The sequence below is a fragment of the Ruditapes philippinarum genome, unplaced genomic scaffold (genome assembly GCF_026571515.1).
Source record: "Ruditapes philippinarum isolate M1 unplaced genomic scaffold, ASM2657151v2 ctg4222_1_1_1_1, whole genome shotgun sequence".
Taxonomy (NCBI): domain Eukaryota; kingdom Metazoa; phylum Mollusca; class Bivalvia; order Venerida; family Veneridae; genus Ruditapes; species Ruditapes philippinarum.
In genome coordinates, this window is record NW_026866079.1 from 3,372 (window position 1) to 234,694 (window position 231,323).

At 33.8% G+C, this 231,323-nt stretch overlaps 12 protein-coding genes across 14 annotated transcripts in view; 6 read left to right on the forward strand and 6 right to left on the reverse strand.

Moving 5' to 3' along the window:
* Positions 1-3,007, reverse strand: part of LOC132731216 (sushi, von Willebrand factor type A, EGF and pentraxin domain-containing protein 1-like) — a gene marked incomplete at its 3' end in the record, with an annotated part of 6,152 nt that extends 3,145 nt beyond the window's left edge. The window contains exons 1-3 of the mRNA XM_060717351.1: positions 2,775-3,007; positions 1,993-2,160; positions 98-259 (exon numbers count right to left, since the gene is read on the reverse strand). Coding sequence (XP_060573334.1) covers positions 98-259; positions 1,993-2,160; positions 2,775-2,970 — 526 coding nt within the window. The remainder of the gene's footprint in view (positions 1-97; positions 260-1,992; positions 2,161-2,774) is intronic.
* A 1,931-nt stretch (positions 3,008-4,938) lies between these two features.
* On the forward strand, positions 4,939-15,784 carry LOC132731221 (uncharacterized). Its single transcript, XM_060717358.1, has 4 exons — positions 4,939-5,085; positions 6,322-7,201; positions 7,291-7,983; positions 13,459-15,784. Exons 2-4 carry the CDS (start codon positions 6,383-6,385, stop codon positions 15,211-15,213), a joined length of 3,267 nt encoding a protein of 1,088 aa, XP_060573341.1. The 5' UTR covers positions 4,939-5,085; positions 6,322-6,382; the 3' UTR covers positions 15,214-15,784.
* Positions 15,785-35,848: 20,064 nt separating this feature from the next.
* On the forward strand, positions 35,849-70,384 carry LOC132731217 (uncharacterized). 2 transcript variants are annotated; one of them, XM_060717352.1, is made up of 2 exons: positions 35,849-36,073; positions 67,601-70,384. In XM_060717352.1, the coding sequence occupies exon 2, from the start codon at positions 67,608-67,610 to the stop codon at positions 69,348-69,350; it is 1,743 nt and encodes a 580-aa protein (XP_060573335.1). In that variant the 5' UTR covers positions 35,849-36,073; positions 67,601-67,607; the 3' UTR covers positions 69,351-70,384. The 2 variants fall into 2 exon arrangements, with proteins under 2 accessions (XP_060573335.1, XP_060573336.1); XM_060717353.1 differs by lacking the exon at positions 35,849-36,073 and adding an exon at positions 65,256-65,352.
* LOC132731222 (E3 ubiquitin-protein ligase TRIM33-like) lies at positions 38,126-38,950 on the forward strand. The gene has a single exon (XM_060717359.1). It carries the CDS (start codon positions 38,126-38,128, stop codon positions 38,948-38,950), a length of 825 nt encoding a protein of 274 aa, XP_060573342.1.
* LOC132731223 (uncharacterized) lies at positions 39,089-39,878 on the forward strand. Its single transcript, XM_060717360.1, has 2 exons — positions 39,089-39,437; positions 39,538-39,878. The coding sequence occupies exons 1-2, from the start codon at positions 39,089-39,091 to the stop codon at positions 39,876-39,878; spliced, it is 690 nt and encodes a 229-aa protein (XP_060573343.1).
* On the reverse strand, positions 54,499-56,088 carry LOC132731219 (uncharacterized). Its single transcript, XM_060717356.1, has 2 exons — positions 55,911-56,088; positions 54,499-55,466 (listed from the first exon to the last, which is right to left on the reverse strand). Exon 2 carries the CDS (start codon positions 55,372-55,374, stop codon positions 54,697-54,699), a length of 678 nt encoding a protein of 225 aa, XP_060573339.1. The 5' UTR covers positions 55,375-55,466; positions 55,911-56,088; the 3' UTR covers positions 54,499-54,696.
* Positions 70,385-83,554: 13,170 nt separating the features above from the next.
* Positions 83,555-86,614, reverse strand: LOC132731218 (uncharacterized). Its single transcript, XM_060717354.1, has 3 exons — positions 86,452-86,614; positions 85,163-85,348; positions 83,555-84,727 (listed from the first exon to the last, which is right to left on the reverse strand). The coding sequence occupies exons 1-3, from the start codon at positions 86,516-86,518 to the stop codon at positions 83,958-83,960; spliced, it is 1,023 nt and encodes a 340-aa protein (XP_060573337.1). The 5' UTR covers positions 86,519-86,614; the 3' UTR covers positions 83,555-83,957.
* A 1,263-nt stretch (positions 86,615-87,877) lies between these two features.
* Positions 87,878-229,865, reverse strand: LOC132731224 (CUB and sushi domain-containing protein 3-like). The gene is made up of 85 exons (XM_060717361.1): positions 229,856-229,865; positions 229,421-229,588; positions 228,508-228,669; positions 228,018-228,188; positions 225,692-225,859; positions 224,684-224,845; positions 220,646-220,813; positions 204,096-204,263; positions 203,332-203,499; positions 198,856-199,017; positions 195,563-195,730; positions 193,803-193,970; positions 161,356-161,520; positions 160,573-160,728; positions 159,680-159,847; positions 159,260-159,427; positions 158,663-158,824; positions 157,470-157,637; positions 156,735-156,902; positions 156,114-156,281; positions 155,387-155,548; positions 154,853-155,020; positions 154,446-154,613; positions 153,793-153,960; positions 153,227-153,388; positions 152,703-152,870; positions 151,704-152,298; positions 150,161-151,166; positions 148,278-148,479; positions 144,117-144,272; positions 142,416-142,583; positions 141,176-141,337; positions 138,955-139,122; positions 138,421-138,588; positions 134,160-134,327; positions 132,895-133,056; positions 131,815-131,982; positions 128,366-128,533; positions 127,754-127,909; positions 126,585-126,752; positions 125,669-125,836; positions 124,952-125,119; positions 124,165-124,326; positions 121,580-121,750; positions 120,876-121,043; positions 120,020-120,190; positions 119,126-119,287; positions 116,463-116,630; positions 115,620-115,787; positions 114,974-115,135; positions 114,435-114,602; positions 112,994-113,161; positions 112,132-112,299; positions 111,600-111,761; positions 110,780-110,947; positions 110,245-110,412; positions 109,782-109,946; positions 108,798-108,962; positions 107,125-107,289; positions 106,424-106,591; positions 105,565-105,732; positions 104,548-104,709; positions 103,806-103,973; positions 102,826-102,993; positions 102,460-102,627; positions 101,985-102,149; positions 101,199-101,366; positions 100,132-100,299; positions 99,531-99,698; positions 99,190-99,351; positions 98,634-98,801; positions 97,816-97,983; positions 97,411-97,575; positions 96,777-96,944; positions 96,127-96,294; positions 95,583-95,750; positions 94,439-94,606; positions 93,995-94,156; positions 92,798-92,965; positions 92,001-92,168; positions 91,502-91,669; positions 90,990-91,154; positions 89,472-89,639; positions 88,805-88,972; positions 87,878-88,056 (listed from the first exon to the last, which is right to left on the reverse strand). Exons 1-85 carry the CDS (start codon positions 229,863-229,865, stop codon positions 87,878-87,880), a joined length of 15,294 nt encoding a protein of 5,097 aa, XP_060573344.1.
* On the reverse strand, positions 146,181-152,587 carry LOC132731220 (uncharacterized). Of its 2 annotated transcripts, none has more exons than XR_009625851.1 (2): positions 148,324-148,460; positions 146,181-146,790 (listed from the first exon to the last, which is right to left on the reverse strand). XR_009625851.1 is itself a non-coding variant. In XM_060717357.1 (2 exons), the coding sequence occupies exons 1-2, from the start codon at positions 152,294-152,296 to the stop codon at positions 146,723-146,725; spliced, it is 405 nt and encodes a 134-aa protein (XP_060573340.1). In that variant the 5' UTR covers positions 152,297-152,587; the 3' UTR covers positions 146,183-146,722. The 2 variants fall into 2 exon arrangements, 1 of the variants encoding a protein (XP_060573340.1); XM_060717357.1 differs by lacking the exon at positions 148,324-148,460 and adding an exon at positions 151,960-152,587 and having other exon boundaries at positions 146,183-146,790.
* LOC132731231 (uncharacterized) lies at positions 168,198-172,349 on the forward strand. Its single transcript, XM_060717368.1, has 2 exons — positions 168,198-168,262; positions 169,051-172,349. The coding sequence occupies exon 2, from the start codon at positions 169,052-169,054 to the stop codon at positions 171,167-171,169; it is 2,118 nt and encodes a 705-aa protein (XP_060573351.1). The 5' UTR covers positions 168,198-168,262; position 169,051; the 3' UTR covers positions 171,170-172,349.
* LOC132731228 (uncharacterized) lies at positions 179,719-190,656 on the reverse strand. The gene is given in 12 exon segments (XM_060717366.1): positions 179,719-180,189; positions 181,605-181,688; positions 181,871-181,954; positions 182,137-182,220; positions 182,405-182,488; positions 182,667-182,750; positions 182,929-183,012; positions 183,195-183,278; positions 183,461-183,544; positions 183,753-185,536; positions 185,538-187,032; positions 190,267-190,656. Coding segments are annotated over 11 exon segments (4,149 nt in total). The 5' UTR covers positions 187,014-187,032; positions 190,267-190,656; the 3' UTR covers positions 179,719-179,972.
* LOC132731230 (E3 ubiquitin-protein ligase TRIM33-like) lies at positions 209,885-216,610 on the forward strand. Its single transcript, XM_060717367.1, has 2 exons — positions 209,885-210,175; positions 215,952-216,610. The coding sequence occupies exon 2, from the start codon at positions 215,959-215,961 to the stop codon at positions 216,583-216,585; it is 627 nt and encodes a 208-aa protein (XP_060573350.1). The 5' UTR covers positions 209,885-210,175; positions 215,952-215,958; the 3' UTR covers positions 216,586-216,610.
* Positions 229,866-231,323: the final 1,458 nt, after the last annotated feature.

A 231,323-nucleotide genomic window follows, 5' to 3' on the forward strand; every position in this document is an offset into this window, starting at 1 on the left:
AGTCAATCTGCAGAAATTTATTGTCAATTCAGCTCACTTTGACAATGAAAAGATTAGCATGATTTTACTTAAAATTGTAAATATCGTAAAATGTTACCACATTGTGGAGTTGTTCCATTCCAACCAGATGCATCAGCCGCACAATATCGTTGAATATTACCATTAAGTGTATACCCGACTTCACAGCTGTATGTTGCTATGGACTGGTCAGTTGATATGGTAAATGAACCATGGGAAATTGATGATGGTGTGTCACACACTGATGATAATAAAATTTATGTTTTAACTAGAAATGTGTCCAATAGGACACAGGTGACCCCTGGCTCAGACTCAACCGATTTGTCAATCTTGTGTCTCAAGGTCAAATTTTTTTTTATGCCCAAGTTGAAAAACTAAAAATCTTTCATTAAGTAAAGGGCAAATACTACAAATACTGAATAGATCCACAAAAAAACCCCAAGGTGCATAAGTACACATGCTGACCAACATTCTTGTAAACTTTCAGGCCTACACTGGTCAAATACTTTTTGAGTTACGTGCAACACATGTTGAATATTGTAAATTTTTCTAAGTCAAGGGCAATAACTTTAAAAATACTAAAAATATCCGCACGAAAATACCCAGGTGCACAACTACACATGCTGATCAACATTCTCGTAAGGTTTCATGACTCTAGGTCAAATAGTTTTTGAGTTACATGCGACACAAGTTGAAAATTGGAAATTTTTACAAAGTCAAGAGCAATAACTCTAAAAATACTAAGTATATCCACCTGAAAATACCCAGGTGCACAACTGCACATGCTGATCAACATTCTTGCAAGGTTCCATGACTCTAGGTCAAATACTTTTTTAGTGACGTGCGACACAAGTTGAAAATTGGAAAGTTTTACTAATTCAAGGGCATTAACTCTAAAATTACTAATAATATACAAATGAAAATACCCAGGTGCACAACTACACATGTTGATCAACATTCCTGTAAGGTTTCATGACTCTAGGTCAAATATTTTTTGAGTAACTTTAGATAGAGTTATGGTTCTTGTGCACTGCACTTCCTCTTATTGTGCTTGACCATTTTATGAAGTTGTTTTGAATTCCAACCTATACTTTTCAAGTTATGCTCCGGACATGGAAAAGCAACAAAGGAAATAACTCTGTAATTACTAAAGATGGAGTTATTGTTCTTGTACACTGCACTTCCTCTCAAATGTGCTTGACCATTCTAAATATATTTTCCCTTTAAAAACAAGGAAAAACTTTTTAGGGGATTAATTAAATTAAAACAATGAAACAAAAAAATCACAAAGTATTTTTAAATTTCCCGTGTCAAAATGTTTCCCAAATATTTCTCTTTTACAGATTAACATTTAAAATTTAAAATAAAACAGAAAAAACACTTTAAAGTAAAAAGAATAAGGAAGATAACACTGAAGTGGAAAATCATTGTTTTAAAATTTTTGGGGCACTCAGAAAGTGAGTGTTAAAATAAGAGTCCCCAATTTTTATGTTTAAGTAAAATGTGTTTTGTAAGACGCCCCGAATTGTTGAAATATCATCCTGCTACATGTATATAAAACTGAGAGGAAAAAATAAACTGAAATATTTTTGTCTTGATTTTTAATTTGATGTTAAACTACTTTATTGAAAATGCCAAATTTCAAATTTTCACTGAACAAAGACATGTCTATGAAAACTGTAAAAAAAAAATCCGTGGGGAAACTTTAAAATAAAGCTTTTACGTGGGAGTGCAAACAGAAAAAAAAATTAACCAAAGAATTTTTGTACATTCGGGTAATTTTGAAGATTTTTTAAGTAAACAAAATAAATATACTTTAATGATTTACAAAAAATTTTCATTTTGAGAATCTTTAAGAAAAAAACTAAAAGTTCCCAAAAAATTTCTACTATATTTGGAAATGTTTATGCACGGCTGTCATATTCACATGTATATAAACTCTATAAGTAAGGTATTATGTTTAAGCAAACATACCGCATATTGGGGTGGTAGAGTTCCATAAACCATTATCCATGCAAGCACTTAAGGCATCTCCGACAACATGATAGCCTGTTGCACAGGTAAAAACAGCTGTACTTACAACACCATCTGTTGTGATACTGACAGAACCACTGTCTGGATCAACCACTAGCGGACATTGAACTGTGAATGATATTTATTGAACCTATAATACTTAAATATTTAATGAATACAAAGTATTGAATACAAAGATTTTTGCATTTTTTTTTTTTCAGTCAAAAAATGACTGTTTTTTCATTAGAAAATTTATATAATAATGATATTTATTGAACAGGACACTGTGTTTAAACATTTAGCATATTTAGAGATTTCATTGTTGTTTCTGACATGTCAATTTATAAAATGATATAGATCTAATTGAAAGCATATTTAGAAAACTTATATTCCTTTAGCTAAAGTTCCAGTGTTCAAAAAAACCACCCTTCATGATATACACTGCATGGGTCCTGAATTTTGCTATTGACAATTTTTTCCTCTAACCATAAGGTGTGGCCTTGACCGTTGGCCTATTTACTTATTTTATGCCTAATAATAGTAAACACTTTTTATCAAGTAATTATAAAATCGCTTTATGCACTAAGATGACATACCCCTGTCAAAATATAGACATTTTGTCATCTCTAGTGACCTTGACCTTGGCCAAAGCAACCTGCATTGTGTATGCAACTGGTTGTGTTGCTGACCAAGATCCTTCTAAAGGGTAATCATTTTAGATAAACATGTATATATTTACATACCACATTTTGGTTGTGACTTTGACCAAGATCCTAAAGAAGAGCATGTTGCACTAGATGAACCTGATAAACTGTAACCTTCATCACATTCATATGTTACTTGTGTAGTTTCTCCATCTGTACTGTAACTGTATGAGCCACCATCTATGACCAATAAATTGTCACAAAGTACTGTAATATGAAAAACAATGTTAAACATAAAATCTTTCTTCTGCAAAATTACTGTTAAAACAACATATCTTTGTAAAACATGTATGCCCCCTATCAGCAGCCAATTAGTCATGTGGCCAGTTTATTGTGAGTGTGTTTTGACCTAGTGACCAAAAAATCAACAGGGGTTAGCTACTGGTCATGACTAGTCAGAAGGTCATTGAGAACGTAAAGGTTTTGTGCAGCAATTTTATGACAAAGTTTTCATAAATCCTACCAAATAATATATGCATAAATTTAAAAAATCATGGACAGCCAATTTGTTTTATTACATTAAACCTTAAAATGTGTATATAAAATAAATCAACCAAGGCAACTTGAGTTGTTGAGTTATTGGTCAGAAACAGTTTTTTCATACAAGATTAATGTGACTTTGATCTTTGACCCTTAAATCAATAAGGGTTATATACTTGCCAAGACCTATGCACCTGTGAAGTTTGAAGATAATGGGCCCATGAGCTGTTGAGATTTTCATTAGAAACTGTTTTTACCTATGAGGTCAAAGTGAACCTCTGACCCCTTGACCCAAAAAATCCATTGAAGTCATCTTCTGACCATAAGCAATTCTTTGTGAAGTTTGATGGTCAAGGGTCCATAGGTTGTTAAGTTATTGATAGGAAACTGCTTTGACATACAATGTCAATGTGAACTCCTTAATCATTGACCCCTGACCCCAAAATCAATAAGGGTCATCTACTAGCCAAGACCAATGCACCTATGCAGTTTGCAGGAAAAGGGCCCCTGGGTTGTTAAGTTATTGATCAGAAACCGTTTTTACCTACAAGGTCAATATGACCTTGGCCTTTGACCCCAAAATTAATAGGGGTCATCTACAGGCCAAGACCAATGCAACTGTGAAGTTTGAAGGTCAAAGTCCCATGAGTTGTTATTAATTGGAAACCATTTTGACATTCAAGTCAATTTGGCCTTGACCTTTGACCTGGAGCCTGAAAACAATAGGGGTCATTTTCTGGTCATGAACAATCCCCATACCATGTTTGAAGTTCCTAGGCCTATTTAGCGTTCATTAGTTGTTGATCGGAAACCATTTGGTCTATGGACAGACAGATGCAAAGCAATATAACCCCACTTCTTTGATATAGGGGGCACAAAAATTAGATGCTGTTTATGTAACCTGCATTACCAGCCTTGGCTACTATTTTGAGTGTCATTCCCACAATATTATATACTTTAGATAAAAAATATCTCTCAATTCTATCAACTATATGACAGCTGATTTAAAGCTTCCTAATATTGATGCTATATGGCAAAGTTTTTCTTTACACCTGTAAAATAACTTCAACAACTAACCTAAATCATCTGTTTACTTTACTGGTGGACCTCAGATGCCCCACCTTGCATTATTTCAGACACAAACAAGCACCTGAATAGAACCAGACTTTCAGTAAGCTAGATGGATAGCTTCCTCACATGAAAGAATCAAATGTCCTTATCAGGCTTTGAACCCACAGAAGTGAGGGGCAAGCTGTTTGAAGTCAACGACCTTTACCACTCGACCACAGAATGTATTTCTCAGCAGAAGTTGCACTGTATTTTATCAATCTCAATCACTTTTGAGATCACACATCCACCCAGTAACGCACCTGATCTGAACCATTTGGCCATTTATGCATTTTCATCATTCTCTAGATCATATCTTAGGTTTTTACATGCTATAAGTGATGACTTTAAAGACTGACCAGTCTATTACTAATGAGCCAGCTTCCTCTGATCCCAAAAGTGATTGTAGTTGATAATTTATTAATAATATATTTATCAAGCTTCAAATTCCTAATGTCTCAGTAAGTCTTCTTATTATTCCGCCAAAAACCATAATAAAACCTTAACAATGTGAAGCTAAAAACAATGTTTTTAATACAAGTTGGATAGTCTTACTCACAACATATAAATTCAATAGTTTTTCCCACAAAAGGCACTTGTATAAACTAAATAAATAATTGACATCTTTCCGGTTTGAACATGCTACTTTACAATCATACAATGTAATCAGTGTTAACAAGGAATTAAATATCAATATCAAAGTCCACATATCCAATATCAATAGCAAAATATTAAGAGACAAGTTGAGGATTAAGATTTCAAGGTACAATATTTTTATTAAATATCTTAATGTCTACAAAAATTACTCTCTAACAAATACAACTTAGTGAGCATTATTATTTTATTATGCTTTTTTTAAAAAAAGGAAGTTAAATATATTTTGATACACAAAGTCATGGGTCCATTGGGTTGGAAACAATTTTGACAACAGGTCTACAAGGATTCAGGATAAAAAATTAGTTTTCTTTTTAATTTTGTCCTCTTTATTGATATGAAAGTAAAAAAGAAAAAAACTGATTAAGTAAAATTGGTATGGTGAAGAAACACCTAAAAGTTATCAGTGGTGGTTTAAGTAAGCATAAATTGAACAAAGAAATATAAACAAAACTATCAACATGGACAATGTTTTAAAAAAAACAAGGTCACAGTTACCTTGACCTTTGACCGCTCCACCCAAAATTCATTAAGATTCATGTGGAATTTGAGGGCCAAGAGCCAAAGGGTTGTGATGTTAGTACAGTAAACTCTGCTTATAACAAACTCATTGGGACATTCAAAATCTGTTCCTTATATCTGGAGTTCCTTGTATGCATATATAGCAAATTAGTTCCTTATATCAGGAGTTTTTATAGCAAACAGATTTACATATAACAAACTGATTGTGTATCACTGTCCTCCATTCTGAAGAGCATTTGGTTAAGAAAAATAAACTCATTTGGACTCATCATTGTTGTCTCCCTTATATTGATTAAGTAAAGAATAAAAAAGAAAAAAATGCAATGTTTTTTGGATTTTTTTAAATATATCTATCTACAGATAGTCAGTATTTTGGAGTTTCTTATAAAAGTGTAATTTCCTGTACTTTTAACTTTATAGGGACTTAATACTGAGTTCCATATAAGCACTAATTCCTTATAAGCGCGTTTACTATACAACTGTTTTTTTTTATATCAAATAAAGAATGGCAAAATTTGGGCAAAAATAATTGTTTCTTATTACCGTAAGTTCACTATAACCATATCAGCTATAAGTGAAGTTTACTGTAGTCAAAAACCAAGGGCCCATTAATTGTTGAGTTATTAGTCAAAAACTGTTTTGACAGCAGTCAATGTGATCTTAACCTTTGACACTGCAACCAGAAAATCAAAAGAGGTCACATAAGAAATTAATTACACTTTGCCATTGTTTCAAATCATCTTTGAATCTTGAGTTTTATGTATTCACTAAAGGACATTTGACAAACATGTAATACATATAAATCTATTATAATACATTTTAGGTAAAACTAGACAGTCTCAGGAAAGAAAGCATCAAAAAAGTTTTCATCATCTACAACATCCATGGCATCAGATGAAGATCTTCAAATTTACTGCCAGCCTTGTGACAAGAAAGGAACTAGACATCCTACCCATGGTTACTGTACTGACTGCAAGGAGCACCTTTGCGAGACATGCTTTCAAGCCCATAAAATAAACAAGTTTACCAAAAGGCATACATTTCTGGATGCAACAAGTATGGCTAAAGTTTTGCAGCAACTCTCAACACCCACCCACACAGGCCAGTCTGATGTCCTGACCTCACCATGCCATAAACATCCACAAGAAATGATCAAATTCTACTGCAATGATCATACAGAATTACTCTGCAGTGTTTGTGTTACCCTTGAGCATCAAGTTACATCCTGCAAAGTCAACTATATACCAGACATTTCTGGTGATATAATAGACAGCAAAGAATATCAAGTTATCTTGAATGCAGTAAATACCACTTCTGACAAATTTCAACAGATATTTAAAGATGTTAAGGACATGACACACAAATCAAACAGCTCTCTCAAAGATGCATTAATTGACATTAAAAAGTTCCGCCAAGAAATCAACCAAAGACTAGATGAACTGGAGAGACAGGTTGAAGATGCAGCTAAAGTCATAAAACAAGAAAACAAAAAACATCTAAAAGCAGCAGAAGAAATATGTGAAGATATAACCAAATCTTTGAAGAAATCATCAGACAAAATCAAACAACTTAACACAACAAAACAAGCTGAAAAACTCTTCATTGATTTAAAACTTGCAGAGAAAACAATCAAAGATATGGAGGAAAAACTACAAACCTGTCATCATTTGATATCAAAGAGCACAACTTTCAATCAAATGATGTAATATTAAATTTGCTTAAAACAAAGAAGTCACTGGGTGCATTGACACAGAAAGCTTTTAATAAAGAATGTCAATCTGTACAAATAAAGTCTAGACACTTTTCATGTCAAGGAGAAATTTGTGTGATGGCATCAAAAGATAAAATAACATGCTATATAACAGGAATGACTCTGCTGACTCCTGATCTTCTTATCATCACTGACTACTTTAACAATGCTGTAAAGATGGTGGACACCAGCAGTCAATCTGTGTCTGATCAACTACAACTAGATGCTGGACCACAGGATATCACTAGATTCACCAGTTCTGAACTTGCTGTCATACTTCCAGACATACAAACAATACAATTTATATCAATCTCATCAAACAAACTCATAAAGAAGCACACTATAAAGGTTGGTGGAGAATGTCGTAGTATAAGCTGTTACCAAGGTAAACTTGTTGTGTCATTACGATCTCCTGCAAAACTTCAGATCCTTGATATGAATGGCACTATACTGACAACAATTGATGGAAAAAATATTTTCAAAGATCCATGGTATATCACATGTAACAGAAGTTCTATCTATGTATCTGACTGTGACATGAAGACAATAACAAAATTAAACTGGCAAGGTGAAGTGATTGGTAGTTATAGTGGTATGGGTTACCCTACAGGAATGTCACTGTCAGATGATGGTACTGTCTTTGTGTGTGATAATGGAAACTGTGTTATAGAAGAGATATCAGGAAACTGTTCTACAGGAAAGGTGGTGCTGCAGGATCTGAAAAGACCATGGGCTGTATGTTGGTGTGGAAAAACAAAGAAGCTGTATTATAGCTGCTATGCTTGGGGTGAAAAATATGGCAACTACCTTCACATCTATAACCTGTCATAGAACTGAACAGAGACTTAAACAGAGTTGATCACAGTTCTTTAATGAGGGACAGTAGTGAATAACCTCCCCTGAGTACTCCCTATAAATAGATAGGTCCTAAGCTATTGGATTACTCGGACTTTATCGCCTATTTCTTTGTAGCAAACTGAATTAATTAGGGCTAATTATGATCATTTGTAATATTCAGATTAGATATTGCGATAAGATGTAGAATCTGTTGACATAAATTAATCATTTTTTCCTTAAGGTTTACATATTTGTTGATGCATGTGTAAATAATTGATTAAGACATATCAACATGTCTTAAAGTGAAAGCATGATGAAAACTTAGCAAGATACTTTTATGCTAGATATTTTTTTTAATTCTTAAATGTTTAGTAAAATCTTTGAAAACTTAGCAAGATACTTTTATGTCAGAACATATTTTCATCTTTAAATGTTTAGTATAATTTTATGTTATCAAGATGAATGATTTAATCTATTGCATTTTTATAAATGGTTCTTTTATGTCAGAACATATTTTCATCTTTAAATGTTTAGTAAACTTTTATGTTATCAAGATGAATGATTTAATCTATTGCATTTTTATAAATGGTTCTTTTATGTCAGAACATATTTTCATCTTTAAATGTTTAGTAAAATTTTATGTTATCAAGATGAATGATTTAATCTATTGCATTTTTATAAATGGTTTGATGAGAAACTAGGAAACTTCTAGGGTGATGCTGAGAATAAACTGAATAACGAAGTCTGATATGGGCAATTACTATCAATGACGATGTTTATAGATATTTAATGTTGAAAATGGTCATAACTCCTAAAAATATTTCTTTTTGGATAAGATTTATGTTGAATTTTTTATAGCCTTAAAATCATACTAACTTAATAAGCAATTTTGACAAAAGTTTAACAAAAAGGGGCATAACTACAAAATGTAGCTTTGAGTATAATGCATTTCTAATAATAACTAGTCTATTAACTGTATCTTCATAACAAGTTGACAACATTGTGCATCAAATGAAACAGTTCTTTTTTTCAAATCAGACACACTAAAAATGACAACTTTGTGTCCATTTATATGTAATAGGTTGCATCAATTATAACATTTAAAACTAAGATTTAAAAATTTCTATATTTTTATTTTACATAATAATATGATACATATGGTGTTCTTGTTTTTTCTTTTGTTATTATCAAATGCACTTAATATTTTATGTAACCTGTCCTGTTTCTATTCATATTTTGTACTATAAGCATTTTGTAACATTTTAAAATTATTCAGATTGCATCAATAAAAGTCATTTCTCTGACTACTTAGTACCAATAAATTATTGTTGTTTTGGGCATATATTTTGCATGATTATGTACTTTTCAGGGTGTAATTCATTCAGCTTTTGGATTGACAGTCTGATGCATACTTTTTTTACATCACACTAATACAGTATAGGTTATATGGTGACATTTCAGCTTTTCTGGTCAGTGGTGTAGGAAAACATCAGGTACCCTTCTATGCATTATATCTGGCACTAATAGGCACCTTAGTAAAACCACTGACATTCTGTTAAAGCAGCTTGATAACTTCCTCACACAAAATAATCCAAAGTCCCAACTGGGATTCGAACCAAAAGCCTTCAGGGGCAAGTGGTTTAAAGTTAACAACCTAAACCACTGGACCATAGAGTCGTCCCAAATGCATGATACATGTTCTCCTCATGACCAAATTGAAAGTAAAATATACACTGTATACAACATCAGATGTGTCTCAATACACAATTATTTAACAATAGATCTACCTATCTGACTTTTGTCCAACAGGTTTTATTCAGATAGCAATAACTTATTATATGTGGTTCATGAACATGTCAACCAGCCAATACAGTCAAACTTGTCAACAAAGGCCACCAAGGGGAAAGTGTAAAAATGGTCTTTGTTCACAGTGATCTCTGTTCAGCAGATAATGAATAATGATTTTTTTTTTTAAATAATGGATACCAATTTTTTCAGTTATTAGTATATAAGACAAAAAATCACTATTTCTGCCAAAGGGACCAGAGATCTAGTTCGAGAGTTTGAGTTATACCAAGGTAGAACACAACATAAATTATATAGGAATTTTGATGGTAATGGTCAGTGAGTTCGAGCAAAAGGAGGAATTCAAGCAATCCAAGTTCGAGCAATCAGAGTTTGAGTGAAAAAAGTTTAACTGTAGTTCTGAAAGACTCGGCTGGTATCTCTTGAGAAATGTACAAGTTAAGAGTATACAGTCAAACAGAAGATCACCTCTGAATGAAGACCACTTTTAGAGAACCTTTTTATAGTTTAAGCAGAACAAAGTAACCTCGAAATGAAGGCCATTTGTCTGTTAAAGCCATTTGTTTGGTCTCTCTTTAGGAGGATCTTTGCTCAAAGGTATGAATGTATCTCTATAATTATACAGTGTAACCTGTGCAAAGCTTTCCTCTTCCAAGCTAATACCATTTTACAGTATTAAAACTCTCTTAACTAAGACTGAACACTTAATGTAATCTCTCTAGGGCAGCACCTCTCAACAACAACCTAGATCTTTGTCTTTGAGAGGTCACCGTGTTGCTAGCAGAGGTTGTACTGTATTTTATATAAATCTCAATCACTTTTGAGATCACAAACTCACCCTACCTATTATGCACCATATCTGAACTATTTGATCATAAATGTGTTTTTATTACTAGATCATCTCTCAGGTTTTTACATGCTCCAGTGATGACTTTATAAAGACTGACCTGAGTATATAACTGATAAGTCAATTTCCTCCCTCTACAATTATGTGACCCTAAAATTGTAAGTCTTATTAAGTCTTCCAATTAGTCCACCAAAAAAACATCATAAAACCATTATAACAATGTGAAGCTGAAAACAATGTTTAAAATACAAGTTGGGAAGGGAAGTCTTAATCATTCTGTTTTCAATGCAGTAACTGAATAATTTAAAACCACTTATATATCATTTTCTCAATACAGTTAATAATCCTCCAACTAGGTCAACATAAAGTTTAAACATTTACACACCGATAAACTAGGGGAGATAACAATTAAAATTTTAAGCACTGTGGGATGAGAACAACTTTAAATTTCAAAAATCGGGACTTTATTTAAATTTTGAACAGTCAAAATACTGACTGACAAACACAACACTAACATGCACACTATGCACTAATTATAAGCTAAATAAACAATTGATATCTATTCAGTTTAAACTCGTAACTTTGTGTTGTAACACAAGGAAGTAAATATCAATTTCAAATTCCACGTATCCAGTGAATATCAACAGCAAAATATTTTTACCTGTGAGACAATTTGAGGATTACAATTTCAAGGTACAATATTTTTTATTAAATATCTTAATGTCTACAAAAATGACTCTCTTATAAAGGAAACAAGACTGAGAATTATTATTTCATTATGCTTTTTTTTTTTTTTTTTAAAAAGAAGTTAAAATACATAATATATTTTGATACACAAAGTCATTGTATTATGCACTAAATTAATAGTTGTACTGTTGTTGGCTTGAATCACAACACAATGTACCGTTTTATCATTTATTGTTTCTTTCTCAGTGGAATACTGCAAATAATACATTGAATTTTGCACAGGTTATCCTGACATTAACAAATATAATATTAAAAAGCAGTAACAAATATTTCTTGTGGGAGAGCCACAATGTTATCGGGATACGGACAAAGTGACAAGGTGGACAAAAGCCCCCCCCCCACCATGAACTTTACACGTAAGACAAAAGCACCCCCATCAAAAATACAGGTAGGACAAAAGCACCCCCCCCCCTCCCAGTCCATCAAACAATTGTTATTGAGAATCTTGTCAGTAGTTTAAATCCAGAAACTTGATGTATTGAGACAAGTCAAAATCGGTATGTTTAATTTAACAAATAAATGCAACTGTTTTAAAAGATAATTTACATTAAGATTTAAATTTAAAGGTACAAAAGTTCTAATTTGATTTATTGTGAAATTTGTATATATATTTCATCGATGATATGAATATTTTTATGTTTACTTTATTATATATTGTGCAGTACAAATGTAAATGAATATTTTCAGAGAATTGCTTATCAACACTTATCAAAGGAAATTAAAGTGAAAGGCGCATACTTGTTTAAATAAACCTTAGGGGGGCTTTTGTTTGATGGACTGGGAGGGGGGGGGCTTTTGTCCAACCTGTTTTTAATGGGGGGGGGGCTTTTTGTCCTATGTGTAAATTTAATGGGGGGGGGGCTTTTGTCCCACACTCAATGTTATCACTTACTAAGAACTGTGTCCCCACTGACAACATATATATGGAATATAGTGAAAAAATCAACAAAGGGCCATAATTCTGTTAAATTTGGTCGCAGCAAAAAATCCTTCCTTTACTTCCATCTACACATTAAATGGACTCCACTGAGGTTTTTTGACATGATGGGAATGAAAATATTTTTTCCAGATAAATGTACCATTTGGTGTAGGTTTAGACCACTAATCTTTGTGCAAAATTTCAAATCATTTGCGCACTTTGTTTTTCCAGAATAATTATTCAAATTGTAAAAAAAATGACCCAAAATGAAAAGCGTTTAAACACTTTTCACTCAAATCGGGCTAAGAAAAGCATAATAATACGATTTTCAGTTTATTTCAAAGTATACATTTAACTATCTTTGCATGTATTTCTATTTAAAGTGCCCAAACTCATTGATGTAAGAAATTCAAATGTTATGTTTTTAGGCTTTTAAACCTCAGTGGAGTCCCTTTAAGGGTGTGCATCCCTGGAAGTTTAAGCAAAATCTGCAATCCGGTTTAAGAGGAGTTGCATTCACAAAATTTCTATATGGTATATAGTGAAAAAATCAACAAAGGGCCATAATTCTATTAAATTTGGTCGCAGCAATAATTCCATCCTTAACTACCTGATCTACACATTATGGTTGTTCATCCCTGGAAGTTTAAGCAAAATCTGCCATCCAGTTTAAAAGGAGTTGCGTTCACAAAATTTCTACATAGTATATAGTGAAAAAATCAACAAAGGGCCATAATTCTGTTAAATTTGGTCGCATCAAAAAATCCTTCCTTTACTACCATCTACACATTAAGGTTGATCATCCCTGGAAGTTTAAGCAAAATCTGCCATCCATTTTAAGAGGGGTTGTGTTCACCAGATTTCGGGACGGACAGACATACGGACGAACTGACAAGTGCAACGCTATATGCTCCCCACTTTGTTGGGGCATAAAAAGGTCATAGAAGAAATTAGCAAGACTTTGCCATTGTTTCAATTCATATATGAATCTCAAGTTTTATGTATTTGACAAACATGCAATACATAGTAATCTATCATATTACATTATAGGTAAAACATGGCGGTCTCAGGAAAGAAAGCATCAAAACAATTCTCGTCATCAACAACATCCATGGCATCAGATGAAGATCTTCAAGTTTACTGCCAGCCTTGTGACGAGGAAGGAACTAGACTCCCTGCCCATGGTTACTGTACTGACTGCAAGGAACACCTTTGCATGACATGCTTTAAAGCACATAAGATAAACAAGTTTACCAAAAAGCACACACTTCTTGATGCAACAAGTATGCCTAAAGTTTTGCAGCAACCCTCAACATCCATTCACACAGGCCTGTCTGATGATTTGACTATGCCGTGTCCTAAACATCCAAAAGAAATGATCAAGTTTTACTGTAATGATCATACAGAATTTCTCTGTTGTGTTTGTGTTACCCTTGAACATCAAGCTACTTCCTGCAAAGTCAACTATATACCAGACATTTCTGGTGATATCATAGACAGCAAAGAATATCAAGTTATCTTGAATACATTAAATACCACTTCTGACAAATTTCAACAGATACTAAAAGATGTCAAGGACATGACACACAAATCAAACAGCTCTCTTAAAGATGCATTAGTTGACATTAAAATGTTTCGGCAAGAAATCAACCAACGACTAGATGAACTTGAGAGACAGGCTGAAGATGCAGCGAAAGTCATAGAACAAGAAAATAACAAACATCTGAAAGCAGCAGAAACAACATGTGAGGAAGTTACCAAATCTCTTAAAATATCATCAGACAAAATCAAACAACTCAACACAACAAAACAAGCTGACAAACTCTTCATTGATTTAAAACTTTCACAGGAGACAATCAAGGATATGGATGAAAAACTACTAAAACTGTCATCATTTGATATCAAAGAGCACAACTTTCAATCAAATGATGTAATATTAAATTTGATTAAAACAGAGAAGTCACTGGGTACATTGACACAGAAAACTTTAAATAAAGAATGTCAACCTGTACAAATAAAGTCTAGACAATCTTCATATGAGGGAAAAATCTGTGTGAAGACATCAAAAGATAAAAACACATGCTGGATAACAGGAATGACTCTGCTGACTCCTGATCTTCTTATCATCACTGACTGCAATAACAATGCTGTAAAGATGGTGGATACCAGCAGTCAATCTGTGTCTGATCAACTACAACTAGATGACAGATCATGGGATATCACAAGAGTAACCAGTACTGAACTTGCTGTCACACTTCCTAACAAACAAACAATACAATTTATATCAATCTCATCAAACAAACTCATAAAGAGGCACACTATAAAGGTTGGTGGAGAATGTCGTGGTATAGTCTGTTACCAAGGTAATCTTGTTGTGTCATTTTGTAACCCTACAAAACTTCAGACCCTTGATATGAATGACACTATACTAACAACAATTGATGGAAAAAATATATTCAAAGATCCATGGTATATCATATGTAACAGAAGTTCCATCTATGTATCTGACTGTAAAAAGAAGACAGTAACAAGATTAAACTGGCAGGGTGATGTGATAGGTAGTTATAGTGGTATGAGTTACCCTACAGGAATGTCACTGTCAGATGATGGTACTGTCTTTGTGTGTGACTGGGAGAGAGGTGTTATAGAAGAGATATCAGGAGATTGTTCTACAGGAAAGGTGATGCTGCAGAATCTAAAAAGACCATGGGCTGTATGTTTGTGTAGAGAAACAAAGAAGCTGTATTATAGCTGTTATACTTTGGGTGAAAAATATGGCAACTACCTTCACATCTATAACCTGGCATAGACTTGAGACTAAGTTAATTAAACAATGTCAGTAGTTCTTAAATTCATCATTCATTCTTCTAAAACTGGTCTAAATGTGAAAGCATGATGAAAACTTAGCAAGATACTTTTATGCTGGAATTTTTTTTCATCTTTAAATGTTTAGTAAAATCTTATGTTATATGGATGAATGATTTAATCTATCCATTTGTTGTATAAGTCTTATAAATGGTTTGGTGAGAAACTAGGAGACTTCAATGGTGATGCTGAGAATACACTGAATAACAAAGGAACATAATGCAGTTATAAGGCTAATGACCAATATCTGTTAAAATGGGTCATAACTCCTAAAAATATTCCTTTCTAGTTAAGGTTGATGTTGAATTTTTCATAGCCTTTAAATCATTATAAACTAAGATTAATAATTTTCTATATTTCTATTTTATATAACAATATGATTTCTGGTGAGTTTTTTTATTTATTTATTTTTTTCATTTTTTTTATTTTATGTTATCTGTCCTGTTTCTACTCATATTTTGTACTATAAGCATTTGTAACAGTTACAATTATTCAGATTACATCAATAAAAGTCAGTACATGTATCAGGTGCTTGTTGTTGTACAAAATAAGTTAAAACATAAGAATACTATATAGGTTAAAAAAAGGGACTGCATACTTATAGGAGATAAAATTGTAACGTAACTGTTTGATAAAAAATTTGTCTTTGTGTTAGACTCCATTAGGAGAGAAATTATATTATACATGTATATGGAAGAGATACCAGGAGGCTGCTCTACAAGAAAAAGGTGTTGCAAATCTGTCAAGTTTTCCCTGATCTTAATGTTTATGTGGTGAAATGAAGAAGCTGTACACTACAGTTGTTGAAGTACATGGTGAAAATTTTGCAAACTTTGTTCATGTCTATAAAATGACAAGACTTAACCCATGTTCAAACACTGTCAAAAGTTTATGATTTTTTAAATATTTAATTTGATTTAAAAACATTTAAACATTCATTATCCAGACTCTCAAACATGATTTAGTCATACTTGAACACTTTTATGGTCATATGGCCACTGCTTGACAAGTGGAGTAAAACCACAGACATTCTGTTAATTAGCTGAACAAATACCTTGCCTATAGAAATACAAAATATTTGACAATATTTGAAACCATATCATCAAAGGTCAAGTGGTTTGAAGTCTGGACAACCTTAACTGCTCAACTGTCATTAGGAGGCTTTAAACTGAATATTTAGTTATTCAAATATTAATTTAAACAATAAATGAGCCGCGTCACGACAAAACCAACATAATGGGTTTGCGACCAGCATGGATCCAGACCAGCCTGTGCATCCGCGCACTCTGATCAGGATCTATGCTGTTCGCTTACTAACCCTGTTACAAGTAGAGAAACTGATAGCGAACAGCATGGATCCTGATCAGACTGTGCGGATGCACAGGCTGATGTGGATCCATGCTGGTCGCAAACGCACTATGTTGGTTTTGACGTGACACGGCTCAAATAATGATTCTTAAACATTAATTGCATTTCTTTTCACTGTGTGAAATTTTAATCAATTCATGTAATTTTTGTTTTGTTTGTTTGTTTCATTTTACGCCTTTTTCCCAACAGTATTTCAGTCATATAGGCGGGTAGTTTCCTAACCATTGTTCCTGGAGAGTTACACCAGTACTAGACTACCTTCCTCCGCGCTAAACTACCAAAGCATCTCCTGGGGATCGAACCCACGCCAGAGAGGTAACTGGATTAGAGGTCATCGACTCTAACCCCTCGACCACGGAGGCGGTTATATGTTATTTTTGTAGTATATTAGCAAGAAGAAAATTCATTTCCCTGATTACTTAGTACCAATAATTGTTGTTTTGGGCATATATTTTGCATGATTATGTACTTTTCAGGGTGTAAGTCATCCAGCTTTTAGATTGACAGTCTGATACATACTTTTTTTACGTCACACTGATGCAGTATAGGTTATATGATGACATTTCAGCTTTACTGGTCAGTGGTGTAGGAAAACATCAGGTGCCCTTCTATGCATTATATCTTGCACCAATAGGCACCTTAGTAGAACCACTGACATTCTGCTAAAAGTAGCTGGATAACTTCCTCACACAAAATTATCCAAAGTCCCTACTGGGATTCGAACCAAAATCAGTCAGGGCCAAGTGGTTTAAAGTTAACAACCTAAACCACTAGACCATAGAGTCGCCCAAAATGCATGATACATTTTCTCCTCATGACCAAATTGAAAGTAAAATATACACTGTATACAATGTCAGACGTGTCTCCATACACAATTATTTAACAATAGATCTACCTATCTGACTTTTGTCCAACAGGTTTTATTCAGATAGCAATATGAGGTTCATGAACATGTCAACCAGCAAGTTTTACTGCCTTTTTGTGTTCGATCAAAAAAAGTATGATTTTAATATACAGTCAAACTTGTCAACAAAGGCCACCAAGGGGAAAGTGTAACTAGAAATGTGTCATCATGCCACGGATGCCCCCGCATGCAGCCAAAATTTCAGATGTTATAATATTTAGTTCCAAATTTGTTTGCACAAATTATTTTTTTCATTTTAAGTTCAAAGCCCTTAAAACTTTTCAATGTTAACACAAACCATTTTCATACAATGTTCAAGGCACTGAAATTATTCAGTCTTAACCTTTTAAAAATAGAATATTTCATATTTGTAGCCCAAAATAATGGCTTCATACATTTCCAAACTAGAAATGTGTCATCATGCCACGGATGCCCCCGCATGCAGCCAAAATTTCAGACGTTATAATATTTAGTTCCAAATTTGTTTGCACAAATTATTGTTTTCATTTTTAGTTCAAAGCCCTTAAAACTTTTCAATGTTAACACAAACCATTTTCATACAATGTTCAAGACACTGAAATTATTCAGTCTTAACCTTTTGAAAATAGCATATTTCATATTTGTAGCCAAAATAATGGCTACATACATTTCCATAAAAGTATGAGTGCTGAAACTGAAAGTTCAAAATTTGTCCAATATTCAAGAAAGATAAGTTTGTCCAAAATCATTGAACCACGACCAAATTCAAACTTAAACTGCTTATTTCTAAGATGTATCTATATTATTTTCAAAGTGAAAGGGACATAACTCTGCCAAAAAATCATCGAACCATGACCAAATTCCAACTTGACCTGCCCATTCCTTTGACATACCCATATGTCAAATTTAAGTTGAATATGTAACAATGTTGGGTAGATAATGAACAGAAACTGTAAATTTCATATTATTTTCAAAGTGAAAGTATTACTCTGCCAAATATCATTGAACCATGACCAAATTCGAACTTGGCCTGGGCATTCCAAAAACATATCCATATGTCAAATTTGAGTTGAATGTGTTGTACTGTTGGGGAGATAATAAACAGAAACTGAAAATTTCATATTATTTTCAAAGTAAAAGGAGCATAACTCTGCCAAAAATCATCGAACCATGACCAAATTCGAACTTGACCTGTATTTTCTCATGACACATCCATATGTCAAATTTGAGTTGAATGTGTTGTACCGTTGGGGAGATAATGAACGGAAACTGAAATTTTCATATTATTTTCAAAGTAAAAGGGGCATAACTCTGCCAAAAATCATCGAACCATAACCGAATTCAAACTTGACCTGTATTTTCTCATGACATATCCATATGTCAAATTTGAGTTGAATGTGTTGTACCGTTGGGGAGATAATGAACGGAAACTGAAAATTTCATATTAGTTTCAAAGTAAAAGGGCATAACTCTGCCAAAAATCATTGAACCATGACAAAATTCAAACTTGACCTGTATTTTCTCACGACATATCCATATGTCAAATTTGAGTTGAATATGTGCAACCGTTACTAAGATAATGAACGGAAACTGATGATGACGGAATGACAGAATGACGGAATGACAGAAGGACGGAAGGACGGAATGACGGAAGGACAGTACAGGGTAACACTATATGCCCCGGCCATTACATGGCGGGGGCATAAAAAGTATGAGTGCTAAAACTGAAAGTTCAAAATTTTTCCAACATTCAAGAAAGATAAGTTTGTCCAAAATCATTGAACCGCGACCAAATTCAAACATGAACTGCTTATTCCTAAGATGTATCTATATTATTTTCAAAGTGAAAGGGACATAACTCTGGCAAAAAATCATCGAACCATGACCAAATTCCAACTTGACCTGCCCATTCCTTTGACATATCCATATGTCAAATTTGAGTTGAATATGTAACACAGTTGGGTAGATAATGAACAGAAACTGTAAATTTCATATTATTTTCAAAGTGAAAGAGGCATTACTCTGCCAAAAATCATTGAACCATGACCAAATTCAAACTTGGCCTGGGCATTCCAAAAACATATCCATATGTCAAATTTGAGTTGAATGTGTTTCACCGTTGGGGAAATAATAAACAGAAACTGAAAATTTCATATTATTTTCAAATTGAAAGGGGCATTACTCTGCTAAAAATCATTGAACCATGACCAAATTTGAACTTGCGCATTCCTTTGACGTATCAATATGTCAAGTTTGAATTGAATGTGTTGTACCGTTGGGGAGATAATGAACGGAAACTAAAAATTTCATATTATTTTCAAAGTGAAAGGGGCATAACTCTGCCAAAAATCATCGAACCATGACCAAATTCGAACTTGACCTGTATTTCCCCATGACATATCTATATGTCAAGTTTGAGTTGAATGTGTTGTACCGTTGGGGAGATAATGAACGGAAACTGAAAATTTCATATTATTTTTAAGTAAAAGGGGCATAACTCTGCCAAAAATCATCGAACCATGACCAAATTCGAACTTGACCTGTATTTTCTCAAGACATATCCATATGTCGAATTTGAGTTGAATGTGTGCAACCGTTACTAAGATAATAAACGGAAAGTGATGATGACGGAATGACAGAATGACGGAAGGACGGAACAGGGTAACACTATATGCCCCGGCCATTACATGGCGGGGGCATAAAAATGGTCTTTGTTTAGAGTGATCTTTGTTCAGCGGAAAATGAATAATGATTTTTTTTCTAAATAATGGATACCAATATTTTCAATTGTTAGTATATAAGACAAAAAATCACTATTTCTGCCAATGGGACCAGAGATCTAGTTCGAGAGTTTGAGTTATACCAAGGTAGAACACAACATAAATTATATAGGAACTTTGCTGGTAATGGTCAGTGAGTTCGAGCAAAAGGAGGAATTCAAACAATCTAAGTTCGAGCAATCAGAGAAAAGTTTCACTGTAGTTCTGAGAAGACTCGGCTGGTATCTCTTGAGAAATGTACAAGTTAAGAGTATACAGTCAAACAGAACATCATCTCTGAATGAAGACCACTTTTAGACAACCTTTTTATAGTTTAAGCAGAACAAAGTTACCTCGAAAGGAAAATTCTGGAAACAAAGTGATCCCTTGGAAGCATTAATCACAACAAAATTACATAAGAATTGCAGACTTGGTTTGATTGAGTCTGTACATGAGAGATTATGAATAAGTGCAACACCCCTCACGCCCCCTAGCACTGGCTTAAGCGGTACTCAATTCTCAACACTTAATAGTGCTGGCATCAATGATCCCGAAGGACCAGAAAATATAACAACACTGAAGTGAAGTACGGGGCAACTTTTTACAGCTGCCACACGGCACTTGACACCTGCTGTTGTGAAGTACAAAATTCTGGAAACAAAGTGATCCCTCGGAAGCATTAATCACAACAAAATTACATAAAAATTGCAGACTCGGTTTGATTGAGTCTGTACATGAGGGATTATGAATAAGTGCAACATCCCTCACGCCCCTAGCACCGGCTTGAGCGGTACTCAATTCTCAACACTTAATAGTGCTGGCATCAATGATCCCGAAGGACCAGAAAAATATAACAACACTGAAGTGAAGTACGGGGCAACTTTTTACAGCTGCCACACGGCACTTGACACCTGCTGTTGTGAAGTACAAAATTCTGGAAACAAAGTGATCCCTCGGAAGCATTAATCACAACAAAATTACATAAAAATTGCAGACTCGGTTTGATTGAGTCTGTACATGAGAGATTATGAATAAGTGCAACATCCCTCACGCCCCCTAGCACCGGCTTGAGCAGTACTCAATTCTCAAAACTTAATAGTGCTGGCATCAATAATCCCGTTTGTCTGTAATGGCAGGAAGACCATTTGTCTGTAAAAGCTATTTGTTTGGTCTGTCTATAGGAGGATTGTTGCTCAAAGGTTTGAATGTATCTCTATATACAGTGAAACCTGTGCAAAGCTATCCTCTTCCAAGCAAATACCATTTTACAGTATTAAAACTCTCTTAACTAAGACTGAACACTTAATGTAATCTCTCTAGGGCAGCACCTCTCAACAACAACCTAGATCTTTGTCTCCAAGAGGGTGTTGCTCAGCAGAGGTTGTACTGTATTTTACAAATCTCAATCAATCACCCTACCTATTATGCACTATATCTGAACAATATGATCATTACTAGATCATCTCTCATGTTTTTACATGTTCTAGTGATGACTCCTGAGTGAGTGTTACTGATAAGCCAATTTGCTCCCTCTATATGTGATCCCAAAAGTGATAGTAGTTGATAAATATTGATCAAACTTCAACTTCGAACGTTATGTTAGTCTTATTAACTTTTTCAATTAGTCCACCAAAAACCATCATAAAACCATTATAACAACGTGAAGCTGAAGCAATGTTTAAAATACAAGTTGGAAAGGAAAGTCTTAATCATTCTGTTTTTAATGTTGTAACTGAATAATTTAAAACCACTTATCATTTTCTCAATACAGTTTATGATTGTCCTACTAGGTCAACATAAAGTTTAAACATTTACACACCGATAAACTAGGGGAGATAACAATTAAAATTTTAAGCACGGTGGGATAAGAACAATTTTGAATTTCAAAAATCGGGACTTTATTTAAATTCTGAACAGTTAAAATACTGATTGACAAACACAACACTAAAATGCACACTATGAACTAGTTATTAGCTAAATAAACAATTAATATCTATTCAGTTTAAACTTGTAACTTCGTGTTGTAACACAAGGAGGTAAATATCAATTTCAAATTCCACGTATCCAATATCAAAAGAAAATATTTTACATTAGAAACATGTGAGACAATTTAAGGATTACAATTTCAAGGTACAATATTTTTTTTATCAAATATCTTAATGTCTACAAAACTGACTCTCTTATAAAGGAAACAAGTGAGCATTATTATTTCATTATGATTTTTTTTTTTTCAAAAAAAAAGGAAGTAAAATATACATATATTTTGATACACAAAGTCATGGTATTGAAAAACGTCTGGACAGAGCACTCCACTTTTCTCATTGCTATATTACAAATATAACTTAGAAAAGAAATTTTTTTTTCTGCAAATGAGTTAAGCAGACATACATGTCATTGATAGTCTACAAGAATTTCAAGTTTAAAGTAAATTCATATTTAGTTATAAAATAATTTAAAGATTATCTGCCCTTTTGAAAATTAATGGTGTCCTTTCATGACAATAACAAGTACACCAAGTTTGAAGTGAATGACAAGCTATTATACTTGCTGATAAAATGGACCTTAGCAAAAATGTTAACCAATGTTTATGTCTGAATGTTAATACTGACAAAAGAGTCATGATAATAACTCCACTTTTTTCTTTGAAAAAAGAAAAAGTTTAACCTTAATAAAATACTGTTTGCACTAGATCTTTATTAGCCCATAACCTGCTGAACTTCCAGCCCACCTTCTAGAACAGTCCATGATCAATTTTGTCGATAAATACTGCATGGACATGACTAGTCACAAGTTTGAGGCCATAGAGCCACTGGGTTGTGAAGTTATTAGTCAAAAACCCATTGGACCTTGACCCTAGACCCTGCGAGAGGTCATTTTCTGTCGAAGACAAATGCTTCTACCAAGTATGGTTTTTAAGGTCTCAATGGTTGTTACTGATAAAAAATTGTTCTGATATTCAAGGTGAATGTTACCTTGAGATTTAAAACTGCAACCCTGAAAGCAATAGGGGTCATGCAGAGGCCAAAACCAATGTACCTACGGCATTTGACAGCAAAGGAAACAAAGAGCTATGCCTATTTTTCTTTTTCCATATGATCAAGAGAGAACTGATTTTATCCAGTGATTCTTTTAAGATTTCTATTCCAAATGGGAAATGTCAAAACAATTCTGGGTATGTCTGCTGTAAATATACTTGCAGACAACTTTGATCTTTGACATCATCTCATCATAGATGATATATATCAATGTATTGATATAAAATACATACATATGAGACATACTCTATAATATAGTAATAGCTAATAATCAAAAGAACATCATACATGATAGCAAAATATGTTTTTGATAACTAACATGTAATCAGATTCATTTAAACCAGTTTTTTTTAATAATCTTGAATTACTTTACAAAAAAGCAGTATTGAATGAAGATAAACGTAGGATGGTAACGCCCCCGCCCCTATCCCCCATCTACAAGTACTCACGGCATTAAAGCTTTTAATAATTACACATTATGACATCAACTTTCATCACAATTAAAACAAGTCAAAAATATGAAATGAACAATATATATATATATATATATATATATATATATATATATTATATATATATATATATATATATATATATATATATATATATATATATATATATATACTGTGTCAAGAAGGAAAACAATCAATGAACTCTCCCTACAAAACATTATCATAAGCTATAGCATTTACATTCTTTCTGCTGTATGACAAAAGGTAACAATAACATATTAAATCAAATCAGATTTAATGATCAAAACAAAGATCATAGGTCGGCAATTTTGAAAACAATATGTCATCATTTAAATCGCGACATATGGTGTTACACCTTATTTTTCATGTTTCAGTAAAAATTACAAACTGTTATATTGTTGAATTTCAAATTAAAACTAAAACTACCTTTACTTTGAAACAAAAAAAAATATTTTTTAACACACAAGAACATCATAAAATGATGAATGTTTCATATGTGTGTACACATTTTAATTGACGACTGTGGCTTTTTGCAGAAATGAGTAAGAAGTTGTTTTGTTTTATGCTAAAGACTACAGATTTAAAATATTTTGTGCAAAAACTTAGATGATGGACCATGGGATATCACTAGATTAACTATTACAGAACTTGCTGTCACTATTCCTCTCAAACAAACAATACAGTTAATATCATTTAATCAAACAAACTCATAAAGAGGCATACTATAAAGGTTGATGGAAGTGTTATGGTATAAGCTGTTATCAAGGTTAAACTTGTTGTGTTATTCCTTAATCCTACAAAACTTCAGATCCTTGATATGAATGGCACTATACTGACAAAAATTGATGGAAAAATTAATTTCAAAATCCAGAATATATCACATGTAACAGAAGTTCTATCTATGTATCTGACTGTGGCATGAAGACAGTAACAAGATTTAACTGGCAAGGTGATGTGATTGTTAGTTATAGTGGTATGGGTTACCCTACAGGAATGTCACTGTCAGATGATGGTACTGTCTTTGTGTGTGACCAGGGCAGAGATATAATAGAAGAGATATCAGGAGATTGTTCTACAGGAAAGGTGGTGATGCAGGATCTGAAGAGACCAAAGGCTGTGTGTTGGTGTGTAGAAACAAAGAAGTTATATTACAGCGGTCATGCTTCTTGGGGTGAAAAATATGGCAACTTCCTTCATATCAATAACCTGTCATAGACTTAAACAGAGACTAATTAAACAGAGTTGATTAAACAATATGTCAACAGTTCTTAAATTCATCATTCATTCTTCAAAAACTGGTCTTAAAGTAAAAGAATATTTAAAATTAAGCAAGATGGTTTTATGTTAGTTTTTTTTAAATTTTCAAATGTTTAGTAAAATCTTTGGAAGTTAGCAATATACTTTTATGTCAGAACTTTTTTTCATCTTTAAATGTTAAGTAAAATCTTATGTTATGAGGATGAATGATTTAATCTAGCCATTTGTTGCATTCTTATAAATGGTTTGGTGAGAAACTAGGAAACTTTTAGGGTGATGCTGAGAATACACTGAACAACAAAGGAACCTCATGCAGTGATAATGATTGTCTGATAAAGGCTTATGACCAATTTATTAATATTCAATGTTAAGAAGTTACATAACTCCTATTAATATTGCCTTCAGGATAATGCCCCATGTCTGATAACGGCAATGATTATCAATGACCAATGTTTATAAATATTAAATGTTAAACTAGAACTCCGAGAGTCGGATGTGTCCCCTTGTGAACAATATAGTTTAGGAGAACGGCCAGGACAAAAATAAAATATGAAAATTAACAAAGGGCAATACCTAAAAAAAATAAGAAATGCAGAGCAGCAGTTTCTGTGCACTGCACTTCTTATCAATAAGATCTTTCATCCTATGAAGTTTTAAGTATATAGCTTTTATAATTTATGAGAAATGGCCTGGGTAAAAATAAAGTATGAACATCAATAAAGGGTAATAACTGAAAAATAAGAAGTGCAGAGTACCAGTTCTTGTATACTGCACTTTTTCTTAATAAGATCCATCATCCTATGAAGTTTAAAGACCAAAGCTTTTATACTTTAGGAGAAATGGCCTGGACAAAAATAAAATATGAACATTATCAAAGGGCAATAACTCAAAAAATAAGAAAATTTATTGCAGAGTACCAGTTCTTGAGCACTGCACTTTTTCTTAACGAGATCTATCATTCTATAAAGTTTCGTGTCCATAGCTTTTATACTTTAGGAGAAATGGCCTGGACAAAAATAAAGTATGAAAATTAACAAAGGGCAATTAGAACTATCGCTGAATGCGATTCATACCCCCACCAATGTCCTTGACAGAAGACGACTTGGAAAGGTGGTTAAGGGAATAACTTTAGTAGCACAAATACATATACATAAAAGGAAATTATCTCTTGTGAAAAAAAGACTAATTGTACAGGTAAAAGTATAAATATATATTGTCAAATCATGTTCGAAACACTTAAAAATAACCTTTCATTGTCCCAATGTACTAAACATTTGAGTAAAGTTTGAAGAAAATCCTTCCATTAGTATATAATTTATAGAGCGGACACAACATATTGTCTAGTATTGATTGTATGTAAATCTAAAGACTTAAAAAGGGGCATAACTTTGCCGAAATGCAATACAGAGTTATGAAACTTGACCAGCATATCTTAATTGTGACACCTCATATATCTTTTAAGATTCAAGCAAATACCTGTGCTAGTTTCAGAAATATTCAAGTACGTGTTAAAATTTAAGAACATTTTCTAAGTAAATTTTAGACCTTCAAGTGTGACCTTGACCTTTAGCGGGCACAAAGGTAACATGAACCCAGCACATAACCTTGTTGAGATGAACATTTGAGTAAAGTTTGAAGAAAATTCTTCTATTAGTATAGGATTTATAGAACGGACACGACATATTGTCTCATATTTGATTGTATGTAAATTTGAAGACATAAAAATGGGCATAACTTTGTTAAAATGCAAGACATAGTTATGACACTTGACCAGCATATCTTAATTGTAACACTTCATATGTGTTTTAAGTTTCAAGCAAATATTTTTTCTAGTTTCAGAAATATTCAAATACATGTTTAAATTGAAGAATATTTTCTAAGTCAATTTTTTACCTTCAATTGTGACCTTGACCTTAAGCCGACAAAAAATGTGACATTGGTTCTGCACATCACCTTGTTGAGGTGAACTTTTGATCCAAGATTAAAGAAAAGCTTTCAATCAGTGTAGGACTTACAGAGCGGACACGACATACTGTCTAATATTTGATTGTTTAATATTTGACCTTCAATTATGACCTTGACCTGACACATGGGAAACATGGATTCTGCACATACCCTTGTTGAGGTGAATATTTGAGCCAAGTTTGAAGAAAATCTTTAAATAAGTGTAGGACTTAAAGAGCGGACACGACATACTGTCTTATATTTGATTGTTTGATATTTGACCTTCAATTGTGACCTTGACCTTTTGAGCTGACACATAGGCCACATGGGGTCTGCACATACCCTTGTTGAGGTGAATATTTGAGCCAAGTTTGAAGAAAATCTTTAAATTTGTGTAGGACTTACAGAGCGTACGCGACATACTGTCTAATATTTGATTGTTTGATATTTGACCTTCAATTGTGACCTTGACCTTTTGAGCTGACACATGGGAAACATAGATTCTGTACATCCTCTTATTGAGGTGAACATTTAAGCCAAGTTTGAAGAAAATCTTTCAATTAGTGTAGGACTTCAAGAGCGGACACGACATACTGTCTTATATTTGATTGTTTGATATTTGATCTTCAATTGTGACCTTGACCTTTTGAGCTGACACATAGACAACATGGGTTCTGCACATACCCTTGTTGAGGTGAATATTTGAGCAAAGTTTGAAGAAAATCTTTAAATTAGTGTAGGACTTACAAAGCGTACGCGACATAATGTCTAATATTTGACCTTCAATTGTGACCTTGGCCTTGAGCTGACACATGGGCAATATAGGTTCTGAACATCCCCTTGTTGAGGTGAACATTTGAGCAATGTTTGAAGAAAATCTTTCAATTAGTGTTGGACTTACAGAGCGGACACGACATACTATCTTATATTTCATTGTTTGATATTTGATTTTCAATTGTGACCTTGACATTGAGCTGACAAATGGTCAACATAAGTTCTGCACATCCCCTTGTTGAGGTGAACATTTGAGCCGAGTTTGAAGAAAATCATTCCATTTGTGTAGGACTTACAGAGCGGACACGACATACTCTCTAATATTTGATTGTTTGATATTTGACCTTCAATTGTGACCTTGACCTGAAACATGGGCAACATAAGTTCTGCATATCCCCTTGTTGAGGTGAACATTTGAGCCAAGTTTGAAGAAAATCCCTCATTGGTATAGGATTTTTAGAGCGGACACAAAAATGGAGACGGACGGACCGACGGACGTGACACAGCGAATCCCATATAGTCCCTACCCTAACATTTTGTGATGGGGGTATAATAACTCAAAAAATAAGAAATGCAGAGTACCGGTTCTTGTGCACTGCACCTAATCTTCATGAGATCTATCATCCTATGAAGATTCAAGACCATAGCTTTTAAACTTTATGAGAAATGGCCCAGACAAAAATAAAGTATGAAAATTAACAAAGGGCAATAACTCAAAAAATAAGAAGTGCATAGCACCGGTTCTTGTACATTGCACTTTTTCTTAATGAGATCTATCATCCTATTTAGTTTCAAGTCCATAGCTTTTATACATTAGGAGAAATGGCCAGGACAAAAATAAAGTATGAAAATTAACAAAGGGCAATAACTCAAAATTTAGGAAGTGCAGAGTACCGGTTCTTATGCACTGCATTTCGCATCATTATAAGAAGCATGCATACCAAGTTTGAATTCAATCCGACTTATAAAGACTGACTATTGCTCCGGACAAGCTAAAGGTGACTCCGACGCCGACAACGACGCCGACACCGTCGACAAAAGTAACCCCTATATGTCGCCTTTTTCAAGGCGACACAAAAAGGGTCATAAATCCTAAAATTATTCCTTTCTGGATACGATTGATGTTGAACTTTTCATAGCCTTAAAATCATTCTTACTTAATCTTTTACCCCATGAGCATATTTCTAAAAAAATGGCCGTTTTCATTGAAAAGCTTCCTGTGACAAGTTCAAACTACTATAAAACTATAAAAAAAAATGCTTCAATACTGATAAAACTTGGTGGAAATGTTGACAAGACCATACCCTATGTAACAGCATGCTCAATTGTAAATTTCCTATTACCATGGCAACAGGAGGACGTCTCAAAATTGCGAAAAAAATCACTATTTTGCATTGTTTTTTTCTATCAAAACTGATTTCAAAGTGCTGCAACTTCTCAATGAATTGAGATAGAGTAAAAGGCTTTTCAGCGTCGGTTACTAGTAACCCTATGATCGACCTGAGGCCATTGTTAGTCTGTCACATGTCCAAAATTTTCTTGGCGATCAGGGGGACTACCGCCCCCTTCAAACCCCCCAAGAAGGGGGAACATCCCCCTTCTGGCAACCCCCTGATGTAACATTTGGATGGGGGACGGCGCGGAAAAAGTGGTCACTTTTTTAACAACATTTCTCAAACGAAAAACAGTGTTTTGGGCCTAAATAGGGCATTTTTTCACTGTTTTAGGCCTCCAAAAAGGGGGGGAGCCCAAGAAACACGTCTATATGAGGGAAAAGGTTAATAAGCAATTTTGACAAAAGTTAAAAAGGGGCCCAACTGCAAAAATGTAGCTTTGAGTATAAAACCCTTCTAGTCTATCAACTTTATCTTGATGACAACATTGTGCATCAATTGTTATAATTCTTTTTTTTTTTCAAAACAGACATACTGTAAATGACAACTTTCTATTCATTTATAAACTGTCTGTAATAGGTTGCATCTATTATAACATTTAAAACTAAGATTAAAAATATCTATATTTTTTATTTTACATAACAATATGATTCACCTGGTGAGTATTTTTCTTTTGTTATTATCAAATGCAATTTATATTTTATGTAGCCTGTCCTGTTTCTACATAAGCATTTTAACATTTTAAAATTATTCAGACTGCATCAATAAAAGTCACTATAAACTACTTACTGTTGTAAAAAAATAAGGTAAAACATAAGAATACTATATCGGTTAAAAGAATTAGTGACAGCGTACTTATAAGAGAGGTGCCAAACTTATTTTGAACAAAAGAAATATCTGCATTGTAAGACACATGCACGCGATTATCATGATTGTTGTGTATAATCGGTTTTGGTTTAACCTATGTATACATTTACATGAACTTTAACTTGATTGAGGAAACGGTACATACAAAAATAAGCGACAAAGTTGAGGGTATAGTTGTAGGGTTTTTGAAGACTAACCGCAGCTACAGAAGTATTCAAAAGTAACAAGAATTTGTACCAGAGTAACCATCGCGCCCCGCCTCCGGAAGTTTTAAATGAAGCATAAAATTGAGCTTTTTCAAAAGCTCAAGACTTTCAGTCCAAAATTATGATCAATGCTAGATCAGCAAATGCAACAATAAATTTATTAAAGAAATAAAATGAAACACGGAATTTAAAAATCTATCATATTAAGCTTTGACCTCTAAGTGTGACCTTGACCTTAAAGGTAAATGTGCATGTGTTGTGCATGACATATTGTCTTATTATTGTAACTATTTGTGCTAAGTATTTTCAAAATCCCTTGAACTATGAAGAAGTTATTGATCGGACACAAAATATACCCAATAACAGACTATGTTAAATCTTTGACCTCTAAGTGTGACCTTGGAGGTAGGGACCAATGTTTTGCGCCTGACATATCGTCCTTTTATTGTGATTATTTGTGCAATGTATTTTTAAAATCCCATGGGCTATGAAAAAGATATGGACTGGACACAAAATATACCCTATAACAGACTATATAAATCTTTGATCTCTAAGTGTGAGCTTGACCTTGGAGGTAGGACAGCAAGTGTTGTACTTGACATATCATCTTATCATTTTGACTATTTGTGCCAAGTTATTTCAAAATCCTTTGAACTATGAAGAAGTTCTAGATTGGACACAAAATATACCCTATAACAGACTATGTTAATATTTTACCTCTAAGAGTGACCTTGACCTTAGAGGTAGGGATGCAGGTGTTACGCATGATACATTGTCTTATTATAATGACTATTTGTGCCAAGTATTTTCAAAATCCTTTGATCATTGAAAAAGTTATTCACCAGACACAAAATATACCCTGCAACAGACTATGTTAATCTTTGACCTCCAAGTGTGACCTTGACCTTGCAAGAAGGTGAAAGGTTGTTGCGCATGACACATCGTCTCATTATTGTAAACAATTTGTGCAAGTATTTACAAAATCTCTTGTAGGATAAGAAAGTTATGGACCAGACATGACATACACCCTCAAATATACAAAAAGGCCATGATGGCCCGAGATCTCTCACCTGACCCATCAAACTCATCCGAACAATTACCTAGACAAGCATTTTGACGAAGTTTCATGACAGGTGAATCAAAAATGTGACCACTAGAGTGTTAACAAGGATTATCCATATTTGAGCAGAGTGACCTAGTTTTTGACCCCATGTATCCCATATTAAAACTTGACATAGAAATCATCAAAACAAACTTTCAGACCAATATCAAGGATATTTGGATCAAAACAGTTGCCACTAGAGTGTTAACAAGATTTTTATATCTTTAGCTCCTGTGACCTAGTTTTTCATCCGAAATGACCCATGTTCGAATTCGTCCGAGCAATTTCCTAGACAAGCATTCTGACCAAGTTTAATGATAATTGAGTCAAAAATTTGACCAAAAGAGTGTTAACAAGCTTTTTCTTTTTTAAGCTCCTCTGACCTAGTTTTCAACCGAGATGACCAATGTTCGAACTTGACCTAGAATTCATCAAAACAAACTTTCAGACCAATTTCCAGGATATTTGGATCAAAACAGTAGCCACTAGAGTGTTAACAAGATTTTTATATCTTTAGCTCCTGTGACCTAGTTTTTCATCTGAGATTACCCATGTTCGAACTCATCTGAGCAATTACCTAGACAAGCATCCTGACCAAGTTTGATGACGATTGAGTCAAAAATGTGACCACTAGAGTGTTTACAAGGTTTTTCTATTTTTAGCTCCTGTGACCTAGTTTTTCATTCGAGATGACACATGTTCGAACTCATCCGAGCTATTACTTAGATTAGCATCCTGGCAAAGTTTGATAATGTTTGAGGAAAAAATGTGACCGCGAGAGTGTTAACGAATAACTGTCGACGGACGACGGAAGACAGACAACAGACATTCAACGATCCTAAAAGCTCACCCTGAACTAGGTCAGGTGAACTAAAAATGTTGACCTTGAATGAGCAAGTGCGACCTTGACCCTGGAGGTAGGGGTCCGGTTGTTGCGCATGACACATCGTCTTATTATAACAAATATTTGTGCCAAGTTAATTCAAATTCCTGTGATAATTGACAAAGGACAACGAAAGTGTGACGGACGGATGTATGGACGGAGCCGTTTTCAATATCCCCCTTTTTCTTCGAAAAGGCAAGGGAGAACATCAATCTATGGGTTATAGCATTTCATTGGGCTCCATTAGGAATATTAGCTACCAAATAGGGTTACAACGCAGCGTTACTTCTCTTCGAATTTTAAAGGGGGTACATTTACAAAACGACCAATGGCAGCCACACCTGACATCTTAAGGAAGGTTGGTTGTTTCATCGCCAAAGTGAACCTGCCTTCTAAAGAAGAAATGGCTTCAAGATTAGGTGTGTCAAAGGCACCTATCTATAGCATTATAAATAAAATTCTGAAAGCAAAATTACGAAAGAAATGCAAAGTTCATGAACATCGCATGGCACAAATAAAGAAGCGCAGGGCCAGATCTTGGAAGCTTTATCTGAAATTAAAATGGAACCAGTGGAAAAAACTTTGTCACTTTGGATGAGGCTATGTTTTTGGATCATCGATAAAGGTACAAAGGTGAACTCTGAGTACTATATCAACAAAGTGCTCAAGCCATTTTTGGAGAAAGATGTTCTGAGACTTTTTCCTGAGGGGCAAAAGTAACGACATTCCACCAGGAGAGTGCATCTAGCCACACATCTAAAAGAACGCTTTCATTTCAAACAGACAAATTAACTTTATTACCCCCGAGGAGTGGAGGCCAAAGTCCCCTGATGCTGCACCGATGGACTTTGGTATCTGGGTGTTCTAAAACGTCGGCTGCAGAAGCAGCAAATAAACACGATTGTCGGTCTCAAAAGGGCACTGAAGGACGAGTGTCGCAAACTTGACCAAGCAACTATAAATAAGACTTTAAAATGGTGGCCAAAGCGTCGGAGGATGATTTACAAATGTCAACCACTCATATTTACTACAATAAATTAGTGTTTCCTGAGAATTAGCTGAAATTTTCTGTTTGTTCAAAAATAAGTTAGGCACATCTCGTATTGGATACAATTGTATGATAAAACATTTGTCTTTGTGTTAGACTCCAAGGATAGAAATGATACATGGTATATGATATATGGAAAAGATAGCAGGAGGTTGCTCTACAAGAAAGTGGTGTTGCAGTATGTCAAGTTTTCCCTGATAAAATGAAGAAGCTGTAAACACTTCAGTTGTTGAAAAACAGGTGCAAACTATGTTCATATCTACAAATTGACAAGACTTAACCCATATTCAAACAATGTCAAAAATTTATGATAAATAATAAATTTAATTTGATTTGCAAACATTTAAACATTCAAGATCTTACACTATTATGGTCATATGGCCACTGATTGACAGGTGGAGCAAAACCCCTGGTACCCCTGACATGCATTATTTCAGGCAATTAAGTAGAACCACCAACATTCTGTTAATTAGCTGAACAAATTCCTTGCATGGAGGAACACAAAATATTTGGCAAAATTTGAGACCATATCATCACAGGTCAAGGGGTTTGAAATCTGAGCAACCTTAACTGCTCAATTGTTATTTAAGAAGGCTTTTAGCTGAATAAATTAGTTGTTCAAAAATTGAACGAGATATTAAAATGATTCTTAAACATGATTGTATTTCCTTTACTGTGTGAAATTTTAATCAAGTCATGTAATTTTTGTAGTATATTAGCAAATTTGTATTAGACGAAAATATATTTCCCTGATTACTTAGTACCAATAAATGTCGTTTTGCGCACATATTTTGATGACTATGTACTTTTCAGTGTGAAAGTCATTCAGCTTTTGGATTGACAGCCTGACATATACTTTTTTTACATCGCACCAATGCAGTATAGGTTACAGGGCACGATTCAGCTTTACTGGTCAGTGGTGTAGGAAGACCTTAGGCGCTCTTCTATGAATTATATCTGGCACCAATAGGCACCTTAGTAGAACCACTGACATGATGTTGGATAACTTCCTCACACAAAATCCTCACACAAAATCCCTACTGGGATTCAAACCAAATGCCATCAGGGGCAAGTGGTTTGAAGTTAACAACCTAAACCATTGGACCACAGACGCCCCCGATGCAGATTTTTATCCTGATATGAGTGAATTTTCTCCTCATGACCATGCTAAAACTGTATACATAATTAGTGTCTCCATACATAATTATTTTACAATAAATCTACTTACTTTTGTCCAACAGGTTTTATTCAGATTCTTGAGCATGTCAACCCGCAAGTTGACCAAAAAGGTGTGATTTTTAATATTCAACCAAACTTGTCAACAAAGGCCATCGAGGGGAAAGTGTTAAAGTTCCCTTTGTTTGGGGTATGATTATCATTTTGCTTGATGAGCAATTTTAAAATCGCGGGCGCACAAAACACATGTATCTTTTAAAATCATGTTAACTGATATTTTTAATTATAAGTATTAAAGCCAAAAATACAATATTTCTGCCGAACGACCAGAGATCTAGTTCAAGAGTTCGAGCAACCAGTGTTTGAGTGAAACTTAGGTAGAACAACATAGATTATATAGGAAAATTTGCTGGTACTGGTCAAGAGTTTGAGAGAAGTGGGGAATTTAAGCAATCCGAGTTTGAGCGATTAGTGTTTGAGTAATATCGTAGTTGTGAGAAGACTTGGCTGGTATCTATTGAGAAATGTAAAAGTTAACAGTACACGTATGCAGTCAAACTTGTCTTAAAGATCACCTCAGAACAAAGACCAGTTTAAGACAACCTTTTTTAGTTTAGGCAGAACAAAGTAACCTCGAAATGAAGGCCACTTGTCTGTAAAAGCCAATTGTTTGGTCTCTCTATAGGTTGCTCTTTGTTCAAAGGTTTGACTGTATCTCTATATACAGTGCCACCTGAACAAAGTTGACCTCTTCAGAGCAAATACAAGTATTAAAACTCTCTTAAATAAAACTGAACAATTAATGTAATCTCAATAGGACAGCACCTCTAAGCAACAGCCTACACCTTTTTCTTCGAGAGGGTGTTGCTTAGCAGAAGTTGTACTGTACATGTATTTCAATAATCTCAATCACTTTTGAGATCACGCACTCACCGGGTACCTATTATGCACCATATCTGAAGTATTTGATCATATATGTGTTTTTATTACTAGATCATCTCTTAGGTTTTTACATGTTCTAGTGATGACTTTAAAGACTGACCAGTATTACTCTATATGTGATCCCAAAATTAGTATTTGATAAATATTGATCAAACTTCAACTTCTTTATGTAAGTCTTATTAAATCTTCCTATTAGTACACTAAAAAACAACATAAAACCATAAAAACAACGTGAAGCTGAAAACAATGTTTAGAATGCAAGTTGGGAAGAAAGTCTTAATCATTCTGTTTTTTAATGTTGTAACTGAATGATTTAAAACCACTTATATATCATTTTGTCAATACAGTTTATGATCATTCTACTAAGTCAACATAAAGTTTAAACATTTACACACCCACAAACTAGGGGAGATAGCAATTTAAATGTTAAGAATTGTGGGATAAGAACAACTTTAAATTTCAAAAATCGGGACTTTATTTAAATTTTGAACAGTCAAAATACTGACTGACAAACACGACACTAAAATGCTCACTATGCACTAAAAACAATTGATATCTATTCAGTTTAAACTTATACATTTGTGTTGTAACACAAGGAAGTAAATATCAATTTCAAATTCCACGTATCCAGTATCAACAGCAAAATATTTACATTAGAAACCTGTGAGACAATTTGAGGATTACAATTTCAAGGTACAATATTTTTATTAAATATCTTAATGTCTACAAAAATGACTCTCTTATAAAGGAAACAAGTGAGCGTTATTATTTCATTATGCTTTTTTCAAAAAAAAGAAAGTTAAATATACATTATATTTTGATACACAAAGTCATGGTATTGAAAAACGTCTGGACAGAGCACTCCACTTTTCTCATTGCTGTTTTACAAATATAACTTAGAAAAGAAAGGATATTATCCTGCAAATGTGATTAGCAGACTAACATGTCCTTGATAGTCTACAATAATTTCAAGTTTAAAGTGAATACATTTTTTTAGTTATAAAATAATTTAAAGATTATCTGCCCTTTTGAAAATTAATGGTGTCCTTTCATGACAATAAACAAGTACACCAAGTTTGAAGTGAATGATAAGCTATTATATTTTCTGAGAAAATGGACCTAATAGCAAAATGGTTAACCAATGTCCACGTCAATGTTGATGCTGACAAGAGGGTCATGATAATAACACTAATAAAGTTTAACCAAAATAAAATATTGTTTGCACTAGATCTTTATTAGCCCCTAACCTGCTGAACTTCCGGTCCACCTTCTAGAACAATCCATTATCAATTTTGTTGATAGATACTAGACATGACTTGAAGCCATAGAGCTACTGGGTTGTGAAGATATTAGTCAAAACCCAATTGGATCTTGACCTTTGACCCTGCACACAAAAAAATCAAATGAGGTAATTTTCTGCCAGAGATAAATGCTTCTACCAAGGTCCATTCAAGGTCAGTGTTACCTTGACATTTAAAACTGCAACCCGAAAAGCAAAAGGGGTCATGCAGTGGCCAAAACCAATGTACCTACGCAATTTGACGGCAAAGGAACATAGAGCCAGGACATTTTTTTTCTTTTTCCATATGATCAAGAGAGAACTGATTTATTCTATGCAGTGATTCTTTTAAGATTTCTGATCCATTAAGTGTGAAATGTCTGCTGTAATTATACTTGCAGACAACTTTTACCTTTGGCATCATCTCACATACATGGCTGGTTAATCATATTAATATAAAATACATAAATATGAGACATACTCTATAATATAGTAATATCTGATAATCAATAGAACGTCCTACATGATAGCGAAATATGTTTTTGATAACTAACATGTCCTCAGAGTCAATTTAACCAGTTTTGTTTTGTATTTTAATTTTAAATAACCCTCGAATTATTTTTAAAAAAAGACAGTATTAAATGAAGATAAACGTAGTACGCACCTCCAACCCCTTTCCCCCATCTGCAAGTACTGGTGGCATAAAAGCTTTTAATAATTACATAGCATGACATCAACTTTCATTACAATTAAAACAAGTCATAAATATGAAATGAACAATATATATACTGTGTCTTCATAGTTCACAGAAGTTCAAGAAAGAAAACAATCAATGAACACTCCCTATAAAAAAATTGCCATAGGCTATAGCATTTACATTCTTTCTGCCTGCTGTATGACAAAAGGTAACAATAACATATTCAATCAAAATCAGATTTAATGATCAAAACAAGATCATAGGTCGGCAATTTTGAAAATAACATGTCATCATTTAAATCGCGACATATGGTATTACACCTTATTTTTTCATGTTTCAGTAAAATTACTAACTGTTATATTGTTGAAATTCAAATTAAAACTAAAACTATCTTTACTTTGAAACTAAAAATCAAGAACATATTAAATGTTTCATATGTATGCATACATTTTAATGGACTACTGTGGCTTTTTGGAGAAATGAGTAAAATGTTGTTTTGTTTTATGTTAAAGACTACAGATTTCAAATATTTTGCGCGTTTAGGAGTATGACTTAATGACGTAAAATTATTGATGTTGAGTATAATTGCTTGAATATTTTTCCAACCAAACTTTTATCCACAAAAAGGTCATACAATGTATTAGATATCAACTACACTTTGCCATTATTTCAAATGATCTATAAATGTCAAGTTTTATGTATTCACTAATGGACAACATGACAAACATGCAATACATAGTAATCTATTATAATACATTTTAGGTAAAATATGGCTGTCCCAGAAAAGAAAGCATCAAAACAATTTTCATTATCAACAACATTCATTGCATCAGATGAGGTTTCTCAAATTTATTGCCAGCCTTGTGACGAGGATGGAACTAGACTCCCTGTCCATGGTTACTGTACTGACTGCAAGGAACACCTTTGCAAGACATGCTTTAAAGCCCATAAGATAACCAAGTTTACCAAAAAGCATACACTTCTGAATGCAACAAGTATGCCTAAAGTTTTGCAGCAACCCTCAACATCCATTTACACAGGCCTGTCAGATGATTTGACCTTACCGTGTCTTAAACATCCAAAAGAAATGATCAAGTTCTACTGCAATGATCATACAGAATTTCTCTGTAGTGTTTGTGTAACCCTTGAACATCAAGCTACTTCCTGCAATGTCAACTATATACCAGACATTTCTGGTGATATAATAGACAGCAAAGAATATCAAGTTATCTTGAATGCAGTCAATACCACTTCTGACAAATTTCAACAGATATTAAAAGATGTCAAAAACATGACATTAAAGTCAAACAGCTCTCTCAAAGATGCATTAGTTGACATTAAAAAGTTCCGCCAAGAAATCAACCAAAGACTTGATGTACTTGAGAGACAGGCTGAAGATGCAGCTAAAGCCATAGAACAAGAAAACAACAAACATCTGAAAGCAGTAGAAATCACATGTGAAGAAGTTACCAAATCTCTGAAGATATCATCAGATAATATCAAACTACTCAACACAACAAAACAAGCTGACAAACTCTTCATTGATTTAAAACTTGCAGAGAAAACAAACAAAAATATCGGGAAAAATTTCTAAAACTGCCCTCATTTGAAAAAAACAGCACAACTTTTAAAACAAATTTTTTAAAAAATCAAATTTTTTTAAAAACAGAGAAAACCACTGGGGACAAATTTAACACAAAAAATTTCAAAACCGGATTTTAAAACTGTACAAATGAAGTCTAGACAATTTTCACATGAGGGAGAAATCTGTGTGAAGACATCAAAAGATAAAATATCATGCCAGATAATAGGAATGACTCTGTTGACTCCTGATCTTCTTATCATCACTGACTGTGACAATAATGCTGTAAAGATGGTGGATACCAGCAGTCAATCTGTGTCTGATCAACTACAACAAGATGATGAACCATGGGATATCACTAGATTAACAAGTACTGAACTTGCTGTCACACTTCCAGACATACAAACAATACAATTTATATCAATCTCATCAAACAAACTCATAAAGAAGCACACTATGAAGGTTGGTGGGAAGTGTCATGGTATAAGCTGTTACCAAGGTAAATTTATTGTGTCATTCTTTAACCTGGCAAAAGTTCAGATCTTTGATATGAATGGCACTATACTGACAACAATTGATGTAAAAAAAACATCTCAAAGATATATGGTCTATTACATGTAACAGAAGTTCAATCTATGTATCTGACTGGGGCATGAAGACAGTAACAAGATTAAACTGGCAAGGTGATGTGATAGGTAGTTATAGTGGTATGAGTATCCCAATGGGAATGTCACTGTCAGATGAAGGTACTGTCTTTTTGTGTGACTGGGAGAGAAATTATATAAAAGAAATATCAGGAGATTGTTCTACAGGAAAGGTGGTGATGCAGAACCTGGAAAGACCAAGGGCTGTATGTTGGTGTGGGAAAACAAAGAAACTGTACTATAGCTGTCTTGCTTTTAATGATGACAACTTCCTTCAAATCTATAAACTGTCATAGACTTAAACAGATACTTAATATTAAACAATGTGAACAGATCTTAAATTCAGCATCAATTCTTTTAAAACTGGTCTTTCAGTGAAAGCATATTGAAATACTAAGCAAGATACTTGTATCTCATTTTGGCATGAAGACAGTAACAAGATTAAATCGGCAAGGTGATGTGATAGGTAGTTATAGTGGTAAGAGTAAGCCTACGGGAATGTGACTGTCAGATGATGGTACTGTCTTTCTGTGTGACTGGGTGAGAAATGATATAGAAGAAATATAAGAAGACTGTTCTACAGGAAAGGTGATGCTGCAGGAACAAAGGCTGTATGTTGGTGTGTAAAAACAAAGAAGTTGTATTATAATTTATAGCTGTGAATTTATAGATCAAAATTTTCTTCACCTCTATGAGCTGTCATAGTCTTCAACGCAAATATTATCAAAACAATTTGAAAAGTTCTTAAGGTCAACATTTTTTTATTATGCAATCTACAATAGATAAATACAGAATCCCCAAAGAAAGCCCAACACGGCAAAATTGAAAATGTTGCAGGCTCGGTTTGATTGAGCCTGTTCATGGACAGTACTGGAAAGTGCAAGTTACCGTCCACGCCCCCTAGCACCGGCTTAAACAGAATTCAACATTTAAACATGAAAATACTGAATTTTGAATAATATAGAAATATCAGCGGATGTGTTCATACGGCGGTTATCATGGAACCTTCAATGTGACACTTCCGTGCCATTCCATGAAAAGCGGCGTAAGGGTCCAAGTAATAAAAAGCGTGTGCCCTAAACGATAAAACAATGGGCGGAACTAAATAAAATGGAATTTTGAAAGGGGATCAGAGGATATGAAGCCTGCGTATCACAGATAAGACGTCAAAAGACAAATTTAAAAAGCAGGCAACATATCCTAAGGGTGATTCAACATTATTCAAGTAGGAATATTGGAACCACCCAACTAGAAAATGCCTAACTACAAAACCTGTGCATAAAAAATTTGCAACTTGCACTCTGTCACAATTAAATCTTTCAAAATTTCAAACTATGAAGTTTAAGTTACAATTAAATAGAAAATATTCTTTTTGACCTATGGTCTGGACAAAAAAGGAGCAAGAAAAATAACAATAACAAAGGGCAATAACTCAAAAAAAGGAAAAGTGTAGAATTTATAATTCTTTAGTTTTGCATCTTTATTTATGCAATCTATCTACCGGTGAAGTTCCATGTTGAAATATCAAGTTGTTCAAGTTATGCTCCAGAAAAAAAGGGACGCACACAAGGACTTTAGCATAACAAAACTGCTGTACTCAAAGTTTTAACAAAACATATTTTGTTATAATGCACGCCTTGCATAACATAACATTTGTTACCTTATATTCAGATGATTTCAATAAAAGTGAGAAACAGCCTTTTGTTGTGGTGGTGAAAATAAATGAAAAGCTTTCTTTTAAAAGAGTGTATTATTTCAAGGTAAAACTAACCATAACTCTTTATCATCTATATATGAGAGAGACTAAAAGAGAATTGGAACGCCACACAAAATACCGAATTCCGGTAATACCGAATTAAATGCTAAAATATCGACTTTTCACCTAATGGAATGAACTTTAAAATGACTAATTCATCACTTCACACCAATTTATTTACGATAATAAATGGAAAATGTAAGAATCAGCAAAAAAGAGATTTTTGTCTATTTTGTGATCATAATTTCTTCAAACGTCTAGAGGTACTGCTCCAACCCTGTATTGAGTTCAGTAATCTATTTATACACACAGATTACTTTTATCTTTAAAGGTTATACAAAATTGTCAGACTACATGATGGTTTATTAAAATCCCATGTCCCATCACTACGGCATTGTAATGCTGACTGCCCGTCCATGCTAAACCCAGCACTGCATGTAATATTGGCGAATGTGGATTCACTATTACTCCACAGCTCCATAGAACCTCCTGTTACTGATCTTAATGTTTCACATAAGACTGAAAATATTGAATATGTAAGATTTTTGCTCCTGCTACTAAATGTAATGTTTCGCATAAAATTTGAAATAAAGAATAATTTTTGTAATCTTTTTCCTTCTGTTACTTAACTAAATATTTCACATGAGACTGAAAATATAAAAAATGTAATATTTTTGCTTCTGTTACTGAATGGTTCACACAAAATTGAAAATATAGAACATGTAATCTTTTTTCCTCTTGTTACTGATTGTAATGTTTAACATAAGACTGAAAATATAGAAAATGTAATAGTTTTGCTCCTGTTAATGAATGGAATAACTCACATAAATCAGAAAATATAGAATATGTATTTTTTTTTTTAGATTTTTTACTACACCAACATGCAGCCATTACGCGGCCTTTTAACGCCTTCCCCCCCCCCTTTTTATTGTCTCAAATGATGAAAAAATGCCTTATTTAGGCCCCCAACACTTGTTTATGTTTGAGAAATGTTGTTAAAAAAGTGACCACTTTTTCGGCGCGGCCCCCAACCAAAAGATACATCAGGGGGTTGCCAGAAGGGGGATTCACCAAGAAAATTTTGGACTTAAGAGAGGCTAAAATGGCCCAAGATTGATCATAAGGTAACGTGTAACCAAAGCTGAAAAGCATTTCACTCTATCTCAATCCATTGAGAAGTTGCAGCACTTTGAAATCAATTTTGATGAAAAAAATCAACGCAAAATAGTGATTTTTGGCAATTTTGAGATGTTCCCTCGTTGCCATGGTAACAGAAAATGTAAGCCTGAGCATGTTGTTGCAAGGGCAATGGTCCAGTCAACATTTGTGCCAAGTTTGATTAGTATATTGAATCACTTTTTATAGTATTATAGCAATTTGAACTTGAATCGGGAGACTTTTCAATGAAAACAGCCATTTTTCACAAAATGCTCATGAAGTAATGGGTTAAGAATGTTATGTTTCAAATGAGACTGAAAATACAGAAACTGTAAGATTTTTGCTCCTAGTTACCGAATGTCATGTTTCATATAAGACTGAAAATATAGAATAAGCAAAATATTTTTGCTCTTGATACTGAATGTTATGTTTCACACAAGTCTGAAAATAAAAAATATGTAAATATTTTTGCTCCTGTTATTGAATGTTATGTTTCACATAAGACTGAAAATAAAGAATATGTAATATTTTTGCTCACTGTTAATGAATGTAATGTTTCACATAAAACTGAAAATACAGAATATGTAATATTTTTGCTCCTGTTACTACACTTAATGTTTCACATAAGCCTGAAAAGATAGAAAATACAATAGTTTGCTTCTGTTACTGAATGTTATGTTTCACATTAAATTGAAATACAGAATATGTAATCTTTTTGCTCCTGTTTCACACAAGACTGGAAATATAGAATATGTAATATTTTTGCTCCTGTTACTGAATGTTATGTTTCACATAAAATAGAAAATACAAAATATGTAATTACTGAATGTAATGTTTCACATAAAATTGAAAATACAAAATATGTAATTTATTTGCTCCTAAAAACATGAAATATTTAAGCTGTTGGATATTGTTAGAGTATTATAACAATTTTCTAGGACTGACTGATAGAAGATCACTGATTCACCTACATGCAATACAAAACTGCTGGATAAAGAAATCAGAATTATTTTTGTTAAGAAATTAAGAATATTTTATGATTTTTTTTTAAACTTTGCAAATGTAAACAATTATTAAATAAATTATTTATGGTATGTAAACATGTGTCATTTTTACAAACCATACAAATTTGTTTATTTACCACTGTTCTGTAATTAGGTAATAAGATTTCCTCTCAAACTATATTGCATTATTGTCATTTTTACTTAACAACAGGTTCATACATTCTTCAGTAATTGTCAACGAAATTATTGTGTAAGAATTATAATTTATGTTATGTGTAATGTTTGCCTGAAAGCACTTTTTCTATACTTCATATATATTGTTGTAAATCAAGTTTCTTTGAAAAATATTATTTTTTACTGTTTCTTATTTATTTTCTAAGGGATCAACTTCAAATATATGTTCATTATCATTAACCACATGTTATATGACAATGTTCATAAATCTAGCACCAATATTGCAAGAATTATCTCCTCATGAACTTAGATTTTTTTTTACTTAAAAATATTATTTTTTACTATAACTTCTTTAGTTTTAAAGGTATTTACCTAAAACTTAAAATACATATTCCTTATCATCAATTACATCATATAAGACAAGGTTCATAAATCTTGAAGCAATATTTTCAGATTTATCTCCCTTTGAACTCAGGATTTTTTAAAGAAATATTATTACTTCTTTATTTTTTAAGGTATCTACTTTAAATAAATATTTATCATTATTCACATGTGTGACAAGGTTCAATGTTCTAGTGAGACTTTTTTCCAGAATTATCCCTTCTTGAACTTGGAATTTGTGTTAAGAAATGTTATTTTTTTACTGTAACTTAATACATATTTATACATAATTAATTTTTATTTCATAGTTTTGTCTTCCTTACTGCGTCCAGTATTTCATTAGTCAAGCTTTGCTGTCTCCTGTGACAGCTCTTGTTTATATCTTAGTTACAAACTTTGTAATTTTAGTTCATATTAGGTTGAAATAGTGAAATGTTACAATTTTACACATTAAGAGTTATGTTGCAAATTTAGTAATATTACAATATTTAGATTTATATTCCTTTTACAGATTAAAGATGAACATTAAAATTTACAAAAAAAAATGCTTTAAGTAGTAATTGACTTTTAATCATTCTTATGTATTTAGATATGTTTTTGTAAAAATACTTTTCAAATTTAAAAATGTCAAATAAGAGTGTTCTTTATACTCATAGGATTTTCTATTTATAATTAAATTCAATTAGTAATATTTTTGTTTAAAAAAAATGATCTCCAGTATTTTTTAAACATTTCTGTGTTTTTCATGTACCTGTTGAGTACTTTGTATGTAATTCATACCATTCCCCACTTTAAATAATTTGTAAGAATAATAATGAAATAATGAAGAGATATTACTTCATCTTGGTATCAATCTATATTGTTTTTTAGATTTAGAAATATCTGAAATAAATGAAATGTGTGAGTAAAATTATGAAATCCTTTACAATATAGATAGTTTCAGATACATATACATTACTTGTATGATTTCTTTATGAATGATGTTTTGTGTTTTGTATTGTATTTGACACACATTAAATAGACTGAAAAAGAATAAATCTACCACAGATCAAATATTGTCTACTTATTAATACAGGCACAAGTATCTCAAAATCAAATTTTACACAACTTGGATATTTTGTAAAATTATAATCTGAAATCCTTACATGTAAAAACTTCATGACTTTTCCACGACTGTTTTTTAATGTTTTGCCCTATTAGAATTAAAAATAACTAGAAATTGTCACAAGTGCCTAATACCCCCGGCACTCTCTTGTCAGAGAAAATGCATTTTAGTTAATAATTTGCACATAGGGAGAATGCAGTAGTTGATAGATTTTTTTTTCAAATGTTTTTTAATTATTTGTCCTACATCAATAAGATAAATTGAAATTTGGATTTGAAGTTTTCATGACTTTTTTTAAGGGCAATGCGTTCTTTCTCCCTGAGATTTCTGCACTTCTACTCAGTAAGATCTATCTACATACATAGTTTCATGTTGATACCTTTCATAGTTCTCAAGCTATGTCCAGGACAAAGTTGAAAGTACGAAAAAATGGACAAAGGGCAATAACTCAATAATTAGGATAGGGAGGGTTCAAATGAGATTCGCGTGTAAAAGGAGTATAATTTCTCGAAATTGAGTTACTTGAAAGTGTTAGAGCACTATTTATCTGACAAGTTGCTTGAATGATTAAAATCTCGCCTTTTCAAATGCCAAGAAGACAGCTTCATATTTATCTTCTTACATCGATTTATATACGATTATGAATGATTAAGAATGTAAGAATTGCCAAAAAAGCGATTATTTTTCTACTTGTGATCATGATTTCTGTTAAGCGTCTAGAGGTACTGCTCCAACACTGTAGTGAGTTAAATCCATCTAAATTTCATACTTTTATTCAATTAGACAATTAAATTTTATTTACAAGAAGGTTTCTGGTCACTCCATCCAGAGCCATCAATACCACAAGACCTCTGAGATACACCATTTAATGTATAACCTGTATCACAGCTATATGTTGCCATCATAAAGTCATCTGATCTAAAAAATTCACAATTTGCTGGAGCAGTTGGAATGTTGCAAACTGTGTTAATTGAAACAAGAGGGACATGATGGCCCTGATTCACTCACCAGAAACATTTTGTTTTTCAGTGTTAGAAATTATTTTTCAAATGAACTTGCCGAAATGCAAGTCCAGCTCTACTTTAACTTGCCCCTCAATTTATATACTTTCACAACACTGATTGGTTTTATTCCCTTTATAATAAACAATAGGGCCAAGATGGCCTTAGATCACTCATCAGACCCATCATTTCATTGTTCACTATATAAATTGAAATATCTTGTCCGAATATTTCGGAAAGGCTTTATTAAAAATATTTATGATGCAAGTGTGTTCCTATGATACTATAAATGCAGAATAAATGACCACTACAGCAGGGTTAGTTTTGATGGGACAATTTTATATAAGTTTTGTGAATGAATACCCAAAATGTCACATGCAAAATATGTACTGTAAGGTGTAGATAAGTATACAGTTCGGGACAACAAACTTTTCATACATTCTATATGGAAACATAACTGTACCTAAACAAGAGGGCCATGATGGCCCTGAGGTCGCTCACCTGTATATAGGCCCCCCAACCCCAACCCCCCCAACGTTGCAGGGCCAATTTAACCCAAGGGCTTTTATTTGCACAAACTCGGTAGACACCCATAAGAAGATGTTTCACGCTAAACATCTAAGCTCTAGCTCATTGGGCTTTATTGAAAGAAGATTTTTTTAAAGTTTTTACTATACACATATAGTTAAAAACAATGACACCCCTGGGGCCGGGCCAGTTTTGACCCCAGGGCTTTTATTTGAACAAACTTTGTAGACACTTACTAGAAGATGTTTCATGCTTAATATCTAAACTCTAGCTATTTGGGTTTTTTTCAAAGAAGATTTTTAAGATTTTGCTATACACATATAAAGAAAATCAATGACCCCCGGGGCAGGGCCAATTTTGACCCCATGTCTTTTATTTGAACAAACTTTGTAGACACTCACTAAAAGATGTTTCATGCTTAATATCTTAACTCTAGCTATTTGGGTTTTTTCAAAGAAGATTTTTTAAGTTTTTGCTATACACATATAAGGAAAATCAATGACCCCCGGGCGGTGCCAATTTTGACCCCAGGGCTTTTATTTGAACAAACTTGGTAGACACCTATTAGAACATGTTTGATGCTAAATATCTTAGCCATAGCTCTTTGAGTTCTTTAAAAGAAGATTTTTTAAGTTTTTACTATATGCATATAGGGAAAATCAATGATCCCCCGGGGCGGGGCCAATTTTGACCCCAGGGCTTTTATTTGAACAAACTTGGTAGACACTTATTAGAACATGTTTCATGCTAAATATCTTAGCTTTAACTCTTTTGGTTCTTTAAAAGAAGATTTTTTAAGTTTTTACTATATGCATATAGGGAAAATCAATGACCCCCTGGGGTGGGGCCAATTTTGACCCCAGGGCTTTTATTTAAACAAACTTGGTAGACACCCATTAGAACATGTTTCATGCTAAATATCTTAGCCATAGCTCTTTGAGTTCTTTAAAAGAAGATTTTTTAAGTTTTTATTATATGCATACAAGGGAAAATCAATGACCTCCGGGGCGGGGCCAATTTTGACCCCCAGGGCTTTTATTTGAACAAACTTGGTAGTCACCCATTAGAACATGTTTCATGCTAAATATCTTAGCTCTAGCTCTTTTGGTTCTTTAAAAGAAGATTTCTTACGTTTGTACTATATGCATATAGGGAAAATCAATGACCCCCCGGGGCGGGGCCAATTTTGACCCCAGGGCTTTTATTTAAACAAACTTGGTAGACACCTATTAGAACATGTTTCATGCTACAAATCTTAGCTCTAGCTCTTTTGGTTCTTTAAAAGAAGATTTTTTAAGTTTTTACTATATGCATATAGGGAAAATCAATGACCCCCCCCCCCGGCGGGGCCAATTTTGACCCCAGGGCTTTTATTTGAACAAACTTGGTAGACACTTATTAGAACATGTTTCATGCTAAATATCTTAGCTTTAACTCTTTTGGTTCTTTAAAAGAAGATTTTTTAAGTTTTTACTTTATGCATATAGGGAAAATCAATGACCCCCCTGGGGCCGGGCCAATTTTGACCCCAGGGCTTTTATTTGAACAAACTTGGTAGACACCTATTAGAACATGTTTGATGCTAAATATCTTAGCCATAGCTCTTTGAGTTCTTTAAAAGAAGATTTTTTAAGTTTTTACTATATGCATATAGGGAAAATCAATGACCCCCCGGGGCGGGGCCAATTTTGACCTAAGGGCTTTTATTTGAACAAACTTGGTAGACACCTATTAGAACATGTTTCATGCTAAATATCTAAGCTGTAGCTCTTTTGGTTCTTTAAAAGAAGATTTTTAAAGTTTTTACTATATGTATATAGGGAAAATCAATGACCCCCCGGGGCGGGGCCAATTTTGACCCCAGGGTTTTTATTTGAACAAACTTGGTAGACACTTACTAGAAGATGTTTCATGCCAAATATCTAAGCTCTAGCTCTTATGGTTTTTTAAAAGAAGATATTTAAAGTTTTTTCTTTCGGTTGCCGTGGCAACCAGAGTTCTGCATGGAATTAAATTCTTTGAACAATTTTTAAAGGTGACCACCAAAGGAACATTCCTGTGAAGTTTGGATGAAATTGGCTCAGTGGTTTATGAGGAGATGTCATTTAAAGTAAAAGTTTACGGACGGACGCCGGACGGACGGACGACGGACGGACGCCGGACGAAAAGCGATAACAAAAGCTCACCCTGTCACTTTGTGACAGGTGAGCTAAAAATAAACCTATCACTGAAAGTGATTAATACCCCCTCAAGCAACTTTGACTTTTTGAAAAATAAAACAAATTTGAGCTCAACTTATAGTATAATGAAGTATCAACTGTGTACAAAGAATTATTTCATATAATTGCAATCCCAACCAGGGTCTTCATATAAGCTATATACCAAGTTTGATTACAAAATCTCATTCCTAACTCTAGTTATTGTCCTGAAACAATTTTTCTATTTTTTGTAATGGTTACCTTGGCCTTGACCCCAGGGGATCTTAATGCAATACCAGCCGGGGTCTTCATATAAGCTTGTTATACACCAAGTTTGATTACAATATCTCATTCCAAACTCTAGTTATTGTCCTAAAACCATTTTTATATTTCAAGTTATGGTGACCTTGGCCTTGACTCCGGGGGGGGGGGTCTTAATGCAATACCAGCCTGGGTCTTCATATAAGCTTGCTATACACCAAGTTTGATTACAATATCTCAGTCCTAACTCAAGTTTTTGTCCTGAAACCATTTTTCTTTTTTAGTAACGGTGACCTTGGCCCCAAGGGTTGAAATCCAATACCAGCCGGGGCTCTTCATAGAAGTTTGCTATACTCCAAATTTGATTACAATATCTCATTCCTAACTCTAGTTATTGTCCGGAACCATTTTTTTATCATAGAAACTTTGGCCTTGACCTCGGGGGGTCCAAATGTAATACCAACTGGGCATTTCATATAAGCTTGCAATACACCAAGTTTGATTACAAAACCTCTTTCCTAACTCTAGAACTATCCAAAACTTTTTTTCTATTTTCAGTACTGGTGACCTTTACCTTGAGCCAAGGAAGTCTAAATGATATACCAGCTAAGGTCTTCATATATGTTAGGACAATAATAAGAGTTAGGAATGAGATATTGTAATCAAACTTGGTGTTTAGCAAGCACATATGAAGACCTCGTCTGGTTGTTTATATGTCTAATGTCTTTTTTTCTATTTTCAGTTCTAGAGACTCCTAAAAAGGGCCAATCAAAATAATATGAAACAAGGGTGCCATAGTCACAAAATACGCCCGTTTACGAAAGCTTTAGATGGAGATGGGGGCATTATGGATAAGTGTTATCTAGCAAGCAAGTTTTTATTCTTGGCACTGTGTTGTTAAATGAACCTTAAAACAAATCAGTAGGGAAGATATGCACAGGATGTGTGACCTTGACCTTGGTTGCAGGGACCTGAATTTTATGCACGGCACTCAGCCTCACAATGATGAACATTTGTGCCAAAATATATTGAAATCCCTCTATGCATGTAAAAGTTTTGCTCCAGACAAGCGTTTTTCTATGAGCTCTAACTGTGACCTTCACCTTTGACCTAGAGACTTGGTTTATGTGCAGGGCACTACGTCTCATGGTGGTGAACAATTCTATAAAGTAACATTAAAATTCCTCCATGCATGTAGAAATTATGCTCCGGACAACATCTGGATATTTAATCATCTCCAGTGACCTTGACCTTGCAAATATTAACCTATATTAAATGTGTCACACCTGTAGTCATGATAGTTACCATTTGTGCTACAATCCATCAATAAATGATGACTAAATGGTCCCTATACACATCTTCAAATTTTTATCTGAACTTTGACCTCTATGTGTAACATTGACTTTGGTCGCAGGGATCTGAATTTTGCGTGCGACACTCAGCCTCACAATGGTGAACATTTGTGCCAAGTTATATTGAAATCCCCCTATGAATTTAGAAGTTTTGCTCCGGACAAGCGTTTTTCAATGAGCTCTAAGCGTGACCTTGACCTTTGACCTGGAGACCTGGATCATGCATGGAGCAATACATATCATGGTGGTGAACATTTCCATAAAGTATTATAAAAATTCTTCCATACATGTAGGAGATATGCTCCAGACAAAATCTGGATATTTCACCATCTTTAGTGACATTGACCTTGCATATATTGACCTAAAGTACATGTGTCACAGCCGTAGTCATGATAATGACCATTTGTGTTACAATCCTTCAATAAATGATGATTAAATCGTCCCTATACACATCTTCATATTTTTATCTAAACTTTGACCTCTATGTGTGACCTTGACCTTGGCCGCAAGGACCTGAATCTTGCGCGCGACACTCCACCTCACAATGGTGAACATTTGTGCCAAGTAATATTGAAATCCCTCTATACATGTGGAAGTTTTGCTCCGGACAAGCATTTTTCAATGAGCTCCAAGTGTGACCTTGACCTTTGACCTAGAGACCTGGTTCATGTGCGCGACACTGCTCCTCATAGTGGTGAACATTTCTATGAAGTTTCATGAAAATCTCTCCATACATGTAGGAGAGCTGAACTGATATTTACTTGAAAATTAAAATATAATTAAATTTCTATGAGAAAGTATTTACATTTGATAAGGTAATTACTGTATGATCTTTATGAACAAATACCAAGTCTACAGAACACCATAGTTATCACAGTTAAGAATCTTGACCAATGAATGAAACATGTGTAAATAAATGTTACATTCTTTAGAACATACTCGAGTCCAAGAAAGAGGATTATTTTATGCCCTTTGATTAAATTCTATTTTTAGAATTGAAAGTGAAAGTAGATCAAGGGGAGTAATTGTGTAAGTCATTTATGAACAAAGTAATAACTTTGTTGTCGCCCTTTGATTAAATTCTATTTACAAAATCTGGATATTTCATCATCTTTAGTGACCTTGACCTTGTATATATTGACCTAAATTATATGTATCACAGCCATAGTCTTGATAATGACCATTTGTGTTACAATCCCTCAATAAATGATGACTAAATGGTCCATATACACATCTTCATATTTTTATCTGAACTTTGACCTCTATGTGTGACCTTGACCTTGGCCGCAAGGACCTGAATCTTGCGCGCGACACTCTGCCTCACAATGGTGAACATTTGTGCCAAGTAATATTGAAATCCCTCTATACATGTGGAAGTTTTGCTCCGGACAAGCATTTTTCAATGAGCTCTAAGTGTGACCTTGACCTTTGACCTAGAGACCTGATTCATGTGCGCGACACTGCTCCTCATAGTGGTGAACATTTCTATGAAGTTTCATTTAAATTCCTCCATACATGTAGGAGATATGCTCCGGACAAAATTGGACGCCGCCCGCCCGACCACCCGCCCGCCAGGGGCGTTCCCATAATACGTCCCGTTTTTCAAACGGGCGTATAAAAATTGATAAAACACTACCTAAGAATGCTACAGACAAAGCTTGGTGACCATCAATCAATTAGTTCTGTAGAAATGGATGTCTTAAGGTTTTTTTTTCTATATTTAGCTCTAGAGACCCCTAAAACGGGCCAATCAAATTATTATGAGCAAATTTGAAAAAAACACTAGATAAGAATGCTACAAAGTTTGGTGATCATCTATCATTTACTTCAGTACAAGATAATGTCTTAAGGTTTTTTTCTATTTTACCTCTGGAGGCCCCTAAAATGGATTTGCAAAATTTGTAAAAGGCTACATAAGAATGCTACAGACAAAGTTTGGTGATAATCCATTAATTAGTTCTGTAGAATAAGATATCTAAAGGTTTTTCTATTTCTAACTCTAGAGACCCTCAAATTAATGAGCAAATTTGAGAAAAGACTACCTTAATAGAATGCAACTGAAAACGTTTGAGGATCATCAATCAATTAGTTTTGTATAAATAGATGTCTAAAGGTTTTTCTCCTCTTTTAGCACTAGAGACCCCTAAAAGGGGCCAATCAAATAAATATGAGCAAATTTGATTACAGACTACATAACAATGCTACAGACAAGGTCTAGTGATCATGAATCAATTAGTTCTGTAGAAGATGTCTACAGCACTATTAAGTGTTGAGAATTGAGTTCTGCTCAAGCCGGTGCTTAGGGACGTGAGAGATGTTGCACTTATTCATTATCCCTCATGTATAGACTTAATTAAACCGAGTCTGCAATTTTCATGTAATTTTGTTGTGATTTATGCTTTCGAGGGATCACTTTGTTTCCAGATTATTTATACTTCACAACAGCAGGTGTCAAGTTCTGTGTGGCAGCTGTAAAAAGTTACCCATACTTCACTTCAGTGATGTTATATTTTTTTGGTCTTTCGGGATCATTGATGCCAGCACTATTAAGTGTTGAGAATTGAGCAGCGCTCAAGCCGGTGCTGGGGGGGGGGGTGAGGGGTGTTGCACTTATTAATTATCCCTCATGTACAGACCCAACCAAACCGATTCTGCAATTTTCATGTAATTTTGATGTGATAAATGCTTCCGAGGGATCACTTTGTTTCCAGATGTGTTTCTATTTCAGCTCTCTTGACCCCTAAAAGGGGCCAAAAAATTTTGCAATGGTAAGAGCAAATTTAGGTGTGACAGTCACAAGGATGCTACAGACCAATTTTGAAGTGAATCTGTCCAGTTGTTTCAGAGAAGAAGATGAATGCATGTTGACGAATGACAACGGACGCCTGAGCATCCCCTTTTGATACTAATAGCTCACCCTGAACCTTCGGAACTAATGAGCTAATACGGACAAAGGAAAATCAATGATCCCCCTGGGGCAGGACCAATTTTGACCCCGGGGCTTTTATTTGGGCAAACTTGGTACATTTACTAGAAGATGTTTCATGCTCTAGCTATTTGAGTTTTTTTAAAAGAGATTTTTTACGTTCTTTTTATATACATATAAGGGAAATCATTGACCCCCGGGGTAGGGCCAATTTTGACCCTAGGGCTTTTATTTGAAAAACTTGGTAGACACTCACAAGAAGATGTTTCATGCCGAATATCTAATCTCTAGCTCTTTGGATTTTTTTTTTAAAGAATTCTTTTTAAGTTTTTTTCTTTAGCCTGCCATGGCAACCAGAGTTCTGCATGGAATAAAAATCTTTGATCAATTTTAAAAGGTGACCACCAAAGGAACATTCCTGTGAAGGTTGGATGAAACTGGCTTAGTGGTTTATGAGGAAATGTCATTTAAAGTAAAAGTTTACGGCTTACCTTGTCGAAATAACCAAATCTTTCCAGTCTCATGATAAAACCAGATTAAGTCTTTTAATTGAATGGGATAAATTTTCTCTAGATTTAGCAGACAACAACCAATCCACATTAATATCTACACTTTTTCTTTAAAAAATAAAACAAACATAACAATAGAACTAATATTTCACTAAAGATGACACAGGATTGCCAAATTGATACCCCCACATGACACAGGGTATTAAGTAGTGCAATTTATCATTTCGTTTAAAAGTTAATATTTTAGGGCAGAAACAAAATGTTCAAATCATGACCTTCAAGGGTGACGTTAAGCCTGCATTATTGCAATCAGAGTGTTTGAACATTGCCTTGCTGAGTTGAACTTACACGCCAAGAGATTGAAAAATCTTTCCAGTCTTATAGGATTTATAAAGTGGACATGATGAGACGGATGGACCGAACAACTGATTGACCGACATGACATATTCATTCCAGTATCCCCTCTTCCATATCATGTTTAGGGGAAGTAATAATTAAACAAACATAACTTTGTATATATAAGACTTTAATGTTTACAAATATCAAAAAAATTAAATTAAATTACACGTACATGTAATATTAATACAAAAATAATTTATTCACTGAATGCTCTTAAAAGCTGAAAAAAAGATCAGTGAAACATTGACAATTATTTATCTTTCATCTTTTTCTGTCGCAAAGAAGTAGACATACAACTAGAAAAGTTTATCCCTTAAACACACTGATGTACACTTAAATATATGACAAGCATAATTAACCCATCAAACTTCAATGTCAGAAATTTCATTATCTTGTTCATAACCCGCTAGCTTCTGATACTGCGGGGAAGATATTCCTGGTGTCGGAGAACTTGTATCCTTCCCGCTATATATTTTCAATAAGTTTTTATCTTTATCAATGAGATCACCTTTTGGTTTCTTTTCACGCTTTCTTCTCGGTTTATCTTCTGCACTATTTTTTGCCTGTTTAAGCTCTCTGGTAATATCATCAGCATTTCTTGGTGTAAGAATCTGCTGAGGTAATGGACTACCTTCACGATATACAGGTGTCTCCTTAATTGGCATGAATGGTGACAATTTTCCGGATTTCGGTTCTGTATCCTGATTCCTTGCTTTCTTTGCTACTGTTTTTGGTTTTGAGTCTTCGATCTGGATTTTTGGTATATCTAGAACATTTGATGCTGGCGATGATGTGTCTCTTGGAGAACCAATCTGTTCTGGTAGAAATGATCCTAGACTGATTGATCGTAATGATGAAGGCGTGGCAGACATTGACGGGTACATGGTAGGAGAACGACGACCAATCATCATAGGTGGTCTTTGAAGTTCAATATTTCTGGTGGTAAGTGGGGCTGGGGAATTAGAGCTCATCTTGCCCACTGTATCAGTCACATGTTTTAGATGGGCAAGTGGTGCCAATGAGGAGTCAGCACGTCCCATATCTGTCACATGGCGCTGATGGCCTAAAGGTGCTCTTGATGGAGTAATTTTGTCTCGGTCAATCTCGTCAAATAATGAACTTGGTTTCACATCTGAATAAAAACAACAATACATGTATAATAATTGCCAGCAACATTTCTCCATCAGTTCCTATATCTGTTAAATGTATATACAAATGTACCTTAAATTAGTTCACCCTTGGTAACAGTAACTAAGTTTTTTCAAAATGACACAAAATGTACAAAAATGTATTCAATATTGCATTACATACATGATACAAATATTGAAGGCAAAACCAATTAATGGCTTTATTACTTAAACCTAATTATCCTTCTAAATCTATGAAATTGTCCCACTAGGCTTGAATGCGAAAAAAGTCAAAAAGTACATTAAAGGAGTTCTGTAACTGAGAAGCTTGCCCTAAAGATACCTTGTAGGGATGTGCAGTCTGACCTGGCTTTATACTGATGCTAAAAGATCTTTTATTATTATTTATAACAACCAGAATCCAAAGAGTTAAGAAAATTAAAAGTTACCTTGTATATAAGTGCTAGCCTTTGCTCCACCCACTGACTTGTATTTCTTCCACAATCTCCTTGCAATAACAGCAAGAATTATAGCCACTATTGTGGCAATACCAAACAAGACACCAAAGGCTATAGCAACGCCAGAGCTTGTACCATCATTGCTACCCTGCTGACCAGCTTCGACCGATGTTTTGGTTTAAACATATTTATTTAAGCTCGATTGCGAAACAAGTTCTTGCAACTTATATTAATCACTTTCGAGTCCGCTTCCTGGAACCAACCAGTACTGGTGTCATGTGGAGAAACATGGTCGTGACCCGAGTAGGGCTCGAACCCATGATCTCTGGGTTGAGAGGCAGACACCTTAACCGATGTTTTAACTGCCAATAATAAAACAAGCTAAGTAAACGGCAAACTCTCATTTAATACTGATATTTTAAAGGCCCATAATGCCTCAGAAATGCTGTTATTTTTATTTCTGGAAAGCTTTTTAATTTTGTTGTACTTTTATAAAATCCCAAAAGTTATTCACTGGAAATTTACCAGAACAATCTTTTTCATCTGTTGCTTTTTTGCAATAAGTATAGTTATAGTGAATTAGTATTTTGTATGAAAGTCAAAATACTACTCTGTTTACATTTTGTTTCTTTTATGACAAATTATTTGACATTTTTTCGCTGCTTTTTTAAAGATAACAAACATCAAACATTCTTTAAAACCATTATTAAACATTATAAAATTAATGTTTGCCCTTTCTAAAGGCGTAAAAATTTTCTAAAGGCGTAAAGATTTATTTGTTTATGTGGCCTAATGTACCTTCAATTATTCTCTTGATTCTACATATCAAGTCTTCTACTGGTACAGTTTAAATTTACAGTGTCAGTTAGGGTAATATGTATATAACAACGACTAAAGAGCCTGCTGAAACAGAACAGATCTTTACCACTTAAAATTATAGTTTTACTAATTAAAATGAAAGGTTATTTTCAATGTAAAGCAATGCACCTGTCAATTTTACAAACAATTACTAAACCTTTGGCACCAAGTGCACATGCAGATGAAACATTCCATGCTTAAACTGCTCCTACACTGCAAGTCTGAGCATACATGTATTACCTGCCATTGTGGCTTACAAAACAAAATTCAAATTACCTGACACCTGAGGGGACTAAATATTTTAAGAGCTTGGCTTATCTTATTGGAGAGGTCATCAGACCTCTCCATAGTGTTCAGACTGATTGCTGGCGGCATCCATTTTTGCGTATCTGATTGTAGTGAATGAATCTCATTTTAAGCATAAAATCATTAGGAGCAGTCTACAAAAATTGTTTTGCGCATGCCCCGTTTCAAAATACGGCTTAACTTAAACGAAAAATTAACATCGAAGTGATAGAAAAATCGGAAAATATCATTTACGTTACTTAGAACTACGTGGATGTTTCATTCCGTTTATTCTTTTAAACTGTATAAATCGATTACATTATTGTTTTCTGAATAACGTTTTACTATTTCGTGTTCCGATAAATAGTAACAGTGAACATTGTAGCTACAATATAAACCATGCATAATACGCCTTCGTGGTCAAGGGGTTAGAGTCGATGACTACTAAACCAGTCATCTCTCTGACGTGGGTTCGATCCCCGGGAGATTCCTTTTTTTTTTTTTTTTTTTTTTGATAGTTTAGCGGGAGGAAGGTTGTCTAGTACAGGTGTAACTCTCCAGGAACGATGGTTAGAAAACTACCCGCCTATATGACTGAAATACTGTTGGGAAAAGGCGTAAAATGAAACTAACAAACGAACAAACACTATTATATGACCAAGTGAACCGTGTATTGAACCCACAGTATATACACGATTTGAACCCCAACCGTATCTTGAGAAGATGTCAGTGTCAACCATTTTCTGACGCTTAACCTGTTTAATATATTGGTATTTATATTGATACTTATGGACGTTAGGTTAGTGAATCTATATTTGTATCGTAGAAGAGAAACTTTAAGCGTTTAAGTTATACAACATCTAAATGTTAATAATCGAAACTCACGAACTGATTTCAGGTGATCAACACTGAACACTAGCAAAAATCCGTCTTATTTCAAGGTTTATTTAGTTAAACATTGAATTGTGATATCGAACTACTAAAATGATCAATAACAAACGATAATTTAGTCATCTGCAAAAAATATTGCTGTATTTTGAACATTAAATTAAGAGTTTAACAAAGGAGGTCAATTCCGTAAACTGAACGTTACTTGCTGGTGATTGTGAACCCTACTTGTGAGTTTACGAATTTTATCTGTACCCTGACTTGTGAGTATTTTTAAAGATTAAATGGAGAGAACGTTAATTATTTAACGTATTTATTTGTTTATTGAAAGGCAAAATGGAATAATTTAGTTGTCTTCATTGCCCCCTTTCTCTTCAAACATAATCGGAACGCTATTGTTCATAATTTGGACATCAGAACAAAAGCTTAACATAACAATTTCTCAGCTTGACAGCAATAACAGAAACATTAAAATCATACTCAAAAGACTTTAGAATTATTCCAAAAGAACTGAAAAAAGGACTTTAAAAGCAAATGATATTACAAAAACAGTAAAAATTTCAAGACAAGAAGGAATTGAAAAATAATCTCCAATCAAGAAATGTCATAAAATTAAAACGCCTGTTAAAGATGTTCACACATCGACAAAAGATACGTTTTTTAGTACAGATGACGTAGAGATTAAGTTTAAACTTGGTGTCAACTTATTCCACAGATCCAACATTTATGTTGCGTTTTCAGGGGAGTGTTTGTTACATGAAAGCTACTGCCAAGACCCTCTACTACAAATGATTCATCCAAATCCATCTGAAATACATGTATATGGCAATTTATAGAAAGGAACTGGATTTTTATATATATCTTTTGACTTAAGATAACTTATGATAGCCAATGATAGCCAACTTTTTAAGTTGTGTGAAAAGAAAACTAACTAGTTATCTTAGACACCGACAAGACTGTAAACTATTTTTAAAAAATAAGTGGAAATAAACTTGCAAGAGTGAAAACTACCTTTTAGACATTTAACAAAAATATGCAGGAAACTCCTTAAAATGTTTTACAGTCCAACCCCGTTTATTCGAAGTGCCTGGGACTGAGTATTTACTTCGAATAATCGATGGGTTCGAATAATCGAAATCGGAATATTTTGATAGACGAAATCTACTCCACTTTGACCAATCATAGCAAAACTACCGTTTACAACACACTTACTTCCTGTAATAAATTGAGGAAAATAAATATTAAAGAAAAGATGCGTAAAAATTATTGTGTTGACATTGAAGACATAAATACTTGCATTTTATTCTACATGATTATCGTTTCGCTTCGCGTAAAGCCTTGATAATGGCCGTGTTGTCACTACGGTATTTACAGCTAAACTCTGGTATTTTCGATTAGGAAAAAGGCTCTCATGTAGCGTTACAATTAATGAAAAAAATGTGTTGGATGTTTTGACAAATTTACATATACAGTATGTATGAAAATAATTGCCGTCATCTTCAAGCAATAACAGTAACAAAATCGGACACGGTGCATTGCTTTTCATTTTCGGTAATTAAAGTTGATTGAAGAACACACAAAGAGTTATTATCATGACTGTCTAAATGCACGCATGACTGTTGATATTTTTCACATGTCGACCGGTCAGCGAGTGGATCTGCGCCAATTAGTCTGGCTTCGAATAATAATTAGACTGGCTTCGAATAATAGGTTGTGAAATTCTTCCATAATTGTATAATCGGGACCGGAATTTATCTTCGTAAACTAGGAGGTATTCGGATATGCATTTCGAATAATATGTACTTATTAATATTAACTTATATAGAGATAAAAATGTGACCACCATCTTCTTCGGATAAAAATGCCTGGTATTCCAATAAAAGGGTTGTCGAATAACCGGGTCGGACTGTATTAAGAGTGTAGTCGTGCATGTTAGAAAAAGAAAGTCAAGGCATTACTGAGAATATAAAACCGTGTTTCAAAAAGCATATTGAAATCAACGGTAGGTGTAAAGCTTTCAACATGTTGAAATACTAGTAAGTAATATGCAAAAAAAAACTGTGATGATCTGTCGAGGAGGATGGATTGATATGTGACGTTATACAACGGTCACGTCAAAACCAACAACAATGTTGTTAAACTTAATAGAAGAAACGTTTATAGTACTTCTGTTATATCTTAGCTTTATATCTTTTCAAAGAAAAATGAATGGTAAATGAAGATAAGATTTGTTGATTGATAATTCCTGTCAAGAAATATTTTTTTTCCTAATTCGTATTACCAGCTACTTCATGCTAGTACATTGTATTTCCATGTAAAGTGAAAACATGATGAAGGTGCAGTATTGGTTACTTATGTAGAACTAAAAGATGTGTCATGCTCTTGTGACACAATAACTTCATATTCTGTAAGATATAATTTGGAACATAGGACAAAAACAATAAAAATCATCAAAAGTGACTCGCAAGTTATGGTTCAGAGAAAACACAAGTAGGGTACAGATCATTAAAATTGTTTTAGCAAGACGGGTACCGTTATCAGAAAGTTCGCCTCTATTTTTACTATGTTATTATTAACGGTCACACGAGGTAAGACAATAAAGTTAAGGTTCAGAAGATTCAGATATTAGTTATAGTGAAATAAAACAATTTAAGGCATAAATATGCGTGTGTAATCGGCGTGTGTTGACATAAAACAAAACACGAAGCGAAGAGCACAGCATTTTTGCGCATAAATTTAAAGAAGCTGTATATAGATGTATCTATAAGCAAAGAAAAAAAATTTCTTAACATGATTCAAATGTTTACATAACTTCACAGATTAAATGCAAGCCGTCTTAAAAAGTTTTATGGGTCACCCCGCCTGTTTGTACGGAACTGATGTTGAGATCTTCTCACAAGATCCGGTTGGGGTTCAAATCGTTTATATATGTCTAAATATAGCAAAGGGAGATTTTTTGGCACAAATGGCACAAATTTTACCTCAAGTTTGATTTTCTTCTAATATTGTGGTTGGAGGCATGCAGCTTTATATACTGTTTATTCCAATAAAAAGTATATAACAGTATAACAGTATATAATGCCCCGGTCACATATTCACGGATAATGGCACGGAAGGGCTACGGTCTAATTGTTCACGGATTACTACGGAAATGTGAAATTCCGTAGTCGTCTACGGTTCGAGTACGGACACACAACGGTATGAGTACGGAGGCTGACAGATTTACCACTAAAAGCCCAAGGAGAGACACGGATAGTTACGGACCGACACGGTTTGATACGGAGCGACACGAATCAGGACGGACGCACTACGGATACAATACGGTCTGTTACGGTATAAGCACGGGTTAGTACGAATAAGTACGGTCTGATACGGAGAAGAACGAATTGATACGGAGAAGAACGAATTGCCACGGATCTATACGGACCTATTATATCCGTCCACAACCTCTTGTATGCTCATTTTCAAAATGCCTCCTAAAAAAGAAATTGCAGAGTCCAATGATTTTGGCGGAGAGGATTCGGCCTCATCGCGTCGGACCAACGTGATATATCAGGTCCAATGAAAGTGAATTTCTTGAAGGACGCCGGATCCCCAACAAATTTGGCCATGAGAGCCTCATACTAAACATGAAGGGGTCTTCGTAAAACCCAACTCTAGTCCACCACCTCGTATGCCTTCTCTTACCTGATTAGATATGGACTAGTAATCGTTAATGAATAATGTTGATTTATACTGCTTCTCTTTTAATTTTAAAATTTGCTGTTCATTTTACAATAATATTACATTAATTATCGTGAATGTTTATGTATTAAAAATATGTAAAAAGCTTGTAAAAAGGGCCAGCGTCCGAGGCTTATGAGACACTTCGTTTTATGTACATATTTACTTCAATTTCACGATCCAATGTTTGTAAAATATGTAACATTAAATGTTATTCTACTACTAATGAATTGCAGTACGATATTAATATATTTTCCCTCTATGCATGCCATCAAGCAGCTCGACCTCTGCCTCCGCATTCTGAGCAATTTCAATATAAAGTTGCAGCCAGTAAATGGCAATTATCATTTATTGAATGTTCTCCTAAATATATGTCTGTTTTTAACAAGAAGGTAGTATTTATACCCTTGAAAAAGTACATGATACTTAATTTATCCGTACTAAACAGTGGTGGACCGTACCATTCCGTACCGTTTCGTGTTGCACCGCAATAAACCGTATAAGACCGTGCTTATCCCTGCCTCTCCGTAGTACAACGTATTACAATCGTGGCTTTCCGTGACAATGCCGTATTAATCCGTAGCTTATACGTAGGATAACCGTACAAATACGTTGTTCTCCGTACCATTCCGTGGAAATCCTTGACAAGTTGGTGGACTACGAATCGATACGGACTAGTACGGTTTTCGTACGGACCAGTACGTATCAGTACGGTTTAATACGGACTAGCAGGGATACGCTACGTTTGTTTTTTCCGTAGCAAATTTTTGTGCATGTTCAAAAATTGTCAAGGATCGCTACGGATATACAAGGACTAATACGATTGATTACGGTTACATTACGGAGAGCTACTGACCAGTACGGGTAGCTACGGACGATGCCGGAATTAATCCGTAGCTCTTCCGTGGGCGTAATCCGTGAATATGTGACCGGGGTATAACAGTATATATACTGTTTATTCCAATCAAATGATATTAAACATTGTTTATGTAAACCCTGGACTTAAAGTTGTTTGATTAACATACTTTATACCCGTTTTGGAAAATGTAGAGAAACATTTCCTTATATTAAACAAAACTGTGACCAAAAATTTGCTTATTGAACTTTACAAGAAACTTTTATTTTGATACTACTTTTAATATATATATACTTATTCTACAAAGGGAACTTAATTTAAAATTCAAATGTAAATGATATATATCATTGAATTTACATTAAGTAATTTTACATTATTTTTTTTGTAGAAAAAATATCCCTAATGCGCCAAGAAAAAAGTCCATTTCTCCGGCATATAATCTTTTAAAACATTAAAAAAATGAAGTGTAAAACAAACTTTCATTGCAATATATATGATAAATTCTATTTTGTTTTATAATTGTAATTTATAACCATTCATTGTGTCTTTTATGCCATATAATATCCCCAAATATTTTCGAATCAAACAAATCTTCCACAGCAGCAAAATACCTCTCGCATGCTTCTTTTTAAAGAAGCAAACTTGTATTCACTTGCTAGTGTGCATAGCTGGACTGGTGCATAAACAGTACAGTCGTTAAATCATATATCAAAACATATTTGTTTTGTTTTTGGTTTGGTTTAAAGTCGCACCAATACAGTATAGGTCATATGGCTCCTTTCCAGCTTTTCTGGTGGAGGTTTTATTTCAGGCAAAAACATGCACCTGAGTAGAACCACAGACGTTCTGTAAACTAGCTGTTTAGCTTTCTCACATACTTGTAATGTTTAAAAGACAAAAATAGGTAAAGTTTAGCAAATTTCTTACAACAGGTTGGCTGTGACATGCTCCAGAATCTGTCATGAGAACATGTGATGCTTTCTGGTCCAGTCATATCATATCCAGTTGCACACACAAATGTTTCTGTGGTCTATTTACCGTTATGGCAGAGCTGTTGCAGCATTTAATTGTTCACATATAACTGACAGCAAAACATGAGTTATTGATATTAGTGTTCAATAACCTTTTAATTTTGTTTCATAGTAAATTTCTATACACCTAGTTTAAAGTAGGGAAACAATGAAAGAACGAAAATCTAGATATTCCAACTTTAATTTGATATATTCGACATTAAATTGAATTTCATACATGCATGAAAGGTTTAGTTTTGACAGTGTGTGTTGGCTGTACATGCGTTTGAATGAAGATATACATTGCCAAGCATATAAATAACCACATGTATCTCAACAAGATCAAAGTATACTTTATTCTAAAACATTTTTTATATCTTGAATTTGAATTCTGATGGTATCTTAATATAAAATTGTTTTGTTTACCACAAGATGGCACTGCTGTGTTCCAGCTGCCATTACTAAGACATGTGACATTATTCAAATGTGACAACTATATCCTGTTTCACGCATAAATGCTGCATAAGTTGTCATCCCATCGCAAAGTAATGTTATGTTTATTCCATCACCAGCATCAAGTCATGTACAACATGCCCGACTATTCTCAGATCTTAATGGTAAAAGAAGAGCCATTAACAATCAGCAAAATTCTTAGTTCAAAAAGGGCCACAATGCTGTCAAAATCCATCTCAGAGTTACGTACCTTGAACAGTGATTAGACTGAAACATACAATATTTCTGCCGAAGGGACTAGAGATCTTGTTCGAGAGTTCGAGCAATCTGTGTTTGAGTGATACTGGGGTAAACAACATCAAGTTATAAAGGAATTTTGCTGGTACTAGTCTAGAGTTCGAGAGAAGTGAGGAATTCAAGCAATAAGAGTTCGAGCAATCAGTGTTTGAATTATACAGTATTTCTGAGAAAGTGGCTGGTATCTCTTGAAAAAACTTCAAAAAAGTACAAGTTAAGAGAATACAGTCAAACTTGTCTTAAAGATAACTCTAAATGAAGGCCACCTTTAGGCAACCTTTTTTTAGTTGAATCAGAACAAAGTAACCTCGAAATGAAGACCACTTGTCTTTACAGACAAATTGTTTTGTCTCTCAATAGGATGATCTTTGTTCACAGATATGACTATATCTCTATATACAGTACAACCGGTGCAAAGTTTTCCTCTTCAGAGCAAATACCATTTTACAGCAACAGTATTAAATCTCTCTAAACTAAGACTGAACACAATATAACCTCTCTAGGACCGCATCTCATCGAAACAACCTTCTTTGAGATCACACACACACACCCAATTACGCATCCTATCTTAACTACTTGATCCTTAATGCATTTCTATCACTAGATATCATGTCTTACGGTTTTTACATGCTCTAGTGATGACTTTAAAGACTGACCAGTATAACTGATAAGCCAGCTTCCTCTCTATGTAATTGTAGTTGATAAGATATTGATCAAGCTTCAAATTATTAATGTTTAAGCACATTAATCTGCCAATTATTCCACAAAAAAACATCATAAAACCATAATAATGTGAAGCTGAAAACAATGATTTGAATATACAAGTCAGGAAATCTTTATCATTTTGTTTTCAATACTGTTTCAATGATTTTAAACACATTTTATATCTTGTTTTTTAAACAAGGAAGTAAACATCAATTTCAAATTCCACGTAGCCAATTGTATACACACCGGTCTCTTAAATATCGACAAGACCGGTGTACATATTACCACGTATTCAATATCAACAGCAAAATATTAACATCAGAAACCTGTGAGACAATTTGTGGATTACGATTTCAAGGTACAATATTTTTTATTAGATATCTTAATATCTACAAAAATGACTTTCTTATAAAGGAAACAAGTGAGCCTTATTATTTCATTATAAAGCAAGTTAAATATACACATATTTTGATGCTCAAAGTCATGGTATTGAAAAACTTCTGGACAGAGCACTCCACTTTTCTTATTGCTGTATTATAAATATGACTTAGAAAAAATGGATATTATTATGCACATGTGATTAGCAGACTTACATGTCCTTGATAGTCTACAAGAATTTCAAATTTAAATGGAAAACATTTTTTTTTTTTGTTATAAAATTATTTTAGGATTATCTGCCCTTTCGAAAATTAATGGTGTTCTTTCATGACAATAAACAAGTACACCAAGTTTGAAGTGAGTAATAAGTTATTGTATTTGCTGAGAAGATGGACCTTAACAAAAAGGTTAACCAATGTCCACCTTAATGTGCATGCTGACGAGAGGGTCATGACAATAACTCAACTTTTTTCTTTAAAAAGAGAAGCTAAAAAGTGTGCAGGCTCTAACATTGTATAATTTGTTATTCTGTACATATGTTTTGTATGAATGGATACTTTAAAATGAAATAAAGTATAGTTCAATCTTCATATTTAAAAATTAAAATTATGTATGAATTACTCTTTAAAGCTTCATATGTACAGTTATAAGTTTAACCTTAATTAAATACTGTTTGCACTAGATCTTTATTAGCCCCTAACCTGCTGAACTACCAGTCCACCTTCTAGAACAGTTCTTTATCAATTTTGTTGATAGATACTGGTCATGACTTGTTACAAGTTTGTGGGCATAGAGCCATTGGGTTGTTAAGTTATTAGTCAAAAACTAATTGGTCCTTGACCTTTGACCCTGTGAACCAAAAATCAAAAGAGGTCATTTTCTGCCTTCTACCGTACTGTATGGTCGTTAAGGTCTCATTGGTTGTTACTGATCAAAAACTGTGCTGACATTCAAGGTCAGTATTACCTTGACATTTAAAACTGCAACCCTTAAAGCAATGGGGGTCATACAGTGGCCAAAACTAATGTACCTATGACATTTGACGGTAAAGGAACCATAGAGATATGCTTTTATTTCTTTTTCCATATGATCAAGAGAGTACTGATTTTGTCCATTGATTCTTTTAAGATTTCTATTCCAAATGTGAAATGTGAAAACACTTTTGGGAATGTCTGCTGTAAATATACTTGCAGACAACTTTGACCTTTGACATCATCTCATCATATATGGCCAGTTACTAATATATTGATATAAAATACATAAATATGAGACATACTCTATAATATAGTAATAGCTAATAATGAATAGAACATCCTACATGATAGCAAAATATGTTTTTGATAAATAACATGTACTCAGAGTCAGTTAAACCAGTTTTTAAATGATCTCGAATCATTTTACACAAAAAGTATTAAATGAGGATAAATGTAGGACGCCAACAACCCCGCCCTCCATCTACAAGTACTAGTGGCATGAAAGCTTTTTATTTTTAGATGTCATTTCATCACAATAAAAACAAGTCATAAAAAATATACTGTGTCTTCATAGTTCACAGTACTTAACGCTTTGAAACAAGAAGGAAAACAATCAATGAACTCTCCCTACAAAAAATTGTCATAAGCTATAGCATTTACATTCTTCCTGCTGTATGACAAAAGGTAACAAAAACATATTCAATCAAAATCAGATTTTATTATCAAAACAAAATCATAGGTCGGCAATTTTGAAAACAATATGTCATCATTTAAATCGCGACATATGGTGTTACACCTTATTTTTCATGTTTCAGTTAAAATTACAAACTGTTTTATTGCTGAATTTAAAATTAAAATTAAAACTATCTTTACTTTGAAACTAAAAACTATTTTTAACACACATGAACATGTTGAATGTTCATATGTAAGCACAAATTTAATGGACTACTGTGGCCTTTTGCAGAAATTAGAAAAAATTGTTCTGTTTTGTTCTGCTAAACACTACAGATTTAAAATATTTTGCGCAAACACTTAGATTTTAGGTGTATGACTTGATGACGCGAAATTAGTGATGTTGAGTATAATTGCTTGAATTTGTTTCCAACATAACTTATATCCACAAAAAGGTCATAATAGAAATCAACCTTTGCCATTATTTCAAATCATCTATAAATCTGAAGTTTTCAGTATTCACTAAAGGACAATATGACAAACATGCAATACATAATAATCTATTATAACAATGCATTTTAGGTAAAAGATGGCAGTCCCAGGAAAGAAAGCATCGAAACAATTTTCATCATCAACAACATCCATGGCATCAGATGAAGATCTTCAAATTTACTGCCAGCCTTGTGACGAGGAAGGAACTAGACATCATGCCCATGGTTACTGTACTGAATGCAAGGAACACCTTTGCCAGACATGCTTTAAAGCTCATAAGATAAACAAGTTTACCAAAAAGCATACACTTCTCGATGCAACAAGTATGCCTAAAGTTTTGCAGCACCCCTCAACATCCATTGACTCAGGCCAGTCTGATGCTCTGACCACACCATGTCTTAAACATCCACAAGAAACGATCAAGTTCTACTGCAATAATCATACAGAATTTCTTTGCAGTGTTTGTGTTACCCTTGAACATCAAGCTACCCCCTGCAATGTTGATTATATACCAGACATTTCTGGTGATATAATAGACAGCAAAGAATATCAAGTTATCTTTAATGCAGTAAATACTACTTCTGCAAGATTTCAACAGATTTTAAAAGATGTCAAGGACAGTACACACAAATCAAACAGCTCTCTCAAAGATGCATTAGTTGACATTAAAAAGTTTCGGCAAGAAATCAACGAAATACTAGATAAACTTGAGAGACAGGCTGAAGATGCAGCTAAAGTCATAGAACAAGAAAATAATAAACATCTGAAAAAAGTAGAAGAAATATGTGAAGATATAACCAAATTTCTGAAGAAATCATCAGACAAAATCAAACAACTCCACACAACAAAACAAGCTGAACAACTCTTCATTGATTTAAAACTTGCAGAGAAAGCAATCAAAGATATAGAAAGAAAATTACAAACAATGTCATCAAATGATATCAAAGAGCACAACTTTCAATCAAATGATGTAATATTAAATTTGCTTAAAACAGAGAAGTCACTGGGTACATTGACACAGAAAACTTTAAATAAAGAATGTCAATCTGTACAAATAAAGTCACATGAGGGACAAATCTACGTGAATACATCAAAAGATGAAAATTCATGCAAGATAACAGGAATGACTCTGCTGACTCCTGATCTTCTTATCATCACTGACTTCAATAACAAAGCTGTAAAGATGGTGGATACCAGCAATCAATCTGTGTCTGATCAACTACAACTAGATGGTAAACCATGGGATATCACACAAGTAACCAGTACTGAAGTTGCTGTTACACTTCCTTACAAACAAGCAATGCAGTTTATATCAGTCTCATCAGACAAACTTATAAAGAAGCACATTGTAAAGGTCGATGGAGAGTGTAATGGCATAAGCTGTTTCAATAGTAATCTTCTTGTGTCATTTTGTGATCCTGCAAAACTTGCGATCCTTGATTCGAATGGCACTATACTGACAACAATTGATGGACAAAATATTTTTCAATTACCATGGTATATCACATGTAACAGTAGTTCAATCTATGTATCTGACTGGGATATGAAGACAGTAACAAGATTAAACTGGCAAGGTGATGTGATAGGTAGTGGTGGTATGAGTGCTCCTAGGGGAATGTCACTGTCAGATGATGGTACTGTTTTTGTATGTGACCATGGGAGAAATGTAATAGAAGAGAAATCAGGAGACTGCTCTGAAGGACAGGTTTTGATACACAACCTGTTTAAACCATCGGCAGTATGTTGGTGTGGGAATACAAAGAAGCTGTATACCAGTTGTGATGCTGCAAATGTAGGAAGTATTACCGGTAACTTTCTTCAGATATTTAACCTGCAATAGACTTGAACAGAGATTTAGTTAATTAAACAATGTCAGCAATTATTAAATTCATCATTCATTCTTCTTAAACTGGTCTTAAAGTGACAGTATGATGAAAAACTTAGCAAGATATTTTTATGTCAGAACTTTTGTTATGCGGATAAATTATTCAATCCATCCTTTTCTTGTATTCTTATAAATGGTTGTTTTGTGTGTAACAAGGAAACTACCAGGGTAACACTGAGAATACATGGAATAACAAAGAAACCTCATGCAGTTTAAATGCCTCACTGGTACGGACAATGATAATAAATGACCAATGTTTATAAATATTCTATTTTAAAAAGGGACATAACTCCTAAAATATTGCCTTCAGGATAATGTCCCCTCTTTAATATGGACAATGATTATCAATGACCAATGTTTATAAATATTCTATGTTAAAAAAGGACACATCCCCTAAAAATATTGCTTTCAGGATAATGCCCCATATTTGATAAGGGCAATGATTATCAACGACCATTGTTTATAAATAGTTAATGTTAAAATGAGACATAACACAAATATAAAAATATAATATTTATATAAAATATTAAATATTTTGCTTCCATGGATAATGTCCCATGCCTGATAAGGGCAATGATTATCAATGATCATTGTCTTTATAAATATTCTATGATAAAAAGGATATAACTCCTAAATATTTTGCTTAAAGACCCTGGTCATGCCATTGTGTATTGTCATGTCAATCAAGTACTGAATTTCAATGTTGATATTTTACATATTTTTAAATTAGCCATTTTGACAAAGGGCATAACTCCAAAAATGTTGTTTTTAGATTTATGCTCTTCTAATTAATGCCAAGTCTATCAACTGTACCTTGATGACAGGTTGACAACATAATGCAGCAATCGCAATAGTTCGGGTTTTAAGTCGTTTTTTTTTTTCAAAACAGACCAGCTAAAAACAACAACTTTGGTTACTTCTTTAGACTCATTGTTTACATTTTATGATATATATCTGTCCTGTTTCCTGTTTCCAAGATTTTGTACTTTTAGAATTTGTAACACTTATATTTATTCAGATTACATTAATAAAAGTCAGAAACAAATGCTTGTTGTTTTAAAAAACGAGTAGAAACATAAAAATAATGTATAGATTAAAAGTATTAGTGACTGCATAGTTATAGTTGAGACAAATATAAAATTGTATGATAAAACATCTGTCTTTGTGTGTGACTGGGAGAGAAATGTTATAACTAGTATAAAACAAATATCAGGAAGTTGGTCCGCAGGAAAGGTTGTGTTGAAGACATGTCAAGGTTTCCCTGTAATATTTGTATATAAGCTATTCTATAGTTGTTGACATACAGAAGGAAATTATGCAAACTTTGTCCATAAATATGAACTGACAAGTCTTAACCCATGTTCATATAATGTCAAAAGTTTATTTAATTTGAGTTAAAAACATGATCCAGACTACAAAACATTAGTTATACCAGCATTATTATTGTCATGTGGCGACTGCTTGACAGGCGGAGGGAAACCGAGGTGCCTCTCTATGCATTATTTCAGACACTCCAGTAAAACCACTTACATAATGTATAATATTCTGTTAATTACATGGACAACTTACTTGCTGATAGGAATACAAAATATTCAAGGGGGTCATACCATGCGCGCGCATCCTCAAACCGCGAACACCTTTTCAACCGGTATTTTTCATGTAAAGCAATCATAATAGATTTGAATTAAATTTCTTTTGCAAAGAAGTTGTTTACTACCGTGTATCAGAAAAACTTTGTTATGAAGATGGGTCTAAGAGGTCTTTTTCCTTGTTATTTTCCTTTTGTTTAACCATACCCTAACAGGAGATATAATCAAGGAAAATATTATTTTAAATGATCTGAATAACGATAATACAAACACAATAGCTTAAATATTTTAGTGCAACAATAGGTTATCGTATTCACATCTAAATTGTAGTATCGCGTGATCATTTAAGTCCTTTAAAAATATTTCCAAAATGCGCATTATGTCAATGTTAAAGAAAATATCTTTTATCTTTTACAGTGTTTTTCTAAACTCTTTTGTTTCAATTTTCATGCGAAATGTTTTAGTTAGTTCAGTACATTGTTAAATGCCTAACGCACACAAGCATGTTGGTATTTATCTGAAGTCGGTGAAATAAAAAATCTTGACATGACGTGCCTTGTTATCTCTTATATAGGTATACATTGTTCTCATTGTATATTTATCTATGTTTTATATGTTTAGATGAGAATACCTTTAATGAAGAATAAAGATCATTGTCTGCAGTAGGTTGCAATTTATTTCTATAGTCAATAAAATAAGACAGTATATATTGTTATATTTTTAGGTCAAATAAACATAAGTTGACTATGGTTTCGGACGATAGATGTGGGCAAAAGTTTTGAATGAATATAAGATATATAAGAATGTTACTAACTTAGAACCAATATACTGACTTATAACTACAAGATAAAATATAAAAAGGAATTACATATGATCAACTCCCTTCCATTGTGCTACAAATGTCAAGTTGCAGACAAGACTTAATTTTGCATATAAATGTAAAAAAAATGAAATAAATGTTCAGTTTTCTTTGATTTTGATTCTACAGGAAAGATGAGGGAAATAAATTATCATTATTTGGTTTTTGATGAGGTTAATTTGCATCATAACATTTATTATTTTATTTTAATAACTCAATCTGCAAAAAGAGAAATTTCCAAAGAAATATTCATATCATATTTTTTACATTGTGTACGTCATTCCGTGGCTCTGTAGAAAGACCGAGCATATTTGTTTTCGGAGTCCTTAACAGTAAGATGTTATAAATTAAAATCTTATATAATTTAAACAATACCTCCATAAAAACTTTGATTTACACGGATTCAAGACTGAAACAACGATATATCAATTCTCACTAAAATTGTGTAAACACATTATTAAAATAGGTAACACATATTCGAATTAGGAAACATTCTCAGCATACCTAAAGAATCAATTGGCAGCTACGAATATGTTGATCGATCTATGCCCGATTTGAAATTTTCTTCCTTTTTCTTTTCATACGCCCGAGCGTATTTGGCGTATCGGTAGGTACGCCACCGCATGTGTTTTTTTTCCTTCTCTGAGTTTATTACTTGATATATACGAATCGTTATTATTTTGAACGCAAGTTTGAATAAAATTTCTGGAAAATGAGAAAAGAAAGAGAAATATTGTCAATATATTTCGTATTCACGATATCTTAATTAGGATTTCAGTCCTTTAATATAGATATTTATTCAGGTTAAAAAACACATATACACAATACAAACACTTATGCATTTTATATAAAAGTGATAACACAATTGTAATAAAATATTTCGGAAGTTTGTCAAACATAAATATCACAGGAGGCTTATTAAATAATAAAATATAATAATGAAGAACAAAATCTAAAAAAATTCTTTTCAGACAAAATCAAATTAATCTTTCTTTCCTATGACTATAACCTTAACTACACAGATGCCATTAGGAGGCTGAGTGTGTGAGTTAAATATAAAGCTGAACATTTAGTTGTTCAAAAAATAAAATTATGATTCTTAAACATTGTATAAGTACTTATTTCTGCGGGCTTAATATTCTGCGATTTTTGTTAAAATAAGGGGTTTTAAATTTCTGCGTGTCTTATTTCTGTGGTGTCATCATTCACACATTAAAATTACAAAATTAACAATAAAACAGACGATATTTCAAGATTTGTTGATGTTACATGTACATTACTTCCAGTTAACATGGTTAATGCATACGACTGATAATGTGTTTCGTCGTAATTATCATATACTCGTATCGGTTAAAAAACAACAACAACATGCAATGACGATAATTTAAATACTTAAACACAAGCAAAGTAACATTTTTTTCTAATGTTTCATTCACGAGTTTTTATTCATTTTATAAAGAAATAATTCCATCTTTAAATAATAACGATACATGATTATGTAATTATATAATACCGGTATTTGAAATATTCCGACAAATACATAAGGAAAGGCTTAATTTTCTGTGGTTTTTAAATCTGCGGTTCCGTTATAAACCGCAGAAATAAAGTTCCCATATACGGTATTTTCTTTCACTTATATCAGTCACTATTTGAAATTTTAATCAATTCATATAATTTCCCTTGATTACTTTTTTTCAATAATTGTCGTTTTAAGCACATATTTTGCATGTTTATTTTTCACTGTGTAGGTCATTCAGCTTATGGATTGACGGTCTGAGGCATACTTGTTTGGTTCGGTTCGCATCAATGTAGTATAGGTTATATGGCGACATTCCAGCTTTATTTGTTTAGGAAAACCTAAGGTGCCTTTCTGTGCATTATTTCTGTCACGTACATGCACTTGAGAAGAACCATCGACGTTCTGTGAACTAGCTAGCTAACTTCCTCACACAAAATAATCCAAAGTCTCTATCGGAATTCGAACCCACAGCCGTGAAGGGCAAGTTGTTTGAAGTAAACAACATAAACAACTCCGCCAACGACGCCCCCGATACATGTTTTTTGACTGATATATTTGTACATTTTCTCATCAAGACCACGTCGAAAGTGAAATATACATAATCAGAAGTGTCTCCATAAAAATCATATAGACATACTTATCTGACTTTTGTCTTAGATCTGATTCCATACATTGCTATACTTTGGTACCATATATTGAAGAACTGGAATCAAATACATCTGTATTGAGAAAATCAACTTATATATTGCTACTTTGGTTCCATACATTGATTTGTTTCATAAATTGTTAAAATGAATTAATATATAGAAAATTCGTTTCATATCAGGACATCTGGTTCCATATATTGCTACTTTGGTACAATATATTGAAGAATTGGTATCAGATATTAGATAACCGACTTATATATTTCTACTTTGGTTTCATAAATTGATACATTGGTTTCATATATTGAACAATGAATTAATATATTGATAACTCGGTTTAATATCAGGACATCTGGTTCCATATATGGCTACTTTGGTACAAAATATTGAAGAACTGGAATCATATATTGACAAATGCTGCCTCGGTTTCAGACACTGACGGTATGGTTTCATGTATTGTAACTGTGGATTAATATAATGGATTCCGGTTAAATAAGGTGTTTTCAATTCATATATAGTCGAAATGAACGTATATATTATCCAAATGGTTACATAAATTGAAAAAGAACAATATTAGACAGCCACGGCTTTCCATACGGTTTCATACACTAGTTGACGGTATGGTTTCATAAATTGTAACTGTGGATAAATATAATGGTTTCCGGTTAAATAATGTGTTTTCAATTCATATACATGTATAGTCGAAGTGAACTTATATATTATCCAATGGTTAAATAAATTGAAAAAAAAAACAATATAAGACTGCCGTGGCTTTCCATAAGGAATGGTTATAACACGTCTGTGACGTTCAGTCAAAATCCCACGAGGAATATGAGCTGTGAACGCAAGACAAGATTTTTCTATTTATAGCTTTGGCGTCCATTTTGTGCAACGAAGCAGAACTTCCCGAATATTTGCACAACTAGGAATGGTACTGATCGCTCATGTGAAGTTTCATTGTTATCCTGCCAGCAGTGTTTTTGTGAAAGCCACACAAGCTTAATAATATGCGGATAGATAGACAGTCAACCAGACTGACGGACTGACAGACAGACAGAGAAGGCAAAAGCAATGTGTTTCCCAATTTTTTTTACAAAAATACGATATTTCTGCTGAAGGGACCAGAGATCTAGTTTGAAAGTTCGAGCAATCAGTATTAGAGTGATACCGAGTTAGAACAACATAAATCATATGGGTATTTTGCTTGTACTGTTCAGTGAGTTCAAGCGAACAGAATAATTCGATCCGAGTTCAAGCAATCTGAGTTTGAGCAAAAAAAGTTGAACTACTTCTGAAAAGCTCGGTTAGTATCTCTTGAGAAATGAACAAATTAAAGAGTATACAGTCAAAAGTCACCTCTGAATGAAGACCAATGTAAGACAACTTTTTCTAGTTTTAGCAGAACAAGGTAACCCTGAAATGAAGACTTCTTGTCTTGTTTCGTACTCATAGATTTGACTTTATCTTTTTTCACAAAACATTCGTGGTAAGTATACATACTGATATAAATCGTAGGTTTGTCCTCTGTACAAATGTTATTTTTTCAGCAGGATTGCCAAGTAAGTACATTTAAATTCGTAATATTAGAGGAACAATTTAAGGGGATGTTTAATATTATAGCAGTCCTAGCAGTTAGTGGAAGCGGGTTTCCAAAAAAAATCCGTTTGTAATCATGCTCTTCATGAACTAACCTGAAAGGCATAACTAAATAAGTTTTATATGATATCCGTTGTTAACGTAACCCGAATCAATATTCAAAGCACATGTGTAAACATGCCAACAAAATAAACCATCTAACATGACCAACAGACGATCACGTGATGATGTAAGCATTTTTTATTTATAAAACATGTACAGATAATAAGCGATGCATTTACAACAGTATTTAATATTAAAATGAATATTTACGTTATCTAAAGTGTAAATTGGTAAATATTTATTTGCCCCTACAACGTTAAAGCAGGTGCGTGTGTATCATCTGATTATAAAAAGGCAAGCAATGCGGCGTTTAGGATATGCTCGATATACCAATGAGTTAGGGGCTTACTAACAACGAACGGAGAATGTTTTACACCTCCGTAATCGGATAAAATTTGATTTTCGGGAAACGAAACAAAAATTCGTTTCTGTCGTTTATAGTAAAAGTATGTGACATTTAGGACGAATATATGGAGATATTTAAAACAGACAAAATATTGTCAATATCTCTTGACTTTTAACAAAACATGGAATTTGTTTTTAGGTATCATATCAATTACAAAATATGGCGTCTGTGTTAGAGTCAGAGTCCGAGGCTCCATATGGGAAAAGCTTGCAAGGGACGCTATTTTGAAAAGTTTCCAAAAACGAATGGACGGCTCTCGAATAGCAAAGTCCATCGTAGAGATGAACAAATCAATGAAATAGTTGAAAGAAGACGTGAAGACGTAAACAATTTAAAAAGAAAAACAACGACCAAATATGATGATGAGCATCGTTATTCTAGGTCAAAAGGGTATGTGAACACAGAACGGAAAACAAGTCGGAATGAGAATCGGATTCAGAAGAAGAAATGTCTGATTCACAGAGTATTGAAAGCATCGAAAAAGGGAATGAAAAAGAAAATTATTAAACTGATTTATTTCCTTCGGGGGAACAAACTCATAATGAGGAAGAGGTATCTTATTCTACAAGATCTTGAGGAATTTTATTCTGAAGATTCTGAAGTAGGTCCAGATATTGATAAACAAGAGGGCCATGATGGCCCTAGATCGCTCACCTGACCCATCAAACTCATCCAAACAATTACCTAGACAAGCATTCTGACCAAGTCTCATGACAGGTGAGTCAAAAATGTGACCACTACAGTGTTAACAAGGATTTTCCATATTTGAGCAGTGTGACATAGCTTTTTTACCCAGGTGACCCATATTCAAACTTGACCTAGAAATCATCAAAACAAACTTTCAGACCAATTTCCAGGATACTTGGATCAAAACAGTAGCAACTAGAGTGTTAACAAGATTTTTTCTATTTTTAGCTCCGGTGACCTAGTTTCATATGCGATTTCGAACTCATCCGAGCAATTACCTAGACAAGCATCCTGACCAAGTTTGATGATAATTGAGTCGAAAATGTGACCACTAGAATGTTAACAAGGCTTTTCCATATTTGGGCGGTGTGACCTAGTTTTTCATCCAAGATGATCAATGTTCGAACTTGACTTAGAAATCATCAAAACAAACTTTAAGACCAATTTACAGAATATTTGGATCACAACAGTAGCCACTAGAGTGTTAACAAGATTTTTCTATTTTTAGCTCCTGTGACCTAGTTTTTCATCAGAGATGACCCATGTTCGATTTAATCCCAGCAATGACCTAGACAAGTTTTTCTGACCAAGTTTGATGACAATTGAGTCAAAAATGTGACCGCTAGAGTGTTAACAAGGTTTTTCTATTTTTAGCTCCGGTGACCTATATTTTCATCCGAGATAACCCATGTGTGAACTCATCCGAATTATCACCTAGACAAGCAAGTTTGATGATGATTGAGACAAAAATGTGACCGCTAGAGTGTTTACATGGTTTTTCTATTTTTTAGCTCTTGTGACCTAGTTCTTCATCCGAGATGACCCATGTTCGAATTCATCTGAGCTATCACCTAGACAAGCATCTTGACCAAGTTTGATGATAATTGATGCAAAAATGTGACCGCTAGAGTGTTTACATGGTTTTTCTATTTTTAGCTCCGGTGACCTACTTTTTCATCCGAGATGAGCCATGTTCAAACTCATTCGAGCTATCACCTAGACAAACATCCTGACCAATTTCGATGATGATTGAGGCAAAATTGTGACCTCTAGAGTGTTAACAAGGTTTTTCTATTTTAGCTCTTGTGACCTAGTTTTTCATCCGAGATGACCATGTTCAAACTCATCCGTGCTATTACCTAGACAAGCATCCTGACCAAGTTTGATGATGATTGAGACAAAAATGTGACCGCAAGAGTGTTAACATGGTTTTTCTATTTTTAGCTCTTGTGACCTAGTTCTTCATCCGAGATGACCCATGTTCAATCTCATCCGAGCTATCAACTAGATAAGCATCCTGACCAAGTTTGATGATGATTGAGGCAAAAATGTGACCGCTGGAGTGTTAACAAGGTTTTTTCTATTTTTTAACTCCGGTGACCTACTTTTTCATCCGAGATGACCCATGTTCGAACTCATCTGAGCTATCACCTAGACAAGCATCTTGACCAAGTTTGATGATGATTGATGCAAAAATGTGACCGCTAGAGTGTTAACAAGGTTTTTCTATTTTTAGCTCCGGTGAGCTACTTTTTTATCCGAGATGAGCCATGTTCGAACTCATCCGAGCTATCACCTAGACAAACATCCTGACTAAGTTTGATGATGATTGATGCAAAAATGTGACCACTAGAGTGTTAACAAGGTTTTTCTATTTTTAGCTCCGGTGAGCTACTTTTTCATCCGAGATGAGCCATGTTCGAACTCTTCCGAGCTATCACCTAGACAAACATCCTGACCAAGTTTGATGATGATTGAGGCAAAAATGTGACCTCTAGAGTGTTAACAAGGTTTTTCTATTTTTAGCTCTTGTGACCTAGTTTTTCATCCGAGATGACCCATGTTCGAACTCATTCGAGCTATCAACTAGATAAGCATCCTGACCAAGTTTGATGAAGATTGAGGCAAAAATGCGACCGCTAGAGTGTTAACAACTAAATGTGAACGGACGACGGACAATCATCGATCCTAAAAGCTCACAATGAGCATGCTCAGGTGAGCTAAAAACTGGCAGGTGTGACAACAATTTAATCTAAGTGCTCTTCAAGGTAAACTAAATGAAAAAGACAATTCAAAACTCAAAGAAATAGAAGACAGACAGAAAAGGCTTAAAAACACACAATGGCTACAAGTTCCTCAAATTGACGACTGCCTTAGGCGAAGATTAAATTCAAATGTGAAGGCAGTAGATTACATACTGAAAATATGTCACGGATCAATGGCTGCCACACTTGTTCCCCTCGACAAGTTCAAAATTCAAGTAACAAAGAATTGAAACAAAAAAGATTCCACAAGACACATAAAGAGTGAGTATTGGCTCTTTGCCAGTTAACAAGAAAACACAAAATCTTTGTTGCAGGTAAAACCAAGACTTCCATTAACGTATGGGCAAATATTGTAAACGATTATTGGCTTTTAAACACTCTTAGGGTGTACAAAATTGAAATAGATGAAAACCCACACCAATATCAAAAATCCATGCAAATTTAATTAGAAAGAAGATTTTGAAAATATATATGAACAGGAACTAAATAAGTTTTGTTCGAAAAAACATAATTCAAAAAGTAAACAAGAAAACTGATGTGGGTGAATACAGTTCCAACATTTTCATCAGACCAAACATCAGGCCAAATCAAAATGGATAGATAAGATTCATACTAGATATAAAATACTTAATGACCGGTACATGTCAAAAAACGCACTTCAAAATAGAAACTTTAAACTCAGCTGTAGTTGCTATGCGAAACAATTGTTCGTTTGGTTCTTTCGATCTTACAGACGTGTTTTATTAAATACCAAAAGCAAAAAGGTCTTTACTAAGGTTCTGGTTCAAGACAATAAATATTAATTTTGTGTCCTTGTGATGGAGCTTACTAGCAGTCAAAGGGTATTTACAAAAGTGTTAAAGCCAGCATCTGCCTACTTAAGATCATTAGGTCACATTAGCACGGCCTTCACAGATGACTCCTACTTACTGGCCGCCACATATAATAAGGGTATAAAGAATATAGCTGACACAGTGACATTGTTAGATTTTTTGGACTTAACAATAAACTTAGAAAAATCGGTGTTACAACTTTGCCAAGCATTGGTATTCCTGGGATTTATACTGTGTTCAAATACTACGACAGTTCGCCTAACTGAAAAACGAAAGCTCGAAATAAAAGAGATGTGCTTTGAAATGTTAAAGAGAGACAGAGTAAAAATTCGTCAATTCGCAAAACTAATTGGAAAACTTGTAGCAGCGGAACCAGAAGTAGAATATGCCACATTATATATAAAATAGAGAAAAACAGAATCCCTAAAGAAAGTCCAACACAACAAAATTGAAAATGTTGCAGGCTCGGTTTGATTGAGATTGTTCATGGACGGTACTGGAAAGTGCAAGTTACCGTCCACGCCCCCTAGCACCGGCTTAAGCAGAATTCAACATTTAACACGAAAATAGTAAAATTTAGAGAAAGTTAAAGAAGTGACATTTAAAAACAATAATGGAAACTTTGATATTTTTTTTTGAAAATACCAGATTCAATCCCAGCCATACTGAAATAGTAGATTTCTACAATTGAAAGAAGCTTTAAGAAAATTGCAAATGGAAGTGCAGAAGAAGAACTTTATTCAGAATTGTCGTTAGTAGGTTGGGGAGGTTATGACAAACCAAATGACACTAAAACAGCAGGAGTCTGGCTTCCAGAGGACAAAACACATTTAACATTTTAGAACTTAAGGCTATCAACTATCAATAATGGCGTTATGCAAAGACCTTGAGAATTCACAAAAAGGTTAAATTGTTCATGGATAATACAGTGTGTCACACATACATTACAAAATTTGGGGGCAGGACGGAGGTTCTGGACAATATCGCTCGCGAAATTTGACTATGGTGCATGGAGCGTAATAAACACTTAAGTGCAGTTCATGTTCCGGGAAGAGAGAATGATACAGCGGATGTATTGTCTAGGAAATCGAACAATGAGTCTCTGCATGTCAGCATTTCTGGTTTATTGTTGGAAATGTATCCATTCATGAGCTTAGATTTTATTTGCATCAAGAACAAATTACAAACGTCCTTCGTATGTATCTAGGTACCCTGATCATCAAGCAATTGCAATTGATGCATTTAGCATAGTTTGGAGCAATGAATTATATTACAGAAGGTGGAGGAAAACAAGGCAAAGGCAATTCTAGTAGCACCAGTCTGGCCAACACAAAACTGGTGGCCAAATCTATTGAATCTCATATGCGGTCCTTGTCATCTTCTACCTAAACCCTTACACGATTCTGACACTTCCTCACAAACCCCATATACAACATCCTCTAAAAATATGAGACTAGGGTTTTTTGCGTATCCAGAGAGTCATGTGATCACAAGGAGTACCTAAACGGGCTCGAGCACTCATCCTTAGCTCATGCAGAAATTCCACAAAACAACAGTACGACAGACATATTGAAAATGGATACTTTTTTGTGGATCATTGTCAAATCCCTTTAAACCCAGTATCAACAAAGTATTAAGTTTTCATTCAATCTTATTTGATCAAGGACTAGGTTACAGTTAAAAACTGCTAGGTCAGCAATAAGCACTTTCTTAAAATATGATCAAATCTAGATATACACGAAAATAATCATATTATTAGATTCATGAAAGGTTGTTTCTTGGAAAGACAAACAGTACCAAAATATGCGTGTATTTGGGATGTAAATATTGTGCTGTCTTATTTAGACTCAGAGGAGACCTTACATCAAGGAAATTGTGTATGCTTTATCTTAGTGTCCGCGCAACGTTGTCAAACATTACATATGCTTAAAATCACAGACATCATATTTAGACTGAACAATGATTATGTAGTTATTAATTCAACATAAGTTCTAAAAACCAGCAAGCCAGGAAACATACTAAAACCAATGAAAATTACTGAATACCACAATTGTTTGGTTTGTTTAGTTGGAACATTCCAAGATTATTTAACCAGAACTGTTGGATTAAACAAGAGCCCAGTTTGAACCGAGTGATGCTCCCCAAATAGGGTTTTGACACAGGAAAGTACACCTCTTGTAGTTTCAGAGTTATGTCCCTGGACAAAGTTCAATAGTTCCAGAATAAAACAGAGTAATTGTTCTTTGCACTGGACTTCTAACAAATGAGATCTGTCTACCTACAAAGTTTCTTGTTGATACCTGTTATGGTTTCCAAGTTATGTCCCTGACAAAGTTTAAAATGTAAAAATGAACAAAGGGCAATAACTTTACAGTAAGGCAAGGCAGAGTTATGTTTCTTGTGCATTGCACATCTACCTATTGAGATCTATCTACCTACAAAGTTTCATGTTGAAATCTCTTATAATTATAGTCTCGGATTAGATTTTTCTAACAGGGGAGATAATTCAATTACAGGGCTACCCAGAGTTATGGTTCTTTTGAAATGCACTTCTACCAAATGAGATCTATCGACCTTCAGAGTTTCATGTTGATATCTCTCATAATTTTAGAGTAATATCTCGGACAATGTGCACAGTGTAAAAATAATTAAAGGGCAATTACTCCAAAATTTGGCAAAACAAAGTTACAGTTCTTATGCACTGTATATCCACACATTGAGATCTATCTACCTACAAAGTTTCATGTTGATATCACTTATAATTATCGAGTTATATCTCAGACAAGATATTTCTAAAAGGGGAGATAGTTCGAAAACAGGGCTGAGCAGAGTTATTATATTTTTAAAATGAGATCTATCTACCTACAATGTTTCATGTTCATATCTCTTATAATTTTAGAGGTCTGTTCTGGACAAAGTTCAAAGTGTAAAAATGAACAAAGGGCAATAACTCCAAAAAAGGCATGGCAGAGTTACAGTTCTTGTGCACTGCACAGCTACCCATTGAGATCTATCTACCTACAAAATTTCATGTTGATATCTATCTCTTATTATATAGTTTTAGAGAAATGTCCCGGACAAGATTTTTTTTCTAAAAGGGGAGATGGTTCAAAAACTGAGCATCTACCTCTAAAGCAAAGAGTTGTGGGGTAGATCTAAACACTAATATTAAAACAGCTGGCTGGACAAATGCAAAAACATTTGCGACTTTCTATGACAAGAATTTAACACCATCAAAAACTGTTCAGGAAGCGGTGATGTCAAATGTATCGTATAATTTAACAGACATTTGGAGTGATATAAGAAATTGAAAAAAAAAAACATTCGAATTACAATATAAAACATTAATTCATTATTCACTGTAAAATTGACAGATATTTTAACATTGGAATAACAGTAAATGTTAGTTAGAATTAAGCAAATTGGTTGTTGTATTTACTTTTATTGACATCAAAACTATCTCTAAAGTCTTTGTAGGGCCCATTAAAGGAGATATGCAGGAGATGAAATTGAATAATTATCTGAGACTTACGTTAGTAAGGTGAAGGTTGATTGTAATTTCATCGACTGCTATCACCTTTAAGGGCTCACACACTCTGCCCTTCCCACCCAATGGAAAATTTAAGTTCTGATATCCACATTTAAAATTTTTGTCACATTCTGTGACAATATTTTATCATTCTTTCTCTAAAGACTGAGGTAGCTGCGTCATCTCTGTGTGAGCCCTTAAGGAGATTGCAATCGATGATCACCTTACTAAAATAAGTCTTGGTTAATTATTCCATTTAACATGACAAAATAATTCCTTCTCTTTCCACATTATGTTGTGGGAGTTAAATAATTTGGAATTCATAACTTTTATAAAATACTAGAATTGAATATAATTTACATAAGACTTTAATGTAAAAAATGATTGAAAATTTTTAACACAATTACATGTACAAGCAATATTATTACAAGAATGATTCACTGACTGAATGTGTTATGTTGAACTAGAAATGTGTCGTAACACCACAAATTTCAAATGTTGTAAATATTTAGTTCCAATGAACGGAAACTAATGATAACGGAATGACGGGACAGGGTAATGCTAACCATTTTATGGCGGTTGGCATAAAAAGTAGTAAAAATTCTGTTTTAAATCATAAAAATTGAAACATACAAATTATATTATTTATCTATCTTCCTTTTCTGTCAAACCCCTGGCAAGGAGTATGAAAGACAATAAGAATAGTTTATGTTGATGTACACTTATAATATTATGGCAAAATTAGTTAACCCATCAAACTTCAATATCAGAGATTTCATTATCTTGTTCATAACCTGCTAGCTTCTGATACTGCGGGGAAGGTATTCCTGGTGTCGGAGAACTTGTATCCTTCCTGCTATATATTTTCAACAAGTTTTTATCTTTATCAATGAGGTCACCTTTTGGTTTCTTTTCACGCTTTCTTCTCGGTTTATCATCTGCACTATTTTTTGTCTGTTTAAGCTCTCTGGCAATATCATCGGCATTTCTTGGTGTAAGAATCTGCTGAGGTAATGGACTACCTTCACGATATACAGGTGTCTCCTTAATTGGCATGAATGGTGACAATTTTCCAGATTTCAGTTCTGTATCTTGATTCCGTGCTTTCTTCGCTACTCTCTTTGGTTTTGAGTCTTCAATCTGGATTTTTGGTATATCTAGAACATTTGATGCTGGCGATGATGTGTCTCTTGGAGAACCGATCTGTTCTGGTAGAAATGATCCTAGACTGATTGATCGTAATGATGAAGGAGTGGCAGACATTGCTGGGTACATGGTAGGAGACCGATGACCAATCATCATAGGTGGTTTTTGAAGTTCAATATTTCTGGTGGTAAGCGGGGCTGGGGAATTAGAGCTCATCTTACCCACTGTATCAGTCACATGTTTTAAATGGGCAAGTGGTGCCAATGAGGAGTCAGCACGTCCCATATCTGTCACATGGCGCTGATGGCCTAAAGGTGCTCTTGATGGAGTAATTTTGTCTCGGTCAATCTCGTCAAATAATGAACTTGGTTTCACATCTGAATAAAAACAACAATACATGTATAATAATTGCCAGCAACATTTCTCCATCAGTTCCTATATCTGTTAAATGTATATACAAATGTACCTTAAATTAGTTCACCCTTGGTAACAGTAACTAAGTTTTTTCAAAATGATACAAAATGTACAAAAATGTATTCAATATTGCATTACATACATGATACAAATATTGAAGGCAAAACCAATTAATGGCTTTATAACTTGAACCTAATTATCCTTCTAAATCTATGAAATTGTCCCACTAGGCTTGAATGCAAAAAAGTCCAAAAGTACATTAAAGGAGTTCTGTAACTGAGAAGCTAGCCCTAAAGATACCTTGTAGGGATGTGCAGTCCGACCTCAGGCTTTATACTGATGCTAAAAGGTTTTTATTATCACAAAGAAGCCAAAGAGTTAAGAAAATTTAAAGTTACCTTGTATATATGTGCTAGCTTTTGCTCCACCAACTGACTTGTATTTCTTCCACAATCTCCATGCAATAACAGCAAGAATTATAGCCACTATTGTGGCAATACCAAACAAGACACCAAAGGCTATAGCAACACCAGAGCTTGTACCATCATTGCTACCCTGCTGACCGGCTTCAACCGATGTTTTAACTGCAAAAAATAATACAGGCTAAGTAAACAGCAACTTCTCATCAAATACGGATATTTTAAAGGCCCATTATGCCTCAGAAATGTTGTTATTTTTATTTCTCAAAAGGTTTTTAATTTTGTTGTACTTTTATAGTATCCAATAAGTTGTTCACTGGAAATTTACCAGAACCATCTTTTTCATCTGTTGCCTTTTGGCAATAAGTACAGTTATAGTGAATTAGTACTTTGTCTGAAAGTCAAAATTAACTACTTTGTTTTCATTTTGCTACTTTAATGACAAATTATTTGACATTTTTTCGCTGCTTTTTTAAGATAACAAACATCAAACATTCTTTAAAACCATTATTAAACATTATAAAATTAATGTTTGCCCTTTCTAAAGGCGTAAAAAATTTCTAAAGGCGTATAAATATATTTGTATCTGTGGCCTTATGTGCCTTTAATTATTCACTTGATTCTACATATCAGTTCTTCTACTGGTACAGTTTAAGTTTACAGCATCAGACAGGATAGTATGTATATAACTAGAAATAAAGATCCTTGAACAGAAGAGATCTTTAGGACTTGAAATATGTAATGTTTTACTAATTAAAATATGATTAAAATGAAAGGTTATTTTCAATGTAAAACAATGCACCTGTCAATTTTACAAACAATTACTAAACCTTTGGCACCAAGTGCACATTCAGATGAAAAATTCCATGCTTAAACTGCTCCTTCACTGCAAGTCTGAGCATATTACCTGCCATTGTGGCTTACAAAACAAAATTCCAATTACCTGACACCTGAGGGGACTAAATATTTTAAGAGCTTGGCTTATTTTATTCTCACTTGCTAGTGTGCGTAGCTTGAATGGTGCATTAAGGGTACAGTCCTTAAATCCTATATCAAAACATATTTGTTTTGTTTTTGGTTTGGTTTTCTACGTCACACCAACACAGTATAGGTCATAATATGGCTACTTTCTAGCTTTATTGGTGGAGTCATTTTTTCCGGCACAAACATGCACCAGAGTAGAACCATGGACATTCTGTAACTTCTTACTCTATAGCTTTCTCACATGTTTGAAAGAAAAGACTAGGTAAATTTTAGCAATTTCTTACAACAGGTTGGCTGTGACATGCTCCAGGATCCGTCATGAGAACATGTGATGCTTTCTGCTCCAGTCATATCATATCCAGTTGCACATGCAAATGTTGCTGAGGTCAATTTTCCGTTTGAATTTAAATTATATAACAGAGCTGTTGTATCATTCAATGGTTCACATAAAACTGAAAGCAAAATCATGGTTTATTAAGATGTTATATTAATTTTTAAACTTGTTTCATTGTAACTTTATATGCACCTAGTTAATAGGTAGGGTAAAATTATGAAATAATGAAAATCTAGATGTTCCAGCTTTAATTTGATATATTTGATGTTACACTTATTTTTATGCATGCATGAAAAGTTAAGGTTTGACAGTGTATGTTGCGTGTACATGTGTTTTAATGAAAATATACATATGCCACGCATATAAATTACCACATGAATATCAATAAAATCAAAGGGACTTTTAATCTAACATATATATCAATAAAATCAAAGAAAGTTTTATTCTATAACATTTTCTATAATATCTAAAATTTTAATTCTGATGGTATCTTAATATAAAATTGTTTTGTTTACCACAAGATGGCACTGCTGTGTTTCCCGTTGCCATTACTTAGACTTTACATTTTTCATTGGGGACAAAAATATCCGTTTACACATAATATGCTGAAGTTGTCTTCCCGTCCCAATAAAGTTATATTTATTCCATCACAGGTTTAAATTTGAAATTTATCTGAATAAAGGGATACATCAAAGGAAAAAAAAAATTTAAAGTTAAACAAATATATATTAACCCTTTACAAATTTGAAAAATAAGTATAAATTTTTTTTGAAAATTTACAAAAAAAGTGTTTTGGTTTATAAACCCTTTTTTGCCCTGGGTTCAATTTTTCAATTTAACTAAAAATAGCGGTTTTATCATATCAATTTATCCAAAAGACCTTAAGGCTATGGTAGTTACCTACAGTCAAACAGTGATTTTTGCACAAATATTCACCATTTTGTAAGTAGCAGTTCAACATGAGCTGTCAAGGAAAGCATACCCGACAATTCCCAAATCTTAATGGTAAAAGAAGAGCCATTAACAAACAACAACATTTTTCTTATTTAAAAATGGGCCATTATTCTGTCAGATCCATCAAGAGTTATAGACCTTGGACAGTGATTAGACCCAAACTTCCAATTATGTTCTAAGCTAAGTGTGTGAAGTTTGAACCGATTCCTTTCTGTAGTTTTAGAGATATCAACTTGCAAGCAAAATCTTAACCAAAGTGTGACGCCTGGGTATTTTTTTAATACATGTAGATCTAGTCGAGCTAAAAAAAATGCGGGAAAATTGTTTATAAAAGTTGCCATACATTTATATATTTCAAGGCTCTATCATGCCACCTATGCTTTAATACAGAACATATTTGCTCTTTATCAAAACTTTTTACTTTACAATATATACATACTACAAACAGGGTCTGTTCCGTCCCACCATGATCCATCTGTGCTACAGTGTCTTATATCAGGACCTGATAATGAATAACCAATACCACAGCTGTAAGTAGCAGTTAGTTTGTCATTTGATATTTCAACAGCTCCATTATCCAATGATGGTGGATGGTCACATTCTGTAAAGAAAAAAGGTAATGCATTTATTTAATCATCATATATGCCTGTTTATGCCTCAGTACACTAAAATAATACCTTAAGCCACTTCAAATACAGCAACAGGTAATTTATTATCTTAGTGGTTTATAGTGTTAAGTTATTTTTGTTTCTATGTACTATATAGAACTATATTGTTTTTGACGCATTTGAATCTTTGTGTTGTGAATTAACATATTTTTTTAGAAAACACACTTTAAGTCATCATTTCCAACCTTGAACAAGGCACAGTCAGAATTTATTGACTTAAACAAATTGTTAAAAGTCTTATATTCAATTAGATTGATAATTAGCTTAAAATTGCTGCATTTATTTTATGAAAGCAATGTAGTGTTTTAAGCTTGGCACAATAACCTTATTTCCATCTCACTTTTAAGTCTGGTACGGACGGACTTTGATTCGTATTCGCATAGATACACCGGGTACAACTTATTTACCATTTTAAATAGTATGTTTCATAATGTTAAAAGGCATGTATTGTCACAATAAGGATTCAAATCTTAAACATAGAAAGGACAAAAACAGTGATAGTTTATGACATAAACTTCACAAAACTGCCCTGAGTATTATTTCACAAAAACTGTTCTCAGTTAATATGTTTCAATTATATCAAAAACTGTATCATATTGTTTCAATAATTATAACAAAAGGCAAAGTTAATCTTTGGATGTTTCAGTACACTGTAGACATTGTATTATAAACATGACATACCACATGATGGTTCAATGAAATCCCAAGATCCGTCAGACTTACAGACAAGTGCAGACTGTCCTACAAGAGTAAAGCCTGTTACACAGGAGTACACTGCAGTTGTATTTTCGCCATCAGAGGTCAATGACACAGCACCCCCTGCTGGGGAATCAAGTGGTTCACATACAGCTGGAAAATAAAGAAAAATTCAATCACTTTGAAAAAAAAAATCTTTAATTGATTACTTAATCCCCTTAATAACTTTGAAACTATAGAACTTTGCACATCTACATAATTATATAACATTATCAAGACTTGGTGGGAAAAAAAAGACAACAACTTAATACTAGCTTGTGTAATGTAACTGCTACAGAAAAAATATATAATTTATTACATGATCATGTTGTTTATAAAGGAGTGTTATTAATAAATAACTTGAAGAAAATAAGCTCTGTCCAACAGAATGTCACTTTCAAATTTGAAACAGGAGTCACATACCTTCAAATCTTTATTTATCAAGTTTGTTAGACATTCAAATGAACCCATCAAAATGATTTCACTATAAAGTCAGTGGCAGGTGCTGTGCAGAATTTTCAACTTTTTACACCTTGTATGTACAGAGGTACATCTTAAAGAGGCGGTAAAAATAAACAAAACAGATCAAAATGGCAAAAAAACATAGACATACAACATATTGGTGGCTGAATATTCCAGGTTCCATCACTACGACACGTGAGAACACTTTCACCATTCATCACATGACCTGTATCACAACTAAATGTAGCAGTTGTTGTCACACCATCTGTAGACAGTTGTACAGAAGATCCTGGTGCTGTTGATAGGGACTCACATGATACTGAAGACAGGGAGAAACATCTTAATTAGTAAAACATATTGTGACATTGGCGGGCTTCAAAAAACAATATGTCTTGACTGCACAGACTCTCTGGTATGAGACATGCCAAAGTGAACATTCACATCACAATTAAGACTGACTCTACAATTAACATCTGACCCTATCTATTCATTTACAGTTTTAAGTTAATAACTAAACTAGTCTCTGAGAAGTATCCGGATAAATGCAAGTTTCGGGAAATTTTTTCTTCTTTTTTTTTCAAAAAAGGGACAAAATTATATCAAATTAGAAGTTGTGAAAATTAGTCCACAAATTTAACTTGTGATTTCAAATGTATGATGTAAAGTTAAATATATTATATTAGGGATGTGCGGTATTACCGGTATACCGCGGTTTCGTTCAGACGCGGTACGTACCGGTACGACCCCTAGGAATACCGGTTTTTTAATATATATAATTTTACATAATATTTTTGTAAGATTCGGACGTTATTTACCCTGTAATCTGTGTTTCAACTTTCAACCTAAATTAAAGTGGAATTCCAAGTCTATTTTTAGAGCAGCAGTAAATGCACAGTATAATACTCTAACGAATAATTAGTCGCGGAAAGGTCGGATCGTTTCCCGGTTGTTTTTCATATTTATTATGTAGTGTAAATACATTTCATCCGCCGACATTTTTATAATTTCTATATATCATTCTTCATTTAAATGCATTAAAAGGGGACACCCATGTTAGTGCTCAGTCTAAGGCTAGTAAAACATGTTGACGTATTGACGAGTGGCGACAATAACAAAACGTAAAGCATTTAGACATAGCCCAACTTGTAAACAGCTCATACCGTCATGGACGAATTCACCACGGTCAAAAATCCAATGGGAATTGCCATTTTTCTGTTTTAGATTTTGTTGAAAATATTATCAAGACAATAAGGTTATTTTCTTCTTTCTTTTATTTATTATTTTCCAGTCAGGTAGACAGATGTTAGTTGAAAGAAATAAAGATATCAATCTGTTTTTCTAAAATGTATTGTGTTTTATCAAAATGTTTAAACATTCTTATGGCAGTTGGTCTTAGTTTGCATAAGTTAAACATTAAAAAGTGTCTTCATAATACCGTGGTACATACCGCGGTACACAGGTGAAATACCGCGATATACCGCGGTACAAAAAAATTGGTGGTACCCATCCCTATATTATATAAAGTAATTAATATCCATACTGGTTTCTGAAATTTCTAGGTAAATGTAAATTTCAGGTCATTTTCTTAGTAAAAAAAAATCAATAAAAAATAGGAAGAAAATGCAGGATATTAATCTAATATTTATTTTAAAGAATAAATTTATATTACCACAGGTAGGGTTTGCAGAAGCATCTAAAGAAACAGTATTTGAAGAACAGTACTGTGTTGTTTCCCCATTTAATGAAAATCCTTCATCACATGTTACCGTGGATATAGAATTGTTCAGGGAAACAACAATTTGTCCATTAGCTGGCTTGGTAAAAGAATCACACTCTGAAATATACATCAAATGTAACAAAGCATTCTTTATACAACTAGCAGAATCAAAGTAGAAATTAACAATAAAACAAATAAGGTCCCGAAAACAAAAAATTCTTCACTTAACATTTAATAGGTACCCTAAGTTCAATCAATTATTCATTTTACAATTTTTCAAGATATAATAAAACCAAAATTTAATATAATTAGAAAACCTTCATTTATTTGAATGTAACTAAAATCTGTTTGACTTTGTTCACCCTCGCCACAGGAAAAATTACAATATGGGGCGAGCATATGTAACTAAATGCATGAGAGATATTTATTTGTTATTATTAACATTATGAATCTTCATTTCTTACCACAAACAGGCACACTGTTATCCCATTCACCAGAGGTGGTGCAGAATAATATTGAGTTGCTTGCTACACTATACCCATCATTGCATGAAAATGATGCCGATGTTGTAGTCCCATTTACAGACAAGGCCACTTCTCCATTAGCTGGAGCTTCTAATGCTGGACATTGTACTGTAGAAGAAAAGGCATTTTCTAGTAAGAATGAATTTAACTAGGTAGTAATTATACCCTTAACCAACATAAAAAACTCTCAGTATGAAATTATGTATTTATGCACAACTTTATCAACAAAACAAAGTAACATACAAATCTTATACATCAACAAAACCAAGTTTTTGTTAATTTGGCATCAATATCAAATAAATTTAGGAAACTTTCAAATGTAACACATTTTTAAGCCAGTCCCTATCAAATAAGATCTCACAATGGAAAGTAAATGTGGATTTTCTAGATCAGATTTCAGAACATTGTGCTACAATTATGTGATGCAAATATTACAAACCACAAGTTGGCTCGGTGTCCGACCATGTGCCGTCAGTCTGGCATAAAACTTGAGAACTACCCACCAGAGTTGAGCCCAGACTACACTCAAATAGTGTGGTAGTCACAGTACCATTTGTTGTTCCAGACATGGAACCATCACTATCTGTTGTCAATGTTGGACATGAAACTGAATACAAAAAACAACAACATTTATCTCTGAAGATCTTTTGAGTCGCATTCGTTAGCTCCCCGAGTTGCATGCTTGCAGAGTGCCTAATATAAGTGCATATATAAGTTCCAAATGCAAGCTTGCCCAAGTTTGTTCAAACATCTTTCATGCATGCTTCATACAATCTTGTACTAAGTTTACAATTTTGGTTTTGGTTACAAGATAAAAGACTCAAGGAAATAACTATGGTTTGGAATGACTCAATATAAAATTTGCACCAGTAATAGAAACAAAATATTTGGTATTAGCACAACAAATTTAGTTATCAGAAAATATATGTGAAGTATTAAAAGTTTCTCAAATATTTTAAGTTATTATGCATATAAATGTCACAAGGTAAGAAAAAATGTGCAGCCTGACTCAGGGACTCAAACCCTTGGAATACTTTATGCTTTACTAACTTTAAAGTTATCCATTTATTACACAGCTTTACACAGTTCTAGACTGTAACAAAACAAAACTTGCATTTCAACATTGAATAACATTAACCTAATCACAGACAATTTAAAATCCTTAACTGTGAATGTCCATTCCACAAAACTAAAAAGAATAAGATTGAAATTTTTTAAACATAGGAGGTTATTTACCACATGTAGGGAAATTATTGCTCCATGACCCATCAGGTAAACAAGAGAGTAAGTTATCCCCCTTCATTGAAGATCCTGTATTGCATGTAAATTCTGCCGATGTTCTTGTACCATCAGTGCTCAAATTATAATCTAGATTTGCAGCTGTTGAAATAGCTTGGCATTGCACTGTGAATAAATTAGAATTCATAGTTTAAATGACATTGCTTTAAATAATACTTGATAAAACCCATGTCTTATTTCTGATTAAAGAAACGGAACAACATGACTATTTGAAATGGGTCCATAGGACATGGATGCCTGCACAAACCATGGTTTTGTCAGACTTATATGGATGGACATAAACAACCCCGATAATCAGGGCATAATAAACTAAATTTTAGATGTTATATTTCATTAAGTAGTCAACATAATCTTTTTACTTTGTTAGACTTTAAACACACTGACAATGTTCAGATCATATGGCAACTTTCAAGTTCTATTAAAATGCATACACCAATCATCACCACAGTTCTAACTGGATCATCAATACGACTGGCTGGATAGCTGTCTCACAAAAATAAAGCAATATATCTTGCTGGATTCAAACCCTTTGTGTTAAGTGTTGATTATATCTAAAAAAATCCAGCCAATTTTTCTCAGCCACGACTATTCTTTTATCAAAACTAACCAAAAGGTCTGGAAATATCATGAACTTTTTAAGCATCAACACTTATACCTCTTAAAATGCACACAACTTTGTATACATAAAGACTGTATGCTTTTAGGATAAATATCCTCATCAAGGAATAAAATGTTTGTAACCAAAGAATCATTTTCATATTTTACATAAAAGGTTTCATTAAAACAAGAGCACCACATGCAGTGTTAACACTTCTCTGTTAAAAATTCTATGTTAAAAAGGGGCATAATTCCAAAAATTCTGCTTTTGGAATTATTCCCCTTGTCTAACAAATGTACTTTGACATAATAAGCAAATATTCGATGTTTCATGTTAATAACTGTTAGACTATTTGAATAATGTGCTAATTCGAAGTTTTTGCATGACAAAGATGTTGATAACTAAAAATATTTGAATAATGTGCTAAATCAAAGTTTTTGCATGACAATGACAATGCTGCAGCAATCATTATAGCTTGACTTTTTTTCAAAACATACCGGTAAAAATGAAGAAGTTAACTTAATTATTATTTATACCACAAACAGGTTGACTCCCACTCCATCCTGTTGCATCTGTCTGACAAGTTCGGACAGTATCACCATTCAAACTAAACCCTGAAGTACATGTGTACTGAGCACTACCTCCATCGTCAGACATCAATAACGCACCATTAAGTAGATTTGGTGGTGCTAAACATCCTGTGAAACAAAAAAAAATATGGGTATATATATTATAACAGAAAATACTGTCAAATAGCAAAGACACTTTTGAAGTAAAGCGTCAGGCCTTAAATGAACTAATAAGGGTTTTAAATAAAGGGTACGAAAAATATGTGAAAAGTCACAATCATGCAATGATTTACATGATATCTGCATAACATTACATATTTTATATAATTCATGTTGTTTGTTTGATTGCACAACTTATAGAACAATAGTTACACCTAAACAAATAAATATAATAGAAAACCAAACACTTACTACAGATAGGAATATCATGGTCCCATTTGCCACTTTCTAAACAGGTCAATGTCTCATTTCCAAACACGTAATAGTCATTCACACAGGAGAACTTAGCAACTGATATTTCTCCATTTGTTGAAACATTCACCTGTCCATTCACAGGATCAGACAGTGCAGGACATGTAACTAAAATCAAAATAATACAAAGAGGTAAAAAAAATAACTGCCAGGTTAAACATGGAATTTTGTTTTTGGTTGGGTTAAAGTCGTACCAACATTGAAAAGGTCGTATGGGGACTTTCCTGCCTTACTGGTGTACGAAAACCTCAGGTTCGACTCTGTGGTATTATTTGACACATGAACTGGCATCTGAGTAGAACCAACTAAGTTCTGTAAGGTAGCTGGATAGCTTCCACACATGAATGAGTAAAAAGTCTGCGGCAGGATTCAAACCCATGGCCGTGAGGGGCAAGTTGTTTGAAGTCAACAACCTTAACCAAAGACGCACCTAAAACATGGGTTACTAAGGCATTCAAACTGTTACCCTTGACTGATGTAGGTAGGTCAATCTTCATGACAAGTCAAGTAATACTATGTATAATCTTTAATTGGTCCCCCATGCATTGGAAACTATTCAAGGTTTGTAAGCTTGACAGCTTTCGTTATGCATATTGCAGCTGGGTAGTTGTGTGAAATGACTTTTATCATATAGGCTAGCTGAAACTTGAGATGATCAATCAATTAATCAATCAATAAATACATCAATCAATCAATCATACTTTAAACTTAGAAATGGATAATCTTTTTATATATTATGAGACACACAAAAATGACTGTTGTTTGCATACAACATAGAAAATATCACACAATAAATGATGCATTTACAGAGAATAATGGATACTGTTATAATTTATGATCTTTAAATGTGAATGTATCATTTAGGCTATGGATTTAAATACTGTACACAACACATTGCCTCATAATGGTTAATAACATGTCTGCTACGTAATTTCAAAAGGAACAACGATTTGGTACAAATTGGTAGCATACACATGGATAGACAAAACACTATCTACCAGTTTAAAATCATAAGTCTTTGAGCAAAGGTCCAATATCAACAAGGACAAAACAATACAAGTATAACTGACTGATAAATTATTACCACAATTAGGTTGTGAAATATCCCATGTACCATCTGTTCTACATGTCAGAGTAGATGGTCCGGACATTGACGATCCATGATCACATGTAAACATGGCCTGTGTCTGTTCTCCATCAGTGATAAATGATACACTGCCTCCAGCAACAACTTCCAAAGTGTCACATGTTTCTAAATCACAGAATCAGATCATTAAGATTTTAAATTAAAGTTTAAACCATTCCTTCTCAAACCCTATTTACACCAAATCGTAAGGTGATGTCATAAATTGTCCAGTATGACTTAAAGCTTCTAATAATGTCAAATTATTCAAATGAAATTAAGACATAAATCTTTTCATTGCAGATAAGTAAGTCATGAATCATAATAAATGAGAACATATTGTAAGAATAACAAAAATAAAATGTAAAAGTTTAAAAACTGCATTATATTTTATATAATGGCTTGGAACTTAGCTTAAATGAATTTGATTTCCAAAACAAAATTCATAGCAATGGAAAAAACAGTTTTGCAAGAACCAGTTATTTCGATTCTTTTTTCACTTTACCACAAGAAGGAGCAGAAGTATCCCAGGATCCATCAGTGCGACAAGTAAGATTACTTGCCCCAACCATCGTATATCCTGCAGGACATTGAAAGGTTGCTATGGTTTCACTACCATCAGTTGACAGTTTAAATTCTGCACCAGATGAAACTGTTATACTTTCACAAGCAACTGAAAAGAAACAAAGTTGCCAAAAATGCAACATCTATGATTTTCAACAGTATCTTGTATTTATCAAAGTGTGAAGACTACAGCAACATTTCATTTAAATCTTGTTAATCAAGCAAAAAAAATTGTCGTGTTTTATTTCGTATGAACATAGTATAGGTCATATGGTGACTTTCCAGCTTTACTGGTGAATGCATGGCCATCATCATCAGGTGCCCTTCCTTTCATTATTTCATGCACAAACAGGCACCTGAGCAGAACCAGCAATGTTCCATTAGCAAGATGAATAGCTTCCTCCCATGAAAGAATACAAAGTCCGTCTTAGGAATCAAACCACAGCGGAGAGGGGCCAAAGGTTTAAAGTCAATGACATTAACCACTCTGCCATAGACACCCCAATCTTACATATTAGATACCTGACAAAGACCTTTCCTAAACCCTTTAGAAATTATAAAATTAAAATAAATTAAATAATACCAACATACCACAAGACGGGGGTGATAATGTTTTTTCTCCAATAGCAGTAACAACAACACATGTCTGTTGTAATTCACCAGAAAGAGTGAAACCTGCATCACAAGTGTATGTTGCTTTTGTACCATTCTCTGATATCTCAATATTGCCATCACTTGGTTCAATGAATGTTGAACAAACTGAAAATAAGAGGGCAAATATGAGTTAAAGTGAAAATATAGGAAGATAAATGTCTGCTTATTACATGCATATTTCCCATTATAAACAACAAGTTGATAATGCATCATCGTATCTGTGAGAGACAAATCTAAATATATAACTATCATAACACAAAAGTTAATTAAGTTACATGTAATTTTATTTTCAAACTAACTTTATCAATCATGAAGAAAAATAACTTCAATATAATAAAAGTTATTTATAAAATAAACATTGCTCCATCATGTCATTCTAATCAAATCTAAAAATAAAATCATGAAAGTCAAGTCATTGTACATATTTCCCTTTTCAAATAATATAATAAAAATCAAAATCTCTGTGTAAGACTTTGAAAATCAAAATATACCTGTATCAAACATAATAGTTCTAGAATGTATTATGTTAATTATTATATGAGACTGCACAAGTAACAGTATAGAAACTTGCCACAAGTAGGTGCTGCATCTTCCCAACTTCCAGAAATACATGACCGTACTGCATCTCCATATAAAGTGTAGTCTTTAGAACAAGAATATGTTGCTATGGTAACACTTCCATTGCTTGTTACAGTCACACCTCCATTTTCTGGTGTCTCAACATGTGGGCATGAAACTATATTAAGTAAATAAATTAGGAACAATGATATGCATTTTCAATCATTTTTTAATTAGCTCTAAGCTCTGGTTCAAATAAACTTATTTCAGACATTTAGTCAATAGCAGATCGAAAACAAGGACTAAAAATACTGTTCACAGCAAAACTTCAAACAGAGCTAACCTCTTTTTAGCCTTTAAGCGGTTAATACTCATCTCTTTAATTTACACAAATTAATGAAACTTTAAAACAACAAACCACAAGATGGTATATCCCCACTCCAAGTACCATCAGATGCACAATTCAATTCAACAGTTCCACTAATGCTATATCCTACATCACAAGTAATTTCTGCCCGAGTTATTGTCCCATCAGAGGTCAATATTATTGTGCCATCATTTGGTGTCACTATGTCTTCACATTTCTCTGTCAGATAAAAAAATAAAGTTCAATTTAAAATACATGTATATAAACTCTTAACATACATTTGATTTATAAACTAAGATTAAATTATTTAAGTAGATTATTACAGCTTCTCCAAAGTAAAGTTTCATATTTAAACTTATTTCTTTCATCCCATAGTATTTTATTTTTTTTTGTAATTTAGATAATTAAAAATCTATGAGGAAAAAAGCAAGAACAGTTATTTTTAGCTCAAATAACCGTGACCAAATCGACCTGAAACCAAACAAATGCTAGATGTCCAAGAAAGTCACTAAGGTACTGATGAAAATGTGTGGAGGAAGGTTTAGGACAAACAAGCAACTATAAGCTCTGTTTGTTTGTTTGTTTCATTTTACGACTTTTCCCAACATTATTTCCGTCATATAGGCGGGTAGTTTCCAAACCATCGTTCCTGGAGAGTTACACCAGTACTAGACTACCTTCCTCCGCGCTAAACTACCAAAGCATCTCCCGGGGATCAAACCCACACCAGAGAGGTAACTGGATTAGAAGTCATCGACTCTAATCCCTCCACCACGGAGGCAGTTCATAAGCTCAGTCAAAAAACCTTCTGGGAACATAAAATTGTCCATTAAGACTACAAGGTCAATCATTATTATTGTATATATCACCACAAGAAGGTTGATCCACATCCCAAGTTCCGTCTGACTGACATTGTAAGACGGCTGTTCCAGACAGTGTCAGCCCTACACCACATGTGAATATAGCTGAAGTCACTGTGCCGTCAGTTACTGTGCTGACTGTTCCATTTACATGTTCTGACAAGTCATTACATTTATCTGTAACATTAAAATTTTCCTAAGTTTGAATCATTACATTTATGATAAGACTTATAAGGAAAAAGACATTATTCTAATAATTGTAGCATGTTTGATTTGCTGCTTACAGGAAACATTGCAATTTTTGAATGAAAAGACATGAATAAAATAATTATTGGTGCACCTATACAAATATATCCTTCAAATTTCTGTAATTAATGTATTCACAGTGATTTCACTATGGATATTTAAAAAAAAAAATCAAAACATTCTTGGTAAGATATAAGTTGATACCAATATCAATCACAGACAAATTACTTAAAATCTGGCAACAAAATAAAATTTATGGAAAATTTTGTTACAATATATCAGTCAAAAGGATGATAAATAAAAGGTAAAGATGGCTTACAGCATGTTGGAGCCTCCCCAGTCCATCCGTTACCATTGATATCACATGTGCGTATTTTTGTACCATTCTGTGTATAACCAATATCACATGTGTAATTCACACTCTGCCCATCTTCGGAAATCACATATGCTCCATCAACAACCGTTCCTGGTGGGTTACATACTGCCAAAAGAAAACATAAATGGGTATATATGTATATGTTTGAAAGCAAATAAAAATTGCAATGACACTGCTTCAAAGCAGTTAAAAATCAAAGAAACATACATTTATGAAACCATAATATATATTAGAATCATCACACAATTGATTTCAGAATGCTCTGCTAGAAAAAATATACAAACTGCAAGATGGAGGAAGATTATCCCATGCTCCACTTTCTGTACATGTCAGATTCTCATTTCCATGGAGATAGTAACCATCAACACAACTGTACATAGCAACAGTAATTTGCCCCGTTGTTGTTTGATTTACACGTCCATTTGCTGGATCTGTCAGCACTGGGCAACTGACTGAAAGACACAAGTAGGAGACATTAGTATTAACTCAGATCAAAAAGGTGAAAAGCTCAACATTGGCAGTGAAATAAAAAATAATTCATAAGAACTCGGGGTCTTTTTCCAATTTTACAGCAGGGTTCATGTACAAGCTTTTTGTCCATCAGGAAAAGGTTTAGAAATTATGCATTTTCATCCCATTTTGTATTAATGTTCACCTAATTTTAGAAAGGGTCCTCTTCCTCTACTTGTGAAACTGTAAATGGAATATAAAGAGTAATAAAAGCTTTTACAAAATGTTGAATATTTAGCGGTTTCACCTGTCCAAAATTATTATAATTATGATTTGCTACCCTTAGCATTTAACTATTTTACATTTTTACATTTACAACTGACTTTCAAAGTGCTAATATCAACAAATGCTTCTATCAAAGAAATTGACAATTACCGCAATCTGGCTGTGTAAAGTCCCAGGATCCATCTGTTCTACAACTAAGAGTGCTCTGACCAGATATAGATGACCCCAGGTCACATGTAAACAATGCTTCAGTTTGTTCCCCATCAGTAGTTAGTACAATATCTCCTCCAACAATAGTAGGCAATGTTTGACAAATTTCTGAAATGGAGATAACATTATGGACATAAATTGTAACTAAAAGACTATTTATTGACATGCTTGTACTGTTTGACACTGTAACGTTAGAACAATGCAATGTTTTAATTGAGAAAAAAAACTGCAGTCAATAAAGGTTTGTCCATCTACAAATAAAAGAAACTGCTACAACTTAAAGGCATATTATGCTTTAGAATTGATATTTTTTTCAATTCCCTTGAAATGCAAAGCATGTGTTTCAAATAATGTTTTAATAACAGATTTTGAGCATATTAGTTGTCTACCAATCTAACAACTGAAGAAAGTAGCACTGAATGTGCAATAAAGAGTCATAAAGGTAGCAAAATATAAGCAAAATTGTATTTTGATATCCATACAAAATACTAGTTCTCTGAAATTATTTCAATCGCCAACAGAGCAGTAAAGCAACAAATAGTTCCACTATGTGGCAAATGAGGTAATTTTTAGAAACTGTAACAAGATACCAAAAATATAAAAAAAAGTTTCTGAGAAAAATGATTGCCTTTCTGAGGCATACATACATATAAAATCAAGTTATTTTTTCATTATTCATTAAGACAATAAGAATACAATTTATCTAGATCTACAACTTTCCATCTATCTTCCAATAACGTCATACACCTCATACCCCTCGAGGGGACTTAGACATGTCCCCCAATCAAAATCTCAAGAAAGTTAAAAGGAGTTGTTAAAAAGAGGACAAAAAAAAAGAAAAATTTAAAATGTTAAAAACAGAGTTGCTGGAAAACTAGGGTGAGATATGTTCAATGCATGCTACGACTGCACTGAACTGCTCTTGGGTTAGGTGTGTAGGGCAACTGCAGTGGGTAATTTTTCTTTTTAAATCTACTGAAGTTATTGAACATGTAGATTAAACATACTGCATTCTGGTGGTGATATATCCCATGAACCATCTGTTCTACATGTCAAATTACTACTGCCGACCATAGTATATCCAGCTGGACACTGAAATGTTGCCACGGTTTCAGCCCCGTCAGTTGATAGTTCAAATGATGCTCCTGATGAAGTTGACAGTGAATCACACATTTCTTAAAGGTAGAAGATATCGACAGTTCAGAATTTTCATTTAGATTTGATAGTTTCTATAAATGTAGTAAAATATTGCATACATTATGTAATTTGTGATAATGAGACCACTATATCACAAAGGTGGTGTGCCTAACATTCGATAAAAGTTTGTAACTGTTTTGATTTTCAACGTTGACATATTTTCTTGCACAAGATCACTCCACTGACTATAACATAAACAAGAGGGCCATAATGGCCCTAAATCGCTCACCAGAAACAACTATTTTTCAGTGTTAGAATTAATTTTTAAAAGAACTTGCCGAAAGTTTAAGCAAACTTGATAAAAAAAAAACCCACTAAGAATGTCACAGACAAAGTTCTGTGATCATCCATCAATTAATTCAATGGAAGAAGGTGTTTAAAGGTTTTTCTATTTTTAGTTTTGTTGACCCCCTAAAAGGGGCCAATTAAAATGATATGAGCAAATTAAAGTGTGACAGTCACAAGGATGCTACAGACCAATTTTGAAGTAAATTTGTCTAGCAGTTTTTGAAAAGAAGATGAATGTTGACGCATGACGATGGACACAGAAGCAACCCCCTTTGATACTAAAAATCAGTTAACAATGTAACACTAACTGCATATTGGTGCCTCTAAAGTTCCTCCTGAGCTACTTTGTCCACCACATATTTGTTGTACATCTCCAGACAGAGTGAAACCTGCTGCACATGAATATGATGCTTTCGTTCCATTCTCAGAAATTACCAAATCACCATCATTTGGTTGAGTAAATGTTGAACATACTGCAAGATCAAGATCAAGATCAGGGTATAAAAGTTCAAGCAATGTTACAGAAACAGCAACACATTTGTAATCATTTATTGCGTATTGTAATTCCTCTCTTAAAAGCATATTTGATAAAAGATATTTATTTCATATATAAAATACAGCAGTTTTGCAGTCAACCATTAGTATAATTTCCTAGCTTTCTTTGGATAAATTGCATATCGAGGGTTGATAGCAAAACTGTTGTACCAGTAAGTACTTCTTTATTTCATATAAGTTACTGCAGTTTTGAGGTCAACCCTCCATATAATTTCCTAGCAATTTTACCGCATTCTGGAGTTGGTCCATTCCATATTCCAGTGGTGGTACAGGCAAGCTTGTTGTTGCCATTCAGATTATAATCCTCATCACATATAAATGATGCTACTGTCACACTACCATTTGTTGATACACTAACTTGACCATTTTCTAGATCACCAAACAATGGACAACTCACTGCAAACATACATAGGCACATTAATACCAGATAAAATTTACTGTATGTTACTACAAAATGAAGACAGGATTGGCTTCTTTACTCTCAGTGGCGAGTTTTATAAAAAATACAACTAAGCTATCAATATTATGTAACAGAAAATTAGAAAGTTATACAAAGATAATCTAATGACTCAAAGATATGTTAAATATGCCTACCGCATTGAGGTGATTGGTCAGTCCAAGTGCCATCAGCTGAACATGTGACCTCCTCCACCCCACTTAAAGTGAATCCCACATCACATATATACAATGCTGTTGTTGTTGTCCCATTAGTTGTTATAGAAAATGATCCATTTGTAGGTTGTACAAGCTCTGGACATATTTCTGAAAATTATACAATTACATACATGTTATCTGATCAAGGTTTTATTTGACAAGTACAGGATATGAATATAAAATACCTATATATAAAATACAGCTATTCGGGTTTTAACTGGTCTAGCATTACCAGCTGACAGATTAATGACATCAGCATATAGTCTGGTCTGCAAGTACCTCAGACACTGAGAGCCAATACTGTTGACTGCTTCGTTCAGTACTAAATTCACAAGATCTGTCATAAGGACAGTGTGCTCAACTATTCTCTGTACTTGATAGTAAAACAAGAAAAGCCTGGATAATGTAAAGTGTTCTAAGTTCAAAAGAGGCCATAATTCTGTCAAAATCCATGTTTGAATGATAGGCCTTGGCTTAGAGTGACATCCTAAAATACTCTCAAATAAGTGTGGGAAGTTTAACTTATTCCTATCAGTAGTTTAAGAGATTCAAATTTGCATGCAGAACCTTAATCAAAGTGTGATGGTGACGCCAACACCTGGGTGAGTGTAACAGCTCTCCCTATTTTTCAAATTGTCAAACTGATAAATAAATAAACAGTAAAAGCATGTTTCTCCTAACATACAGCATCATTATAGCAATTAATGTACAAATATATCAAGCAATAAATATTATTTATAAATCAAGCTGAACTGTACAGGTTACTAAATGAGCTGCAGTAAAATCAGGATCTACTTTAGATTAAAGTTTCTGCCTCTCAGGTGTGGGATTATGTATGAATCCTACCCCTTGTGATGTAACATGTAAAAAAATGTTGCACTTTATAAATATCATATATGGCATGTATGAAAATTAAATACCACATGAAGATTGTTCAATGTTCCAAGTGCCGTCCGGTTGACATTGGGCAACTGAAGAACCAGATATAGTATAGCCTGTGTCACATGTGATTGTTGCAAATGTTGAAATACCATCACTGTTTAAAGTTATACTGCCATTTGATTGCTCAGCTAAATCTTCACATTGATCTGTACATAAACAATAGATTCATTCTATGTAATATTGTATTATTCTAAAAGTTGATTACCCATGATTGATGTTCATTTATTTATTTATAAAACAAGCGGCATAAATTAATGATTTATTGCCTTATAAGGCAAAAAAAATGCAATTGTGCAGTATTATACATGTAAATATGTATTCATTACCAGATGTTTGTTTGATGTGATATAAATGTACAATGTATAAGCTAATACAACTAGCAACACTATCAGAATACTATTTAAGTGATGCTTTAAAAAGTAAATCTTATTATAATATTTTCATCATGTTCACATCTACATATATAGCTTCTTTGAATGTATAAGGATTCATGCAATAATTGTTCAAGATATAATAAAATAAACTAATATTACAATGTTACGAATTTACTAAGTGCTTTCTTGAATCATTTTAAATTTTGTATGTCATTACAGATGTAACTTTAATTTACATAATGTACCTGTTACCTTGAGTTTCAATCAAGCTATTCCATAAACAAGTTTTATGCAGGTACTGTATAAACAACATGGTCACAACTTTGTGCATTAATAGATCACTTACAGCAAGAGGGAGTTTGTAGACTCCACCCAGTTCCATCAGAGCCACACACACGTGTATTTGTACCATTCATAGAATATCCCATATCACACTCATATGTTATCATCATATTGTCATCTGATATCTCGTAATGTCCGTGCAGTATGGCATCCGGAAGTTCACATACTATATTAGTTGAAACAATTTTTAATTTAAATTTGATGTCGAAACAAGTTTTCCTACAATTATGGATCCTTCTGAAAACTATTTAATCATACCACAAAAATATTACAAAATTTGGATAAAAGATAAAAACACATGTTTAGCATACTATTTAAACACATAAATAAACATCAAAATACAGACTTTATCTAAAAGTATATAAATGTATGTTTCTTAATTTTAAATTATTTTTATTCCCAACAATAATTTAACAATAAATTCTAGTTTGTTAGTTCATTTAGTTAATTCATTTCAGATCTTTTATTTAATATATTGATAAATAATAGGAGAAATTGAAAATATATGCATGTACATGTATGTTTCTCAATTTCAAATTCTTTTTATCCCAACAAAAATTCATGCATGTATTTCTATGAAACTTGTTTCAAATACAGATTCATATTTCTTTTTAAGTACTATGGAACATAATAGCATCTATCAGAGGCTTTATTTTTAGGTATTAATTATTTAAGATCTATTTTATTCAATTGTATACACTACAGTCATATTTGAACCTTACTTATAAGGATTGGCACAGTTACATGACAAACTGAAGCAGATTTATTTTACCAGACATGTTTTCAGGGTGACAATTTGGTTGGCAAACATTTATCCAATTTTGTTGGTCTCTAATGGTTTTTGCAAATGATTTATGTAACACTAGCTGGAATTGATCTACATAAAGGTAGAACTTTCAAGGTATTGAATCAAAGTACACTTGTTAAGCAAATGTCCATTGGCCAGATCAGCAGAAACACTTTTAAACTTGTGTTCAATGCAGTAAACAATGTAAAGAAAAAGGTTACTTTAAAAACTCACCACAAGAAGGTGGATCAGCACTCCATGTTCCATCATCACCACAAGTTAGACTAACTTCTCCATTAATGTAGTAACCATGGTTACAATAAAACATGGCAGTCGTCAAACTTCCATCCGTTGTTAATGTCACATTGCCAGAAGAAGGTGTATCAATGTCCGAACATTTTACTGTCAATTTTACAGATAAAATATAAATTATTTCTTTGTGTTCTTTGTATGTTTCTACTATGGTCTATTAGTTAATATTAAAATCAATCAGAAATGCAGGAAAATAATTAAAATATCATGCAAATACAAATGTATGTGCATGCAAGAACTTTGTCTTGAATCAAAGAAGATATGCAAAGATACATATTATACAAATTCAATCATCCATATGAAATACTGCAGAACAGTTACAATATTATTGAACTTGATGTTATAATTTCCTAAATTTTTCTTCTGTATTCCATGCCCGCCACCACCACCCCACAACTTCCCCTTTAGAAAAAAGCATAAATTATATCTACTATACATTTACACATTCTTTTTTCAAATTAAATTAAAAACTTTAGTTAAATCAAATTTATTTTAGTTTGATTGTGTTTGAAGCTATGAAACACTCTCGAATCCGTTCCTGGAACTAACCAGTACTAAGCAATGAATGTAAAGTTTCTTGCTCAAGGAAACCACGGCTTGGCCCTGACAGGGTTAGAACCTATGTGGTCAGCAATCCTAATAGATTACTAGTCCGTCGCGTTAACCACTCGGCCACGCCCCCACATTAAAAACTTTCACATCATTTACAAAAAAACTTTGAACATAACATAACAAATAACTTTTATAAGATTCAATTACATGTATATAAACATGAACATACCACAAGAAGCAGTTACAAAGTTCCATGTTCCATCTGATCTACAGGTTATATCAGCCACACCATTCAATGTATATCCTGCATCACACAATACTGTAGCATCTGTCATTGAACCATCTGAATTTAAATTGATTGTGCCTCCCCCTGGTGGACTTAAACTCTCACATGTTTCTGAAAGAAAAGAAAAAAATAAACAGTGTCCAATTTTACAACCAATGCTTATATACACACCTTCATTCATTACTGCCATTACAATTTGAACCTGATGATGTTCATGTTATTATTGTTTGTAAAATACATGCATTACTTTATGTATGAATCTCTTAAATAAGTATCTGTTTGGTTCCTTGTAAGTAAATTTTCAAAAAGACATACAGACTGCCAAAAATAAGCAGACTGCCAAAAGACATGCAGACTGCAAAAAGATGAGTAGCCCTGATGATTTTATTACTAAGTTATATTCCCTCAAAATAAACATATACTCTGTTATAGTTCATCTTAAACGACAAACAGATTGTAGACTTATGTTTCGGTCAATAAATTTATTTTCAGACCTTGGATAAAAAGTTATTTTCAGTATTTATATAGCTTTCCTCAGGTCTGAAAAACAATACATACTGTAGGTCTTGACAAAAGACTGTAAGAGTATATTTTAATACATTATATACATAAACAAAGAGCAACTTGACATGAAAGTTAAGTACCACATGTTGGAACTGCAGACGTCCAAGTTCCATCGCTGCGACATGAGCTGGTGGCATCCCCCACCATTGTATAGCCAATATCACATGTAAATACAGCTGTAGTTGTTGATCCATCAGTAGTGAAGTTGTACACAGCATTTGAGGCAACTAGGGTATCACAAGCATCTGGGAATAAATTCATTTTAATAATAATTAAACATTTCAACTTCCAGAGAATCACATTTTGGGTCAATCCAAGCAACATTATACATATATACTAGCATTAACCCTTAACCTGCTGTATTTCTATAATGGATCTGTCCTGCTTTGAAACTGAAACAATCCATTCACAGTTCAAGGGATTTCAATATCAAAATACAACAAGAGCTGTCCGTAAGACAGCGCGCTCGACTTTTTTATTGCTTGCCAATAAAAAAAGTTTTTGCAGTAAAAGGCAATACAACAATCTCTGTATTTTTAAAGTGAACTAGTTGTTTGATACCCTTGAATATTACAGCAATGTTTATATGACATAATTTATGGTAAAGTGAACAAGTGGATAGGAATGAATTTTTTTAGATTTTTTAAGTTTTTTAGTGCTTGCCTATAATACAAAACATTGACAGTTAAGGGCCATAATTCAAATAAAATCTTTGACAGAATTACCTTCTCCTGGACATGTTTGGGAATCATGATTGTAAACAAGTATTCCAACTTTCAAATTAATATCTCAAACAGTTCAGTCAAAAAGTGGACTGGTACTAAAAACTTAACCAAGATTCTAAGTCGATAAAAGGCCTTAATTTTTAAAACAAATCCTTGACAGAGTTACCTTCTCTTGCGTACAGATGGGGGTAATGATGTGAAATAGCATTAAAAGTTTCAAAGCAATATCTCAAAGGGTTAAGGCAATAAGTGGATTTTACCCATATTCAATGTATTTTCTAAGTCAAAAAGGGGCATAATTCTGTCAAAAACCTTGACAGAGTTATGTCCTCTTGTCTGTTGATGAAGGTCGTGATGGTAAACAAGTATGGTCAGTTTCAAAGCAATACCTCCAATGGTTTTGAAATAAAGTGAGGTGGTACAAAAAACTTAACCAAGCTCAATACACTTTCTAAGTCAAAAAAGGGCCATAATTCTGTCAAAAACCTTGACAGAGTTATGTACTCTTGTCTGTAGATGGAGGTTATGATGGTGAACAAGTATGGTAAGTTTCAAAGCCATACTTGTAATACTTCTGAAATAAAGTGGGGTGGTACGAAAAACTTAACCAAGGTGTGACGCCAACGCCGACGCCGGGGCGAGTAGGATAGCTCCCCTTTTCATAGAAAAGTCGAGCTAAAAATTGAGCTGCCCACAGTATAGAGCCTGATTAGACTGATCACTTTTGGTTCCAGCAGGTTAAGGGTTAATATAAACCTAATGAAAGTCAAAGATATATTAATAGTTCTGTACAATTACTTAACTCACTGACAATAATGTCACACCAAATATAAGTAATAGAATATTGCTATGCCATATTTGTCATTAAATGGGTAAAAATGCATCTATGCATGGAATAAAATTAAGTAAGTTAACATTATTTAATTCAATTTATATCAACATTACTTTGAACACAGCCTTGTTTTCTGATCAATTAATTATATTTGTTTTCAAGAACAAATTAAAACAAAGCAGAAACTACTACTCACTGCATGTAGGGACTGTTGATGATGATGTAACTGTACTCTGGGATCCACATATTTGTTCTGTGTCTCCACTTATAGTAAAACCTGGATCACAAGAGTATGTGGCTGACTTCCCATCTTCAGATACCAGTATATTACCATCTGATGGCTTTGAAAATGCTGTACATTCTGTAACAGAGGAGAAACTTATATTTTAATAATAAGAATAATGGTCACGTGTCTCTGCAACCAACAAAAAGCAACATGGCCTTTAAATTTACTATTCTGAGCTTTAGCAACTGCATAAGAAGAAAACATGACTTGATTTTATCTCGACAATCCATACTTGAAACCCTTACAATAAAACTAGGGAACACTGCACAACTACTGTTTATTGTGCTTGAAAAAACATTAAACATAAACATACAATGAAAAAAGTTAAGAAAGACAACACTAACTGGCGTCTCTTACAATAATATCAAAATTTTATCACTTTTTGATGGTGAATTCTATTAGGAAATTGGACTAACACAAAGTTTGGGAGTATTTTTGGTCTCCCAGAATTTGTAGTACAATCATCAGCTCATTCTATTTCTACAATCTATCATCTCAATTCAAAGTTGTATATAAAAGAAGGAAAAAATAAGAAACCTTTAAAGGCCTACTATGCTTCAGAAAGCTATCATTTTAATTTCACAAAAAAAAACCCATTAATTTTGGTATCTTGGTACAGTTTCAAAAAATTAGTCTTTTGCCAGGTATGTGAACTATTTTTTGGCAATTGGTATAATTATAGTAATTTAGTGCATTGTATGGAAGCCAAAATACTATTTTGTTTACAATTTGCTTCTTTTAGGACACATAACTGAACATTCAGTGCCACCTTCTTCAGTTCTTAAATGCTATTAGTCTATTAATCAAAACAAATGTTTTACAATTCTAAAGAATTAAAAAATAGTGAATTCCTGAGGCATAATGTGCCTTTAAGCAGTCCTAAAAATTACATACCACAATATGATGGCGAGTCATTCCATAAACCATTGATGCATATCAAGTGTTCACTTCCTATAAGACTATAGTTGTCATCACAAATGTATGTTGCCATTGTTGAACTACCATTTGTTGCTATGGTAACATCACCATTGCTAGGAGATTCTAAGGCTGGACAGGAAACTTTAAGAAAAAGATGAGTTTTTTATCATTTTTATTCTAAAATTAAAGACTTCCAATGAATTACCCAAAATAAAAAAAGTTATAAATAAAGGAAGGGATTATGTTAACTTTATGGAATTCTTGAAAAAATTTGAAACAAGTTAGGCTTCTACATTATTAAACTTTTGTTTTCACTAATTCACATAGCCAATTTATAAATATAAGAGCCCAACATAAGAAAAGCAACAGGACTACCTTTAAATTAATGTGAATAGGAAAATTAAAATAAATATATTATTATAAACATTATTGTACAAACCACATGTGGGTGCTGATCCTGTAACAGATCCATCTGTTGAACAGGAGAGAGAAGAACTGCCAGTTAAAGAATAACCAACATCACAGGAAAACACAGCTTCTGATGATATGCCATCTGTCACCCAGTGGTACGATCCATTTAAAGGTAGTGATACTGATTCACATACAGCTGTAATCAGGTAATACAAATTACATATATAATAAACATGTACCTTTAGAATAAAATCTTTTATGTAAACTCTTTTACCATGCTTGTATTGAATGTCAAGAATACATTGTATTATGTCATACATTTATAATAGCCATTATTTCACAATGAACAAAAGGTAAAGTTAATGATATAACAGGCACTGTTTCTTTGAATCTAGAAAGGACATTATATGCAGGTGTTATAAGTACATCTTGAAGACTCAAGACTAAGACAACATAATTATTGTCCTACATTTAATCATCGTCTATACTTTTAAAAGAATGATGATAAAAAATTAACAAAATCTAAATTGATGAATTTAAATTGAGTTGATTTTAAAACTTACTACAAGTAGGTTGTTCCATTTCCCATGTACCATCTTCCAAACACTGTATGACAGAATTTCCAGACATTGTGTACCCACTGTCACATGCAAATGTTGCTGTTGTTGTGTCACCATCAGTTGCTATGGTAACTGTACCATTATATTGTTCTGACAAATCACTGCATTTGTCTAAATTGAAATAACACATAAAATAAAATTAAAGTTGTGACTTAACCATTCCAATGCAAGTGGAAATTAACAACTTTGCCTATGTCACCAGCATAGGGTCAGACCAGCTAGCACATCCTATAGTTTTGAAGTCTCTATACTTTTGTCTGCTTTTAATTTTCAAAATTCCACTTAAACTCAGTTCCCAAAACAAGTTCCAAATTCAAGGCAATAAAGTTAAATATACATATAAGGCATGGTATTACCTTAAGGATTTGTTTGTTTGGTTTTTCATGGTGCACCAACATAATTTAGGTAATATGACGCTAAAACAGGAAAGATGATTTTGGCTAACCTTGGTTGTTACAAACTTAAAGCAACATCAGGGATCAAAGCCACCTCACCTGCTGGAGCAAAGAGATGCACAGACTCCAGTAATTCCAACTCATTTACTCACCTCTTACAATCACACAGGGATAAATAGTGGCTACAATTCCTAAACCTTTAAAGGCAACCCCTTGAAATCAACTACAGAATGTTCATATATAATGAATTTTTAATAACTGCAGTAATTACATTTGATGATGTCACAAATGAAAAAAAAAAACATTCCCTAAATTTTGATGACCACAAAATTGGCAGCTTATCAACACACACAAAAAATAAAACTTACAACATTGAGGCGAACTTCCACTCCAACCATCACCACTATTATCACATGTTCTTGTGTTAGAGCCATTCATAGAATAACCAACATTACACGTATATGTAACAGAAGAACCATTGCCAGATATCATAAATTGACCATTGTCAATGGTGTCTGGTTGTTCACATTCTGCAATGTTAGAAAATTTTAACACTTTTAAGGAGACAAAGTTACTTTTTTTCAATTCTGCCACAACTTTGTTAGAACACATTTAACAACTTTTTAGTATGCTTGCCATGTAATCCTTAAAAAACATTATAATAATTTAACAATTTTGCCCTTTGGGAAAGTTTTATGAATGTTTAATTTTTTTATGTTTATAAAAACCCTTTTAACAGTAAGGGGGCCCGCAAAAACATGCCAAAAGTGTTCAAAATATGTAAAAAGATGCTAAAAATTAGAAAAAAAACATATATCAAAATTTTAAAAAAGAAACCCTTTTTTTAAAAAATCATAATTAAAAATTTCCCAAAGTACAACCAAAAAATGTAAATCTTACTGCATGTTGGCATGACAGCACTCCAAGTCCCATCTGTGCCACATGTCATATCAGAACTTCCATCTATATAATATCCCTGGTCACATACAAACATTGCTATAGTAACTGACCCATCACTAGTTATATTAATATATCCACTGTTTGGTGCCTCAAGTGTGGGACATTTAACTACAAAAGAGTGAAACATTATAATATATTTAGATATTACAATAATTATTAGCATATTACTATAGATGTAAGACTCCACTGAGGGTTTTTGACATGACGAGACTCAGGAAATAATTTTTCAAGATTAATCCTCAGTTTTATGTAGGTCTAGATATGTAACTTGTGTGCAAAATTTTAGATCATTCGCTCTCGTGGTTTATCCAGGATAATTATTCAAATTGTGAAAAATGACCCAACATTGAAAAGCGTTTAAATGCTTTTCACTCCAATCATATTAAAAATAGCACAATTTACGCTTTTCAATTCATTTCTGTGTATATTTCTTAATTATTATTTTTTGCATGTCTTGATGTTTTACGTGCCCTAGCTAATCTGTGTAAAAATTCAAATTTTATGATTTTAGTCTTTTGAACCTCTGTGGAGTTCCTTTTAGGTCCTTTCAAATCATACTATTCAGGTTTTAGATTAACTAACATGAGACAAAATTATACATTGTAAGGGTATGTAGATTTAATGCAAAAAAACACAAAAAAACAAACAAATACATACTTCACCTTTTCTTTCATTATTTAGAACAAAGTTAGTACATGTGGTCATTATGTCTTTTCTTAAAATAAACATGTGGTCATTATGTCTTTTCTTAAACAAACATAGATTAGAATATATATATATATATATATAATATCTGATATACCGCAAGATCCTGCTGCAAAATTCCATGTCCCGTCAGCTTTACAGGTCAAAGTTTGTGCCCCTATTATAGTATAACCTGTGTCACATGTGACTGTTGCTATGGTAACAGAACCATCTGTTTCAAAATTTATTCTTTTACCATCAGTAATTGCTAGTGTTTCACATGATACTGCAAATAAAAAAACAAAATAAAGATAAAATTACATAAAACTTATGCATAAAGTGACCGAAACAAATTGACCAAAGTGATTTTCAACTGCAATGCCATCTGAGCAATGCTCCTTACAAATCAATTGTGTAACATATCTTTTATCTGGAGGTTGATTCTAAAAAAGAAACTTTTAATTTATTAAATTTTGTTTTACAAATATGAATGTAAGTATAAACAAGCAAATTCGTTGAATTTATATCCCCCGCCGAGTACTGGTTATTATTAACACAACAACTGAAGACATAAGGCTTTATTTATATATTAATCATGGCATAAACTGTAAAATTCTTTGAACTTGAAGCCTTGTTCCTTCAAACAAGAAGAGTTTTTAAGTTTTCACTATATACATATAAGGAAAATCTATGACCCCCTGGAGTGGGGCCAATTTTGACCCCACGGCTAAAATTTGAACAATTTTGGCAGAGGACCTATATGTTATATCATATACCAAATATCAAAGCTCTAGGCCTTGTACTGTCAGACAAGATTTTTTAATTTTGCATTTTTGAAACTCCTTTTCTGGCCCCGTGTGACTGATGATTGTGATTGAAAATTACAAAATTTTACTAAGTCAAGGGCAATAACTCTAAAAATACTAAAAATATCCAGACGAAAATACCCAGGTGCACAACTTCACATGCTGATCAACATTCCCATAAAGTTTCGTTGAATTCCAGCCATTAGTTGCAGAGAACTACTCCGGAAACGAAATTAGGACAAAATTTTACTGAGTCAAGGGCAATAACTCTAAAAATACTAAAAATATCCAGACGAAAATACCCAGGTGCACAACTTCACATGCTGATCAACATTCCCATAAAGTTTCGTTGAATTCCAGCCATTAGTTGCAGAGAACTACTCCGGAAACGAAATTAGGACAAAATTTTACTGAGTCAAGGGCAATAACTCTAAAAATACTAAAAATATCCAGACGAAAATACCCAGGTGCACAACTTCACATGCTGATCAACATTCCCATAAAGTTTCGTTGAATTCCAGCCATTAGTTGCAGAGAACTACTCCGGAAACGAAATTCGGACGGACGGATGGACGGACGGACGGAAGGACGGACAACGCCAAAACTATATCCCCCTCCCGATTTCATCGGCGGGGGATAAAAAGAAAATTATTGTAGAAGAATTTCAAGCAAGCTACTCAATTAACAACCAGATATTGTATAGCACTTTGTAGTAAGGCAATTAGTATATGAGATACAGTAGAAGTATCTTACCACAAGAAGGTGGCTGCACATTCCAGGTACCATCATCTCTACACTCAAGGTTTGTATCACCCTGTATAGTATATCCTACACCACATTCGTACACAGCAGAGCTTGTTACACCATCAGTAGATATGTTAAATGATGCACCAGGTGAGGATGATAGTGTTGAACAGGCAACTATAATACAAGATACAGACTTTATATCTATTAAAGGCAATTGTAAATCATGTAAATCATGGAAATTGAAATAAGAATGTATATCTGAAGTCATTTGTATGAAGAATGACACCAAGATAAAAGGACATACATGACAAAGTATGCTTCCCATTATTAAAGTGTGTATGTGTTGGTGTGGGGGTGGGGGTATATATAAATTAGGCAAGAATTGCATAGGAAAGAATTGTTAATGCAAAGAGGCAACATTTATCTTTCTAATGACATGAGTTAACCAATGTCTGAAAACATATCAAAAATCTAATGACAATTCATTTCATTCTATATATATTATATAACTTTATTTCATAAATGTTATCAAATTTGTCCTTTACCACAGTCAGGTACAGATGTATTCCAGCCTGTACCATCTTCCTGACAGAATCCTTCTGAGTAGCCTTGCAACGTGTATCCAGCATTGCATGTATATTTAACAACTGTGACATCACTTCCATATGCAACATTGCCATTCAATGAAGCCAAAGGCAATGAACAATCTACAAAGTTGTAAACAAATATGTTGAACACAATGCTTAATTGTAAAACTGACAAAAGTAAAAAGATATTCTTCATCAATAGTTAACAATTAAATCAAAAGCAACTTCATATAATTAATCCAAATGGAAGTCAACCAACTCAATAAAATAAGATGTAATGTCAACTAGTAAAAGTGTGAATGCTACTTTACAAATAATTTCTAATTTTACAAATAATATCTGAATCAGACTTAAAACTGAAAGAATATTTATGCAGAAGAACACTAGTGAAGGTAGAACTCTGAGCATTATTTCCGACACATGCTGACACCTGAGTAGAACTACTGACCTTCTGAAAGCTACCTTGACTTCTGTTAAAGCTAGCTGGATAGCTTCCTCACAGGGCTTAAGGTCAACTGTTTCAATTTCAAAGTAGGAAAAAGCCACATTACACAAATACAGAAGGTTAAGGGGTAAAACTAAAATATTCAAATATACAACTGACAGCAAGTAGGTTGTTCAGACGACCATGTGCTGTTAGTCAGACATTCTCGTACACTATCACCACTCAATTTGTAGCCAGCATCACATGTATATATAGCAGAGCTGATTGTTCCATCTGTAGTCATGGTTACTGAACCACTAGATGGAGCCACCAAATTTGAACATGAAACTGATAAAAACAGAATTGATTATCTAATAAATGCATACAACAAACCCCCATCATTTATGATTACATGTATATTAATACCAGAAAGTAGGTGGCGGCATGGCTGAGTAGTTAACGCATCAGACTAGTAATCTATTGATCATTAGCCGCATGGGTTCAAACCCCGTCAGGGGCAAGTCGTTGTTTCCTTGAGCAAGAAACTTTACACTCATTGCTCAGTACTGGTTGGTTCCAGGAACGAATTCGAAAGTGTGTCTATAAGCTTATAGTTTTCTTCACAATCGAACTAAAATAAATTCTGTATAAACCAAACGAACTTGATGTATATGTGCTGTTATTGAGGAAGAAATCAAGAGAAGCAAAAAACCTTATATTTGATTTGAAGATTAAATAAATTAGACAAGAAAGTAAGTTTATATTGACAATGTTTTTCTACTCATTATATTTTTTTTTTCAACAATAAACCTCATTAACAATGAAAGAAGCTTTACATATTTTTATATTTTAAGAACTAAATTTCCACTGAACTTTTTACTCAGACATTTTTAAACAATTCCCTCTTTAATATGTTGACAAATAAATAAAAACATTTATTCTTAACAGAGATTTTATAATGAGAAAAACTATAAGAAAATCATCATAAGTTTAAAAGAAACAACAATAACCACCAAAACTTACCACAGTTAGGTTCTGAGCCAATCCATTGACCATCTGTACCACATTGTCTTTCAACTGTACCACTCAATGTGTAGCCTGGGCCACATGTATAGGTTACAGTTGATACAGAGCCACTAGTTGACATATTCACAAAACCTGATGAAATTTCAGATAGTTGCTCGCACAGAACTGAAAATGAGAAAATATAAATAACAAGAATGTCGAACATCACATATACCCCCCTTTCTAGCCATTGACTCACATAATTGGTAATTTTATTACAGAAACTTGCTAAAAATGGGTACATGGAAGTGTTCAATTATGGAAAAATCAACGGAAACCAATTTGACATTTAAGGCCCATGTGACATTTACCTATGACCTAATGACCCCAAAATCAATAGAGGTCATCTACTACTTATGACCAATAACTAGGTGAAATATGAAGACTTTGTGATGAATACTTTTCAAGATAATCAGCGGAAACCCTCTTGACATTTAAGCCCCTGTGACCTTTGACCTAGTGACCCCAAAATCAATAGGGGTCATCTACTAGTTATGACCAATCACAATGTGAAATATGAAGTCTTTGTGATGAATACTTTTCAAGATAATCAGCGGAAACCATTTTGACATTCAAGGCCCCTGTGACCTTGACCTTTGACCTAGTGACCCTAAAATCAATAGGGGTCATCTACTAGTTATGACCAATCACTGTGTGAAATATGAAGACTTTGTGATACATACTATTCAAGATAATCAGCGGAAACCATTTTGACATTTTAAGGTCCCTGTGACCTTAACCTTTGACCTAGTGAACTAAAAATCAATAAGGTCATCTACTAGTGATGACCAATCACTATGTGAAATATGAAGACTTTGTGATACATACTTTTCAAAATAATCAGCGGAAACCATTTTGACATTTAAAGGTCCCTGTGACTTGACCTTTGACCTAGTGACCCCAAAATCAACATGGGTCATCTACTAGTGATGACCAATCACTATGTGAAATATGAAGACTTTGTGATACATACTTTTCAAGATAATCAGCGGAAACCATTTTGACTTTTAAGGCCCCTGTGACCTTGACCTTTGACCTAGTGACCCAAAAATCAATAGGGGTCATCTACTAGTGATGACCAATCACTATGTGAAATATGAGGACTTTGTGATACATACTTTTCAAGATAATCAGCGGAAACCATTTTGACATTTAAGGCCCATGTGACCTTGACCTTTGACCTTGTGACCCCAAAATCAATAGGGGTCATCTACTAGTGATGACCAATCACTGTATGAAATAAGAAGACTTTGTGAAACATACTTTTCAAGATAATCAGCGGAAACCATTTTGACATTTAAGGCCCCTGTGACCTTGACCTTTGACCTAGTGACCCCAAAAGCAATAGGGGTCATTTACTTGTTATACCAATCACTATGTGAAATATGAAGACTTTGTGATAAATACTTTTCAAGATAATCAGCGGAAACCATTTCGACATTTTAAGGTCCCTGTGACCTTGACCTTTGACCTAGTGACCCCAAAATCAATAGGGGTCATCTACTAGTGATGACCAATCACTGTGTGAAATATGAAGACTTTGTGATACATACTTTTCAAGATAATCAGCGGAAACCCTTTTGACATTTAAGGCCCATGTGACCTTGACCTTTGACCTAGTGACCCCAAAAGCAATAGGGGTCACCTACTAGTTATGACCAATCACTATGTGAAATATGAAGACTTTGTGATAAATACTTTTTAAGATAATCAGCGGAAACCATTTCGACATTCTAAGGTCCTTGTGACCTTGACCTTTGACCTAGTGACCCCAAAATCAATAGGGGTCATCTACTAGTGATGACCAATCACTATGTGAAAGATGAAGACTTTGTGATACAAACGTTTCAAGATAATCAGCGGAAACCATTTTTACATTTAAGGCCCCTGTGACCTTGACCTTTAACCTAATGACCCCAAAATCAATAGGGGTCATCTACTAGTTATGTATGACCAATCACTGTGTGAAATATGAAGACTTTGTGATACATACTTTTTAAGATAATCAGCGGAAACCATTTTGATATTTAAGGTCCCTGTGACCTTGCCCTTTGACCTAGTGACCCTAAAATCAATAGGGGTCATCTACTAGTTATGACCAATCACTTTGTGAAATATGAAGACTTTGTAATAAAAAGTTTACGAGATAATCAGCGCAAACCATGTGGTCTACAGACGGAAAGACCGACAGTCAGACAAACCGAAATTAGCAAAACAATATACCCCTCTTCTTCGAAGGGGGGCATAAAAATTGTTTACAGAATCTGATGTGTGTTATTATGCTATAAAATCACTGTTTGGCGTTCTATATTTAGACATGTGACGTAATCATTATACATGTGACGTAACCACTAAAAATGTGACGCGCTGACAATAAGTACGGAAACAAATCAGGCGTAATTTAGCTTATTATCATGTACTTCAGCATTTATTTGTTGATGTCGTGTTAGAATCGAAATAATATATCAAAATCAGTGATTTTATTGCTTGATAACATCACTGTCGTTCGGATGCGCATCATTATATCTTATATATAATTCCCCGCATCCGAACTCCAAACAGTGATGTTATTGAGCAATAAAATCACAGTTTGGGATATATTATTTCTTAAATAGACTTACCACATGATGGTGTAGAACTATTCCACCCAGTACCATCTGTAAGGCAATATGACAAGCTCTCTCCAACCATCGTATACCCAACATCACATGTAAAACTGGTGACCATCAAATCACTTGAAAGTGTTGAAGCACCATTCAGTGGCTCAGTCATGGAATCACAGACTAGATGTACAATAATGTAAACTTTGGTCACATATATTGTAAGTTATATTTATCATAGTTGCAAACATTTAAGTTTAATCTCAGTATAACAAATTTTAATGTTTATACAGCCATTACACTTATCAGCAGTATATTAAAAGAAGATTTTTTGGGAAAAAATATATTTCTTTTCAAATAGGAAAATGAATTTGTACCAATTATAATTTTTTATTTCTGTGATAATTTCAAGATAATTTTTGAAGCCCTCCTTTCTAAAATATCAAAAATTATATAAGTTACATAATTCAAATAGCCATCATGGTAAAAAGTTTAATCATTGAAGGGACTACAATGAGGTTTTTTGACATGATGGGGCAGGAAAAAAATTCATGTTCCATTTGATGTAGGTCTAGCATAAAAACTTGTGTTCAATACTTTAAATTATTTGCTCACACCTTTTTTTCGGAATAATAATTCTTATTGTGAAAAAATTACCCTAAACTGAAAAGTGTTACAATGCTTTTTGCTTAAATCTGGCTAAGAAAAGCACAAAATTAAGATTTTTGTTTTATTTTGTTCTATATTTTTTCTTAATTATCTTTTGCATAATTTTCTGTTTTAAGTGCCTAATTGATCTATGTTAGAAATTCAAATTTCATGTTTTTAGGCTATTGTACCTCAGTGGATTTCCTTTAATATCATTGTCTTCTTACATAGAAAAAAAACTGATTGTATTAATGGGTCTTAACTTACCACATTCAGGAAGAGCATTTTCCCAAGATCCTCCACTGCAACTGACCAATGAACTTCCAGAAGAATGATATTCATTGAGACAGTTCACAGTTAATGATGTTGTATAACCATCACTGCTGTACTGTATAGATTCATATGACAGACTAGGTATATTTACTTGTGGGCATGTTTCTGTATAAAATAAACAACTTTTTGTTAATAATCATCAAACACACACCTCAATTATTGTTATAAAAATCTTGATATCATACATATACCTAGATATTCTTTCTCAAATACCTTCAGCTATATAAATCAGGTTTTTTGGCCTTTGCTTCTTTATTTGTATGGCAATAAGGGACAGAACCTAAGGTTTTTAGACTGGCTTCAACTAAACAACATGGCTGCCAACTAATTTGACAAAATAGCAACTGCATCATAAAAGATTATCACATAGACTCTTATCTCTCTCTAGGAAAGTGGACTTCGTATATGGCAACAATACAATATGAAGGAAAAAAGGCAATTTATCCTTAAAACATGTTATTTTGGTTTAAACATATTTTATTCAAAATATATGCAATGTATATAATTCATACAAAAGTTAGCAGCAATAAAGAAAAAATGGACCGAAAGCTGAAAGTTAGCTCATCCTCTCCTTGTAATTGTTTTGTAATGAAGTTGTCATTTTGTAAAGTTTGCAAGCAATTCACTTTCTTCAAACAAATATTATTTCCCTTTCATATCCTGCCCCATTAGAAATGTCACGGGCAGTAACCATCTTGTGCAATTTAGTACATGTATATCCTCTTTTACAACAAAAAGAGAGAAAAAAGACCAAAAACAGACTTATAGACCATAAAGCAGCATTAATTACCACAGACTGGAATATTTCCACTCCACAGTCCTTCATCTGTACACTCCAACTCAGTTGCTCCAGATAGAGAGGTACCAAGGTCACAGGTAAACAATGCTCTAGTCAATGTACCATTTGACTCAAGTGAGAGAGTACCATTTGTGAGAGGCCCCAATGTTGGACAAGACTCTGACAATGTAAATAGCAGTAATGATTAGAGTATTCTCAAATAAAATTTAATATATGTATAATGGTTTACATTGCACCAACACAGTATAGGTCATGTTTTACTCAGGTGCCCCTCATTGCAATATTTTCAACATGAATGGGCATAGCTCCCTCACATAAAAGAATCCAAAGTCGCTTTCAGAACTGAACCCACAGTGGTAAGGGGCAAGACTGGTTTGAAGGCAACAACCTTTAAAACCACTTGGCAATGGACACTAAAAATTTCACATACATTTTTTTAAAGCTTAACACTTACAAGAAAAGTGAAGTATAGCATTGATATTTACAGGGTATATTAATTACCTTGTTATCATAAATACATATCTTTAGCACTTTACTGTAGTATGTAAGTCTAAAATAGTATATAATAATATTGTTTATGACCCAATTGTTTGTATTTTTTTCCCATCACAAGTGAAACCTGGACAACAATGAACATCAAGTAATTTAAAATACAGAAAATAAAATTGTTAAGTAAAATACAAACAATGACTCACCGCATGTAACACTGCCTTGAATTTCCCACTCTCCATTATTTCCACAGGCTATTTCTGCTGTTCCACTGATAGAAGAGCCAAGGTTACATGTTACAATGACAACTGTTACTTCATTGTCGGTGGCGTAGGACACTGATCCATTATCAGGAATGCTGAATGTGTTGCATTGAACTGAAGATCATATGTAGCTCATAAAGTTTAATAACGATATATGAAAACTGTGGTACTGGTACTAGGCTTAATATTTCACATATCACAAAATATTTTACTTTAAATAAAATAAAATTGTGTCTGCTAAATGAATATAAAACATTTATGATATAATCAAAATATGTATCATAAGTACATTCTAGTACGTATTACTAAGAATTCTTACAATCAATGAAAAGGTAAATAACAAGAGCCGTCTTTATATGACACTCAACTTTTTTCTATGCTTGCCATAACTCTGTAAAAAGGTTACTCAAGAGTTGTGGGACCTTGCCCAGCATGTTACATAATGACAAAAATATAAGTGTGTGAAGTTTCAACCCATTCCCTTCAGTAGTTCTGATGACACCAAGTTTGCTTGCAAAAACCTTAAAGTGTGACAGGGATATTGATGCCCAAATGAGTACAATAGCTCTCCATATTCCTCAAATAGTCAAAATAGGGTATTTTTAGAATGATTTAGACAAAATGGGAAAAACTGGCAAAACATTGTAACAAGAGGGCCATGATGGCCCTGAGGTCGCTCACCTGTATATAGGCCCCCCCCCCCCCCCCCAACGTTGCAGGGCCAATTTAACCCAAGGGCTTTTATTTGCACAAACTTGGTAGACACCCATAAGAAGATGTTTCATGCTAAACATCTAACGAAGCTCTAGCTCATTGGGTTTTTTAAAAGAAGATTTTTTTAAAGTTTTTACTATACACATACAGTTAAAAACAATGACACCCCTGGGGCCGGGCCAGGGCTTTTATTTGAACAAACTTTGTAGACACTTATTAGAAGATGTTTCATGCTTAATATCTAAACTCTAGCTATTTGGGTTTTTCAAAGAAGATTTTAAGTTTTTGCTATACACATATAAAGGAAATCAATGACCCCCGGGGCGGGGCCAATTTTGACCCCAGGGCTTTTATTTGAACAAACTTTGTAGACACTCACTAAAAGATGTTTCATGCTTAATATCTTAACTCTAGCTATTTGGGTTTTTTCAAAGAAGATTTTTTAAGTTTTTGCTATACACATATAAGGAAAATCAATGACCCCCGAGGCGGTGCCAATTTTGACCCCAGGGCTTTTATTTGAACAAACTTGGTAGACACTTATTAGAACATGTTTCATGCTAAATATCTTAGCCATAGCTCTTTGAGTTCTTTAAAAGAAGATTTTTTAAGTTTTTACTATATGCATATAGGGAAAATCAATGACCCCCCGGGGCGGGGCCAATTTTGACCCCAGGGCTTTTATTTGAACAAACTTGGTAGACACTTATTAGAACATGTTTCATGCTAAATATCTTAGCTCTAACTCTTTTGGTTCTTTAAAAGAAGATTTTTTAAGTTTTTACTATATGCATATAGAGAAAATCAATGACCCCCTGGGGCGGAGCCAATTTTGACCCCAGGGCTTTTATTTGAACAAACTTGTTAGACACCTATTAGAACATGTTTGATGCTCAATATCTTAGCCATAGCTCTTTGAGTTCTTTAAAAGAAGATTTTTTAAGTTTTTACTATATGCATATAGGGAAAATCAATGACCCCCCGGGGCGGGGCCAATTTTGACCCCAGGGCTTTTATTTGAATTAACTTGGTAGACACCCATTAGAACATATTTCATGCTAAATATCTTAGCTCTAGCTCTTTGGGTTCTTTAAAAGAAGATTTTTAAGTTTTTACTATATGCATATAGGGAAAATCAATGACCCCCCGGGGCGGGGCCAATTTTGACCCCAGGGCTTTTATTTGAACAAACTTGGTAGACACTCACTAGAAGATGTTTCATGCCAAATATATAAGCTCTAGCTCTTATGGTTTTTTAAAAGAAGATATTTAAAGTTTTTTCTTTTGGTTGCCATGGCAACCAGAGTTCTGCATGGAATTCTATTCTTTGAACAATTTTTAAAGGTGACCATCAAAGGAACATTCCTGTGAAGTTTGGATGAAATTGGCTTAGTGGTTTATGAGGAGATGTCATTTAAAGTAAAAGTTTACGGACGGACGGACGGACGGACGGACGCCGGACGAAAAGCGATCACAAAAGCTCACCCTGTCACTTTGTGTCAGGTGAGCTAAAAACAGAGAAATCAAATATTTGATTAACTAAACTTCTCTTATATTCCATTTGTTAGCACATATTACAATTTGGAATTAAAGATTACATTTTTCTATAGCACAATGCATTCAAATGGAACAAAATGACAATAATTTTACAACAATTATTTTGGTTTCTTGATTTGTAAAATTTCTTCTTAAAATTGGGAAAAAAAACAACATACTTTTTGGCATTTGATACATGGGCAAATATTGGTAATCTGAAATGGGCAAGAAAAAAACTTGAATGATATATTTAAAGAGAATATAATTTCAGTTCTCACCACAAGAAGGTACAGTTCCATTCCATCCTGTCCCATCTGTATAACACACGAGAGTAGCACTGCCAACCATAGTAAAACCAACATCACAAGAGAAGATAACTCTATCCCCTTCTGCTAACACTACAGCAGATCCATTTCCAGGCACATCCAGGAGGTCACAAACTGAAATATCACATATCAATGACTCAGAAAAGTTACATTTTTATTAAATAGGCTTTGGGAGGTCATATATAAGTTAAGGGCATACAGATCTGCCAATGAATGTAAATACATGTAAATTTTACATAGATCTACCAATTAATGCATTAAATTATATTTTTTATTAAAAAAGGGCTATGGGAAGTCATACAAATACATTGTAAATTATATACTGATCTACCAATTAATACAAGACATTGCATTTTTATCAAAAATAGCTATGTTCGGAAATGGGAAATCACACAAATAAATTACATGTCAACAAATGAAAATAGCTATATAATGCACAGAATAGGATTGATAAATCTTGTTTGAAAATGTTTAGTAAATCTTTAAACAATATTTCCTTTCCAGGTATTACATTTGTTGGTGTGGTTTCTTTATTATGACCTCACGTTTTATAATATTTACTGTGCATTATAGGTCCCATATGATATTTTAAATACATAAATTACCTCTTAAATTAGATAAATGGTGTGAATAGCAAAAGAATAACAATTAAAAAATCATTAGATATAAATAATATTGAATAGCAAAAGGATAACAATTAAAATCATCAGATATTAATAATAATTATCATATTACTCACTGCAAACAGGTTTTGATCCTGACCAAATACCAGCAGTGTCACAAGTTCTATTACCATCACCTACTAAATGATATCCCACAGCACATGAATATTGCACATATGTAGCTGTACCACTGGTACCTACTGACATATCGCCACTGTTCATGTTTTCTAATGCCTCGCACAGAACTGAAACACATATATACCTGTTATAACGTCTTAGTTTATACATAACTTTAGTTTGATTGTATCTGAAGCTATAACCTTATAGACACACTCTGGAGTCTGTTCCTGGTACAAACCAGCACTGAGCAATGGGTGTAAAGTTTCTTGCTCAAGGAAATAACATCTTGTCCCTGACAGGGTTTGAACCAATACAACAAGCCATTCTTAAAGTACATGTACTTATCTTTAGATTATTAGCCTGATGCACTAACCACTTGGCCATGCTGCCACACTTCTTATTCAATTATCAACTTCTTATTCTTATATTTTAATACATAGAAACTTTTATCATAAAATAATATCAAGTATTTAACCATTTAACATTTATCTGATTTTGTGTAATGAACTTAATGCCATATCTTTACTTTTGGAGTAGCTTATTGAGGAATTGTAAATTAGAAGAACTTAAAATGGCAACAGCATAGTCTTTTAAGTCTGCTAAGGGCAGTACTTTACAAGGAATCTTCAAATTAGTAAAAAGTAGCTTTTAACTTAATATGAAAAAGTACAAACCACAAGATGGCTCAGAGAAATCCCAACTTCCAGATGATCTACATGACAACTGTTGAAAACCTTTCAAAGTGTAACCAACACTACATTGAAAATTAGCATATGTTACACTGTTCATTGAGCTTAGAGTTACAATGCCATTGTCAGGACTTGAAACTGTCTCACAGGACACTGAAATATTGAAGCAAAAAATCAGGTACAAGTAATTCATGTAAGAAATTGTTTACAAAATATTTCACATCTCATTTCATTTGCTGTGTTTGATATCCTATTAAGCCTTAAAGGAACTCCACTGAGGTCCAAAAACTTAAAAACATAAAATTTGAATCTCTTACATAAATCAACTTGGGCACTTAAAACAGAAAGATGTGCAAAGATATGTAAAAATATGCTCAAAATCAATTAAAAAAATGTATTTTGTGCTATTTTAGCCTGATTTGAGTGGAACAGTATTGAAAGGCATTTCAATTTCTAATTATTTTTCACAATTTGAATAATCATTCTGGAAAATTGGTGCGAGCAAATTATCTGAAATTTTGCACATAAGCTATCGGTCTAGACATACATCAAAAGGAACAAATTATATCCAGTCATGTCATGTCAAATAAAATCCGTGGACTCCCTTTAATTCAGATTATACAATACAATTCAGAATACACAATGTAATACAATACTTATACAGTATAATATCAATACTAATTCAGTATAATATAAAAAATTAAATCTTGTAATTTGTCCAAAAATACCAACAATACAGATTCAAACTTCAGTTACCATAGCTTTTAGCATTTAAGCATAAATTATAAAACATTAATATCAAATAAAAAGAAGAAAAAAAACAACAACATACAACATCAATACAACACCTGAATATACATGTATGAATTCACTCTTTTGATTATAACTAAATTATTTTTACCACAAACAGCTGTAGAAAAATCCCATGTTCCATCAGAGCGACATTTCACTGTTCTGGTACCACTGATGGTGTATCCCGTTTCACAGGAGATTTCAGCACTGGTTATCAGTCCATTAGTTTCCATAGAAACATTACCCCCTGATGGTGAATTTAATGATTCACAAGTAACTGAAAAGTAACATGAAACATGGCAATGTTATGAAACCAAGTTTTCAACAATAGCCACTGCAAAGGGGGTCAGGTTGTCATTCGTCATACCCCCTCAGGCCCTTTTTTTTTAACAAAAAATTTTTTATTTTGGTGAAATAATAAAAAGGGCCAAGGCCAAAATTTTTAAAAGACTCAATTATGATGGGTTTTTCTAACTGTGACCTTGACTCTTGGGTCCGAAAAAGCAATCCAAAGCCATGTCTCTGTATAAAGTATGATTTTAATATATCTCATAACTAAACTCTAATTATATACTGAAAACCACTAGACCTTGACCCGAAGGGGGGGGGGGGGCAAAAGCAGTCCCAAGAGGTCAATACAGTTATTGCCCTTGTAACATTCATCTGTTGATTTTCATAGATTTTGAAAATTATTTTCTACCTTTTTATGAAAGGAAATACAAGTTTAAAAATGGCTTACCAGTATATTTCTCATTTGAGTACAAAGGATATAGAAGTTTGTCAAAACTAAAAGTTCATTTGTGTTCAAAGGAAATACAAGTCTGTCATAACCAAAAGCTCATTTGAATAAATAGGAAGTACTAGTCAGCAATATTCAGTACAAAGGAGGAACACATCTGTAGTAAACAAAAGCTCATTTACATACGAAGGAATAAGAAATCATCATAACCAAAAGCTCATTTAAGTGCAATGTGTAACAAATTGTTATAACCAAGAGCTCATTTCAGTTCAAAGGAAGTACGAGTCTTTAATATTGAAAAGCTCATTGGAGCACAAAGGAAGCAAAAGTTGAATTTGTGTCCAAAAGGAAGTCAGGTCCGTAATATTCAAGAGCTCAATGAAGCACAAAATTTGCACAAGACTGTCATAACAAAGAGCTCATTTGTGTTCTAAAGGAAGTACAAGTGTACAGTAAACTAAATAAGAAGCATTTCAGCCCAATGTAATGCCTATCTAAGTACAAATACAATATCTCTTATTTATTTTTGTTTTACATACCACATGTAGGAGCAGTACCATTCCATCCTGTACTGTCATTGTTACACACTCTGATATATTCCCCATACAAGGTATATCCAGTATCACATGTGTATGTTGCTAGGTAACCATTACTAATTACATCACCATCAACCAGATTTGTAGGATCAGCACATACTAAAATAAATCAAAACTGGTACTTTTATAACATTACATATAACATAACTTTCATATCCGAGTAAGCAGTAAGTTCATATGTAGTTTCAACTGTATTTCTAGTGCATGCTAAAATTATATCAAATAGGACATGGATATCCTCACATTCCACTGTTTTGTTACTCTAGCAAAACAGTACTGTGACATCTATAGAGCGATGGACTGACTACGGCATATCTATATTCCCCATCCCAGCATCAAGTATTGTGAAGGGGCATAAATACTGTGAAATTCATAAAATTGTTTAATATCTATGTTGGTTTTACTTCATTTTGGGCTCTTTATCATTCATTTTGTGCTTTGTATCAAAAAATGCTTAACACATTATTTCAAAAGTTTCTGATGGTTATATATAGATGTTTAATGAAACAACTATTGTGAGGTAAGAGTAAATGGTAGGTAAGTGGCAACACTCACCACATTCAGGTGTATTTGACGTCCACTGACCACCAGAATTACAACTTCTCACTCCCTCTCCAACAAGAATATAACCTGTATCACAACTATAGGTTACTGTACTTTCTGTACCATTTGAGGAAATGACGAAACTTCCACTAGAAGGTGCACTGATCTCTTCACAAGAAACTTGAAAAAGAAAGAACAAATCAATAGGTTTTATGTACAAATGTGATAAATATATAATATTTCTTTTTATCCACAGTCAAATACCTATTCTATGCAAAAAAACTCACAAAATTACAAAACAGTAAATCAAAAGACCAAAAGGCTTTTATTTCCCTTATGAAACTGATATGACACATTTTTTTAAGTATAAAATACATATCAAACAATAACAGAATTAAAATTCAACCAAACTTCCTACTGGGCTCACTATGTTTGCATTTATTTAGCATAAAATGTAGAAAAAATTCACAAATTTGTGTCTGCAGACAGTGCACTCAATTTTCTGCTGGTTATCTAAAGAAACAAGAGGGCCATGATGGCCCTGAGGTCGCTCACCTGTATATAGGCCCCCCCCCCCCCCCCACCCAAACGTTTCAGGGCCAATTTAACCCAAGGGCTTTTATTTGCACAAACTTGGTAGACACCCATAAGAAGATGTTTCATACTAAACATCTAAGCTCTAGCTCATTGGGCTTTTTAAAAGAAGATTTTTTTTAAAGTTTTTACTATACACATATAGTTAAAACAATGACACCCCTGGGGCCGGGCCAGTTTTGACCCCAGGGCTTTTATTTGAACAAACTTTGTAGACACTTACTAGAAGATGTTTCATGCTTAATATCTAAACTCTAGCTATTTGGGTTTTTTCAAAGAAGATTTTAAGTTTTTGCTATACAAATATCAAGAAAATCAATGACCCCCGGGGCGGGGCCAGTTTTGACCCCAGGCCTTTTATTTGAACAAACTTTGTAGACACTCACTAAAAGATGTTTCATGCTTAATATCTTAACTTTAGCTATTTGGGTTTTTTCAAAGAAGATTTTTTAAGTTTTTGCTATACACATATAAGGAAAAATCAATGACCCCCGGGGCGGTGCCAATTTTGACCCCAGGGCTTTTATTTGAACAAACTTGGTAGACACCTATTAGAACATGTTTGATGCTAAATATCTTAGCCATAGCTCTTTGAGTTCTTTAAAAGAAGATTTTTAATTTTTTACTATATGCATATAGTGAAAATCAATGATCCCCCGGGGCGGGGCCAATTTTGACCCCAGGGCTTTTATTTGAACAAACTTGGTAGACACCCATTAGATCATGTTTCATGCTAATATCTTAGCTCTAGCTCTTTGGGTTCTTTAAAAGAAGATTTTTTAAGTTTTTACTATATGCATATAGGGAAAATCAATGACCCCCGGGGCGGGGCCAATTTTGACCCCAGGGCTTTTATTTATACAAACTTGGTAGACACTCACTAGAAGATGTTTCATGCCAAATATCTAAGCTCTAGCTCTTATGGTTTTTTAAAAGAAGATATTTAAAGTTTTTTCTTTTGGTTGCCATGGCAACCAGAGTTCTGCATGGAATTAAATTCTTTGAACAATTTTTAAAGGTGACCACCAAAGGAACATTCCTGTGAAGTATGGATGAAATTGGCTCAGTGGTTTATGAGGAGATGTCATTTAAAGTAAAAGTTTACAGACGGACGCCGGACGAAAAGCGATCACAAAAGCTCACCCTGTCACTTTGTGACAGGTGAGCTAAAAATCAACATAAACTAGAACTGCCACTATCATGGCATGAATACCCCCGCATACCACTTTGTCAGAATCAACAGTGGCCATTTAGAACTCAAGGACAACCTCCCTGCCAAATCTGAGGTTACTTAACCAGTGCATTGCTAAGTTATGTATTCTACATGCTTCAAATGTGAAAATGTCAAAATCAATACACTCTGGACAGGCATTCTGAAGCAATTGAGGGGAAAAGCTTTATTTTGACAAGGTCCCTGTGACCTTGACCTGGTGACCTCAAAATCAATACGGATCATTTAATAATCATGACTAACCTCCATGCCAAATATGAAGACTGTGGGTCATAGGAATCTTAAGTTATTGGGCGGACAAAGCTTTTTGAAGTCAAGGCCCCTGTGACCTTGACCTTTGACCCGGTGACCTCAAAATCAATAGGGGTCATCAACTAATCATGACTAACCTCCATGCCAAATATGAAGACTGTGGGTCAAAGGAATCTTAAGTTATTGGGCGGACAAGCTTTTTGAAGTCAAGGCCCCTGTGACCTTGACCTTTGACCCGGTGACCTCAAAATAAATAGGGGTCATCTACTAATCACGACTAACCTCCATGCCAAATATGAAAGACTGTGGGTCAAAGGAATCTTAAGTTATTGGGCGGACAAGCTTTTTGAAGTCAAGGGCCCTGTGACCTTGACCTTTGACCCGGTGACCTCAAAATCAATAGGGTCATCTACTAATCACGACTAGCCTCCATGCCAAATATGAAGACTGTGGGTCAAAGGAATCTTAAGTTATTAGGCGGGACAAGCTTTTTGAAGTCAAGGCCCCTGTGACCTTGACCTTTGACCCGGTGACCTCAAAATCAATAGGGGTCATCTACTAATCATGACTAACCTCCATGCCAAATATGAAGACTGTGGGTCAAAGGAATCTTAAGTTATTGGGCGGACAAGCTTTTTGAAGTCAAGGCCCCTGTGACCTGGTGACCTCAAAATCAATAGGGGTCAACTACTAATCATGACTAACCTCCATGCCAAATATGAAGACTGAGGGTCAAAGGAATCTTAAGTTATTGGGCGGACAAGCTTTTTTTGAAGTCAAGGCCCCTGTGACCTTGACCTTTGACCTGGTTGACCTCAAAATCAATAGGGGTCATCTAACTTATCATGACTAACCTCCATGCAAAATATGAAGACTGTGGGTCAAAGGAATCTTAAGTTATTGGGCGGACAAACTTTTTTGAAGTCAAGGCCCCTGTGACCTTTGAGCTGGTGACCTCAAAATCAATAGGGGTCATCTACTAATCATGACTAACCTCCATGCCAAATATGAAGACTGTGGGTCAAAGGAATCTTAAGTTATTGGGCAGACAAGAAAAAACCGCCGGACAGCCGGACAACCTGATTCCAGTATACCCCCCTTACAACTTTGTTGTGCGGGGGTATAAAAAGGGCGCATAATTCTGCAAAAAAATAATATTTTATCATTACCTGCCTTTTTGAAATTGCATCTTTTTATGGCAATAAACATGCATACCAAGTTTGTGGTGAATAGCTTTGAGAGTTTCTGAGAGAATGAACCTAAATGAAAGCTTTTCAAAAGCCAATGCCGATGTGTGGTTCATGACAATAGATTCATTTTTTTATTGAAAAGTGGAGCTAAAAAGCAAAACAGTGTAATGATTTTGATACAAAATATTAGTTACCACAGGTAGGAACGTTATTGCTCCAAACGCCATTTTCATTACAAGTTATCTGACTGTCTCCATGTAACGTGAAACCTGTCACACATGTAAAATCTACCTGTGATGTTGAACCATTAGTTGAAGAAGAACTATCTCCATCTATAATATTGTCTACATCAATGCATTTCACTGAAAAAAAAGGACAAAGTTAAAAATACAAATAATGATATAAGCACATTTCACTCAGGAAGGTTAACTTGTAAGAGTTTCATTAAAACAGAATATTTTCAAATGGTATTAGACTTTCAAGTCCGAACAACCAACATTTAAAACAAGAGCTGTCAACAGGACAACAGTCTCGACTATTCTCAGTGCTTTATAGTATATTCTAACACGACCCTTATTTTTTCCCTTTTGAATATAGAAGAACCCAAAGTGTGTCTTATTATGCAACAAAAACACTGTTAACGTTCTATATTAAGACATGTGATGTAATCATTACACATGTGACGTAACCACGTAACCACTAAAAAAGTACGGAAACATATCAAGCGCAGTTTAGCTTAAAATCAGGTACAGCTGTATTTATTTGTTAATGTTGTTAGAATCAAAATAATATATCCAAATCAGTGATTTTATTGCTTGATAAAATCACTGTTTGTCGTTCGGATGCGCATCATTACATCACTCAGGCGAGGCTTTTCTGATATGATTCCTCGACTCCAAACTTTAAACAGTGATTTTATTGAGCGATCAAATCACTGTTTGGGATATATTATTTCTTAAACAAGAGCATTGCAATAAATTATGTATAATTTTTTTAGTTCAAAAAGGGCAATAATTCTGTCAAAATCGATGTTAGAGTTATGGGCCTTGGACAGTGAGTTTTTTATTATACTCTCAAATAAGTGTGTGAAGTTTCAACCTATTCTCTTCAGTAGTTATGGAGATACAAACTTGCATGCACAATCTTAATTAAAGTGACGCCAACACAGGGTTTAGTTCAATAGCTCTCCCTATTCTTTGATTAGTCAAGCTACCAAAATTGTTGCTCAAAGAATATGTAACAAACTGAATAACATTGTAAAATGGAAGTTTTACCACAAGATGGTGCAGTTCCCAACCACCCTTGCCCTGTGTAACTACACTCTCTAGATATTTCTCCATCCAGGGAATATCCTACTGAACAGCTATATGTCACAATGGTACTATCAGAAGAAAATGACAGTGCTGCATTCACAGGTGTTGCTGGTGAATCACAAACTAAAAATAATATAAATATTTGTTTGAATTCTGGAAAGTATATGTATAAGATAGTGCCAAGTGTGCACTATTCTAAATTCAAAGTAATCTAACAAATTTACAATTAAATACTGTGTTCTGTTTTTTAAATTTGTCTTGAACTGCATTCAATGTTATATTGTTCATTTTGGTCTTACTGACTAATGAAAAGTTTTATACATATTTGTTAGAACAATAATCTTCACAAAATTTATTGATTTTATAATACTGCACACTTTTAAATCAAATTATGCCTCACATAAAAATATTATTTTCTTTCCTTCTTTAAAGGCACATTATGCCTCAGCTATAAATATTATTTTCTTTCCTTCTTTAAAGGCAGATTATGCCTCAGATACAAATATTATTTTCTTTCCTTCTTTAAAGGCATATTATGCCTCAGATACAAATATTATTTTCTTTCCTTCTTTAAAGGCAGATTATGCCTCAGATATGAATATTATTTTCTTTCCTTCTTTAAAGGCACATTATGCCTCAGATACAAATATTATTTTCTTTCCTTCTTTAAAGGCAGATTATGCTTCAGATACAAATATTATTTTCTTTCCTTCTTTAAAGGCACATTATGCCTCAGATACAAATATTATGTTCTTTCCTTCTTTAAAGGCACATTATGCCTCACATATGAATATTATTTTCCTTTTTACAAAAGGTAAACATGAGTTTTATTATGTTCAAATAATGGTTCAAGACTCTAAGATGCATATCACCTGGAGAAGAGCTCTAGATGCGAATTTATTTGTCATAAAAGTATCAAAATGTAAACATAGTAAAATTTTGACTTCCATATAAAATACTACAAAATTATAACTATGTTATTTGCTAACAAGCAACAGAAGCAAAATACAGGTTCAGGTATTTGACCAATAAATAATTTTTTTGAAACTTTAACAAGACACTAAAAACAATTGATTTTCTAATGAAATAAAAGCATTTCTGGGACAAAATGGGCCTTTTAAATAACACTTCAAAGTTATGTTTATAGTAACTTAGTATATATGTAAATTTATTTTAATTAGTTTTTGTATTTATGTAAATTTTATTATAATAATGTCATGACTTACCACATGCTGGCAAAGATCCATTCCAACTTCCATCAGTTTGGCACTGGATGACAGAGTTGCCTACAAGATGATAGCCACTGATGCATGAAAACTCTATGTATGAAAATAACTTGTCTGTAAAATTGTTCCTGTATCCATTAGCTGGTGTCATCATCTCTTCACATGTGACTGAAATAAATGTTAGATTTTGTATAAAGGTATCTCAATTGAATATGGCCCCATCAAAGCAGTTACAGTACTTATAATTCATGTTTATTTTATATAATGGTATCTCCATTGAATTTGGCAGTTACACTATTATTTATGTTTATACTGTATTCTTAGAAAAGATTTTGCACGTTTTAAGTTAGCTCCTTTTGCCGTAGGCATGATTCCGCGAATCTTAATAGTCGCGAATAGTATCACTTATAACAAATCCGCGAACATTCCAAGCTTCAACCAAATAAAAACATAAATGTGCAGAATATTTTTTATAATCTACTTACAAAAAAAACATATAAACACAGGTGCTATAGGAATGTGTAAAGAATTATGTAAAGATCATCTCCTTGCTAAATCACTTCATGTTTTAGCTTGTAATCCATATTTACATTTTGGATGAAAAGTAAAAATTTGTTTATACGCTTTTTTAATTAATCAGACAGTGCTCCCATTTATGGGTTTGTCAAGTTTCAGTTTTTTAGTAAAGTATAGAACTGTATTAGCATTTCCGTGTAATGTTGCATATTTCCCAACCTCCGCCCGTGTTTCCTCATCATAATTTGCATAGTTCCCCCGTTTATGTTTAATGCCTTTTTTGATAACATCTTTCACTTACTCATTCGCAATTCTATCACAGAATCATGACTCATACTACAAGACGGTAACAATGTCTCCAAAAGATCAGCAATTCTTTCTGATTTTTCAAAAAATTACGTATCGACATTTTGAAGATAAAGTCAGTTATGATTCAAATGAGAATAAAGGCTAATGGGTCTGACTAAATAGAGGATATTTGTTTAGTTCAGTGTAAGATCAGAATATATTTCACCGAGTGGGCACCAAAAGGTATATTTCACGAGTGGCGCAGCCACGAGTGAAATATGAACTTTTGGTGTTCACAAGGTGAAATATATTTCGATCTTACACTAAACTAAACAAATTTTCTTTTTATTACATGCAAAGAAACGTTTTAAAAAGACATTAAACCTAAAACTGAATGAAAAGCGCGCCAAATGATTATACAACGTGACGTCATTTACGACGTCACGTCATAAAGTTGGTACCCAGTACTGTTTACGCTGGTATTTCACTGAAACAACGTAAGGGGCTTAAATTCAAAACAGTGAAATTATCAAAGTGGTAATTTCACTGTTTCAAACAGTGAAATTACCAATTTTATATCACTGATATATTTCTATAAACCACCAAAAAGCATGTAATAAATGTAACTTTATCACATAGTGAATAGTGGAAAAAAGGTAAGGAAATAAGTAAAAAGTGTTCACAGAACAACCGTCTGTGTTCGATTAGTCAATAGATGGAAAGGTATCAAGTAACGTGGCCCTTTAGGCGCGACATGTCAAAACAAGAGGGCCATGATGGCCCTAGATCGCTCACCTGAATTATCAAACTCATCCAAACAATTACCTAGACAAGCATTCTGACCAAGTCTCATGACAGGTGAGTCAAAAATGTGACCACTACAGTGTTAACAAGGATTATCCATATTTGAGCAGTGCGACCTAGTTTTTTACCCAGGTGACACATATTCAAACTTGACCTAGAAATCATCAAAACAAACTTTCAGACCAATTTCCAGGATACTTGGATCAAAACAGTAGCAACTAGAGTGTTAACAAGATTTTTCTATTTTTAGCTCCGGTGACCTAGTTTCACATGCGATTTCGAACTAATCCAAGCAATTACCTAGACAAGCATCCTGACCAAGTTTGATGATAATCGAGTCGAAAATGTGACCACTAGAATGTTACAAGGTTTTTCCATATTTGGGCGGTGTGACCTAGTTTTTCATCCAAGATGACCCATGTTTGATCTTGACTTAGAAATCATCAAAAAAAAACTTTCAGACCAATTAACAGAATATTTGGATCACAACAGTAGCCACTAGAGTGTTTACAAGATTTTCTATTTTTAGCTCATGTGACCTAGTTTTTCATCCGAGATGTCCCATGTTCGATTTATTCCAAGCAATGACCTATTCAAGTTTCCTGACCAAGTTTGATGACAATTGAGTCAAAATTGTGACCACTAGAGTGTTAACAAGGTTTTTCTATTTTTAGCTCCTGTGACCTAGTTTTTCATCCGAGATGACCCATGTTCGAACTCATCTGAGCTATCACCTAGACAAGCATCTTGATCAAGTTTGATGATGATTGATGCAAAAATGTGACCGCTAAAGTGTTAACAAGGTTTTTCTATTTATAGCTCCGGTGACCTAGTTTTTCATCCGAGATGACCCATATTCGAACTCATCTGAGCTATTATCTAAACAAGCATCCTGACAAAGTTTGATGATGATTGGGTCAAAAATGTGACCACTAGAGTGTTCACAAGGTTTTTCTATTTTTAGCTCCTGTGACCTAGTTTTTCATCAGAGATGACCCATGTTCGAACTCATCCAAGCAATTGACTAGACAAGCATTCTGACCAAGTTTGATGATGATTGGTTCAAAAATGTGACCACTAGAGTGTTCACAAGGTTTTTCTATTTATAGCTCCTGTGACCTACTTTTTCATCCGAGATGACCCATGTTCGAACTCATCCGAGCTATCACCTAGACAAACATCCTGACCAAGTTTGATGATGATTGGGTCAAAAATGTGACCTCTAGAGTTTTCACAAGGTTTTTCTATTTTTAGCTCTTGTGACCTAGTTTTTCATCCGAGATGACCCATGTTCGAACTCATCCGAGCTTTCAACTAGATAAGCATCCTGACCAAGTTTGATGATGATTGAGGCAAAAATGCGACCGCTAGAGTGTTCACAAGAAATTGTGGACGGCCGGACGGACGACGGACGACGGACATTCACCGATCCTAAAAGCTCACCCTGAGCAAGCTCAGGTGAGCTAAAAAGATAAATAGAGGATATTTGTTTAGTTCAGTGTAAGATCGGAATATATTTCACCGAGTGAGCATCAAAAGGTATATTTCACGAGTGGCGCAGCCACGAGTGAAATGTGAACTTTTGGTGTTCACAAGGTGAAATATATTTCGATCTTACACTAAACTAAACAAATTTTCTTTTTATTATATGCAAAGAAACGTTTTAAAAAGACATTAAACCTGATACTGAACGAAAAGCGCGCCAAATAATAATACAACGTGACGTCATTTACGACGTCACGTCATTAAGTTGGTACCCAGTACTGTGCACGCTGGTATTTCACTGAAACAACGTAAGGGGCTTAAATTCAAAACAGTGAAATTATCAAAGTGGTAATTTCACTGTTTCAAACAGTGAAATTACCAGTTTTATATCACTGATATATTTCTATAAACCACCGAAAAGCATGTAATAAATAAAAGTATCCAAGAGAAAAGGTCATTCATCTAAACCGTAGCCTTCAAAAACTATCATTTATGCAGTAGCGACTTAATATTCTCGGAATTCGCAGTCACTACAAATCAGCCAAAGTTTGTCTATGCGAAAATACTGACGTTGTGAAAAACACGAAATATTGTATCGGCGAACATTTCTAGGAATACAGTATTGTGGAAACTTGACTGAATATTGCCACATCATTTCAGTTACAGCATTATTCATGTTTATATTGTATAAAGGTAACTTGATTGAATATTGCAACATCAATACAGTTAAGTTATAACATTATTCATGCTTATATTGTATAAAGGTAACTCGATTGAATATTGCAACATCAATGCAGTTAAGTTATAACATTATTCATGTTTATATTGTATAAAGGTAACTCGATTGAATATTGCAACATCAATGCATTTAAGTTATAACATTATTCATGTTTATATTGTATAAAGGTAACTTGATTGAATATTGCCACATCATTGCAGTTATAGTATTATTCATGTTTATATTGTATAAAGGTAACTCGATTGAATATCGCAACATCAATGCAGTTAAGTTATAACATTATTCATGCTTATATTGTATAAAGGTAACTCGATTGAATATTGCAACATCAATGCAGTTAAGTTATAACATTATTCATGCTTATATTGTATAAAGGTAACTCGATTGAATATTGCAATGAAGTTATAGTATTATTCATGTTAAGTGTACCACAGTCTGGTTGGTTTGAACTCCAGCTTCCATCCTCTTGGCATGTCACCTCACTCTGACCACTTAAACTGTAGCCTAGATTACACTGATATGTTTTACTGGTTGTATGTCCATCTGTGTTTGTTGTTGTTGTTCCATTGGCAATGTCTGCTATATTTTCACAGCTTACTAAAAATGGATAAAATATTAGGAGCAATGAGGACTGTGCAATTAATTACAATAAAATTACTATACAATGAAACATGTATAACATTGTTAAAGAATATCATTTCACAAATATGTTGAATTGTAATTGTTTGCTCTAAAATATTGAACAGAACAGAGGTGACAAAGAATTGCTGGCTGAAAAACTGGTTGTCAGATCTCCCAGCTACCAATATTCTTAGAGTTTTGAGCTTATTGACTTTTGATAAAACATTGCTCTTTTAATAATCAGATAACTTTTACGAGCTGGATCTACCAGATTCTGAAAAGGTGTAGGTTTTGATAAACAATGTGTTTGCATTTGAAACTTGTTCATATCTCCTAACTTACCACATTCTGGAAATGTAGATAACCATACTCCATCACTACCACACTGGACAGAAGTATCTCCCTTTATACTGTATCCAGAGTCACATGTAAACTCAACTGTTGATGTGACTCCATCAGTTTCCATAGAAACAAATCCATCTGTTACTGGTGGAACTGAGCCACAACTGACTACAACATAAAAATAACATTTCATGATGTATAGTGAATGTAATACATGTATAATGGTTTTATATTGTCAAATCCAATACTTGACTCAAATTAGACTATTATAATTTTAACACTCCAAGATTGGGCCAAACTCTAGTTTTCTTTTTTTCTTATGTTTAAAGTCAAACAAATCGGGCCTAGAAAATTGTATAGACTTCCTAGAAAACAATTTAATTGTACAAAATAAAACTCAAAATTTATATTTGACCTTGATGGTCAAGGTCAATTTAAAGTAAGATAAAGTAAGGCTAGTAAGCAATCAATCAAGCAAGCAGAGGCTTTATTTATCAAGGGAACATATTTTGTTTCAAAATCTTCGATGTGGGCCTCTCAGAAAAAAAAAATACAAACTGTAGTTTTCCTAATAAAGCATTGCCTTAACAATTATAATCCCATTACATCATGAAGTTTCAATGTTCACACAAAACAACATCTTTATCCTAACAGGGACATTGCAAGTACATGGGTGAAAGTTGGAAATTTTTTGAATCTTGAAAATTTAGTTTTTTCTGGTGGGTCCAGGCCAAAGCCCTGGTAGGGGGTCCAGGGTGGCGAAGCCCCCTGGAAGCACCTGGGAATTAGTGGTTTTGAGTGCTTGTACAGCGCTTTTCCAGGATCATATGATTGCCAAAGACTGACTTTATTATCATGCAGCGAATGCATGATTTTCTGTTAACAGCTCTTGTTCATGGATATACCCTAAACATACTCTTTGATGTAGATTTAGGAAGAAACATAACCTTCAAAATATAACAACTTTTTTATTCTTGTTTCCATGTAATTGATATCAACATTATATAATATGTACATGCAAAAAATGCACGATATCACCATTGATCATAGGTTAAGAGTAGGAAGATTAGTAACTTCTTTTAATTTAATTTCACATGGTCAAGCACATTGTTCAACAATTTAATTCAGAAAAAAACACTGGAACACATTCACAGTTACATGACTGATTGACTCTAATTCTTTTCCAGGGTCCCTTTTTACTGGAAGATGGTCCCATTTTTTTTTAATCGAATCCCCCATTTCTCACCATTTGTGTCACATTCAGATAGCCATGCCCATCTCCATTTGTTAGTTTTTTTACTTTGTAAGTCCTTAGTGTTGTATGCTGGGGGAAAAAAACTTCATTTTCAATATTTTTGCAACGATCAATTATCACAAGAATATTGTTGTTATTTTTTTTCAAGAATCACCTAACCCCTTAAAGACCAGCTATTGTATTGGACTTCAGTGTAAAGCGAGCCAATCAGAATTGTCGTATTATATCGTAATTCATCGCTACCTTAGTCTGGTTCCCGTCGTACTATAAAATTTAGTACGGAGAGAAAAGGGCAGGTAATCCAGACTTCCTCTACCTAGTCGTTTAAAAAGCGTCTGCAATGTCTTGATGATCGTGAACATTCCTGATTGGGAGCGATTGGCTTTCCCATTAGGAACTTATTGGCGGAAACGGTCCAACCAAGCTAGTCTATTTACGGCCGTAGCCGGCTATCTTCGTGAAAACCTGAAAACGAGCACCTTGCAATGACGAATCATTACTAAAAATAAAGCGCAAAACAGATCGAGTCACACTGGAATTTACTTTCGTTTTCGTTTCAACAGTTTGAAAGTCGAAGTCTTGGTTGAGGTAGGCCTATACAACCTACGCCCCCACCCCTCTGAAATCTCAACGGATTTACACGTTTTGGAAAAATGATCTCTGAGGACATCGAAAATCCGGAACTTCCGTAGCAGTCCGGAAAACTTCCACCCATGCAAGTAACATATCCTTGCCATAGAGCAAAGTAGAAAAATCTATTTTTAGCCTCAGTGACCTTGGCCTTCAACAAATCAACCTGAACACAAACATCTTTCCTTCAATGACAGAAAACCATGCAAGATACCAACATTCAAAATATCTCAGAGAAACAGACAGTACACATGTTTATGGCAGTAGAACAGATGGAAGGAAAACCTGGCAATTGTATGCATCCTTGAAGACATTTTGGGAAACATGATTACTTACCACAAGTTGTATCATTATTTGACCAGCCTGTATAGTCATTTTGACAGGTGATATTGGCTGAACCATACAATGTATAACCTGGGGAGCATGTGTACATAGCCATCATACCGTCATCTGATACACTGACATCACCATCACTGATTGAAGCAGGAACTTTGCATACTGTAAATGTGGATATTCAAATATTACAAAGAACTTCAGGTAAACCTATCAGGCTGTGACACAAAAGAAATTGTCTGTTGATTTTATCTGGCCTGGTTTGTAACTCGTTTCAGACCTTGTTTTTCATTATATAAATAACATTAAGCATCTAGTTATGGTATTGAGCTTAAATACTGATACAATATGGTAACCTTAAATACTGAAATAATATGGTAAGCTTAAATACTAATACAATATGGTAAGCTTAAATACTGATACAATATGGTATTGAAGCTTAAATACTGATACAATATGGTAAATTTAAATACTAATACAATATGGTAAGCTTAAATACTGATACAATATGGTATTGAAGCTTAAATACTGATACAATATGGTAAGCTTAAATACTGATACAATATGGTAAGCTTAAATACTGATACAATATGGTAAGCTTAAATACTGATACAATATGGTATTGAAGCTTAAATACTGATACAATATGGTAAGCTTAAATACTGATACAATATGGTAAGCTTAAATACTGATACAATAATATATTAAGCTTAAATATTGATACAATATGGTTAGCTTAAATACTCATACAATATGGTAAGATTAAATACTGATACAATATGGAAAGCTTAAACACTGATACAATATGGAAAGCTTAAACACTGATACAATATGGTAAACTTAAATACTGATACAATATGATAAGCTTAAATACTGATACAATATGGTAAGATTAAATGCTAATACAATATGGTAAGCTTAAATACTGATACAATATGGGAAGCTTAAACACTGATACAATATGGAAAGCTTAAACAGTGATACAATATGGTAAGCTTAAATACTGATACAATATGGTAAGATTAAATGCTAATACAATATGGTAAGCTTAAATACTGATACAATATGGGAAGCTTAAACACTGATATAATATGGTAAGCTTAAATACTCATACAAGCTTGTCATAATTTCTTATTTTAGCATTCAATTTCTTTTGTTAGCAATCAACAATTTTTCTTGCAGTTTCCAAATTTATGACATATATGTTGCTGAAGAAAAAGAGTAAAAATAATATTGTTCATACTACAAATAGGTACTGGATTACTCCATGCCCCAGATGAACTGCAAGCTGATGAGCTAGACCCATCTAAATAATAGTCTGAGTGGCATGAAAATGTGGCACTACTTGTTGATCCATCAGATGTTATGCTAACATATCCATTTGTTGGTGAAGTTATTACTCCGCATTGCACTGAAAAAATGATATGTTAGTTATTTGTCTATAATACCCAACAAATGTTTTCATTTTAGAGAAGTTGTGAAAAAAAACACTTTCATGTGGCTTCAAGACGGAGTGGTTAACAAATTGTCAAGACACCTAAAGTTTGCAGGTTTAAAACCCAATTAGAGGCAAGCTGTTGTTCCCTTGAGCAAGAAACTTTACAACCATTGCTTAGTACTGGTTGGTTCAAGTACTCTGTCCCATAAAAAGTTCTATAGCAAGAATGAAGTATAATTTTGAAGATTGTACACCTAACAATAAAAATCCTTATTTTCTTCTACTTATTTAAGAAAGTACAAAAATCTGCACCACAATTGGCTTCTAAGAAATCCATGACCCGTCACTTTACAGAGTTAACTGTGCAGGGGTCCAATTTGTGTTAATTTGATTAAACACCTCATCACAGCGTTACATAGTGATCATCTCTTCTTATAATCACATGTCCAACCAGATAGAATGAACCCGAGCTGAGGCATGTAACTGGGTAAAACAAAAGACAAAGGGAACAAAAAAAATGTCCAAAAATTGCCTTTTTAGCTCAATTTTGAATATCATAAGTATACAAGTGTACCAACGTAATTGTCTGCGAAAGAAAAAATTTTTCACAACAAACCAGTATTTTGTGTAGCATGACAAATTTACCCATATGTTATATATTTTGGAATATGAAATAAATTAAAACAGAAGACAATGTAATATAAATGATCAAAATACCTAAAACTTACATTGTTTTATACAGGCAGACACAACAATTACCAGTGCAGCTGTTGTATTGAAAAGCATAAACTGTATAAACCGTAGACTGTATCATTTTTCAAACAAGTCAAGTACAAATGATAAAAACATAAATAAATTCTTCCCCTTTTGAATACAATGATAAAATGACCATCTGTTACCTCCACAAGAGGGCGTTTGTATATCCCAGGTGCCATCAGAACCACATGTTAATGTAGATATCCCAGACATTGTATATCCAGTCATACAGGAGATTGAAGCTTTAGTTACAGAACCATCAGTTTGATATTGTTACATTACCACCGTGGTACTGACAACAACTCACATTTTTCTGAAAAAAAAAAAAAAAAAAAAGAACAAAAAGTTTGTTTTTTAAATAAAAGTTTACACAATTTTATCATCAGTACAACTGAACCCTACCTGTACCAGTTTAAAAGCTTGTAGACTATGGGATGCAGACAAATACTTAAGAAACAAAAATACTAGAAACAAATCAAATGATTTAAAGCAAAATATTGTTGGGCATATCTTCTCAGAAACAAAGTATTCAACATGATAATGGTAGTAATTGTATCATGTTTTTGTGTATATTATCAAAACTCTTCTGGTGCTATAAATGACATTTAAAAAACAGAACATATGACCATATTATGCACAAATAGAGGAAAATTTACAGTTCACAAAATAACTTTATAAATGACACCAACCAAAGAAAGTACACCAAAGGTTTTATAAATGTAAAGAAAAATGATACAAAAATCAGTATACCACATGATGGCTCATTTAAACTCCAGCCCAGTCCATTATCTTGGCATACTCTTTCTGATGCACCATTTAGAGAATAGCCAGAATCACATGTGTATGATATAACAGAACCGTTAGACTGTGCCACTCCATTTGCAAAGAACAATGATGATGAGCATACTAGAAAAAAGTTAATACAGTCTATATTAAATAAAGTGTGTGAAACATAGCATATATAAACAATATACATGTTTTTTTCAAAACCTAATTAATTAAGTAAGAAATGCTAGGTTTAAAGTTACAACGAAAGTGTTCAATTCATAAAGGCATATTTTTCAGATAAGCTGCTAAAATATAAAACATCAAATGCCAATAATGCAATTTAATCAGGTCACCCACAACTCTTATGATGACCAATTAATAAAAGTCTTACCTAAGGGAAAATGATACCAAGGGGGCCCCTAATTAAGGGTATATGTAATTTAAACCCTAACTCTTCTTTATAAATTTAATTTTAAAACCCATCAAATTCCAGTCAAAAATTGGGGCCCCAAAAAATTTTAAAATTTAAAGATAAATGTTTAAAAATGGATTAAACTTTTGGGTTGGGGAAAAATTTGCCAAATTTAAAATTCGGGCATTTTGCGTGAGAAAATTAGCAAAAAAATTTTGGGGGGGGAAAGGGTCGAAATTTAATGACAGGGTTGGTTTTATATTTTGCAGAGGATTTAATTTTGGGGATTTTCGTTAATCGTAAATACCCAATATTTTCCCAGTCCCCTTTTCAAAACCAAATTATACCCTTTAAAGTGTTTAGTATGGAATATTTAACAAGATTTTTTTCCCCGAACATGCCTTTTTTTTAAAAATTTTTTTTAGAGAATTTTCATTTAAAAGAAAAATTTTAAATGATTTGAATAAAAACACATACGCAAAACTGGAGGGTCTCCACTCCAAAAGCTCCCTCCCGAATTCTTATAGTATCACCAAAAAATAATATCATTTTGACATTATATTTGCCCTTTTGTTTCTGTCCATTATGGGTTCCCCTTACAAACCCATCTGTATAGATTCAATAGAGGGGGATGCAAATGTTTAAAAAATATATAATAAAACTATGAAAAATTTAAAAAAAAAATGTAAAAAGGGAAAAAAGTTTCATTTTTACGCATTCAAAATTTCCCTTTTGATTAATTAAATTTTAAAGGGGAAAAATAAATATTAAAAATTTTGTATGATATTTTTCTTTTTAATTTTAATTTTAAAACTATAATTTTTGAAAATGCAGTCAAAACCAAAAAAAATCTTTTTCCCTTCCCAATAAGCTCCCCAGAAAATGAAAAGTTTTAAACCCCATTTAAAAGAAAACCTTTAAAAAATGACATTGAACATATATGTCAACTTTATCATCTTACTGTTTGTTTCTTTCATTTTACGCCTTTTCCCAACAGTTTTTCATTCATATAGGTCATATATATCCTAACCATTGTTCCTGGAGAGTTACACAAGTACTAGACTACCTACCTCCATACTAAACTACCAAAGCATCTCCCGGGGATCGAACCAACACCAGAGAGGTAACTGGATTAGAAGTCATCGACTCTAACTCCTCGACCACTGAGGCCATTTTTATCATCTTACAACTGTACATGTTTTTATTTATTTTAATAATTGAAATAAAATAAAACGACTATGAGTAACATTTTCATATTTAATTTTGTTATATGTATATGACTCATACATGAACGCTTCAACAATGTTATTGCAAACAATAAAGCAAAATATCGCACTAAATACAATTCAAGGTTGGATTGTGTTTGGCCGCTCAAAATTTGACAGGGTATTCCCGTGTCTAAATAATTCGACCGAGAGGAGATCAGACGTGCTTTATATTACACATTTACTTTTTTGCTAAAGTCCAAATACATACAAAAACACGCCAACAGTATCATACAAACGCAACGCAACGCAAACGCAAAACACAGTGTTCAACAGTCCAAAAGATTACGCAAATGACATCAAATTGAAGATTCCATTCATCGCTGGGAACCCAAGCGTATAAATAGAAACCACAACTGACGCCATACACTGCAACGCAAAAAACAGGAATTGCCAAGTACTACGGGCAAAACCAAATAACGCAAACTGCAGTCCAAACACATGGACAAACTGTATGATACTTCCAAAATTAATTTCCTGATTATAGGTCGGCCTACCCTGACGGGTATTCCGTCACGAGCAGTAGAAACCATACACAGGGTTTTAAGTTAAAATGCCAACAAAACAGAATACAATGTCTGATCTCCTCTCGATCGGAAGAATTTTACGCCACTGTGAGCGACGATATCAAAATTAAATATGAAAAAACAGTATAACATATAAATTTCTGTGAGTCTATGAAAGTTTATTAAACTACAGTTTTAAATTCGAATTTCAAGTGTCCACATTTTTTTATTTAAGTCTAAGCTAGCACCGAAACGTAATTCTATATACTTATTATTAACCAGTCACAAAGATGTTTTCTGTAATTTATAAAGTACACAGTCTCTTCACATTAGCTGGTTTTCACTTATAACACACAATGTTTTTGCTCCCAAGTGTTCCATCAGGGTAGCATCCAATCTCTGCGTTCAGGTGCGTAGCCAACTCTTGACATTTGTGGACAAACACAGGTTATTGACAAAACTCAAACTCAATCCTGCAAATAGACAAACAGCAGCAGTAATCTTGTACAAGCTAAATATCAAATCAATACACATAAGCTTAACAGTCAAAATATTTAATTAAAAGTTTCGATCTTAATGAACCTGCCTATTAACTTCTTAATATATTAGCCTAAACAGGGTGTGGCGGGCGGGTAATTGAGTGTGTTAATGCTTCGTCGTCAAACAAAAACTGAGAAAGTTGCACGAGAAACTCGGGCTTTTATATTATTAACAGCTAACTCTTTATACCCGGCTCTATATAGAAATGATACGATAAACACGGTAACCAGTGTAATGTAAACAATCTATAGATAATGACCGAGGTTTGCCGATTGCCACGTAATGATAGCTTTACACAAGGTAGCAGACGATTATTTCTCTAAAATAAATGGGATTATTTTAATTCTAAAATAATCTTTATTATTTTAATAATTGAAATAAAATAAAACGACTATGAGTAACATTTTCATATTTAATTTTGTTATATGTATATGACTCATACATGAACGCTTCAACAATGTTATTGCAAACAATAAAGCAATATCGCACTAAATACAATTCAAGGTTGGATTGTTTTGGCCGCTCAAATTTGACAGGGTATCCCGTGTCTAAATAATTCGACCGAGAGGAGATCAGACGTGCTTTATATTACACATTTACTTTTTGCTAAAGTCCAAATACATACAAAAACACGCCAACAGTATCATACAAACGCAACGCAACGCAAACGCAAAACACAGTGTTCAACAGTCCAAAAGATTACCGCAAATGACATCAAATTGAAGATTCCATTCATCGCTGGGAACCCAAGCGTATAAATAGAACCCACAACTGACGCCATACACTGCAACGCAAAAAACAGGAATTGCCAAGTACTACGGGCAAAACCAAATAACGCAAACTGCAGTCCAAACACATGGACAAACTGTATGATACTTCCAAAATTAATTTCCTGATTATAGGTCGGCCTACCCTGACGGGTATTCCGTCACGAGCAGTAGAACCATACACAGGGTTTTAAGTTAAAATGCCAACAAAACAGAATACAATGTCTGATCTCCTCTCGATCGGAAGAATTTTACGCCACAATAAATTTATCAAAAAATTTATCCCCCAAATTCTTATTGGGAGACTGGTACATTTTTAATGATAGAATCTTTGAAGTAATCTAGGAGGAATTCCAAACCAATATCATTGAGATGAACCCCGTCTGCCCGAAAAAATGCAGTTTTAGCATCAATGTCTGGCTTAATTGTGTCACTTTTACCCGATGAATGAACTAATTGACGGCCTATCCTGTTAACTCGTTTGCGTTTATTTTCCATAGCAACCCAACCCCCCGTGGCATTATGCCAGGTCTGCCTCTGTAATATATCTACCCAAATTAGTACCGTTGTAGGGAAAGCTTCACGTAAGTAAAAAATTTCATCCCGAATAACATCTTTCAAATTTAAAATCGGTAAATCTGCCAAATCATTACCTCCTAAATGAACAATAATAATGGATGGAGGTGAAGAAAATAACACCTGTGATTCAATAGAGTGGCGGAAAGACTGCCAACGTAGGCCTCGAACACCCCACCAGGCTATTGTTAAATCTTTCAATCTCAAATTAGGCTTTCCTTGTATTCTTTGCCCGCTGTCCAGCCCAGAACGGGATCGAGTCACCCAGGACCCAAACATCTAAATATAAATAAAAGATTACACAGCGTAAGATAGTGATTGAGAAGAATCAACATTTAAGGACGAATATAAAGTCGAAACGCTTGAGATGTCCACCTTCCCAGTTTCATTATTACTGATGAAGGGTAACCTTTTGTAGCTAAGTCTGTGGCTCTGCCTATTCTAAAGCTATGGGAGGTGAAATGTGCGTCAGACAAATTAGACTGATTGACACACTTAGTTAGTACTGCCGAGAACTGGGTTCTAGTTACCGGCGAACCATCAGCGTGACAAAATAGAGGGCCCTTTGAACGAGGCCTGATTGACACAAATTCAAATAGAGCGTTAACAGGGCATAAATCACCAGTTTCTCTAGGTATTTTCAGAAGAACAGGAGTCCCTCTTTGATTTGTTTTAAAATGACGCAATTTAATAACTGCATATTCTTTTTGACCTACAAATGTCAAATCCGATAAACTGAGCACATTTTCAGCTTGCATGCCGGATGACGTAACCAATTCGCTGACCCGAAACAAACCATAATAGGCCAAGGTAAAAAGTGACTCGAATAACTTGTTTTCGTAAATATTATAACACACGCTCGGTAGTGAATCACACACCGAAACCAATGTGCGTATTGTTAATGGTGCCCGACAATCGTTAGTTATACGATTTCTGCGACAACCTTCTAATAATTTGTTGACCATAAAAACATTATTTATGTCATAAAAACCATATAATTTATGGTAATAATTCAGGCCAGCGATATAAGTTGTAATAGTTTTTGGTGAATGGCCTTTCTCAAAACAAAATGCCATAAACAAAATCACGTGATTAATTGGAATAGGCCATTGACTTAGCATTTTGAATGATAGTCTAAATTTCTCGAACATATTGACGCTAGTTCGGTAAGTTGATAAAGAGTTTGATGCTAGTCCCGATTGTAGCAGTTGTACAACTCTAGACTGAATGCGTTCCATAGAAACTCTGGAACCTGGCAAGGGGTGGGGTCCGCTTCCGGTGCCAACTCCCTGAATCGAGATAGCTGAAACCGAGACAAAGCATCACAAATATCATTTTGACAGCCAGGGAGATGACTAGCCTTAATTAAAATGTTGAGTCTTAAACAGCGTAATGCTAAAATTCTGACAAGACACATGACTGCCTCTGATTTTGACGTTAACTTATTGAGTATATGTACAACTGCAAAATTATCACAATTAAATTTTATTTTTCTGTTCACTAATTCCTCGCCCCAAATGAATAATGCGACTAAAATGGGAAAGAGTTCTAGAACAGTAATATCCGTGGTGATACCTAATTCATGCCACCACGTTGGCCATCTTGCATTGCACCAATGACCCTTGAAGTAAAGACCAAAACCTAAACCTATACCCCCGGCACTATCTGAAAATAACTGCACATCCTCATTTGAGACCCAAAATCTGTCATGAAAAACGGAAATACCGTTAAATGATTCTAAGAAAACTAGCCACATAGACAAATCCAATTTTATTTCTTTTTTTATTCTAATTCGATGATGAGATTTAGTAAGCCCACATATTGAATTAATTAAGCGGCGAATAAATGGCCGACCAATAGCTATGGCACGACAGCAAAAATTTAAAGATCCAATTAAAGATTGTATCTCTTTTAATGTTGACTTTTTATGAGATAAGATATTCTTTATTTTTTCAACAACCTCGGTTATTTTAGTCGTGGGTATCCTCACAACCATTTTGCTTGAATCTAACTCGAGGCCGAGGAAAACGAGGCTCTCCGTGGGCCCCTCGGTCTTATCTTCGGCTAGGGGTACCCCTAACTCCGACATTGTTCCTCTAAATATTTGTAATGCCCTATTGCAAGAGTCCATCGACGTATCACCTCCCAAAAAATCATCTAAATAGTGAATTAATTTGCCTGATTCAAAATTAAATGTAATGCAAAATTCCAAGAATCTTGAAAATCTTTCGAAGGTTATACAGCTTACAGATGCTCCAAACGGAAGTGCCTTATCGAAATAAAACTTATCATTATAACGAAAACCAAGCAACTCAAAATCTGAAGGTTTAATAGGGATCAGACGGTAAGCACTTTTAATATCGGATTTAAATAGTTTGCAGTGCTGACCTAGATCTTGAATCATTTTGATTGCCTGATCGAAACTGGTGTATTGAACCGTGCACAAGGCCGGATCAATATAATCATTGATTGATTCGCCCGGCGGATATGACAGATGATGAATCATTCTGAACTCCCCGGGGGTTTTCTTCGGGACCAGACCAATCGGGGATACAATTAAGTTTGGTAGTGGACGCTTATTGAATGGTCCAGCTACCCGGCCAGCTATAATTTCTTTATTAATTTGACTGTTAATTATTTCCGGATTTAACAGAGTAGAACGCAGATTATTGGAATCACGTGCAACACGGGGACCGGAATACTGTAGTGGAAAGCCATTCTTAAAACCATCATATAAAAACTCTGCTTCAATTTTATTATAAAATTGTAAATAATATTGCATGGCCGAAAGTTTAATTGGTGATTTCGCAATATTATGAATATCTGGATTTGACTGTTTTTCTGATGTACAACAATGATTAATCGATTTACTTGTTTGACTGCCCTCTATTGTAACCTCTCCCTTTTGAATGGGACTGAGACCCCCTTCCTCGAAAATTACGTTGAAAAGCTGGTGTACGACTTTTCTGTGTATAACCAACTGAATTTGAAGAGAAACAGTTTATCTCAGGATGGGGCGCATTACACTTCGCGCATAAGTGGGGAAATTTGCAGTTTTGCCACGTGCATCTACCATTATTAAAATCAAGACACGTGTACTTAAATTTTGAAACGTTTTGGGCTTGATCTGGCTGTCTAACTTGCATACACCGCCACCATAGGTCATTGTTGATTTTAGACCATGGTGAAGGTGTAATAGCCTGGCGTAAGCGAAACTGCTCATCATAAGTTTTCCAGGCTGACCCGCCTTGTCGCATAGCGCATTCTCTTATATTGTACATATAATGTAGCAGTTCATAAACTTTGTCTGAATGATTTGACAGGTATATGGAGGCATATATGATGAATGCGTTTGTCCATTTTTCGATATCATAAATCTGATCTTTACACTCCTTTGGAGCCGAAACCAATTGTAACTCGGAATTAACCGTAACAATACCGCCCCTAAAAAATTCGGAGATAGCTCAATTGCACCCTTGAGCAACAACGCAAAATTAACGTACTCGCCTCTACAGATTTGCTGTTTGAGAACTGTAGGGATATGAGCCGCTAAGTCATCGTCTGCTAGGCGAACAGACGGTGCTGAGCATACATTAGCTGGTGAAACATTTGTCAGCGGCCTAGAATGAACATTTGCATTATTACTGGTTGTGTCGGACCCCAGAAAATGATCATTATTTACACGTGTTGGAAAATCTTTATTTGAAATAATACCCGATGCACTCAAAATTCGCTCGAAGTCGATAACATTGGACTTACCCGCTTCAGTCTCTAGAAGCCTGACATCCACCATGTCGTCCAATTCGTCGGCTTGGCGCTTCTGACCCCTCGGTTGTCTGGCATCGACGCGCGGGTTATCCTGCACGTGCTCTTGACTCTGCTGGGGCTGGGCGCTACCACAATCATCAACTGCTCTACCTGCACGACGTGGAGTTGAATTTTGTTGACATTCGACGGTCCCTCGTGCATTTCTCTGCAAACGACGCTCCCCTAGAGGAATTTCAGGTACTGAAGCTGCCTGTCCTCTCTCGCTGCGTCGCATGGCCATTTCTCTTCTCGAAGGTTGAATCCTTCGGCGTGTACGACCTCGTGGCATGGCTAATAAATTTCAGCTTACTCTAATTGAGTGTGTTAATGCTTCGTCGTCAAACAAAAACTGAGAAAGTTGCACGAGAAACTCGGGCTTTTATATTATTAACAGCTAACTCTTTATACCCGGCTCTATATAGAAATGATACGATAAACACGGTAACCAGTGTAATGTAAACAATCTATAGATAATGACCGAGGTTTGCCGATTGCCACGTAATGATAGCTTTACACAAGGTAGCAGACGATTATTTCTCTAAAATAAATGGGATTATTTTAATTCTAAAATAATCTTTAATATTTATGTACCAGAGTTTATGCATCTTTATCTAATAAGGCAATAGTGGGAATTATATAAGAGTTACAAATAAAATCTCAAGATGTTAATAAAATGTAATAAAAAATATGCTAACAACATGAGGGCGCGGAGATATCCCAGTGTCCATTATCATCACAGGTAGCAGAGTAATCACCAGAGACACTGTAACCAAGGTTACAAGTGTAAGTTACAGAGGAAGTACTTCCATTTGTTGTGATCATCACATCACCATCAGCAATTGATGAAATATCCTCACATTTATCTGAATTGAAAAATAATTTTGTTTGTTTTTTTTATATGTATTTTTTGCTGATTTTAACACATTTGTTTTAGTTTATTCTCTGTCACTTCACCACCCAACAAGCTTTCCTGGATAACAAACCAAGACACAGTAGTAACACATATTAAATTTAGATAAATATATAAATAATCATACAAAATCACTTAGAATTTCATCCTCATTTTTTTCTCTCAAGTATTTCATCAAAATATCCAAATAATATATTTCTAAATGCTTATTGTAGACCAATCCACTTTAAAGATATTATGTATAATTATGAAGATAACGAAAGCTTGAGTCAGTTCAGGTGAGCTATTAAAAAATCATATCAAACTTACTGCATGTAGGAGGTGATCCAGACCAACCAGAGGAGTCTGTGGCACATGTTCGAATATTTGAGCTGACCATTGAAAAACCCACATCACATGTATATGTCAATGTCATACCATCGGCACTAATTGTGTAGTTGCCATCAACCAATGAAAGTGGTGGGTCACAAACTGCCAAGAGATATTACATGATCAAAAGTAAATACTTTACAATACAAGAGCACAGCATGTGGTGTTTACATTTGTCTGTTACAAAAAAATCTATGTAATAAAAAAAAGAGTCATAACTCCAAAATTATTGTTTACAGAATAATGCTCCTTGTAATGATTGATAATCAAGTTTCATGTTAATATCCCTTGAAATGTTTGAAAAAATAGACTACATTAAAAGTTTTGAACAACGACTGTTTCCATCGAATCTTGGGAAAAACACATGTAATAAAGAAGAAAATGTCAAGACAATCAACGGCTTTGCAAACGCTGAGCAAACTGTTTGACCAAAAATCAGAAAAAAAAGTATGTAATCATTTTAAGTACAACACATATTAACATGAAACTGTTATAAAAAAACATACCACATGTTGGTACTGAATCATTCCAGCTTCCATCTGATCTACAGACCAATAATTCAGATCCTTTTATTATGTAGTTAGAATGACATGTGTATAGAACAGATGTTGACAGTCCATCAGACATAACCGAAACATCGCCGTTATCAACGTCACCCACTGTAGGACATTGAACTTTAAAAGAAAAATATACAAACATGTCAACAGTAACAGACAGAAACATGAGAGCTGAGAAAAAACAACAAAAAAACAACAGAAAATAACAGAGCAGTAAAAATATTAAAAATAATTATTTACTTGAATATTATAGTATTTCAACATTTGAGTGCTCTATTGTTCATGCTTTATTAGTTATATTGGTTAAGAAAAAGTATGGATATCTTCTGGATCTGAATATAATGTGGTTATAAGCAAATGGTTTGACTATAAAACAATTTTGTTTCTTAAAAACCTTCCTATGTATAAAGCAAAAAGAATTCGATATTAAATAACTATATTCTGACAAGATGTTGTTCACATTTTTACAAATACATTGTATTGGTTAACAAAAAAGAATGAACAAATTTTCAACAACAGCATAAAAGTTTTAACAATATGTAATGAATTGAAGCCAACATTTATAATTATATAATAGCTTAAAGACCGAGATATCAAATTACCACAATTTGGCGGAGAAGAGGACCATGTTCCGTCCAAGTTACATGTTGAAACTTCGCTTCCAGAAAGTGTATAACCTGTATTGCATTGGAAATTTGCTACAGACATTGTACCATTTGTGCTGACGGCAATATTACCATTCTCTGGGGCTGATATATCCTCACAGGTTTCTGAAGAAATAAAAGACTAAGTAAAATTCTGGAACTAAAATAATTAAATTATCAAATTGCTGTTAATAATTCAGTATAATTTCAGAAATTCATTCCTTAAAACTTGATGTTTGCAACAAATCATTTTGATTTTAGTATTATAATTTATTATCTCTATGACATTAATAAATTCAATAAAAGCCGTACATACTCAGGTAAGAATTTGCAATATAATTACATAACATTAATAGTACACTTACCACAAGTAAAGGCAGACACTGACCAGATGCCTGTATCCGTGCATTCAATGTTTGGCTCCCCAACAAGTGAAGTTCCAACAGCACAGGATACCTCAGCAGACGTTACGGAACCATCAGATGATAACTCTATAGAGCCATTCTGAGGAGAATTCAAACTGCCACACTCAACTGCAACAAAAATAGTGACTGGTATATAAGGTAGGTATTTAATTGTAAGTATTACCAAACAATTTTTGTTTTTGAAGGAAAATATTAGGCTGAAATGGGGTTATAGTTTGATCATTAATACATATCCTTCTCTAGATGAGAAATTGATAGTCAATTATGGGCTTTATAATACAAAAATGTGGTGATCTGAAGCAACCACCAACTACATAAAACCTGGTCAGAATGCAGGGTAGTCTGACTCTGCAATGGTGGAACTTGCCTATCATTCAAACACCTTTATAGTTTAGATAGCATATGATTCAATTCCCAAACCAGTTGAAAAAAAAAAAAAACAACCTTAAAACATTCATTAAAATTCTACTATACCACATAAAGGCTGAACTGAATCCCAGCCAAGTCCATTGCTTTGGCACACTTGATTTTTCTCTCCATTCATTGTAAACCCTTCCAGACATGTATATGTAATGATAGATCCGTTAGAACTTATATTGTAGTAACCATTTGTAATAGATGGAGGCAGATCACATCCTTCAATATGAAAATAAAACATATTTTATAAACAATTTGTTTATAGGTGTTATTTACAAAAAATAAAAATATGTTGTCAAAGGACTCCAAAGGACAAACATATTCCTTGAACTCAAGTTAAAATCAATCTAACTTGCCGGTTTAGGTTAACCTCGGACGTTCTCACAAATTGATACTTATGTGACTATGTTATTGTTCTCTCCACTTTTCTTTTAGCCACATAAGAGCAAAGTTTAGCCATGTAAGAGACTGAATGAATAGAATTTACAGTTATGTATTGTCCTCCTAACCACATAAGTATCCAAATGTATGCTCATACAGACAGATGGACAGACAAACTGAGGGCTGTAGAAATTTTAAGAATTAAATTTAAGGTAATGTTTCAAACATGTTTATTCATAACAGGAATCAAGATGGTACAATAATAAAGTTAAACACAATATGAAAGATTTGTAAGTATTTTTATCTATCGACATTCATCCTCTTTGAATAGACATAAAAAAAATATGTCACTTTAATTTGTATTCAAACAAAAAAAGCCCTTAACATATTTAAAGGCACTTACGACACTCTGGCTCTAACCCATTCCAAGTTCCGTCTGTGCCGCAACTAAGACTAGAATCTCCATGGAGATGATATCCTGCACTACAGTCAAAGGTTACCATGGTAACAGTACCATTTGTCGATCTTGTCATCGAACCAGATTCTGGTGGAATCAGGGTGTCACATTGTGCTGGAGAGTTGAGATAATTCACACATGTTCTTATATATATTAAAAATTGATATACATGTATATATATGACTGTCAACTCCAAAGGTTAATATCAACATAAAATATTTCCTTACATATAACCCATTTTTAAATAATCAAAGTTTTTGGGACATTAAGTCTAATGGTAAAATAAGTTGAACACTTGCAGAGAAATAGATAATTACTGATTATTTATCAAGAAAAGCAGTTTAGGTGAACCAACTGTCGATATACGACCAAAAAAGTTTTGAAAACAGTATTAAAACCACACAAACAAACATCATATTCAAAGTTAACAAACTAGGAATATCATGTATGACAGCTGATCTACTTTAAAGTACAATGTTTGTTTAAAAATACTTATATTAGCCAATCTGCACTACTGAATACAGCTCACAATAGACAAATCAAAACTTAAACTCAATGAAAGCTTACAGCAAGTTGGTTCAGAAGCATCATATTTCCCTGATACAGCACAAGTTGAATCACTTGTTCCTTTTAAAGTGAATCCCTCATCGCACGTAAAAATTACAGTTGAAGTTTCTCCATCTGTGACTGACGTGAAAGCACCATTTTGTGGTGTGATAATATTGTCACAGAGAACTGAAATTATATTGTGAAAATGTAAAAACATTCTATTCTATAACCCAAGTTTGCATTCTTTTGTAAAATACTGCTTCAATGTAATCATCAATGAGGTTAACAAACACAGCGGACTTCATGTCCGAAGTCTAAAGTTTTTCTAGAGCAATTAAAGAAGATGTTTATGAAAAAAACTTCAGACACTGTAATAAATTAGTTTTATAAAAGAAATAATAAAACAAACCACTCCACAGATCTTTGTAATATTCAGGTAATGTTATCAACAAAATATTCAACAAAAAACAATTTGAAAAAAAAGATTATTGTTAAAACAAATATTTAGAATTTCACATTCAAATATTCCATAGAGTTTTGAATATTCGAACATTCCAATATTGGTTATCATCCCTAGCTATCCTATTAAAAATCATTCCCTCTGAAAAAAAGAGGGATTTATGACCATTTCAAATGCAACACTAGACACCATGTTTTATTAATATCCAGATCTAGTTGAGAATTTCTCAAAACTACCCCATAAGCAAAACATAACTTGGTTTGTTAGATCAAAAGATACCAAAAGAAACATACCACAGACAGGTGCTGAAGTGTTCCATGACCCATCATCCCTGCACACTGTAGTTGAGCCTCCATCCATTGTATACCCAGCAGAACATGAGAACAACGCAACAGTCACCACACCATTGGTTGATAAACTGACAGCACCACCACTAGGATGCGATACAGTATCACATAAACCTTTGAAAAATGTACAAAAATTCTTAAAGCAGCATGCCTTTAAATTCATGCTAATTTTCATGAAAATTTTGAAATTGTATTTAAGGCATTTTAGAGTAAAATATTGTCAGGAGAACAAAGGAAGTAGTTATTACATTGCAAACAGCACTAAACGTCCAAATAAATTACCAAAAAGAGGTTCAAATAAGCAAGAAATGAAATCCAAAATGGAGGAAATGAGTAGCAACACTCTGTGAATTTGTGACTGTTAAGATTTACATTTTACTTGGTCTGTTTGTTTGGTTTTAAGGCGCACCAACACAATATATGTCATATGGCATCAAAACAGGAAAGTTGATTTTGGCTAACCTTGGGAGCTAAGAGATGCATAGACTCCAGTAAATCAGACCCAGTTAGTCACCTATTAAGATCAAACAGGGACAAATGGTGGCTGCAATTTCTTATGTCTCAACAATTAAAGGCAACCCCTCAGTCACAAGGGGCTTTTACACAGTTTATCAAATTATCATTTCAATATGTTTCTGTTAAAGTTAGATAATTCTATGCTACAACAAGATACAATAAATTTGCTTATTATGTTCAAAGTTTTTGTTATATTAAGATAATTCTATGCTAATAAAATTTGCTTATAGTGTACCACATAAATATACAATCAATAGAGGATATTTCAATACTTAATTTATTGAACAAGTTGAAAAATTTTATTTTATTCAATCAGTTCAATAAATTAAGTAATGAACCTACACGAATATACATGTATATTCTAATGATGTTTTATCACATACCCAAAATAAAGACTATCTAAAGTGAAAAATAATTATTTTTTTAATAATGTGCCTTATAATAGTGTAACTCTAACATTATGTGTGTCTTTATGTTTGTTTGTATATGGCAAATGACGTCACAAAATATATGCATGTCCCTGCATACTGTTTTTACAGAGTCACAAAAGCAGCACGGGCGTGTGATAATGTATACATTTTATTCCAACATTAATTTCACATATGTTAAGTGAATATACTAACTACAAGTTGGTGGTACACCAGACCAGCCAGTTCCATCTAGCAGACATGTTCTATTTCTTTCACCATATAATGTATATCCAACATCACAGAAATAAGTGGCTACTGTCTTATCACTTGTAACAATGACTTCACCATTTGCTGGAGGGTCAGGATCAATACAGTCTGGAAGTTTACAAATATAAAACAATCTTATACATTTACATTCATTTCACTTTTAAACCTTACCATGTTAAATATCTTAAAGTGGCATTATGCCAAACAGATAAAACTCAAAAACACTTCAAATTTTTTGCCTAAGTGAAAAGTTGAGAATTAACAAGTTAAGACAGCTGGGGTACGGAGCCAAAACATCCTTATTAGCAGGGCGCGGGGTGCCGCTTATTAGCATGTTTACGCTCAGTGCCCTCGCCATTATAATTTGTTAATTCTCCACTCTTCGCTTGTCAGGGTCGCGGGCCAAAAACACAAATGGTATACCAAATAAATGTTTTCATGTGAACATGTAAATATGGTTTAAAATGTATAAGAAGCTTTCAATCTCTTGAGTTAAAGTGGAAATCTAACAGTATCACAAAACATTTTAATGACATTACATACCACACTGAGGTTCTGTAAGTGTCCATGTACCATTGCTTAGACAAGTTCTAGTTCCACCACCCACCAGATTGTATCCAGTAGCACATGTATATACAGCAGTGGTTACTGTATCATCTGTAGTTAACTGAACTGTCCCACTGGCAGGGTTAGAAAGTTCCTCACAAACAACTGGTATAAAACAAAAATAAATATTTCTTAAAGTATATTAAAATTAAAGCATAGTACAGTTTGATTGTATGAATCAAATAAATCGCCTAAAAGCACAAAAATTAAAATATAAGAAACATTATGTGCAAAAAAATGTTTGCTTCTGATGAGTTCTTGCTGCACCAACAGCTAAAAGTTCTTAAATAAATGACATAAAACATTCCTGTTTGACAATATAGCCATACAGATGAAAAATACAATATATATATATACCACAGGTTGGCACAGATGATGTCCATGTACCATCAGAATCACAATAATTTGTAACATCCCCATCCAGCGAGTATCCAATAGGACATGAGTATGTTATAAATGACTGTTGCCCATCAGTAGAAAGTAGAGCTTCACCATGCGTTAGACTGCTTAATGTATCACACTGAACTGGATGATTTAAATATACATGTATATAAAACCGTGTAAGTACCTAGACTGACAAACTTAAAATTCTTTTTTTATTTCATTTAAATAAAATAACAATTAAAAAGAAACAAAAGTACATTGAAATCAAAATTTTCTGGGCCTGTAATTGGAAACTTAATCATTTAGTTTATTGATACAGTTAGGTGGCATGGCAAGTGGTAAACATGTCAGACTAAATATCTTAGGTTAACTGGAAACAGTGGATTCAAACCCCATCAGGAGCAAGCCGTTGTTTTCATAAGCAAGAAACTTAACACTCATTGCCTAGTATACATACTGGTTGGTTCCAGGAATGGATCTGAGTCATGTGAGTGTTTCAATAAGCTTATACATTGTTATAGCTTCCGACACAAGCTAAAATAAATTTGTATAAACTTAATAGTTTCTTTTGCTGCTTTTTTTCTCTCTTTTTTTTAATGAAAAATATCATTCATTAAATTAATGATATTTAATGAAGGTGTAGCAGTATTGTTGTCAATGAAAAGCTGACATGGTCAACAACTCAATGGTATTTCTCAGCAAACTCAAGACATCAGCTTTGATTCTATAATTATCCTTACTGCAAATATAATATATTTGTTTCTTTGTTTGAAATTCATTGAACAATCAAATACTGAATCTGAGTGAAATATAATCCAGTAACTAAAATCAGAAGATCTCATGTAGATTATTAAATAAAAAATTACCACAATTTGGACTTTCTAAAAGCCATCCCTGGCCATCTGGTCTACAAATGGAAAATGTTGTCCCATCCAGAGTAAATCCTGAGTCACATGTAAACGTGGCTAAGTTACCGGTCGAGTTCACAGCACCATTTATTGGGGTGACAGGATCTTCACATACTTAAAAAAAATGTGATTATTACATTAAATATAATTTTATAAACAGTGTTAGGTGGTGTTCACACATTTATCACAAAAAGTAAATTTTATTGATCTCTTTATGATACATTGTAAACATTTTCATACAGGTTAAAATTTCCTTTTGTTTATACACAATAATCATTTGATTCATATCAAAATAAGAAAATTTCATATTTGCTTTCTCAACTGAAAAGTTTCATGAAAGAGATGCATTTATTATCACCTTAGTGCAATAACAGGTTTACTCCTTATATAATTTAATTGTAGTTAACCCGTTACTTAACTAAGGTAACATTATGTTAAGGGGATCAGGTGCCTAGTTGGTAAGGTGTCTGCCTCTCAACACAGGGATTATAGGTTTAAGCCCTACTGAGGTAAGACCATGTTTCCTCACATGAACCCAATAATGGTTATGTCCAGAAAGTTTAAACACAGCAGTGCTTTAAATAAGCGAATAGGCTTTATATAGTCTTAACTTAATAATTTGCCAGTGTACTTCATTGAGCTAAAGAAGAAAACTATTCTGACCCACATAATAATTATATTGTATGTTGCATAATATTATATCAATATCTTTAAAATATAAATTTTGTTTTAAAAACATACGGCAAGAAGGTGAATCTGACCAGGCTCCACTCTGTAAACATGTCACTTCAGCTTCTCCAATCATTTGATAATAATCAGCACACTGTACAGTAACGTATGAAGTAGTTCCATTAGAAGTCATGGTATAAGAACTACTTGAAATCGTTGGAAACTTCTCACATAATTCTAGAATAACAAGCAATTATCATAGTATTGCAAGCAATCCATAAGTCTCCTACTGGTTAGAACCCCATGAACATTCTGAAGGGCCAATTTGGCCATTCACTTATGTCTCTATTTTAAGTAAATTTGTTGAAAAAGTTCTTTAAAAGTGATGACAGGAAACAGTTTTTATGTACAGACAGACAGACGGACTGAAGGACACTCTAAAGTTATTTTTTTAAACAACCCTGTTATCAAAATATAACATTTTTAAAAGCAAAGTTCTTAAAAAGAAATAATGATGCAAGACGTCAAAGAGTGATAAGAGTGTAACAAAGAACAATCAGTAATGAAGGTGTTGATAATGAATGTTTATTTTCAGTATTTTTTGAGTTATCGCGGGATCCAGTTTTGTGGACGGACTGACGGACGTACTTACCAAATGGTACTTATGTGACTTTTCCTTTGATCTTTTTAGCCATTTTTAGTCACACAAGGCTTAAAAAAAGACACACAAGTAAAAACGGAATGAATAGGATCAAAGATAATTTACTGTTACCCATTGTTATCCAAATCACAAAAGTACCTCTGGGTTTGTACGGACGGACAGACGGACGGTAAACCTTAACTGGTAGGGGACTAATAAAACAATTATTTAATACAAGTTTAGATTCAAAATAATTAGATATGTGTTATTGGGGCTAAGAGACTATGATGATTACTGGCAGTCACGTGACCTCCCGTTAATAAGACAAATGATCAGCCGTCGGATTAACCGAACAAAGACACTAAAATTATGAATTTATTTCAAAAGAAAATATGTATATATATCTATTTACAATAAATAAAATAAAAAACTTTGACATAGTAATAAAGGTCTTTTTAATCACCATAATTATTCCAAACACATTAAACAAGAGCCCGGTTTGAGCCGGGTGATTCTCCCAGAATAGGTTTTGGACACAGGAAAGTAATCCTCTTGTAGTTTCAGAGTTATGTCCCTGGAAAAAGTTCAAAGTGCAATAATTCCAAAATTAGGCAAGGCAGAATTATTGTTCTTTGCACTGCACTTCTAACCAATGCGATCTATCAACCTACAAAGTTTCTTGTTGATATCCCTTATGGTTTCCGAGTTATGTTCCGGACAAGGTTCAAAATGTAAAAATGAACAAAGGGCAATAACTATAAAATTTGGCAAGGCGAGAGTTCAAGTTCTTGTGCACTGCACATCTACCCATTGAGATCCATCTACCTACAAAGTTTCATGTTGATATCTCTTGTAGTTTTAGAGTTATTTCCCGGACAAGATTTTTTTAAAAGGGGAGATAATTCAAAAATTGGGCAAAACAGAGTTAGTTTTTTTTTTGTACTGCACTTTTACTCAATGAGATCTATCTACCAACAAAGTTTCATGTTGATATATCTTATAATTTTAGAGTAATTTCTTAGACAAAGTTCAAAAAGTAAAAATAAGCAAAGGGCAATAACTTGTGCAAGGCAACATGATTTGTGAAAAAACTCAAGGTAAAAATCTTTAAGACATTAAAACTAAACCTTCAAATTACAAGATAGTCAAACCTGTTTATGTCAACTACTTTTGAGATATCATAAAACTGTTATAATGTCAGTGAAAATCAAAGCAAAATATACAATGTACGAGTTAACAAACTTTGCTTTGTATTTCTCATTGAATTGAATTATCAAAGCTAATTTAACAACCTTAAACAAAAGCTTCAAATGACTTTAAAATAATTCAATATGGTAGCCTTTTAAAACAAGGTTTGACTGTAATAATGAAATAACCAATAACTATCAATGAAATACATTTTGTCAAAATTACTAATAGTCAAAATTCTATGTTGCATAACTATAAAACAACACAATATTCAACATACTCGACACAATAGCTGAATGGGCATACGTAAATATTTATATAGAAGATAAGTGTACATATAAGTTTATATATTCATTTAAAAAAATATGATTTGTGTTTTATTAAATCAGAGTTTAAGTAAGTGTTGAGCCACGACAATCTACCAAATATATCAATTATTTCCTATTCTATATCAATAATGGTAAACCAATATCTTATTAAAGCTGCATTAAATAAATCTGTAAAAAAAATTTGCAGTCGGCCTAAAAACATGCAAGCATTATACAGTTTCATTAACCTTTTTAACAGTATTGTTGTAAATCTCATCAAACATTGTTGATAAATTACAATTATAAACGGAAAACCCCACGGAAACACTAAAGTTCGTATACGAATTTTAACATGCAAATGAAGACTATGATCAGTTTGTGTATGTGCTATGTCACAGTGTTAAAGTTGTTATACAGAACACAGCAAATACGAGATTTTTGTGTGCAAATACACTTTAACCGTTTTAGCTTCACGGTGCACTTGGCATGGCGTTCAGGAAAGAGTTATCATCTCATAAAAATATTAAATTTGTATGAAAACATCCGTTACAATGCGGAAATATACTGTTATATTAGGACTGCTACTTATCGCCATGTTTGTTAATTTAATATTGATGTACGGATAATCCAAAGGCAGAGTTTCTTATGCAAACAGAAATTGTACTTCCAATTTCGCCACAATGAGGTCCCAGATATGTATGCTTATCAAACTCACTTTTATTGTCTTGACACCATAATAAGATCTGGAGTCAATATAAAACCCAATTTATCAATTAAAATTCACTATTTCTGTTTTTATGAAATTTATTTAATGTACCTTTAATGAGATATAATCTATATTAACCCATTGCTTCATGAGCATTTTGTGAAAAATGGCTGTTTTCATTGAAAAGTCTCCCGTTACAAGTTCAAATTGCTATAATACTATAAAAACTGCTTCAACACTAATCAAACTTGGCACAAATGTTGACTGGACCATTGTCCTTGCAACAACATGCTCAGACTTAAATTTTCTGTTACCATGGCAACGAGGGGACATCTCAAAATTGCCAAAAATCACTATTTTGCATTGATTTTTTCCATCAAAATTGATTTCAAAGTGCTGCAACTTATCAATGGATTGAGATAGAGTCAAATGCTTTTCAGCGTTGGTTACACGTTACCTTATGATCAATCTGGGGTCATTTACAGCCTCTCACAAGTCCAAAATTTTCTTGGCGATGAGGGGGACTCCGCCCCCCTTCAAACCCCCCAAAACAGAAGGGGGCACATCCCCCTTCTGGCAACCCCCTGATGTATCTTTTGGTTGGGGGCCGCGCCGAAAAAGAGGTCATTTTTTTTAACAACATTTCTCAAACAAAAACAAGTGTTTGGGGCCTAAATAAGGCATTTTTTCATCATTTGAGACAACAAAAAAAGGGGGGGGGTGAAAAGGGCGTTAAAAGGCGTGTATATGAAGTAATGGGTTAATATCACTCTCCAGAAAACACTGACCAACAAAGCTTACTGTTCATTACATATTTCACCCTTCATGGTGCAATATATTTGCAATTATTAGTGTGAACAAACAAAATTTAATATCCCTTTTCTTTGTATACAATGATGAATGATATACTGTATTTCATCAGTGTGATATATCATATATCACTCTCCTTCTATAAACTACAATGTAATTGTTTCTTCATACAGTTTTATCATAAATATGATATGTATTAATGGGAAAACCTTTAACCGTATTCTTATTATGCTGAACTTGCCATCCCTTTAATTTGGAACTGTTTTAAAAAATATTTAAGTATTTATGCAACATTCTAACACGACTCGCATTTTCCCTATTGAACATAGAAGAACCGAAAGTGTGTGTTATTATGCAATAGAGTCACTGTTTGACGTTCTATATTTAGACATATGACGTAATCATTATAAATGTGACGTAACCACTATAAAATCTGACGCGCTGACAATAAGTCTGGAAACAAATCAGACGAAATTTTGCTTAATAGCAGGTACGGCAGCTTTTATTTGTTTATGTCGTGTTAGAATCGAAATAATATATCCAAATCGGTGATTTTAACGCTAGATAACATCACTGTTTGTCGTTCGGATGCGCATCATTATATCACTCGGGCTACGCCCTCGTGATATAATTCCTCGCATCCGAACTCCAAACAGTGATGTTATTGAGCGATAAAATCACAGTTTGGGATATATTATTTCTTAATTTTACACTACCATTGCAAATAGGTGACATTAATATACACTTGAATGGAAACTTGCTGCAGACTAAACAAGAAACAATTGGCAATGCCATGAAACCAGGTTTTCAATTATCACCATTGTAGATAAACATGTTGTATTTGAAATACAAATACAAGCAACAAACATTATGTAACTATGTGCAATGTAAAACATGAATAATGTAGGAGGAATTGCCACAGAAGAAGTGTTCACTATATATTCTGTATAAGGAAAACAAACAAAGGGCCATAACTAGGTAAAAAATTATCAAATCACAAAACCCCGACAATATGCGCCAAGGCACTTGATGACAAAGCTTCTGTGAAAGTTTGAACAAAATCCGTTGAGAAATGTAGGAGGAGTTCAGCACAGAAGAAATTGTTCACTATATATTCTGTATAAGGAAAAAAAACAAAAGGGCCATAATTAGGTCAAATATTATACAATCACAAAACCCCGACAATATGTGCCAGGGCACTTGATAACAAAGCTTCTGTGAAGTTTGGTCAAAATCCGTTGAGAAATGTAGGAGAAATTGCGCATGGTAGAAATTGTTCACTATATTCTGTTTAAGGAAAAAAAACAAAGGGCCATAATTAGGTCAAATATTATACAATCACAAAACCCTGACAATATGCGCCAGAGCACTTGATGACAAAGCTTCTGTGAAAGTTTGGTCAAAAACCGTTAAGAAATGTAGGAGGAGTTGCGCACAGAAGAAATTGTTCACTATATAAATCTATATAAGGAAAAAAAAACGAAGGGCTATAATAAGGTCAAATATTATCCAATCACAAAACCCCGACAATATGCGCCAGGGCACTTGATGACAAAGCTTCTGTGAAAGTTTGGTCAAAATCTGTTGAGAAATGTAGGAGGAGTTGCGCACAGAAGAAATTGTTCACTATATCTTCTATATAAGGAAAAAAAAACAAAGGGCCATAATTAGGTCATATATTATCCAATCGCAAAACCCTGACAATATGCGCCAGGGCACTTGATGACAAAGCTTCTGCGAAAGTTTGGTCAAAATCTGTTGAGAAATGTAGGAGGAGTTGCGCACAGAAGAAATTGTTTACGCCTGCCCGCCCCCCCGCCCGCCCGCCGACATACCTCAATCTAATAACCAGTTTTTTCCTTCGGAAAACCTGGTTAAAAAACTAGAACTGCCACTATCATGGCGTGAATACCCCCGCATACCACTTTGTCAGAATCAACAGTGGCCATTTAGAACTCAAGGACAACCTCCCTGCCAAATCTGAGGTTACTAAGCCAGTGCATTGCTAAGTTATGTATTCTACATGCTTCAAATGTGAAAATGTCAAAATCAATACACTCTGGACAAGCATTCTGAAGCAATTGAGGGGAAAAGCTTTATTTTGACAAGGTCCCTGTGACCTTGACCTTTGACCCAGTGACCTCAAAATCAATATTGATCATTTACTAATCATGACTAACCTCCATGCCAAATATGAAGACTGTGGGTCATAGGAACCTTAAGTTATTGGGCGGACAAGCTTTTTGAAGTCAAGGCCCCTGTGACCTTGACCTTTGACCTGGTGACCTCAAAATCAATAGGGGTCATCTACTAATCATGACTAACCTCCATGCCAAATATGAAGACTGTGGGTCAAAGGAATCTTAAGTTATTGGGGGAACAAGCTTTTTGAAGTCAAGGCCCCTGTGGCCTTGACCTTTGGCCTGGTAACCTCAAAATCGATAGGGGTCATCAACTAATCACGACTAACCTCCATGCCAAATATGAAGACTGTGGGTCATAGGAATCTTAAGTTATTGGGCGGACAAGCTTTTTTGATGTCAAGGCCCCTGTGACCTTGACCTTTGACCTGGTGACCTCAAAATCAATAGGGGTCATCTACTTATGATGACTAACCTCCATGCCAAATATGAAGACTGTGGGTCAAAGGAATCTTAAGTTATTGGGCAGACAAGCTTTTTGAAGTCAAGGCCCCTGTGACCTTGACCTTTTACCTGGTGACCTCAAAATCAGGGGTCATCTACTTATCACGACTAACCTCCATGCCAAATATGAAGACTGTGGGTCAAAGGAATCTTAAGTTATTGGGCGGACAAGCTTTTTGATGTCAAGGCCCCTGTGACCTTGACCTTTGACCTGGTGACCTCAAAATCGATAGGGGTCATCTACTTATGATGACTAACCTCCATGCCAAATATGAAGACTGTGGGTCAAAGGAATCTTTAGTTATTAGGCGGACAAGAAAAAACCGACGGACGGCGGACGGCCAGACGGCCTGACGGACAATCTGATTCCAGTATACCCCCCTTACAACTTTGTTGTGCGGGGGTATAAAAAACCTTTCATCTTGTGGAGAGATATATTCAGGAAATTTATCTGAAACAAGTTTAATTATATTTATTGTCCCTATGATTACAATTAACAAGGAAATGTTATTAAAATCTTACTCAAGTTATTCCAGTTAACATAATCCTACACTTACAATATATTTCTGTTTCAAAAACTTTTCAAGGAAGTTTATATGCTTATAACATATCTGTTGTTATCGAGATTACTGTTATTTTTTCCAGATTATTTCTACAAAATACTGTAAATACAACATTCAAAGTAAGTTTAAAACTTTATTTTAAATACTTAGCTTCTCATTTATACAAAACAAATTATGTAAGAATGTAGTTCAGGCAATATTTTAGACAGTGTTTTTAATTTTTTTTCTCCCTTTCATCAATCTCAAAAAAAAAAATATTTGTTTAAATGAATTATGTATTTCATTTAAATAGAAATATACATAATAATATTTTACATCATAATGTATTTTTCACAATATATTGTCGTGTTATATAAATTTCCACATATCTGGTCAAATGAAAAAGAAATTTTTTCTCTTGATTATTATTAAGAAATTTAAATAAAAAATTGAAAAAAAAAGTTTAAAACTTCATTTTATATACAAAAGTTTTCATCAATATTGGATGAATTATGTAAGAAAGTGTTACATGAGTATATAAAGCGTTAAATTTTAGTGTCTCCCTAGCAATATTCTTGATCAATTGATAACTTTCCGAACTTATTTATATTATGTTTCCTAATGTCCAGATTAAGGCTCTCTTGTTCTGTTCTGTTCTAGGACATAAAGGATAAATAAGTAACATGTGATAAAACTAATAAGACTGCTGACTGTATATTTTTCACATTACCTATACTGATTCTTATTTTGTAAGAAATCAAATATATATACTTGTATTATTGTAAGGCTAGGATGCTCCACGACCCCTATTATGCCAATGACGGGGAAAATAAATGGGGTTACCCCTTAACTGGGCGCCCGAAACTGAAAAAAAAAAAAAAAAAGACTGCTGACTGAAAAATTTTTCTTTTTAACTAATTTATTACAGAATGTTTCAAGAACCTGACTACAGAGAAAACTTATCATTGATGTTATCAGAGGTTTTACATGACATTGGTGTCAATGAAAGAATGGTGATGGGAAGGAGAAGAGGACTCATGCTGATAGAGACTATGACTAATATCTCAAACAGGTCAACTGATATAAATTTAACTCACTTTTTCCTAGGGAGTCAAAGTGAAGGTACAACTACTATAGGACTTGATTCAGACGTTGATATACTGGTCTGTAATCATGATTTCAATATAATACAAGACTGGTCAGAGTGGGAACATGGCAAGTTAAACTACCTCATGATACAGGATGAGAACACAACCCCCGGGTATTGTTTCTTACAACGACTCAGAGATGATGAACCTCTTCCTGTAACTGTCATTCTTGATGAACACTGTATTACTGATAGAAGAGGAAGAATATTGTATAAAAACACAGTGATAAATGATTATCTTGAGGGTGATCAGCAGCATCGCCAGCATGGACCATCTATTGTTGAACAAGGACAACCTGGATTCAGTGATAGAGACATGGTGATTGCTTTACCCTGTAAATCCTGGCCTCAATCAGCATCAGGTTGGTCAGAGAGACAAGGTATTGGCAGATGGCCAACACAAGAAATGAGAAGATATGCAGCCAGTACTGGGTGTTTAGTTGTTCCAACTAGAAGTAAGGTCAGTGAATATCCTGAACTGGAATGGAGAATATCTACATCATTGACAGAAAGATGTATTATGTACAATCTAAATATAACACAAATAAGGTGCTATGTGCTATTGAAAATGATTCTTAAGTCCTTCCTTAATCCTCAAGATGAAATCAACATATCAAGTTTCATGTGTAAAACAGTTCTATTACATTGTATAGAAAACACAGAGTCACAAATATGGAAAGATAACAATTTATATACATGTGTAACATACTGCTTATTGGAATTACACAGTTGTGTACAAAATGACTGTTGTTCACATTTCATTATACCGGAAAATAATTTGATGGCAGGGCAATTTACAGCTGAGACAAAACATGAACTTTCAAAAAATATTTGTGATTTTATACAGAATGATAGACAACGGTTACTTAGTATTGATATTGATGATGTTGGTCATAGACTTCAAGTTAAACTGAACAGGGTACCACATGGAATTAACTATTTTCCTTCTTCCATGTCTTCTCTTGAAATATATGAACGTGTTTTGACCTTGGGATATGTAAACATTGCAATCCACATAAGTAGACATCATCAGCTTACTTTAAGACATTTACACAATAAAAACATTAGAACAAAAAAACAATATGTATGTAATCTAATGACCTTCAGTGACAATGGTAATAGATTAGAACATAGTGCATTCAAGCTTCTAGCACCTTTTCTTTTTACCACATACGGATCTATCCTAGCATCATCAAGCATTGGTGAAAATAATCGAGTGTCACCTCAAGCATTGGAATGTTTATCAGCTGGTTTAAACTCAGATATCTCATCTAGCAGACTTAAATTGGCTTCAGTGTTTTACAGTACAGGAGATATGGAGAAAGCTGAACTAATTCTGAGACACACAGAACAACAATATTATTCTAATCCTGTTTTAACTATCTGTGGCTGTCATAGACAGCCCCCAGCAGTAACAGAAGAATTCATGAGGGCATATAATGAACAAAGTGAGGACTGTATTAAACATATTACAGCTTTTTGTGTCAGATTTATACAGAGAGAGATCAACTGTGTTCCTCATGAACTACAATATGAAATGTTCAGATCTACACAAGATGACATGATACACAGACGTAGAATAAAGGACTGTTGGATGGACTGGGCTGTAGTTGATTCACTACCTCTATTGTACTTCCTACAATACAAGATTTATCGTCATCTACAAAGACATCAAGATAAACAACAAGCACTTTGTAAACTTATAAGAACTATAAATACAGGTGAAAACCTTGGACATAGAGAAACAGCTCTAAACATTTTAGGACAATGTATGGAACAAGAAAAAAGACCTCAACAAGCATTAAAATGCTACATGCTTTCTCTTCAACAAAGGCCAAGAAACAATGCAGCAAACTTCCATATATGTAAGCTCCTTTCTGGCTTACTGGTTAGCCAATAAAATTGGAAAAAAAAGTATGAAGACTTGAGTTTTCAATGATATGATTATCAAACAGATTAAAATGTCAATAAAATGTCAAAATATAGGCATTACACTTTTTATTACATATTATTTTGAAATACCATTAAACATGCTAAATTGAAAGAAAGATTCTAACTTCAATGACTTTGAATATTTGACTTTTACAATTAAAAGTTAAGAGCCTCAAGTGAAAATGACAATATTGCTTATGCAAATAAATTTTAAATCTTTGTTTATAAGATGAAGTTTTTTTCTAAGTTTTTTTTTACAGTAGTCAAAACAGTTTTAGCTGTCACCTACATATATATTTAGTCTTCTATTTTTAGCAATAACTATTAAAGTCTTGTTTGATAAATGTACCCTGTATATAATCTTGTTCTTATGTAATATATGTACCCTGTGTCTGTATTGCCCGTGCTGTATATTTTTGTTATGTTCCTGTCCATGTTTGTCTCTGTATATATATTTGTTATTGTCCATGTCCCTTATTGTTTTCCCTAGTTATTTCTTAAATTCATATACTCATATCTCATATCCAATAGCCGTTACCTATACATAATAGTACTTCATAACCTTTTCAACCTTTTTGATTATCTTTTCTCACTAATTTTTACTTTATCCCCATTAATCTGCACAACACATGCCTACCTAAATTAAGGAATTGTTGGTGCAGGCCACGGTTTTGTTGTAGCGAAGAATAAATATTTTGAGTAGGGCATACTTGTCATTTTACAAATAGACTTTTGCAGATGGTGCCATTATTATTCATAATATATCTTGCTATTCTCCAATTTTGTGATTGTTATATTTGCACTTGAATTGAGAAATTGTTGGCGCAGGCCATCATCATCATCAATACAGGTTTTGTTGTAGTGAAGAATAAATATTTTGAGTAGCGCATATTTGTCTTTTTACAGGTTTTTGCAGATGATGCCATATTTATTCATATTTATTTTGCTATTCTCAAATTTTGTGATTTTTATATTTGCACTTGAATTGAGAAATTGTTGGCGCAGGCCATGGTTTTGTTGTAGTGAAGAATAAATATTTTGAGTAGCTCATATTTGTCTTTTTACAGACCCCTCTACCCCAGGTCCAGAACTTACAGCAATGTCAACGAGCCCCTTTGTTTCGTTTGAGCTGCCACACCTGTATATAACATGACCTGCTATGGAAAGTCAGCAGCCACTAATGTCTCAGGTCAATAAGAACAATGTAATGGTCAAAAACAAAACAAGAAGGCAGTAATGGCCTTATAGCGCTCAGCTTACATTCATTTCTAGACAAGAGCCGGTTGACCAGTTGAACCGGGTGATGCTTCCAGAGTAGGTTTTGGACACAGAAAAGTATACCTTTTGTAGTTACAGAGTTTTGTCCCGGACAAAGTTGAAAGTGCAATAATTCCAAAATTAGGCAAGGCAAAATAACTGTTCTTTGCACTGCTCATCTACCAAATGAGATCTATCTACTTACAAAGTTTCTTTTTCATATCTCTTATAGTGTCAGAGTTATGTCCCTGACAAAGATCAAAGTGTAACAAGAGCTATCACAGGATAATAAAATACTGGACGCAGTAAGGAAGACAAAACTATGAAAAAAATCAATTATGTATGATTATGTATAGTAAAAAATAACATTGTTAACATAAATTCCAAATCAAGGGGAATAATTCTGGAAATAGTCACACTAGAGTTATGAACCTTGTCACACAACATGTGTGTAATGATAAGAAATATATTTTAAGTTTGTAAAAAGTAAAGAAGTTATAATATTTCTTTAAGAAAATCCTAAGTTCAAAGAAAGATAAATATAGAGATATTGCAAGAGTTATGAACCTTATCACATAAAATGTATTTGATGATAAGGAATGAGTATTTGAAGTTTGAGGTTGATACCTTTAAAACTAAAAAAGTTATAGTAAAAAATAACATTTTTCAAGTAAAATAATCTAAGTTTATGGGGAGATAATTCTAGCAATATTGGTGCTAGAGTTATGAACCTTGTCACATAACAACATGTGGTTAATGATAAGGTACAGATATTTGAAGTATAAAGTTGATCCCTTTAACAGTAAAAAATAAAATTTGAAAGGAAAATTTTTTCCAAGTTCAAGGGGAGATAAATCTGAAAATATTGGTGCTAGAGTTATGAACCTTTCCACACAAGATGTGGTTGATGATAAGGTACATATATTTGAAGTATGATGTTGATCCCTTAAGAAATAAAGAAGTTACAGTAAAAACAGTATTTTTTAAGGAAAATTCTAAGTTCAAGGGAAGATAAATCTGAGAATATTGGTGCTAGAGTTATTAACCTTGTCACATAAGATGTGGTTGATGATATATAACATATTTGAAGTTGATACCTTAAGAAATGACAAAGTTATAGTGAAAAATGTTTTACTGCACCAAAACTTTAATCTGAAATCTGGATGCGGACGCCGGGGCATGTAGGACAGCTCTCCATTTACTTCCTATAGTCTAGCTTAAAATAAACAAAGGGCAATTACTCCAAAATAAGGCAATGCAGAGTTATGGTTCTTTTGCACTGCACATCTACCCAATGAGATCTATCTACCTATAAAGCATCAAGTTGATATCTCTTATAGTTTTCAATTATGTCCTGGATAAAGTTCAAAGTGTCAAAATGAACAAAGGACAATAATTCCAAAATTTGGCAAGGCAGAATTATGTTTTTTTGCACTGCACCTTCGCCCAGTAAGAAATATCTACCTACAAAGTTTGATGTTGATATATCTCTTATAGTTTCAGAAGTATGTCCCAGACAATATTCAAAGTTTAAAAATGAACAAAGGGCAATAACTCCAAAACTAGACCTATCACTGAAGGTGATTAATACCCCCACCAACAACTTTGACTTTTTGAAAAAAAGTAGTCTGAAGAAAAATTTGAACACAAACTATCAACTGTGTACAAAGAAATATTTCAATCAATTGTAATTGCAACTGGGGTCTCGAAATAAGCTTGCTATACACCAAGTTTGATTACAATATCTCATTCCTAACTCTAGTTATTGTCAAGAAACCATTTTTTCTATTTTTAGTAACACTGTAACAGTGACCTTGACCCTAGGAGGTCCAAATGCAATACCAACCCAGGTCTTCATATAAGCTTCCTATACACCAAATAAGATTACAATATCTCATTCCTAACTCTAGTTATTGTCCGAAAACCATTTTTCTTAACGGTGACCTTGACCTTGACCCCAGGGGGCCCAAATGCAATACCAACCAAAGTCTTCATATAGGCTTGCTTTACGCCAAGTTTGATAACAATATCTCATTCCTAACTCTTGTTATTGTCCGGAAACCATTTTTCTATTTTTAGTAACACTGTAACGGTGACCTTGACCCTAAGGGGTCCAAATGCAATACCAACCCAGGTCTTCATATAAGCTTCCTTTACACCAAATTAGATTACAATATCTCATTCCTAACTCTAGTAATTGTCCGGAAACCATTTGTCTATTTTTCCTAACGGTGACCTTGACCCCAGGGGGTCCAAATGCAATACCAACCCAGGTCTTCATATAAGCTTGCTATACACCAAGTTTGATTACAGTATGTCATTCCTAAGTCAAGTTATTGTCCGGAAACCATTTTTCTATTTTTAGTAACAGTGACCTTGACCTTGACCCCAGAGGGCCCAAATGCAATACCAACCCAGGTCTTCATATAAGCTTGCTATACGCCAAGTTTGATAACAATATCTCATTCCTAACTCTAGTTATTGTCCGGAAACCATTTTTCTATTTTTAGTAACGGTGACCTTGACCTTGACCCCAGGGGGTCCAAATGCAATACCAACCGGAGTTTCCATATAAGGTTGCTATATACCAAGTTTGATTACAATACCTCATTCCAAACTCTAGTTATCGTCCGGAAACCATGATGTGGACCGACGGACGGACGGACGGACCGACCGACCGACCGACCGACAAGCTGACTCCTATATACCCCCCCTAAACTTCGTTTGTGGGAGTATAATAAGGCAATGTCGAGATAAAGTAATTTTGTAATGCACAGTTACCCAATGAGATCTGTCTTCCTACAAAGTTTCATGTTGACATCTCTTATAATTTTAGAGTTATGTCCCAGACAAAGTTCTAAGTATAAGAATGAACAAAGAGCAATACCTCCAAAATTAGGCAAGGCAAAGAATTAAGTTACGGTTTGTTTTGCACTGCACATCTACCCAATGAAATCTGTCAACCTACAAAGTTTCATGTTGATATATCTTATAGTTTTAGACAAGGGATGGCAAAGAGTAAACGGTTAACCGAATACTCGATCGAACGTCCGAATATCAGTTAACAATACTGATATTCGATTACTCAGAAAAAATATATAATTAATATTTTTTTTTCCATTTAGAAAGATTGGGGTGTCCAAATAATTCAGAAATTCGGAGATATGCATGTATCTTCATAAATACCTGTTAAATGCAATCAAACCATCCTTGCAGAGGTGCGAAAAAGATATCGTAAAGTTAACAAGGCGATCAACAGTTTGACATGCGCACCTGTGTCGCTTATGTCATCCAGCTCTTATGATATTCAATTACCTTCAGTTTGTAGCGGAAGTAACTATTTTGAAAAAAACAAATGGCCGATAGCTTTTATGAATGTAAGACTCAGGGTAACTAGTAATAAGACCAATTTTAAACTTTTGTTGCCGCCGTCTATATTATTTCAAGACGAAAAAAGATATATGGTAACTGTTAAACGTGTTTTAAAATTGCATTAATTAAAACGTTGTAAAATATTATGTTGTTGAATTAATTTCAATTTATTTGTCTCCTGTGCAAGCCTATTTATAGTTATGAATTCTATTAATTTAAATAGAAAACGAAAGTAGCATGCGGATGGTGTTGATTCTGTGAGATAAACTTTAAAAATCACTGAAAATCAACCGAGTAACCGAGTACATGTACTCGATCTGAAAAATGACCGAGTACTTGATTATTGATTTTTGTATTCGTTGCAATCCCTATTTTAGACTAACAAGAGAATTTCATGAAATTGACCTCTATGGTCTTTGCCAACTGGAAGGTGTCTTTGCCAACTGGAAGGTGTTTTTGTCCCAAAAAAACATATCTCCCAAAACTAGGTATGGTACTGATCACTCCTATGAAGTTTGGTCAAAACCTTGCCAGCAGTGTGACCGGTGAAAGCCAGACAAGATTTTTCTTTTAATAGCTCTAAAAGCCACTTAGTGCAGCGAAGCGGACCATGCAGGTGATATGCACAACTAGGTATGGTACTCATCAATCCTGTGAAGTTTCATTGAAATCAAACTAGCATTTGTGCGGCAAAGTGGAGTGTGCCAGCGATATGCACAACTAGAGATGGTATTGGTTTCTCCTGGGAAGTTTCATCAAAATCTCACAAGCAGTTTGATCTGTGAAAGCTGGACAAGATTTATAGCTCTTAAGTGGCTATTTTGTCCAGTAAGCCAAAAGTGCAGGTGATATGCACAACTAGGAATGGTACTGATCACTCCTTTTAAATTTGATTAAAATCCAACCAGCAGGATTTTTATATTAAAAGCTCGGGCAGCAATTCTGTGCAGTGAAGAAGAACATGCATGATGCAGGCAATATGCATAACTAGGGATTGTTCTCATCACTCATGTGAATTTTCATTGAGATCCTGTCAGCAATTTGATCTGTGAAGGCCGGACAAGATTTTTCTATTTATAAAGCTGGCGGCCATTTTGTGCAGTCAAGCAGAACGTGCCAGTGATATGCACTGTTAGGAATGGTACTGATCAATCCTGTGAAGTTTCACTGAAATCCCGCCAGCAGTTTGACCTGTGAAGGCCGGTCAAACTGAATGCAGACTGACAGACAGAAGGCAAAAACAATATGTTTCCCAACAATTTTGGGAGACATAATTAAAGGTCAAGGACACACATAAACTAGATATGTTTATAATACATGAATGTCACCTATCGTCAGCCAATTAGTCATGTGGCCAGGTCATTGTGACTGACTTTTGAACTAGTGACCATAAAATTAATAGGGGTCATCTACTGGTCTTGACTTGTCACAAGGTCATTGTGACCATTAAGGCAGTGTGCAGCAATTTTATGACAATTTTATCACAAATCTTACCATATAATATATGCATAAATTTTATGAATGATGAAGACCTTCTTAATGTCAGTCAATTTGTAATATAACATTAGACCTTGAAAATTGTATACCAAAATTATTCTTAGTTTAAAAATATCAACCAAGTCAACTTTAGTTACTTGTCAGACACCATTTTTACTTACAAGGTCACTGTGACTGACCTTTCATCCTTAAGTCAATAGGGGTTATCTACTTGCCAAGACCAACGCATCTGAGAAGTTTGAAGGTAAAGTGCCCATGAGTTGTTGAGATATTGATCAGAAATCGTTTTTTATCTATAAGGTCAATATGATCATGACCTCTGAACCATTGACCCCAAAAATCCATTGAGGTCATCTCCTGACCAAAAGCAATGCATTTGCGAAGTTTGAAAGTCAAAGGTCCATGGGTTGTTGAGTTATTGTTAGGAAACTGTTTTGACATGAAAGGTCAATGTTACTTTAACCTTTGACCCCTGACCCCAAATTCAATAAGGGTCATCTACTGGCCAAGACCAATGCACCTATGCAGATGGGGGACCAAGGGTCCATGGGTTGTCAAGCTATTGATCAGAAACCGTATTTACCTACAAGGTCCATATGACCATGACCTTTGATCCCTTAACTCTAAAGACAGCTTCCATTTAAGAACATAAAATTTCCGTCAAAATAGCTCCCAAGGATATTTTTTTGTACATATAAAATAATTGCAGTTTTTTTAATATATATGATAAGATTGCTATTATATTAGGTCAAAAACATGAAAATAAAAATTATAGCAGATGTATTTTGAGTTTTAATCATGTTTTAAATTTCATGTTGCTAACGTCATTATTTGACAGAATATTTGACGGATATTTTTACGTTCACAACATTCAGAAATTGGAAAAATTAAGCATTCTCTTTATTATAATTAGCAACATTTTATTCTAAGTAATAAAAGATTGAAAACTGTATGTAAAGGAAGTACTATCTCTGCAGAGAACAGGCCAGATACAGATTTATTCATTTTTGCTGATGTTGCTAAACGTCATTTATTGACGGAACAAATTGTTGCTAGCATCATTTTTGGACGGAACAAATTGTTGCTAGCATCATTTTTGGACGGAACAAATTGTTGCTAGCATCATTTTTGGACGGAACAAATTTTTGCTAACATCGTTTTTGGACGGAACAAATTGTTGCTAGCATCATTTTTGGACGGAACAAATTGTTGCTAGCATCATTTTTGGACGGAACAAGTGCTTGATAACATCAATTTTGACAGAAACGTAAATGGTAATATCATTTTAAACAATGCTAACCAAAGGCCAACAGCTTAGTAGTTTAACTACCCAAATATATATGCCACTATCTTTTTTTTATCACTGTTGCATAATTTATGGTGCATTAATTAGCATGTGTTTATGCTTGCTGCTGCAGCACTTGTATATATTACCTGCACAAATTTTGTATAATGTGTGTATTCTCCTGTTGTATGCACCTATTGACTATTAACACCTCTCTGTAGAATGCTAACCTGCATAGTAACATATCTGCATGGGTGGTGGTCTCCTCATTACCATTTTAGTCATTAACCAGGCAATAAAAGAGGCAATTGTACCTGGGGGTTCAGGTTAGGAACAGGTAACAGCATGTACAAAATGTTCAAAAGAATGCTCTGGACACTAGCATAAAAGGTAGTCTGGAGTGGCATTTGACACTTTCGACCCAACTGCTTCTTTGTTTCTGTGTTGTTTTACCTGTACATATGAGTGTTGTTTACCTGTATATGTACATTAATGCCGTAACCCCTTCCTTCATATAGATGCTTTCGGATGACTTTTTGAAAACATAATGTCAAAAGAAGAAATAGCACAAAACCAGTTTTTGTCATAGGTTGTCCATTCAAATATAATGGAGTTTTTTCTATTGTTTGACAAGTTTGTCAATGTTCAAAGTCATCTGCTGCAGAATGGCAGAATTTTAATACTCTCTTAGAACTCAGATGGAAGGTAATTGTGGCTTTGATTGTTATCATACACAATAATATATAAGTGTCATATTTAGTTATAAAACTTTTATTATGTCAGCAAGTTATGCAATGTACAGTAACTGGCCAAGATGTAACTATATTAAATGCATACACAGTACATGCAGTAACTGTAACTTAATGTGTAACATTATTAAACCACTAAACACTTAAAAAACATTATTTGTAAAATTTTAACAGTAATTGTAACTTAATGTGTAACATTATTAAACCACTAAACACGAAAAACATTCTAGTTTTCTTCAAAAAGAAAAACCTGTGTTAAAACTTCTATATAAGCAGCATATTTTGCTACAATGTTCTTTCACAATTTCTAAAGTACTTTTTCGCAATGGATACAAGAAAACAAATGACAACAAGTAAAAGTTTTCAAAAAGCAAACAAGTAAATTATGTAAATTTACTTGGACATTATCCGAAATTAACTGTCAAAACACTGGCCATCAACTGTTCTAGGCACTAAAGAACGTATTTTACAAAATAATCTGACAATGGCTATTGAAACTTTTCAAAAGATATATTATATTTCTAACAGTTTTTGTAAGAAAGTATGAAAACAGTCTGCACCAAATTGGATGTAAAAGCACCAGTCACCATGTCGGCCTTTCTGATGGGCTATTAAGTGTAACTGTACACCAAACACTCAAAATTTGTAGTATTATCTAGATCCATGCATAGACAGTAAAGGTTCAGCAACTTGTTTAATGATATCCTCCCAACAAACAAAGAAAGATTTCTCCTCCAATGTCCATAATTGTCGCTTTCCTTTCTTATAGAACTGGACCCACAATCCATAGACTTTCTCCTCTCTGTGCAGCTCATGGGTTTGAACAACCTGCAAAATGATGTACAATCAATGACTTGTTGCACCAATAACATTTAATCAATTACCAGTATCTATCAAAGAGGTCAAACTGGACTCAATGAACCAATCAAATGTATTTACCAAGTATTCACAACTGGTAATGAAGTCAAGCTGATTGACATTCAAATGTTGCTTCATATCATCACACTATTAACCGGAAGAAAAGACTTAAAAATGCATATACACTACATGTATAAACAAATAATATTTGCACATGAACAGACAACTGCTCTACCGGAATAGTAAGGCTATATTATTAGTTATAAAGATTTTTGACAGGTTATATGGCCCTATATAAATGGCTGTTTGTAAAATATAACCCAATCGCTATAATCACTAGCAAGGATTATTTTTAGAGGAATTAAGCAAGATTTCTTTATTAATCAACAATAGCCGTGTCACGTGTATAAAACACTATATAAACGTCAAGATTATCCAATGAAAAGCGACGTTACAAACATGCAGTATTATAAAAATTATTTAATAATTAATCTCGCCCTTTCTAGCCCATATCAGCCTCGCCTGATAAAATTGATATCAAAAGACAGTAGCATGTTATTCTCTATATGACTGGGAATTCAACTCATGTTGTATGGCTAAGGCTTAATCTCATGAACTCCGGAGATTGATATCTGACTGCAAATCTTGTCAGCAAGAGTGCCTTATATTGGGTTTTAACATATATTAAATGTGATGAAGACAAAAAAACAACTTTTTAACACACAAGTAACAATTTTTTTTAAAAAACATAACTTCCAAAGTAACAAAAATGGAACAGCACAATACAGGCCAAACAAAAGTAATGCATTGAAGAACAAAGCCAGTACTTATTGCTTAAGCTTCTTATAAACGCTGATAAATCTTTGTCCATTTCCGGAAAAATTGAAAAAAAATACTGATTGCACCTTATAACAGACAACTGACGAATTTGCTAGTTTGCATTTCCTTTTTTTTGTGTACTGAATTTAACCAAACTGTTCAAACATTACTACTTACAACAGCATTAAAACTTTCTGATCCATTTCTGATGAGAAGGTTAGTTCCTACAGGGTACCTGCATGAAAAGTTGTTGAAATGTAGACCTTTAAAAACTGATAACCATGCCTTTAAAAACTGATTCAAAAATTAACTTGTGCACACACTCTCCATATCATTTTAGACATATTACCTCTTCTTCTGCCTCACTTGAAACAGAGGTGCGAGACAAAAGACTTAGGACACAAGGTCTTTTATCAATTGGTCAGAGAGAAATGGCCTGACCGAGAATCAAAGCTACAACTCTCAAAATGAAAAAAAAAGTGCATTTACCACCGCGCCATCATGCCCGGCATTTTATAGGGTGGGTATACAAAGAGAAATTGTTTCATTTACTATTCATAGTTTACCTTTGCTTGATAGCAGGAATACCAATGTCTTCAATCAAACTGTCCGCCAAATCATCGCCACAAGTCTTCAAATGCTTCGAGTCACTGCAAACAAACAAGATTTTTACATATAAAGTAAATCTTAAGTATTCCTACATGTATCATTATAAATGCGGAATTTTTAGGTATACCTTTCTACAAACTTGTAGAAACATAACTTTTAAAGACATTTTAATGAGAAAACAGAAAGCATTAATTTGTAATAACGCAAGTTATTCATAGTTTACCTTTGCTTAGTAGCAGGTATACCAATGTCTTCAATCAAACTGTCCGCCAAATCATCGCCACAAGTCTTCAAATGCTTCGAGTCACTGCAAACAAACAAGAGTTTTACAAATAAAGTAAATCTTAAGTATTCCTACATATATCATTATAAATGCGGAATTTTTAGGTATACCTTTCTACAAACTTGTAGAAACATAACTTTTAAAGACATTTTAATGAGAAAACAGAAAGCATTAATTTGTAATAACGCAAGTTATTCATAGTTTACCTTTGCTTGGTAGCAGGTATACCAATGTCTTCAATCAAACTGTCCGCCAAATCATCGCCACAAGTCTTTAAATGCTTCGAGTCACTGCAAACAAACAAGATTTTTACATATAAAGTAAATCTTAAGTATTCCTACATACATGTATATCATTATTTGGAATTTTTAGGTATACCTTTCTACAAACTTGTAGAAAAATAACTTTTAAAGACATTTTAATGAGAAAACAGAAAGCATTAATTTGTAATAAGGCAAATTATTCATAATTTACCTTTGCTTGGTAGCAGGTATACCAATGTCTTCAATCAAACTGTCCGCCAAATCATCGCCACAAGTCTTCAAATTCTTCGAGTCACTGCAAACAAACAAGATTTTTACATATAAAGTAAATCTTAAGTATTCCTACATATATCATTATTGGGAATTTTTAGGTATACCTTTCTACAAACTTGTAGAAACATAACTTTTAAAGACATTTTAATGAGAAAACAGAAAGCATTAATTTGTAATAACGCAAGTTATTCATAGTTTACCTTTGCTTGGTAGCAGGTATACCAATGTCTTCAATCAAACTGTCCGCCAAATCATCGCCACAAGTCTTCAAATGCTTCGAGTCACTGCAAACAAACAAGTTGTTTACATATAAAGTAAATCTTAAGTATTCCTACATATATCATTATTGGGAATTTTTAGGTATACCTTTCTACAAACTTGTAGAAACATAACTTTTAAAGACATTTTAATGAGAAAACAGAAAGCATTAATTTGTAATAACGCAAGTTATTCATAGTTTACCTTTGATTGGTAGCAGGTATACCAATGTCTTCAATCAAACTGTCCGCCAAATCATCGCCACAAGTCTTTAAATGCTTCGAGTCACTGCAAACAAACAAGATTTTTACATATAAAGTAAATCTTAAGTATTCCTACATATATCATTATAAATGCGGAATTTTTAGGTATACCTTTCTACAAACTTGTAGAAACATAACTTTTAAAGACATTTTAATGAGAAAACAGAAAGCATTAATTTGTAATAAGGCAAGTTATTCATAATTTACCTTTGCTTGGTAGCAGGTATACCAATGTCTTCAATCAAACTGTCCGCCAAATCATCGCCACAAGTCTTCAAATGCTTCGAGTCACTGCAAACAAACAAGATTTTTACAAATAAAGTAAATCTTAAGTATTCCTACATATATCATTATAAATGCGGAATTTTTAGGTATACCTTTCTACAAACTTGTAGAAACATAACTTTTAAAGACATTTTAATGAGAAAACAGAAAGCATTAATTTGTAATAACGCAAGTTATTCATAGTTTACCTTTGCTTGGTAGCAGGTATACCAATGTCTTCAATCAAACTGTCCGCCAAATCATCGCCACAAGTCTTCAAATGCTCCGAGACACTGCAAACAAACAAGTTGTTTACATATAAAGTGCATATATTTTAAGTTTTCCTAGAGATATCTTTAGGGAATTTGTAGTTACCTACTATATGTTGTATGAAAGTAGGATAAAAGTCTTTAACTCAAGATTTAGGCGTGATATGCTAGTACTGGCCAGTTTTTAGTTATATACCTTGAAACTGATTGGCAAAATTTTGTAGTTTTATACCTTGAAACTGATTGGCCTGCTTCAACATCTTCCTGCATATTAACATCGGGTATCGCTGCATTACCATTTAATAGCTCTTCGTAGTTTAGATCTGCCCAAATACTATTAAAAGTGCTCGAGTCCAGTTCAGGCAGCTCGTTGTCTTCTTCAAACAATTCCTCGACAAATGACGCACTCTCCGGAACTGTGGTGTTTACTACTGGTACGAAGTGATTCGGTATCCAATTACTTGCAGTCATGTCTTGCCTTGTAGAAGACCACATTATATTGCCAATCCCTGAACCATCATCTTGCTTGGGAATAATCAATCTGTTCAATGTGGTACTGTATAATTCCGATCCCAGCTGAGGGTACATTGAAAATAATTGACAATGTAATACCGAGCTAAGAGCAAAGATGTGCCAAATACCCATGTATGTTTTGTCCTTACACGCCTCCATAACTTCTTTTTTAAAGATAGTTCTTGGTACCAACCGTGTTCCAGGGATGTAGTGTTCAGAAAACATTGCATAAGTCTTTACAAGTTGCCGCGCCTCTTTTTCAACTAGGACTGTCCCATTTTTAAGGTGCTCGTCACTCAAATAAAGATCAATGTTTGTTACCATTTCGATGACAATTCGGCAACGTATTTCAGTGTGATGATCTTCGTCCCCAAATGACAAAATGCTCCCGGACCGTGGTAGGCAATTTCCATCTCCCTGAACACATACTGGAAATTTGCCCAATGTTGCTTCAACTGTCCGATTGTTTAAAGGTTGTTTATGTGCCACTCTGTCAACTGTAAGCCCATGACTAACTACATTGATGTCAGGGTTGAAGTTAATGTCTCCGTAGAGTTCTCTTACCTCATCCTCTATTTCAGGCACTATGATCTGCAAATCACCGAAGGATTCACACAGACACATTTTACTCAATATCATTTGAAAGTAGTCTTGCCTGGAATATGGATTTATGACTGGTGATTCCAACTTTTCCGGGCTTTTACTTTCATGATGCTTCTCCGAGTTTACTTCTGGCACTGCAGGGTTGGCACCATTCTCCTCTGTGTTTACAACGGTCACTTCATTTCGTTGTAGTTGTTTCTTTGCATACTTTTCTACATATTTCCTATTTAAGCAAATAACCGAATCCCCCGATTCACATTTCTTGCAAAAACAGGATAAACTCCGTACACTTAACAAACCTGGTTCTTTTGTACTGTTCAAGATCTGGTGGAATTTTCTAGTACTAGGCACTGTTTTCACATCAGTTTCGGGTCTGTTTCTATCGATCTCTCCATTCTTCACATAGAAAAAATTGCGCGTTGACAGTACATCATCTACTTTCAGATGACTCTGACAGTAATTATAAACATCTTCTGCACTGTTCAGAACTACTTTATTTCCAATAATAGCTCTATCCAAAGACCTATTCAGTACACCAATCTCTCCATCGCACTCACTTTTCCCGTGCTCTGAACCAAAATAGTTTCTGTTTATTTCAATTCTTTCATTGGCAATGTCTGCAAACGGTCCCTTTGATTTATATTGAGCACTGCACCCATCACTAAATATTATCCGTCTCTTTGGCTTTTCAATGATTTTTTCTATGTGACTATTAACTATATGTGCAAAGTGATTTACGGCATGATAATCATGGCAATTGTCCTCTGATATAATAATGCTTGAATTACGTACTAAACCTACATCAGACTGAAAGTAGGTCACTACTGGATGCATTGTCACTTGCCGAGCAGTGAAAAAAGCTCCTTTGATTTCACTTTGGTATTTGATTTGCCGGTTTTTTTGCAAAATCCATCACTTGCAAGACTGAACCAGCTGGAAGGTTAGCTTTAATTTGCTTGAATTGTTTGTTCTGCCACTGAGCTGTGAAAAAGTGCTGAAAGAAAGTGTACCCTTGTGCCGGCTTCTTAATGTCCTTTTCAACCATCTCTTGAATAAGTTTATTTTTACTACCTTTCTCAGTTATCACCACTTTCTTTACCATACCATTATCACTATTTGTGTCATTTGTCCAACGGTTCCATGTAAGGATTTTGTCTTCAGGAATCTGGTTATAAAATTCCTTCAGTGTTTTCTCATAATCAAAACACTGATTACAACCACCATTTATGCATTTTGCATCATAAAACTGTTCACTGTCAGCCTTTGGGCACAGCAAAATGTCGACAATATCATTTTCATTTGTCTTTTTACATTTCTGGTCAGGAGATACTCTACTAAGTGTCAAAAGTTTAAACCTTATGTTAGTACAGTAGGGGCAGCAACAGTAATCCCTGTGACTTAGGGATAGCAGGCGTACATTTCGTTTTCTCAGTGCTGCGAACTTGCCAAGACTGACATTTTTATGATTTTCAAAATTATACTTCGCATGAGCAGTCTTTACAGATACTTGCATTGCATACCCAGGACCTTCTTTGGTAGCAAATCTCTTCTGTGGAAGAATTCGTGATATGTCTTCCCGCAAGTAAAACATCTGGATGCCTTTTACGTCAACTCTGCTTTTGCGCTTCAACATGGCCCGCTTTGCAAGGTAAAGTCGTGCTGCAGGCTTATCTGAACTGAGTTGAATTTTAGTACTCTTCTCATTATTTTTCTGTTTTGGTGAATTAACTGTCTTCATATCTTCTTTCTTCTCGACCATTTTCTTTTTCGCTAAATCATCCTTCAAATCATTTAATGCCTGCCTTTTTCTTGGGGTGGCCCTCTTTTCAATGTTATCAAGCACTTTTGCAAATTTTTTTGGTGTTTCAGGCATCATTGCCCTAACTTTACTTGTAATGTTCCATTCAGTTTTTTTCGTCTTGAAAGGGCTTGTCGATTGACTTGTTACACAAATGCTTGCCTTTTTACTCATTCTAGATTTAGCTTTTCTTTCTCTGTCCTTTTTCCTATTCCACATTCGTTTCTGGTATGACATCTTTGCTCTTTCTTCCCTTTTCTTTACTCTGTTATAGTCCCTTTTGGCTTGTATGCTGTGTCTTGTTTCAACAGCTGGTTTTCTTACTGACTTCAAAGGAGTATTGATAGAACCATTCATCTGTCTTTTTTTTTCTAAATACCTCCTTTGTCTTTCTCTTTGCAACTGTAATTCATGTGCCTTTTTCTGCTTTGCCACTGGATTTGGATTTTTCTTTTGCAATTCTTTCTTTAACTGCTCTCTTCTTTCCTTCACTCGTACCTTTTGCTTGTACAAGTATTCTTTATATCTTTCAGGATCCTGTTCCTTCATCTGTTTTCTAAAGACTACAGATCTGTCCATCTTTAACTTGCCAATTAAACTGAAAATAATGAAAATATCTAGAGCTGTTCAAGCATTTAAGATATTTTCATGAATAAAGGGCTCGGGACTAAGACTTCGAATTATCTGGTGCTACTTATGGATTTCACAAAGTTCTACTCTTCATAAGGATCATGTGTATAAAGTTTCTTTATAAGTTATATATATTAATAGATCGGACTGAAACGGTACTGGTATGAGACCAGTTTCGACAAAAAATCGAGATTTTCCGTATATTTTTTCGTATATGTGTGACAGTGTCTTGTAAGTCAGATCGGCCCCAAAATATGGCAATACATACTGGAGAAAAGAACTATTATTGCGATATCTGTAATAAAGCATTTACTCAACATTATTATATTAAGAAACATATGTTATTACATACAGGTGAGAAGAACTTTAAATGTGGAATCTGTGATAAAACATTTTCACATAAAGCAAGTGTTACAACACACATGAGAATTCATACAGGAGAGAAGAAGTTTGAATGCGGAATTTGTGATAAAACATTTTCATATGAAAGCAGTGTTACGACTCACATGAGAGTTCATACAGGAGAGGATTAAGAGATATTGTTGCGAAAATCTGCAATAAAGAATTCTCTTATAAACTTTCCTTTTAAATACACATGACAAACCATGCGGGACAGCTGAGAGTTCATGGAAACAACAGAAAACAACGACAGCATAGTGTCGGTTGAGTGTGAAAGGTCATACCAGGAACCAAATGTCGTGCATACAAATCAGTAGAAATCGCATTGTTATTTAAAGGGATATTACTTACATTTTGTCCGCCTCTTTTTTGTCAACTCTTCTTTTAAACAAATCAAACACTTCCGATGCTTTCTGAACGATATATATTTATTATCTGTTGAAAAGTCTTATCATGGCAAAAATGGAACGTTAATTTGACTTATATTTTAGGTGATGCGTGCTCCGTTCATCATGCTTTTGACGATTCATGCATTTGTGCGTAGGGGCGATTGTTCGAAGCAGGTTCCCGACCGTATACTCATGAAGGGTTGTTCATTCCATTGGGGCCAGGCTGTTTGGCGTCATATACAGGTATAGACTTTTTTTCGTTCTTATTTATTCCGCTATATTTGTATCCTATTATATGTTTTTGAGAGGCTGTGATTTAGAAGTTGACCATTTTTTTCTAAAACGTTTATATTTAATTAAGTTGTTTGTGACTTTTCATTCTACCTCCGATAGTTATCCATTCATGTATCTCATCCAAACGAAGAGAATAAATATTGTTTTAAAAATACACCTTGTAATACATGTTAAAATCATTTGTTTATAATTTAGGGACTTGGGTTGTCCACGGAATACATGAATAACCACGGGACGTACTCTCTTCTGCGCATGATATTCTGTCTGCCTTTTCTACCCGCTGAACACATCATCGAAGTGTTCGACAAGATGGAAGATTTCAACACATCTGAACATCTTGAACCATTGTTCCAGTACCTCAGAAGAACGTGGTTCGAATCCTCAACGTGGACGGTAAAAAAAACTGGAGCGTATTTGGACAGTCCGTCCGAACAAACAACGATTGCGAAGGTAAATTTAATATTGCAATGTATATTGATATATAAATTTTAGTAAAATCGTAAAAGTAAGCGACATTGGAACATTCGACATTGGAACATTCGACCGATGTCCAGGATTGTATTAATAAATGTAGCAGCTAAATATTTTGTTACAAACATTTTATTCCAGTTAAATATATAGGGGTCTGTATGTTGTTTTTAAGATTTATAACTCAGCTAGAAACATTATTTATTATTTTGTATATTTGCAGGATGGCATCGTCGTCTGAATATCAGAGCTGGGGTGTCGCCGACTTTCTACAATTTGATTAAGCTATTGTACAAAGAAGCAAGATTCGTGGAATCACAAGTGCGGTTTGTGTCTGAGATGAAGCTGCGACGAATGCAAAGAAAGATTTACAGATCGATGCAGTCGCAGATATTTCAAGCTTGGGACAGGTAAATGTGATTTTTTTTTGGTGTCTTATACTAAAGTGACATAACGACCATTTTTTTCGATGTCAAGTTGAATTTCATTAGTAATATATTTTGAACAGAGGCTAGTATAATGATCACAGACTGATAATTGATCATGAAAAATGTGTGTGATACAATGTAAATATAATTAATGTTAATTTCTAATTTGTATAATATCATTCAAATGAATATACATTTATATTATAATTGTTGACTGTTTAATACTTCCATTTAATTTTTCTGCTTGCAGCTATCGTGCGAAACAACTGTCGGCAACGGCCCTGCTGAAGAAGGTTTCCAGTCTGTATCAACCCAGGGTGCTTAGACAAGAAGTAGAGTGATGCTCGAATAATGTTCATGCAGTGATATAAGAAGTGAAGTGACAATTACATGAAAAGTGACATTTACATACTGTTCATATGTTTATAGACAATAAATAGTTTAGTACAGTGAAGATAAATGTTATACTCAGACAATTAATTATATTGATTATTATGTTTTGTTCTGGTTTTCTATGTTACAATCCATTGTTAGTCATTTGATATTCCAAATTACACATTTTTTTTAACAACAACGATCTGACTTGAGGCCGATTTGACTATTTTGGGGCCGATCTGACTTGGGGCCGATTTGACTGTAATTCAACTCAATCCATCTCTCACTCCCACCAGTATTACTGACTACAATGTTTACATGTAGATTTATTATGTTACAATCCATTGTTAGTCATTTGATATTCCAAATTACACATTTTTTTTAACAACAACGATCTGACTTGAGGCCGATTTTGCTTGGGGCCGATTTGACTATTTTGGGGCCGATCTGACTTGGGGCCGATTTGACTGTAATTCAACTCAATCCATCTCTCACTCCCACCAGTATTACTGACTACAATGTTTACATGTAGATTTATTATGTCAAAACATTTACGGTTGTCAAAATATGACGATCGCATCATTAACAGCCGTCAAAGAATGACGATAGCACCAATTGTGTATGTCGATAAATGACGTATGCAACAAGAATGTCCGTCAAAAAATGACATTCGCAACAGCTTTAAGCGTAATCAGTCATTGGAAGCAGTAGACGTCCGTGTATTCGTCTATTTCCTGCATACAACTCGACTTTAATATGTTTTCTCTTCTTTAAAATATATAAAAATATCTATATGTACTTATTGTTGCTATCGTCAACATTTAAAACACTTGACAGACACAAACTTACTCAAAATAATTTGGATCATGTAATCGAGCGTCTCAATTCGGCCATGTTTTTGCATTCGGATACTTACGGATTTAATCGTAGTTTCTTGTCAACTCGCAAAAAAGGGAAGTAACAGCTATAAACTGAGGAACAAATGTGCGAACGTCATTCACTAAAATTGACAGAAATTACGATCGCAACCCTTTTTCAATTAAATTTCTGGTTATGGCTTCAAAACTTAAGAAACCACCTGTAAAACCAGAAAGTACCAAGTTTAACACTAACTTTGAATCCCCACCCAATACATAATCACACAATAACCGAGTCGATGGACAGTTTTTTGCAAACGTTGCTTTTTTGACAGACATTCATTGTTCATCATCTACATTATTCTAATTCCTTTATTTTGCAAAATAATTGAAAAACACATAAACTAATCAAATAGAATGAAAGGCAATACATACCCCAACAATAAATTGTCTTTGTTGAAATAAAACTTCCAATATTATTCGAAAATGCGAGTATATATCCGACCTGGTGAAGAAGCTGGGAGTTCCGTCCGTCAAAAAGATGATGATTTCCAATTTAATTTTTAGTTATTTTGTTCATTTCAATATAAAATAAGATCGGGAAATTGATTTTTATTGATTTTATTGATGTACTTTATTCAAATAAATGCATGTACTTTTCAGGTGCTCTAATTTAACCCCAAAAAATCACATTTCATAAAATTGACGGAAATTTGACAGAACTTTTACGTTCTTAAATGGAAGCTGTCTAAAATCAATAGGGGTCATCTTATTGCCTAGACCAAAACCCTACAAAGTTTGAGGGCCAACAGCCCATGGGTTGTCAAGTTTTGATTGGAAACAGTTTTTAACCTACAAAGCCAATGCGACCTTGACCTTTGATCCATTCACCCTTAAATCAATAGGGGTCATCTACTGGCCAATACCAATTCATCTATGCAGTTTGAGGTTCAAGGGCCCATGGGTTGGAAACCATTTTGATATTCAAGGTCAACTTGACCTTTAACCTAAAGACACCAAAAACAAAAGGGGCAATCTTCTGGTCATGAACAATATCCATGCTAAATTTGATGTTCCTAGGCCTAAGCGTCCATCAGTTTTTGATCTGAAACCATTTGGTCTATCAACCGACGGACCGACCAACCTTCTGACCCACCAACAGACAAATGCAAAGCAATATATGTCCACTTCTTTGAAGGGGTGGGGAGGGGAGCATGATTATACAATGTTTGTTTGGTAGCAAGTCTTGTTTTGTCAGAGTATAAATTAAATCTGTACATAACAAATTATGACAAATCAACCAAAGTTCAATATTTGTTTGTTTGTTTGTTTCATTTTACGCCTTTCCCAACAGTATTTCAGTCATATAAGTTGGTAGTTTCCTAACCATTGTTCCTGGAGAGTTACACCAGTACTAGACTACCTTCCTCCGTAACTGGATTAGAGGTCATCAATTCCAACCCATCGACCATGGAGGCGGTTATTTTAACCTTGACAGTAAAGGTCATTTACGGCTCAAGGTAACAGTCAGTTCAACCCTTAAAAGGTCTTGTCCAAAAGGTTCTTTAGTTTAAGTATGAAGATAATCCATTCATAAATTACCAAGTTAAAGTCAATTTGAATTATAACTCAATTCACTAATTTAACCTTGAAGGTCATAGTCCTACATGAGCCAAGGTCAATTTGAGTTTGATATACATGAAAGTCTTATCCTAAAGAATGCTGTGTCTAGATATCAATTCAATCCATTCATAAATTACAAAGAAGTTATAGATAGTTACAGCAACAAGAGGGTCATGATGGCCCTGAAATCGCTCATCTGTATTTAAAAGCTCTCCATGACAAGGTACAATTAATATTGCAAACTTTAATAAACAAGCAATTATCATAGTATTGCAAGCAATCCATAAGTCCCCTACCGGTTAGAACCCCATCAACATTCTGAAGGGCCATTGGCCATTCACTAATGTTTCAATTTTTCTCTATTTTAAATAAATTTGTTGGAAAAGTTCTTTAAAAGTGATCACAGGAAACAGTTTTTATGAACAGACAGACGGGCTGAAGGACACTCTAAAGTTAATATTTGAAACATCCCTGTTACCAAAATATAACATTTTTAAAAGCAAAATTCTTAAAGAGCAGATAACTCTTGAATTAAAGATGCAATTTCATAAAAATTTTCAGCTCTTTTTGACTAATCACAAATATTGTTATATTTGCCATGTTTTAAGCCTATTTGTTGCCAAGGCAACCAATATTTTTTAAAAATAGGAAGAACAGATAAGACATGCATAATCTCAAGACTGCCCTCTACCCATAATTGTCAAGTTTCATAAAAATATTTCCAGTACTTTTTGAGTTATCACTGGGTAAAATTTGCCATATTTTCAGTCTATGTGTTGCCATAGCAACCAGAATTTTCAACATAGGAAGAAAAGAAAAAGACGTGCATAATCTCCAGACTGCCATCTACCCATATTACAAATTTCATAAAAATATTTCTATTACTTTTTGCGTTTTCACTGGATCCAGTTTATGTGTAAAATTGCCATATTTTCAGCCTATTTTTTCAACATAGGAAGAAAAAAAAAAGACGTGCATAATCTCCATACTGCCATCTATCCATATATCAAGTTTCATAAAAATATTTTCAGTACTTTTCAAGTTATCGCGGGATCCAGTTTTGTGGACGGACTCAGACAGACGGACGGACAGACGGACGGACTGAGGGTAAATCTAAAGTCCCCTCCGGTAAACCGGTAGGGGACTAATAATTCATAATGCTGCATTGAATGTTAAAATCAAGAACAAACAAATGGGACATCTTTTTGATATATTTTTATACAGAATGTCGAGACCTTGTAAAGATCCTGCCCTGCAGAGACAGATAGTGAAATCCTTGCACTGCCATTTGGATATATCACTGGCCATATTGACACAAAAACAAAACCTATGCATTGCAGGGACATACAAAGGGTAAAAAAAAACTCTGCTCATTTCCCACACTACATGTATTCTCCAGCCACCCCTTGTTACAAATGACTATTATTATTTAGAATTAACTAGTCTAATTAAGTCAATTCAGATAGAAACTGAAGAAGAAGTGTTTAATAAATTATGATCATCAAAAATATATACTTAGGAAATAGATATCAAAAGGCCTGAGTGAGTATATAATTACAAAGCATTTGAATGATATACCAAGCATTATAATTATTACAGAGCAATAAAAATTGGTATCTATACAAACATGCAAAAAATTTTTTTTTTTAGAAATATCTTGAACTAAAATGAGTGTAAATGTAATTTTCCTGACATCATTAAATTTTGCTGTGCACATAATAATAATTGTATAATTATGTGCTTCTTGTGCCTGACCACCCTGTCAGTTTAATAGGAAATTAAGTGGAGTGTTAGAATGTTTAATTCTTATTATGTACAGTTTTGCATTTTCAAACAGAGTTGATGTACAAGGTAAGTAAACTAAACAAGGAAAATATGAAAACTTAAACTGAACATCAAACTTACGGCATGTTGGTACATCAGACGACCATGAGCCATTAGCAAGGCAATAAGATTGCTCATCTCCCTTCATGGAAAAGCCAACATCACATGTAAATGTTGCAAATGTTTGTGCTGCATTTGATGATAACAAAACACTTCCATTGCTTGGATCTTGTAAAGGCTGACACTCAACTTGAAAAAATATGTTACTCAAGAATTATTTAGTAATTAGAAATGATACTTGTGCAATTTTTGAAAAACATGTCTTTCTCTTAAAATGATTATAAGCAGGGATCATTCTGGTCAGGATTTTTAGTGAGAGATTTTCTCTCATTTGAGAAATTTTAATGAGAGAAATTAGATTTTCTTTAGAGATTTAATTTTCATGATGGGCGAGGTTAAAAATATGGAAATTTCTAACTTTTTAAAATCACTGTACATATAAACATTGTTTATCTAATGAGGATATAGATGTAGCTCTGTTTATTACAGTGATTTTTGTTTTCACTCATTGATTCACCCTATGCCTTTTTTTGTGAATTTTTTAAACATAATAAAATTCTAATTGTGAAAAATAACTAAAACACTTTCATTCTGTAATATAAAAGAATTATACATGGATATCTACTACAACTATTTATTATTTGCAGCCAATGTTCCTAATGGACAACACTGTACTGTACAGTACAGAAGTGATTGTTGAGATTTGAAGAATATTTTTGATAACCTTACATTTTGTTTTCTTTATGATTCTCTTCACACACCTCCCTCCATTAAAAAATGTTCATTGAATATATGGCCTGAACACATAATGACAAATATCTCCATATCCACAAATATAAACAATATCTAAAGTATTTTTTATTCATAAACATCATTTTTAGTGTTATAAAACACCTTTGAATAACACTCGGCTTCCTTTAAGTATGTTTTTTTAATCACGACATCGCGAAAATATGTGACAAATGAATATTTGTCTGTTTTCCACTGAAACATTCAAAATTCTAGCTGTTTTTGATTGCAATTATATAAAATCAAATACTTTTGTTCAATAAAAGAATATTTATTATCGGTTATTTCATCAGGAATCGTAAAACAAATTTTTTTAATTTGTTCTTTACGGCAAAATTTACCGTGATTGATGTGACATTTAGAAGACAAATTTTACCGATATTTGGTTTTGACATGTCCATTTTTATGTTAGTCTGTGTCTAACAATTTTTATTAAAATCAATTAAAAGTGTTATGTGTAAATTCTCGACTTACACATAGATAAAGGTTACAATAGCCATCAGACCGTATTTCTGTATGGTGAATTTGCGGTCTCCGATCGGCAATTATTTTAGGCTAAATAATTCAAAGTGTTGGACTACTTTTTGGAGTATTTTACACCGATTTCATTAATAAACAATTTGAAATTAAATTCTTGATGGGAATCGTAAATTTTTCATCTTATTTTTGTGTGATTTTAGCATTCTTTAGATTGTGATTAGACATTTTCCGGCTCAAAATGCCGTGCAAGATTTTCTCTCATTTCACAAATTTCTCTGAGATTTTGGTGATTTTTTTGCGAGAAATCGCGGAAATCGTCCCCTAGAATGATCCCTGATAAGCACAAATCTTTCATTACTGGTATTTATCATGAACATTTCAAAATGAGGATATAATTTTGATATATTTCTTTTCAATTTGCTTGGGAGGAATTTTAGAAATTCAAATCCTGACTATGGAATACTTAGTATATTAAGTGAAATATATCCCTTAAGACTGGGACTATTTTTTACCACAGGAAGGCACTATATAGTCATATGTCCCATCCGGCTGACAGGAAAGTGATGTTGCTCCTGCTGAAGTAAAACCTACATCACAAGATACTGTAACAGATGTTATAACACCATCTGTTGTGATATCAAGGGAACCATTAGCTGGTGTTGTCAAAGTGTCACAGGTTACTGAAATAACAGAACAATAATATACAGATTTCTATTCTTTTATTTTAAATAACTATATTTATATATCTAACTTCATTTTGAAACAGTCACTAAGTAAATGAAAGCCTGTAAGATAAATAAAATGCAGACTAAAATAATACATTACTGAAACATTTGTCTCATTCCACTGTTCTTCTATGGTTGTTTTATTTTATAAATTAATTTTGTCAGGTTCTATGTCAATCCTTTTCAAAACCAATAAAGAACCGTAAGTGTTAAATGATGCCTGAGGACAATCATTGGTACTTAATAAAGTACCATCATCTTGTGCTGACTTTTTTTAAGGTTGGGTTTTACATCACATCAACTAAGTAAAGATCATATGGCAACTTTTCAGCTTTACTGCCGGGTGGAGGAAGACCTTAGGCCCTCTTCATTATTTCAGGCAGGAATGGGCACCCGAGTAGAACCACCACGTCCAGAACTTAAGCTGTATCATTTTCTCACATGAAAGAATCCAAAGTCCCTGTCGGAATCTTGTAAGCTGGATGTCAGATTTCTTTTGGAAATCATGACAGCCAAGGTCAAAAGTTCAAATACACTGTCCTTAACGACACTGTCTTTGGAGCACTTTTTAATGTGTGTTTTACTTCTTGCATCATAAGTCAGAAAGAGATGATAAACAAATCATTTGTATTGGCTATTTAAGAGAGCAGTTGTGCTTTCAAACTAAGGCTAACCTTGGAGAGAAAAAAAATTGCCACTTTCAATTCATACTTTATGTTTGGCAAGGTAGGTTTGCAATTTCTTTTGCCTGTCAAACAACTTAAGGTTAAAGAATACTGGTAGTTTGAACTAAAGCGACATTATGCCCATCCAAGGGGGTATAGTGAGTGTACAGGTAAAAAATCTTTTAATAAGTTTTCATTTTGCTTTAATTCCTTTCAATTTTATAAATTACTTCTCATGAACAATAGATAATTCACATTGCCAAAGGAAATGTCTACAAATATCCATCTGAATTTTCCTGTAAGTGAAATTAATAAAACAAGAGGGCCATGATGGCCCTGAGGTCGCTCACCTGTATATAGGCCCCCCACCCCCGAGCCAATTTTTACCCAAGGGCTTTTATTTGTTTATTTGAACAGACTTGGTAGACACCCATAAGAAGATGTTTCATGCTAAACATCTAAGTTCTAGCTCATTGGGTTTTTTAAAAGAAGATTTTTAAAGTTTTTACTATACACATATAGTTAAAACAATGACATCCCTGGGGCAGGGCCAGTTTTGACCCCCGGGCTTTTATTTGAACAAACTTTGTAGATATTTACTTAAAGATGTTTCATGCTTAATATCTAAACTCTAGCTCTTTGAGTTCTTTAAAAGAAGATTTTTAAGTTTTTACTATATGCATATAGGGAAAATCAATGACCCCCTGGGGGCGGTGCCAATTTTGACCCCAGGGCTTTTATTTGAACAAACTTGGTAGACACTCATTAGAAGATGTTTCATTCTAAATATCTTAGCTCTAGCTCTTTAGGTTCTTTAAAAGAAGATTTTTAAGTTTTTACTATATGCATATAGGGAAAATCAATGACCCCCTGGGGCGGGGTCAATTTTGACCCCAGGGCTTTTATTTGAACAAACTTGGTAGACATTCACTAGAAGATGTTTCATGCTAAATATCTAAGCTCTAGCTCTTATGGTTCTTTAAAAGAAGATTTTTTAAGTTTTTACTATATGCATATAGGGAAAATCAATGACCCCCCGGGGTGGGGCCAATTTTGACCCCAGGGCTTTTATTTGAACAAACTTGGTGGACACTCACTAAAAGATGTTTCATGCTTAATATCTTAGCTCTAGCTCTTTGGGATCTTTAAAAGAAGATTTTTTAAGTTTTTACAATATGCATATAGGGAAAATCAATGACCCCTGGGGCGGGGCCAATTTTGACCCCAGGGCTTTTATTTGAACAAACTTGGTAGACATTCACTAGAAGATGTTTCATGCTAAATATCTAAGCTCTAGCTCTTACGGTTCTTTAAAAGAAGATTTTTTAAGTTTTTACTATATGCATATAGGGAAAATCAATGACCCCCCGGGCGGGGCCAATTTTGACCCCAGGGCTTTTATTTGAACAAACTTGGTAGACACTCATTAGAAGATGTTTCATGCCAAATATCTTAGCTCTAGCTCTTTGGGTTCTTTAAAAGAAGATTTTTTAAGTTTTTACTATATGCATATAGGGAAAATCAATGACCCCCTGGGGCGGGGCCAATTTTGACCCCAGGGCTTTTATTTGTACAAACTTGGTAGACACTCACTAGAAGATGTTTCATGCTTAATATCTAAGCTCTAGCTCTTACGGTTCTTCAAAAGAAGATTTTTTAAGTTTTTACTATATGCATATAGGGAAAATCAATGACCCCCCGGGCGGGGCCAATTTTGACCCCAGGGCTTTTATTTGAACAAACTTGGTAGACACTCATTAGAAGATGTTTCATGCCAAATATCTTAGCTCTAGCTCTTTGGGTTCTTTAAAAGAAGATTTTTTAAGTTTTTACTATATGCATATAGGGAAAATCAATGACCCCCTGGGGCGGGGCCAATTTTGACCCCAGGGCTTTTATTTGAACAAACTTGGTAGACACTCACTAGAAGATGTTTCATGCCAAATATCTAAGCTCTAGCTCTTAGGGTTGTTTAAAAGAAGATATTTAAAGATTTTTCTTTCGGTTGCCATGGCAACCAGAGTTCTGCATGGAATTAAATTCTTTGAACAATTTTTAAAGGTGACCACCAAAGGAACATTCCTGTGAAGTTTGGATGAAATTGGCTCAGTGGTTTATGAGGAGATGTCATTTAAAGCAAAAGTTTACGGACGGACGACGGACGGACGGACGGACGGACGCCGGACGAAAAGCGATCACAAAAGCTCACCCTGTCACTTTGTGACAGGTGAGCTAAAAAGTGGGACAATCTTTTTATATTTTAGACATGATTTATATTTCATCCCAAACATTTTCCAATTTAAACTGTTGGTCAATTACCATCAAAACAGTCTATTTGCAAAAATTTATTGTCAATTCAGCTCACTCAAGATTAGCATGATTTTACTTTAAATTGTAAATATCGTAAAATTTTACCACATTGTGGAGTTGTTCCATTCCAACCAGATGCATCAGCCGCACAGTATCGTTGAATATTACCATTAAGTGTATACCCTACATCACAGCTATATGTTGCTATGGATTGGTCCGTTGATATGGTAAATGAACCATGCGAAATTGATGATGGTGTTTCACACACTGATGATAATAAAATTTATGTTTAAACATAGGACACGGGTGACCCCAGACTCAACCAATTTGCGTCTCTAGGACAAATTTTTTTTTATGCACAAGTTAAAAACTAAAAATCATTTATTAAGTAAAGGGCAAATACTACAAATACTGAATAAATCCACAAGAAAACCCCAAGGTGCATAAGTACACATGCTGACAAACATTCTTGTAAACTTTCAGGCCTACAGGTCAAATACCTTTTTAGTTACCTGCGCCACAAGTTGAAAATTGGAAATTTTTTACTCATTCAAGGGTAACAACTCTAAAAATACTAAATATATCCACACAAAAATATCCAGATGCACAACTACACATGCTGATCAGCATTCTTGTAAAGTTTCATGACTTTAGGTCAAATAAAGGGGACACAAAAAGTAACAAAGGGCAATAACTAAGTAAATAGTCCAAAAAGAGTTATGGTTCTCGAAAAATGCACTTCATTTCACTTCTCTTGACCATTGTTTGAAGTTGCATTGAATTCCAACCATTAATTTTCAAGTTATGAACTGGACAATTAAAAGTAACAAAGGGCAATAACTCTAAAATGAGTCAAGAAAGAGTTATGGTTCCTGTGCTCAATAGACTTGACCATTGTAGAAACTTGTAGTTGTATTGAATTCCAACCAGTACATTTCATGTTATGCTCTGCGACAAGGAAAAGTAACAAAGGGCAATCACTCTATAATTACTCTGGAAAGAGTTATGGTTCTTGTGCACTGCACTTCCACTTATTGTGCTTGACCATTGTGTGAAGTTGTTTTGAATTCCAACCCTTAGTTTTCAAGTAATTCTCCGGACAAGGAAAAAGTATCAAAGGGCAATAACTCTGTAATTAGTTCAAATGGAGTTATGGTTCTTGTGCACTGCACTTCTCTTAATGTGCTTGACCATTCTATGAAGTTGTATTGAATTCCAACCAGTGGTTTTCAAGTTATGCTCTGAACAAGAAAAACAATGGAAAAGTAACAAAGGGCAATTACTCTGTAAGTACCTTAGAAAGAGTTATGGTTCTAGTGCACTGCACATCCTCTTATTGTGCTTGACCATTTTATGAAGTGGTTTTGAATTCCAACCTATACTTTTCAAGTTATGCTCTGGACACGGAAAAGCAACAAAGGAAATAACTCTGTAATTAGTAACAAGAGCGATCAGTAATCACATGTGTCGCCTCATGATGGCCAATTTCATGTTGGGACAAATTTTGTGACAGACGGACAGTGCACAACTAGACTTGGTACTGATCATTCCTGTAAAGTTTGGATAAAATTGCACCAGTAGTTTATTAGGAGTAGTCCGGACAAGCTTTTGCGTATCTGGCAACACACAAAAAAAAAAAACACCTTTTTATCAAAGGGCCATAACTCGGCCAAAAATCATTCAACCCGAAAAGCCGTGCAATATGCGCAAGGACTTGAGCTACAGATCAATCCTGTAAAGTTTCATTGAAATTGCATTAGTGGTATAAGAGAAGTAGTCTGGACAAACTTTAAAAATAACAAGATATGTTTGTAAAACATGTATGCCCCCTATCAGCAGCCAATTAGTCATGTGATAAGGTTATTATGCATGACTTCTGACCCAGTGATCAAACAATTAATAAGGGTTATAAAGTATCTACTGGTCATGACCTTGACCTTTGACCCCTTGACCCAAAACTCAATAGGGGTCATCTGCTGGTCACGACCAATCATCATACAAAGTTTGAAGTTCCTAGGCCTAGGCGTTTTTAGAAAATTGATCAGAAACCGTTTTTACCTACAAGGTCAATGTGACCTTGACCTTTGACCCCTTGACCCCAAAATCAATAGGGGTCATCTGCTGGTCATGACCAATCACCATGCCAAGTTTGAAGTTCCTAGGCCTAAGGGTTCTCTTATTATTGATCGGAAACCGTTTTAACATACAAGGTCAATGTGACCTTGACCTTTGACCCCAAAATCAATAGGGGTCATCTGCTGGTCATGACCAATCACCATGCCAAGTTTGAAGTTCCTAGGCCGAAGCGTTCTTTAGTTATTGATCAGAAACCGTTTTTACTTAAAAGGTCATTGTGACCTTGACCTTTGACCCCTTGATCCCAAAATCAATAGGAGTAATCTGCTGGTCATGACAAATCACCATACCAAGTTTGAAGTTCCTAGGCCTAAGCGTTCTTGAGTTATTGATCAGAAACCGTTTTTACTTAAAAGGTCAATGTGACCTTGACCTTTGACCCCTTCACCTAAAACTCAATAGGGGTCATCTGCTGGTCATGACCAATCATCACACAAAGTTTGAAGTTCCTAGGCCTAAGCGTTTTTAGTTAATTGATCGGAAACCGTTTTTACCTACAAGGTCAATGTGACCTTGACCTTGACCCCTTGACCCCAAAATCAATAGGGGTCATCTGCTGGTCATGACCAATCACCATACCAAGTTTGAAGTTCCTAGGCATAAGGGTTCTTAAGTTATTGATCGGAAAGCATTTTTACCTACAAGGTCAATGTGACCTTGCCCTTTAACCCCTTACCCCCAAAATCAATAGGGGTCATCTGCTGGTCATGACCAATCACCATACCAAGTTTGAAGTTCCTAGGCCTAAGGGTTCTTTAGTTATTGATCGGAAACCGTTTTTACCTAAGAGGTCAATGTGACCTTGACCTTTGACCCCTAGACCCCAAAATCTATACCGGTCATCTACTGATCATGACCAATCACCATACCAAGTTTGAAAATCCTAGGCCTTAAGGTTCTTTAGTTATTGATCGGAAACCGTTTTTACCTACAAGGTCAATGTGACCTTGACCTTTGACCCCTTGACCCCAAAATCAATAGGGGTCATCTACTGGTCATGACCAATCACCATACCAAGTTTGAAGTTCCTAGGCCTTAAGGTTCTTTAGTTATTGATCGGAAACCTTTTTGCTTTCAAGGTCAATGTGACCTTGACCTTTGACCCCTTGACCCCAAAATCAATAGGGGTCATCTACTGGTCATGACCAATCACCATACCAAGTTTGAAGTTCCTAGGCCTTAAGGTTCTTTAGTTATTGATCGGAAACCGTTTTTGCTTTCAAGGTCAATGTGACCTTGACCTTTGACCCCTTGACCCCAAAATCAATAGGGGTCATCTACTGGTCATGACCAATCACCATACCAAGTTTGAAGTTCCTAGGCCTAAGGGTTCTTTAGTTATCACTCGGAAACCATTTGGTCTACGGACCGACGGACCGACAGACCGACGGACCGACAAGTGCAAAGCAATATACCTCCTTTTCTTCGAAATGGGGACATAAAAATTATTAAAGGGCCATAACTCAAACAAAAATCATTGAACCGGAAAATGCTGACAATATGCACAACTAGACTTGGTACTGATCATTCCTGTAAAGTTTGGATGAAATTGCACCAGTAGTTTATGAGGAGTAGTCCGGACAAGTTTTGTGACGGACAGCCGGACAGACAGACAGACGGACAGACAGACGACGGAGAAGTGATCCCTATATGTCGCCACTACTCCGTAGAGGCGACACAAAAATGGAGTTATGGTTCTTGTGCACTGCACTTCCTCTCAATGTGCTTGACCATTCTATGATATATTTTCTTTACACAAGGAAACACTTTCCAGGGCTTAATTACTTAAAACAATGAAACAATAATCACATGTATTTTAATTTCCAGTGTCAAGATGTTTCCCAAGTATTTCTCTTTATACAGATTAACATGATATAATTATATAAATCAGAATAAACACTTCAAAGTAAATAGAATAAGGAAGATATCACATGAAGTGGATATCATTGTTTAATATAACGGACACTCAGAATGTGAAAAGTAAGAGACAATTGTTATGTGAAGTAGATGTGTGTGTAAGACGCCTGAACTTGTTGAAATACCATCCTGCTACATGTATATAAAACTAAGGGGAAAAAATAAACTGAAATATTTTTGTCTTGATTTTTAATTTGATGTTAAACTAATTTATTGAAAATGCCAAATTTCAAATTTTCACTGAACAAAGACATGTCTATGAAAACTGTAAAGAAAAATCCGTGAGAAGACTATATAAAGCTGTACGTGTAGTGCAAGCAGAAAAATATTAACCAATGAATTTATGTAGCATTCGATAATTAGAAGATTTTGTAAGTAAACAAAATACTATACTTGAATGATTCACAAAAGATTGCATTATGAGAATCTTTAAGAAAAAGCTAAATGTCAAATTTGACCACTAATTGTTGGAAATGTCATGTCATGGCTCATATATACATGTATATAAACATGTTTAAGCAAACATACCGCATATTGGGGTGGTAGAGTTCCATGAACCATTATCCATGCAAGCACTTAAGGCATCTCCGACAACATGATAGCCTGTTGCACAGGTAAAAACAGCTGTACTTACAACACCATCTGTTGTGATACTAACAGAACCACTGTCTGGGTCAACCACTAGTGGACATTGAACTGTGAATGATATTTAATGAACCTATAATACTTATATATTTAATGAATACAAAGTATTGAAATCAAAGATTTTTGCATTTTTTTTTTCACTAGAAAACTTAAGAGGTATATAAAATAATTATAATAATGATACTTATTGAACACAACACTTAAATATTAAGCATTATATTAAGAGATTTCATACACAATGTGTTACAGTTGTTAATGGTTTCTAACATACCATTTTATAAAATGATATAATTAAAGGCTTGCTTAGAAAACTGATATTCCTTAAGAGTTCCATTGTCCAAAAAACACACCCGCCATGATATTATACATGCTAATGGCAATTTTTCCCTCTGACCACAAGGTGTGGCCTTGACCTTTGGCTTATTTACTTCATGCACTAACTGTCAACATATAGACATTTTGTCATCTCTAGTGACCTTGACCTTGGCCCTAGCAACCTGCATTGTGTATGCAACACTTTGTTTCACAATGGTGAACATTTGTGAAAAGTTATATTTAAATGCCTTAATATTAAATTCAGTTTATAAAGTTGTCTAATATCATTCATAGGACAACCATTAAAGACAAACATGTATACATTTACATACCACATTTTGGTTGTGACTTTGACCAAGATCCTAAAGAAGAGCATATTGCACTAGATGAACCTGATAAACTGTAACCTTCATCACATTCATATGTTACTTGTGTAGTTTCTCCATCTGTACTGTAACTGTATGAGCCACCATCTATGGCCAATAAATTGTCACAAAGTACTGTAATATGAAAAATAATATTAAACATAAAATCTTTCTTCTGCAAAATTACTGTTAAAAAAAGATATGTTTGTACAACATGTATATCCCCTATCAGCAGCTAATTAGTCATTTGGCCAGTTTATTGTGACTGTGACCAAAAAATCAATAGGGGTTATCTTCTGGTCATGACTAGTCAGAAGGTCATTGTGACCGTAAAGGTTTTGTGCAGCAATTTTATCAAATATCCTTATCAGGCTTTGAACCCACAGAAGTGAGGGGCAAGCAGTTTGAAGTCAACGACCTTTACCACTCGACCACAGAATGTATTTCTCAGCAGAAGTTGCACTGTATTTTATCAATCTCAATCACTTTTGAGATCACCACATCCACCCAGTAACGCAACCTGGATTCTTGAAAACCATTTGGCCATTTATGCCCCAATTTTCATTCATTCTCTAGATCATATCTTAGCAGTTTTTACATGTCCCTATAAGTGATGGACTTAAAGACTGACCAAGTCTATTACTAATGAGCCAGCTTTCTGATCCAAAAAGTGATTGTTAGTTGATCAATTTATTAATAATATATTTATTTCAAGGCTTCAAATTCCTTAATTGTCTCAAGTTAAGTCTTTCTTATTTATTCCGCAAAAACCCATAATAAAACCCTTAACAATGTGAAGCCTTAAAAACAATGTTTATTAATACAAGTTGAGATAGTCTTACTCACAACATATAAATTCAATTAGTTTTTCCCACAAAAGGCACTTGTAAAAACTAAATAAAATAAATTGACATCGTTGTCCGGTTGAACATGCTACTTTACAAATCATACAATGTAATCAGTGTTAACAAGGAATTAAATATTCAATTATCAAAAGTCCACATATCCAATATCAATAGCAAAATATTAAGAGACCAAGTGAGGATTAAGATTTCAAGGTACAATATTTATTAAATATCTTAATGTCTACAAAAATTACTCTCTAACAAATACAACTTAGTGAGCATTATTATTTTATTATGCTTTTTTTAAAAAAGGAAGTTAAATATATTTTGATACACAAAGTCATGGGTCCATTGGGTTGGAAACAATTTTGACAACAGGTCTACAAGGATTCAGGATAAAAAATTAGTTTTCTTTTTAATTTTGTCCTCTTAATTGATATGAAAGTAAAAAAAAAACTGATTAAGTAAAATTGGTATGGTGAAGAAACACCTAAAAGTTATCAGTGGTGGTTTAAGTAAGCATAAATTGAACAAAGAAATATAAACAAAACTATCAACACGGACAATGTTTTAAAAAATATAAGGTCACAATTACCTTGACCTTTGACCGCTCCATCCAAAATTCATTAAGAGTCATGTGGAATTTGAGGGCCAAGAGCCAAAGGGTTGTGATGTTATTACAGTAAACTCTGCTTATAACAAACTCATTGGGACATTCAAAATCTGTTCCTTATATCTGGAGTTCCTTGTAAGCATATATAGCAAATTAGTTCCTTATATCAGGAGTTTTTATAGCAACAAACTGGTTGTTTATCACTGTCCTCCATCTGAAGAAAAATAAACTCATTTGGACTCATCATTGATGTCTCCCTTATATTGATTAAGTAAAAAATAAAAAATAAATAATTGCAATGTTTTTTGTTTTTTTTAAATATCTATCTACGGATAGTCAGTATTTTTGGAGTTTCTTATAAAAGTGTAATTTTCTGTACTTTTACCTTTATTAGGACGTAATACTGACTTCCATATAAGCAATAATTCCTTATAACCGTGTTTACTATACAACTGTTTTTTTAATATCAAATAAAGAAGGGCAAAATTTGGGCAAAAATAATTGTTTCTTATTACCGGACGTTCGCTATAACCATATCAGCTATAAGTGAAGTTTACTGTAGTCAAAAACCAATCAAAAACTGTTTTGACAGCAGTCAATGTGATCTTAACCTTTGACACTGCGACCAGAAAATTAAAAGAGGTCACATAAGAAATTAATTAAACTTTGCCATTGTTTCAAATCATCTTTGAATCTTGAGTTTTATGTATTCACTAAAGGACATATGACAAACATGTAATACATATAAATATATTATAATACATTTTAGGTAAAACTAGGCAGTCTCAGGAAAGAAAGCATCAAAACAGTTTTCATCATCTACAACATCCATGGCATCAGATGAAGATCTTCAAATTTACTGCCAGCCTTGTGACAAGAAAGGAACTAGACTACCTGCCCATGGTTACTGCACTGACTGCAAGGAACTCCTTTGCCAGACATGCCTTTAAAGCCCATAAAATAAACAAGTCTTACCAAAAGGCGCAGTACATTTCTGGGATGCAACAAGTATGCCTAAAGTTTTGCAGCAACTCTCATCACCACACCCACACAGGCCAGTTGATGTCCTGACCTCACCATGCCAGTAAACATCCACAAGAAATGATCAAATTCACTGCAATGGATCATACAGAATTACTCTTGCAGTGTTTGTGTGACCTTGAACATCAAGTTACATCCTGCCAAAGTCAACTATATACCAGACATTTCTAGTGCATTATAATAGACAGCCAAAGAATATCAAGTAATCTTGAATGCAGTAAATACCACTTCTGACAAATTTCAACAGATTACTTTTAAAGATGTATAAGGACATGACAAACAAATCAAACAGCTCTCTCAAAGATGCATTAATTGACATTAAAAAGTTCCGCCAAGAAATCAACCAAAGACTAGATGAACTGGAGAGACAGGTTGAAATGCAGCTAAAGTCATAAAACAAGAAAATAAAAAACATCTAAAAGCAGCAGAAGAAATATGTGAAAGAATATAACAAAATCTTTGAAGAAATCATCAGACAAAATCAAACAACTTAACACAACAAAAAAAGCTGAAAAACTCTTTCATTGATTTAAAACTAGCAGAGAAAACAATCAAAGATATGGATGAAAAAACTACTAAACCTGTCATCATTTGATATCAAAGAGCACAACTTTCAATCAAATGATGTAATATTAAATTTGCTTAAAACAAAGAAGTCACTGGGTGCATTGACACAGAAAGCTTTTAAATAAAGGAATGTCAACCTGTCACAAATAAAGTCTAGACACTTTTCATGTCAAGGAGAAATTTGTGTGATGGCATCAAAAGATAAAAATAAACCATTGCTATATAACAGGAATGACTCTGCTGGCTCCTGATCTTCTTTATCATCACTGACTACTTTAAACAATGCTGTAAAGATGGTGGACACCAGCAGTCAATCTGTGTTCTGATTCAACTACATCTAGATGCTGGACCACAGGATATCAACTAGATTCACCAGTTCTGAACTTGCTGTCATACTTCCAGACATACAAACAATACGAATTTATATCAATCTCATCGAAACAAACTCAAAAAGAAGCACACTATGAAGGTTGGTGGAGAATGTCGTAGTATAAGCTGTTAAATCAAGGTAAACTTTTGTGTCATTACGATCTCCTGCAAGACTTCAGATCCTAGTATGAATGGCACTATACTGACAACAATTGATGCGAAAAAAATATTTTCAAAGATCCATGGTATATCACATGTAACAGAAGTTCGTATCTATGTATCTGACAGTGACATGAAGACAATAAAAAGATTTAAACTGGCAGGTGAAGTGATTGGTAGTTTTAGATGGTATGGGTTACCCTACAGCGAATGTCACTGTCAGATGATGGTACAGTCTTTGTGTGTGATAATGGAAACTGTGTTATAGAGAGATATCAGGAAACTGTTCTACAGGAAAGGTGGTGCTTGCAGGATCTGAAAAAGACCATGGGCTGTATGCTGGTGTGGAAAAACAAAGAAGCTGTATTATAGCTGCTATGCTTGGGGTGAAAAATATGGCAACTACCTTCACATCTATAACCTGTCATAGAACTGAACAGAGACGAAAACAGAGTTGATGACAGTTCTTTAATTCATCATTCATTCTTCTAACACTGGTCTTAAAGTGAAAGCATGATGAAAACTTAGCAAGATACTTTTATGTCAGAAAATATTTTCATCTTTAAATGTTTATTAAAATTTTATGTTATCAAGATGAATGATTTAATCTATCCATTTGTTGCATTTTTATAAATGGTTTGGTGAGAAACTAGGAAATTTCTAGGGTGATGCTGAGAATACACTGAATAACAAAGTCTGTTATGGGCAATTACTATCAATTACGATGTTTATAGATATTTTATGTTAAAAAGGGTCATAACTCCTAAAAATATTTTTTTTTTTGGATAAGATTTATGTTATGGGGCATAACTACAAAAATGTAGCTTTAAGTATAATACCCTTCTTATAATGCCTAGTCTATTAACTGTATCTTGATGACACGTTGACAACATTGTGCATCAATTGCAATAGTTTTGTTTTTTTTCAAAACAGACAAATTTGCATCAATTCATAAACTGACTGTAATAGGTAACGCATCTATTATAACATTTAAAACTAAGATTAAAAAATTTCTATATTCTTATTTTACATAACAATATGATTCATCTGATGAGTTTTTTTCGTTTGTTATTATCAAATGCACTTAATATTTAAATTGTTATGTGTCCTGTTTCTAACTCATATTGTGTACTATAAGCATTTGTAAAATTTTAAAATTATTCAGATTACATCAATAAAAGTCAGCATAAACTGCTTATTGTTGTAAAAAATAAGTTAAAACATAAGAATACTGTATTGGTTAAAAAAATTAGTGACTGCATACTTATAATAGAGACAATTGTAACATAAGGAGAGAAATTATATTATATATTGATATAATTGGAACAGATACCAGGAGGCTGCTCTACAAGAAAGTTGTGTTGCAGATATGTTATGTTTTCCCTGATCTTGATGTTTATGTGATGAAATGAAGAAGCAAGTGGTTTAAAGTTAACAACCTAAACCACTGGAATGAAGACCTCTTTTAAAGTTTAAGCAGAACAAAGTAACCTCAAAATGAAGAACAATTGTCTGTAAAAGCCAATTGTTTGGTCTCTCTATAAGATGATCTTTGTTCACAAGTTTGACTGTATCTCTATATATAGTGCAACCTGAGCAAAGTTGACCTCTTCAGAGCAAGAGCAAACAACAGTATTAAAACTCTCTAAACTAGGGCAGCACCTCTAAGCAACAACCTACACCTTTGTCTTCAAGAGGGTGTTGCTCAGCAGAAGTTGTACTGTACTTTATTAATCTCAATCACTTCTGTAATCTACCTATTATGCACTTTATCTGAACTATTTGATCATATATGTGTTTTTATTACTAGATCATCTCTTAGGTTTTTACATGTTCTAGTGATGACTTTAAAGACTGACCAGTATTACTCTATATGTGATCCCAAAATTAGTAGTTGATAAATATTTATCAAACTTCAACTTCTAAATGTAAGTCTTATTAAGTCTTCCAATTAGTCCGACAAAAAACCATCATAAAACCATTATAACAACGTGAAGCTGAAATACAAGTTGGGAAGGGAAGTATCTTAATCATTCTGTTTTTAATGTTGTAACTGAATAATTTAAAACCACTTATATATCATTTTCTCAATACAGTTTATGATTGTCCGGTCAACATAAAGTTTAAACATTTACACATCGATAAACTAGGGGAGATAACAATTAAAATTTTAAGCACTGTGGGATAAGAACAACTTTAAATTTCGAAAAATCAGGACTTTATTTAAATTCTGAACAGTCAAAAAACTGATTGACAAACACAACAATAAAATGCAAACTTAATGCACTAATTATTAGCTAAATAAACAATTGATATCTATTCAGTTTAAACTTGTAACTTTGTGTTGTAATACAAGGAAGTAATTATCAATTTTAAATTCCACGTATCCAATATCAACAGCAAAATATTTACATTAGAAACCTGTGAGACAATTTGAGGATTACAATGTCAAGGTACAATATTTTTTATTAAATATCTTAATGTCTACAAAAATGACCATCTTATAAAGGAAACAAGTGAGCATTATTATTTCATTATGCTTTTTTCTAAAAAAGGAAGTTAAATATACATAATATATTTTGATACACGTTATGTTATGGTAGTGAAATTTAACTTCTCGACAGAGTTCTCCACTTTTCTCATTGCTAAAATATAAATATAACTTAGAAAAGAAGGGATATTTAATTCTGCAAATGTGATTAGCAGACTTAATACGCTTGATAGTCTACAAGAATTTCAAGTTTAAAGTTAATTCAATTTTTTTAGTTATAAAAGAATTTAAAGATTATCTGCCCTTTTGAAAATTAATGGTGTCCTTTCAAGACAATAAACAAGTACACCAAGTTCAAAGTAAATGATTAGCTATTAATTATTTGCTGAGAAAATAAAGTATTGTTCATTCTTCATAAGTAAATATTAAAATTTTATATGAATTACTCTTTTAAGCATCATGTGTTAACCAAAATAAAATACAGTTTGCACTAGATCTTTATTGGCCCCTAACCTGCTGAACTTTCAGTCCACCTTCTAGAACAGTCCATTATCAATTTTGTTGATAGATACTGGACATGACTAGTCACAAGTTTGAGGTCATAGAGCTACTGGGTTGTGAAGTTCTTAGTCAAAAACTCATTGGCCTCGACGTTTGACCCTGCAAGAGGTCATTTTCTGCCCAAGACAATTAAATGCTTCTACCAAGTATGATTGTCAAGGTCTCATTGGTTGTTACTGATCAAAAACTGTTCTGACATTCAAGGTGAGTGTTACCTTGACATTTAAAACTGCAACCCTAAAAGCAATAGGGGTCATGCAGAGGCCAAATACAATGTACCTATGAAATTTGACGGCAAATGAACCATAGAACTTGGCCATTTTTTTTCGTTTTCCATATGATCAAGCGAGAACTGATTTTGTCCATGCAGTGATTCTTCTAAGATTTCTGATCCATTAAGTGTGAAATGTCTGCTGTAATTATACTTGCAGACAACTTTTACCTTTTACATCACCTCACATACATGGCTGGTTAATCATATTGATATACAGTCCGACCCTGGTTATTCTACAACCCTTTATTGGAATACCCAGCATTATCCGAAGTAGATCGGCGGTCCCGTTTTTATCTCTATATAAATCAATATAAATAAGAGCGTATTATTCAAATGAATTATCAGAATACCTCCTATTTTTCCAAGTGAAATTTCAGTCCCGATTATACAATTATGAAAGAGTTTCACACCTCAGGGTCAAAACACCATTTTTGGGGAAGGGGCCTCATCCTTTTTCTTGGGGAAAATATGCGTGATTTTGGCATACTTTGGATAAAAGGGGTCTCAAATTTAACACAAAATTTTAACAAGTTCTTCAAGATAGAAAAGCTAAAAGCACTGGGAAATACTAGGCAGTAAAAGACCTTAATTCAACACCATCATTCAATTTTGTTCTAAATTCTATGGGAAATTTCAAAAGACTGGGGAATTTTGAGGACCAAACTGGGGGGAAAAAAAGGCTAGTTTGGTTGTGGAAGCAGCCTATATTCGGCCTCTACAAAGAAGGGTTTTTTGGCCCTGCACCTATTATTCGAAGCCAGCCTAATTATCATTCGAAGCCAGACTTATTGGCGCAGATCCACTCGCTGACCGGTCCACTTGTGAAAAATATCAACAGTCATGCGTGCATTTAGACAATCATGATAATAACTCTTTATCAACTATAATTACCAAAAATGAAAAGCTTCACACCATGTCCAATTTTGTTACTGTTATTGCTTAAAGATTATAGACAGCAATAATTTTCATACATACCGTATATGTAAATTTGTCAAAACATCCAAAACATCTTTTTCATTAGTTGTAACGCTACAATTGAGAGCCTTTATCCTAATCGAAATACTGCGAATTCACTTATATGCGTGGGCATGAAAGTCCGTGGTTTTCTCAAAACGGGCATTTTCGTGGGTTCTTAAATTCGTGGATTTTCGTTTTCTTGTTCAGTAACTCAGTAAATTCAGTAACCTAATGCAAAGTAATATTAATCGCGAAAATTTTTACTTACAACATGTACATATCTTTACTTGTCACACAGCGGTTGTCAATAAATTTAATCCTTGCCTCTGGGCATAACTCTAATACAGCACAGTTACTGCCGATAATTGACTGCAATTAACACATTTATGTGACATGATATGCACCTCCATTGGACACACTGCCCCTGTAATTCGCCGCATGTAAACATCGCATAATTTATACGACACCTGGCCATGTTTTAACCAGCGAGTTTAAAGGTTTACACTTAACATATTTGGACAGTAACTACACGCATACGTCACAGCGACTTGTTTTAAAAATTACATGCATGTAAGTAACACGAGTATATGTGGATCTTTATAAAAGTCGGCGGTGGCGTCTTTGGTGTTTTACGGCAATAGCATTCGCACAAATACTGATTAATTCATATAAAACTGGCCAGCATTTAAAAACAACAAAGAAAAACATACCAATAAATCTGTTTAGCGATTGTTTATTTTTTTTTATAGTTTGGTTGTACTTATTGACATATAATATCAAAGACTTTTTTTTTTAAATTAATAGAGCAACTTGACAATTTTTTATTAGCGCTTTTATTATTGCACTGCCTAAGGATTCCCATATTTACTCGATTATTGTCCAAGTATTCTTGTTAACACATTCAAGTCCTAGTAGACTACAACGATCAAGTATGTTATATGCGACATTTGTGACAGTAAATTGAGGACATAATTATTATCGAGTTTTCTTTCAAGTTTCTTAAATATTGCAAACGGATTTAATATGTCACTAACCTGGTTATCTGTCTGTACTTACATCCATTCCGGAAAAGAGCCGATGCATGTTTGTAATATATAGAACAGAGACAGGGTAAGAAATATTTGTTGGGATAAAAGTTTGTCGGATCTTAAATTCGTGGATTGACCTACCCACGAAAACCACGAAAATTCGTGCCCCACGAATAATAATGATTTTACAGTACCAGAGTTTAGCTGTCAATACCGTAGTGACAGCCATTATCAAGGCGAAACGAAATGATACATAACGTAGAATAAAATTAAAGAATTTATGTCTATAATGTCAATACAATAATTTTTCGCATCTTTTCTTTAATAATTAATTTTGTCAATTGATTACAGGTGATTACAGGAAGTAAATGTGTTATTAACTGTAGTTTTGCTATGATTGGTCTAAGTGGAGTAGTTTTCGTCTATCACAATATTCTGATTTTGATTATTCGAACCCATCGATTATTCGAAGTAAATATTCAGTCCCAGGCACTTCGAATAAACGGGGTTTGACTGTAAAATAAATACACATCAGACATGCTCTATAACATAGTACACTACAACCTCATTATAAAGCTCATGTTGGGGTCCAATGTCTCAACACCGCGTTCTAACGTGGCTCTCATTAGAACGCTCATTGCGAAATTACCACATTACCCAACATTGACAGGTAAAACAACAAATGAGCAGATGAACGCTAACCTGGGCATGTTTTTCACAACTCTGGCGCTCATAAATGTTATAATTACAATTGTTTATTGTACTTGACTGTCAAATTTAACAACCATTATAGCAGATATGGCACACTATAAATTGATCTACATGAATTTTTTTTTCTTTTGGAGCCAAGGTCTATGAGTGGCGTTATAACAGAGAGCGATATATCGAGGCTACAGTGTAATAGCTAATAATCAATATACCATCCTACATGAGAGAAAAATATGAACTTACATGTATTCAGAGTCAGTTAAACCAGTTTTTTTTTTAATAATCTCAAATTATTTTACACAAAAAAAGACAGTATTAAATGGAGATAAACGTAGGACGCCAACGCTCCCGCCCATATCACCTATCTGCAAGTACTGGTGGCATAAAAGCTTTTAATAATTACAAAGCATGACATCAACTTTCATTACAATAAAAACAAAACATCAATATGAAATGAACAATATATATACTGTGTCTTCATAGTTCACAGTACTTTGAAACAAGAAGGGAAACAATCAATGAACTCTCTCTACAAAAAATTGTCATAAGCTACAGCATTTACATTCTTTCTGCTGTATACTGACAAAAGGTAACAATAACATATTCAATCAAAATCAGATTTAATGATCAAAACAAAGATCACAGGTCGGCAATTTTGAAAGCAATACTTCGTAATTAAAATCGCGACATATGGTGTTACACCTTATTTTTCATGTTTCAGTAAAAACTACTTACTGTTATATTGTTGAAATTCAAATTAAAACTAAAACTATCTTTACTTTGAAACTAAAACACAAGAACATCATAAAATGATGAATGTTTCATATGTGTACAGTACGGTATCCGGACAATTCCCCTCCCGGACGATTCCCCTCCCAGTAAATTTGAATGTTTTTTCGAACAAACCCTGACAATCCCCTGCCGTTATTTTTTTACGGCGGACAATTCCCTCCCGTTAATTTTACAGGGCGGACAATTCCCCTCACGTTATTTTAGCAGAGCAGACAATTCCCCCTCCCGCTGTTGTCAGAGCGGACAATTTCCCTCCCGTGGCTGTTGAACATATATATGTTATATATATTGTTTTATTTAAAAGGCAAGACCATGTCGATTTTTTGTTTAGCTTATTTTTGAAGTTGCAGTACATGAGAAAAACGGGCACACATGACAAATCAGCACATAAATAAAACATTATTAGTGTTCCGTGTATATACATCTTTTCTACGTGTCATACTTCCTTTCCTTATTATACAATGAAATTTTATTTGATGTGTTATCCATCGCTGATTTTGTTTTTAGAAGAGAATGACCTGTGCATGTTCAAAGAGGGTACCTTTTGAGCAGATTTCGCAAAGAGGGTACCGATATGGATATGCACCGTGATTTCTGCAGTGGTAAAATAATTGTATTTAATTGGTTTTTTGCAATCAAGGACAACATTTAATTAAGGGCATCATTGATTAAAGAATTTTTTTATTGACAGTTTGTTAATCTTAAGCACGGCAGCAATGATTAAAGGCAGTATAATGTTCACCTTTTGTGCAAATAATGCTTCTTTAAAAAAGTTCCAATCTTTAACAGTTTGTTGTTTAAGAGTAAAAAACTGTCCATCTTTTAATAAGAATGGTTATAGATTTTTTTTATACACAGTGGCGGTTATGGATTAAGGGCCGTAGAATGTCATGTTCCGCTCTGTGAAAAAAACGGGAGGGGAATTGTCCAATCTGCTAAAATAACGGGAGGGGAATTGTCCGTCTTATAAAATTTACGGGAGGGGAAAAGTCCACCCTATTATAATAACGAGAGGGGAAATGTCCGGGTTGTGAAAATAATATGGAAGGGGAATCGTCCGGGAGGGGGATTGTCCGGGATTCGTACAGTACACATTTTAATTGATGACTGTGGCTTTTTGCAGAAATGAGTAAGAAGTTGTTTTGTTTTATGTTAAAGACTACAGATTTAAATATTTTGCACAAAAGCTTTGATGTTTAGGTGTACGACTAGATCACGCAAAACTTAGTGATGTTGAATATAATTGCTTGAATATTTTTCCAACATAACTTTTCACCATAAAAAAGGTCATATTAGAAATAATTAGACTTTGCCATTGTTTAAAATCATCTATGAATCTTAAAATTTAGTTTCATGTATTCACTAAAGGACATTTGATAAACATGCAATACATAGTAATCTATTATAATACATTTTAGGTAAAACATGGCAGTCCCAGGAAAGAAAGCCTCAAAACAATTTTCATCTTCAAAAACATCCATGGCATCAGATGAAGATCTTCAAATTTACTGCCAGCCTTGTGACGAGGAAGGAACTAGACTCCCTGCCCATGGTTACTGCACTGACTGCAAGGAACACCTTTGCCAGACATGCTTTACAGCCCATAAAATAAATAGGCTTTCCAAACAGCATACACTTCTGGATGCAACAAGTATGCCTAAAGTTTTGCAGCAACCCTCAACATCCATTCACACAGGCCTGTGTGATGACTTGACCTTGTCATGTCGTAAACACCCAAAAGAAATGATCAAGTTCTACTGCAATGATCATACAGAATTACTCTGCAGTGCTTGTGTTACCCTTGAACATGAAGCTACTTCCTGCAAAGTCAACAATATACCAGACATTTCTGGTGATATCATAGACAGCAAAGAATATCAAGTTATCTTGAATGCAGTAAATACCACTTATGACACATTTCAACAGATATTAAAAGATGTCAAGGACATGACACACAAATCAAACAGCTCTCTCAAAGATGCATTAAATGACATTAAAAAGTTTCGCCAAGAAATCAACCAAAGACTAGATGAACTTGGAGAGACAGGCTGAAAATGCAGCTAAAGTCATAGAACAAGAAAACAAAAAACATCTAAAAAGCAGTAGAAACAACATGTGAGGAAGTTACCAAATCTCTAAAGATATCATCAGACAAATCAAAACAACTGAACACAACAAAACAAGCTGACAAACTCTTCATTGATTTAAAACTTTCACAGGAGACAATCAAGGATATGGATGATACACTACTAAAACTGTCATCATTTGATATCAAAGAGCACAACTTTCAATCAAATGATGTAATATTAAATTTGATTAAAACAGAGAAGTCACTGGGTACATTGACACAGAAAACTTTAAATAAAGAATGTCAACCTGTACAAATAAAGTCTAGACAATCTTCACATGAGGAAGAAATCTGTGTGAAGACATCAAAAGATGAATACATGTGCTATATAACAGGAATGACTCTGCTGACTCCTGATCTTCTTATCATCACTGACTACTATAACAAAGCTGTAAAGATGGTGGACACCAGCAGTCAATCTGTATCTGAACAACTACAACTAGATGATTGGCCATGCGATATCACCACAGTAACCAGTACTGTACTTGCTGTCACACTTCCTTACAAACAAACAATACAGTTTATATCAATCACCTCAAACCAACTCATAAAGAAGCACACTATAAAGGTTGATGGAGACTGTCATGGTATAAGCTGTTATCAAGGTAAACTTGTTGTGTCATTAGGATCTCCTGCAAAACTTCAGATCCTTGATATGAATGGCACTATACAGACAACAATTGATGGAAAAAATATTTTCAAAGATCCATGGTATATCACATGTAACAGAAGCTCAATGTATGTATCTGACAGGGACATGCAGACAGTAATAAGATTAAACTGGCAGGGTGATGTGATAGGAAGTTATAGTGGTATGAGTAAGCCTAGAGGAATATCACTGTCAGATGATGGTACTGTCTTTGTGTGTGATATGAAGAGAAATGTAATAGAAGATATATCAGGAGACTGTTCTACACGAAATGTTGTGTTGAAGAATCTGAAAAGTCCATATGCTGTATGCTGGTGTGAGGAAACAAAGAGGCTGTATAATAGCTGTCTTGTTTCTTATGATAAATATGACAACTTCCTTCAAATACATAACCTGTCATAGACTTAAAACAGAAGACTTAATATTTAAACAATGTCAACAGTTCTTAAATATCAATCATTCAATTCTTTTTAACTGGTCTAAAAGTGAAAGCATAATGAAAGACTAGCAAGATACTTGTGTTCTAATTTTGCGCGCATGAAGAGTAACAAAGATTAAACTGGCAAGGTGAAGTGATTAGTAGTGTATATTTGGTATAAGTTTCCCTCAAGGAATGTTCACTGTCAGATGCATGGTACTGTCTTTGTGTGTGATAATGGAGAGAAATGATATAGAAGAGACATCAGGAGACTGTATTACAGGAAAATTGGATTGTGGCTGCAGGCTCAGAAGACACCAAGGGCTGTATGTTGGTGTGGAGAAACAAAGAGACTGTATTACAGCTATGATTTCAAAGATGGAAATTTTCTTCAGATCTATTAACTGTAAAAGACTTTTACACAAAGATAATACAAAAAAAATTCAACAATTCTTAATGGTTAACAAAAAACTTTTCATTATGCAATCTACAAAACTTGTGAATAAAAATTTGCAACTTGCACTTTGTCTCAATGAAAATTTTCAAGATTTCAATCTATTGAAGTTTAAGTTATTATTTCAGATATAAAAATGTTCTTTTTGACCTTATTGGTCTGGACAAAAAGTAGCAAGAAAATAACAATAACAATGGGGAATAACTCAAAATGATTGAAGGGGTTAGAGTTATAATTCTTTAGTTTTGCATCTTTCTTAATGTGGAGATGTATCTATCTACCAATGAAGTTTCATGTTTGATATCTCAAATACTGTTCAAGTTTTTTCCAAGTCTTATACTTTAGCGAAAATATAGAATGGCAGAAGGATTGAATGACTAATGGAGACTATTGCCATATTCTCTACTGTCTTTTTCGCAGTAGGATAAAATATCTATTCTAACACGACCCGCATTTTTCCCTATTGAACATAGTTGAACCAAAAGTGTGTGTTATTATGCAATAAAAACACTGTTTACGTTCTACATTTAGACATGTGATGTTATTATTATACACGTGACGTAACCACTAAAAATGCAACATGCTGAAAATAAGTACAGAAATAAATCGGGCGAAGTTTAGCTTAATAAGGATATATGGCAGCATGTTATTTGTTGAATGTTGTGTTTAGAATCGGAAATAATATATCCAAATCTCAGTGATTTTATCGCTTTGATAAAATCACTGTTTGTTCTTTCAGATGGGCATCATTTATATCACTAATGGGCTACACCACAAAGTTGATAAAATTTCCTTGAATCCAAACTCAAATATTTGATTTTTATTGAGTGATAAAATTCACTTTTTGGATATTTTATTTCTTATAATGGTGTTTAAGGATGAATGATATGAGTCATCCTTGTACTCTATGATGATACATAGTTTGCTGAAAACTATGAAGACTTAAACAAGATTGCATGCTATATCTGTGATGGTTGTGATGCATGGAATAAGGAAACAGAATATGAACATTTGTTGTTTATTATATGTCATGTTGAGAGAACTTTTAACAATTTATCATATTCATACTATTAAGCAAAACTTCTGCCTTTCATTTTACACAAGGGCTTCAAACAAAGGGCATAACAAAACTGTTGTTATATATCCTACACTTAAAGTTTTATTTTAACACTATCGGATTTTTTTTCTATAAAAACAAAGAAGGCCCGAAGCGTGCATTATTCTACAACAATGCACTTCTTATTATCTCCCCGTGTATTATCACATTGAGGGCGCCATTTTGTTTAAAAAATCTGATAAATAAAAACAATTTTTTGTCGAATTTTGTTGTGAAAGCTATCTAGAATGAAAGAAAATGGTCTAACTAAGAAAATGAATCCGAACACCAATATCTTTAATTCAGTCGTTAACGCTGTACAGACTTTTAAAGTGTTGTTTACGTGACGTCACAATGTAGCGCCAAACAGCATGTGCAAAACAATCAAATCAAGTACGCTATTTTAATGTCGCAAACAAGTTAAGTTTTACATTTATTTCACTTTTAATAATTTGTATTTCGCTTGAAAAATTATAGAGTGAAATAAAATAAACAAACAAAGTTTTATGAACATTTTCAAAGTTCGTTATTCTAAAAATGTTTCTACACACGGTAGATTTAACGACAGTTTTTTTCAACCCACTGGAACAGCCTTTAAAGAACGTTTCTATGGGAAACTCTCAGGCGAAAACAAATTTAACCACCAAACATAAAGTCCAACTTTATAATAATAATTATATTTCTTCTTGACGTGTTAGAATGGAAATAGATATTAATTCTTCATGCATTATTGTATAATAATGCACGTTTTTCGTTCAAATGCTTTGTAATTAATCACTCGGGCCTACCGGCCTTGTGATTATATTACTACGCATTTGAACTCAAACCGTGCATTATTCTACAACAATGCACTCAGAATTGATATCTATTTCCTAAACAAAACATATTTTTGTTATAACACATGCCTTGCTACCATGAAACATTTGTTACCTTTACATTCAGGTGCTTTTAATAAAAGTTCATAACAGCCTCTTGTTGTGGTGAAAATGAATGAAAAGCTTTGTTTTAAAAGAAGGTATTATTTCAAAGTTAAACTGACCATAACTCTTTATCATCTATATATGAGTGAGACTAAAACAAAAATTGGAGCACCACACTAAATACCATATTCCAGTATATACCTGACAAGGCACTTCAATTCTACAATATAGCCTTTTCACCCAATGGAATGAACTTTAAAATGTCTAATTCACCAATTTATATACGGTAATTAATGGAAAATGTAAGAATCAGCGAAAAAAATATTTTGTAATCATGATTTCTGCAAGCGTCTAGAGGTACTGCTCCAACACTGTATTGAGTTCAGTCATCTTTAGATACAAACACAGATTAGTTTTATCTTGAAAGGTTATACAAAATTGTCTTACCACATGATGGTGTATTAAAATCCCATGTCCCATCACTACGGCATTGTAATTCTGACTGCCCGTCCACGCTTAACCCAGCACTGCATGTAATATTGGCAAAGGTAGATTCACCATTACTCCATAGCTCCATAGAACCTCCTGTTACTGAATTTAATGTTTCACATAAGACTGAAAATATTAAGAATATGTAATTTTAAATTTGCTCATGTTTCACATAAAATTCAAAACTATAGAAATTTTTTTGTTCTTTTGCTCCTTTTTTACTGAATGTTATGTTTCACATAAAACTGAAAAATATAGTTGCTACTGTTATGAAATATGTTTCACACAAGTCTGAAATATAGAATATGTAATTTTTTACCCCTGTTACTATATGTAATGTTTCACATAAAACTGAAAATACAGAACATGTAATTTTTTTGCTCCCGCAGGAATTTTTTCCAGGATTTTGGGAACATTACCCATACACATGGCATTGGGAATTTCATCAATGTTTCGTTAAAAAATGGGAAAAAAATGCATGACTAAAATTTTGCAGTGATGAAACGAATGCAAACAATTACTGTCTAGGATGGCATCTTCATATATTTAAGCACTAGTACAGCAAAGACGCCATAATTTTCAAAGATTTTAGAATTCTTTATTCAGTATTTTAATTTTGTAACTTTCGATTGGGAATATTTTCCTGTGGATTGGAAAAATAATATACTATTTTCAATTGGGAATATGACCAAATAACGGCTATAAAATAAGCCAAAAAAATCCCTGTCCTGTTACTGAATGTTATGTTTCACATAAAATTGAAGATATATAGAATATGTAATATTTTTGGTAGTGTTACTTCCGGTAAATGTTAATGTTTCACACAAGATTGAAAATAAAGAATATGTAATTTATTTGCTCCTGTTACTGAATAGAATGTTTCAATATAGAATATGTAATGTTTTTGCTCATGTTACTGAAAGTAATGTTTCACATCATAAAGACTGAAAATAAAGAATATGTAATCTTTTTGCACCTGTTACTGACTGTAATGTTTCACATAAAATTGAAAACGCAGAATATGTAATTTATTTACTCCTTAAAGTGTAAAACATGTAATCTTGTTGGATATTGTTAGAGTATTATAACAATTTTCTAGGACTGACTGATAGAAGATCACTGATGCACCTACATGCAATACAAAACTGCTGGAACCAAAATCTTATAAGGAAATGTAAATCAGAATTATTTTTGTTAAGAAATTAAGAATATTTTATGATTTTTTTTTAACTTTGCAAATGTAAACAAGTATTAGATAAGTTATGTATGGTATGTAAAAAAAGGTGTCATTTTTACAAACCTTACAAATTTATTTATTTACCACTGTTCTTTTATTAATTAATAAGATTTCACCTCAAACTATATTGTATCATTGTCATTATTACTTAACAATAGGTTCATACATTCTTCAGTAATTGTCAACAAAATGATAATTATAGGATTTCTATGAAGTTTATAATTATAGTTTACAATCAGTTAGTAAATTCAATTAGATATATCGTTAACGGGAAAAAAAACATTTCAAGTAAAACATTTCGGTACTTTTCATGTGCCTAAGTGTAAGTACTTTATATGCAATTTATACCATTCCCCACTATAAATAATTTGTAAGAATAAAAATTAAGAAATATTAATTTATCTTGTTTATTTTGATAGTTATCAATCTATATTGTTATCGAATTAAGTTTTTTAGATTTAGAAATATCTAAATGAAATGTATATGTAATATTATGAAATCCTTTATAATATAGTTAGTTTCAGATACATATACATTACTTGTATGATTTCTTTATGAATGATGTTTGGTGTTTTGTATTGTATTTGACACATACTAAATTGACTGAAAAAGAATAAATCTACCAGAGATCAAATATTGTCTTCTTATTATAACAGACACAAGCATCTCAAAATGAAATTTTACACCACTTGGATATCCATATGTAAAATTTGAGTTGAATATGTAACACTGTTTGGGAGATAATGAACAGAAACTGAAAAATTCATATTATTTTCAAAGTGAAAGGGGCATTACTCTGCCAAAAATCATAGAACCATGACCCAATTCAAACTTGGCCTGTGCATTCTTTTAACGCATACATATGTAAAATTTGAGTTGCATGTGTAATACTGTTGGGGAGATAATGAAGGGAAACTGAAAATTTCATATTGTTTTCAAAGTGAAAGGGGCATAACTCTACAAAAAATCATGGAACCATGACCAAATTCGAACTTGGCCTGTGCATTCCTTTGACATATCCATATGTCGAGTTTGAGTTGAATAAGTAATACGGTTGTAGAGATAATGAACGGAAACTGAAAATTTCATATCATTTTCAAAGTAAAAGGGGCATAACTTTGCCAAAAATCATAGAACCATGACCAAATTCAAACTTGACCTGTATTTTCTCATGACATTTCCATTTATTAAATTTGAGTTGAATGTGTAATACCGATGGGGAGATAATGAATGGAAACTGGAAATTTCAAATTATTTTCAAAGTAAAAGGGGGGATATAACTCTGCCAAAAATCATCGAACCATAACCAAATTTGAACTTGACCTGTATTTTTTTTCATGACATATCCATTTGTCAAGTTTTAGTTGAATGTGTAATACCGTTGGGGAGATAATGAATGGAAACTGAAAATTTCATATTATTTTCAAAGTAAAAGGGGCATATTTGAGTTGAATGTGTGCAACCGTTATAAAGATAATGAAAGGAAACTGATGATGACGGAATGACAGAATGATGGAAGGAAGGAACAGGGTAACACTATATGCCCCAGTCATTATATGGCGGGGCATAAAGACAAAGTGTAACTAGAAATGTGTTGTCACACCATGAATGCCCCCAAATGTGTACAGTTGTTGGGGCGAAAATGAATGGAAACTGAAAATTTCCTCTTTTTTTTTTAAAGTTAAGGGGCATAACTCTGTCAAAATGAGACCTGTACACTTTTATGGCATATCCATATCTTAAGTTTGAGTTAAATGTGCATAACTGTAAGGGAGATAATGAACAGAAACTGAAAATTCCTTTTTTTAAGGTTAAAGGGGCATAACTCTGCCAAAAAACACCAAACCATGATCAAATTTGATCTTGACCTGTGCATTCCTTTGACACATCAATATATCAAATTTGAGTTGAATGTGTACTACCATTATGATACCGTTATGATCTAATGAACGGAACTCAAAACTTCTTATTTTTCACAAAGTGAAATGAGCATTACCCTGCCATGGAACCATAACCAAATTTGAACTCATGCGCATTCCTTTGATGTATCCACATATTAAATGTGAGTTGAATGTGCACTACCGTTGCGGAGATAATAATTGGAAACTGAATATTTCATCAAGGGAAATAACTCTGCCAAAAATCATTGGACCATGACCAAATTAGAACCTGACCTGCATTATCCTATGATATAGCCATATGCCAAATTTGAGTTGAATGTGTGCAACTCTTACCAAGATAATGAACGGAAACTGATGATGACAGAATGATGGAATAACAGATGGATGGAAGGACAGAATGATGGAACAGGGTAACACTATATGCTTCAGCCATTTTATGGCAGGGGCATAAAAATGAACAAAGGTAAATAACTTCAAAATTAGGGAAGGTTGAGGGGTTACTGTTCTTCTGCACTGCACTTCTACTCATTCAGATGTATCTACTTACACAGTTTCAAGTTGATACTCTTTCTTGTTTTTGTGTTTTGTTCCGGACAAAGTTCAATTAGAATATTGGACAAACAAGGATTAATAATTATACCCGCCGACAAATAACTTATGCGGAGTATATAAAGGAGTCAGTTGGTGGTCAGTCTCTTGTCCGGGACATAACTGAGAATGTACAAGAGATATTAACTTAAAATTTTGTATGTAGATAGATCTCATTGAGTAGAAGTGCTGTACAAAAGAACTGTAACTCTTCCTTACCTAATTTTGGAATAATTGCGCAATTCAATAAGACAATTAAATTTTATTTACCACAAGAAGGTTTCTGGTCACTCCATCCAGAGCCATCAATACCACAAGACCTCTGAGTTACACCATTTAAAGTATAACCTGTATCACAGCTGTATGTTGCTCTCATAAAGTCATCTGATCTAAAAACTTCACCATTTGCTAGAGCAGTTGGAATGTTGCACACTGTGTTAATTGAAATAAGGACAAAGTTTCAATTTAATACTATATTGTTTTTTACAGTTTTTTGTTAGGTTAGGTTTTTTTTTACATTTCACTAACATAAAAGAGGTCATAAGTTATGGTGACTTTCCAGTTTTAGTCATGGAAGACCCCAGGTGCCCCTCCATGAATTATTTCCAGCACAAGCAGACTGCCCTCAGTAGAACCACTGATGTTGCATCAGCTAGCTGGATAGTTTCCTCACATGAAAAAATTTAAGTCCCTGGTCGGAAATGAGCCTACAGCAATAAGGGGGCAAGTGATTTGTATTAAATTCTAACAATATTCATTGTGTTTTCTGTGTTTTTCAATACTGATGCAGACCAAAATTATCTAACTATAGGAAATCTGTTATATAAGGCAGTAGCAAAGCTCTGCGGAATTACCTCTTAACTGTTACCCGAGAGCCAGACATTCTCATTTGTTCAAGTCGCCAATGCCTTTTCTTGCATATTTTTAACAGTTAAAATATTATTCATAAGGAATTAACAACATCTTTATTCAACACCTTTTTCTTATCATATGAATTAATTCATTTGAAAGCTAATATGGCTTTTGTAGCACAATGACATCAATCAAAGCACATGACTGATAAGTAGTGAAGTAGGATGACATTTTCTAGCACCATTACAAACAGTCTCTTTGTACTTGATATCTCACATGTGTGTTTAAATCATTGTCAGCAAAGAAGAACATCACTAGAATGTAAATAAATAAATTCTCATTCAGATTTTTGATAAAATAATTGTGAGAAAACATATAATTTGGAATTGTTGTCAGTTTACAAATGGAAGGCAACAGTTAGATTACCACACGAGGGAGCAGTTCCATCCCAACTTCCATTGGTTAAGCAGTTTCTGTGGGTGTGGCCTATAAGTGTATACCCGCTCACACATGTGTACTGTGCAATGCTATATGACCCACTGGCTGATACATTTACAATTCCACTGTCTGGAGAAGCTAAAGATTGGCATTGCACTGAAAAGTCAATTGAAATATAAATTATATAAATTATGAATATATTTCAGACATCACAGCAGTCCATATATAATGTATAATAAATTTGAAATAGAAAAAAATAAATAAATAAATAAATTATAAATATAATAAAAAAGGAGAATGGTAAAATAATAAGTTTATTTTTAGTAGAAAAGCATCTCCCATGTAGGTAATAAACAAGCAAATTCGTTGAATTTATATCCCCCGTCGAGTACTGGTTTTTATTAACACAACAAATGAAAACATGAGGCTTTATTTATATATTAATCATGGCATAAACAGTAATATTTTTTGAACTTGATAAATATTCAGGGCAATAACAGAGCCATAACTTTGTGTTAAATAGTAATATCTGGAAATGCCAATGAGATGTATGCATACTACATAACTAATCAAAGGCCATAAATCTGAGTTATAAGTATCTGACCGGAACAAGGCGACTATATGCACATCTCCTCTTAGTATCCCATAAAGTTTCATTGAATTCCAGCCAGTAGCACGGAAACGATTATTGCTCTGGTTGTATACTGCCTAAGTTATCAAGGGTCATAACTCTAAGTTAAAATGTCTGACCCGAACAAGGTGACAATATGCACATCTCCTCTTGGTATTGAAGGTTCCAATAAAGTTTCATTGAATTCCAGCCAGTAGTTGCAGAGAAGTAGTGAGGAAACTAATATTTTTCTATATGGATACTGCATAACTAATCAAGGGCCATAACTCTGAGTTAAAGTGTCTGAGCCCAACAAGGCAATGATATGCGCATCTTCTCTTGGTATTGAAGGTTCCGATAAAGTTTCATTGAATTCCAGCAAGTAGTTGCAGAGAAGTAGCGCCGTAAAGATTTTTGCTCTTTATGCATACTGCATAACTAATCAATGGCCATAACTCTGAGTTAAAGTGTCTGACCGGAACAAGGCAACGATATGCGCATCTCCTCTTGGTATTGAAGGTTCCAATAAAGTTTCGTTGAATTCCAGCCAGTAGTTGCAGAGAAGTAGCGCTGAAACAATTTTTTCTCTATATGCATACTGCATAACTAATCAAGGGCCAGTTAAAGTGTCTGACCGGAACAAGGCAACGATATGCGCATCTCCTCTTGGTATTGAAGATTCCCATAAAGTTTCGTTGAATTCCAGCCAGTAGTTGCAGAGAACTAGCGCGGAAATGATTTTTACTCCATATGCATACTGCATAACTAATCAAGGGCCATAACTCTGAGTTAAAGTGTCTGACCGGAACAAGCTGACAATATGCACATCTCCTCTTGGTATTGAAGGTTCCCATAAAGTTTCGTTGAATTCCAGCCAGTAGTTGCAGAAAACTAGTGCGGAAACGATTTTTACTCTATATGCATACTACATAACTAATCAAGGGCCATAACTCTGAATCAAAGGGTCTGACCGGAACAAGCTGACGATATGCGCATCTCCTCTTGGTATTGAAGATTCCCCTAAAGTTTCGTTGAATTCCAGCCAGTAGTTGCAGAGAACTACTCCGGAAACGAAATTTTACTCTATATGCATACTGCATAACTAATCAAGGGCCATAACTCTGAGTTAAAGTGTCTGACCAGAACAAGCTGACAATATGCGCATCTCCTCTTGATATTGATGATTCCCATAAAGTTTCGTTGAATTCCAGCCAGTAGTTGCAGAGAACTACTCAGGAAACGAAATTCGGACGGACGGATGGACGTGGGTTCTCACAGGACAGTAATTATGTGGCTACTCTATTGTTCTCTATATTGTTCTTTTTAGCCACACAAAAGAAAATAGCCATATAAAAGCATTACGGAATGAATGACATCAAAGAGAAAGAACAGTTACCTATTGTCCCTCTAGCCACATAATTCTCTCCTGTGAGTGCGGACGGACGGACGGACAACGCCAAAACTATATCCCCCTCCCAATTCCATCGGCGGGGGATAATAATAAATACTTCACTATTTATCTGAGACATACCGTATCATACATAAACTGAAGTCCCATATGAAAATATATACATGATAATATAGTATTACTTAAAAAACACCATAAAATTACTGAAGCATGAAGTGTTACATTAACGTAATGCTATGAAACTTCATCCCATAAAACAATACAATTTAGTTTAGTGAAATAGTGTTTAACCTTACCACATTCAATCGAAGTTTGATCCCAAGTGCCATCACTATTACAGGTGACAATGTTATTCTCATTATTAAGAGAGTACCCTGCCTGACATGTAATAACAGAGTATGTCATCGTACCATCTGTTGAAACAACTCTCTCACCATTTATAGGGTTATAAGTTGTTTGACATTCAACTGTTAATGTAATTGTATTATGACATTAGACTAGTTTATGTTTTTCACAAAGTAATTCAGGTCATATTGATTATTATCAAAATTCAGATTCTGAAAACATCATGACAAATAGTCCTTAATAGTCCATATTTTTACTAAAATATATCAAATTCATATTCATTCAAAAAAACTTCACATGAATTTTAAATGTAAATCAACTAGGGGCTCAGAGAATCACATGGGACACAATGACTAGTTAGAGATACATTGGTTAAAACACATTTAAATAATGCTTTTTGGTGTAAAAAATAAAAATCAAACAAAAACCTATCAACATTACCACATGTTGGGTGGGAATATTGCCATCCAGTGCTATCATTTTGGCATGTATTCATGCCTGCTCCGTCTAAACTGAAACCTTCATCACAGAAATACTTCAGAGACATGCCATCAGCTGATACCCATAAATTACCATTCCCCGGGGAATTTGGAGGATTGCAAACTGAATAATATTAATGTGTATGAAATGTAAAAAAATTATGGTAAACTGTTTGTCCTTAATGTAACTATGGTATCAAACATTTAAATTTATGAATTGTTCAAAAGTTCTGTTGTCTTGGAAACATGAAGACTGAGTCATAGTGACATTTCCTTAAATAATGAAAGCAACAGTAAGAAATTATGTAAAGAAAATGTTGAATAACATTCTGTTTATAACAATACATAAATTTGACTTTATCACATACCCATGCCAATTTTTTCAGCTCCGTAAAAATGGTATTTCATGGCTGTGCATATAGTTTGACATGATGTCATTTGTGTTTTACAAACATAGTGTAAGACACACTAGTGTTACACTATATGTGTGTCAATGAAAAATGATTTCTTTTAACTTCAAACAGTCTTTATTTTGGGTATGTGATAAATACAATATTCATATAGGTTCATTACTATAAGCTTATGTGTCTATTATGTAATGTTATCATCCTGCATATCCTTGCATTGTTCAATTGTTTTACATAAATCATAATTAGTTTATAGCTCTTTTATAATTTAAGCTTCCTGTAACAGACCAATACCAGCGCTGTATGAGGAAGACATTATCATGACTAATGTTGGGCTCAAACCCATGATCCACGGGTTGGGAAGCAAACACCTTGGCCAGTGCTCCCCCGTTTTGAGAAACATTTAGAAAATCAAAAATATATTTAAATTAGAAATAGTTAAATAAATAATGCATATAAAATGTTTACCACACTTGGATTGGTCCTCATCCCAAGTGCCATCTTGCATGCATGTGATATTTGTTGCTCCACTCACGAAGTAGCCAGTGTTACAAGAGTATGTTGCCGTGGTTACCAGCCCATTTGTGTGGTAGGCTATGTTACCACTGTCCACACTACCAAGTTGGTCACATTCAACTAAATAATGTAAACAATAAAGTACATTGTATCATGATGTTTATATGTGTTTTATATTGTGAATAGAAAAAAAGAAACTTTTAATTGACATTTGATAAGCATTCAAATCCATTTATATCCTTACCTAGTGTTATATAATGATCGTTTTTATCTGTTTATAGTTTTGACCAGAAAACACATATTCAAACAAAAGTGGTTAAGAAAGTCAGGATGGAATGTATGCACTGTTAATGAATATTTATCAAATATCATAAAACTTTAGTATACACCATTCCATGCTAATGTTGCAGTACAAACACAACTATATTTTTTACTTCATATTTTTGAAGATTTTTTAAAATATTTCTATTCCCGTCTTTGGACAGGGTGGAAGCATACTGATCGATGCACATGCGCGGAGCACAATTCTCATTTAATACTGAAATTAATTCTATATACCTACTTCTTATTTTTGAAAATTTTCTTTAAAAAACCTGGTCATTTTTTTGTGTGAGGATTTTGAAGAAATACTGTCAGACTTAAAACCTAGGTCACTCAAATTCTTGTAGGTTTTCACAGTGTACTGTTTTTCTTATTTTTCTTAAAGAAATATAAAATACAGCGAGATTAAATTTCAAATGAAATTTAACAGTTAATATTAAGCATGTATTATAAATAAAAAGAAAAAATTTTCCCAAAACAATGAAAAGGTTCCACTAAAAGTTCCAATGTCCCGTCAGTCAGACTTTTGAAAATCTCTTTCCCCCTTTAAACTGTAAAAATTCCTAGGCCCACACGGAAAAAAACCCCAAAATTTAAAATAACCATCAGTCTGAAGCGACACATCACCACTAGTTGGTGGACTCAGAGCTTCACACTCCACTGAAAACATTTATAATTACATCATTAAATAGAATAGATCAGTCAATGTAACTCCCCAATCAAAAAGGTACATCAGGGGGTTGTCAGAAGGGGGATATAGCCCCTTCTGTTTTGGAAGTTTGAAGAGGGGCAGCAGCCCCCCTCATCACCAAGAAAATTTTGGACACGGGACAGGCTAAAATGGCCTCAGGTTGATCGTAAGGTAATGCGTAACCAACGCTGAAAAGCCTTTTACTCTATCACAATCCAATGAGAAGTTGCAGCACTTTGAAATCAGTTTTGATGGGAAAAAAATGCAAAATAGTGATTTTTGGCAATTTTGAGACGTCCCCCCGTTGCCAATGTTACAGGAAATTTAAGATCGAGTACTGGTTGGTTCCTGAGGAACAAGTTGAAGAGTATGTCTATAAGCTAAATATAGCTCCCTTCACAATCAAACTCAAATCAATTCAGTAGAAACTAATGCAAAGTACATTGCGTTCCTTCTGAGTGAAATCTGATAAAACTGATGAAAATTCTCTACAATGTTATGTTAACAATAACTATCTTTCCTAAACTGAATGGAGTAACCCACCACACATCACAATGAAATAAGTAAAACATGTCACTTTGATTAATAAACTTCTAATTTTTCCTCACCACATGAAGGTTGATTCATTGACCAAGTTCCGTCTGTCTGACAAGCCATGGTTCCAGACTCTGTAATACTTGTACCCACAGAACAATGCAAGGACCATGTTGTTGTTGAGCCATCTGTGATTATGTTCACTGAACCATTAGTAACTGAGGCTAATTTTGGACAACTCACTTTGAGCGCAAAAAAAAGAAGGCATAATTTCACTTTATTAGTACTGAATTTCATGCTTAAATGTAA

Excerpts from the sequence above, each read along its gene's own strand:
- LOC132731220 (XM_060717357.1), bottom strand. The coding sequence starts at position 152,296 with ATGCCACGAGGTCGTACACGCCGAAGGATTCAACCTTCGAGAAGAGAA. Across the intron at positions 146,791-151,959 it reads GCTTCTAGAGACTGAAGCGG|GATTGAGTTTGAGTTTTGTC; the intron begins GTAAGTCCAATG and ends GTCTATTTGCAG.
- LOC132731219 (XM_060717356.1), bottom strand. The coding sequence starts at position 55,374 with ATGGGACGTGCTGACTCCTCATTGGCACCACTTGCCCATCTAAAACAT.
- LOC132731224 (XM_060717361.1), bottom strand. Across the intron at positions 159,848-160,572 it reads TTTAGAAAGTCCAAATTGTG|TTCAGTGTGATACATTAAGC; the intron begins GTAATTTTTTAT and ends TAAATCATCCAG. Across the intron at positions 128,534-131,814 it reads CAATAACGTTCCTACCTGTG|TTTCTTGTGAAGAGATCAGT; the intron begins GTAACTAATATT and ends TTCTTTTTCAAG.
- LOC132731217 (XM_060717352.1), top strand. The coding sequence starts at position 67,608 with ATGGCAGTCCCAGGAAAGAAAGCATCGAAACAATTTTCATCATCAACA.
- LOC132731223 (XM_060717360.1), top strand. The coding sequence starts at position 39,089 with ATGAAGTCTAGACAATTTTCACATGAGGGAGAAATCTGTGTGAAGACA. Across the intron at positions 39,438-39,537 it reads TGGTATAAGCTGTTACCAAG|ATATATGGTCTATTACATGT; the intron begins GTAAATTTATTG and ends AACATCTCAAAG.
- LOC132731221 (XM_060717358.1), top strand. The coding sequence starts at position 6,383 with ATGGCATCAGATGAAGATCTTCAAATTTACTGCCAGCCTTGTGACAAG. Across the intron at positions 7,202-7,290 it reads CAACTTTCAATCAAATGATG|TCTAGACACTTTTCATGTCA; the intron begins TAATATTAAATT and ends GTACAAATAAAG. Across the intron at positions 7,984-13,458 it reads ATCTGAAAAGACCATGGGCT|AACATGGCGGTCTCAGGAAA; the intron begins GTATGTTGGTGT and ends CATTATAGGTAA.
- LOC132731230 (XM_060717367.1), top strand. The coding sequence starts at position 215,959 with ATGGCAGTCCCAGGAAAGAAAGCCTCAAAACAATTTTCATCTTCAAAA.
- LOC132731218 (XM_060717354.1), bottom strand. The coding sequence starts at position 86,518 with ATGACTGGAGCAGAAAGCATCACATGTTCTCATGACGGATCCTGGAGC. Across the intron at positions 85,349-86,451 it reads CATGTCACAGCCAACCTGTT|TTAAAACATCGGTTGAAGCC; the intron begins GTAAGAAATTGC and ends TATTTTTTGCAG. Across the intron at positions 84,728-85,162 it reads AGCTAGCACATATATACAAG|ATGTGAAACCAAGTTCATTA; the intron begins GTAACTTTAAAT and ends GTTTTTATTCAG.
- LOC132731222 (XM_060717359.1), top strand. The coding sequence starts at position 38,126 with ATGGCTGTCCCAGAAAAGAAAGCATCAAAACAATTTTCATTATCAACA.
- LOC132731231 (XM_060717368.1), top strand. The coding sequence starts at position 169,052 with ATGTTTCAAGAACCTGACTACAGAGAAAACTTATCATTGATGTTATCA.